Source organism: Prionailurus viverrinus, chromosome A2 (assembly GCF_022837055.1).
Source record: "Prionailurus viverrinus isolate Anna chromosome A2, UM_Priviv_1.0, whole genome shotgun sequence".
NCBI classification, from domain to species: Eukaryota; Metazoa; Chordata; class Mammalia; order Carnivora; family Felidae; genus Prionailurus; species Prionailurus viverrinus.
In genome coordinates, this window is record NC_062562.1 from 49839496 (window position 1) to 50063454 (window position 223959).

The window sequence follows — 223959 nt, forward strand, 5'->3', positions numbered from 1 at the left end:
CTCCTTTCCTATTCTAAAATCAGGTTGTTGTTGTTGTTGTTGTTGTTGTTGTTGTTGTTGTTGTTGTTTCTTTCAAATGACTTTACAGAGGCCAAGAATGAAGACAGGGAAAACCAGGTGAGGATTCAAAAATGAACAAGGCTCTTTAAAATTTAAATGCATACTTCGTCCTGACATTTCATTTCTCTCTCTTTTAATTATGTGGAGAGAATTGAGTTAGCCAAGGACTGGGTTTGCTGAATCCACAATTATAGCCCTGTGCCAAGACATCCTAGGGACAAACCATTCCTCTGTACTGGTCCCAAGGTTCTTAGAGTTGAGTGAGCATTCCAGGATGGGCCTGGGGATTCCAGCAGCATTGGAAAAGGATGATAGCTGTCTTTCTTGCCCTTTGGGAGCTAGCTGCATCATAATGTTGTTACAAAACAAAATTCAAGCGAATAGATTGCAAAGATCTTACTGGCTTTATTCAGCAATTCGTAAATCAAACGGCCTCCCATCTAATAGATGAAAAGGAGCCAGCCCCAAGGAGCTTTACAAAGTGAAAGACTTTTATAGGCAGAAGGAAGCCCCGGAACACAGAATATGGAAGTTTTACAGGCTACAGAGTGACTGGTTATCGCAAGGTTACTTTCCCGATAGGGGACAGCAGGGATCTGTTGGACAGATTGTTCTCTAGTGCCCATCAGGCAGTTCCTGACTGACTGGTTTGAAACTCCATCTCTGGAAGAGGTGAAACTGAAACTCAGTTTGGTGATGTGGGGCTTAGCATGTGCAACTCCATTTTGGGTCTGTTGTCTTTTTTTTTAATGTCATTTATTTTGAGAGAGAGAGAGAGAGTACATGGGGGAGGGGCAGAGAGAAAGAGGGAGAGAGAGAATCCCAAGCAGGCTCTGCACTGTCAGCAAAAAGCTGACATGGGGCTGGATCTCATGAACTGTTAGATCATGACCTGAACAGAAACCAGGAGTCACTGACTGAGCCACCCAGGTGCCCCATGGGTCTGTTGTCTTGTTTTTAAATTTTTTTTTTCAACATTTTTTTATTTATTTTTGGGACAGAGAGAGACAGAGCATGAACGGGGGAGGGGCAGAGAGAGAGGGAGACACAGAATCGGAAACAGGCTCCAGGCTCTGAGCCATCAGCCCAGAGCCTGATGCGGGGCTCGAACTCACAGACCGCGAGATCGTGACCTGGCTGAAGTCGGACGCTTAACCGACTGCGCCACCCAGGCGCCCCTGTTGTCTTGTTTTTAACAACATTAACAACTAGCCTTTGTCACACAAATTACAGATTAAAGTTACAAACTACTCAGGTGAGCATTAAGTGATCTTGACTTGCTCCCTGGGCCTCAGTTTCCCCATATGTAAAATGAGAGGGCTGGTCAAAAGAGCCAGTCTCTGAGATCTCACCCTTCTGGTTTTCTGGAGTTTGATGATGTACGCCATCTGAGAACCTTATTCTAGAAGGTAAACCACATCTGCCCCACCCCATGATGGGATGAGGAAGGGTTTGCCCCAAGCACCCCTGATGGGATATATTATACTTACCCATCACCTTTCTTATAGTACATACCTATCTATAAAATGTGTTGAGAAAATGATTAATGGATTCCCCAAGAACATCCCTCAGTAAATTAATCACTAGAGTCAGACCCTTGCTTCCCAGAATAGTATTTGTGTAAATCTGGCTGAAGGGGGGGGCTCTATGTGAGAAAGCATGTCATTGTCATTCATACACATGGCCCATTCTTCCTGAGAGAAAGCCATGACAAAGATAAAGCATGATACTTCTAATTCCACAAACATGACAATTGACAATGGATGTGACAACACACCCCCTATTAAGGAATTGGCATAAATAGATGCATCTTCCATTTGTAGATGCTTTTGGCCTAGGTGAGGACACAACAAGACATAACCAGAGAGAAAAAGCATTTGGGGGGAATAACTGAGCTTGGAATAAAAGCAGACTGTTCTTTTGCAGAAGAAAAGGTTTATTGAGAATCAGGAGCTTTGGAAGCTGTGACTGACTTTTTTTTTGGAGAAGTAGGGCCCTGAGGAGCACAGAGTCATTTCAAAGTGGTTGTTAGCCTCCAAACAAGCAGAACAATTGGAATTCTCATGTTGTCTCTCTTACAGATGAGGAAACTGAGGTTCAGAGAGGGTGAGGGGCTTGGTGCAGGCACACAGCTGGTTCAAGACCAGCATAGCTGCAAGAAAGCATGAGGCAAACCTAGAGAGGTCTGCCAGAGTCAGGCCACTGAGCCTGACAGCCTTGTTAAGGGACTTTGCGCTCTCTGAGTGCAGGGACACTGGGAGCCAGGGAGAGGCGGGCGGTTACCGGTTACCCGGTTACCTGATGGAGATGCGATAAGAGATAATGCATTTGCATCAGCTGGAGGAAGGACTGGAAGGGGGCAAGTGGCAGGAGGCAAATGGAATAAGAGCCCAGTGAGAATGGGGCTCGCCTGAACAGCAAGATGTCCAGGTTGACATGGCAATGACAGGTGACGTGCCCAAGGTCCCACTGCCATCAGAAATGAAGCCAGACCGTGGCACCTGGGTTGCTGAGTCAGCTGAGCATCCGACTTTGACTCAGGTCATGGTTTGTGAGTTCAAGCCCCACACTGAGCTCTCTACTGTCACACAGACCCTGCTGCAGATCCTCTGTCCCTCCTCTCTGCCCCTCCCTTTCTTGTGCTCTCTCGAAAATAAATAAAACTTTTAAAAAATAATAAGATAAAAGAAAATAAAAAGAAATGAAGCCACACCAAACCTCTAGTCTTTGCATAGACCAAGCCACCTCCTGTGTCACGAAAGGCCTGACTGAGCAGCACTGAAAAGGTTCTGGAGATAAAAACTGGAAGGATCTTTTGGGGAAGGAGAGGGCAAGGCGGTGTGGTCTGAGGAAAGGAGATAGACATGGGACTTGAACCAGTCCCTAGGGACACCCTAAGAAAACCAAGCTTTCTTTTCCCATCTGCCACCACTGCCTGGGTCTATCTGTCCATCTCTGGTAGGAAGAAGGAACCTACGGGAAATTCCAGTGACTCAACAGCCTCCAAACACAAACACTGTCCCAAGCCCCAGGCAGCCCCATCTCTCCTCCTCCTCCACCAATTCCAACAGCCTACTTGATTCCTTTTTATAATTTTTTTTTTTAAAGGCATTTCTTCCCAGAGGGGCACCCGACAAAACATCCTTTCTTCTTGGAATGTTGACACGTTTTGACAAAATGTACTATTTCCTGAGCTCTGTTATGCATATTCATTCAGTAAGTATTTTCTCAGCACCTGCTATGTGCCCAGTTGGTGACCCTGAATCACAGCACCCAGAGGCAGTGCTGAGTCTGGAGTTGAACTCTACCCACCAGGGCTCCTGAGGAGGGTGAGAAAATCAAGACAAGCATGACAGGGATTCCTGTCTGAATTCAGAGTTCCGATTCCACCAGGAACACGCTGCCTTATACGACCAGGGGCAAGCCCCCACCTCCCTAGTCTCCATTTCCTCTCCTTAAAATGAGAGTACTGGACAATCTCTAAGATCTCTTACTGTTCTATCTGAAACTTTACTTATTATTTTTTGAGAGAGAGAGCAAGCAGGGGAGGGGCAAAGAGACAGAGAGAAAGAATCCTAAGCAGGCTCCAAGCTGTCAGCGCAGAGCCCAACGTAGAGTTCGAACTCACAAGCCGTGAGATCATGACCTGAGCCCCAACCGAGAGTCGGATGTGTAACTAACTGAGCCATCCAGGCACTCCCTATCTGTCATTTTCTAAGTCTTGGCAGCAAAACACACACAGCCAAGCAGTGGGCACAGAACAGATTGTGTGGTGAGCATCCTCAGGGCACAGAGGTGACTGTGTGCACACAGTCTGGTACTCAAGGAAGAGTGATTATGGACTGTACCGGAAAGACTATGGTGCTCCGCCAGGACACGAAGTCTTCAACAACTGAAATACCATTTTTCACCTATCAGACTGGTGAGAATGAACAAGAAAAAGACCCCGGGGGGTGGGGACCTGACGCTCTCACACACTGCTGACGGGAATGCATTTCGGAATAGCCTCCTTAGAAGGAAATGGGACAGTCTGTACGAAAAGCCTTGAAAACTTGGGTACTCTTTGACACAGCGATTCATCCTCCTAGTGACATAACTTAAGGACACAATTGGGCAAGAAGGCAAAGAAATATGTATACAGATGTCAATCAAGCATTATGATAACAGTGAAACAGGACAAATGGAACAAGACTGTTATATACCTCCAGTGAAAAGTGACAGAAAGGTTAAAAATGACAGGGGGGATCTGTGTTAGTTGACACAGAATGGGTGTATGTGTGTCTGTCTGTCTGTCTGTCTGTCTGAGAGAGAGAGGAAGAAGATGGTGGAGGAGGAGGAGGATAGGGAGGGGGAGGGTAGGGAAGGAGGAGGGAGAGAGGGGAGGGTGAGGAAGAAGGAGGAGAATTCTCTCTAAAGGATGTTACAAACACACCGACAGCAGTTATCTCTGGTATTTGCAGCACGTATGGATTATTTTTGCAACATGAAAGGGAATTCTATTCCCAAAAAGCCTTATCCCAGACTGATGTGAATAACTCCAGCCTCCACTTTCTGCTTCACCTTTGCTGTGCAAAGTGTTCTCCCTAACATACTGGAGAAGTCAGGGCACTCCCTGCAAGCCTCCAGTGGGGGCTGGGCAGCTAGTTTGTGTCCTGGTCCTGCAGCGGGGACCCCCTTGGAAGGCCACAGAGGGAACAGAACAGCTGCTTCTTCCTGCCCCACCCCCAGCTCTTCCCGTAGCTGTCAAGCACACAGCACTTTCTCTCCACCTGTAAGGTGCTTGTGACACTTCATCAACAGCATCCTAAAGGGCCACGCTCCAGCAACATGTCCTCACAAGAAAGATACACCATCCAGGACGGGACAGCCAGGGTCCCTCAGCCTGTACTCTTGGAGGCAGCCCACGTGCAGGAGCTTTTCCCTAAGAGCAACATCCCAGAGCTGAGCCAGGAGACCGATGAGGGCAGGACCCCAGGACTCCAGGGCACTAGGACTAGGAAGAACAGACACACATCTACATACATTTCCACAGGACAGGTCTGAGGCGTGGAAAGGAGGAAGGGCTTACCTGATGTTACCCAGTGAAACACAGGCTGAGCTGTGACCCATACGCCAGGCTTGGGGTGCTGAGTAAGCTCCCTGCTGACCAGACCGTCTCTCCAACATGGCATAAATACCACACAGTTCCAGTCCCCAGCACACTCTTAATTCCACCCCACAGTCCCTTGCAAGCCCCTGGCCCACCCGCCTGCCTCCTCTGCTTCCCGCAGCAGGCCCAGTTCCGTGCACAGGACCCCCGACACTCCCTGCCCTCAAGCAGCCTGTCCCCTCCTGGTAGTACCCTTCCTGCTCATCCCCTTGTCAAATCCCACACCTTGCCCACTTTACAAATGGAGAAAATGAGGCACATGACAAAAAGCGACTGCCCAAGATTGCCCCGTTAACTGGTGTCACAACAGATCTCTGCTCCTTCCTAGTCTGTTGCTCCTTTTCTGAGAACTGAGTTCTGGAACTCTGGACGTGGGTGCAAGAGACTGGACAGCCACTCCCTCTGCTACCTCCCAAATGGATGCTGCTAACCCCCCAGCTCTCCTGAGGTCTCCTCATCTCTGCCTTTGGGTTCCCGTAAAGTTCAAGGCTGGCAAAGGAGGACTCAATGAACTGTCTCACGCAGGCTCACTTTAGGTAGACGCATGGCCCCTAGAACCAGCGTTGTGCGGAGGGACGAGGCAGGCCTGCATTCAAGTCTCGATGCTGCCACATACCCACGGTGTTACCCTGAGATACAGCCCCAGCCTCTCTGTGCCTCACTTAACTCAACTAACAAGCGATGATGGAGATAACAGCCATGTGCTCCAGTAACTACGGCTACATAACAAATTGCCCCAAAAGGTAGTGCTTTAAAACAACATTTATTTTGCTCATGAAATGATGGTTTGGGCAGCACTTGGCCAGGATAGCCCAACTCTGCTTCATTCAACATCGGCTGGAACAACTCAAAGGCTGGGGTTGGAATCATTTATGGCTCATAAAGGCCAGGTCTCACGCGGGTAGTGGTTGGTTCTGGAGGGTCGTAGCTGGGGCTGCAGTCAGAGCGCCTGTGAATGAGCTCCTAGGCTGCCTCGCACATGGTGGCTGAGTTCCATAGGCAAGTATCATGTGTGAGAGAGAGAGAGAGAGAGAGACAGAGAGAGGGAAAGATCCGGAAGGCAGCTGCAGCCGTGTCACCAGAAGTCACAGTGCATCCCTCCACCACATTCTTTTCAATGAGGCAGTAACGAAGTCCCACCCACATTCAGGAGGAGGGGAACTGGGCTCTGCCTCTTTCAGGGGGAGGCGCCGGGCGCAAATGAGACCAAAAGTATTGCTGTGCCATTTGTGGAAAATACGCAATCACACCAGGTTACTAAGTTCTTCAAGAAGATCCGATGAAACAAGAGCTTAGAACGGCACCTGGCCCGTGGTGGGTACCAGCAGCTGTCAGGGGGTCGCTGCCTACAAGGATACCCAGAAGTCTGGACACTGCAGCTTAGAAACCAATGGCCACGTCCAGAAGATCAAGCTGGAACCTGTCCTCTCTACCCCAAGCCAAAATGCTTGAGGCTCACTTCACAGTCCCCTTCATTTGAGTGAGCCAGGGCCTGCTTATGACAGGAGCACCAGAAAACCCTGTTAGTGAGAATTTCCTCCATGTGCCCCTACCCCACATACCCATCACACCCCAAAATTTTTGCTGAAGGTCCCAGATTAGTAGCCAAGGGTACTGGTCCTCAAGAAATTACACAGTCCAAAACAAGACACCAAGTACTGAGGCAAGCCAGTTAGAAGAAATGAGAACAGAAACTTCTGCAAGCTGAAGGGTCAGTGGAGACCACAAGGCCACTTCTGCAGAGAGAGGTGCACATGCGTTTTAGGCCAGCAGAAACAGTCCCCAGCACTGTCACTCCTGGCCCACCAAACTGTGATTATGGGGGCAGGGGGGCTCTGTCCTCTCTTAATGAGTCTCCCCCTTCCCCTGCCAGTAAAGATCACATCACTCAAATTCCAGCTGAAAAGAATATTACTGCTCCCAGAGTGCTTTTAATTTGACCTCACAGTGCATTTCTAATGGGGGAAAATCTGGCAAGTGACAGAGAAGACCAGCAAGGGCGCTGCCTTACCCCTCTGAGCTGGCATGGAGACATCCCAGCAGTCCCGGGCACCTAGCTCAGCATGGAAAGGTCAGCAGGAACCAGAACAAAGATAGCATGCTGGGGCCAGAAAGGACTCTAGAAATCCTATCTTATATCCCCTTTATTTCTCAGAGAATAAAAGTGAGGTCAGAATAGGATAAAAAATGGCCCTGGTTTCTGCTAACTCCTTGCAGGGTTGGGGCCTCTAGGGCTGAAGCTGTGATTCATGCTCAGCAGGACGGCTCTGGGCAGTGAGCCCTATGGGGCCTGGGGCTGGGCACCTACTCCACATGAGTTGGTTCTGAGATTGCCTGGAACTCAGGGGGCGGGGACCCTGAAATCCCTGGGTCCAGCCCTAGGAGGCAGGCCCAGTTACCTAAGTCGCAGGACCCAGCACCAAGGGAAAATACAGAGTCCCTTGGTCAAACACTGTTGAGAATTTCATGACAGTGACACAAGAGCATTAAAGCAGGGGCGGGGCCTTCTGAGGACGGGGCCTGTGCTGATGCATGGACTGCATGCCGGTGAAGCCAGCCTTCCCAGAGGCTCCTCTCACACCATCTAGTCCTCTATGCCTCTTCACTATCTCTTGCAGCTGTTCCCATCCCCGGTTTCCATGCCACCACTCCACTCCAAGCTGCCGTCACACACACTTCCCGGGCAGCTGCAAAACCTTCTGCCCCTCCCACCTGCTCTCCATACAGCAGCCAGAGTTGTTGTTTATTTTTTATTATTTTAATGTTTTAATTTACTTTTGAGAGAGAGCACATGAACAGGGGAGGGGCAGAGAGAGAGGGGGACAGAGGATCCCAAGCAGGCTCTGTGCTGACAGCAATGAGCTGATGCGCGGATCGAACTTGTGAACCATAAGATCATGACCAGAGCCCAAGGTGGGAACTCAACCAACTGAGCCACCCAGGAGCCCCCAGAGCTACTTTTTAAAATGTCACCTGTGAGGGGTGCCTGGGTGGCTCAGTCGGTTAAGCATCTGACTTCGGCTCAGGTCATGATCTCACAGTCTGTGGGTTCGAGCCCCATGTCAGGCTCTGTGCTGACAGCTTGGAGCCTGGAGACTGCTTCGGATTCTGTGTCTCCCTCTCTCTCTGCCCCTTCCCTGCTCACGCTCTCTCTCTCTCTCTCTCTCTCTCTCAAAAGTAAATAAACCTAAAAAAATTTTTTTCAATGTCACATGTGATTGATGGTGTTTTGGGGTGATAGCAGGACGTTCGGAGCTGACAGTCAAGAAAGAATTCTTGAAGATGTCTTTGGCGCAAAAAGGTGATTTTATTAAAGCATGGGGACAGGACCCATGGGCAGAAAGAGCTGCACTGGGGTTGTGATGAGTAACTGATTATATACCCTCAGGTTGGGAGGGGTTTAGGAACAGTGTAAACCTGTAAGGAATTTTGGAAGCAAGGCCTCCAGGACCTCAGTCATGAGACCCTTCAGATGTACATCAGGGGGCCATAAGCTTAGAGTATGATTGCCAGCATATATCTTGGAGGAATTGAGATAAAGGAAGTTTCCAAAAGAATTTTCTATATGTTAAAGTAGATTTACAGGATCCTGGGGGGTCAGCATAACGTTAAGCCAAGATTCCCTTTCGCCCCTAGAAAAGTGTCATCATCAAGGCAGCTGAGCTCCTAGAAGAAGGTCACTCTGCCTGTTTCTAGGACTTGTCAATGGGTGGTAAGGGAATTTAATTTTTCATTTGCCTTTGTTTCCCACATCACCATGAAAACACTTAAACCCCCTTACATCTTGATGAGGGTGATATTCGGACTCCAGGAAACAGAGTCTATAGGTTTCTGGAGATTAGACTATGGATAAGATTGCCTTTTTCTTGCAGTACTAATTTATCCATAAACTGAAGGAGACTCCTGTCCTGCATGACTGTGATCTCTATCAGACAACCGTCTGCTTTCTTTCCTTTCCCTGTCCTTGGGCAGCCAGGAGTGTCCGAAGAATGTCACATCTGTCCCACCTGGGGGGTGGGTGTGCTGGCTTGTGCTTTGCCCCCAGCTTGCCTTATGCTCCCTCATCATGATGACATCATCCTCTGTTGATAACAGCCCAGTGTCCTCCCCCAGCCCCAGGGATAAAGATCAGATGCTTTGCCACAGCCCATGGCACCTGAGTGGCCCAGCCCCTGCCACCAGGCCGCCTTGTCTTGAACCACCGTCTTTCCAGTTCTCTGAGCTTCAGCCACTGCCAGGTTTGCTCCTGCTCATGCATCATACCCCAGCAGACCCACCACACCCTCCTGACCCCATCAGGACCTCGTGTGGTATTGCAGACCTCTCCTTCCCGGCACTTTGCACAGGTGTGATTTCACATGGGTGCGTGTGTTGGGGTGGGGGGCTGACCGATGCCTGTCCCCAAAGGCAGAAGCCAGGTCTGGTTGCCTTTACCATCGTCTCCCGTGCCTAGCGTGTCATGTGTGCGCAAGTCACGTGATTAATGACCTGCCTAATACACCAATGGCCACAGACACGGAGGTCCTAGGACTGGCAGTAGGCCTGGCATTATGCAGTCTTCTCGGCTGCAGCAAGGAGACAAGGATACCTTCCCTTGTCGAATGTTGTAAGGATGCGAGAGTGTACAAAAAGCACCTGTCTGTCATGAGAGAGATTCTCAGTAAGCGCCTATTGAGTGTTTGTGGGGGGACACAGTAAGGCCTGGGGCAGGGGCAATTCTCTCTTGCATCCCTTCTCCCAGGTGTCTGGGATTCTAGGAAGAAGCTCTTGGAATCCCTTATCTCTACTGCCAGGTTAGAGAGTCAATGCCATTTTCCTTCTCGAGGAATATGCATTTAAAGAGGGACTTCTTTTTTTTTTAATTTTTTTTTTTCAACGTTTATTTATTTTTGGGACAGAGAGAGACAGAGCATGAACGGGGGAGGGGCAGAGGCAGAGGGAGACACAGAATCGGAAACAGGCTCCAGGCTCCGAGCCATCAGCCCAGAGCCTGACGCGGGGCTCGAACTCACGGACCGCGAGATCGTGACCTGGCTGAAGTCGGACGCTTAACCGACTGCGCCACCCAGGCGCCCCAAAGAGGGACTTCTGGTAAATGAACTTGAGTCGCAAAAGTCCCCTCAGTCAAGCATAGTATGTGGGTGAGGCAAGGGAAGTTCAAATCCAGCCTGGGCAGTGGGGGGAAGCTAGTTCCAAACCCAGGTCATATTCTACATCAGATTGCCTCTTGGGGTTAATGTTTAACCCAAATTAAGTAATTTGGGCCTCATTTAGGTTTAGCCTAAACCCTACCTCGAATCTAACTTATCTAACTTCCGGTATGGAGTGCAGCACGGTGGACACCCGACCCTACCCATGCGCACAGAAATACCCTAGGCTTCATCCAGCTTTCTTCCTCCTGAAGGGCTTTCTGCAGTTCAGACTCAATGAAAAGATATCAAGTGGCCTGGTCAATTCAAACGTAAGGGGAGGGGTTGCTCCCTGACAGGCCACCCACCAGGGAAAAGAGGGGCAAGAATGCTGCTGCTGATCCTGTCATCTGGCCTTACCTTTGCTCTGCCCTCCCAGGCAGGGTTTGCAGCTCCGGGGAGTCCATCTGGCCTGGAAACAGCTGGGCATTGTGTCGTCCCCTCCAACAGCTGCCCACGGTGTCCAGACAGGGAATGGCCACCACTTGCGTCCAAATGAGGCTCCGGGCAGGGGGAACTGAGCCCCAGCAGCAAAGCCTGGATCCTCCAGCTGGCACAATTCAGAGTCTGCAGGGAGCCAAATATCCTTTATAAAGAAGGCCAGATCAGAACAGCCTCCCACATTTGTCCTGCTTTTGTTCTTCCTCAGAGCACATTCCGGTCTATTAGCTTGTTAGAGCTTAAAAAACAACTCCGTGAGGTCCTTATGCAGGAATCCCCACTCCTCAGAAGAGGAAACTGAGACTAGGGAATCATTATCCTCAGTGGCAGCATGGCAGTCATTACTGAGTACTTACTGTATGCTTACTGAGAGCTCTGCATGAACTATCTCAATTAAATTCTGGAAAGTATATCCTATTATTTCCTTCATTCTACATTTAAGACCTGGGAGCTGGGAGAAAGCTAAGTAACTTGTTCCAGGTTACAGAGCTAGGGTTTGAACCCGGGTTTGCCTGACTGCAAAGCTTGGGCAATGAACAAGTATGCCAGATGTTTCCCAGAAATGACCCATTTTAGAGGTTCCCACGACGAGTCCAGAGCAGTGAGACTCCTTTCATTTCTGGGCCCCAGCCATCAACTAGGCTGCACCCCTGACCACACCTGGTCCTAATGCCTCTCTCAGAGCCAAAACTGACCCTCAAGTCTGAACCCATGGCTCTCAAAGAAGTAGAGCCCAAAGCATGATGTCCAACCCACCTTTCCTGGAAAATGCTCTGCCACAATCAAAAATAACCTCTAAATACACAGAGGTCCTTGAGATTCAGCTGTGAAGAAGGTAGGCAAAGTCCCTGCCCTTGTGAAGCTACATTCCAGGGGGAGAAACAGATCATAAACAAGAACACACATAGAACAGTAACATAATAGCTGGAGGGAATAAGTACTCTGAAGAAGAAAAAACATCCAGGGAAAGGAATGGAGAAAGACTTAGCTGCTATTTTAGATGAGGAGGTCAGGCAGGGACAATCTGAAGAGCTAACCTTGGGGAAAGACTTGATGAACAGGGAGTGTGCTATGGGAAGATTCAGGAGACAAGCATTTCAAGCAGAGGTAACTGTAAGTGCAAAGGCCCTGAGGCAGCAACAATGTGATGTAGTGTGAAGGACACTGTGGCCAGAGTAGTGACCTGAGGGTACAATAGGAAGAAATAAGGTCAAGGAGGTCAACATGGCCCAGATCATGTAGGACCTCATGGACTAGCAGAAGAGTTTGGACTTCTTTCTAAATGTCTAAATGTAATAGAAATTTGAAGGTTTGAGCAGGGTAATGATATAATGCTACAGATTTTTTTTTTTTTTTTTTTTGGCTTGAACAACACAAATGTATTCCCTCATACTTCTGGGCACTATACATCCAAGACCATTCAAGATTAAGGTGTTGTCAGGTTTTTTTCTTTTTTTTTCTTTCAGTTTAATGGAGATGTAATTGACATACAGTGTAAGTTTAAGGTATACAGCATAATGACTTGTATATATTCTGAGATGATTACCACGATAGGTTTACATAACATCCATCATATATAGATATCAAAAAGAAGGAAAATGCTTTTTCTCTGGTCATGAGTGATTTTGGTATTTACTCCCTTAGCAACTTTCAGATAGAACATATAACAGTGTTAACTACAGTTATTATATAGGATATCATATCCCTAGTAATAACTTATTTTGTAACTGGAGTTTTGTACCTTTGACCACCTCCATCCAATCCCCCCACTTACCCTTGGTAACCACAAATATGATCTCTATGAGCACGGCCTTTTTTTTTTTCTTTGATTCCACATATGAGATCATACAATATTTGCCTTTCTCAGTCTTATTTTGCCTAGCATAATGCATTCAAGGTCCATCCATGTTGTTGTAAAAGGAAGGATTTCCTTCTTTTTTTTACGGGTGAACAGTACTTTATATATATAAACATATATATCCCCACATTTTCTTTATCCGTTTATCTACTGACGGAATGATGCATATTTTCTTTTTTTTTTTTTTAACGTTTATTTATTTTTGAGACAGAGAGGGACAGAGCATGGACAGGGGAGGGTCAGAGAGAGGGAGACACAGAATCCGAAACAGGCTCCAGGCTGTGAGCTGTCAGCACAGAGCCCGACGCGGGGCTCGAACTCACGGGCTGTGAGATCATGACCTGAGCCGAAGTCGGCTGCTTAACCGACTGAGCCACCCAGGTGCCCCTGGAATGATGGATATTTTCAAAGATTACTATGCTAAGTGGACAAATGACCACCAGAGAGTATACTAATAAGCTACTGCTGCTCAATGACATATAATAATACAGCTCTTCTAAAAATTTTTAGTTTCAGGACACCCTTCTACTCTTCAAAATTACCAAGGAGCTTTTATTTATATAAGTTATTTTATTGAAAATAACAGTATTAAAAATCTTAACTGTGAGAAACTTTTAAAATATGTATTAAATCTTTTTAAAAAAATAATAAACCAATTACATGTTAATATACAAACCTCTTTTAAGATTTTATTTTTTTAAGTAATCTCTACACCCGTCATGAAGCTCAAACTCACAACACTGAGATGAAGAGTCACACACTCTATTGACTTGGCCAGCTAAGTGCCCACCCTTTTTTTTTTAAGATTTTATTTCTTTAAGTAATCAAAACTTGTTCATTAAAACCACTACATTTTGTTAAAAGCACTGCATCAAAACAAAAAAATTAAAGCATTGCTTATATGCTTGCAAATCTCTTAAAAACCTGGCTTAATAGAAGGCAACTGATTTAGAGTATCTGTTTCTACATTCAGTCAGTTGCAATATAAAATTTTAGTTGAAGAATAGGTTGGAAAACAAGCCTTACTTGGATATGTAGTTAGAAAAAGGAAGAGTATTTTTACACCTTTTCAGTAATTGTGGATTTTCTTTGGTACTACACTAAAACTCAACAAAGCCATAGTTTCAAAAAGGTTAGCAGCATTGTGGAAACTGAAACCATATCAATGAACTTCTAACACACTGATACATCAAAACTCATTAGGTGATCTTTCCTGTTAAATGGATATTTTACCCATGCATGATGTCATAACATCCTGCACTCGTTGGCCATTTGAAAAATACTAGTTCACTGAGTTATGCAGATGTTCCAAATGTTGGTAAATTTCATCAAACAACATTTTAAAACTCACATTATTCATATCACCAATGATCTCATTGGGAGTATCTTTAGGTATTAGGAAACCATCAAGCTCAGTGAGGTATATACAAGTTTTTGGAAGTTATAATTTTCCCTTAAAAGCTCTAATTTGGGGGCGCCTGGGTGGCTCAGTCGGTTGAGCGTCCGACTTCAGCTCAGGTCATGATCTCACGGTCCGTGAGTTCGAGCCCCACGTCGGGCTCTGTGCTGACAGCTCACAGCCTGGAGCCTGCTTCAGATTCTGTGTCTCCCTCTCTCTCTGACCCTCCCCCGTTCATGCTCTGTCTCTCTCTGTCTCAAAACTAAATAAACATTAAAAAAAAAAAAAGCTCTAATTTGATCACTGTCAACAGATACTGTCAACTCTTTTCTTTGGAGTCACAAGTCTAGTTCATTCATTTTTGAGAAGGGGTTTGACAGATACCCAAATACGGATACCCATAGTTTGTTTTCACTAGTTCTTTCCAGGTAAAAACTATGTTCCATGAAAAAAGCAGCTAGTCCGGGGTGCATGAGTGGCTCAGCTGGTTAAGCGTCCAACTTTGGCTCAGGTCCTGATCTCATGGTTCATGAGTTCAAGCCCCATGTTGGGCTCTGTGCTGACAGCTCAGAGCCTGGAGCCTGCTTTGGATTCTGTGTCTCCCTCTCTCTATGCCCCTCTCCTGCTGACGCTCTGTCTCTGTCTCTCTCTCTCTCAAAAAAATACATAGACATTAACAATTTTTTTTTTAAAAAGCAGTTAGTACAACTCACACTCAAGCACCTAACTGCACAAGTGCTTTTCCTTGTCACAACCACCATACTTCATATGCAGAAGTGCTTTGTGCCTACTTCCTATCTCATCACCCAGACTTTGAAAGTCTCAAAAATTGATACTTAATAAAATCAGCATTTTTTATGCTTCATCCAGAACATTTTTAAGTGCCACTGGCATTGTTTACTCTAAATGTGTAGCAATGAAGAATACAATGACCGCTCCTACAAAGTGTTAGAGCCTCAATTCATATTCAAGTCCCAGCAGTACTTGCCATCTGAGGTAGGCAAGACATCCATGACCTAATCCTTCGGACCTATGAATCTCTTCTGCTGCACAGCAAGGGGAAATTAGAATCACTAGTCAGCGAACCTCGAGATGGGGGACATTTTCCTGGATCGTGCAGGTGGACCCAAAGTAATCACAAAGTTCCTTACAAATGAAAGAGGGTAGGGAGCAGAGTCAGTGTCAGGGTCAGAGACAGGCTGTAAGATGCTACACTGCTGTTTTGAAGATGGAGCAAGAGAACACAAATCAAAAAGTGCAGGTGGCCTACACGCTGGAAAAGACAAGGAAATACACTAGAAAGAAAGAAAAAGAATAGACTAGAAAGAATGCAGCCATGATGAAACCTAGATTTTAGCCCAGGGAGATCCATTTCCCATTTCTGACCCCCATAACTGTAAGATAACAAATTTGCGATATTTTAGGTCACCAAGTTTGTGAAAGTAACACACCAACCATCAACACTATTAATTATAGAACATTCTCATCAGTTTATGATGAAAGTTCATATCCATTAGCACACTTCCTGTTTCTCTCCAATCCTCCCAGCTCTAGGCACCCAGTAACATACTCTCTGTATCCATGGGGTGCCTGGACATTTCATGTAAGTGGAGTAATGCAATATGTGGCCATTTCTGTCTGACTTTTTTACCTTGTGTAATGGTTTCACAGTTCACCCATGCCATAGCATGTGTCACAGTATTACGTTTCTTTTTATTGCTAAATACTATTCCATTGTGTAGCTATTTTGCCATTCAGTTGATGGATATTTGGGCTATTTCCACTTTGGGGCTATACAGTAACCCCCCCTTATCTGTAGGGGATAAGTTCCAAGACCCACAGGGGATGCCTAAAACCATGGTTAGTACTGAACCCTAAATACATATACTATGTTTCCTCCTATGCAAACATACCTATGATAGAGTTTAATTTACAAATTAGGCACAGTAAGAGATTAACAACAATAACTAATAGAACAATCATATAATGTACTGTAATAAGTTATGTGAATGTGGTCGCTCTCTCAAAATATCTTACTTTACTGTACTCATCCTTCTTATGATGGTATCAGATGATAAAATGCCTGTGTGATGATGGGGCGCCTGGGTGGCTCAGTCGGTTGAGCATCCGACTTCGGCTCAGGTCATGATTTCACGGTCCGTGACTTCGAGCCCCGCGTCGGGCTCTGTGCTGACAGCTCAGAGCCTGGAGCCTGCTTCAGATTCTGTGTCTCCTTCTCTCTCTGACCCTCCCCCGTTCATGCTCTGTCTCTCTCTGTCTCAAAAATAAATAAACATTAAAAAAAATTTTTTTTAAAATGCCTGTGTGATGAGATGCAGTGAAGTGAATGACATAGGCATAGTGATGTAGCATTGAGCTACTACTGACCTTTTGACCATATGTCATAAGGAGGAATATTTGCTTCTGGACCGTGCTTGACCATGACTAACATGACATCATGGAAAGCAAAACCACAGATAAGGAAGGACTGCTATAATGAATACTATTGCTATAAACATTTGGGTACAAGTTTTTCTATGAACATATATTTTCAGTTTTCTTGGGTATATATCTGGGAGTGAAAATGCTGGAGCATATGACAACTCTGTGCTTAACATTTTAAGGAATTTCCCCCCTGTTTTCCAAAGTGGCTGCACCATTTTACATTCCCACTAACAGAGCATGAGGGTTCCATTTTCTCCATATCCTTGTTGACACTTGTTATTATCTTTCTCTTTTGGTTATAGCCATCTTACTGGAGGTGAAGTGGTATCTTATTGTGATTTTGATTTGCATTTTCCTGGCTAATGATGTTGAGTATCTTCTTGTGTGTTTACTGACCATTTCTTGTCTGACCATATCTCGTCTGAATAAATGCCTATTCGTCCTCTGCCAATTTTTAAAAATTTTTTAATGTTTATTTACCTTTGAGAGATAGAGAGAGAGAAAGAGTACAAGTGGGGGAGAGGTAGAGAGAGAGAGAGGGACACAAAATCCAAAGCAGGCTCCAGACTCTGAGATGTCAGCACAGAGCCCGATGTGGGGCTCGAACTCACGAACCATGAGATCATGACCTGAACTGAATTCAGACGCTTAACCAACTGAGCCACCCAGGCACCCCATCTGCCAATTTTTTAAATTGTGCCATCTTTTTATTATTGGATTATAAACGTCCTTTATAGTTTTTTTAGAAACAACTCTCTTTTCAGATATATGATTTGTAAATATTCTCTCTTATTCTGTGGGTTGTCTTTTCATTTTCTTGATAGTGTTCCTTGAAGCACCAAAGTTTTCAATTTTGATGAAGTCCAATTTATCTATTTTTTTTTCTTTTGTCACTTATGATTTTGGTGTCGTATCTAAGAAACTACTGCCAAATCCAAAGTCATGAAGATTTACGTGTATGTTTTAAGAGTTTTAAGGTATTAGCTCTTACATTTAAGTCTTAGATGCATTCTGAGTTGATTTTTGCACTGGTGTGAGATAGAGGTTCGAATTCATGAGCATTCGTGAGCATGTGGATATCCAGTTTTCTCAGAACCATTTGTCAAAAAGACTATTCTTCACTGAATGGTCTTGGAAGCCTTGTAGAAAACCAACTGACCATAATTACGATGGCTTATTTCTGGACCTTCAATTATAATCCATTTACTTATACGTCTATCCTTATACCAGTACCACACTGTCTTGATAACTACAGATTTGTGGTAAGTTTTGAAATCAAGAAGTGTGAGTTCTTCAACTTTGTTCTTTTTGGGTTTTGGTTGTCCTGGGCCCTTTACATTTCTCTATGAATTTTATCAACTTATCAATTTGTGCAAAGAAGCCAGCTGGGATTTTGATAGAGACTGCACTAAATCTGTAGATCAACTTGGAAAGTACTGCCTTCCTAGCATTAGTAAGTTTTCTGATCCATGAAAATGGGATGCCTTTCGATTATTTAGGTCTTCTTTAATTTCCAGTGAGGTTATATTATTTTCAGAGTGTAAATTTTGTACTTTTTATTAAAAATAATTCCTAAGTATTTTATTTTTTCTGATAATGTAAGTGGAATCATTTTTCTTAATTTCATTTTCATATTTCTCACTGCAACTATATAGAAATAAAAATAGCTTTATATACAGAGCTCGTATTCTGCAACCTTGATAAACTCTCTTATTTTTTCTAATGCTTTTTTAGTGAGGTGTCTAGTGAGGTGACTAGAACTTGCTATATGATGTTGAATAGAAATGGTGAGAGTAAACATCCTTATCCTGTTCTTGCTCTTAGGGGAAAGCATTCAATCTTTTACTGTTAAGTATGAGGTTACCTGTGGGCTTTTTATGTTTGGGGGAAGTTCCTTCTATTCCTAGTTTGCGAGCATTTTTATCATGAAGAGGTATTAAATCTACCAAATGTTTTTTCTGCCTCCATTGAGATGGACACTTTTTCCTTTATTTCCCTTTATTCTATTGATACGGTATATTACATTATCTGTGGTTTTCTTCTCCTGTGACATCTTTACCTGTTCTTGGTTTCAGAATAATGCTGGCACCATAGAATGAGGTGAGAAATGTTCTCTCCTCTTCTATTCTTGGAAAAGTTTGTAAAAAAAAAAATTGGCATTAACTATTCTTTAAATATTTGGTAGAATTCATAAATTAAGCCTTCTGGGTCTGGTCTTTATGGGTAGTTTTATTTCTAATCATTAGTTCAATATCTTGTTATATGGTTCTATTCAGATATTCTGGTTTTTCATCAGTTTCAGTAAATCTTGTCTTTCTAAGAATTTGTTCATTTCATCTGTGTTATCTCATTTGTTGTCATACAATTGTTTATTGTATTATCTTATAATCCTTTTAATTCCTGTAAGGTCAAAGGGTTTGTAAGATCTTACATTCCTGATTCTAGTAATTTCAGTCTTCTGAAATTAACTCTTTTTTAATTGGTCAATTTAGCTAAAAACTTATCAATTTTATTCATCTTTTCATGTAACTAACTTTTGGTTCTGTTGATTTTCTCTATTATTTTTCTATACTCTATGTTATTAATTCCTACTCTAATTTTCTTTATTACTTCATTCTGCTTGCTTTGAGTTTAGTTTGCTTTTCTTTTTCCAGAATTGTGAGGTAGAAGATACTGATTTGACAGCATTATTCTTTTTAACATAGGCATTTACAACTATAAATTCTTCTCTAAGCCGTGTTTTAGCTGTATCCCATAAATGTTGGTATGTTGTACCTTCATTTTCATTCATTTCAAGGTATTTTCCATTTGTCCTTGTGATTTCTTCTTCCACCCATTGGTTATTTGAGAGTGTGTTGTATAATTACACATATTTGTGACTTTTCCAAGTTTTCTTCTGTTACTGATTTCTAACCTCAGTCTATTATGGCCAGAGAACACACTCTGTGTTATTTCCATCCTTTCAAATTTATTAAAAATGTGTTTTATGGCCTAACATTTGGTCTATCCTGGAAAATGTTCCATGTGCACTTGAGAAGAATGTGGATTCTGCCGTTGCTGGGTTGAATGTTCTATAGATATCTGCTATGTCTAGTTCATTTATAATGTTGTTCAAGTCTTTTATTTCCTTGTTGATCTTCTGCCTACTTTTATATTTATTGAAACTAAGATATTGAAATCACCAATGATTATTGTTGAATTGCCTATTTCTCCCTTCATTCAGTTCCATCAGTTTTTGCTTAATGTATTTTGGGGCTCTGTTATTAGGCTTATATACGTTTATAACTGTCACATTTTCCTGATGGATTTACTCTTTAATCATTCTAGAATGTCCCCTTAATTTTTAGTAATTTTTTTTGTTTTAAAATCTATTTGATATTAGTATAACCATTCCAGCTTTCTTATGGTTGCGGTTTGCATGATATATTTTCTACATCATTTTACTTTCAATCTAGTTTACCCGTAAATCTAAAGTGTGTCTCCTGTAAACAGCATATAATTGGGTCTTGTTTTTGTATCCAGTCCACTAGATGGAACATCAGTGCAGATGTCAACACTATACAAAAGACATATAATGTCCTCATATTATTATAAAAATACTTTTGACCTCATATATCCCCTGAAGGGCATCTTTAGTCCACCCTTTGAGAAAACTTCAATAATAGACATTTATTTAGCTTATGCATGTGTGAATTAGCTGGGAGTATGCTGATCTAGGCTGATCTGGCTGGCTACCTCTCCTGGGACCAGCAGGCTATTGCAGACATACCGTTCTGTTGATGACAACAGAAGCCCAAGATGTCAGGTGAAACAGACCTTTTAGGGATCTGCCTTACTGCATTAGTCAAAGCAAGTCACATGACCAAACCCAAAGTCAAGAGGCAAGAAAACATTCCGCCCCTTTAATAAGAAGAATTACAAAATCAATGCAAAGGGAAGGAATACAAGAATAATGAGGCCAATGATGCAATCTACACATGGGCCAAGAGTGGGAGCAGAGGGGCCAGCGAAGAGCTACGACAGCAGCCTGTGAGGGAGGATGGTGCCTTGCACTCGGGTAATAGTGGAGAGAGAGGTCAAAAGCAGGTAGATCTGGGTACAGTCTTGGGCAAGTCAGTTCTTCCAAGCCTTCATTTCTTCCACCATGAAATGGTTTTATTATGACACCATTAAATTAAATTAATAACAATTAAATGAGATAATGCACACAAAATTTTGCCCATAAGAGGCATTTGCCCCATGAAGGCTCTTACTATTATCTCTAGTGGGGAATGGGGATGACTGAAGACCCTCACAGCCTTCTAGTCAGGATCAAAGCATCAGGAGCAAAGGCTGGCACATAAAATATCCTCCAGTTGTTCATTACTTCTAGTCTGTCAGCTTTCTAAAGAGATTTGAGGAGATTTACAGTAAAAGACCCCATTCTAGCCATGCTATTCAAAGTAGGGTGAAGGAAATAAGAAAAAGGACTTGTCTCTTTGACTTAGTCCTTAAACTAACAAAACCACTTAAAGGATTTTAGCCATTGTAACTCAATATGGAAAGCATTCTGGTATTTCTGATGGAGTTAGCCACACTTCCCAGGATCTATTTGACTGAGTTTGAAGGTTGGAGGTCGGATGGAGTTGGTGAGGGTGCTTCTAGACTAACTCAATTTCGATACTATTTCACAGGATTTCCTTTGTTTGATGTTCCCATCAGCATTCATCTTCAGGAAGAGATGATAATTTAGCTAGATGATCTCAGGCAAGTTCTTAACCTCCCTCTACTTGAGTTTCGTCATCTGTAAAATGGGAGTGTTCATAATAATACTTCCTCTGAGGACAAACTGAGTTAATATACATACTATGCACTCAGAGCAGGAACTGACATAGACAATGCTACTAATTCTTTCATATTATTACTATCCTTACTTAATAAAAACTTGGATGTTAATGTCCAGAAAAGTTGGGCATGATTTCACAAAGTCAGTCTGAAACTTCATCTTATTGCTAAGGAAAATCAAGGTCTAAAATGTCTTCAGGAGACGAATGCTCTGCTCCTACTTTTAGAGCAAGAATCTACATTTCCTCTCTGACTGCTCCTCTCAGATCTGAAGACCACAGGTAATCAAAGAGAAAGTCAAGTCCTACAATTTTCTAAGACCCACACTGGGCTTCCCCCTGCCCCCACCTCCCACCCCAGAGCATCCAGCCTGGCTGTGTTCATGGTGCCTCCAGACCTGTCACTAGGAGGTAATAAAGAATAGACATAAAGTTAGGTCTACAGTGCTCAGACAAGGGCTGGCCTTCACAGTCACATCTGAAAGTGCCTTCTTTTAAGCTGAGGAAACTGGCTCAGAGAAGATGAGCAAATTGTTCAAGGTCACAACGTTAGTGACAGTACTTTCTTCCTGGCCCCAGTATCTACGGACTTTACTACAATACCTTTATAGATTCTGCAACGAAGCTCCCTCATTCAGGCTACATATCTTCAGGGTCCTGGATCCACCCTCAGGACACGGTCTGTAGACCCTTTTATTACCATGTCATCCTGATCTGCTGTTGATAAAGCATAGACTAGAGATGAGTCTACTTCTCTAGATGATGTCCACTGAGCCCAGAGGCTGGTGAGATAGTCCCCTCCTACATCCTAAATGTCATACTTCCAATAATGTGGTTGGATAACAAACTGGCTTCCTTGGAAGTTCCCATCATGTTGACTCACATGCTGCTTACCATCTACTGAAAACTGCTGGCCCCTGCAGATGCTGTTGTTAAGCAATGCCTCTCTGTACCCCAGCATCCTATTCAGAGTGCCTGGCATCTAGGTTGGTGGCTCACTCTGAGAGACTCAGTAGCCAGCCAGCCTGGCTGCCTGGCTACACTTCCTTCTGCAAGGAAGGGGACTAGGATTGCAACCCAAGAATAGGACTTCCAGGTGACCCACTCCAGCCAGGTGACTTACTAGGCAGGACCACTGCTGAATTCAGGGCTGGCCCTGCACTGTCCTGGGCAGAAAGAAACCAGTCTTGGTGCTCCCAGTCTTGCTTCCCTGATACTTTCTCGACATTTTCTTGGGACTCTCAAACAATCCAGTTCTGCTCATCCCCTCTGAGTCTACGTAACCTCTAGAGATCCATCATGAAAACTGTCTATCCTCTGCGGTGGGAAAAAAGCAGACTCAAGAATTGAAGTGTGCTTCTAACATATGGAAAGTGTGGTATGGCATTTCTTTGCAAAAACAAAAACTCTTCTGTGAATCATATTTAGTCATATTATCGTAGAAAAGATACCAGATGGTTAACGGTTTTCAGTTATTTCTGAGAACTAGGCTGGTGTTAGGTGGGGTGGGGTGGGGAGCTACAGCTTTTTGCCATATACATTTCAGCATCTTCTGAATTGGTGAACATGTATTAATGTTAAATATGTTAGGTAAATGCATGGATGCATGGAAGGAAGGAAGGAAGGAAGGAAGGAAGGAAGGAAGGAAAGAAGGAAGGAAGGAAGGAAGGGGAGTGGGAGGGAGGAGGGATAAGAGAGGGAGAGAGGAAGGAAGGAAGGAAGGAAGGAAGGAAGGAAGGAAGGAAATGTAGTTTAAGTACCCAGAACAGCACTGGGCACACGGGATGAGCTCTATCAAGTATTAGCTCCTCATTCAGTTTGAAGCAAGGGTTGGTCCCCTGCCTGGCTGCCAACCTTTAGCTCTTATCTCTGAATGTTGCCTCCCTTCACCCCTGCCATCATGCTCCACTCCCACAGATAATGCAGGAAGAGCATTCCTCCCTCTCCACCTTCCACTCACCAGTGACCATGGCCTCCTGTTTCAGAAATGGTCTGACATATACATTCCCAGAAATGGTCTGATATTACATTGGTAATATCTCTACAAATTTAAGTTGGACAGACCCACAGAAAATGGCTTACCCTACAGAAAGGAGTAGTGAGGAAGGATCTGGGGGCACAGGCTATGGATGAGTGGGGTTCCCTAGTGTGGGCATGAGAACCTCTGCATAAGGCTGCCCCACGGGAGACTCCCCAGTGTGGCTGGCCACCATCCCCCAGGAAATGCTGCTCTGGGTCGGGAGCCCTGAGGAGCCTCAGCCCCACAGCACTGGCCTTGGAAGAAACAGCTCCTACCCTCAGCAAACCTGTCTGCATCCTGTGCCTCCTACAAAGAGCAGCCTCCTTCCTGGCCCTGCTGGCCTCTCAGCTTCCCATTCAAGCCCTACAACACAGCCCTGGCTGGGCAGAAGAATCTCTTCCCCAGGAGACCTTGTCTGATCACACGTACCATAAAGTAGGAGCAGCAGCTTTGACCGGCCGTGCAGCAGGGTCGGGGAGAGAGGGGAAGGAGGGTACCCCCCAGTCCTGGCTCTACCACCCACCAGCTGTGGATCCTGGGTAAGCCACCCGCCTCACTTGCCAGCCTCTTCCTGAGTCACTGTCGGGAGGAGCGGGAGACGTAACAGATGGATGACTGCCCAGCACAGTCTTGGGCAGTGAATGCTCAGAAAGGTATGTGGGGACACTAAACCCTAGCACATGCCCTAACAAAGACTGTCTTCTCCGTGCCTCCCTTCCCAAGCCCTGTTGCTAAGGCCTTACTGTAGGGTCTGGCCATCCTGCAATTCTAATGAACACGAATGAACACTAAGGCTAGAGGCAGAAACATAGGCACAAGTGATTGCAGTCAAAGCCACAGGGCCCAACCCAGGAAGCAAAGGAAGGCACAGTGCCCCAGACCCACTTGACATCACTCTTTTTGCCTCAGGAAAGAGACAGGCAAATCCTGGCACAAGAGGCAGAGGCCAGACAGCAAAGCTGCTTGAGGAAACTCAATGGATGCAGATGGACCCTGAATCACCAGGAACTGGTGATTCAAAGTCTCAGAGACATTAGCTAATTGCTAAAGTGATTACAGGCAATCGGGGATTAGAGTCTCCCACGCCAGGCTGACATGGTGCTCAGGACATCTTCAGATGTTCCTTCCTTGTGCCACAGCAAGCCAGCAGCTATGGAAAGCAGTGGGTAATTGAATTCTGAGAAACAGCCTTAGCTATTAAAGGCAGGGACGCAACCCACTTGAAAAACAAAAGAGAAGCGAAACACAGCCCTGAGCATGATAGGTATCGACTACAAATACCTAGAAAGATGGTTGAACAAAGTGTGAGGATTAGGAGTGCTCGTTTTCACCACTGGGCAAACAAATACTGTTTGTATGATTATGGCACACAACAGCAGGCAGAAAGGTCTAAATGCCTTGCTGTGCAAAGTGTGTCCTGTGGACCCGCTGCATCACCGTCGTCTGGGAGCTTGTTAGCAATGCAGGCTCCAGAATCCTGCAATCGTGGAATCAGAATCTGTATTTAACCAGACCATCAGGTGAGGGGCACCTGGGTGGCTCAGTCGGTTAAGGATCCAACTCTGGATTTCGGCTCAGGTCATGATCTCATGGTCTGGGAGTTCGAGCCCCACATCGGGCTCTGATCTGGCAGAGAGGAGCCTGCTTGGGATTCTCTCTCTCTCTCTTCTCTCTCTGCCCCTCCCCTGCTTGTGCTCCCTCTCTCTCTTTCAAAATAAATAAATAAACTTAAAAAAAAAGAGAGACCATCAGATGATCTGTACGCACACTGAAGTTTAAGCAGCATTGGTCTAACACATATAATCATTTGCCTATGGTCAAATATTGAAGTTGTTTCCAATGAACACCCATCTTGCAGACATTTACTAAAGGCCTATGATGTGTCAGCTGGTCAAGCCCCAAGGATGCTGGTGTGAATGGAAAGGACAAAATCCTTCTCTCACAGAACTCGTGTTCTCCTGAGGGGAGACAGATAATAAACAGATGCCATGAATAAGATAGTTCTGGACTGTGATAAGTGCAAGGAAGAAAATAGGATAACGATTCAGAGTGATGAGGGTGGTCAGAGAAAGCCTCTCAGAAGAGATGGCATCTGAGACAGGTGTTGAGGAACAGAAAGAATTCAGCTGTGCCAATAGCCACAGAGAAGTCCTGGTGGGGAGCAGGGGAACAGGAAGTGCAAAGCCCCTGAGGCAGGCACCCCTGTGGGATGTCTGAGAAACAAAGAGGAGGCGTGTGGCTACCTCTTGGTGCTTAAGTGGAAAGTGGCAGGCAGGGAATGGATGTCAAACACCTACAAACCAAGGAATTTGGATTTTATTCTAAGTACAACAGGAGGTCCCTCGTGAGGAGTAATTAGGGGAGTGTCAGGAGCTTAAGACAGCAAACATTGTGTTGCTCATGATTCTGTGGGTCGGGCATCCAAGCAGGTCTCAGTGGGACAGCTCATCTCTGCTCCCTGGGACATCTGCTGGGGAGACTGGACAGGGGTGAGGACCAAGAGGGACTCACTCGCACATCTGGAGTTTCAGTATCAGCTGTAAGGAGGCCTCAGTGCCCCTCCACAGTCAGGCACGTGGTGTGGCAACAGAGGGATGGTCTGGAACTGAGCAGAGTAGTGATGCCTAAAGCCCGGGGAGGGGGGCACAGAGGCAGCCAGCAAGGAGAGTGTGCCAGCAAGATGGTATGGGAGGTGAGAACTCTCTGTGAGGATGGAGGAAGCAGTCTTGTTTGGGCTCCCTCCCAAGATGAAAGGTGCTAGAGCATCCTTGGAAATTCCTGGGATGCTTCAGCCTATAGGGGTGAGGGCAGGTGTGCATGCCATAAGGACGAGGACAGGACCCAGAACCCAGGTGAGGGCTGGCTTCTGACAGGAGCAGGGACTGTCTTCCAGAGGGTCAGGCGGGCGGGCAGAGAGCACAGGCATGGGAGCAAGTGGGTCTGGAGGGGAGACGGGGCACTTTCTGTCTGGTTGCCTCTGTTTCTCAGCGCAGCACAGCATGAAGTCACCTGCTGGCCAGGAGCCAGGTGGAGGGGATGTGTTCTGGAGGTCTGAGGTGAGAGCCACAGAGAGAAAGTGACATGAAGAAGCTCTGTGTGAGTGGAAAAGAAAATTTACCAGCTCATCTCAGTATGACGAATTCCAACAAGTAGGTTTCAGAGTTGTGTCATATCAACCCCTTATTTATTCCCATTAACAACTTTGGGGAAGGCAAAGCAGGGATAATGTACCAGCCCGAAGAGGCAGATGATTTGCTGGAGGCCACGCAGGATGCATGAGACAAACAGGCAGGACTGGACCCGGGTCGGCTGAGGAGTGCTGGAACCGCTCGCCTCCTCTGAGCCAGGAGGTCACTGCCAAGTCTAAAGCCTTCCTCGCCACCAGGATCAGCACCAGGTCTGTGTCCCCAGGGCCTTATCCCTGCCTAGTCCCACCGAGCTGCCCATCTTCACCCCTACCCTTCCCTTCCCGGCAAGGCTGGCTTAAGGTAGCCACGGGTGTGTTTCTCCCCGGATTCCCATCCTTCCCTCAGCTCACTGGCGACCAAGTGAGCTGGAGGTTTGGGACCATGGTTAAAGGCACCTGGTTTTAAAGCCAGCCACTACAATTCACATTCTGCATTTGCTGTGATCCTGAGAAAGTCATTTACCCTCTTTAATTTCCATTCTCTTCATCTTTACAACAGGAACAGGGATAGCTGCAGCAGTCAGAAGAGTTTCTCAGAGGATTTGTATGACAATGAAATAAAACGATGCATACATAAAGTCCTTCACACAGCACCTGACCCACAGAAAATACTCACTAAACAATAGCTGGGATTAACATTAGATTGTAGACAAAAACCAATCTGCATTGAGATTTGCACTTGTGACTTAATTTTCGAGCTCTAAGACCCCATGGGAAAAAAATATCAAATGCATCCATATTTTCATACCAACACATAAGGAAAGCCAGGTTTGCTGTTGGCACTCCATTAATGCATTAAGACATGTGTGGCTAGTCAGTGGTTCAGAATCACCCAGTGGGCTGGTTAAATATAAAAGGCACTGTGGCCCCACTGCACACCTGAGGGTTCAGACCCTCTGAGGGGAGGGCGTGGGCACCTAGAGAAAACACACCCATGTGTGCACAGGTGCGTGCACATACGTGCACACACATACACGAGGGTTCACAGGCATGCTGATGCTCGGCTGGAAGGTGAAGGTCATTGCAGCCACAAAGTAAAGATGATAATGCATTCAGAAAGCCTCAATTAAGAAACTGTATCATATACTGTACAAGAAAGCAAAATGACTAAATACAAGAAATGCAGATTCCCTGATATTTGATTCACAAAAAAATGCAATTAAAAAGCAAACCCAGGGGCATCTGGGCGGCTCAGTTGGTTGAGCATCCGACTCTTGATTTTGGTTCAGGTCATGATCTTACGGTTTGTGGGATCAAGCCCTGAGTTAGACTCTAAGCTAACAGCCTTCTTTGAATTCTCTTTCCCTCTCTTTCTTCTCCTCCCCTGCTAGTGCCCACGCTCTCTCTCTCTCTCTCTCTCTCTCTCTCTCTCTTAAAATAAATAAACTTAAAAAAAAAAAAAAGTAAACCCAGGCAGGGAAAATCATTCAACCTCTAATAATAAAAGAAATGCAAAATTAAAACGAGTGGAATCTAGGCAAAAGAGGCAATATCGAGTCAGAGAGTCTGTAATGGGGCTGGTGTGATGGGAGGTGGTCCCTGAAAAGCAAAAGCAATTTTACACTAAGGAAAGCGCCTTTTGCGTCAGCAATCCCGTCCTTGTGTGTTTATGGTAAGGCAATCAATTAAAAGAGAAAAGCGATGAAGGGAAATATTTATTGCAATAATATTTAAAATTAGAAACAACCTGAACATCTAGAAATAGGGAAGTATTTCTATAAACCATGGTACACTATGTTGATATGCTATTATGCAGCCATAAAAAATTATCGTGAAGCCTATATAACAACATCATAGAGAAAGAAAGGTTTATGATATGTCAAGTTAAAACAAACTTCAAAATGAGATCTGCACTAAACACAACTACACATAACGTAAGTGCATGGGGACAATAATGCCAGAGGACACATTAAACTGGACAAAGGTGATTTGTAGGGGAGTGGGATTCTGGATACATTTTTTTTTCCCTTTTCAATTTATTTAAGTGTTGCCCCTATGTCTGCACAGCCAAGAGTTCTAAAGGTAAGAAGCACGGGGCTCTTCTTACTCGACTTTCAGTGAGTTTGGTTTGGCTCTTAACACTGTTTCAAGCAAATCTATAATCCCATATTCAAATTATCCTGTTGGGATGCCCTTGTCTTTGTGGCCTCAGCTTCCTCCTGGGATTCCAGGCCAGCTAGTCTCTTCCTTTCTCTCTGGCACAGGCTAGGAAGTCTCTTCTTTGGACAAAAAATATGTGTCTGTGGCTCTTCGTCCCCTGGGGGCTTCTCCATAGCAGACGGCCCCTCTAGGTAGCTGCTGGTAAGATCATCAGTCTGCTACCTGCCCGTTGCCCTAGGTCAGTCTCCCACTCTGGCCCCTGTCCCTGCTACCATGCCAGGGGCCCAGACTGGGGGGTGGGTGTCCTACCTGGCAACTGTCCTCATGAAGCTGACAGTTTAATGGAGGCCCTAAGACGAGTCCCCAAGTAATGATAATAACAAGGCAGAATATGAAAAAGGTCATCAGAGAAGTATTAACAAAACAGTATTAACAGATCAGTTAGTAATTATTAACTAACTGATGGGATTAATGGAGGGAGAAATTATGTAAGCAGAGGGATCTGGAAAGGCTTCAGGGAGAAAGGGATAATTGAGGAGGACAAAAAAGGTGAAGAAAGGGACCAGGAGGAGGAAGAAGGCGGGTGTGCATCTCTGAAGGAAGTACTACAGTAGGCAGGGAACAGGCACCCGCCTGTATGAAAGGGGATGCGGGAAGTATATAACCACAACAGCCAAACCTTTTTTTTTTTTTTTTTTCAAATGGTAGTCTTCTCCATAGTGGTCTCTTCCTTCTCCTTCCTTTAAACCACTTTGAGAGGCCACACACTTATTCCAAGGCAGCTGCCAAAGATTTTGGAATGTGGCCCCTGTGACTCCCCTGGATGGGGCAGAACATGGACAAAGAGGCAACAACCCCATTACCGGAACCCTGGGTTCTAGTGCCCACTGCAATACTTAAGGGCTGGGGACTGCAGCTATCACCGATCCTCAGTAAGACCATCACGAGGCCTGCTGCGCACCTATGATCAGACATGGTCTGGTCTCTGAGACTACAGAGATGCCATTCGGAACGGTGAGACTGGGAGAGGGGCTGCTGCGACACGCAGGCTGGCGGCCGAGTGGAAACCAAGGTATGACGATGGTGTCTCTGGTGGTGTTTGTGGCCTGCCATCAGGAAGCACATAATGACCAGTCGTCCTTTTGGGCCACATCGGCAGCTATTACTGCTCAGGGTGCACATCCGTCAAATCACTGCGTGCTGCCCAACGGTACCGTTCTCATCCTAGCACGCTTCCTCACTTACTGGCTGCAATGCCTGTCCGGAGAAACCTTTCCTCCCCTGCTCTGTGCTTACCTCGAGTTCTTAGGAAAAGACAGCATCAAAGGCTTGTTTCTGCTCTTCTATTTACTAGTTTCAGAAATAACAAATTGGTTCCCTAGCATCCTCTCTGGGTGACCAGTTATTATTACTACTTCGGCTTCATTAGGAATTTCCCTGTTTCAAAGTATTTGATGACTTTTCATCTGCTGCAGTTTATCGCTCTTGCTGATGGTCAGCTATGGCCCACGGGAGCCCCTTCAAACTGGCCTGAGTCCTTTGGATGTAAACCTACCAGTCATCTTGGCTGGCTTCCTTCCTCTCTAGAATGAGCAGCACTCACATGCTCACAGAAACTTGGTCATATTTCGTTCAAGGTGAGTTTGGGGTTTTGTTTTTAAGTCTTTATGATGTTATATTCACACTATACCCTGGAGGCTGGGGTGATGTCATCCCTATTTGACTGGCTGCTTCCCAAGGGTAACTAATCAAAGTCGGCTTTGTAGGGTACACACCTCGTTTTAAATTCCATAGGTCAACTAAGGGTAAGCAAATTCAAAGCAAACCTATTTTTCTTCACAGGCTCCCGCATTCCTGTCACCAGGTCACTCCTTCCCAGCAGGAACCCCCACAGAGTTCTGGAGGGGACTGTCCCCCCATCAGGTGTGAGCACGAAGCACCCTGAGCTGAACCCACTTGCCTTCAACTGTTCCGGTCACACAGCAACTCTATGCAGCCCTCTCTTCCCTGCTCCCTGTTAGCTGTCCACCCCAAGGGGTGACATCTGGGGACTGATGGCACCCACAGGGTGCTGGAATTCGAAGGCACACATGGTTGGGTTCCTCTCACTGATAAAGAGGACCAGGAGTGGAAAGGAAGAAAGGCCCACCTTAGGCCGAGAATGTCAGCACCTGCAATACTTCACATCTGGTCTCTCTTTTATTTTTTTAAAAATTTTTTTTTTCAATGTTTATTTATTTTGGGACAGAGAGAGACAGAGCATGAACAGGGGAGGGGCAGAGAGAGAGGGAGACACAGAATCGGAAGCAGGCTCCAGGCTCTGAGCCATCAGCCCAGAGCCCGACGCGGGGCTCGAACTCACGGACCGCGAGATCGTGACCTGGCTGAAGTCGGACGCTTAACCGACTGCGCCACCCAGGCGCCCCTGGTCTCTCTTTTAATCAACGCAGCAACTTTGTATGGAAAGGGTCTTTATCAATATTCTGGTTTTATAGACGAGGACAATGAAAGCCTGAGAACATATGTGACTTGCTCAAAGCCACATGGCCAATAAGTGGCGGAATCTGCCCTTAAATCCGATGCTCTGATTGTGTCCCTGGCCCCAGCCAACACCACCCCCTTCCCGGTGAGACTAAAGCCAGCCGGCAAGTTCATCTCTACCCACTTGACTATCACAGCTGTGGTGAGCAGGTGCAGAGCAGCACAGTGTGTGTGAGAGCACAGAACGAGGTCTGACCTGGTCTATGGGGATGGGAGGGGCATGCACGGAAGGCTTCCTGGAGGAAGGACGTTCAGGTTGAGACGCAAAGAATGAAGTGGAGAGGGCTAGGTGAGAGGGGAGGAAAGTCCTCTTGGAGGACAGCATGCAGAAAGGTCTTGAGGTTTGTGGGCAATTAAAGATGGCCAGAGACCCTCGCCACCCTCCAAAGAGGTGGAACCTGTTTCTCCTCCCCTGGAAGGTAGGCTGACTCTCACTTGCTTTGACCAACAAACACAGCAGAGGTGATGCAGTGGGACTTCCACGGAGAGGTTTGCAGGCAGACCTGGAATACTCCCTCTTGGGGCCCAGCCACCATGCTTGGAGAAGCCCCAATCATGGGGGATATCCTGCAGGGAATGAGGCCCTCTGTGATGGTTAATTGTGTGTCCATTTGACTGGGTTGTAAGGTTCCCAGATTGTTGCTCAAACATTATTCTGGATGTTGTTGCAAAGGTGTTTTTGGATGAAGTTAAGACTCGCATCAAGAGACTGAGTATGTGGCCCCCAGTGTGGGTGGGCCTCATCCAATCAGTTGAAGGCCTGAATAGAACTAAAAGACTGAGCTTCTTGGAGTCAGAATGATTCTTTCCTGTCTGCCTTTGAAATGGGATATTGGCTTTGCTCCTGCCTTCAGACTCAAACTAAAATATTGGTTTTTCCTGGGTCTCAAGCCTGCTGGCCTTTGTCCTGAAACTGTAGCATCAGCTTTCTTGGGTCTCCAGCTTACTGATCTCGGGACTTGCCTGCTTCCATATTCATGGGAGCCAATCCTTCATAATAAATCTCTTTCTGTACACATACACACACACATTTAGTTCCTCTGGCTAACTCTAATATACCTTCCAAATGACAGCCTTAGCTGAGCTCCCAGCTGCCAGCCACATGAGCCTTTGCAGCTGTTCCAGCTCAGGGGGCTTCCAAGAGATTGGAGTCAACACTACATGGAGTGGATGAGCCACCCGGCTGAGCCTGGCCAAGCCACAGACTTGTGAGAGACAGTAAATGGGTGTCTCTGTTGTCAGTCCCTAAGTGTTGGGTGGTCTGTGATGAAGCAATAGGTAACAAAATGAGGGGAAGGGCCTTGGGGTGGTGGAGCCCAGAAGGCCAGTGTAAGTGGAGCAGAGAGCACACAGGGTGGGGTGAGGCGGCAAGAGAAGTAAGGAGTGCAGGGGGGCGGCACCAGGTCATGCTGGATCTTACAGGCATGCAAGGTTCTAGGTAAGAGTGTCACTGCTTCGTTTGACCCCATGTCCTTCTTTCTACTCCTACTTGTCTTTCGTCTTTAGCTTCAGGTTTGTTGTCAAAGTGCTGTTTGCAATTAAGCAGCAGGAGCTCACTGCCAATATAGAAGTGTGAACTACCTCATCATCACTTCTGCAGGTATCACTTTCTGTCCCAAGAGTCCAAGAAACTCAGGTGTGCAAAAATGTAAACTCACTTCTCAATAACGAACAAGTCTCAGTCTACCATTTCCAGGGATGCAGACAAACAGAAGCTTTCCAACTTAGAGTATCCAAATCATGTGTGATCTTAAACTCTGTCCCTGCCAGATAAATGTTCAGCTGATGTGGGATCTTTCCCTTCCCCTTCTCCTTGGGGGCTATGCCCAAGCTTGAGCCCTAAAGGGAGGGGATTGAGTCCCAGGCTTTCCTCTGTTCTTGATTATTCCTTCTCCTCTAATTCTCCAGGATGTGAAGGTATCTATGAAATGGCTTCTGGTCCATCAGCTGAGTCACTTCCCTCAATCACTCTATCATTCAGGTACATGTTGGACAATGAAGCTTATCTACAAACCATGTAAGTTTCTGCTCATACCTAGGGAAGCTAGGGAGTGTGCCTTTCTGCTCTCATGTACCCCCACATCTACCTGAGTGGGGGGTGAGTTCTCAGGCTTTCTGTCATCCCAGCTCCTGGAGCTTAGCTTATGAGAGGGATACTGGTAACTTAAAAGTATCTAAATCCTCATCATCTCCCTTCTGGTACTTTCCTTCCATTCAGTAGGTCAAACTTTTATTTCCCTTAGGGGACTTTGGAGATGTGTAGTATAATACTATCTTTTGAGAGTCCTTCTGGTTCTTGATACTTAAAAATCAAGCTTTTAGAATGCAATAATAATAATAGTAAGAATAATAATAATAATTCCCTTCCCCTTTCTTTCTCAAAACTATGATTCTTACTACTGAAAATCATAGCTTTCAATACTATCTTCTCCCCTAGAGATTTATAAGAATTTGACTCCACTCTCTCTCTTTCATAGAAAGTGTAGATGAAAGCCCTTGCTACTGCTTCAACGGTGGTAGAAAACAACAGGCATTAAAGGATGGAGTAAAATCATACTGTCATAGTTTTCTCTACTGTTTGATACAAGCATCTGAAGGGATCCAGAGATTATGGAGTATAGTCTATCTTGCTGGTTCCATTCCTACCCACTGACTTAGAAGATGAATATACTGACACCCAGGCAGGCCAGGTTTGGGTTTGTACCCTGCATCTCTCAGTGGGGACTTCATGATACTGACACAGACTCCTCTTGGATCACTTCACTCCAGTGTCTTCCAATTCATTCTCATTTTGTTTTGAACTCTGTGTCCACTGATCCTCTGTGAAATGTTGTCTGATTGTCAAAACAACCTGTACCTAACTGATGGATGCCCCATGTGACAGACTTCTTCTTGGACAGTTCCCAAGCGCTCCATTGGGGGGGGGGGGGGAAACATCTGTAAGGTTAAAGCTAGGAGGGCAAATACATTTAATCTCATGCACCAAATATAACTGATTGTCTGGTACACTGTGTTGAGAAGGTTTGGAAGAAATGATCACAGTCTCTAAAGGAAAGAAAGCTAGGGGACTGTGGGTGTTTTGGGAGATGGGATCAGAGAGCAAAGTGCCAGGATACATGCCTGATATTTGCTATTGCTGAGATAAAATGAGTGGTGTTTGTGGGAGATTCAGAGATTAAAAAAAAAGATAAGTTAAAATATCATAGTTTAAAAACTCAACAGAGACCATGAGCACAAAGAAATGTAAACGAACTAAACTCCAGAGAGTGACGTGCTCTTCAGAGGTGAGAAGAAACCTGCACCTGCTCCATACTTGGTGGGAGAAAGAGGGATCCTCTACAGAGATGGGTAAAGAGAAACCAGCTCAACTTACAGATTTTTATCAATGGTATTTGGGCTGCCATGACAAATTAGAATCCTAAAGAGTCCTGTTCACAGAGTGACTCTTACCATCTCTTAACCCTATGAAACTTCAAGTATGAGATTTACCCCAAGCAGTGGATAGGGGCAGAGAAGGAGAACAGAGAGAAATCCATGTGGAGGTACATCAGGCTGGGACCTGTCTCCTAGTGCAAGATCCCCTCAGAAGGTCAGGGCTGGGCAGGAGAGCTGAGAAAAGCCCTGGGGTATAGTGGAGAATATATCTGGTCTTTGGCCCTGGTTCTTGGCACAGAGCTTCAATACCAATCAGACTTTACTGAGTGAAAGGATTCCTTGTTATGCTAATGAGGTCACTCATAGTGGACCCCCTAGAGAGTTTCAGGATGGGAGCTGGTCACCAAAAAGACCAACCACATGATGGGTGGTTTGAGCCAGCCTTTCTTCTGGAGAGGAGATTGAGTTCAATCAGACAGCCAATGATTTAATCCCACTGAAGTTAAAGTACTGACCCTCCCTTCAAATAGTCTGAAGCCAATGGTGAAGTAAATTAAAGGAAGACTACAATAAAGTCAAACACTGCTCAATTTCAGATCCAGTTAAGCCAACTCCCATTCAAGCTACCCGACAGAAGTTGTATTTATTTTTATTTCTACATTCTTTTTTTTTTTTTTTATTTTAAAAAAATTTTTTTTTTCAACGTTTATTTATTTTTGGGACAGAGAGAGACAGAGCATGAACGGGGGAGGGGCAGAGAGAGAGGGAGACACAGAATGGGAAACAGGCTCCAGGCTCCGAGCCATCAGCCCAGAGCCCGACGTGGGGCTCGAACTCCCGGACCGCGAGATCGTGACCTGGCTGAAGTCGGACGCTCAACCGACTGCGCCACCCAGGCGCCCCTCTACATTCTTTAATATAAATTGTTTCACATACAACCAAAGATAACAAGTCATATGAAAAAGCAAGAAATGTGATCCATGGTCTAAAGAGAAAATGGCCAATAGAAGCATACCTAAAGATTGCCCAGATGTTGGAAAGGTCAAACAAGAACATTGAAATTGCTATGATAAAGATGCTAAAAGATGTAATCAAAAGGATGGACATTATATGGGAATAAATGGGGAATTAAAGTAAGACAAAAAAACAAAAAAGAATCAAATGTACTTTCCTTTGCCTATTTTGCCCATCCCCCTACACTGCTTCCTTCTGGCAACCACCAGTTTGTTCTCTGTATTTATGAGTCTGTGTCCGCTTTTTGTTTGTTTGTTTGTTTGTTTTGGTTTTTTTAGAGTCCACATATAAGTGAAATTATATGCTTTTTTCTTTCATATGAAATTTGTATTTCACTTAGGATAATACCCTCTTGGCCCATCCATGTTGTCACAAATGGCAAGATCTTATTCTTTTTTAAGGCTGAGCGATATTCCATATGTGTTCATATATATGGATCTTCTTTATCCATTCATCTTTCCATAAACATTTAGGTTGCTTCCACAGCTCGGCTATTGTAAATAATGTTACAATAAACATAGGAGGACATACATCCTTTTGAATTAGTGTTTTTGTGCTCTTTGGGTAAGTACCTAGTTCCCTTATTTTATTTTTTTTATTTGATTTTAATTCTAGTTTAATTAACACATAGTGTTATATTAGTTTCAGGTATACAATACAGCAATTCCATATATTACTCAGTGCTGATTAACATACTCTTAATCCCCTTCACCTATTTCAACCATCCCCTCACCCATCTCCCCTCTGGTAAACCATTAGTTTGATCTCTAAGGTTAAGAGTCTGGTATTTTGGTTTGTCTCTTTTTTCCTCCTTTTGTTTGTTTTGTTTTTTAAATTCCACATATAAGTGAAATTATATGGTATTTGTTTTTCTCCACCTGGCTTATTTCATTCAGCTAGCATTATACTTTCTAGATCCATCCATGTTGTTGCAGATAGCAAGATTTCATTCTTTTTATGGCTGAATAATATTCCTTCATACATATATACCATATCTTCTTTATCCACTCACCTACCAATGGATACTTGGGCTATCTCCATAATTTGGCTATTGTAAATAATACTGCAATAAACATAGGGGTTCATATATCTCTGCAAATTAGTGTTTTCATATTCTTTGGGCAAATACCCAGTAGTGCAATTAATGGACCATACAGTAGTTCTATTTTTAACTTTTTGAGGAACTTCCATACTGTCTTCCACTGGCTATACCAGTTTGCATTCTCACCAACAGTGCACAAGGATTTCTTTTTTTCCACATCCTCATTAACACTGGTTATTTCTTGTGTTTTTTATTTTAGCCATTCTGACAGGTGTGAGGTGATATCTCATTGTGGTTTTGATTTACATTTCCCTGATGATGAATGATATTGAGCATCTTTTCATGTGTCTGTTGGCAATGTGGATGTCGTTTTTGGAGAAATGTGTGCTCATGTCTTCTGCTCATTTTTTAATTGAATTATTTGTGTTTTTTGCTGTTGGGTTGTAGAAGTTCTTTATCTATTTTGGATATTAACCCTTTATTGGATATGTTATTTGCAAATATCTTATCCCATTCAGTAGGCTGTCTTTTAGTTTTGTTGGTTGTTTCCTTTGCCATGCAGAAGCTTCTCATTTTGACATAGTCCCAATTGTTTATTTTTGCTTTTGTTTTCCTTGCTTCAGGACACATATCTAGAAAATGTTGCTATGATCGATGTCAGAGAAATTACTTCTTGTGCTCTCTTCTAGGATTTTTATGGTTTCAGGTCTCACATTTAGGTCCCTAATCTATTTTGAGTTTATTTTTGTGTGTGGTGTAAGACAGTGCTCCAGGTTCATTCTTTTGCATGTATATGTCCAGAGTTCCCAAAGCCATTTGTTGAAGAGTCTCTCATTTTCCCTTTGCATAGTCTTGCCTCCTTTGTCAAAGATTAATTGACCATATAATTATGGGTTTATTTCTGGGCTTTCCATTGACCTTTGTGTCTTTTTGTACCCGTACCATACTGTTTTGATTACTATAGCTTTTAATAAAACTTGAAATCTGGAATTGTGATACCTCCAGATTTGTTTTTCTTTTTAAACACTGCTTTGGCTATTCAGGGTCTATTCAGGGTGCCACAGAAATTTTAGGATTACTTGGTCTAGTTCTGTGAAAACACGAGACAGCTCTCTTACTTTAAAGAGTATTCTAGGCCCGGGGCACCTGGGTGGCTCGGTTGAGTGTCCGACTTCAGCTCAGGTCATGATTTCACCGTTCGTGAGTTTGAGCCCCGCATCATGCTCTGTGCTGACAGCTTGGACCCTGGAGCCTGCTTCAGATTCTGTGTCTCCCTCCCTTTCTCCCCCTCCCCAACTCACACTCTCTCAAAAATAAATAAACGTTAAAAAAAAATTAAAAAGTACTCCAGGCCAAAATATTAGTAAGCATGTGTATAGATGGAAAAACAACATTTGACACAATTCAACATCCATTCTTGATATTTTAAAAAAGTTCTCAGCAACCCAGAGTAGAAGGAAACTTCCTCATTGTGATAGAGAATTTACAGCTAACATCACACATAATGAAACCATATTAAACCCTTTTCCCTTAAGATTTATACAAAAGCAAATAATAATGCTCTCACCAATTTTATTCAGAATTGTAGGAAAGGTCCCAGCCAGTGCAAAAGATTAAGAAAAAGAAATAATAGGCGTAAATACTGGGAAAAGAAGTATAAAACAAGATTCTATTTTATAAATATAGAACCAAAAAAAAGATAAATCAGACTTACTCAAAATTAAAAGGTTTTGTGCTTCAAAGAGTACCACCAAGAAAGTGAAAAAAGACAACCCAGAGAGTATGCTTTCAAAATCATATATCTGATAAGGGACATGTATCCAGAATATTAAAAAATATCCCTACAACTTAATAATAAGAAGGCAAATATCACAATTTTAAAATGGGCAAAATACATGAATGAACATTTCTACAAAGAAGATATCCAAATGACCAAAAGCATGTGAAAAGATGCTCAACATGATTAGCCAACAAATCAAAAAGAAAATTAGATACACTTTACACCCACTAGCATGGCTATAATCAAAAAGACAGATAATAACAAGAATGTGGACAAATATGAACTCTCATACACTGCTAATTAAAATTTTAGATGGTACAGCCACTTTGGTAAATAGCCTAGTAGTTGCTCAAAAAATAATACATAGACTTACTATATGACTCAGCAATTATGTTCTCAAGTATATATCCAGGGATGTGAAAACATGTCCACACAAAAAACTTAAACATGAATGTTCATAGCAGCACTATTCATAATAGGGAAAAAGTGGAAACAACCCAAATCCATCAACTGATGAATGGATAGTGTGTTGTATCCATACAACGGAATATTATTCAGCCATAAAAATGACTGATACATGCCACAACATATATAAACCTTAAGAATACATATACTAAGTGAAAGAAGCCAGCCAGCCATAAAAAGACCACATATTGTACCATTCCATTTACATGACATGTTCAGAATAGGCAAATTCATAGAGACAGAGAAGACTAGTGGTTGTACAGGGCTGGGTGGTAGGAGTAGGAGAATGATAAAAAGTGCTAATAAACACAGAGTTCCTTTCAGGGGTAATGAAAATGTTCTAAAAATTAACTCAGGTGATGGCTGCACAGCCCTGTGAACATATGTGAATATAAGCCTTTACATTTTAAATGGGTAAATTGAATGGTACGTGAATTATATCTCAATAAAGCTTTTTTTTAAAAACTGTATAGAGTCCATTTTTTAATTACTAGAATATGTGATTTTAGCAAAATTTTAGGACAAGATGTCAAACGACTGGAAAATGAATTCCCAAAACAAAGTTTACAACAGCATCAAAATGCCAGCCAAAATCAGATATGCAAGAATAAAACTAATGAAAAGTGTTTGAGAGCTATAAACAGAAAATCACAAAATATTGCTTTGCAAAATTAAAGTAGTCCTAAGCAAATGTGGTGATGTACTATGTTCATGAATTGGAAGGCTCCATATTGTTTATGATGTCACCCTCCCTAAATCAATCAATAGATGTAATGTAATCTATATCAAATATAAGTAGCCTCTGTTTAAGAAATAGGCTGATTCTAAAACTTAATATGGACACATAGATGATCTAAAAGAGCAAAAGCAATTTTGAAAATGAAGAACAAAGTTGGAAGACTTTTGACTACATGGTTTCAAGAGTCACTATAAAACTTCAGTAAAGATAGTGGGATATTGGTGTAAGAAGAGATAAATCAATTGAATGGAATAGTAAGACCAGAAATAGATCCTACATATATACAATTAATTGATTTTTTAACAATATGCCAAGTGAATCCAATGGGGAAAATAATAGTCTTTTATACAAAGAGCGAGATATTCATATGTGAAAAAAAATAAACCTTAACCTCTTTCTTAGTATTACACAAAAATTAAATTAAATGTAGCAAAATGTCAATTGTAAAACCTAACGGGGAGATATAGGGATTTTCACTGAAAATTCTTTCAAGTTTGTTACATGTTTGTTTAAAAAAAAAGTTTCTGAAAAATAGGATCAAATTTAATATTAAGATTAGTTTGAAAACCTAGAACCATCATACTTCTAGAAGAAATAAACAGTGTCTTCACAACCTTGAGGTAGCCAAGATTTACTTGACACAGAAAACACTAGCCATTAAAAGTAAAAAAAAAAAAAAATGTTACACTGAGCTCCATCAAACTTAAAATCTCCTACTTTTAAAAAGATACCTTTAAGAAAATCAATCAACAAGCCACAGACTTGGGAAAAAGTATTTACATCACATATATATAACAAAAGACTTGTATCTACAACATATAGAGAAAGAAATCAACAAGTAAGAGATGAGCAATCCAATTTTTGAAATGTGCAAACACTCTGATTCATCTCTTCATCAATGAAAAAGGACAATAACAATATAAAATGATCCTCAACATCATGAATTACCAAGAAAATAAAAATAAAGCCACCAGGAGATACTATCCTACATTCAATGGAATGCTAAAGTCAGAAAGATAATATTAAATGTTAGCAAAGATATGAAACAGTGGAAATTCTTATACATTGCTGATGGGGGACTAAATGGCACAACTTTGAAGAATTGTGATTAAGTTAAACATACATCTACTCTATTATCCTGCAATTCTACCGTGTATGTACCCGAGACAAATAACAACAAATATTGGCAAAAGACTCATAGAAGAATGTTCAAGGCAACCTTACTAACAATAGTAAAAAACTGGAAGCATCCTCTAAGTCCACCAAGAGGAGAATGGACAAAATGGTAGTATATTCAGATAATGAAATATTAACCAATTAAGCAAAATGTACTTATTCACTGTAACCACAAGGAAGAAACAACCCAAGTGTCCATCAACAGATGAATGGATAAGCTAAGTGTGGTCTACACATATGGTGGAATATTAGTCAGCCTTTGTAAAGGAATTTGGGCACCTGCTTCATGATAGTACCTTGAAAACACTGTGCTAAGTGAAGTAAACCAGACAAAAGGAAAAATACTATACGATCCCACTTATATGAAATAGTTAGAATAGGCAAATTCACTGAGACAGAAAGAATAGAGGTTAACAAGCACTGGGGAAAGGGGAGGTAGGCAATGGGGCGATCTTGTTTAATGGGGACAGAGTTTCAGTTTCGGATGGTAAAAAAGGTCTGGAAATGTGTTGATGGTAGCATAACACTGAATGTACTTAATGCCACTGAGTTGTGCACTTAAAAACTGTTTAAATGGTAATTTTTTTGTTATGAGCATTTTACAATTTAAAAGTGAAAAAAAAAGAATTAATAGAAAACCTGTGATGTGTGTGTCAGGGCTTCAAATGATTGGGATCAAATTACACATAGTTGAAATCTTTACTGTTTTAGCATTAGCTTCTGTATTTAACAAAATAGAGCCAAGAAAATATTTAATAGAGAAAAATAATTGACTACTAATATACACAGCAATCTAGATGAATTTCAAAACCATCATGCCAAGTAAAAGAAGCCAGACACGGGGGCCCCTGGGTGGTAGTCAGTTAAGTGTCTGGCTATGGCTCAGGTCATGATCTCACAGCTCATGGGTTCGAACCCCACAGTGGGCTCTGTGCTGACAACTCAGAACCTGGAGCCTGCTTCGGATTCTGTGTCTCCCTCTCTCTCTTCCACTCCACCTCTCTCTCTCTCTCTCTCTCTCTCTCTCTCTCTCTCTCTCAAAACTAAATAAAAATTAAAAACAAACAAACAAACAAAAAAAGAAGCCAGACACTGGAGAGTAATAACTGTAGGCTTCCATCCAAAGGAACTCCAAGAACAAGTAAAACTGTGCAGTGTTAGAAATCAGAAAGTGTTTGCTGGGACTGGGGAGAGGGTTTATCAGAAGGGGTACAAGAAGCTTCCTGTGCTGACAGAAATTTCTCTGTTTTGTTTTGTGTGAGAATTACACAGGTGTATGTTGTCACAACACATTGAAATTAACACCTGAAATCTGTACAATTTATCGTTTGTTAATTATACTGCGACATAAGACTTTCTAAATTAGTGGGTGGAAAATGAAACTATGTTAAAAAGAGGTCAGAATAGTGGTGATCTCTGGAGGGAGGGCATTGACTGACCAGGGATCCCCAAGGGAGCTTGCTAAAGTGCTGGATCATTCTACATCTCAATACAGATTATGTTACACAGGTGTATTAATACAGAAAATCTCAGGGCAACTGGGTGGCTCAGTCAGTTAAGCGTCTGACTCCGGCTCAGGTCATGATCTCACGGTTCATGGGTTCGAGGCTTATGTCAGGCTCTGTGCTGACAGCTCAGAGCCTGGAGCCTGCTTCAGATTCTGTGTCACCCTCTCTCTCTGCCCCTCTCCCACTCATGCTCTGTCTCTTTCCTCTCTCTCAAAAATAAAATGAATGATAAAATTTTTTTTTAAACACGGAAAATCTCATAGTGCTCTACACATCATTTATATGCACATTCTTGAATGTAAGTTATGTCTCAACTGTAGAACAGTATGTGGGGCTGATTCCAATCCCTAGCCCCAGCTCATTCTCAGTATATCCTGGGAGGTGATACACAAGAGCTGGCCCAGACGTCTCCTCCCTGTTGGTGTCCGTAGAGACAAAGGGGAAAAAGTGGCTGTCACTGCACTTGAGCAAAAGCTAAAACATTCCAGATTTGATTCCTTAACTTCCACAAGAAGAAACAGATAATTTTATTTTTCAAAGTACAACTGTAAATAAGCTAAATTCTAAAGAATCATTTGTAAATTGGCTGGTTGAAAGCAGAACCCATTTTCTCCAAGGCATAATGTCCTAATCGGCCATTAGATGCCCAGGTTGGGCCACAAAAGCTAGAGTGTAGTCAAAATACCATATAATTGCATTAGAACATGGCTGTAAAGTAATACTCTTAACCACAGCAGAAACTAAATTCATAAGAAACATATTGAAAATGACTTAGTTTTTTATTTCTTGTGAATACTGCTACCTGACAAAGAACAGTTTTATGTATAATTAAAGAAGGAGGAAGAGAACGACTTTTTGCAAAGTTTCTGACTGTAGTGTCTGGGAACGTTCAGGAATTATCTGCTTGCACTTGGAAATCACCACATTCCTTTCATGCATGAGTGTGCGTGCCTCGGAGATGCCTGACCAGGACAACCCTCTGCTTTCAGAGTGAAGCAAAAAGAAAAGATTTTCCTGAGGAAATCAGGTGGCAGCTGGAAGGGTGAAAGGGAGGAGGAGAAAAGGGGTCAGCAGCAAGAATAGTACCAGACCTTTCCATTACGTGCGATGTGGTGCGGACATTACTGGTATGCTCGCTTCCTGGGCCCAAGGCCCTCTATGGGGCTCTGGGTACAAGAGATGTGAGAAATATGTGATGTCTGCACACACAGAGCTGCAAAAGGAACAATACCATCTTACTCCAAAGGACCAGCTAGAATTGGTTGCCAACTACAAGTGTGATATATTCCATTAACTCTATTTTTTCAATAAATCAACTCTTATTTTGGTTGCCCAGATGTTTTTTTGTTTGTGTGTGTGTGTGTGTGTGTGTGTGTTTTTGATGCCAAGAAGCCGTCTTAAAGCCCTTCAGCTGGAGGAATGAAGGGAATTGCTTCCATCTCACTTCTCTGCCAGGGGAGGAATGTCGCTTCATGATGAGGCAGGACGACCACCCGTCAGGAGCGAGAGGTGGTAAATGTTCAGGAACTGACAGTGACATCATCTCAGCAGTGAGGACATAGGTCTTCTACAGATCGGGCCAAAGGCTCCACTCATCTCCTGGCCCAAGACAGATGGGCTGCAGGGAGACTGAGTATCCCTGTGTCATGGAACAGGCATCTCAGAGGTTCCAAAAGATCACCTGAATGACTCCATTTCATGCTCATTTGTCTTACCATGTGTCAGGACTGACTCACAGACAAGGTCACAAGGACAATGAAAAAGATCTAGTGTGACAAATAGCAAATGGTCTGCAGGGAAGCAGACAACCTGTGGCCCCCACTTAAGCACCTTCAAATATTATTTCCGGAGCCCAGGGTCTTGCATTCTCACTACAAGCCAGCTTCTCCCAGGGTGTGAGCTGCTCCCATCATCTGTACGAGGACGCCATAGCTGTTGCATTGATTGTTCTAGGGTAAAGTCCCAGCTTTGCCTCATACTAGTTCCATGACATTGTGCCAGGGGCCAAAATCACCATGCCTCAGCTTACTCATTTTTAAGATGGTCACACCTAACTCTATTTGTGGGTGTATGGATTAAATCATATAGTTGTACAAAAAACAGTGCTTAGAGGAGATACAGAGAGACTTTCACGGGTGTGAAATTCAGGGAACCTTTCTGAAGTTTGAGATGGGTTATCTTTGACCCTGAGAAAGCCCAGATGTGCATCCAGGAGATGTGGGTACCACCTTCTTGTGATTCTAGACTATTAATATCACAGGGGCATGGTATATAAGCTCTGGAAGGAACCTTCCTCCAAATCCTGGCCTACCTCATGCATCTGTGGATGCACTCCCATCCACGTCAGAAAGGGGGCTGCAGCTGAGGCCAGAGACCCTGCCCCCCCACCACCTTTTTTTCAGTCTTTGCATCCCTGCCTGCCCCACTTCCAGCTAAAGTCTGTACTCAGTAAGCACTCACTGGAGTTTATTAACTTGTCCAAGGACACGGAACTCAAAAGAGAAAAAAGCTCAGACTAAAATCCAATCCTTTTCTGACCTGCAAAGGAGAGGCATACTATAGTAGGTAAGAGTAAGGCTGATCTTGGTTCAAACCTCAGCTCTGCCCCCAGGCTGTGGGAATCTCAGGCACGTAATTTAACTTCTCCTTAGTAGAGCAAGGATAATAGCATCTCCATCTCAGTGCTAGCCAGCATAATAGGAGACATGGAAATCAAGCCCTGGGCTCTCTCAGTTACAAGAGAGCAAGTATTAACAATGGCCCAGAGGAAAAACAAGTCAGTTAAAAATCCACACATTCAGTTAACATCACATGAACCCTTTAGATAATTAGAAAGAGCTGAGGGAACTGAGTTTCCAAGTATGCAATCATGTCTGTGCTTCATAGACAGGATCGTGGGTTATACTCATATCTCCCCTCCTAAGGCCATCACACCTGACATGTCACCCAGGCCTTCCCAGGCCTCATCCGCCCTCCCAGGGCAGTCAGCACCATGGGGATGGTAGTCGCTGGCCAGGGCTTAGCAGATGGGTGTACAATCGCATAACCCCCCAGAACCTCCGTTTCCTCATTGGTGAGATGCCAATAAGAACATCTTCCATGCAGGGATACTGTGATGGATGGATAGGATGATGGTTCTGGAAAATGTACAGCACTTTAAAAGCAGAAGGGGGTTTTCATGTGCCAGCCAAAATCACACTCTGGTCTAACTACAACGCTGGCTGAAGATTCTTGGGAGTTTCTACAAATTAAAAATCTAACTTGGGACTGAAGCAAAAAAAGGTTTTAAAAAATCTCATTTTAAAAAAAGAAAAAGACCACAACTGTTCATTTTTCCCTTCCCCCAATCCATCAACCCATTGTGGGAGCCATCTCTAATCCAGCTGACATTTTCCCAGAGAGAGATGGCTCTGGTTATTGCAGAGAGATTGAGAATCAGGAGTGGGTTGGCGCCCCCAGTGGCACTGCCAATGGTACTTCCAGCACACCCGGCATTTCTAGACCTCCTTCGTCCTCCAGGGAGCTCACGTGTTTGGAAAATCAATCACTCAGCAAGGTAGGGAGAAGACAAACCAGTGAACAATGGGAATGACACGAAAAAAACTAAGTTCTAATGAACGCTACCAGTCTGACAAATGAACCCTTCGTGCTGGCTTGAGAAGATGGATGGTTTGTGCCTGCACGTCCCGTGTCAGAGGTGGCTCCCCTGCCACGTCATTACATAAAGTAATTACTGTACTTCTCTTGGGCTCTAGTTGCGGTGTTCATGTGGCTGCAAACCTTAACTCCCTCCTTGTGATCTGGGCACAACGGCACCACTGGAGGTCATCTTCTACATAACGTCCTCCCACGGCTGGCCTCAGTTGTGAGCAGTGTCATTTTCAAGCAGCCAGTCTGACTCTAAAAGCCACTCTTGTTTTGTTAGCCTAAGAAGAAGCCACTAACCATGGAGCATTTATGAAATCTCCCAGGGATGTATGCAAGAGGCACCTTGGCTCCCCACCTCAAGGCTCAGGAATGAAGTAAAGGACGCGGGGGGCGGGGGGCATCAAAGTTCAGTGCCGTTCGGTATTTGGGTTTGGGCAAGGGATGGATTGTTGGTGTCATGGCTGGTGGTAGATTCGGGAACGAGGTGAGGCATGGGATGGGGTCAGAGATGGGGTGAGGCTCAACACTTGGGTGAGGGATGGAGTTCAGGTTCAGGCTGGGATAAGGCTCGGGAACTGGGTGACAGATCAGGGCTGGGGTGAAGGATGGGAGATGACACAGGAAGACAAGTGAGTTTCCATCTTCAGGAGGGGGTGAGGGAAGAGTCTGTGTAAGCACCAGGCTGAGCGAGGAATGTGGGTGAGGGAAGGTCAAGCCCCAGGGGAGGCTCGGAGATGGATGGTCTGGGGCTCAGGGACAGATAAGGCAGACCTCAGTGATGGAATGATGTCTGTTGCATGCATTACTTAGTTTTCTTTCTTTAAAGCTGAAAGCTGGAGAGCTTATTTGTTAAGGTCAACAAACAGGTCCTCTGCTACATCAAAACCCTCTGCTCCACTGAGATGGGGCACAGTTAGCCCAGAACAAAACCGGGAGGTCATCTGTGTTAGTGGTGGCCCCCTCCTGACCTTCTGGGAAGCTTGTTCCCCTTTCTGAAAGGGCCACCTGGCAAATGCCTGGCAGCTCTCAATGGCCTGTGGCATGGGTCCTGGAGCCTCCAGCAGGCCATCAGGGGTACTGATGCTAGGTTCTGCCACCCCATGATGGCCATAGGCTCAGCAGGACAAAGAACACAAGACTTAGAATCGAGGAGAGGGGTGCCTGGGTGGCTCAGTCAGTTTAATGTCTGACTCTTGGTTTCAGTTCAGGTCATGATAACATGGTTCATGAGTTCGAGCCCTGAGTCGGGCTCTGTGCTGACAACATGGACCCTGCTTTGGATTCTCTCTTTCTCCCTCTCTGTCCCTCCCTGGTCACTCTCTCTATCTCTCTCTCTCAAAATAAATAAATAAACTTTAAAAATAAAAAAAAAGGAGATCTGGATTCTGCTTCTACATCTTCAGGAAATCCCTAATTCACTGACCCTGATTTCTCAGTCATTACCAGGGTTATTCATACTTAGCTGATGGGTTTGGGGACTGAGTGAATAATGAATGTGGAAAGGACTTTCTGAGACTGTAAAATGGCATATTAGCATTGATAATTGTGATGACCACCTTAACACCAGAGAGCGGACTCTGGAGAAGACAGGGGTGGGCTCTGCTAGGGGCACTCAACACTACAGAGGCCTGGCATCTGTTCCACCTCCTCCTCCATCCTCAGGGTCTTGGGCCCTTCACTTAGGGATCTGCTCTAACAATTGAAATCTCAGAATTTCTCAAAACTTCCATGTGGAGGGGAAAGAAGGGCAGAAGCAGGAACTGACTCTGGGGGACATTTATTTTGCCAGGCCAACAATAACAGAACACTGAGGAGCAGAGATGGCTCCCTCTTTGTCCATCCTGCATCCGTGGTTTCTACTTCAGCCATGCTGTTGGTACATAATACATTTTAAGAATCAACAACAAATGCAGCTGGTCCCCTGGTGCTACCTGGGGCTTCCCTGGGCCCCAAAGAGGAAACTAGTTATCACAGAAGCTGCCAAAAGGTGGACAACCATGGCTGGGCCAGCAAAGAGGCAGAGAGGATAACTGTTTATGTGCAGGACTTGACAGCCTCCTTACCCCAAATCTTCCTCCCACAGGGTCTCCAAACTTTACCTTAGAAAGCTATTCCTTTAGTGCTGGCACTATCCTTTTCCCAGGTTCTCTCTTTAAAATACAAATACCTTAGTTGCCTGGGTAGTTCAGCCAGTAAAGTGTCCAAGTCTAGATTTTGTCTCAGGTCATGATCTCATGGTGTGTTGAATTTGAGTTCTGCATTGGGCTCTGTGCTGACAGTGTGGAGCCTGCTTGGGATTCTCTTCTCTCCCTGCCTCTCCCTACCTCTCAAAAATAAATGAAATAACAAAATACAAAGACCTCAACCAAACAAGGAACATGAAGCCTTAAGTCCTGAGATTTTCTCTCTCTCTGTCCATATACTCCCTTTGCACTCCCTGTCTCCTGGGTTGATGACATTCAAGCTCATTGCTTTACCAGCTACCTACCTGCTTAGGAATCCCAAACCTGCATCTCCAGAGATTCTTCTCCTGGTTTCCAGGCCCTTATAATCCTGCTTCCTAGACAAGTGAGTGACCCATAACTACCTCAAATCAAGCCTTTACCCATCCCGTCCTTACCTGGATGCTCCCCTCCAAGGTTTCTCTGTCACTGAATGCCAGAAACCTGAAGGTCTTGCTTAGACCGTCCCCTTGCTTTCATTCTCCCCATCCAATCATGTGGCACTGTCAATTCTACATTCTGGACAGCCACCAGATTCATCTGCTTCTCTTGATTCACTCACTTTGTTCAGGACTCATCATTTTCCCCCAAGCACCATGGCAAACTCCTCCTAAATGGTCCATCTCTGTGGAGTCGGTTCTGCAGAGCACTTTCAGAATGCACCCCTGAATCTTTGCTCATGTGCTCACAGGCCTTTGGTGGCTCCCCATTAGCCATGGAATATAGGCCCACAGTCTGGCCCTAGCCACATCGTTCCAGCCTCTCCTCTCATCTTGGCTCCCTCCCCCATACTGGGAGCCCCAGTGCAGTTCTCAGGATTTGGTTGTCTGTGCATGTACTGTTTCTTTTTCTTCTGTTCTTCCCTACCTGCTTCATTTGGCTAACCCCTGCCTCCATGGACTCAGGCCAAAGGCCTCCTTTCCTCTTGACTGCTGTGGGAGGCTACATAACAGGCCCCAGAGGCATCTGGGTCCTGACCCCTGCAACCTATGAGATTGACACACTGCCCTCTGTGCTAAGAAGGCACCTTGCAACCTAGAAATGTTACCCTTAACGGGCAAAAGGAACCGTGCAGATGTGACAAAACATCTTAATATGGGGAGATTGTCCTGGGTTATGCAGGTGGGCCACTGCCTACATCCCTATGAAGGGGAGGCAGGGGAGAGTGGACAGAAGAGGGGAAGGCAATGGGACCATGGAGTCAGAGACTGGAGTCATCTGGCCACAAGCCACGGAAGGCCGGCAGCCTCCAGAAGCCAGGAGAGGCAAAGAAAAGACTCTCCCCTGGAGCCTCTGGAATGAGCATGTCCTGCTGACACCCAATTTTGGCTCAAATGGGTTTCAGATTCTGGCCTCCAGAATGGTAAGAGAATGAACTTATGTTGTACTGTGCCACCCAGTTTATTTGAACTTGTTACAGCAGCCCTAGAGAACTAAGCCACCACCAGCACCAGGCGAGGCCTCTGCCCAGGAGCCCAAGAGCCCGGTGTTTCAGTGGGACACTTACCACATCATGTGGTCACTGCCTGACCATGTCTGTGTTTCCCCAACACACTATACTGTGACTTGTTGAGGCTGGGCACTTTTCTTAGGGCTAATCATGTAAGGGGCTTTGGTAAACGTTCGTCGAGAAAAAGCAATGAATGAATGCTATCACCCACTTCTCAGTCAGACCCACGAGAACTCAGCAGAGCTTAGATTCTGTGTCACCATACTGGGACCAATTCCCTTGCTGTGGACCCCAAATGCCAGCTGTTTGCTGGATGGAGACCCCTGCACCCCTGGAACAGGCCTGCTGGTGGTGCCATAGCTCAGCCACTGCTCTGTCCCTGAGAAGCTCTGCAGGGCTCGTTAAATGTGCAGTTCCCTGGACCCTCACCCCAAAGGTTCTGAGTCAAAGGGCCTACAAACCCTCACTTGTCAAGGCTCCCCAGCCCACCCTGCCCACAGCCAGCCGGCTTTAACTGAGATGAACTAAGGAGGGGCTACGCTTTGAGCACACTGTGCTCCCATGCCTGCCCTACTCTCATCAGGTCCCAGGGCCCAGCAGACCACCTGCTAGCCATCTGTGTGGGCTGTGGAGAGCTGGCCCCCACACCTTGCCCATGAATCTCAAAACAAGCCAATCCCCCCAAACCAGAGTCAAGGTTAATTAGTAAGTATATCTGTAGGTTCAGAGAGATCCAAAGCTAGATGAGCATGACACTGAGCAGGGGACACTTCTGGCTTCCTCCTGGGCAACCATTCTCCATCCCCACAGAAGCCCAAATTTGTTCCCCTCTCTACCCATCCCCAACACCACTCAGGAGTGATTGAAGGAAAAAGTGTGAGCCCTGGTTAATCTAAGCCCACAATGGGAACCCTATTCCCCTTCTGGCAGTAGGGTTCAAGGAAAGGTTTCTGGGGGGATTTCTGGGAAAAAGCCTTGGAGAGAGGAGAGGCTTGGAAAGAAATGCTTCTCCCCATGGGGTCCAGCACCTGTCCTTCAGCCCAGAGCAGAACTGGCCCTGGATGGAGCTGGCATTGGGATAACAGAGTGGAGACATGCAGAGTCAGGGCTTTGAGGACACTGATACCCTGCTGGAAGGGCCAATCCCAAAGCCTGCACTGCCCCTCACCTCCTGGAGTGCGATTATGTGTAACTGCCAACACCAATGACCAATCACATCAGCTGGAAAGAGTCATATCTTGGAGGCCTGGCCTATGACACTTCCGTGTGACTAAGGGACTAGACACAGGGATGAATTAAACAGTGTTGCGTGAGTTAGGCATCCTCAGAGATGAGGCCCACAGCCCTGGCCCAGCATCCTTGCTCCCGGGACTTTGTTTCCAAAATGACCTGGTACAACAGCACCGGTAATGGTGGCTCCTGCTCCCAGCCCCCTTCAAGACAGCAACAATCCCTGCTGGAGCAAAGGCAAAAGGTTTGGTCAAGCAGGGTCTTCAGTAGAAGCAGACCCCCCCCCCACAACTTTCCCTGGCCCTCCTACTGCTCTTCCACACAGCCAGAGAAAAGAACTGCAAAACAACATGGCAGCAGAGAGACTGGTCATGCGCTCCTGGATGAGGCTCATGCCTCCACTGCCGGCTGGCTTGGCCTCTCAGAGCTTTTAGTTTCCTCCTCTATGAAATCGTGGCAATAGTGCCCACTTCTGGGCCTGATGCAGGGACTGAGTGCAGTGATCCCCATCACTGAGGACAACACAGGTACTAAATAAATGGCAGCTCTTGTGTTTATCACCATTATCTGTTCTTTTTCTTTGGAGAGGGGAAGGTTTAAAAGCACAGGATGTGGTGCACACTCCCCAAACACATGGCCTCAACCAAGAATTAGCAGTGACTCTCTGGAACAGCATCCGGGCTAGATGATCACTGCACCAGGGGTGCTGTGATCTGCCAACTGTGTGGAGAATGACTACACACATAAAAGAAGAGATGGCCTAGAGCTGGAGTCCAGTGAAGCGAGGCAAGGAAACTGCACAGTGGGAATTCTAACAGCTAGAAACTGGGCGGCAACCAGCCATCTGCTTTCTGGGGCTGGCTTAACCTTCCAGGGATGGTGCCGGTCATTTCAGAGAGGACTAGGTGGTCCAGCACTGAGCCCTGCCCTTCCAGGGAGGGAAGGGACTGGCCAAAGACACATAGGGGTTGGGGGCTATCCTGGCATTAGAACCGAGGGCCCTGGCGCCCAAGTCCACTGCTCTGATCCTTGAGGGAATCATGACTAATGGTGTTGAGTTGGCTATGACAGATCATATTTCTCTAGATTTATTTGTTTATTTGAACTCAAGTGTCCCTTCTGCAGTCATCGGACAAAATTGTGAAGGAGGCACAGGACTGTCCTCAGCCTCCCTTTCTAGCCTCCCCTTCCCTCCTCTGCATTCTCTGCCCTCACCAGAGGGCCAGGCTCCCTAGCTGCCCCAAATCAGCCCCCTCAACTTGTTTCCATTATGAGGTTAGCACAATCTGTCATTATTTGGGGGGTTCTTTACCTACTTTCCATCTGTCTGCCTCCACTGGATTGTACACTCCAAAAAGGGAAGGACGATGAATGACTTAGTCAGGGCTATAATCCTAGTGCCTAGAACGGTGCCTGGCACATACTAGATGTTCCGTAAATATCTGTTCAAGGAACCAACCAACAAACTCACTTACACTGAGCTGATAGCACTTCACCATGTTCCCTCGTGGTGTAATATAAACCGTAAGAGAGGATCCTTAGGGAGTGGACTGGAAGGAGGAGACTGAGACGTGCTAAACACTTACTAAGGGCAAGGGTCAGATATAGGTAATTAACCCATTATTCATGACAATGGCCATACAGGGTAGATCCCTGGGACAGGTTGATGCTTCACCCAAAGCAATGAGTCTCTATGGAAGGAATTCAGGCATGGGAGAAATAAAAAAAGATTTCTGATTCTGAGAATGGAATCTTCCTGGCATTTCTCTTAGCATACTTTGTAGGCAATATTCACACTGCTTGTCCATAGAAGGAGCCTGCCTTGGACACCATGACCAAAGGGGCTGTCACTGTCCACACAGGAAGTTTTCTTTTTTTTTTTTTTTTTTTTTAAAATTTTTTTTTCAACGTTTTTTATTTATTTTTGGGACAGAGAGAGACAGAGCATGAACGGGGGAGGGGCAGAGAGAGAGGGAGACACAGAATCGGAAACAGGCTCCAGGCTCCGAGCCATCAGCCCAGAGCCCGACGCGGGGCTCGAACTCCCGGACCGCGAGATCGTGACCTGGCTGAAGTCGGCCGCTTAACCGACTGTGCCACCCAGGCGCCCCCACACAGGAAGTTTTCAAACCAGTGGAAGCTTTGTGCAACTTTCCCTACAGGCCTGCACATATGACTGAAAGACCCTCTGTTAAGACCTCTGAGAGAATTAAGTTGTTGCCTCCCAGCAGACCCTTTCGTCTGGACAAAAGGGCTCTGAGGAACTTTAAGGGCATGGCTGTCCAGCAAGCCCAAAGTAGCAGTGAATAAATCTAAAGGGGAGTCGTATATCAAAAGAAACTGTGGGTGTCACTTTTTTCAAATGGACTGGATTCCAGTCGTATTCATGGGAAGCCCACACAGTTTTTAAGAGAATGTGTGGGAGTGCTGCCAGCCTGGATTAAAAGGAAAGGCATCTGAGATTTTTCAATTTATACAAGTGTTCCTAGCTCCCCAACTTTCTATAGACAGGAAGGCAGATTGAGAAAGTGACCTAGCTGCAAATGCATGCTGTTTCTTGGGAGTCCCAGAGGACAGACCGAAGAGCCACAGAGAAAATTAGACTCTGGAGCCACTCCCAGGGAGCAGAACTGAGACCTGATACAGGAATATTTCCTGCTCTCATGGTAGAAGACCTTAGCCTAGCTGGATTTCAGCACTGCCACAGACAAATGGCTGCTATCTGTTCCCCATTCTCCTACCTTTTGAGTAAGTATGTCCATTCAATGTACCATTTGCATGTATCACCAATGCATTTTAGCTGTGCATCAGGTAACTTATCTCCTTGGTTCATGGGTCTCCAAATGAAAGGAGCCACATTTGAGGAGTCTCACTGGAATCTGATACAGATCATGAGATCCTGGACTCCAAGCTTGATGGCACAGTTTAACAAGAATTTTTAGGGTGCTGGGATGGGAGTGGACATATTTTGCACATAGGAGGATTGTGAATAACATTGTGAGGATGTACTTTGGTAGACTCAACAAATGGCCACCACCCTTCATTTCTTCCTTTGTCAATGCCCTTTGGAGTATTACTCTGCAGCTCCTCCCATCATCAGATAATCTATTTCCCCACCCTTGACTGCCCGGCATTGTGACATATTCTCACCATTCACACACTCTTTCTCTTTCTCTCTCCTAGAATTCTGACACTACCATGCGAACAAGCCCTGGGAGCTTCCTCGATAGTAACAGATCTGTGACCTAGTCAGCCCCTTTGTCTCCACTGACAGCCAGACAGTTGTCAGACAAGTGAGACCATCTTAAACCAGCTAGCCCCCAGCTGCACGCTCCCCCAGCTGACCACACACGTCTCAGCAAGCTCAGCTGAGATCAACAGAACTGTACAATTTACCTGTAAACTATAAACAGTACTTAATGGCTCTTATTTTAAGCCATTAAGTTTGGTAGTGGTTTGTTGTACAGCAATAGCTAACTGATACATTGCTCTTCAGCTTTATCCTTTCTGTTAGTCAGCCTATCTATTGACTCTTTTATTCCAGTTATCAGGTTTTACTTGTCTGGAATCTTCTTCATCATTTTTGTCCCTGCTTCATGCTGTAACAGCCTTCTTATTTCTTTGAGGATACATACTACACTTATTTTTGTCTTGTCTTGTCTCATCCATCAATTCTGCTTCTTGGATGAGACTGAACATGGCAGGAGGCAGTAGAGTAGTGAGCATGGTTGAGATGGTCTGAGGCAAATGCAAACACTAGTATACAAAAGGACAGAGGCTGGTGCTTGGCATCCTAAACTATTGGTGCTGGAAGAGATCTAGATCAGCCTCCTCATTTTATAAGTGAGAAAACTGAGACCCAGAGAACAAGAACAACTTGTTCCAATTCATGCAGCCAATTGGTGGCAGAACAGAGTCTAAAATCTAGGTTTCTTCACCTCCAACAGATCTCTTCCAAGTACCCTGTGCTACATCTCCAACACTTAAGATTCTGAAGTCTTTGATGGACTCTTTCTCACTTGGTTCTACAGACTTCTGAGCCCTAGATATCTCACCTAACGTGTACCAATTGCTTCCCATTTGGGTTCTAGTCAGGCTGATCACTTCACTGGCCCCATGACACTCTAAATGCTCCCTGATTTCTATACCATGGTTTGGCCATTCCCTGTGCCTAGAATGCCCCCTTTTCATCCTTATCCAGTTAATTCTGCCTGTGCTTCCACTTCAGCTCAACACACTTCTTCATGGGTCTTCCTCCTTCTAGTGTGTTCCCCTCCTTCCTTCCATCCATTCCCTCCTCTCTATTTGGAACTCTCTAAAACGTGAATCAGAATACATTTCCCACCTACATAGATGTTTAAATGGCTCTTGATACTCTGAGGATACGGATCCCACACTTTCTCACACCTTCTCACTGTGAACTAAGGCCCTTAAGAGCCTGGTCCCTGCCTACTTGTCCAGCCTCACATCTTGTTTTCCCCCTTCCTCCTCTCTCATCCTCATCCTGTCCCTAAACTCCAGTCACCTCTGTCATCATTCCCAAACTTGCCATGTTTTCCACGTCTTCATGACTTTACATGCATCCTTCTCTCTTATCCTAATAAAGAACTTCCGCACCAAATTTATGTCCCTCTTAGTCCACCCCCGAACACCCATGCCCATGAGGGTCACTGTCCTGTGTGCTCCCCAGCACTTGAACACATAGTTTGGCCACCACAGTTCCCACACTGTGCTAAAGCTGCTTATACAACCAGCTCCCTCATTCAACCATGCGCTGCCTGAGACAGGGACAGCCTCTTTTCCTCCCTGAATCCACTGGTGCTTAGCACAATGCCTGCCACATGATAGGGGCTTTACAATACTTAGTGAGTGAATGCAAGGATGGACACATGCATAAATGAGCAAGGAAATAGCCTGGTGGTGCCATTTAACTTGTCAAATGTGAATTTTCTGTTTCCATGGTGAATAAATTCTGTAGGCTCAAAACCGAGGCCGACATGTCCGACTCACCTCAGTGCCTAGCTGGGCACAAAGTAAAGATGCATTAATGGCCAGCTCTCTGACACCACTGCCCAGTCCTTGGTTCAGTTTCTACGAGAGGGAAGGAATGCTCTTTATGGCTTTCTTTCTCCATCCTGCAACCCTGGACAATCAAGCTCAGACTGTTGCAAAATTACTTTTTAAAAATTAATCTAGAAAAAGTTCCTTTCCCTTAGCCATCAAGCCTTGCCTGGTTCCCTGAGGGTGGGAGTGAAGCAAACCTCTCCGCAAAGTGGGTACTTTGAAGAAGGAATGGCTATGCCCAGAAGTCTGATTGAACAGTTTTAATGATAGAGCTTACCAAGGAGAGCAAGAACTCATTTAGTCAGCAAACAGGGTTCTGAACCAGGCCCAGGGTTGGGTGCCAGAGGGACAAAGAGGATAATCAGATGTGGACCCCACACTTGAAAGCTTCCCATCTAGAAAGGGAGCAAATACAAGTAGATAAGAGACTATAAAATCAAAACTACTAAGTGCCATAGCAAAGACTCACTCCACAATTCTAGTCAACATTTTGTTAGCATTTACGATGTGCCAGCGTGCTGGGCATTAGGGATATATAAGGGAGTAAACATTTGGTTCCCATCCTCAAAGAGGCTAATTATCAAGTGAAAGCAGAGGAGACAGGATTCCTTATGATGAAGAAGGGAGCTGTTCAAGAGGTTTGGGAGGCCTAGGTAAGGATTTAGCAATTAGAAATGAAAGCATTCCAAATGTAATAGGAAGAGAACTCCTGTGATGACCTCAATCAATGAAGTAAGAGCACTTGATAAAATTCAACATCCTTTTATGTTAAAAACAAAAACATTTTACTAACCTAGCAATAGAAGGGAACTTCCGTAACCCGATGCAGGACTTCTACAAGAACCTGTAGAGGACACCGTAAGTAATGCTGATATATTGAGAGCATTTCCTCTAAAATCATGAGCAAGTGACGGGTGTCTGCTAATACCACTTCTATTCTATACTTCACTAGAAGTCCTAGGCAGTGCAAAAATAAAAAAGATTTTAAAAAGAAAAACAGATGGACTGTAAAGGAAGAAACAACAGTATTGTTTATTAGAGACAATGTGACTATACAGAAAATCCCAAAGAACCCTCAGAGACACTGTCCGGATTACTAAAATAATTCAGTGAGGTTGCTGGCTCTAAACTAGACAAGAGTAATTGCATTTTTACACATGAGCAACAACCAGGCAGAAAGTGACACTTAAAAAAAAAAAAAAAGATTTACCATAGCAATAAAAAGAGAAAGTATCCAGAAAAAAATTTAGCAAAAGAAACAGAAGCCCTTTATAAAAGTTTATAAAACTTTGTGAAGGAATACATTAAACAAAACCAAAGTATATGGAGACATAAACTATAACCTTGGATGGGGAGATTCAATATTGTAAATATGTCAACTCTCTTCCAACTGATGTGTTGGTTCAATGCAATTCCAATCAAAATTCCAATAGAATTTTTTATGGGCATTGGCAAACTGATTCTAAAATACATAAGAAAGAATAAAAGGAAAAGTATAGCTAAGACATCCCTGAAGGAGGAAAACAAGGAGGAGAGACTTGTCCTCCCAAGTATGAAATCATATTTAAAGCTACAGTACCTGGGGCACCTGGCTGGCTCACTTGGTAGAACATGTGGCTCTTCACTTCAGGACTGTTAGTTCAAGCTCCAAGTGGAGCCTACAGCAACTGAAGCTGTGTGTTATTGGTGCAAATAGACCAGTGGCACAATACAGAGAGAGAGCCCATACAAACCCATGCATGTATGGAAAAGAGATTTATAAGAAAACAGGGGTGTTTGATGATTTCTGTTTATCTATCTAGATGCACTGCCCATCCTTCTCTACTCCACTCTGTTCTGTGCCCCAGAGCTGACCTTTATGGATTCCATCAGCGGGCATCCCTTCCTCAAGTTTCCAGCTAAGTTATGGTGGGTTCCATACCAGCAGGAGATCTAAAGGAGAGACAAAGGTGAGGCTGAATGGTCAAGTACTTATTCCTCTGGCCTATTCTCTCTCTCGGGCCATGGTGGCTGGTATGTTTTTCACAGAAAGTGTCACCTCCTCTACGACAGCCTTTTTCTTCTGCTTTTTTCATTGGGTCCGGTAAGTCTGCCTTCCCCTTAACCCTTCAGGCTTAGATGTGGTATGTGTTCCCAGGTAGTACTAACCCAAGACTAGCTTCACCGTCTTTTGCAGTTTCCCTTAACTCTGGCCCTCATCTTTAAAAACAGTACCTTTATTAAACCCTTTCCAATCATTTTGTTTGAGTGTACCATCTATTTACTGCCAATATCTTGATTAATACTGCCAGCCCTGAAGATGGGTGAGGAAAGGAAGGACCATTCAGCAAAAGATGCTAGGGAAACTGGTTACCCATGAGGGGGACAAAAAAAATCACAATTCCCCATGAGACACACAAAAATCAATTTCTAAGACCTCAGTATGAGAAAGGATTTTGTACACAATATATTAGAAACACAATCTAAAAAGGAAAAGACTGATAAAATTCACTGCATTAAAATTAAGAACTTCTATTCATCAAATGGCACCATAAGGGGAGTGAAAAGATAATCCACAAACTTTGAGAAGAGATTTGTAAAACATAAAGCCAACAAATCACTTTTACCTAAAACTGTGTTGTTCAATAAGGTGGCTATTAGATATGTGACTTTTCAAACTGAAATTAAATAATATTAAAAATTTAGTTCTTCTGTTGCACTTGTCATATATTAAGTGCTCGAGCATTATGTAGCTGGTAGCTACCATATTGGACAGTGCAGATATACAGCATTTGTACCATTACAGAAAGTTCTATCAGGCAGCCATGATCTAGAATACAGAAAGACTCCTAACAATCAGTAAAACAAACAAACAAACAAACAGGCCAAACAAATAAATAAAAATTAAAAATAGAAGAGCAAGATGCAGGAACAGGTATTTCAGAGAAAAGTAAATGCTTATGGTCCCATATAAAAAAATGTGGCATCTCAGCAGACATCAGTGAAATACACAACATAAGATATTATCTGGCACTCCTCATATTGACAAAAGTGCAAAAAGTCAATCAATACCAAGTGTTGGAGAGATTGTAGACCAACAGAAACTTATACACTGCTGTGGGATTATAAATTAATACAATAATGTTAGAAGAGCTTGGTATTATCAAGTACGGTTGAAGATAGGTATATCCTGTAACTCTACCTGTGCACCAAGAAGTGTGTAGAAGAACATTCATTATAGCACTGTTTATAATAGCTCAGAATCTAAAACAATACCATTGCCCATCTACACAAGAATGAAAATACACTGTGTATCAATGGAAAACTGTGGAGCAGAGAAAACATTCTGGATACATTTCAAAAACATAGCCTTGAGAAAACAAGTGCAACACCAAAGGAGACCTTTAGTAAGATTCCATGGGGGCGTCTGGGTGGCTCAGTCAGTTATGGGTCCGGCTTCAGCTCAGGGCATGACCTCACTGTTCTTTGCTGACAGCTGGCAGCTCGGACCCTGGGGCCTGCTTCAGATTCTGTCTCTTTCTCTCTCAAATATAAATAAACATTAAAAAGTTTTTTCAAAAATATTCCATTTGTATAAAGTTCAAAAACAGGCGAAACTAAGTATTATAATTAGGAATGCATACATAGCTGCTAACACTGTAAAGAAAAGCAATGCAAGGTTAACACAAAAATTAAGGTAGGGGTTAGTTACGCTGAGAGAGAGAAGAGTGAGATGGGGGCAGGGCACACAGGGGTTTCTAAGATACTCATAATGTTTTATTTCATAACAGAGGTGGTGATCCATTGGTTATCTTATTTCAATGAACATACATGTTTTATCTTTCTGTACTTGATATTTATTTCTGTAACTGAAAACATAGAAACTTCTGCTTCTAGTAATGACTGATTAGGTAATTCAGACCCAAATATCCACGTGAGAAAAGTTACAAAAGCTCAACAAAACAATGATAACGATAATATTAATTAGTATTATTTTTATACAGAAACTGTTTGAAGCCCTCAGAGAACTATTAAGGCAGGAAAGAATGACCAGGTCATGACCTGGAAGAAGGTGTAATGCAGACACAGGGCTGTTTGGGGCTACTTTTGCCAGGGGCAACTTGCTAATTCTGGAAAAGGGCTGAGAGGCTGAGAACCCCAATCTTCTTCCTGATGTCTTTATGAGGCAGATGAACCAATGTTAAAGGAAAAGGAGCCCTGATAACCCGCCCTGCCATGCAGTCCTGGAAAGTGAACAGCTGCCTCTAGGAGTGTGAATGAATGTGAAGTAGAATGTGAAGTGAAGTAGCCCTGGAAAACACTGCAATTCAACTCTGAATCATCTCGATGCCTAAAACTGGCTGAAGTTCATCCTGAATTGCTAATGCCCCTTCAGGCCTTCCAAAAGCAAAAGTAAAAATTCCCTGGGAGAAGAAGATAACATAATCCAAGGCCTAAGCTATTGGGTTTATCCTAAAGACTGGAAGCTGGTTTAACATTGCAAAATCAATTAATGTAATATAACTATGTTAGGCAATGATAACATAATTAAGGGGAATTACATGGTCATCTGCATAGATACAAAAAAGCATTTCATAAAAACTTAAACCATTAATGATTTTTTCATTAAGTTTTCATTCTAATTACAGCATACTTAATGTACAGTGTTACATTAGTTTCAGATGACATTAATGATTTTTTAAAACTCATAAGAGTTTTAGGTATATTCCTAGGAATATAAGGAAAATTTCTGAATCAGATAGTAGATATTCTCAGTAAACCTACTGGGAAAAATTATACTTATGGTGGAATACACAGCTTCCCCTGCTATCATCATTTCTGTTCAGCATTGAACTAGAGGCTGACACCCAGTACAACAAAGAAAGAAAAATAAACAGAAGGTATACAAATTGTAAAGGAAGAAATACAATTAATTGAACAGCCTATGAGAAAATAAATAAAACTTAACCCCTACCTCACACCATATGTTAAATCAATGAGTGTAATTTTGCCTAGGGAACATTTGGGAATTCTGGAGACTTTTTTGACTGCTGCGGCTGGAGAGAGGCCATGCTACTGGCATCGAGGGAGTAGAGGCCAGGGAGGCTGCTAAACATCCAACATTGCACAGGACAGTCCTTCAGAATTAGCTGGTCTAAAATGCCCATGGTGCCAACACTAAAATACCCTGTTCTACATCAACTCTAGGTATGTCTTAGATCTAAGTCGGGAAAGTAAAGCAAAAAAACTTCTAGAAGATAAACAATTAGATATTCTTGACTTTGAGATAGGTAAACATTGACCAAATAGGACATCAAAAGCATCAACCATGAAGAAAAAGATTGATAAATTGAACCACACTAACATTAAGAACTTCTGTCCAAAAGACAAAAAAGGTATAAAAGGCAAGAGTAGAACACATTTGCAGGAACGCCTGGGTGGCTCAGTAGGTTAAGCGTCTGACTCTTGATTTTGTCTCAGGCTGAGACCTCACCATCATGGGATCAAGCCCTGCACTGGGCTCCACACTGAGCGTGGAGCCTGCTTGGGATTCTCCCTCTCCTCTCTCTCTCTCTACCTCTCTCTTTCTCGCTCAAAATAAATAAATAAACATTTTAAAAAAGGTATTTGCAACACACATTAAGAACTAGACTCTTAGCCAAAGTATATAAAGAACCTATACAAGTCATAAAAACTAAAAAGGATAACAATCCAATGCTCCATAGACTTGAGCTTCATTAAAGAAAATATACAAATGGCCAGTAAACATATGAAGAGATGCTCAATCTCATTACTCATTAAGAAAAAACATATGTAGGGGCACTGGGGTGGCTCACTCAGTCAGGTGAATGTCCGACTTTGGCTCAGGTCATGATCTCGTGGTTTGTGAGTTCAAGCCCTGTGTCAGGCTCTGTGCTGACAGCTCAGAGTCTGGAACCTGCTTCAGATTCTGTGTCTCCTTCTCTCTGTATCCCTTGCCCACTTGCTCTCTCTCTCTCTCTCAAAAATAAATAAACATTAAAAAATTTTAATAAAAAAAGAAAAATATATATATTAAAAATATAACATAATGTGATATCACCATTCTCCCACTAGCATGACTAAAATTAAAAACACTAACAATACCAATTCTTGGCAAGGACGTGCAGAAACTCCAAGTCTCATATACTACAAGCAGAAAAATGTTCTCACAGCCACTTTGGGAAACCATTTGGCAATATCTCCTAACATGAACATACAAATACCCTAAGACCCAGCAATTTTACTCCTTAGCTATGTAGTACATACTTTTCAGTATCCATAAAGCATGTACCACAATGTTCAATGTACTCAACTTTGTTGTGTTGTATCCTTCCTTCTTAATATTATCATTGTGTTTGTTTCATTAATATTTTTATTGTGATTTAGGCACTTTTATTATTCATATGCATTCATACTATCTCCAAACTATGATCACCTCAAATGTCCATCAACATAGAAGAGATAAACCAAGTACAATGTGTTTATACAATGAAATGCTATGCACCATTAAAATATGCAAATATTAGCTATGCGCAACAAAAGGGATGAACTTCATAAACATAATGTTCACGGAAAGAAGAAAGACACAAACAAAAACATACTATATGATTACATTTATATAAACTTCAAAAACATTTAAAATCTAATCTATGGTGTTAGACATCCAGAGAGTGGTTATCTTTGGGACTGAGAGGGGGATTGGTGACTAGAAAGGACAATTGGGGGGAAGGGGGGCTTCAGGGCTGCTATTCAATTCTATTTCTCTTTTTTTTCATTTTTTAATGTTTATTTGTTTTTGAGAGACAGAGTGTGAGTGGGTGAGGGGCAGAGAGAGAGGGAGACACAGAATCTGAAGCAGGCTCCAGGCTCTGAGCTGTCAGCACAGAGCTCGATGCAGGGCTCAAACTCACAAGCTGTGAGATCATTACCTGAGCCAAAGTCAGAAGCTTAACTGACTGACACACCCAGCCACCCCTGTTCAATTCTATTTCTTAAACAGGTATGTTAATTTTGTTAAAATGCATTAACTAGACAGTTATGTTTTGTGGCAATTTTCTGTATGTATATGATGCTATACTTCAATATATAATAAAAACTTCAATGCAAATAAAATAGAAGGAAGAAAATAATAAAATAGCAGTACTTAATGAAACAGAAAACAAATGCAATAACAAAAAATTAAGAGATCTGAAGTTGGTTCCTTGAAAAAACCCTAGAGAGAATAATGAAGAAAACAGAAAAGACATAAATAGTTGATTTGGAGAATATGGAAGAAATAATCACTATAGACCTGTCAGACACTTGGAAAGTCATAAGATTAATAACTCTATGGCAATAAATTTGAAAATTTAGATAAAATGGACTAATTCACAGAAAAATATAACTTGCAAAATCTGACACAAGATGATGCATAAACTGAAGAATCCTAAATGTATGGGTAAAGTCTACCAAATATTTAAGAAAGAAATAATGCCAAATATTGCAAAACCTCTGCCAGAAAATAGGAAAGAATAAATTCTTCCCAACTAGTTTTATGAGGGCAGCATGACTTTGATTCCAAAACTGACCAGATATTAAAAAGATACAAGATATAAGAAAATTATAGACCAATCTTGCTTATTCATGTAGATGTCAAAATCACAACCAAAACATTAACAAAACTAATCCAGTGATAACATTAACAATGAGGAAGAATAGGGGCACCTGAATGGCTCAGTCAGTTAAGCACTTGACTCCTGATTTTGGCTCAGGTCATGATCTCACAGTCATGAGACTGAGCCCAGTGTTGGGCTGCATACTGGGCATGGAGCCTGCTTAAGATTCTCTCTCTTTCTCTCCTACTGCCCCTTCCCCATTTGCACTTGCTCTCTCGAATGAATGAAAGAAAGGGAGAAAGAAAGAAAGAAAGAAAGAAAGAAAGAAAGAAAGAAAGAAACAAAGAAAGAAAGAAACAAAGAAAGAAAGAAAGAAAAAGGAAGAATACAATACAATCAAATTGGGTACTCCAGGAATGCAAGGATGGTTTGATGTTAGAAAACCAACCAGGTAAGCTATGCTGATAGAGTGTAACCTGGACCAAACATGATGAACGCTTTGCCTCTGAGACTGAACTAGAGCTAGGAGTGCCTGCTCTGTTGTCACCATCTCTACTCAACATTTACTGGAGATTCTTGACAATGCAACATGGAAGAAAAATAAATACACAGAAGAAAGAAACAGCAATGTCCTTATGCATAAATTATATGTTTTTATGCACAGATAATACAAAAGAATCTATAGATAAATTATTATGATTAATAAGTGAATTAAGCAAGGTTGTGGATATAAGGTCAGGGTATAAAAATCAAATGTATATTTATATACCTGCCAGAAACAATTAAAAAATAATTTTTAAGTATCACTTATAAAGCATCAAAAAATATTTAATATCTAGGAATAAATCTACTGAAGGATATAAGAGTCCTCTGCACTGAAAACTATAAAACATTATTGGCAGAAGTTACAGAATATCTAAATAAATGGAGAATTATACCAGGCACTTGGACTGGAAGACTGAATATTAGAAATATGTCAATTTTCTCCAATTTGATCTACAAATTCAAAGCAGTCTCAATAAAGAATTCAAGAAGAGGGTTTTCTGTATGGAAATCAACAACATAAAATTTACATGGAAATGCAAAAGGTTAAGAAGCACTAAGATATTCTTGAAGAAGAAAAAAGGTAAGAGTATTAAGTCTATCAGATATCCAGTCTTATTCACTATTGAGCTTCAGTATTTAAAACACTATGACAGGGGCGCCTGGGTGGCACAGTCGGTTAAGCGTCCGACTTCAGCCAGGTCACGATCTCGCGGTCCGTGGGTTCGAGCCCCGCGTCAGGCTCTGGGCTGATGGCTCGGAGCCTGGAGCCTGTTTCCGATTCTGTGTCTCCCTCTCTCTCTGCCCCTCCCCCGTTCATGCTCTGTCTCTCTCTGTCCCAAAAATAAATAAACGTTGAAAAAAAAACAAAACACTATGACACTGATACATTGACAGATCAATACACATAAATAATTAGACATAATAGAGTCCAAAAACCAATTCATGTACACAAAGATACCTGATATATGACAAACATGGCACTGCTCAGCTGTGGGGAGAAGACAGTGTTTTAAATAAATGGTTTTTGTGTAGGTTGGATAGCCCCCTCTCCCCTACCTCCCACTGTGCATTCAAATCATTTCTAAGTGCATTGTAGAGCTAAGAAAATGAGAAAACAATAAGCCCCTACAGTGACCAGTAGTCACATGTGGCTATTTAAGTTTAAATTAATAAAAACTGGGGTGCCTAGGTGGCTCAGTGGGTTGAGCATCCAACTCCTGATTTCGGCTCAGGTCATGTTCTCATGGATGTGAGATCAAGCCTCACATCAGGCTCTGCACTGACAGTGCGGAGCCTGCTTTGGGATTCCCTCTCTTCCTCTGTGTCTCTGCCCCTCCCCTCCTCCAGCATGCTCACTCACTCTCTCTCACTAAATATTTTAAGAATTAATTAAAATTAAACAACATATAAAATTCAATTTGTCAATTGCACTAGCCATATTCCAATTGCACAGCCATGTGTGGCTTGTGGCTACTATAATGCACAATGCACACATATGACACTGCCATCATCACAGTAAGTACTAGTGGCCAGTGCTGCTCTAGAACGCAGTTCAGGAAGCTATGGCCCGTGAAACGAAACTGGCCACTGCATGTCTTTGTAAATTAAGTTGTACTGGAATACACACATGCCCATTCATTTACATATTGCCTATGGCTGCTTTCACACTACAGTTGCACAGTTGAGTAGGAATGATGTAGACCACATGACCCACAGGTCTACAATATCAGAAAAAAATTGGCAGATATCTGCTCTTGAAAATAATGTAGAATTTACTCATAAGTTTGGGATCTTAAGCCATGAAATATAAAGACATGAAGAAAAATTGTTAAATTGAACAAAATTAAGATTAAGAACTTAGTCATCAAAAGACACCATTAACAAAAAAAAAAAAAAAAAAAAAAAAAGTCGCCTGGGTGGCACAGTCGGTTAAGCGTCCGACTTCAGCCAGGTCACGATCTCGCAGTCCATGAGTTCGAGCCCCGCGTCAGGCTCTGGGCTGATGGCTCAGAGCCTGGAGCCTGTTTCCGATTCTGTGTCTCCCTCTCTCTGCCCCTCCCCCGTTCATGCTCTGTCTCTCTCTGTCCCAAAAATAAATAAAAACGTTGAAAAAAATTAAAAAAAAAAAAAAGACACCATTAACAGACTGAGAAGACAAGTCACAGAATGAGAATTTCTAACACATATAAAAACAAAGAACCATTTTCCAAAATATATAAAGAACTTATATAAATCAGTCAGAAAAAGAAAAATGGACAAGAGATTGGAAGAAGTATGTCACCAAAAAAAAAAAAATCCAAATGGCAAATAAATATATCAAAACATGCTTAACAATGTCAACTTAACACAATCCAAATCGAAATCCCACCAAATTATTCCAGAGATATCAATAAATTGATTCTAAAATTGATAAGGAGAGACAAAAGACCCAGAATAGCCAACGTTGTATTAAAGGAGAACAAAATTGGAGGGCTGACATTACCCAACTTCAAGACCCACGATAAAGTTACAGTAATAAAGAGAGTGTGGTACTGGAACAGACAAATAGACCAATGGAACAGAACAGAGTATCCAGAAATAGACCCACACAAATAGAGTCAACTAATTTTTGACAAAGGAGTAAAGGCAATTCAATGGAAAAAGGATAACTTTTCAACAAACAGCACTAGAAGGATTGGACACCCATATGCCAAAAAAAAATAAAATAAAGTAATTGTAGATGCAGACCTTATACCTTTTACAAAGTCTAACTCATAATGCACAGACCTACGTGTAAAGTGCAAAACTATAAAACTTCTAGAAGATAACATAAGAAAAGAACCCAAGTTTGGTGATAAGGTTTTCATGATGTATGTAAGCATGATAGATGAAAGAAAAATTGATAAGCTGTCCTTCACTAAAATTAAAAATTTCTTCTCCACAAAAGACATGATCACGATTAAGAAAATGGAAAGACAATCCACCATCTGGGAGAAAATATTTGCAAAACACACAGCTGGAAAAAGCACTTGTATCCAAAATACACAAAGAACTCTTAAGTAAGAAAACAACCCAATTTAAAAATAGGCAAAGACCAGAAGAGACTACTCATCAATGAAGATGGCAGATAAGCATATGAAAAGACGCTCACCTTTCTATGTAATTAGAGAATTGTAAATTAAAACAAGAAAGAGATCACTACCCACATCCTAGCATCACTAAAATACCCAAACTGGCAATAGCAAATACTGACAAGGATGTGTAGCAACAGGAAGTCTCATCCATCGCTGGTGTGAATGAAAATGGCCACTTTGGAAGACAGCTTTGGCAGGGGTTTTTTTGTTTGTTTGGTTGGTTGGTTGGTTTTTTTGTCGTTTTATTGTTGTTGTTGTTGTTGTTTTTTACCAAACTACACATACTCTTATCATATGATCCAGCAGTCATGCTCCTAGATATTTACCCAAATGAACTGAAAATTTACATCCATACAAATACTGCACATGGATATTTATAGCAGCTTTATACACAACTGTCAAAACATGGAAGCATCCAAGATATTCTGCAACATGCAAATGGATACACAGACTGGATATTTTGGATGTTAATCCAAATGATGGAATATTATTAAGTGATTTTAAAAAATGAGCTAACAAGCCATGAAAAGACATGGAGAAACCTTGAACAGATATTGCTAAATGAAGGAAGCCAGTCTGAAAAGTCTATATACTGTATGATTCCAATTATATGACATTCTGGAAAATGGCAAAACTTTAGAGATAGAAAAAAAAAAATCAGCAGTTGCCACAGGTTTGGGGAAAGTGAGATGAGATGAGTACATGATGCACAGGTTTTTAGGGCAGTGAAACTATTCTGTACGATACTCTTATGGGGGATACATGATGCTATGCATTTGCCAGAACCCATTGAATTAAGACAACACAAAGAGTGAACATTAATGTAAACTGTGGACTTATTTAATAATAATGTATGAATATTAGTGCATTAGTTGCAACAAATATACCACATTGATGCAAGATGCTAATAATAAGGGCACCTGTGTGTGTGTGTGTGTGTGTGTGTGTGTGCGTGCGTGCGTGTGTGTGTGTGTGTGTGTGTGTGTGTGGTGGGGTGGTATGTGGGGACTCTGTACCATCTAATACTTTTTAAAAATAAAATTTCTTTGGGGCGCCTGGGTGGCGCAGTCGGTTAAGCGTCCGACTTCAGCCAGGTCACAATCTCGCGGTCCGTGAGTTCGAGCCCCGCGTCGGGCTCTGGGCTGATGGCTCAGAGCCTGGAGCCTGTTTCCAATTCTGTGTCTCCCTCTCTCTCTGCCCCTCCCTCATTCATGCTCTGTCTCTCTCTGTCCCAAAAATAAATAAACGTTAAAAAAAATTAAAAAATAAAAATAAAAAAAATAAATAAATAAAATTTCTTTTTAAAAGGTACTCAGCCTCATGCAGAAACTGGCAATTTCAGATGAAAAACACTGAATGGGAAAGTGTAAGAGCAAGATAATACATGTAAGAGAGCCAAGAGTCAGGAATCGTACAGGAAGCAGAGTAGCTGACGCAAGTCAGAAATGCAAATTAAGCTGTAATGAGATACCACTAAACACCTGCCAGAAGGACTAATATGAAAAAGACACAGTATCAAATGTTGGCCAAGATCCACTCACATATTGAAACCGGAATCTTATACAAGTGTTATTGGGAGTTGAATCTATAAGAGCGCTTTGGAAAACGTTGAACATTAGCTAGTGAAGATGAATATATCTGTACTTTATGACCCAGCAATTCCCTTCCTAGATGCATAACCAACAGAAATGTGTGTGCACAAATGCCAGAAAGACATGAGAATGGTCACAGCAGCACTATTCATAAGAGCCGGAGTCTAGTTTGCAAAGTGAGAAAAGTAGGCACAGGGGCTGTCCCTAGTCGTCTGGTACCTGCCCTGGGATCATTAGGGCAGGGGACAGTGGCCCAGAGTACAAGTGCTCCACAAAGGAAGTAGTGGGGAGGAGTATAGGCTCTAGGTTGGTTGGTTTCCACATGAAAGGGGAGCCCTTAGAGGGGAGTCTCTGGAAATATAGGTAACTCTAGGAGGGAAGTATCCCTCCAGAGCCTGCAAGGCCCCAAGATGTCAAACCATCAAAAAGGAAAATCTAAGAAGGCACAATTAATACACTATCCCACCTGATGACCCAGGGGTATGAGCGAGGCCACTCCAGACCATCCTGTCACAGCCAAACTAGCCAGGACTGGGATCATCAGCCACCCAACCCACAGAATTGTGAGAAAGAATAAACCACTGTTTTAAGCCACTAGGTTTGGGAGTAGTCTGTTACACAGCAAACACTAACTGAATCAGAGGATGACCCAGAACTGGCCTCTGACAAGTCCCGGCATGTTCGGCTCCTCCCTCCTGGTGAGGTGGAGGATGGCAGCAGGGCAATTTTGGATACAGAGAAGGGATTATCAAATCACAGCCTACGCTGCCGGGGGCAGACATGTGGGGGAGTCTCTGTATTTGGAAACACAGTCCTCTGAATGCTCAGGGGAGACAGTGCTCCCACCATCTCAAAACAGCTGCCTTGCAAAGTAGTGAGAAGGTAGTAACAACAGGATCACATGGGGACAGACTTCCTGTGCCTCACTCCTCGGGATAATGGCTCCAGAGCCTCTGAGACAAAACCACCAACATTTCCAGGAGGGTCGGGGGTCAAAAACAGGTAGCAAGTTACGTGTCCACTCAGGAGACACCCCCAGGCCCAGAGGGTTCCTCATTACCTGTTGGAACTGCCCTACCCTCCAGTGGTTGTCTGATGTTTAGGATTCAGGGGGGTGAGAGCAGCAGGACATGCATGTAAACTTGACAGGGGCAACAGTGAGAGTGGGGCAGGAGATGGGGGCCAGATAGGGAGGGAGCCATGGCTGCGGTAGAGGGAGGGCAGGGTGAAGGAAGCACACCTGGGCTTGCAGTCCCTGTGGTACCTGTGTGCGTAACCTGAGGCAAGTCAGATTTAACCTCTCTGAGCCTCAGTTTCCATATCTGCAGAATGGAGATGGTTAACCTCTCTTCATCCAACCTCTGTGAAGTTGGTTTGTTGCCTCCAACGAAGATGATGGTGACAATGAAGATGGCAATGGTGTTGCCACAGATGATAAACTGCTACTATATCTTAAAGACTCATGTTTCAGATACTATGTTAAGCACTTAACATAAGATGCTCCAATGAACTGTCATACTAATCTTATAAGGTGTCTTATTATTGTTTCTATTTTACAGATGAGGAGACCGAAACTTAGGTTGGGTAACTTTCCCAAAGTCAAAGCTCCCAGTCAGTAGAGCCACAATTTGAACGCGGAGTGGCTAGCTTTACAGCTTGAGGTCAAAGGAAGCTGCTGGCTGTAGTCCTACCCAGCATGAGCACTGAGCAGAGTAACAGCTGTTAAACCTGCCTCCCACCAGCTGTGCTCAGGGAACCAGGATCAGACAACTCTCACAGGCTGGTACAAAGGAATCCCCCAACCGCTTATCACCGCAGGGAAAGCGTCCCCCTCGGTTCCAGCTCTGCCTGTCACAGCTCTCCTTAACACCAGACAGCCCTCACCGTCTCCAACCCCTTTCATCTCAATGTGGGAAGCCACAGGGAGGGGGACAACGGCAAAGCTGGCATGGGGAACCGGGAGCAGGAAGGAGCTGAGCTTCGTCTTTCAGGAGCTCAGCAAAGATGTGACACAGATTCCAGGTTGCCCACGTTGTTCCTTGTGGGAAAGGTGTGTGAAAGGCACTGACTAACCGGTCACTGAGGAAAAGGACCGAAAAGAGAGATCAATGCTCCGAGCTCTCCGCTGGAGACTGACTGTGGAGTTGTCAGCATGTCCCCCAGACACCTGGGGGTGACAGTCATTCTATTCACTCCCTACTGGCTCTGGGGCAACTAATTATCCCACTGTGTTAGGCCAACCTGTGTCCATTCAGGGACCAATCCCAAGTGTGACTCAGGAGAGTCCGGAAGACCCCCACCTGAAGTTGTCTTTTCGGTGTCTTGTCAGAACAGTGAAGTCCCTCTGGCAGACACCCAGTCTTGGGGCTTAAAAGTTTTTCAAACTTCAGAGTCCTCTTAGAAAAAGAGAAGTGACACCTTAAGGCATTTTAGTTACACCAGAGGTTTCCAAAAGTTCTTGGTTCATGGTACCCTTGGCATCAATGGAGTTTTTTCACAATGCCCCTAGGCCAAAAGAAAGACCTAACAGTCTCATCTATTACGCAGTTAGGTTCAAACAACTTAATAAGTATTTGTGTTATGGCAACAAAAAAAATAATACACAGAAATTAAAAGAAAGATAGTCTTTTTATTTCATTCTTAAAGAGCCATTATTACTTCCTAATGGGACTTGCATGCCTGTTGGGCACAGCACAAATTCTCAAACCTTGCAATCAGATAGGACACTGCCACCTTCAATTCCCGTTCTTTTTTTTTATTACTGGTTCTTCATCACTGCAAACACCAAAAGCCCAACTCTGCAAAAATATCATATCATTTAAAGGAATGCAGATTGGTCTGTTTAACCCTTTCAGGTGGGGTGGAGAGGTGTCACACACTGGTCTGTTTCCCTCCAATTTTCAAAACAACTGGCTGAGCCCCCAGGAGTTCGCAGCAGCACCCTGGGCACCCCATGCAATGTGGGAACTGCACCTTGGCAGGTACTAGTCAGCAACAGGAAAACACCAGAGCCTTTGATAATGCAATACAGGGCAGGGGTCTGGGGGACCCGCGGGGGTGGGCGGTGGCAAAGAGGTGCTTGGGGGAGGGAGTGAGGGGTGATTGTGTAAAGGAGGCCAGAAGAGCCTAAACATCATCTAATCTCTCCAATTCTCTTTCCCCGTGGCTAAAAGGGATCTATCTAACCTCAGCCTTCTCCTGCCTCCTTTAAGCATTATCACAAGTTCAACTAAGGAGATGGGTTTGGAAGTGTTTTGCAAACTGTAAAGCTCGGACCAAGTTCGGGATGTTGCAGTCAATGCCCTTCCTCCCCCTCAGAGACAGCTGGAGGGACCCTTCCTCACTGATGTACCACGTGCTGCTAGCACTTTGAGGAATTATGGCAGATTCTAAGTGATGCTCAAACCACATTTGGTTGCTGTTAGATAACACCCTGCTGGTTACTTATCAGGTCTGCTGAAGGCTTCTGAAAGAGCAGTTACTTTGTCAAGGGCCAGGTTAGAGCAGATTTCCATGTCCAGCAAGGTCACCGAGGGAAGGAAGAATACAATCCTGAATGTAGGCAAAGCACCGCCAGCATACGCTGAAAACTCATGCACAATTTCATAAGCACTGAACTGGGGTTCCCTCTTGACTACACAGGCTTCCCATCAAATATGAATGAAGAGGAGGTTGACTGTATTACAAAATTAATAATGCAGGGGGGCAGCTGCCAAAGTCATTCATAATCGTAATTGCTTTCGCATGCATTCTCTTGAAAGCAATTTCATGTTTGTCAAGAGCTATGAATGAAGACTCTCCTTAGATATTTACATGGTCAGGCACAAAACGGGGCTTTGCGGCACACAGTTAAGTATGGCTCTGAAAATACGGGTGTTTCAATGCTAATAAAGAGGCTTTTATTTTGTCAACAAACTCAGAAGAGAATGTGGTCTTTAAAGAGAACAGTCTCCCACTCTATGGCCCCGGTTTTTAGTTTAGATTTTCACAGACAGTTGCCCAAAGTTACCTGGATCCTGAAGAATATAGAACTAAAGGCAAATATTATAGTCCCTATAGTCAGCATGTGACTTTCGCAGTTTCAAAGGTACTATAAAGGGTAAGTGGGTACCGTCTGAAGATGATGTATATAATTTTACCCAACGGCATTACGGCACTGAAAATTCTGTTCATTAGATGCACATTCAGGGCTAATTCTAGGGCTCTGGGAAAAAGGAAAGGGCTGCAAGCCTCATCTCAGGAGAACAAGAGGATGAACAGTACAGCATGAACCAGAGGCATCCTCTTGGGAGCATAGGACTGAGTCTCCAAGCACAGACTTTTGGAGCCACTTCTAAGGGAAAACTAGAGCACGTTACCCGAGTTAAGACACAGACCTCTCTGGGGCTCCTTTAACAGATGTTGGGTCACAGAAGAAAAACTACAACTCTGCCCACTGCCAGGATCTGGAGCCAGGCACATCTAGGGGTTCAAATCCCATGTGGCCTTGGGCAAGTTGCTTCCTATCTTTGTGCCTCAGTTTCCTCATCTGTCAACTGGAGGCAATAATACCTATAGCGTGTCAAGTTCCAATACAGTGCTATAGGAGTTAGACCTTCAAAGTCTTGAAATGCTCACTTTCCTTCCTGGCTCTGGGCCCAAGGAGTCATGGATTCATGAGCTGCCCTTGGTCATCTCATTCCCTCCCACCCGGGCATTCTCTTACCCTAGTGGCTCTCCAACTCTGGTGTGTCTATCTAGGATCCCCTGGGGAGCTGATAAAAACACTGAGATCCCCAGCTCATGGGTGTAGGAGGGTGTGTGTTTCACCAAGGTCTCCAGGTAAACTGGATACTGTCCAAAGGTAGAAGACCCTATCTGGATGTATGTGAAGCCCAGGAAAACATCCAGAAAAAAAAATCTTATAGACACCTATTATTTAAATAGGTTCAGAGGTTCTCAAACTTGGCCACACATTACTCACCTGAGGTTCTTACGCTATTGAGGCTGGGGACCCACCACCACAGAACCTGATTTAATAGCTCTGGAGCACAGCCAGGTCATCTGGGATTTTATGGCCTCAATGTGTTCTACTGTGCGGCAAAGTCTGGGAAGTACTGAGTTAGATCCGAGTGAAGTGCTTGCTCACCTCTCCTCGCCACCTCCCTTTTCCCCTCTTCTCTGCCCCAAAGTAGCTCCTGAGGCACTGCTACCGGACCTCAAAGACCTTAACACAGTGTGCAGACAAACTGACTCTACATTTGCAGGAATGCCCTGCCAACTGGGTTTGTCTCGGCACATTATTCAGCTCTGGCTGAGTAGGGCCAATAGTACAGAGGTGAGTAAGGGCAGACTACAGTATGTTCTGGGCAGGCTGAGCCCAGCATTGTACCCCGAAACCCCTAGTGCCCGGCTGGCACCTGCCCTCCTGCCACTGGACTATAGGCTCCAAGAGGGGAAGGGTTTCGTGTTTGTTCAGAATTGTATCCCCAGTATGGAGGAGAATATCTGGCACCTAAGAGGCGCTCAATTAATATTAGCTGAATACATGAATGAATGAATGAATGAATGAATGAATGAATGAGTAAATGTGACTGAGGATGGGTTATGGGCTTATTGTATCCCTCCCAGTAAAACTGCATTCTGGAAAGGCCAAAAACCTCAAAAGCCCCCAAGAGATAGAATTCCAGGTATCTAACGGTGCTGGCCAGGAAATTCCTTGGGTTTGGGAACCTCAAAAGAGTTCAATTCACAACAGGTGCGGGATACATCCAGGGATGTCACCTATACCATCCAGCTGCAGTCAGCCTAATCTGCAGGCTTCAAGCTGTGTGCTGTGGGACTCTGTGGCTTCCCAAGATCTTTCAGGGCCTCCATGGAGGAGGTGGTGGGGTTGAAAGGGCAGGACACCCCTGCCCTCAAAACTGCCATCAACCAAGAGCACTCTATGGCTACCTGTTTTACATCATCAGCTCCAAGTAAGTTTCCACTGAAAGAAAGTATTTTGCTTTGTTTTGTTGTTAAAGTTTGAAACACCCCTAACTAGACTGCTTTGATAAACAAGTAAATTCTTACATTTCCTTCTCAAGGCTGAGAACTTGTCTCCCAGCTGGAGGGAAAGAACTCATGCCAAGGTACCATTCAGGGGGTTCTTCTGTTTGGTGCTAGATGACCCTACAGAGTCTCTCAGTTCAGGAAGAAAGGCCCAATACCTCATCCAAATACTCCACATTCCTACATCCTCAGCAATCCCGATGTTGTCAATCCATAATGGAAGCTTTGGGAACAAAAAGCATAATGTTATCACGCCTCAGCTCAAACTGCCCAAAGACTGGATATGAAAAATAGCAAGAGAGATATGCCCATGCAGCCTTGCAGATGGGGTCCTAGCCCGCAGAGGTCCTGGCAAGCCTGCCGTGTGCTTGTCACCCTGCTGTGGCAGCCACAGTGGGATCATGTGACATATGTTAAGAAACCCTTACTTGAATGTCAAATATATAGATCCTGGGAAGTGGTGACAGTAACCAATATGTTACAAACCATTTTCTCCATGAGACTGTGAGCTTGTTAAGGAGAAGAAGGAACTTTTCTTTATGTTTTCAATCCCAGAGCCTAACGCATCATAGATGGCCCACAGATTGCTATTGCTTTACTCAATTTCATACATGTCACTTAATACCCAACAATTCTACGGCAGAGATACTGCCATCAACTGCACTCTGTAGTCATGGAAACTGAGAACTGGAGAGGTTGGATGATGCCACCAATTACAATTAACCTAAAATGGAGCCAGGAGGGGCGCCTGGGTGGCGCAGTCAGTTAAGCGTCCGACTTCAGCCAGGTCACGATCTTGCGGTCTGTGAGTTCGAGCCCCGCGTCGGGCTCTGGGCTGATGGCTCAGAGCCTGGAGCCTGTTTCCAATTCTGTGTCTCCCTCTCTCTCTGCCCCTCCCCCATTCATGCTCTGTCTCTCTCTGTCCCAAAAATAAATAAACGTTGAAAAAAAAAAATGGAGCCAGGAATAAAATTAGAATCTTAACCCAAGACTCCTTGGTCCAAATCCTATACTCTTGCAAAAGTCTAAGGGTTGAGGGCAGAGTCTAAAGGAAGTACATTCAAATGTTCAGTCCACTAAAGGCAGGAGGCGTTCAAGTCTGCAGCCCTAACAGCTCCAGTGAGAATCCCTCATCTCAGGGAAACCCAGGAGAACTATTTCCTATGGGCTCTTGGCCCAGAGGGATAAAGCTCTTTCGAGGGTGTCTTTAAGAGCCCAGCATCCTGCCTCCTCCTGCCCTGTTTCCAGCTGAGTCACACTGTCAGCTCGTTCCCAGTGATCAGAATGGTGCCACGGCAGTTGGTGCCCTGACTCACCTGGGACAACAGAGAAAAAGAGAACTTGGCTGCCCTGATTTAGTTCCTCATTGTTTTCACCTCAGTGAGGAGCAGGACATTCACCATAAGACCTGAAGAAGTGCCCCAGAGTTTGGGCAGAGCCTTTGCTAAGGTGAGAAATCTGTCCAGGAAGTGGTCCTAGGTCTGAGCACCCCAAATGCCTAATTCAGCTCTTAACAACAGGTACCTACAGGCTCTAATAATAGAACGTATCTCCAACTAAGAGGCTTCAGGGATATACCCTAAAATAGGCTTGGATGGTTCCCAATGTGAGACAAAGGGTGATTCAGCTGGGAGACGGTTCCTGCAGCATTCTCAGGCTACCTCTGCAGATAAAACAGCATCCAGTGGGGGTGCCTGGGTGTCTCAGTCAGTTAAGTGTCCGACTTCAGCTCCGGTCATGATCTTGCAGTTTGTGAGTTTGAGCCCCACGTCGGGCTCTGTGCTAACAGCTCAGAGCCTGCTTCGGATTCTGTGTCTCCCCCTCTCTCTGCCCCTTCCCTGCTCATGCTCTATGTCTCTCTGTCTCTCAATAATAAATAAATGTTTAAAAAAAAATAGCATCCAGTGGAAAGAGGTGATATCTCATCCTGCATGCTTCTTTTTAACAGCACAAAAGCTTTTCACCAGCAGACATCCCCTCGTGTCCCCTGACAGAATAGCAACACGGGCAGGTGCCTACACCAATCTCTGGCAGGAGAAATATGGCCACCATGATTGACTCAGACTAATCAGGATTTCCCTCTGGAGTTAGGGATAGGCTCACTCATTTCCTGAATTCTTGTTGTGGGGGGTTGGAGGGGGTGCGGAGAGATGGCTAATAACGCAAAAGACAAGGAGGAGGAGTGAGCAGCAGTTCCCTAAACAGCCGCCCGCGTCACCTACGAAGTTAAATCATGGTACTACTTGCTGGTCCCACTATTCAACTGCTAAAGTAATTGTAAAAGTGCTGTGGTGGCATGGGCAAAATCTTATAATTTAAAAAGATGGGGGCGCCTGGGTGGCTCAGTCGGTTGAGCGTCCGACTTCAGCTCAGGTCATGATCTCACAGTCTGTGAGTTCGAGCCCCGCGTCGGGCTCTGTGCTGACAGCTCAGAGCCTGGAGCCTGCTTCGGATTCTGTGTCTCCCTCTCTCTCTGCCCCTCCCCTGTTCATGCTCTCTCTCTGTCTCAAAAATAAATAAACGTTAAAAAAAAATTTTTAAAAAAACAGAAAAAAAAATAAAAATAAAAAGATGGAAAAAATCAGCACACATACAAAAATGTACATGTACTAGGATTGCAGCACCCAAATATATTTGTATATGTACGATGCTGGGAGATGGTGTGCCAGGATGAAATTAATTCACTCATGTGTCAGACAGATGGGTTAAGATCGGTGCATTTTTCAATCTCCCAAACATCTTATCATGTTAGAAAATGTTAATAATTATTAAAATGTGAACAATCGATAAAACAAAAACAGCCTCACTACTGGCTGTATTTAAGTATGGTTGAGATATTGAAATGCAAGCAGAATGTGTAGATATTCTAGCCTCGCTCAAGGCTCACAGAGATGCTTCTGAGAGCCAGGTGCTGTGATGGAGGGAATGACTTATTCCTCAAGGTGAAATGCTGAGTGAGCGTCCAGGCCTCACCTTAAATAAAATTAAGTCTGTTTTTTGTTTTAGCCACAGCGTATGTTTTAAAACAAAAGCTTGATGGCTACATGAAAGAAATGATACGTTTTGAGTGGGCAACCTGACATTAAATACAGGCTACTTGGTCTCCCAGAATTCACTCTTGAAGGTCCCAAAGGGAATTGGACAAAGGTAGGTGTTTATCTTTTCGAACAACTGGGACTGAGGCCTGTGAGCTACTCAGTGCGGGAGACAAATGGGGGTTTCACAGACCAAGATGGAATCTGAAGTCTCAAGGGCAGACACTTTGCTTGGAGCTTTTGGTTCTTGCTTAGGCAACTTTATGTAGCCAGCCCTCAGGGTGAGTAGCAGATTTTTTACATATATTAAGTCATAGTTAATAATTCTCCTGGACAACTCCAACTGGTCTCAGAATAAAAAAGGATTCATCTAAAATGGAGACAACCCCAATCTACTGCCCCTATCTGGACCCAGCTTAGAAAAGGCTTGAGAGTCAGAAAAAGATGGTTGGCTCACAGTGGCAACAATAATCCATTCTCACGAGGGTCATTCACACTCAGGAAAGCCCTGGTTGTGTGCTAGATGTGTGACATCCTTCAGAGTGTCCTCGTTCCTTTGTTTCAGGTAGGATGTTAGCGGCTGCACGTAAAAGAAAACCCCACCTCAAGGTGGCAACACTAAAGACATGAATTATTTAACACAAGGAGTCCACAGCTAAGTGAGCAAACACGGGTCCCCAGTAATGTCATCAAGAATGTGGATTCTCTCCATCTTCCTATTCCACTGTTTTTAGCCTGGACTTTGCCATCGTGCTCACTCCCCTCACGTAGCAAGATAGTGGCCCTCAGTGTGGCATCACATCCCGGCACAGTAACATTCAGAAGAAGAAAATACTTTCCATTCCTGTGTCTGTCTCCTTCTGACATTGAGGCAGCCTTTCCTAGAACCTCCCACAACACACCCTCTTACATCTCCTGGAACGTACTACACCAAGTGCTCATGCCTACACTCGTTAGCAGCAAGGGAGTGAGGTAGCCTGACGTAGTGAAAGGCATGGCTGTGTGAAGGGTGGCTGCACCAAACGGAAGTGGCATTCTATTATTAGAAAGGGTTGGAGGGATATGTGGGGTATGAACCAAAGTGGTGCTATACCCATGAACCCCATGCTCTTGACATTACCTCCTTCCCCTACAACCGAAAAACACCTTCCTGACCATTTTTCACGGGCCAAACTAAGCATCAGAAATTCTCTTCCTAGATAGTTCTTAGAGAAGACCAGGGCTTCTGTGGAGCTTGCTGGGAACTCCCTCCTCTCCCACATCCTACACCACTGTGCTTATACTCACCACTGTCAGTCTTCTATGTTAGCCAGTCATGTGCCATCTGTTTTCCCCAAACTGGACCATGAGCTTCCAGGGGACAGACACCATGCCCAGTTCTTGTTTCAGTCCCCAGTGTGCAGCTCTCCATCTGGTGCTCTGCGTTTGTTCACATGAAACCACCAGACAGAGCCTTGCATCAAGTAGCTGAAACCCAAGGACCTATCTAGCACATCTATGTCCTGCTACTCAAGGCCAACACCTATGCTCCTGGTTAAAAATGTGTGCCCGGCCAGGCAGGAGGCTGCCCTCCATCTGCATGCCAGCTTCAAGCACACATGGACAGATTCTGCATCCCCGAGATGTTACTGAGCAGCAGGTGGCAGTCACATGGGCCACAGCGAGCATCCCCTGCTGTTTCTCCCTCCAGGCCCCAGCGCAAAGAGGGTCAGCGTTACCCCACAGCAGACATCTCCAAAACACAGAACATGGAGGAAATGGGCCAATTCCGCACCACTGATTTCATCTTTAACACTAAGTTCAGGGGCACCTGGGTGGCTCAGTCGGTTGGGCATCCGACTTGGGCTCAAGTCATGATCTCACAGTCCGTGAGTTTGAGCCCCACATTGGGCTCTGTGCTGACAGCTCAGAGCCTGGAGCCTGCTTCAGATTCTGTGTCTCCCTCTCTCTCTGCCCCTCCCCCACTCATGCTCTGCCTCTCTCTCTCTCAAAAATAAATAAACATTAAAAAAAAAAAAAACCTAAGTTCAAACCAGGTCATTGTTCACTGCTATTATGTGAGTGCTAGCCTCCAGGACTGCCAGACCCTTTGCTTCACAACTCTTCCTTCTTGCACACAACAGTCCATGATGCAACTGAGGACAGGTCTCCCACCCACCTCCCGTCTCTGCTGCTGAAGCTACGGCCTGTTATCCTTCATAGTCATACACGTGATGATAAGGGTCCTCTCAGCTGCCTGGCTCACCTCACTTATCCAACAGCACTCTAGCTTGTCAACATCCCCCAAATATAGGAAAGCAGAACCCGATACTCTAGCAATGGTATGTAGCCAAAGCAAAAAACAGGTGGACTTCCCCTTCGGTAGATGCTCAAGTAACCCCACATTGCAAACACAGTAACACAGTAAGTTTGTTGTGTGACATCGGGCAAGTCAAATCATGACTCTCTGAGCTTTAGTTCCCTCATCTCTAAAGCACCAATCAAGGTACTGATTGATAGGGGTGTTGTGAAGATTTAATTAAAACAGTGCAAAGAACGGAGCAGTGGGGCACCTGGGTGGCTCAGTTGATTAAGCATCCGACTCTTGAATTCAGCTCAGATCATGATCTCATGGTTTGTGAGATTGAGCCCCACTTTAGGCTGGGTGTGGAGCCTGCTGAAGAATCTCCCTCTCCCTCTGCCAACTCCCCCCTCCCCCCACTCAAGCTCTCTCTCTCAAAAAAAAAAAAAAAAAAAAAAAAAAAAAGAACCAAGCAGAGAATATGAGCCCAACAATGGGAGCCACAACTGCTATCACCACTAAAAACATGAACCTTGCCTCGTTTTTCCACATACTGCACCTCTGTCCTTCACCAACATCACCAACGGAGAGGACAGGGCTCAGGAAAGTCACAAGTGGAAATGTTCTCAGAGGCCAATTTAGCTCAGGAATTGGGTCCCAACCCCAGCTAAATCATATGGACAGCTTTCATAAAAGATCATCTCACAGGCCCAACTACAGACCAATTTAAATCAGGATCTCCAGGGCCAGACTGTAGGCATCTGTTCCCTCCTCCCACTTACACGGGAGCACAGGAGGCCCAGAGAAGTGACGTGATTCTACATCAGCAAGGTGTTTCAGATATCAGAATAGCTTAGGGATTTTGATTCTATCAGCCAACGTCAAGGTCCCTCCCAGCCAACACGTTTGATTGGCTTGTTTTCCACACCCTAAGTCAGACCTCTTCTGAATGAACAAGGCGTTGGGGGGCGGGGCTGTGTGATGGACAGAGATGGGCTAGAAGGATGAGGAGCATTCCAGGAGGCAGGCTGGAAGACAGGGGCTACTCACCTCTTGCCCGAATGCTCGTAGCCTTCTTGTGTCCGGATCCAGCTCCTGCAAGTCCAGTCCACGCTGCTCTCCCAGGAAGAGCGCACTTCCTTCCATGGGCTGTTTCCTACCTTTCTTCGTGGCACTTTGGCAACTTATCCCCCCGGCCTCAGCCTCAGCACGAGTCAGAGGGCCCGAAGTGCGTTTAGTAATTCAGATGCTACTCACTGAGCTCGTGCTCTGTGCCAGGGGCGGTGCTAGAACAGTGATCTGAGCTAACAGTGGGGGCGGGGGGGGGGGGGGGGAGGCCCGACTACTGCCTCATCTAGGGAACGACCTCCTTCCAGGAAGAGGCAGCCAGCGGGTATCTCACACCAGAGGCCCAGCCCTTTGCTAAGAGAGGGAGAGCCATGCTCGTGGAGCACGCACCGAGCAAACAAGAGCTGCTGGAAGAAGGTGTGGGGAAGCACGAAGTTCAGGGCAGACTCCCTGAAGAAGGAGCATTTAGAGACTAATTCATTTTTAGCTGTGGAAACACGGTTACACAAGGGTGGCTGTTGCGGATTCTGTCGCCTCCAGTTCACCTGCGTGGTCGCTGGAGTGAAGCTGTTGCTGATTGGCCGACTTTCAGCAGCGCGGTAGAGACTGTAGCCGATTGGCTGTCAGCAACATGGGTGTGAAGCTGTTGTTGATTGGCTGTTAGCACGGTCTCTGGTGAGAAGCTGTTGCTGATTGGCTGGCCGTAACAACGTTGTTGTTGAAGCCTGGGCTGGGTAAGTAACTGGCGCTGAAGGTAACTAGTGTGTTGCAAGGAACTCGCAAAGTAGCAGTGTTTTCCTTTCTTGGTGTTGGCATATAGGATGGCTTATTTTACCTAGCCCTCCTCTGAGTTCTTTCTTCAACTCTGGGTTCTGACAGGGGGACTGTCCAATCCCTACCCTCAAGAAGCTCATACTCTGGGGGGGTGCCTGGCTGGCTCAGTCAGTAAGCGTCGACTTCGGTTCAGGTCATGATCTCATTGTTCGTGGGTTCGAGCCCCACGTCAGGCTCTGTGCTCACAGCTCAGAGCGTGGAGCCTGTTTCAGATTCTGTGTGTGTGTCTCTCTCTGCCCCTCACCCGCTCACTCTCTGTCTCTCAAAATAAATAAATGTCTTAAAAAAAGAAAGAAGTTCATACTCTTTCAGAGGAATTCAGGGCACACCCTTACAAATGGAACCAGCAGTGCCGGGTTTGGTGGTCACTCGGCAAATGTTTATGGTATGAGCTCCAGCAGTGTTTTAGCCCATGTGGAAGCACTGGGTTGCTAAACTCAAAACCAAAAGAAGGGTCAAGAACAAAAGACCAAAATAAAATAAAATAAAACAAAATAAAATAAGGCCTTTGGAATTGAAACATCTCCAAATAGAAAACTGACAGAGACCCCAGAGTATGTGTGCTCCAGCCCCCTCTTTTAAATGGTAAGAAAACCTGATTCCCAGAGGAGGTAACTGACATACTAAGTTCACATAGCATGTTACTTGACAAAGTGGTACCCACATACCCAGACTCCTGGTCCAGTGCTTCTTTGCTGAAACCTACTGCCCATGCACGAGGAGACAGGAGCTGCCTGCTCTCATTTAAGGTGGTGGGGAAAGCCTCCCAGAGGAGGTCAGCCTGCAACTGGGCTTCAGGGGAAGGTCAGCATGAACATGTGAATCATTTTCTGTGCAGGCTTTTTGTGAGGCATTCCCAAAGAGTGTATACTCCCAGGATCCTGGTCCCAAACCTGCCCCATTCACACCTCTGTCACCTGTTGTCCCTTCACAGGGCATCTTTGGCAGCACCAAGGATCCTTGACTCTGGTCCTAATGTTTCAACCATCACAGCTATTCTCCCAGATCTTGGACATCTCCCTTGACTGACACCTTCTTCTTTTCACTCAGTACCCACACATTTTCTAAGTGACCCCAAAAAGTTCACTCTGTGATCCTGGGGTTACACATTATCTAATCAATACATGGGTCTCCTCTGTATCCCTGCCAAATGCTTGGTTTATTTATAACCACTGATGGTCAACTCACTGTCAAGGCTGCCTGGCTATTCCATTTTCAATAGTGGAAAACTGAAATATTATTTCTGTTGAGTTCAAATATGTCTCGCTGTACTTTCCACCTACTAGTCCGAATTTTACCACTCGGTCCCATAGAAAAAAATCAAAATCCCCAGATGTGCTGGTGAAGACTGCAGGAACTATAGTCAGACAAACCCAGGTTCAGATCTTAACCCTGCCACTCTGGGCTCTGTACCCTAGCTTTTCACCCACCCATTTCAGTATCCTGTGAGAATTAGCACTGGGGTAGACTGATGGTAATTTTCTCTTTCCCCGTGCTTCAGTTTCCTCATCTGTAAATGGCACCTGTGAGAATCTTTAAATGAAAATGTAGCACAGTGCCTGGCATACACTGAGTGCCCAGTAAACACCAGCTTTTATTACTCAAAGATACCAATATCCTAAAGAACATTCATTTCTAGTTAAATACACCTGGTTCATGTCATGGTTCTCAGGCCCCTCACCTTCTTGGACTGTGGGTACAGCATGTGCTCTGGGTGGCCTCTGCATGGGTCTTCCCTTGCCTGCCTCCAGTCCTATCCTTGCCAATTCCTGCTGTCCTCTGCCTGCAGGACTAATGAACACCCTTGACTATTTAGATGCAGAAGCTGGAAAGACTGTGCAGCAGGAACAAGCTGAGCTTTCACATCTGGCGGAACAGGGAGGTGCCTGGGGACGCTGCGAATAGCTGTCCTGGAAGTGAGCAGGAGATGGCACCAGCTGGCGAGGGGCAGCAGTGGGGGTAGGGATCTGTGTGGTAGCATCATGAACGATGCCTTGGCCCCTGACCAAGGCTGTGCTCACTGCTCACTCCAGCCTGGCAGGAAGCAGCTGAGGGAGATGTTCCTTCAACATTATAAATTCCCTACAATTTCCTACTCCTCCTTGACCTAGAAAAACAGACCAGCAGAGAAATATCATCCCATCTGGAGTTACAGAGAGCTCTGGGAGATATTTCACTTTATTTAGCTCTGAAGGAAGCCATGGGAGGAGAAATGAAAAGGGCAGAATGAGTGAGGCAATACGCACTTTAAAGCAGTCCCTGGCTCTTAGTAAGTCCTAGCAGGATGGATCATTTTGTGGCTAAGAAGACTAAGGCCCAGAGAAGGAAAATGATTTGCCCTAAAGCTCATAGGAGAGTTGTAGCAGAGCCTGGCTTATGGTGCAAGTGTCCTCTGTCCTCTGTCTCCTGTAACCAAACCTTCTGTGTTCCTCCTTACCCCACCCCCCCATGTGTGTATACATGTACACCTATGATATATGTACACATAGACACATACACACATGCACAGAATTCTCAATGGAGGCATTAGAGACAATTTAGGAATGTAGAAAAGAAAGAAGAAAATTAAAATCATCTAAAATACCAAAATTCAGAAATTACATTTTGGGGTATTTTCTTGTTTTCTATGTGTATACACATAATACATGAATAATATATAACAATTGATTTTTAAGCACTGGAATTTAATATAAATATAGATTTGTGATCTCTTTTGTTCATTTACTATATTATGAAGTTATATCTACAAATATTCTTCCAAAACAGCTTTAACAGCTTTAAAATACAACATCAGGGGCGCCTGGGTGGCTCAGTCAGTTGAGCATATGATTCTTGGTTTTGGCTCAGGTCATGAGATCAAGCCCCATATTGGGCTCTGGGCTAAGTGTGGAGCCTGCTTAGGATTGTCTCCCTCTCTCTCTCTCTCTGTCCCTCCTCTGCTCATACATGTACATTCTCCCTCTCTCTCTCTCTCTCAAATAAAAAAAAAAAAAAGGCTTAAAAAAAGGCTTAAAAATGCTAACAGTACACGCCCTGCACACTTCTATGGATCCGCCCCCTCCGACACAGCCCACTTTGGCAGGAGTTTTGGGTGGTTGCAGGTCCCCTCCCACAGCAGACCTTGGTGGACCTTGATGGCACCAGATGCCCTGCCCCTGTGTTCTCCTGCTCCCTCTCTCTAATACACCCTCAGCCAGAGCCCACCCGAAGTGGTGCCAGAAGCCTGTCAGCATGCAAGCAGTTTTGACAGGGGCCAGCACCACTCCAAAGTGACTCCAGCCCTGAGGAGAGGGGAGGATCACCACATACACCAGTCCAACTGCAACCCCAGCAGTGTGCTGGGGGGCAGACATCTGGTCTGACTGCAGGCCCCACTCACCAAAGAAAGCTTCTCAGAAGACAATATGGGTAAGATGTTATACACAAACCTAATGGTAACCACAAATCAAAAACCATTAATAGATGTGCAAAAAATAAAGAGAAAGGAATTTAATGACATCACTAAAGAAAGCCAAAAAACCATGAGAGAAAAGAGCAAGAGTAGAAAGGAACAGAGAGGAACTACAGAAACAACCACAAAACACGTAACAAAATGGCAATAAGTACATACCTATCAATAATTACTTTGAATGTAAATGGACTAAATGCTCCAACAAAGCAGGAAAGAATATCCAGTAGAAAAAAGACAATCACTTCAACAAATGGTGCTGGGAGAACTGCACAGCAACATGAAAAAGAAGGAAACTGGACCACTTTCTTATACCATAAACAAAAGTAAATTCAAAATGGATGAAAGACCTAAATGTGAGACAGGAAACCATTAAAACCCTAGAGGAGACCACAGGGAGCAACTTCTTTGACAATGGCTGTAATGACTTAATAGATATGTCACCTGAGGCAAGGGCAACAAAAGCAAAAATAAACTATTGGGACTACATAAAAACAGAAAGCTTTTGCACAGTGAAGGAAACAATCAAAAAAATTAAAAGGCAACCTACAGAATAGAAGATATTTGCAAATAACATATCCAATAAAGGATTAGTATCCAATGTATATAAATAATTCATAAAATTCAACACCCAAAAACAAACAGTCCAGTTAAAAATGAGCAGAAGACATGAACAGACATTTTTCTAATGACATATAGATGGCCAACAGACACACAAAAAGATGCTCAACATAATTCATCATCAGGGAAATACAAATCAAAACTACAAGGAGATATCACCACACACCAGTCAGACTGGCTAAAATGAACAACACAAAATACAACAGGTAGTAGTGAGGATGCAGAGAAAGGGGAACCCTCTTACCCTGTTGGTGGGAATGCAAACTGGTACAGCCACTCTGGAAAACAATATGGAGTTTCCTCAAGGAGTTAAAAATAGAACTACCCTATGATCCAGCAATTGTTCTACTAGGTATTTACCCCAAAAATACAAAAATACTAATTTGAAGGAATGCATACACCCTAATGTTTATAGCAGCATTATCAGCAATAGCCAAATTATGGAAAAAGCCCAAATGTCCACCCACTGATGAATGGATAAAGATGTGGTATATATACATACAATGGAATATTATTCAGCCATAAAAAGAATGCAATCTTGCCATTTGCAATGACATGGATGGAGTTAGAGACTATTATGCTAAGCAAAATAAGTCAATCAGAGGAAGACGAATACCAAATGATTGCACTCAATTTAAGAAATAAAACAATCATAGGGGGAAAAAAGAGAGAGGAAAACCAAGAAACAGACTCTTAGAAAACCAAGAAATTATACAGAATGAAACTGATGATTACCAGAGGGGAGATAGGTGGGGGATGGGTTAAATACGTGATAGGGATTAGGGAGGGCACTTGCTGTGATGAGCACCAGGTGTTGTATGAAAGTTTGAGTCACTAAATTGTACACCTGAAACTAATATTATGCTGTATTTAACTAGAATTTAAATAAAAACTTAAAAAAAATAAGATCCATCTATATGCTACCGATAAGAGATTCATTTCAGACCTAAAGACATCTGCAGGTTGAAAGTGAAAGAATGGAAAAGCATTTATCATGCAAATAGAAATGAAAAGAAAGCCAGGATGGTCATATTTATACCAGACAAAATAGACTTTAAAACAAAGACTGTTAACAAAGAGCACCTGGGTGGCTCAGTTGGTTAAACAGTTAAACATCAGACTCTTGATGTTTTCTTGATGTTTCTTAATGTTTTCTGAGAATTTCGGCTCAGGACCGAATTTCTCATGGTTATGGAATTAAGCACCCAGGAGCATGCTTGGGATTCTTTCTCTCTCTCTCTCTCTCTCTCTCTCTCTCTCTCTCTCTCTCTCCCCCTCCCCTGCTCACATGCACACACACTCTGTCTCAAAATAAATCAATAAAAATTAAAAAAAAAACGAAGACTGTAACAAGAAACAAAAAAGTACACTATAAAACCATAAAGGGGGCATTCATCAAGAAGATACAACTGCACATATTTATGCACCCAACATGGGAGTATCCAAATACATAAAGCAGCTAATAACAGACATAAAGGAAGTGATAGTAATAAATACCATATGGTTTCACTCATATGTGGAATTTAAGAAACAAAACAAATGAACAAAGAAAAAGGGAGACAAACCAAAAAAACAGACTCTTAACTATAGAGAACAAACTGATGGTTACCAGAGGGGTGGTGGGTAGAGGATGGGTGAAATAGGTGATGAGGATTAAGAGTACACTTACCATGATTAGCACTAAGTAATATATAAACTGGTGGCATCACTATACTGTACACCTAAAATTAATGTAACTGTTAACTATACTGGAATTTAAAAAATTAACATTTTTATTTACTTTTGAGAGACAGAGAGAGACAGAGTGTGAGCACGGGAGGAGCAGAGAGAGAGAGGGAGACACAAAATCCGAAGCAGGCTCCAGGCTCTAAGCTGTCAGCACAGAGCCCAACGTGGGGCTTGAACCCACAAAGTGTAAGATCATGACATGAGCCAAAGTGGGACGCTTAACTGACTGAGCCACCCAGGCGCCCCTGGAATTAAAATTTTTAAAAACTAAATTAAAAAAAGAAACAACCAGGGGAAAAAAAGGCAATTAAACCCAAAATAGGCAGAAGAAAGGAAATAATAAAGAACAGAGTGGAAATCAATCAAATAGAAAAGAGCAAAACATTGGAGAAAGTCAATGAAACCAAGATCTGGTCCTTGGAGAATACCAATAAAATTAATAAACTTCTAAATAGTCTGATGAGGAGGAAGAAAGCACAAATTCCCAATTTGTGGAAACATAAATTCCTCATTAGTAATGAGAAAAATGACATTACTACAGATTCAACAGAAAACAAAACGACAACAAGGGAAACATGAGCAACTTTCTGTCTATAAATCTGACAATTCAGATGAAATGGATGGATTCTCTGAGGCTACTAAAGTTCACTCCAGAAGGAACAGGTAACCTGAACAGTCCTATATGCATTAGTAAAGAAATGGAATATGTGGTTAACAACTACACACAAAGAAATTTCCAGGCTCATATGACTTCACTGGTGAATTCTACTAAATGCTTTAGGAAAAAATAATACCAATTCTACACAAAATTTTCCAGAAAATTGAAGAGGAGGAAACAGTTCCCAAATCACTGCACAAGGCCAGTATTACCCTAATACCAAAACCAGATAATATATCACAAGAAAAAGAAAATTACAGACCAATATCCCTCCTGAAAATAGATGCAAAACATTCTAAACAAAATTTTTGTCTATTAAAACCAACAGTATATAATAACACATCATAATCAAGTGGGGTTTCTCCTACTTTTGTTTTAGCCTTCAAAATTCAATTTATGTAATTCAAAAATTTAATAAGCCAAAAAAGAAAAAGCATATGATCATCAATAGATGTAGAAAAAGCATTTGACAAAATTCAATATCCATTCCTAATAAAATAAAAAAAAAACTCAGCAAACTAGGAACAGAAACAAATGTATCCAACCTGATACATACATCTGATAGAGAACTTATATTCAGAATAAAAGGAATCCAGATTGGAAAAGAAGAAATAAAACTGTCTTGATTAGAAGATCACATGATTCTATATGTAGAAAATCTAATGGAATTTATAAAAAGAAAAGCTATCAAACTAGTAAGTTCAGCAAGGTTGCAAGATACAGGGTCAATATCAAAAATCAATTCTATCGTTATAAGCTATCAATGCACAATCAGAAATTGAAATTTTAAAAAACTATACAATTAACTCTTACAGTTCAAGATTAGAAAAACAATTTAAAAATGGGCAAAGGATCAGAATAGACAAATTTCCAAAGAAGACACAGAATTGGCCAATAAGCACATGAAATGATGCTCAACATCATTAGCTATTGGGAAAATGTACGTCAAAACCACAATGAGATATCACTTCACATCCACTAGCATTGCTATAATAGAAAAGACAGATGATGACAAACACTGCAAAGAATGTGGAGAAACTGGAACCCCAATTCACTGCTGGTCACTTTGGAAAATAGTTTGACAGTTCCTCAAAATATTAAACATCTGATCCTGAAACTCCATTCCTAGATAAATATCCAAGACAAAAACCTATGTTCACATAAAAACTTGTATGCAAATGGACATTATTTCAGAGTGGTCAAAATGAGTAGAAACAACCCAAATATCCATCAGCTGATGGATGGATAAATAATACATGCAATGGAATATTACTTAGCAGTAAAGAGAAATGAAGTTCTGGTACTCGTCACAACATGCATATAGCCTGAAAAACTTATGCTAAGTGAAAGAAGTCAGACACAAAGGACTACATACGGTATGACTCCATTGCTATGAAATGTACAGAATAAGGACATATACAAACAGAAGGTAGATTAGTTGTTGCTGGGAAGGATGGGAGAGTTGCAGGTGACAGGTAAGGGGTGAAGGGAAAATGAAAATGCTCTCAAATTAATTACGTCAATGGTTGCACTACTCTCCATATACTAAAAGCCATTGAATAGTATGTTTTAAACGAATGAATTATACATTAGGTGAATTGTTTTTCAAAAAATCTGTTAAACAAAGTTGGTCTCCAAGTGGTAGGATTCCTAGAAGTTGGTTCTGATCCTTGTAAGAATCTCCATGGAAGCCATGGACATCAACTGGGCTTGTCTGAGCCCCCAGGTAGGGCGGTGGCAGATTCAGAACAGCCTTACTGATGCCTCAAAGAAACTTCCCAGCAGTCCCTCACAGAGCAGGAGCCATTACTCCCCACCCAGCAACAAAGCAAGACTCTCAGACTGGAAATTGTATGTCACCAGGATGCAGGCAGTCTCAGAGCTGATGGCACCGGCTTGACTAAGCCCCACAGCCAGCCACTGTGTGCACTCAATCTTGAGGTTCAGAGACTCTTCCCACCTTAGAGCTGTCCAGTCTCAGAGTCTATATTTTCTATCCTGCCTCTGAAGCACCTGAAACCAGTACCTTTCATTCCTGGCTGAAAGCTGTGTGGGAAACAGCTTCTCTTTCCCTTTGCTGACCAGTGGGGTATCCATGGACACCAGGGGTCCCCCCTCCATTTGAAGCTGGACTGGATGTGAGCTCTCATTTCAGAAGGGAGGGACACATGAGGAGTGTCCAGCTTAGGAATGCCTTCAGTGGCCCTGACCTCCACCCTTCTGAGGGGGAAGAGCCTCTGGGCTCCAACTAGAACAGCCCCACAGCTGGGATATGCCAGATCAGGGAGGACATCAGATGACCGAGCTTAACCCGGGAAGCCTCGTTTCACTGTTCTTTCACCATGGGGGAAGCTGAGACCTTGAGTGGTCTTGTTCAAGGTCTCCTACAGCAACTCCTGCCTCTGAAGTGGGAACGTCCCCCCATCCTGAGGAAGTAGAGAAAAAGCCCATTTGGGGGGTTTGGGATAGCTGTGCCACGGAAGTGAGCAGAATGCACTCAGAGGGACTACTTTCCACCTCTCTCGGACGCCCAATGTGGGCGGGTGGTCAGGGGCCCTTTATAAGAAGAGTGGCCTCTCCTTGTAGCTCCCCCTTTCCGCCCCAGATCAGAACAAAGGCACAGTCCTCCAACCCCCGGAGGGCAGGGCCAGCAGGCCAGGGACAGGTCAGTCTCCTCTCCTCTTAGGCCTCTGGTTGTCCACAGAGGACAGTGGAGGCTCCCATGAGGCCTTCTCACAGGGTCCATGTTAGTTCTCTTCGGGTGAGAAAGAGACTGGGCTCCCGAGGCAAGGCAATGGGGGGAGCAGCCCACAATGGTGTGTGCGTGCTGATCTTCAGCAGCTGCCTTCCTCTGTTTTGGTGCCAGGCGCTGAAAACATCCTTAATTTTAGGAGGTCTCCTTAATGGGAGACCAGAGGTACGGTGTTCATACCATCCTAGGTGCACACAGAAAGAACACCAAATATCTTGTGACGGCCTCGCCCCTTGTCCCCAGGATTATTCTAATCATATTGCTCTCTGTGAATTTGCTGCATGCTATTCTAATTAATTATCCACCAACCGGCTGGTTTCCCTACTACCAGGCGGAGTTCCTCATGGGCAAGGATTGTGCCTTATACGCCTTTGTATTCCTCGTGCTAGGGGAAAGCAGCACCTGGAGGAAGCCTGAGATAAATGTGCTGAACTAAATGTAGAGCTGGGGTCCAGACCTGGCCTCCCTCTGTCCACAGGAGGGACTGGGAGTGATTTCTGCACTGTGGTCTGAGGCTCCGCCTACCCAAACCTGCTCCTGTCCTCCCTCCTACAGTTGCTGGAAGGCTCTCCCTGCCTTGTCTTGTTCCCTCACCCTATTATCCCTCACGGGTGTTCCTCAATAAACCTCTGGCCTACCTAAATCTGTGTTGGCATCCACTTCTGGGAAAGCCCGAACTGATCGACTGTGACATAGGGGCTCTCACGGCAGAGATCTTGTTGGGGGGTAGGGCAAGGTCGGAGCAGCAGGCATTTTCCAGGGGGCCCTAAGCATCCCATTCCTGACTCTCTAAAGAGGCCTAAATCATGACACTTGACTTCCTCACCAGCTTGATATGGTTAGAAAGCTGGAGGTCTAGACTTTTTTCCTTTGTGTTTTATCTCATTTTGTTGCTTAAGTTTAATTTGAGAGAGAGAATGAGAGGGGGAGGGGCAGACAGAGAGGGAGAGAGGGAGACAGAGAGTCTCAAGCAGTTTCCGCATGGCCAGCACGGAGCCTGATGAGGGGCTCGAACCTACAAAATGTGAGACCATGACCTGAACCGAAATCAAGAGTCAGACACTTAACCGACTGAGCCACCCAGGCACTCCTAGCCTCATTTTTTAAAATGAATCACATTATCCAACAGGTTAAAGGCATGGTTTTTGGCCGTCAGAGAAAACACTCATGACAAGTGCTGCGTAGTAATTCATCCACTTAGAAGTGCACACAAGCTTCCAGGGAAGCCAAGTAGACAGCACATGGACTGAGATGACATTGACCCTGATGGTGCCTAATCACTCCTAAAACCCCCAACCATTACCAGACGGAAATCAGGCATCCTGGTGTAGACGGGTGCATGAGTGGCTGAAGGGAGGGTCAGAAGAGTCAGGCCAGCCTCAGGGCTTACAAGGAGTGTCCTGAGAATCAGGTGAGAATACAGACACAGTTGTCTCCAGGGAATGGGGACACTTTCTAATCTTAGCTCTTCTGTGACAGGTGACATGCCTGAGGGATGGAGACCAATGGCAGACCCCCCACCTATGACTATCAAATCCCATTGCTTTGATGGAAACAAGACAATGCATAAGTATCTATCTACAGGAAACTACATATCTACAGGAAACTGAGAACTTGGAAACCAAATAACAACAGGGTTTAGCCGGTGAGAATGATGCCTTCTTACACAGTTCCCATTTTTGCCTTAATCACCAAGATACTTAAACCTAAATTCAGTCAAATGCCTTTACCTCTGTTCCTCTTTCACCCATTGTAATCCTACTTCCTAATTATTGCATTATGGTGTCCAACTTTGTAAGCACCCAGGTGAAGGTGGAAATGTTTAGGGATACAGCCTGGGGTTGTGACATCGCTCCCCCTCCCCTCAGGGGCAGGAGTTGTTTGAAGGGGAAGCCCAGCAAAGCATTCACTGGTGGTTTGCTTGGTAGTTGTGGTTTTGTATGTGTTTATCATACAGGAAAATTACTTTTTTTTTGGTGTACAGTTCCATTTGATTTGGTCAGTGTTGATCAACATGGCCCCATACAGCATAACCCACTTGTGCTGCCTTCTTACTGATAGCACAAGCCCCCGGCACTGGTCTGGGCAGGGTCTGAGGAAGCTCCATGCTGACCCAGACATTCACGGGAGCCTAAGAATATATTCACTCATCCAACAAATCTTTGTTGCAATTTTTATACTAATTTTTATCATACTTCATCCACTCTGGCACTTATAAAGACAAACCAGATGAAGGGCTCACAAGGTCAGGTTCTATGGGATCCTTTGTGATCTGTCAGTCCTGTTTAGGGGAAGCAGACATTCTGGGAACCATGGCATCCTAAAGTAACAGTGTGAGCTATCCAAGATTTCCAAGCACCTTCACGTCTATTCTCTTCTCAAAGCCTGCCAGGTCGTGGTCTTAGAATTCCCTGTCCTGTGTTTTTATTATGCAGACACATATTCATGCCTTTTTTTCCTTAACTCAGATCTTAAGCTTCTGAGTCAAAGGGCCAGAGTTTATACTCATTTGGAAAGAAGAGGTTGAAAGCAGTATTTAAACTGAAGGAATTAAAGGGGGATAAACTATCAAAACCCTGGACTCTTAGGAATTTATCATACAGATAAGCACACACACACACATGCAATATTTATAAAAGGAAAATATTAGAAATCTAAACATCTCTTAATGGGGAGCTGATCCAGACATTATGGAATGGCAATATATGCAATCCTATGCGGCCTTAAAAATGAAAAAGGATACTTGATTAAATGATATATAAAAAGATATAATGTTCAGAGGAAAAAAGCAAGGTACAGAACAGTGTATATTATATGTTACTGTTTGTGAGGAAAAAAAGGGGAACTACATATTTTCTTGCATGTGCACAAAATATTTTTTAAAAATCCACCAGGAGAGATTGGCTCCAGGGAGAGGAACTCAACAGCTAGAAAATGGTGGTAGCAAAGAGATTTTTGTCCCTTATGAATAATGAAGCATGAGAATGTATTGTTTACAAATAATTAAAATCTTAAATAAATTAATTACAGGCAGTATGAGGATACTGCTACTCTTCCTATAAAAGGGCCAGCACTATTCCATGTATAACTGGACACAGAAACTTACTGTAATACCGATCTGGACTTTCCTCCAGAAAATGGGAAAGACAGGAATTGGTAGGCCCATTTTACAGGTAAAGAACATAAATGAAAAAGCTAAAGGACTCACTCAAGATCCCACAGTGAGCTACAAACAGCTTTAACAGGGCACTGGGACCCAACCCTTCATCTGCCCAGGTAGAATTCCAGCTTTTACTTTCACTGTGTCCCTCCACTGCGTGATGTGGAGAGTACTCTTTCTCTGTCAACTGAGTACTTCCATCTGTAGCACAATGCCATTGAACTGGGTAGGCTCGGAGGTTGATTTCAAACTCCAGTTTTATGACCTCTTGTTGAACAAGAAACCTAAAACAATCTCAGGCCTCTTTTTCTTTCATGATCACAAACATTAATCCTTCAGACGCCCCTTCATCTGTCTCCTGATGAGAGTGAGTCAATATACGCTCCCAGAACAGAGCTTTGTCTCCAGAACAAAACATCTGCTCTTGTCACAAAAACTCCAGAGAAAAGAGATTGTAGTTCTGAACATTTCAATATGACACAGAGACTCTGGGATCATTTGTCAAACCAGAAGGAAAGCTATTAACAAAATCCTTGAAGGCACCCAGGAAGCCAGAGTAATAGCTTTTAGCATTAGGAGTTTTTTATCCGTCTTAAGTGAAGATTTGTGTGTCCAACATGCAGGTCAGCATGGTTCAAAGCAAAATCAAGTTTGGGCCCAAAAAATAAGACTCTAGGTAAGCATTAAAGATAGAAAATACTTTCCATGGCTGAGGTCCTCACTGATGTTCCTTATAACATTTTTTTAGTTCAAGAGTATGTCCACACTAGAGTAACAAACTTTATAAAGTCAGAAAAGCATTTAGTGTTATAATCAAAGAAGCCAACATTAAAGATTACTGTACAACTAAGTGAAGATACACGGAGATGCTACTGAGAGTCATGATGGTTTGGAATAAGTGATGAACAGTTCGCGTAAATGATGTTAACTGGTGTGATTTTCATCCTATTGAACTGAACACTTCCAGGACAGTTGAAGACCAGGCAGAAAGGAAGACAGGAGCTGAGGAAAGGAGGAATGGCTGGGATGGCCCCCTGACCCAGTTAACTTATCTCTCTGCTCGTCAGCAAGGACTCAGTCAATACCTCTTTAGTGCTGGGCTCCCATGTTGTTCAGATCACTGGTGGTCTGGAGGTGAGCCCCACACAGACAGGGTCCGGGATCTCACATTCCAGCCAGGGAAGACAGACCACAAACAGCTTTTCATTTTTTGTTGACAGTTTCAAACACCTACTGTGTACCAGGCACTCTTATAGGCACAGGAGACACAGTAGGAAATGTGACAGTCCCTTCTCCCACAGAGCTATCGTTCTGGTAGGGGAAAACAAATAACTTTGGATGAAGAAAAGAAAGACGAGTCTGGGACAGACAAGGACTTGTGCGAGGAAGGGAGTATTTTAAAGAGGTCCAGGAACGCTTTGATGAGGTAGCATTTGTGCAGCTGACTGATGAGAAGCAGGCAGTCATGTTAAGATCGGGAGATAATTCCACGCTGAGGAGACACAGTAAAGGCCCTGAAGCAGGAACAAGCCTAGTGTGCTGGTGTAGTGACTGCAAGTCTGGGCGGCTAGAGCCCAGCAAATGGCGGGACAGTAGACAGGGATCAGGTCAGCAAGGGCAGTATAAGTCACGTCAAGTCCAATTTCTCTAAGAAATTTGGGCTTTTTGAAATACATTTGAGGAGTTGAAGGTGTAGAATAATCTGTCGTAAATACTGCATGTGTATTCTTGGAATAAGTCTTGACCTGAGTCTCGGTTTCTGTATCTATAAGGCTTTGCTGTTGTAATGACCGAGTTAACACTGACAAGGCCCTTAGAAAAGTGCCTGGCAAACAAGACACACTATGTAATAAACATTAGCTATTACTATGTTCAGTCATTTATATGTAGGGATTCTTGGTATATTTGGCCTTTTGGACCATCTTATGTTTTCACCACACTTTTTTGTAGTTTTTTTTTAACTTTCTTTTCTGCCTGGTAGTAGTTTGATACCAAGTTCTCCTTAATCCTATTGTCTGACTTGAAAAATACTACATTGTTTCTATTTATGAATAGTTACCCCTAAAAATCGGAGATGGACCCTTGGCTTAAAATGTAATATAGGTCAGTGTCTCCCAAACGACTACTAAGGGCCTCAGAATATCTTTAATAATTATTCTGGCCTCACTTTCCCACAGGCCAAGTTACTGTGTAACACTTTAATTCCAACTTGTTTTGACCATGGCCCATTAGGTTTTTCTTTTGGTCTGTCTTTACTTAGATTTGCCAATGTGTTTACCAATTTCTCGGCTCAAGGCTGCCTTTGGCGTCTCACTCCTCCCTGGGTTCTAGGACATTCTTCCTAAAGAACATCCTTTAATAAGTGCTGTTGGCCTATCGAAATTTAATGGAGTGCAGCCTGGGTCTCTCAATCTAATATCTTGCATGAGAAACATGCAAATTTAAACATAACTATCCCATAATCCATCACCAATCCATTTTTCACTTCGCAAGAAAAAAATCCCAGCCTGACCAAGGTAAGACTTCAAGAAACTTTTCCTCATCTCTTCTCCACTTCTGAATAGAAATCAGCAATAGTCCAAACCATATGATTCTGAAACAGATTGAGGCAAAATGGGTCTCTATAAAGCCTGTATTTCTGTAAAACTGTGACAAGGTGCGTAAGATGCCAGCTTCACATAGTCTACCTCGTCCTTCAAGCTTTTAGCTTGTTTAGATAACTCCATGCCATGAATTGAAAACATGATATAAACTGCTCTATACAGAAGTCACGGTTTCAGAAACTAATGCTGCCAAATAAGAAAGTTTTCAGCAGGTATTCTTTAGAACTCAAACTGTTATATTTAACAGCTTCATTCGACTATGAATGTGAGGTTACCCAGAAGTGCACTCTGCAGTTCAGACATGCTGTTCAGCATGGAAAAGTCAGGGCTACTCTAAATGGTGCACAAAAAAAAAAACAAAAAAAAAAACAAAAAAAACCTGTAAAATCCATTCAAGGTTGTGATGCCGTTCTCACGCAACTGAAATGGAGGTAATAAACAATGCCCTGTGGAAGTCAGGGTTTCACTTACGAAGCTTGTAGTTTCAAAGCTGCAATACTGGGACCAAAAAAAGTCCCCTGCCTGCTGGTACTCCTGAGCCCACCCGGTGCCCCATTCAAGTGAAGACATTTGTAAGACTTTGCCAACTGTGTCACCTGCTCATCTGTCTCCAAAGCAGCTGGACGCTTCTCTGGCCAGCACTAGAAAAATGACAGCTCTAGAATCTTGCCAGAAAATGTACCCAGCTTGGGTGTGAAATGTAATAAAAGCGTTCTCTAGCCATCCCCTTCAGGGAGCCTATTAAAAACAGTATTAGAGTGCCCAAAGTACTTTGGCCTTCTGCTTGCTTATAACCCTACAGAATTATCTTTTCTCAGGCCCCATCAATTGTGGACCCATCAGCTTTGACAGCTAATAGAAGTAGAAGCCATACGAAAGTTTTTGCACTTGCTGTGAAATTCCCACAAAGAGCTCCAATATATCTCTTAATGACCATTATTTTAAAACACAGACTAGATCCCCTTTAGAATTTAATATCTTAATGTCCTCTGTTGTGAAAACAACCTGCCCATAGATTTTGTTAATAGTATTGCAATAATTCCATTTCTGGGAATCTAACTGAAGGGGAAAAATTCTATTATTATTTATAATTGGGAAAAACTGGCAGTAACGTAAATGTCTAGGAAGAGAAGACTGTGCAAAGGTGGCACATGATCCAGATGGGTTCATGACACAATCACTCAAGAGTACTGATAATGTACTGTGAAAGTGTTCTGTGCGAAGTGACAAAAGCACTGTGTGTGGAGTCAATCCTGGCTAAGTCATATGCAATTCTGACTTGTCCGGCTTGTCTGACATAGTCGTGAAGTTAGTAGACACATAGGCACATATTTGCTTAAGTTGACTTCCATGAATATTTTAATATTTGGACCAAAAAGAAGGTACCTGCACAGTTTCCTGGGGATTAGGACATAGAGGACAAAGCAGGACTACGGTGATTAACATTATCCCCTTGAACTGATTTTTCAGTTCCTACAGAGCTTATAGGCAAAATCAAAATCCCCCTATTACATATTTTCATAGGGCCATGTACCTCCGCTTTATTTTACTTATCACAGTTGTAATTTGTATAATTAATTAATGTCCGTCTACCCTTGTGGTCTACGAGTCCCATTATGGCAGGGTCTGTTTTGCACTACTATCTGACATGCACTCATAGTCAAGGAAAGGCAGAGGAGAGAAAGAGGAAAGAGAAGATAAAGGGGAAAGGGAGAAAGAAAAGGGGGTAAGGAAAGAGGGAGAAGCAGAAAAATTTTTATGAAGGACACAATGGGCCCAGGTGACAGCACACTATCGGACTGGGGGAACACACTTTCATTGCTTCCGCAGAGAACACAGCAAGGCCGAGAATCAGTGAAATCAACAGTAGAGGGATGCCTTGGTACATGGCATCCCAGCAAGTCGGGATTCTCTGGCAGGACCAGCAGTGCAGAGACCACTGACAAGGGTGACAGATGCCCAGCAGGAATGTGGCAGGAGAGCAGCAACATACTGAGGCATGGACTTGCTCTTATATTCTCAGTAGCCTGAGGCCAGGGATACCTGGACATACGGGGAATGGGATGGGGAAATGCCCCCATAAGGCCCAAGTGTAGGTAGCCAGTAACAGGAGGTGTTAGTGCCAGCATGACCTGTTTATAACCTCAAGTGGTTATTGCGAAGGACATCTGATATGTTCAAAGACTAAAACCAAAGAAACGTTATCAAAATGGTCATGAATTCAATGGCTACGCTGGTTCCCCCCTCTAATGTTCCTAATTACTCTTATAATAAAAAGAAACACGTAACAGGAAAACACTGTGTCTCATTTCAAGAATTGCTATTTTCTTTTAGCAGAGGCTCAGAATTTTGTAATCCACCATTTCTGCCTTTTCCCCAGTTCTAAGAAAACTCAATTCTTGAGTTTAACCACAGCAATCATCAGTGTAGATCATTGTTTTCTTCTCATTCTACAGACCGAGAGCCATAAGAAAAAAATTTTTTTTTCTCCAAAACCTCTCTTGTTTATTCCTGTTGACCAGAATCTTTGCCATGCTGGGGAGGAAAATTCTTCCTCTACCCTTCAAAGTTTCTTCCAGCTGGTGCTAACAATTAAGTTGACATGAGATACATTAGCAGAAGAAAATCAAGTTTAATTTTGTATGTATGGGAACCCCACATACACGAGAGGTTCAAAGACAGAAAGGTAAAATGAAGTATATATGTCATCATGAGCTAAGGAATGGGATAGGAGCCTGGGGGTTCAAAGACAAGGAAGGCAATTCACAGGTTAATAAGAAAAAGCATATGTTTTAGATGTAATTAGATGTTTATATGAGATATGTTACTCAGATAAAATTTATCTTTGGTATTAACTCTAACTCTGGGAAAGACCTCGTTTAAATTCTTTTAGACAGTTAAGGGAATGGCAAAAAGTTTCTCTTGGACCTGCAGAGTCTCAATTGTTCAGCTCAATTACCACATGCCAAAGTGGCACATTTTAGGGAGACTTGCTCTGAACCTCTTCAACCACATGAGTTACTTCTTAAATATATACTACCCTCCCTATACTACTCACATTGTCTTATGTGTATGAATTACTTTTTCAACTAGACCACTGACTCTCAATGAGGGATATAAAGAAGAGAAAAGGGATAAGAGGATAAAAGCATGGTCTGTCAGATGAGATCAACCTGGAGGTCCCTTTCTAAAGTACACAGCAGCTCACTTACACCATCCCAAACCAAAAGCATCACTGCCATTGTGGGATGACATACTCATGGGAGCTGTTAATACCCTGGATGGGAGTTAGGAGGTAAAGAGAATTAATAAATAACCAGTGGTGAGGATCACATTTTCACTAACAGATGAATTTTGGAACCAAAAGCTTATTGGTTTCAATCCTAGATCTAACACTTAACCTAAGTTCTGCATTCTCAAATGGAAATAAAATTACCTTTCCTTCAATAATGAGTATCAAATGTATCCTAAGTGCTGATAGAGCTCAGTAAATGCCCTTTAGGAATCATTTTTCAAGTAGACTTGGGAGATCCTTTACACCAGGGTTTCTCAATCTTGGTACCATTGACAATTTTAATGGACCAGTTAATTCTTAACTGGGAGGTGTCATGGGCTAAGCTGTGTTCCCGGACCCTGCCATTAATATATTGAAGGTGTAACCCCTGGTACCTCAGAATGTGAATGCATTTGGAAATAGGGTTTTTTTTTTTTAAGTTTATTTATTTATTTTTGAGAGAGAGAGAGAGAGAGAGAGCGAGCGAGAGAGAGCGAGAGCATGAGCAGGGGTTGGGATGAGAGAGTGGGGGAGAGAGAGAATCCCAAGCAGGCTCCACACTCTCACTGTGGGAGCCCGACACAGGGCTTGAACGCACGAACTTTGAGATCATGACCTGAGTCAAAATTTAGAGTCAGACACTTAACTGAGCCCCCCAGGCACCCCTGGAAATAGGGTTTTTAAAGTGATAATTAAGGTACAGTGAAGTGTCATGGATGGGCCCTGATCCAACATGATTGCTGTCCTTAGAAGATTATGACACAAATGTGTGCAAAGAGGAAAGATCATCTAAGGACACAACAAGAAGGTGGCCATCTACAAGCCCCAGAAAGAGATCTGAGAAGAAACTGACCCTACTGACAACTTCATCTTAGACTGCTACCCTCCATGAACTGGCAGAAAAAAACTTTTTTTCCTTTTAAGTCACCCAGTCCATGGTACTTTGTTATGGCAGCTTGAGCAAAAACGCCACAGGGGTTACCCTGTGTGTTGCAGGATGTTCAGAAGCATCCTTGGTCTCTATCCATTCATACCAAGGGCAATCCTCTAACCCCACAGTTGTGACACCTAAAAATGTCTCCACAAACTGGCAAAAGCCCCTTAGGGGCAAAATCTTCTTTCCTGCCCTACTGAAAACCATCATTTCAGATGGCCTCTGGTCACCTCTGTTTTCCCAGTGCTCAGCACAGTAACTGCTACCTAAGAAGATAATCAAATATTTACTGAATAGTCACTTGCCTATTTCCCTAACTTGGGTCTCACTACTCCCTTGCAGACTCCTTTTGCTGTGTCAAAAATAAAGAAAAAGAAACAACAGACCCAAGGTGGAGTCACTTGCCCCCACAACAGCAACTAAGACTTAGTTGCATTGTAGGAACGTGACCTTTAACCAATCCGGAATTTCCTGATCAGCACTAGTGAGGTGATCTGCATGAGAGACCACCTCCCCTTGCCCCAAAAGGAATTTGACTAAACCATCCTATATTTTCTTTTGCTAATGACTTCCTTGTCCCACCTCCTTTCTGCCTTTAAAAACATTCCATTTTGTACAGCTCCTTGGAGCTCCTTTCTACTTGTAGATGGGATGCTGCCTGATTCATGAATCTCTGATGTTGATCCCAATTAGATGTTCAAATTTACTTGTTTGGATTTTGGGGTTTTTTTGTTTTGTTTTCTTTTTATAGCTGCAATTAAAATAGTGATTATTTCCAGTTTAATTTATAGTGGGCGTGCAATTTCTAATGAAACAGTTATCATTTTAGCATAATTTCTGGCAATTCGGTAACATAAATATCACATCAGTGTTAAACCTTATTTTGCTTGATATTGCTCACTGACCTCACATCAGATCCTCTGGTCAATTTAGTGAGTGGTGCTACTTTTAGTTTCCTTAATGCACCACTCATAATTAAAAAAAATTTTTTTTAATGTTTTTTTATTTATTTTTGAGACAGAGGGAGACAGAGCATGAGCAGGGGAGGGGCAGAGAGGGAGACACAGAATCTGAAACAGGCTCCGTGTTCCGAGCTGCCAGCACAGAGCCCGATGCGGGGCTCAAACCCACAGACCTTGAGATCATGACCCGAGCTGAAGGCGGACACTTAACCAACTGAGCCACCCAGGTACCCCTGCACCACTCATAATGTAGCAGATGACATGACCATGACAAATTCTTATATAACCATTTGAAGCTCAGAGAACTCAAAAGGAAAACAAATGGCCATTTAAATGTGAAAACGCTGAACTCTAAGTCATAATGAGACTCCACACATTATCCAGAAACCCAAAAGCATACCAAAAAGCCAAAATCAATGGAGACATTCTTTGCAAAGGGGAAGTCACAAATGTCTCTGGCACATTCATAAATTTGTTGTCTTAACACTGGCACATGTACTGTCATGTTATTTGAAAGCGGATGTGTTTGGGCTGGGCAGTGATGTGGGGGCAGGGAAGGGACAGGAGGGCTGGCTCTGAGATGCCAAAGAGAGGCATTAGGAACTCTGGAAGGAACTGGGAACTGGTCTGGTGGACATTTTGCAGAGACAACAATTTCTGACCAAGCCCTTCCAATGATTTGTAGCTTGTGCTCAACTATTCACAAGACAGTTTTCAGAGCATTATTTTAAATTGATACAGAATCTATTCATTTACAAAATCCATTTATTGCATTCTTTTTGATTAATAGCTGGGATTCAGAGTGTTAAAAATTTGATTTATCCAAGTGAAGAAAAAAAAAAGACTAACATCATTTTGAAGTGCCATTTCTGAAGTATATGCTTGATGTTTCAAAGTTATTGTTCGTGATTTTAGGTTCCAGTACGCAACACCCTACTCCAAATAACAAACGACTACATTAAACTCGGGCAACGACCATCACGTAACTGCTGTGACAGGCATGCTGGCATCTGGGCATTAGGAGCTGACATGCACCAAAGAGGTGATTTATGACATCCTGCTTTTCCAGAAATACAGAGGGTCTTAACTCTTCAGCTGTTCCTTGTGGCAGAGGTTGAAAAGAATCATTTTCTCAAGTTAGTTTCTCCATGGAAGAGGAGAATGCCTTAAGGACATCCTGATTTAGAAACAAAACCACGCAAAACTCCTTTGCCAACACGTCTGTGAACCCTGCAAAGCTGGCGGATGTGTGGATGTATTTTTACAGAGAGAGGTTTTAGAGACAGGAGGTTAACTAACCAAGTGAGGATGTTCTGTTAACTTATTTTTTCCCAGGAAAGACAAAAAAATAAAATAAAATAAAAAGAATGACAATCAGCTACTTATCATATTGAGAAGTTAACCCCTTCACTTGGGCATTTATGAACACGAAGTCTGCCTGGCAACCCACAGTGGCACACTCCACCCACCACACTGGAAACGTCAGCAAAGCCCACGCTAGTTCCTATTCCGTTTATTTCTCGGCTCGATCTCAGCACTCTCATCTGATCTTGTTCGACGATTGAACCTTGGACTCATTTCTGCGTCTTGAAGATCATTTCTGAAAATGTAAAAAAGGAAAGAGCACCTTAGAAAATAACGATCATGATTCTTCCACGGCAGTTTCTAGTTAACATGTGCTTTCACGTGCACTGTTTCATTTAAACCTCCACATAGTCCTCTGCTCCACTGGCTAGTCTATTACAATAATAATTATTAGCATTTTTAAATACATTTTATAACTGACTTAGCAAAGATCACAGGCTGTAAGTGACAGAGGCAGGAATTGAACCCCTTCTGAATCAAAATCTAGAATAATTTTACACTTTGCTTAACATGAACAAAACTGGAAAAAAAAAGTGCTCCTATCCTAACAAGGCAAAGTCAGAGCACAATGAAATCATTCTCCTAATCCTGAGAGCTGAGGTTGTAAGGCAACCAAGAAAACAAAATTCCAAAGAAAGATAAGCCCCACCAAAGAGAGATGGGCCACACAAGTTCTCGCTTTTGACACAGCACCGGAGGAAGGTGGCTGTTGTACAACCAGGTAAGAGGTTATCAGCTGACATTTTAGTGAATTCTGAACTATGGGCTAGTACTGAAAGGCCCTAACACAAGGAGAGGCCACATGCACTTGCAAGCACTTTTCCAGGAGCCTCCCTCAAATGCTCATGAGAAAAACTGGGAGCAGGGCAGGAGACTGAGGACAGCCCACTTTGGTGGCACTGGATAAAGCTGGTGAATGTGGGGACAGGGGTCAGGCAGAAAGCCCTACCTCTTCCTGGGATTGTTCTCTTCTATGAAGTGAAAGCTTTCAGTTGCTGAGGGAAACTGAATGGCCCATGGCAATCGGGCAAAGATCTAAGGTCTCTGGAGGAGGAGCGGAGGTAAAATCAATCTGCATTGAAGGACAGGAAACCAACCTGCACTGAAGGATAGGAAATCAATTGCAAGAACACTGGCAAAGATACTTTCCTGCCGAGGAAATGGTAGAAATAAAAGCCTCTACCTCTGGAGGAAGGGCAGAAAATCATCTTAGGCTGATGTCCTCAACACCAAGCAGAGCCTGGGTCAAGGCAGTCTGACAACCATGGGAGGGAGAGGGGGTGGGCAGAGAAAGCTCTGCCCACAAGATCGAGGCACATGGGGCCTGCCAGAGACCACAGCTGGAACAAGAAAGAGAGAGCTCCAGCGGGCCCCCACCAGGAGCCAAGCACCAAGTATTAGGGAGTAACAGTAAACTGCTGAGGGAGAGGTATGGGCATGGAGAGAGGCCCTTCTGGGAGGCAGGCATGCAGACAAGGCTGAAAGGTCAATGGAAAAAAAAGAAGTGAACAAAACCTTTCTACAACCCAGCCCCCACACTAAGCACAAAGTAAAAGTAGCCCACTTGTTGAAGATCTTGATGCCTCTGATATCCACTGAAGGTCATGTTAGGAACAAGGAAATTCCAACCTGAGTCAACTCCCCACACTGATGGCCTGACAGAAGAAGCAAGCCTGTTTCCATGTGGAGACACTATTTTAACTCAGTATCTACGGCCCTTCACAGTATGTCTAGCATCCATGCAAAATGTACAAATGCACAAAGAAAAATAAACAAATAATAAGTCCATCGTCAAGAGATAAAGTAACCAACAGAAAGACTCACATGTTGGAAACTTTAACCAACTGATTAATATGATAAAGGCTCTAGGGAAAAGCTGGAGAACATACATGGAGAGACGTTTAATGGGTGGCTCTGAAAGACAAAGGTCATTACTGTCCTTCCCTCATGGTACCTCCCAGAGTCTAAGAGGTTCCTCCCCAGGTGTCAACATTGCTGCTTTCTCCACCTCCACAAAATTAGCATGTTCCTTTTTCTTAGCTGTAACTTTACCTTTTCTCCACTAATCCCCTACCACACACAGTCCTTTGACCAGGAAGAGTCAAGCTTAAGAGGAATAAGAACATTTTCATTAAACTTTTCAGAGACTCATTATGTTCCCCACTTTGACCCATGTGGGCCAGAGTAAGAAGACTCGGTGGGTCGTATACCAAGACAAGTGCTTACTATTTTTGATTTAGGACAGGGGTTGGCAAACTTTCTGTGTAAATGACCAGATATTTGGGGCTCTGAGGGCCATATAGTCTGTCGCAACTCAATTCTTATAACACAGAAAGAACCACAACCAGGAGATGTATGTGGCAGACAGTAGGCCAGATGCCCTGACCTAGAACCACGGCATTCCAGCAAGTGAATCCAACAAGCTTAACCAGAATTAAGTCTGAATTCTCTAGGACCCCTCTTGGCCAAGCTGCCACCCAGAGGGTATACCAATCTGGCCAGTATATGGTTGCCATTAGGAGAAAGAAAAAAGCATCATGCATAGGAATAGCTGAGGAACCCTGGGTTTCTAAAATAGGTCAATATAACCCCAACATGCTTTTTGCCCGAATCATTACCCAGAAAGCGACCCAAAGATAATTCCTTTCTGGGGACAGCAGCATTCAGTGACCAAATTTCCTTACTAAGTTGTGTGGACCAGGAGAAGGTGAGGGAGTTGGTATTTTTAAAGGAGGCCATTTCAACATTAGACGCCTGTGGATTATAGGGAGGATAAAAGGTCGAGTGAATCCCTTGACCATCAGCCCATTATTGATTCCAGGCATTCTCTTTGGAGAATGGGCTCTTATTATAGATATGTTCATGAGTAACCTAGATGGTTCAGTTAGCACCTGTCAGGCTTGTTAGTCTCAACACGGGGGATCTGCCAATCTGTGGCCTTCATGATCACATTTATGATGTGTTCAACCTTAGTTACCTCTTTAAAGGCTCCATCTCCAAATACAGTCACACTGGAGGTTAGGGCTTCAACATATGAATTTTAGGGGAACACAATTCAGTCCATAAGAGCCTCCGTGGACCAGGCCATTCAGTTGTTGTTGTTGTTGTTTTTTTTTAAGTTCATTTATTTGTTTTGAGAGAAAGAGAGATCACAAGAGAGAGGGAGAGAAATAATCCCAAGCAGGCTCCACACTGTCAGTGCAGAGCCTGATGTGGGGTGAGATCATGACCTCAGCCGAAATTAAGAGTCAAGCACTTAACCAACTGAGCCACTCAGGCGCCCAGGCCATTCAGTTTTGATGACAAGAACCTAGTAGCAAGCAAAGAGCTGTTTTTCAGAAGGTATATAGCTGGTAGCTATGTGAGGCTGGACACAAGTCCAATATCCCAAAGGGTGCCTCTAGCTGAAGGCCGCCTCCCTTTGTCAGAGGCTCCAATCAGGAAAATCATTAGTCATAAAGACTTGTAGCTCTGAGGGGCATTAGGGTTGTGGGAATGCAAGGGTATTAGCACTTGTCTGTGTGTGCCTCTTCCTTATCAGAGAATTTGCTCTGGCACTTACCGGATGGGGAACTATAAGTACACAACACATCAATTCCCACATACATTCAAATTTAAAAACAACAATAGTACAATGAATTAGCCCAAAGGACCCCACCTACAAGGTCACATTAGCTTCCCCATGGTGAACCTTATCCAAACCCCACAAAATGAATTCAGGCACTTCCTTTCTGCACAGGACAGGGCAGGGTGGTGAATCTGGTACTTATATCCAGCAGAGCCATCAAATCCCTTCCCAAAGTTCAGCAATACATCCAGACTGGTACAGACAGCCTTTCGTCTCCCTTAGGGACAGGGGAGCCTCAGCTCCACTTCCCATCAATAAAGCTAGAATAGCCAAAACAATTCTAAGGAAGAAAAATTTATACTGACCATGATAAATGCTGATAAGGATACGGAACAAGAAAAATTCTCATTCACTGCTGGTAGGAATGCAAAACGGCACAGCCATTCTAGAAGAAAGCTTGGCATTTTCTCGCAAAACTAAATATAGTCTTACATACAAATCCAGCGATTACACTCCTTGGTATTTCCCCAACTGCACTGAAAACTTACGTCCACACAAAACCCTGAACTTTCTTTTTATTAAAATATAATAATAAACAGCACTTTATTCATAATTGCCAAAACCTGGAAGCAACCAAAATGTCCTTCATTATAAAACTGCAGCAATGAAGACAAGGTGTTGTTGGTGAAAATACAAACATATAGATCAACAGAACAGAACAGTGATTCCTGAAATAGACCCACACATATATATTCAATTGACTTTTGATAAAGGCACCAAAGTTATTAAATCGAGAAAGGATAGTTTCTTCAATAAATAAAGCTAGAGAAAATGGAAACCCACACGTAAAGAAGAAAAATTGAACCTCAATGCTTATTGTGCATCATTTATAAAAATTAACTTGAAATAGGGGCTCCTGGGTGGCTCAGTCAGTTAAGCGTCGACTTCGGCTCAGGTCATGATCTCCCGGTTTGCAAGTTCGAGCCCTATGTCAGGCCTGGAGCCTGCTTCAGATTCTGTGTCTCCCTCTCTCTCTCAACTTCCCCCGCTGGCACTCTGTCTATCTCTCTTAAAAATAAATAAAACATTAAAAAACTGTTTTTTAATTAACTTGAAATAGATTATAGACCTAAATATAAACTCTAAAATTTCCAGAACATAATCGAAAACCATTGGGTTAGGTAAAGATTTCCTAGGTAGGACATAACAAGCACAAAATATAAAAGAAAAAAAAAATGATAAATTAGATTTCATCAAAATTTAAAACTGCTCTTTGAAAAACACTATCAGGAAAATGAAAAGGCAAGTCACAAGGTGGAAGAAAATATTTGCAAAATACATTTCTGACAAAAAAGTCAGAAATTTCAAAAGTAAAAAACCACCCAATTTACAAAATGGGCAGAAAATGTGAGGAAGCATCTCATCAAAAGACAGGGATGGCAAACATGCATGTGGAAGGAAGTTCAGTGTCATTAACCTTTACAGAAATGCAAATTCAAATGACAATGAAATACTGCTATAGATCTATTAAAATGGCTTTTTAAAAAGACATCATCATCAAGTACTGGCCAAGATACAGAGCAACCAGAACTCTCACTCCTGGTGGAAAACAGCTGGGCAGTTTCTTATCAGTTGAACATACACTTGGTATATGATGCACTAATGCCAGTCACGCTAAGGTATTTACCCAAGAGAAATGAAAACTTACATCCACACAAAAAACCGCACTCAAAAGCTTACAGCAGTTTTATTCATGATCCCCCAAAACTGGAAACCACCCAAGTGCCCATCAGCTTTTGAATGTGGTACAATCTTACAAAGGAATACCAGTCAGCAATGAAAAGGAACTACTGATAGATGAAAAATATGGATAATTCTCAAAAGGGTTATGCTAACTGAAAGAAGCTAGACACAAACAACTACGTTATTATTCAGTTCCATTTACAGAACATACTGGGAAAAGAAAAAACTGTTGGGACAGAAGGCAAATCAGTGGTTGCAGGAACCAGGAAGGAGACTGAATACAAAAGGGTACCAGACAATGTTTTGGTGTGATGGAAATACACTATATATCAACTGTAAATATTGGCTACATTGCTATAAATGTTTATCAAAACTCATAGAACTGAACACCTAAAACTGGCGATTTTTATTATCAAACCTCAATAAACCTGATAGAAAAAAGAAACAGCCACAGGCTCACTTTGCCTTTAGCCTGTTTGGCTCCCCAACCAAAAAGGACAGAGTGAAGCCAGGGCCACCCACGATAATTATTTGATGAGCTTTGGCTCCTATTGCTCTTAGGTGGTTTACCTTTCCCACCATTTTTCTCATCTAACTCTAAGGGTTTTTTTGTTTTTATCTTTTTTGCTTCATATATTTGGGGCTCTGTCATTAGGTGTGTATATGCTTATAATAATGTCTTCTTGGTGGATTGACTTTTTTATCATAATAAAATGTCTCTCTCTGTCTCCAGTAACAATCTTTGTCTGAAAGTCTATTTTGTCTGATATTATTATGGCTACACCAGACTGTTGGCATGGTATATCTTTTTCTATGCTTTTTAACTTATTTGTGTCTTTGAATGTAAAGTGTATCTTTGGTAGACAGTGTATACTTGGATCATGGTTTGTTTTTAAATCCATTCTGCCATTCTCTTTTAACTGAAACAGTTAATCCATTTATACTCAATGTATAGGATTTATGTGTGCCATTTTGTTGGTTTTTATGTCTTACGTCTTGTGTTCCTCTATTCCTTCATCACTGCTTTCTTCTGTGTTATTTTCTAGTTTATCATTTAATTCCTTTGTCATTTCTTTTACTGTATTTTAAAATTTACTTCCTTAGTGGTTGCCCTGGGGATTATAATCAACCTATTAATTGATAACAACCTAGCTCAGATTAATAACACCCTAACTTCAAAGGTATTCCACAACTTTGTTTCTATATATAGCTCTGTTGCTTGCTCCCACCTTTTTGCTACTGTCATACAAATTACACTGTGTTTATCAACACAGACTTAGAATTATTGCTTTGCACAGTTCTCTTTGAATAACACAGTAACAACAAACTACATCTTTTATGTTAACTATACTTTTATATTTACCTTTACTGGCACTCTAAATTTTTTCATATGGATTCAAGTTATTGTCTAGTGTCCTTTCCTTTCAGCCTGAAAGACTCTCTGTAATATTTATTATAGGCCATATTTCCTAGTAACCAATTCCCTCAGTTTTTGGTTCTCTAAGGTCTTGATTTTTCCTTCGTTTTTGAAGTACAGTTTTGCTAGATATAGAATTCTTGGTTGGCGGTCTTCTTCTCTTAGCACTTTGAATATGTCTTTCCACTGCCTCTGGCCTACATGGTTTCTGATGAAAAATTACCAAATTCCTTGGGATGAGCTGCTTCTCTCTTGATTCTTTCACAATTTTCTGTCTTTGGGAAGTCTCGTGAGCTTCTTGGATGTGTAATTTTTTTTCTTTACATTGGATTTAATAAGTTTTCAGTCATTATTTCTATACATATTCTTTCTGCCTCTTTCTCCTCTCATTATAAAGACTCCCATTATGCATGTGATATACTTGACAGTGTCTCACTGGTCCCTGAAACCATACATTATTCTCGTCTGTTTTCCTTTCTGTTCCTTGGACTGAGTACTCTCAACTGATCTATCTTCAAGTTTGCTGATTCTTTCTTCTACCTGCTCAAATCTGCTGTTATCTCATTAGTGTATTTTAGCTGCTATGCTTTTCAATTCCAGAATTACTATTTTTTTCTAAACAATTTCTATTTCTTTATTAGTATTCTCTATTTGGTGAGACACTTTGTCATACTTCCCTTTAGGTCTCTGAACATATTCAAACCAGCTGATCTAAAGATCGAACAGTCCAATGTCTGAGTTTCCTCAGGGACATTTTTATTGGTTGCTTCTTCCTCCTGTGTATAGGCCACCGTTTGTTTCTTTGTATGTTTCAATTTTTTTGTTGTTGACAACTGGACATTTTAAACGATACACTGTGGCAACTCTGGAAATCAGATTCTCCTTCCCCAAGGTTTGTTGACATTGCTATTTGCTACTGTTGTTTAGTGACTTTCTGAACTAACCCGCTGTAATATGCATTCTTGGTTGTGTGTGGGTGGCCATTTACATGTCTGCTAGGTGAGTTTAGTGGTCAGCTAATGGGAGTTTCCCTAAACATCTGGAATCGACATAACACAGAACCCCTTGGTAAAACCCAAGGGACTCTATGCATGCTGGGGCAGGCATCCAACACTTGGTTGACAACTCTGCCTTATGCATTTAAGAAAAAGAAGAAGAAGAAAGTAAAGAGGGGCAAAAAGAAAGGGAGTGCGAGAATCCCAGGCAGGCTTGGCATCATGAGCACAGAGCCCAAAGTGGGGATGGATCCCGGGAACCATGAGATCGTGACCTGAGCTGAAATCAAGAGTTGGATGCGTAACTGAGGGAACTACCCAGGTGCCCTAATAAAAGGAGGAATAAAATGTGTGCAAATATAAGCAGATTTATATGTTTGGTGTTGGAAAGATGAGGACTACTATACAGTGGGTTCTATTCTCTCTACAAAGGAGGAGAAAAGATCTCCCGCTGGGGATGGAGCCATTGCAAAGAGCCAAGGTTTCAAATAATCCCTGTGAGGAACAGGACAAAGAAATGATCACAGAAACAGTAAAACTGCCAGGCAGTTTTGAGGGCCCACTGAAGGGTAATCATGAAGTTATAGTGGAACAAAGTCACCCCGCTGTACTGCAGATCACTCCTGCAGGTGAAGATGAATGAAAATCTAATGCTTGTCCCTGTTCCTTTCCTCCTTACTTATCAGCAGGACCTGGAAAAGTCCCCTCCACCACTCCCATTTCCCAGACAGATTCCTAAGTGCTAACAAGGAGAAGGAATCAAACTGCATTTATTCTACCCTAAACACGTCTTATGACCAGGAACATCTAGGAAAGGACTGAAAGTTTTCTTAGCACTCTGAGCCAGTGCTTAAGGCTAAACTGTGAATTTCTCATTGGAACAATTTGTCTTTAGAAAAACAACTTCTGACAAGTGACCAGAATTATTACACTGGGATTCCATTTCCAAGCAGAAATGTATAGAAACAAGTAGCACGCTAGAAATCTTTACCTTAATGTGTGTGAATTACTACTTCCTTAGGTCAGAAAGCACAAATAGTCTTTTATTTGAAAATGAACTGTGTGGAATTACAATTTCTCAAAGTACATGCTTACTTCTTGATGATGAACACTCACTTATGTAATGCTTCCCAGGCTTCCTCTTCTTCTAGAAGATCTCTTATGATGTCTGAACTAGAACTAAAAGGAAAGGCACATCAATACTGCCAGACGATAAGAAGACCATACAGTTTTATTTATATGAAATTCTAGAAAATGCAAACTTCTCTATAGTGACAGAAAACAAACCAGCAGACCAATGATTACCTCCTGGGGGCAAGGGGGTGGGCAAGGAGGGATTACAGTGTCACAAGGAAACTCTGGGATCTTCATTGTGAAGATGATTTCATAGCTGTGTACATGTATCAAAACTCATCAAAATGTGTGCTTTAAATACTTGCAGTTTATTATACATCAATTTCAATACAGGTATAGAAAACTCAATAAATTAGCAAAAATAAAGAAAAAAATCATCAAACCTCAAAAAATCCCTCAACATAGGGGCGCCTGGGTGGCGCAGTCGGTTAAGCATCCGACTTCAGCCAGGTCACGATCTCGCGGTCCGTGAGTTTGAGCCCCGCGTCAGGTTCTGGGCTGATGGCTCAGAGCCTGGAGCCTGTTTCCGATTCTATGTCTCCCTCTCTCTCTGCCCCTCCCCCATTCATGCTCTGTCTCTCTCTGTCCCAAAAATAAATAAATGTTGAAAAAAAAAATTAAAAAAAAAATCCCTCAACATAAAACCTGCATTCAAATGGAATACATTAAGAGCCTTTTTTTTTTTTTTATTTTTTTAATGTTTATTTATTTTTGAGACAGAGAGAGACACAGCATGAGCAGGGAAGGGGCAGAGAGAGAGGGAGACACAGAATGTGAAGCAGGCTCCAGGCTCTGAGCTGTCAGCACAGAGCCCGACATGGGGCTCAAACTCACGAACTGTGAGATCATGACCTGAGCCGAAGTCGGATGCTTAACCGACTGAGCCACCCAGGCGCCCCAATAAGAGCCTTTTTAATCTCCTATGGCAACCAAAGATCAAACTGTGTTTTAAAAACCTCACTCTAGTAATGAGATTCACAAAGAGACATTAAGTTCCTAAGTGGCTTTTAGTCCTTTGTAACCAAAGTAAAGTAAAATGTAATTAATTTGAACTGTGCTAATAGTGGAATTCGTTACAATGCAACCTAGTTTGAAGTGTTGTGTGATCTTTGGTTTATTTGTGTAGGGTACAGGGTAAATAAGGTTAGAGAGGGCATGTATTATTTCTTTAAAGGAAAAAACTGTTTTAAGGCTTTCAGCATCTTGTTCTTACTCAAATTCCTACCAAAAAAAAAAAAAAAAAAAAAAAGATGTACATCAATAGCGAAAAAGCATTTCTTTAGACATCTAAGACAAAGAATGTGAAGGGCATGACATGGGACAACTGAGAAACAGCAGTCACTACCCCAGGGTGGAGAAGGCTAAAACCAAAGAAGAACTTGCTCTGGGGGAGAAACAACAGGTTTGTCAGGGTCAATCATTATCTAACGAGACTCTGATAGCAAAAGTTTAAAAATTAAGGAGACTTCAAGTGGCAGTGAATCATTCTCAACAACTGACGAATCACTTGGAAGCAATGTTTGCCTGTGGTACATGAACAAAAAAGGCAACAAGCATCAATCAATACTGTTCTGTGCTAAATATTTTACTCCAGGCGTTCCCCCCCTCCCAAATCCCAAGACTCTCAAGGAGCCATATGTAGGAGCCTTTCTGACTATGGTTCACTGTGTATAATGACCTGGTTGGGGGTGGTGGTGGGGATTCCATTTGCATGACAGGTGTAGTGACCTTCCAATAGAGCTAGTTCAGAGGTTCTCAGGTTCAGGATAAGGATCCGCATATGGGAACAGCAATACTTTTCAGTATTTGTGGCTTGAGAAAACACATAATAACAAAGTATTATAAATTTAGTAATACTTTTAGTCTATATTTTATTCATTATAGTGACATATGCAGTGAAAAAACAGTAGTACCTGAATTTGTGAGACACTCTTGATTATATCTAAAGATAATTCTTGATAAGTATGTGCTCTTACACACCCAGTGAATCATTCCTTCAAGGTCCAGGCTTGGGAAGCACTAATCTAAAGTGTTAGTATATAAGCATCTACTACTTTTTTACATTTGAGGGTGGCCCCTGTGTAAATCCAAGTGCCCTGGAAAATAATAACATTCATTTATCACTGGTAATTTTTATCCTAGTGTAAACTGCCTTAAAACAAGCTTTCCCCTTAAACAGCGAGCTAAATGTAGTTTTTATTAGCAGGCAAGAGAGAAAAGCAGAAGGCCCTTAAGGAGACACAAGGCAGACTGCACCAACTTTATTAATTTCCTAAGAGACAGACCCACATCAACACTTGCTAGAGCAGGCTAATATCCAATGCCACCTCTACTCCCACAGAAGTGGTCTAACCTTTCCACCCCCAACATCCCAACTTCTGTTATTACTTACTTCCCTTTCAAGTACTCCAACTTTATAAACAAAAGGGAAGTTGTTTTAACGTAACTTTTTCTTTCTCTTCTCTCTGTTACAATGATACCATCATCTACTCTTCTTTACCTGGACAGAGCTAAGGCAGTGTTTCTCAATTCTTTTCATTATTGCCTCCCACCCCCATCAGAGCTTTTTTAGACATTTTTTTTCCTAATTACCCTTCCGTGAAATTTTAATACTGAAAATGTGTATCCATTTATATATTGTACATTAGTATCTGTCTGTGTGTGTATGTATGCTTTACACACAGAGGTGTTTTTTTTTCCATCCAGCCCTCCTGCTGTCACAACCAAGTCCTGTCCTGCACCCCGCCCCCCCCCCCCCCCCCCCCCCCCCCCCAGGGAGCTCCTACCGAGAACCCATGAGCTAAGAGAATGCTCATGCAGCTCTGGGTCCTGGTAGGTTTCACAGGGCCGGAAAAAATAAAGTGTGATTTTTACCAACACCCCCAATACACACATACAATTTTATTTTTGAACAGGAAGGTTACAAACCATCCCCACTGTTCCAGTAAGTAAGCAGGACAGCTGAGCCTGTCAAGCAACCAAGCAGTCTAGTGATCAATTTACCTACGGATTTCAAATCACCAGTAGAAATCACTGATTTGTTAAAAGAAAATATTTGCGGTACATTAGTGACATAAACCTAAGCAGCTTTTGTCACTAATGTACCGCAAATATTTCACTGCCTCAGTGAAAACAGATGGTAGAGGAGGTTCGCAAAAAACACATCTCAAAAGTGGTCTGCAATCTCCTTGTGTTCTGTGACTTCAAAACCTCTGACCGGCCACACCACCCAGCCTCCCTACCCCCGACACCCTCATTCCTTGCCACCTTCCCTTCCACTCCAGCTTAGTCACTAATCTGAGGGACACAAAATTCGAAAGGTCTGGAGCTTACCTACAATGTTGTTTCAGGATTATTTGCTATGTCTGCTATTCTAATTCTAGTCACCTCTGAGAAACTGAGAGCAGACACTAATACAATTAAAACAATGGTCATTCCTTCTTAAAATAACGTACTCACCATATTCTACTTAAAAGCCACATTCCTGAAATTACACATTAGGGTTTCACAAATAGGATTTTACAAACAGACTACTGGGCACAACAGTCAGTGTGTCTAAAATTAACACTCTCAGATCTCTTTCTTATGGATAGTAATTAATATTTTTGAAATCTTAACCATTTAATATGCCTTGGAGATCAATTAATTCCTTTCATATACTTTAAAGACATCTAAAAAATTCTCCACAGGAGAAAATAAATTATTCACTGGTATACCTGGGGTCAGAGCATATAGGAGCCTATACAGCTATAGCTTTTAATTCTCAGGCAAGGAACTTTTTCGGAATAAATTTTAGCTCCTCTACTATGTGGGTTTGGAACATTCTGTAGATCATACTTTAAGAAGCTGGATGGGGTGCCTGGGTGGCTCAGTCGGTTAAGCGTCCAACTTCAGCTCAGGTCATGATCTCACAGCTTGGGGTTCGAGCCCCAGGTCAGTCTCTGTGGTGACAGCTCAGAGCCTGGAGGCTGCTTCGGATTCTGTGTCTCCCTCTCTCTGCCCCTCCTCCACTCACGCTCTCTCTCTCTCTCTCTCTCTCTCTCTCTCTCCCTCTCTCCAAAATAAACATTTAAAAAGCTAAAAAAAAAAGAAAAAAGAAAAAAAGAAGCTGGATGAATATGAAGTCAGGTACATGGAAGTCAGAGCTCCCCAGGTAAGGGTGTTTAAACTATGCTTTCCGATGTTGCCAACAGTCCAGGCTAAAGCAAAAATTATTCTATAAATTAAATACACGTGAGAAGGACTCACAGGCAAAAATGCTAACCTTGCATCCTATGGAATTCCCAGCCTCTGTTCAGGAAGATTCTAGTAGATCTATTTAGAACACCCACACTTAATTTTTCATGCCATTTAACCTTTATTTTCAGCTCAAACTTCCAGAAACTTAAGCTAAACTGCTGTTTGCTGGTCTTCGACCTAGCTGGTCTTCCTATATAAAACCTTACTCTCGTTATTCTCTTACCAAAAGGAGTAGCGCAACATTTTAACAGGGAAAGGAAAACACTTTTTGGGTGTTTCTTTTGCAGCGTCTTATTTCACCTTACTAGTCAAGATTTTACCACCAAAGCTGAAATGTAAGATGCCTAATACCTCTGGCAAAGGTATGACTGATTAAGACTACCCAGAGGAGAAGAAATCACAGATTGTAGTGTCAAAGAGAGTCCAGTTTCAGTGCTGTTTCTGTCACTGCATGTGTAATACTGGGCAAGATACTTAATCTTTCCAAGTCTCAATATTCTCACCTGTAAAGTCAAGACAGTAACACATGCAGTTCACAGGGATATTCTAAGATTCATCAATCAAACATATAGAATGTTTAGCATAGAGCTTAGCACATAGTAAATGTTCAATAAATAAAGCTTCCATTTTCATAAAACAAAGCTGGGTCTGAATTACACGAGTAACTGCCTCAGCACTACGCTTCCATTTGCCCTAGGAAACCTGATCACCATGTGCTCTATTTTAATCTTTGATTTGCACTGTTTCTATGACACCAAGGTACAAATTCATCAGAACTTGTTATTTATCCAGCATGGCAGGTACACAGGGTACTGTGGGGCAGAAAAAAATGCAAACATTTGCTATAAAAATCCTGTGAATTAAAGATTACTTACGAGTGGGATTTTTCTATTATCTGGTAGTTACTCCACACCATACGACCCCCCCCCCCACCAGCCCAACTCTTCTAATTGTCGCATTAACTTGAGCGTGGTTGAGCATATCAAACTAAAAAACAAAAACAAAACACTCCTTAAGGATAGATCACTGGAGGGTTGATAGAGAACAAACAATGCCACCAGACAATAGTACTTAACTAAATGCTGCCAGCTACCATGAATCCTTCTTCAAATGCTTATTTTTAGTAATCTGTTCTTATTCTACAGGGTGAGCAGCAGCTTATATGCCTAATATATTAGTAGCTGGCTGACAATAACATGTTAGAACAGTAAACATCCTATGTTCAAGAAAGAAATCACTTGGGGCGACTGGGTGGCTCATTCAGTTAAGCCTTGATTTGGAGGCAGGTCATGATCTCATAGTTTGTGGACTCGAGGCCCACATCAGGCTCTGTGCTGGCAGTGCAGAGACTGGTTGGGATTCTCTCTCTCCCTCTCTTTCTCTCTGTCTCTCTCAAAATAAATAAATAAACTTAAAAAAAAAAAAGAAAGAAATCACTCAATGAAGACAATGACAAAAATGACCATTTTGTGAGCAACTACTCCTACAGACCATTGTGATAATTAGCTTATATGCATTGGCCTTAATTCATATAAGCACCCTAGGTTTTATCTGCATTTGACACATGGACAAAGGCTTAGCGACATTAAGTAAAAAGAACTAGGGATGTGAATGCAAAGTTTGTCTTCTTTTTTATCACACTGTGCTGCTTCAACCAGTAGTAGAAGAAGAATAAAATGCTACTAATCCACAAGAATTAAAAATACCACCTCCTCTTATGTATTCATCAATAAGGTTTTATCAGATAACCATCAAAAAGGTTCACAGATAAAGTAGAGGTGAGAGTTTCACTGTTCTCCATTAAATCTAGAAAATATAAAATGAAGAAAGTTTCAGATAGAAGAAAAGAACTTTTTTATCAAGTACTATATGGTAAATCCTTATTAAGAGATGAAAGCAAACCATAACTAAGTTTATGTTCAATTTATGAAGCATCCACAATATATAATCATCTCATTTGCTTTTTACCATTACCCAGGGAGATTACCAGGGCAAAAAAGTATCCTCCCATTTTATCAACAGGACAAATGAAGCCCAGGGAAATTAATTCAACAATTGACCACATGCCAGGAACCATTCTAGAGTCAGAAAACCATGACTGAGATGAATTTCCATAAACAAAGAGTGCCTGCTACATATGGTGATCTCACGGACATACAGAAATTTCAAGGACTTGATGTCGTCATATCTTAGGTGAAGATACATTCCCCCAAAACAATGTCACATTCATTGGACACACATAAATTTCAAGGACTTGATGTCATAGTATCTTAGGTGAAGATACCTTCCCCTCAAAACAATGTCAGGTTCATCCAAAGGACAGTAGACTCATGTACCACCTAGTTTAAGCTCTTTTGAAAATGAAAAAGATGTGGAAGAACTATTCTATGTTCCCACCTTTTCTCTAGAAACTTTCAACAAATTCACCACCTGAAATAAGGTCAACCATTTAGCTTTCAAGGGTATGCTGAGGTTCATAAGTGCTCCCAGAAAAAAAGGCCATAATAAAGTACAAAACAGTAATGCATGTAAGAGAAGGTTTCACGGCAACATTAATTAAATGTCATATTCTTAAAAGTTAAAAAACCAAATGTAATGTCAACCTTCCAAAAGCAATTATGAAGATTTTTAAAAATACAAGGTATCGCTGAATTACAGTAACATACTTACAACGTAATGTTACTGTTTAGTTATTTTGATGTGTTCTTTAGATACTGTTTTCTCTTAATTTGACCAGAAACAAACTTATTTAGCAATTTTTCTAATAATCCCAATGCCTTTTAAACAACAAAATCCCATTAATTTATTTGTCTTACCTTACTGCATCAAATTTCATTAGCCAATTTATAATAACAACATTAAAGATAACAATGATTTCCAAAATGTTATCTCAAAGAGTACAGACACTTTTTTGTTTAAAGCAGATTAGTGTATTTACAGGGTTCAAAATCAAAATGACATAAACAGATGTACACTGAGAAGTCTCACACTCCCTTCCCCTGTCAACCTGTTGGCCCTTGCCTGCAAAATGTAATCACTTATTAGTTTATTGTTTATCATTCTGGTGTTTCTTTATGGAAAACCAAATAAATATAAATATATACCACCACCGCCACCCCTTTTAGAAAGGAGACAGCATGCTATCTATCCTGTTTTGAACAATGGTCTTTTCACTTACAGATCTATCCTGGAAATCCCTCTGTATCAGCACACAGAGATTGTCCTTTTGAACAATCATACAGTATTTCACTGTGTGGCTGTACCATAAGTTTAATCAACCAGCCCCAATGATAAATTCTTGAGTAGTGTCTAGGCTTTTGTTATTATGTAAACAATGGAGAACCTTGTGTGTAAGTCACTGTGTTTGTGTGCAGGTGTAATCTGGAGGACAAATTCATTGAAGACTGGTTAAAAGGCAAAACAACAGTACTTTTGGTTGATCTCATCAGATTCCTCTCCTTAGAGATCGTTTTATGTAGCACTCTGGCCAGTAATAAATAAGTGTCTGTTTCCCCACAATCTTACTACAGCAGAGTGTGTGAATAAATGTTAAGACTTTTTGCCAATCTACCAAGTGAGAAGTAGATTTAATTTGCACTTCTCTTTTAGCAAACTGTCTCTGTTCGTGACTTTTGCCCATTTTTCTACTAGGTCTGTGGGTCATTTCCTTTTCAGTCTCTAGATGCTCAAAAAGAATATCTACTCTTGAATGTTTAAAAAAAGGTATTAAACCTCTATAAATGGTAAGAAAAAGTATTAGTATGTCTTCTTTCATTGTCAAAAACATTTCTATGAAGTTATATATTAAAATTAAACATTAGTTCTTTAAAGGCACATATTTGACATTTTCTCGGCTGATGAGAAAGAATTCCAAAGCAAGCATACTTATCTTAATTTTAATTCTGGTCGCAATTCAAAATTAAATTTGTCTCATTCTTTCTTGTACCCCACACTATCCTCTCAAATCAATGCAGGAACTCTGGTTAACCCTAATTAACTACCTACTCTGTGCAACTAACACCCATCTATTTATCTATCTGCTAACTAATCTCATTTAAAATCCTTGATCGCAGGGGCGCCTGGGTGGCTCAGTTGGTGAAGCATCCTACATCAGCTCGTGATCTCGGTCATGGTTTGTGGTTTGTGGTTTGTGAGTTCGAGCCCCCGTGTCAGGCTCTGTGCTGACAGCTCGGAGCCTGGAGCCTGCTTCGGATTCTGTGTCTCCCTCTCTTTGCCCCTCCCATGCTCATGCTCTGTCTCTCTCCATATCTCAATAATAAATAAACGTTAAAAAAAATTTTTATTTTAAATTCTTGACCACAAATCTGAAATGGGCAATCCTCACTACCAGGCAATCCACACTACCAGGCGATCCTGCAATACTTACCTGGCATGTTCTGCTTCCCACTCTCAAAAAGATTCATACCTTCTCAAATCACCTGCCACCCTACCCCCACTCTCAGGTGATGAACCTGCCATAGCTACATGAAGAAAATAAGCGCCATCAGGCGGCCTTGCTGGCCATGCCTTGATCAGATCTCCTACCTGTGTATGTACCTACATCCTTGGTCTTCCTTGCTGTTAGCATGGATGCATCAATCCTGCCCCTAGTAAAGACCAACCCCTGAACCCACCACCTCTTGCCTCCTCAGGACTTCATTCACTTAGCTCCCTACCCCTCATTGGCTTCCCCCTTGATCCCCTGCATCCCTCCACATGCAGTTTTAATCTCCACCACCCTTCAGAGGCCCGAGTTGCACAGAGTTGTCAGTAGATGAAATCTCCTCTTTCTCCCCTAAAGCTTCCCCCTTAACCCACACTAGTCAATCTTCTACCTGAAACCCACTCACTTGAGATCACACTTGATAAGAACTTGATGCTACCCACATCCACAGTCCCCTCTATCTCATATTTGGCCTCTCAATCCGTCTCCTTCCGTTAGCTTCCATGATTTCTCAAGGCCTCAGTTTTCAATCCCGCACTGGTTTATTCTTCCTCTATCTCTTTTGCTCAGTCTCTTCTTTCTAAATGTTTCTTCTCTCTAAATGTTAAAGTAAGAGAGGGTTCGGTCCTAAGTGTAGCTCACCCTGATTTCTCCCCTCACCTCCATTTCTTGGTTTGATATCTATACTTGGTTTATCTCAAAGGCCCCCAAACAAAACCTTTCATCATCAATACGACCCATGCCCAGCCCCTGGCCAAAGTTTCTACTGCCTTTCCTAAACTTTCCCATCTTACTGAGTAAGCATTAACTTGCTAAAATTACTCACCCAATTGCTAAAGCCAAAAATTTAGGATTCATCCGTGATGCTGAGCTTTACCTTGCTCACCATATTCAAACCATCTCCAAGTTCTGCCACTCCTACCTCCGAAACATATCCCCAATCCCAGCCATTTCTGTCTTCACTATTGTTATGCAGATGCACACCACAAGGAACCCTGGACAGATGGTACAAAAGCCTGTCTCCCTGTTTCCACTCTTTGCTTCACCTCTAGCCCCCATCCATTCTTCACAGCATCTGGAGTTATCCTTTTAAAACACACACACACACACACACACACACACACACACACACACACACAAGACCATATCAGATCAGATCAATATTGGTAAGTCATTTGGTCCCCAAACTGATCTAGGGATTCAATTTAATCTCAACCAAAATTCCAGCAGACTTTTTTTTTTTTTTAAGCATTGACAAGTTGATTTTAAAGTTCATTTGGAGGGTTCCAGTTTCTCCACATTGTCACATCTGTTGTTTCCTGAGTTGTTAATTTTAGCCACTTTGGTGTGAGGTGGCACCTCAATGTGCTCCAGCAATAGCACTACTAATAATTTACACAAGGGATACAGGAGTGCCGATTCATAGTGGCACACGTACCCCAATGTTTATAGCAGTGCTTTCAACAATAGCTAAATTCTGGAAAGAGCCTAAATGTCCAACAGCTGATGAATGGATAAAGAAGATGTGGTTTATATAGACAATGGAATACTAGTTGGCAATGAGAAAGAATGAAATCCTGCCATTTGCAGCAACACGGAGAGAACCGGAGGGTGTTATGCTAAGTGAAATAAGTTACTCAGAGAAAGACAGGTATCATATGTTTTCCCTCATATGTGGAACTTGAGAAACTTAACAGAAGACCATGGGGGAAGGGAAGGGGAAAAAAATTGTTACAAACAGAGAGGGAGGGAAGCAAACCATAAGAGACTCTTAAATACAGAGAACAAACTGAGGGCAGATCGGGGGGTAGCGGAGAGAGGAAAATGGGTGATGGGAATTGAGGAGGGCACTTGTTCGGATGAGCACTGGGTGTGGTATGTAAGTGATGAATTATGGGAATGTATCCCTAACACCAAGAGCACACTGTATACACTGTATGTTAGCCAACTTGACAATAAATTATATTAAAAAAAATTAAAGTTCATATGGAGATGCAAAGCACCTAAAATAGCCAAAATAATTTTGAAGCTCAAGGCAGGCAACTCTGGCCTCCAGCATGATCTCTTTATGACACACAAATATTACCATTTTCTGTGTGCCAAGAAAAAGGGGTAGGAAACACTATATTAAAGAGAGAATCATACGTTTTTGGTCAATCTCTTCAAATTCTTATAAAAAGTAAAGAAAAGCACTGTGTGTTGGTTTTTTTAATTAAGAGAAATAAAAGGATATCAGGTTAGTTCCAAACATTGGAGTCCTCTTGGCTGCCTGGAAAAAAATTCATTTCAGAATATAATTACACATGTATGCTCGTTTTACTTACAAACTTAAGAAACAAAAGAAGATATCAACTCTGAGACTCTAATGTAAGGGAAAAATTTTTTTTAATTAGTGAAATTTTCATTGCTACAACTAGATACTGAATCAAGTTACGTGGGCAGGAGGACAAAATCATGATGCTTCATTTTGTTTTTATTCTTTAGAATGTCAGCAGGATAATGACTGACACAAATAAAAACCAAACACTAAAAGGTAACAAGATGGTAGTAACAGGTTACAATATCCAGCCACACAAAAAGAAATGAGTTAAAAGACAAGCAACATGACAAAGAGGAAATTTCCTCTACCGTTTAGGAAGCTTCCATTTGATCACGTATTTCTTTGATAACAGGGACCAAGGGGCTGGACATGAAGCTCATAACGAGACTAGCATGTCTTCTGCACAACTTCTATACAATCTACTCAACTGTCTACCCTGAGAATTCACATTCAACTGTGCAAATGTGGGAAGTCTGGCCAACACCAACCACGCAAGCCACAGAAACCCAAAACAAGTCAGGGTTCGGGCCATAAAACCCTAAATCCTACGTTCAAGGAGAAGAATCTGAAAACTACCTTATACTGCTGGATTGTAGGCAGTGGACACTGAACTTTCCTGTGACTCAGTTCCCAATACAGTGAAATGTTAGACTAAATGATGTAGTGCATGAGAAAGGATTATCCTTCCAAAATTGTATGTACACCAAATTTTAATGTTCGGATACATATTTTTAATTTTTTATTTGTACTTTACCCAAATTCCAGTAACACATTATAAATGGCTCAAATAAAATGTGCTTATGAGGGCAAGAGAAGCATACTACAGTGCACATTAATGTAATCTTAAAAGGCTTCTAAAATTTAATTGACTTTTGCAGAATTACCTAAAAAAAAATAAATAATACGCTTCTGTATTTGAAGCCTGTTATTCTTTAACACTCAAATCTCTCTGAGATACAGGAACAATGTGCACTCAGTAGTGCACAGTGTGGTAAAATCAAAGGAGGAAGCAAAATCAGCGATTTAATATGTAGCCATATTCCAGAATGTGACTGTTTGTGTGGTAATAAAGAGAACAGAGAACGTGTGCAAATTAACATTGCACGTCCTTCTAACAAGGCAACCATACAATCTATCATCTAAACCCAGAGACTCTGGAGAGTACTATAGGGTGTGATTAATAATGATGCCAGGCTATCTCAGGGAAACCAGAACATATAGTCATTCTTTATCCATTTTTTGAACAGTTTCATTAAAATGCTACTAACAACAGAAGCAATAGCAGCTAAGACAAAAATTCTGGATGCAACTCATGTTGTCACTGGGGGAAAATCTGGGCTGAGAATTATTGGCTTCACCTCTATTCATTGACTTTAGATAAGTCCCCTGGCCTGTCCAGGCAGCCTCCATTTCCTTACCTGTGATACAAACTTCCTACATTCAGTGACTTCTTGAGTTACCTTCTATCTTGAAAATGTTTATATTCTGTCCTAATATGCCTTTTCCTCAGGTTCTAAAGATCTCCATGGAGACCTCATTATATCTCTGATTTAAAAACAAAGGTAGAGGGGGCACCTGGGTGGCGCAGTCGGTTAAGCGGCCGACTTCAGCCAGGTCACGATCTCGCGGTCCGTGAGTTCGAGCCCCGCGTCAGGCTCTGGGCTAATGGCTCGGAGCCTGGAGCCTGTTTCCGATTCTGTGTCTCCCTCTCTCTCTGCCCCTCCCCTGTTCATGCTCTGTCTCTCTCTGTCCCAAAAATAAATAAAAACGTTGAAAAAAAAATTTTAAAAACAAAGGTAGTAAGAAATGAGAATGTGGGGCGGGGCGGGGGGGGGGAACCTCTGGTTTTAACTTCCAAGTTGACTGTAACAAATTATAAATTTGATCAACGGACTAAAAATACAAAACTCCAATAGCATGATACATAAACTACACACTTCTTCTATTCCATCCAATTTCATTCACCAGAACAAGTGCAAAAGGACTTTGAATTTTTTTGTTTTTTTTGTTTGTTTCTTTCTTTCTACAGAAATCTCTTACCTGATTGCCCATGGTTGGCAGTCTGGGAGAGTAGATCCAAAATAGTTACTGCATACCTAACATTTAGAAGCTGGTAGTTCCTTCAAGGTCTTATACTTGCTATTCTCAAGGCATTCTGAAAAACACACTATCAGCCACTCTTTTTTTAATGAAAAACTGAGTTCTGAACCAATCAAGATTATATCTTGGTTTTATATATCAAGCTGAATATATCCAGAAGCATATGGAACAAGAATTCCTGTACAGTTTATGAAATATCTGAAAACTAAAACAGAAAAGTACACTTTAAAAATGTTAACCTTAGGGGCGCCTGGGTGACTCGGCTGGTTAAACGTCTGACTTCAACTCAGGTCACCATCTCACGGTTCATGAGATGAACAGCTGAGAGCCTGGAGCCTGCTTCTGATTCTGCCTCCCTCTCTCTCTGCCCCTCCCCCACTCAACCTCTGTCTCTCTCTCTCTCTCTCTCTAAAATAAACATTAAAAAAAATTGAATATTAAAAAAATGCTTTAAAAAATAAAACAAAATAAAAATGTCAACCGTATACAAGTATTACCTTGTCAAGCCAACTAAAACTCTCAAAATGACAGTCATCATAACAAAACCTTGGGTGATGCTCAGACATTGCACCAAGCTATGACAATGAAGGTATCATTTGGTAAGTGTGGACCCGGAAGGAAGTGCCAGTTTCTACAGGCAGTTTAGATACACAAGTAACAATCATTCTAGAATTTAAAAACTGTCTCCTGACACAGGAAACTGAAGGGCTCAAAGTAATTTTACAGAAGATCTCTGTATCATGGCAGTTCATGAATTTGGTAAAAACAAACGAAAATATCTGCCACCTGGGACTGACCCAGAAGGCTGAAAAATCAAGAACTTATTATAGAACAACAAGAGCAAAGCTACTATAAAGAAGCCCATCAGATTACCCAACAAAAATGTATAATAAAAAAAACTCCCAAAAGGTGCCAACATGAACTGCGTGAGTAAAGGAAAACCTTATTATTCAACAGCGAATGTCCTGTGGTAATGAGTACTGAAGAAAAGATAAAACTAGGTGTACTTTCAAATTATTCTTGGAAATCACTGCTGAAATCACTTTTACAAGCGTATATTCTCTAACACAAATATAGTAACTGAAGGGGATGAGGCATATTGTAAATTATGCACATTTTCTCTTATGATGAAATGCAGAGGCTGGGCTACATAGATTTCGGAGAGCAAATCATTCTACAGAGTAAAAACACCAGTACAAGAAAGCAAAACTGGAGGGGCGCCTGGGTGGCTCAGTCAGTTAAGCATTAGACTCTTGATTTCAGCTCAGGTCATGATCTCACTGTTTGTGAGATCAAACCCTGCCATCAGGCTCTGTGCTGACAGCTCACTCTCTCAAAAATAAACATTAAAAAACAAAAAAACTGATTTAAAAAAAAAAAACAGATAATGGAGAGGAAAGTGGAATTCTTCCCTCAGGCCGCATTTATGGATTGAATTTTAACATAGCACACAAAATAATAATATGTTTTTTGGAATGCATTAAAGCATGGTTTTATTAATTAATTTATAGGACTAAACATAACAGGTAATTTTAAATGCAAGGAAAAAAGGAATAGTTCAATAACTAAACTTACAACCCACAAACAGGGTTCAAATTACCACTAAAGAAAATAACGTTTCAATAACCTTGGTTTTCCAATATTCAATACATTCTTTGAATATTTTCATACCAATATCTGTCTTTATTTTGATGTCGTAATGTACTTTTTTAAAAATAAGCTTTTTATTTTAGAGTAGTTTTATATACACAGAAAAGTTGCAAAGACAGTACAGAAAGTTCCCAAGTGGCCCACATTTCACTGTCTTCAGTTAACAACCTATCATTCCAACACATTAGCTACAACCAAGGAAGCAATATTAATACGTTATTATTAATTAAAGTCCCACACTTGAATTATATTTCTTTACTCTTTGACATTATTGTTTGTTCTTCTAGGATCCCATCTAGGACACCACATTACTTTTAGTCATCAGGTATCCTTAGACTCCTCCAGACTGACAGTTTCTCAGACTTTCCTTGTTTTTGATGACCCTGACTGCTTTGGGGAGCATTTATCAGGTATTTTGTAGAATGACCCTCAAGTGCAGTTTGCCTGATGTTTTTCTCACAACTTGATGGAGGCTGTTGGGTTTTCCGGAGGAAGACCACAGAGGTAAAGTGTCATTCCCACCACATCACATCAAGAGCAGATGCCATCAACCTAACACCAATCTTCCCAGCGACCCTAATCTCTTGGCTCAGGTAGCGTCTGCCAGGTTTTTGTTTTCTCTTTTTTTCCCCTTCTTTTCTCTTCCCTCCCCTCCACTCCCACTTTCCTCTCTCCTCTATTTTTCTCTTTCTGAATCTCTCTTTTTCTGGCATTGTCTTGCTTCCCACTCCTCCCCCCCCCCCCCCCCCCCCCCCCCACCGCAACCCGCCGCTGGAATCAGCCATGTCTCCAAGAAGCAGTAGTTCTTTCTTTTGGGGAATGTTGTTACAAACCAAGATCAGTGCACTGGGTGTGCTTCTTCCAACTGCAGTGCCCTTGCTTTGGGGCCCTGGCAGCTGACAGAGCAAGGAAATACCTGTGTGTGCCTTAGCTCACTTACATACACAGATCTATAAATAGCTCTGTATGTATCCCTCTGAATCTACAGTAAGCTAGCCACGAGTTCACCCTGTACCACACAGAAAGCTTTAGCCTTGCTTGTCTGTAATCTCCTACTCCCAACAACCTGCCTTCCATGTTCCACCCAGTTTAAGATAAAGACACGGAGCTAACATGACAGAAACAAAAATTATGCTAAACTACAGATGGGTAAGATTAGATAAAAGTCTTCTGAAATAATTCAGGGAGAAACTTCAGCACATATATTAGAGAAATATTTAAGGTCCACACATCAATGCAAATGAAATAGTATAGATAAGTACACTTCAAAATACTACCCTCTGATTCTTACACATGAATAAGCAAGCAATTCTGTGTAAAAGAAAAAATATTTATAAATAATTACTATTAGATGTGCCCTTGGACATCTAAATAGAAGATCAGCTTTTTTTTTCCCCCCAATGGCCAAGGAAGGCTCAAAGTCACACAACATTGCCATTCATCTAAAGACATTCCGAAAAAAAGACCAGTGGGCCTGTTGTGCTATACCCAGTGAAGTAACTTCAGAAGTGGGAGAGGATATCCAAATACCCAAGGCCCATTAACAGTAGGGTCACCTCTACTGAGGAGAAACAAAACAGGATAATAAGGAAATATGCCCGACAATCAAAGAACTCCCAATTCTACGCTTGTGATTTTCTGCCTGAGGCCAAGAGATTTTTATTCAGTATGTTGGTAAACTTTAGTATGACGACAGATTATTTTGTGCTTCAGTTTATTATCACACAAGATGAAAAAGTAAATTATTTCTAATCAACAAGCACATTTTCTCCCATCAGTCTGTGCACTCATTTGTCTCAGAGCTTTCTAGAAAATGTCTCTCTCTCTCCCTCACATTTCCTTGTCTATCACTTCTTCAACAGCCCCCAGACATCCTTATCTCTTCCACTCCGGGCAGCAATGGCAAGTATGCTTGGCAAACAGACGTGCAGAGGTGCAGGGAGCTCTGGAATACCTATGGACATTCCGACTTTCTCTGGGACACTCACAGGCAGAAGCCTAGAGCACCCCATCTGTATTGATGAAACATACGTAAAACCAAACCATTTCTTATCTTCAGCTGGAATCACTGCCTTGGCAGATCCAGCTGGCGCCCTGGCCGGATCTCCTTGCCCTTATCCCCTCAGGCTTGAGACTGAACTATCCAGTCTCAACTATCAAGACTTTCGTCCTCTCACTGGTGAAGTGTGCTCTGCCACCAGCATGGAAGGCTGCAAGCAGCAGGGAGCAGTCCCCAACCAAATAACCACCTCCCTCAGCCCTTGCCTGAGTTAACTCAGGTGAGTGTTTTAAACCAGCTCCTAATTCCAAGGAGGCTCAGGCTCCAGCTTCGCGGTGACATCTGGTTTGATAACGTACCCCCTTCAACACAGTCTTCTTGTGCCTATCTCCTGTGCCTGCCTCCTGACAGCAGTTCCTTTACCTTCCAAATTCACGACTTCCACTCAAATCCTTGTCTCAAGGTCTTCTCAGGAAATCCAACCATTTCAAGAACTGCCTATTCCCACTCTTTCAACAATGGGAAGAGCAAGCTGGCTTGTCCATGGCAGCATTATCAGTCAGGAGAACTTGGGCTCTGAGGCAAACTAGCCCTGGGTTCAAATCCCGATGTCACCACATACCATAAGCAACTTAATTAACCCCTTTAACCTTTCATGTCTACATCTTTAAAATGGGTTTGCCTGTGGATGAAATGATGTAACACATCCAACACTCTCAGTACTCAAATAACATTGTCAACATCACATACCTTTACTGCCTACATTAATAAGGATACTTTACTGTTCCAGAAGACTCTTGTCTAGGAAGATAAAAGTTGTAGCTTTGTTGTTGACTCCAACTCAAAAGACCCCATCAGCTTTTCAATAGAAAACATCAAAGGACACACCCCCAGACTCTTTGCACCCCTCACCTCTTAAGAACCTCTTACTGCTGTGTTCACCAGTTCTCAACTGTTAGGTTTACCTGATCCCAACCAAGACTGCACTCAAAGACCTGCCCAAAACCATACTTAAAAATCTCAACATGCATCTCAACTTTGCCCTTCTGGCTCTAAGAGGCCACTCTGATGACAGAGGTAGTGTTCCCTCTTCCCTTCAATAAGCAATGAAACTCAACTTGGTCTCAACAGGCTGATGATGCCAGTATTTGACATTCCTTAGATGAATGTCACAATGGCGCTTTTTCTTTTAAGATTGTGCCATCGGTCTCTAATTTACTCTGAACTCAGGAAAGGCTGAAATTCCCTTAAATTTTCCAACAACAGTAATCAAGACTTCTTCACATTTTTGTGTTTGTTGTTGTTGTTGTCTTGCTCTAAAGGATTCTGGACAGAGAGCTCTTCCAAAAATCAATGGAAAGTGAAGAAAAGCTGCACCAAAACATATCAAATGCATGGCCAACAGTTAATTTAAGCCTTTCTGTCAAAGAGCCTGTTCTGTGCCTATGTCTGTGTTGGACTTCCTATAAAGTTGCTCCTACTAACTTAGCAGTTTTTGCCAGAAATTGTAAAAAGTTAAAATGTGTATTAATTCACACCTTGTCTGATGTACATTCTTCTATGACCAACACTTGGCATCTACAAGAAGGTTCACCCAGGTTACAAAGTGGTGAAATGAGCCAGTCTTCACAAGTACTGAAATCACAGTCCCCACTTCATTAGCCCACGCTCTCTAACACACCAAAGCAGAGATAACCTACCTGGGTTGGTCCTGAACTGAATGGTTGAGATAAATGAAAACCAAACGCACCACCCCAGGTAGACCCCTGGCTACCACCTTTTTCTGGATGATAAATCATAAATATAACTATTTCTTTTAGAAAATGTCCTAGAATAACCAAACTTTTTTCATTATGGACAATGACTTCTCAATAATTTTTTTTAATTTTAATAATTTCAAAGCTACAAAAAAGTGACTCCTGGAGCCCCTGGTGGCTTAGTAGATTAACCATCCAACTCTTGACTTCAGCTCAGGTCACGATCTCACAGTTTGTAGGCTCAAGACCCACATTGGGCTCTGTGCTGACAGTGTGGAGCCTGACTGGGATTCTCTCTCTCTCCCTCTCTCTTTCTACCCATTCCTTGCTCTATCTCTCTCTCTGTGTCTCTCTCTCACACAAAATAAATAAATAAACATTAAAAAAAGACTTAAAAAAAAGTGACTCCCGTACCCTTCACCCAAATTTTACAGTTGTTCACTACATTTTGCCACATGTGCTCTATCCCGCCTCTGTGTGAGTGCTCACACACGTACTATTACTTTTTAACCACCGCAAGTGCGTTGCAGCCATTATGCCCCTTTAACCCTTCAGTGTACATTTCTTCAGAACAACTACATTCACTTCCCTGACAACAATGAAATTACTGAAACCAGAAAACTGAATACTGACATAGCAACATTATCTAATCTATAGAGCTTATTGAAATTTCTTCAGTTAGGCCACAACACAATGTCTCTTTATAAATTTTTTTTGCCTAGAACTAAAGTGCACCAATACATATTTTTAAAATAATGATCTAAAGCTTCTTCCAAAGAAAAGCATGACTACTATTCTTCCCTGCATGAAGATAAAGCCTCCTCTATAGAGTCATAATCAAGAGCATCTTTTCTTATAACGTAGCACCCAATAAAAATGCACTTTTCTCTGCTTGCCAAAACTCAGGGAACAAAAGCTCTCTCTTTTTCATTAAGAAGAACAATAAGCTAATTTACGGAAATCTGGACAAGTCTCTTAAACTCCCAGAAATCACCTAGCAAGAAGTTGTATGAAAATATAAAATTCTAATCAATTTATTATCTGTCTTCATGTTGGGCAACAGAGAATCATTACAGCATTCATATTTCAAATTCTAAAGAGTACTTAATTAAGAGTTAAGAATCAATTTAGCAACAAAACAGCTTCATCTCAATAATTATTTGGATTGACATACCTATTGGTTCTCAAAATAAGATTATGCTTAGTTGTCACTCTGCCATATTATGTAAGTTTGATTACTGTTCTAACACAAGGAAAAACATCTTTATTCAACAGTATAATAGTTAGATCTATACTCTGTATTAGAGCATGACTGCATGAGTTCAGAACAATTGGCAATAGATTTGCACTCACATGAGACCTGAAACAGCATGACTTTTCTCTTAAAAGAATAAAAATGCACAAAAAATTATAAAGTATTATGATCTTTTTGCTTTAAATGTTCATTTATCTATCCATCTGTCCATACCTCTATCTTTAGAAGGATCTACACATGAAAATGTTAACATGGAGTTATTTCTGGCTGATAAAATTATGGAATTTTATTCTTTCTGCTTACCTAAATTTTCTATCCTTCACAACAAACATGCACAACATCTAATTTAAAAGTGCTTCTGGAAATGTATGGCTTTACAATGAAAGTGACAAAATTATCATTAAAAGAAAAAAAATGAGAAAATTTTTGTAAAAACTGAAGAGAATACAGATAGAAGCATTTTAATATATAAGCAATAACTATAACGCTAGAAGGATGATTCATGATCTGCAATGAACAGTGGTAAAAGAACACAGGTAACTTACCAACTACTATACTCATTAAAAATAATAGGATTATGGAATTTCAGGGTTGGAAAAGATCTCAACAAGGGTACTAACCTTCCATCTGATGCCTGAATATTATGAAAAATAAAAGTTGGACCAGGTAAGTAAAGACAACTTACCTCTAATATGCTAAGAATGTACTAGAAGTATTTGGTTGTGATGGGTCCCCTTCTCACTTTGAATTCTTTTACTGATTTCTATGGAGCTAATTACCCGAATCAAATGGGTATCTCTTTTGACTTTTCAGCTTTTGTAGTCACTAAATAACAACAGCCATAACCAATGGATCGCTATACTTCGTGACAGCTTTCACCAGGGTAACACCAGCCAGTATTAGGATATACTTTATGAGTTTCCAACTAGGTGACGAAATTGTATTTGAAGTGAGTCAGAGACCTTGCTCATAATCAAATACTGCATTTCAAACACCTAAGACAACAATGATGGCAGGATGAACCATTATTTAATGACCCTTAGAAAAAACTGAGGTCAATTCAACTGTGATATAAGACTTCCTTTTCACTTGGAATTTTTACTTACATATCCAGAGACTTCTTTTAAACATATGGAGACAAAGGTTTTTATCTTATACCATTGTTGTGCATATATTAAAAAAAAAAAAAAAACAACTGAAAAAAACTGGTTAAAGTATTCCCAAAGTGTCTTCAGAGCTGGAGCCTGACTCTTTTTCATCATGTTCTGACTCAGTATCTATGATGCCTGAACCTTCCCTCACAAAGTTACCGTGTGTACTACCAACAGCAGTGGAGATACAGCATTTCTCAACAATACTTGAATACTGTCTCCATGAATTTTTCTTTTAATTTGAGAGAGAGAGAGACAGAGAGAGAGGGAGAGGGAGAGGGAGAGGGAGAGGGAGAGGGAGAGGGAGAGGGAGAGAGAGAGAGAGAGAGAGAGAGAGAGAGAGAATCTTAAGCAGTCTCCACGATCAGGGTGGAGCCTAATGCAGGGCTCGATCCCACAACCCTGGGATCATGACCTGAGCTGAAATCAAGAATCATATGCTCAACCGACTGAGCCACCCAGGCACCCCTCCAGGAATTTCATCAAAGGCACTGACATCCATTTTGCAAACTGAATTCCTAATTTTGTCTCTTTCCTCAGTCATGTTTCATGTGACTAGAAGCAGCTTCTGTTTGAAGACATCAAGAAGGGTCTGACAAATTGATGTGTGACACCCTAACAATAGTCATTTGCAATGTGAATCAGTCATGCTGTTATTACTTTGAAATTTCTTCCAAGAGATTTAACTAACCATTTCTCCTGCCTTCAGTTGGTCATGTAACAAACAATCCTTTGCACATAGCTCATTAACAAAACTGTAACAAGTCTTCAGACTTGTGGGTATTTTTCTTTCCTACATCCCATAAATCACTTGATTGTTCTGCAAGAAGATGGAATTGCAGCCATTCATTCGATGATGAATACTGCCTTCCTAATATGAAACTTATACTCTGCTGCACTTCCTTCATACACAGTAACTTTTTTCTCTCATTTATTTGTGAAATATAGTTTAAATGACAAACCAATGATATGACAACAATGCACATAACTCAACTGAAATGATAACAGTCTGGAAAGCCATGATGCTTGTGAACTGGTAAATACATCAGGACTACAACCTGGCTGGTAGCAACCATAAGATGCCATTGATTAAAATACACATCACAATTTCAGACATTCAGACACAATTTCAGACATTAAAAGAAAATGTATGTCTTAGAAGTAATGTTCACTTAATAAAGGTCTAGTAGTAATAGCAGACTAGTGATAAACTCTTGGCAGGAGACTTTTTCAAAAATAAGTGACAGACTCAATTCTTAAGGACTCTGATGAGTAACAATAGGAATGACAAAAATAGTCAAATAACCATAATACAAGATAGGATTTAATTTAGATAAACTGCTGTGGAATTCAGATACCCTGCTATAGGAGCTCATAGAAGCAGCAGAAATTACTTCTGCTTAGTGTGAAGAATGAGAGAGAAAGTGATCATAGGAAGGGCTGAACGAGGCCATCCAAGAACAAACCTGAGGAACGACTGACAGAGTAATGTCGTAGAGGAGGTAGATGAATTTATCTTAAGAAATATTATGTCTCCTTTATGGCAGCATTATTTACAACAGCCAAGTTATGGAAGCAGCCCAAGTGTGCATCAACTGATGAATGGATAAAGATGTGGTATACACATATACAATGGAGTACTATTCAGCCATAAAAAAGAATGAAATCTTGCTATTTGCAATACCATGGATGGAGTTAGAGTATTATGCAAAGCAAAACAAGTCAGAGAAAGACAAATACTACATGATTTCACTTATATGTGTAATTTAAGAAATAAAACAAAGGAACAAAGGAATAACAACAACAAAAAGAGACACAAACCAAGAAACAGATTCTTCACTACAAACTGATGGTTACCAGAGGGGAAGTAGGTGGGGAGATGTGTGAAATACATGAAGAGGATTAAAGAGTACACTTATCGGGGCACCTGGTGGCTCAGCTGGTTGAGTGTCCAACTCTTGATTTCAGCTCAGGTCATGAGCTCAGGGTCATGAGATCAAGCCCCACATTAGGCTCTGCACTGAGCATGGAGCCTGCTTAAAATTCTCTCTCTACCCCTTCCCCACACTCTCTCCCCTTCAAAAAAAAAAAAAAAAAGTACACTTATCATGAGGAGTACTGTGTAATGCAGAACTGGTGAATCATATTATACACCTGAAACTAATATAACACCATATGTTAACTACACTGGAATCAAAATCAAAAATATAATTATTTTTAAAAAAAGAAATGTCTTTTTCTCATTAAGGAAATTAATTAGAAATGTCTTAAGAAATCTGTCTTGCTGTTATGAGAAACAGGAAAGAAGAGGTCAGAAATTACAAGAGGCCTTAAAATGGAAAGGCAGAGCTGGAGGCAAGTCAGATTAGCTGGCGTTGGTGAGCCGCGAGACACGGTATCTACTGAAGGTGAGGACACAGACACAAGCAACCGGTGTGGACTAGGCACCATGGGAAATGCAGAAGAGAGTAACTTAGAACTATGCCTCAGTAGCAAGCACCTAGATGAGGCCAAATAAAATGAATTCTGAATGGAACTAATTAGCCCAGGCTCATAACTTTCTCTAGCAAAGTTCAGAACAGAAATGGGGATGGGGAGAGGGAAAAGAAGATAACCTACGCGATTTAGCTGAAGATTTAGAAGGAAGAAGATGCAATGTCCAGCCACAGAGTCCCAACTTTTGCAGCATTACTGAAGGCAATGTAACTGACCCCATCTTTATAAAGTAAAGTAATCACATATTTATCCAAGATTCTCAGATCTATTACCTCATTTCATCTTCCCAACAGATCTGAGATAATAAGAGGTTTTTATATGTTTTTCATAGATACGGAAAGACTTCAAAAGATTGATTCCCAAATCACCCAGCAGATCCTGCTGCACCGCCAGTCACGTGTATGCCTACTACTCCTCCCGATACAGCAGCGCTTCCTGCTGCATACTTAATCCTCGGCAGTCTTGTCTTGAATCAGTTGCCCAGTGCTCTGTCCTGGTATCAAAGCAAATACCACTAGTAAAGGCTCACTTCATTCTCACACTCCCTTTGGCCTTGGCTTCTAGGTATTATATAAGGAACACACTCTATCTTTTAAACTTAAAACTCTTAGATAGACAAAATGACAGGACAAATAAAAAAAGGTGTATAAAAAAGAATTTAAATAAAATAAAAAATTTAAAGATTAAAACATACTTAATATTTACAATGTATAGACCAGTTACTCACATCTGAGATATGAGTAATAGACACTGCCTGCTTTCTCAAGGACAGGCCAAGTAAATCCTCATATACAGTTCCTAAAGCTATGTTCCAAAGTATACAAGCAAACTCAATGATTCTTTTTCCTAATTAGATTGCAATAAAAAAAAAAACACCCAAATATCAATGAGTTAATAAATGAATAATAAAATGTATATCCATACAACAGAATAATATCCTACACTGTAAAGGGAAACATGTCATAACATGAATGAACCTCAAACACATTATGCTAAGTAACAGAAGCCAGTCACAAAAGACCACACACTGTTTGATCCCATTGGTATGAACTGTCCAGAATAGGCACATCAATAGAGACGAAAAGGAGATGAGTGGCTGCCACAGGCAGGCAGAGCTGGGAGGAATATGGCTAATGAGTATGAAGGTTCTTTTTGAGGTGATGAAAATGCTCTAACATTGTAGTGATGGTTCTACGATTTTGGGAATATGCCAGGAACTATTAAAGTGTATACTTGCACAAGTGAATTGCACACTATGTAACTTATATCTCAAAAAAGCCATTAATATGTGCAATGAGTAGGGAGTTCCATGAGATGTGGGTGCACGTGTGTGTGCAGACATACACATGTGCAGAACTAAATAAAAGGTGAAACAGAATATAAGAGCTTACATTAAAGACATTTTTTAGGGGTGCCTGGGTGGCTCAGTCGGTTAAGCATCTGACTTCAACTCAGGTCATGATTTCATGGTTTGAGAGTTCGAGCCCTGCGTCTGATTGTGTCTCCCTCTCTCTCTGCCCCTCCCCAACATCCTCCCTCCCTCTCTCTCAACAATAAATAAACATTAAAATAAAAATTTTTAAAAACATTTTTAGTGGTTTAATAATCCTCTCAGATTTTGGTCATGCCAATATATCTGTCTGAGGCCAAGACCTCCAACAAACTCACCCTACTTCCCATCATCCCACACCAGATAAATAAATACACATCTGGCTGCCATGCATTTCCTCCTACACTTTCTTCCCTTCCCCCACTTCAAATGTGTCCCGTCTCACCCAGGCATTCCCAGACATTAAGGCATTCTGTGACTATGGTTAAAAACTAATTCCCAAAGTCTATAAAGAGCTCACCAAACTCCACACCCAAAAAACAAATAACCCAGGGAAGAAATAGGCAGAAAACATGAATAGACACTTCTCTAAAGAAGACATCCAGATGGCCAACAGGCACATGAAAAGATGCTCAACGTCGCTCTTCATCGGGGAAATACAATTCAAAACCACACTCAGATATCACCTCACACCAGTCAGAGTGGCCAAAATGAACAAATCAGGAGACTATAGATGCTGGAGAGGATGTGGAGAAACAGGAACCCTCTTGCACTGTTGGTGGGAATGCAAATTGGTGCAGCCACTCTGGAAAACAGTGTGGAGGTTCCTCAAAAAATTAAAAATAGACCTACCCTATGACCCAGCAATAGCACTGCTAGGAATTTACCCAAAGGATACAGGAGTACTGATGCATAGGGGCACTTGTACCCCATGTTTATAGCAGCACTCTCAACAATAGTCAAATTATGGAAAGAGCCTAAATGTCCATCAACTGATGAATGGATAAAGAAATTGGGGTTTATATACACAATGGAGTACTACGTGGCAAGGAGAAAGAATGAAATATGGCCCTTTGTAGCAACGTGGATGGAATTGGAGACTGTGATGCCGAGTGAAATAAGTCATACAGAGAAAGACAGATACCATATGTGTTCACTCTTATGTGGATCCTGAGAAACTTAACAGAAACCCATGGGGGAGGGGAAGGAAAAAAAAAAAAAAAGGTTAGAGTGGGAGAGAGCCAAAGCATAAGAGACTCTTAAAAACTGAGAACAAACTGAGGGTTGACGGGGGGTGGGAGGGAGGGGAGGGTGGGTGATGGGTATTGAGGAGGGCACCTTTTGGGATGAGCACTGGGTGTTGTATGGAAACCAATTTGACAATAAACTTCATATATTGAAAAAATAAAAATAAATAAATAAAAATAAATAAATAAATAAAAACTAATTCATACTCGGTGCAGAGGCTTCTAGGAAGATGGCGGCGTAGGAGGATGCTGGGCTCACCGCGTCCTGCGGATCACTTAGATTCCACCCACACCTGCCTAAATAACCCAGAAAATCACCAGAAGACTAGCAGAATGGATTCTCCAGAGCCAAGTGTAGACAAGAGGTCCATGGAAGAGGGGACCATCCCGAAGCAGATCTCCGAAGGAAAAGTGAGCTGAGCCTGCCCCTCCCACCCCTGTGCACCTTGCTGATCCACCCCAGCTAATACACCAGACCCCCAGCACCACAAGCCTGGCAGTGTGCAAGTAGCCCAGATGGGCCACGCCACCCCACAGTGAATCCCACCCCTAGGAGAGGGGAAGAGAAGGCACACACCAGGCTGACTGTGGCCCCAGCGGTGGGCTGGGGGCAGACATCAGGTCTGACTGCGGCCCCGCCCACCAACGCAAGTTATTCAAGACAGCACAGGGGAAGTGCCCCGCAGTTCCTCACCACTCCAGGGTCTATCCAAAATGACGAAACGAAAGAATTACCCTCAAAAAAACCTCCAGGAAATAACAACAGCTAACGAACTGATCAAAAATGATTTAAACAATATAACAGAAAGTGAATTTAGAATAATAGTCATAAAATTAATCGCTGGGCCTGAAAACAGTATAAAAGACAGCAGAGAATCTATTGCTACAGAGATCAAGGGACTAAGGAACAGCCAGGAGGAGCTAAAAAATGCTATCAATGAGCTGCAAATAAAATGGAGACGACCACAGCTCGGATTGAAGAGGCAGAGGAGAGAATAGGTGAACTAGAAAATAAAATTATGGAAAAAGAAGCAGCTGAGAAAAAGAGAGATAAAAAAATCCAGGAGTATGAGGGGAAAATTAGAGAACTAAGTGATACACTAAAGAGAAATAATCTACGCATAATTGGTATTCCAGAGGAGGAAGAGAGAGGGAAAGGTGCTGAAGGGGTACTTGAAGAAATAATAGCTGAGAACTTCCTTGATCTGGGGAAGGAAAAAGGCATTGAAATCCAAGAGGCACAGAGAACTCCCTTCAGATGTAACTTGAATCGATCTTCTGCACGACATATCATAGTGAAACTGGCAAAATACAAGGATAAAGAGAAAATTCTGAAAGCAGCTAGGGATAAACACGCTCTAACATATAAAGGGAGACCTATAAGACTTGTGACCGATCTCTCTACTGAAACTTGGCAGGCCAGAAAGGAATGGCAGAAAATCTTCAATGTGATGAACAGAAAAAAATACGCAGCCGAGAATCCTCTATCCAGCAAATCTGTCATTTAGAATAGGAGAGATAAAGGTCTTCCCAAACAAACAAAAACTGAAAGAATTCATCACCACTAAACCAGCCCTACAAGAGATCCTAAGGGGGATCCTGTGAGACCAAATACCAGAGACATTGCTACAAGCATGAAACCTACAGACATCACAATGACTCTAAACCCGTATCTTTCTATAATAACACTGAATGTAAATGGACTAAATGCGCCAACCAAAAGACACAGGGTATCAGAATGGATAAAAAAACAAGACCCATCTATTTGCTGTCTACAAGAGACTCATTTTAGACCTGAGGACACTTTCAGATTGAAAGTGAGGGGATGGAGAACTATTTATCATGCTACTGGAAGTCAAAAGAAAGCTGGAGTAGCCATACTTATATCAGACAAACTAGACTTTAAATTAAAGGCTGTAACAAGAGATAAAGAAGGGCATTATATAATAATTACAGGGTCTATCCATCAAGAAGAACTAACAATTATAAATGTCTATGCGCCGAATACAGGAGCCCCCAAATATATAAAACAATTAATCACAAACATAAGCAACCTTATCGACAAGAATGTGGTAATTGCAGGGTACTTTAATACCCCACTTACAACAATGGATAGATCATCTAGACACATCGTCAATAAAGAAACAAGGGCCTTGAATGATACATTGGATCAGATGGACTTGACAGATATATTTAGAACTCTGCATCCCAAAGCAACAGAATATACTTTCTTCTCGAGTGCACATGGAACATTCTCCAAGATAGATCACATACTGGGTCACAAAACAGCCCTTCATAAGTATACAAGAATTGAGATCATACCATGCATACTTTCAGACCAAAATGCTACAAAGCTTGAAATCAACCACAGGAAAAAGTCTGGAAAACCGCCAAAAGCATGGAGGTTAAAGAACACCCTACTAAAGAATGAATGGGTCAGTCAGACAATTAGAGAAGAAATTAACAAATATATGGAAACAAACGAAAATGAAAATACAACAATCCAAACGCTCTGGGATGCAGCGAAGGCAGTCCTGAGAGGAAAATACATTGCAATCCAGGCCTATCTCAAGAAACAAGAAAAATCCCAAATACAAAATCTAACAGCACACCTAAAGGAAATAGAAGCAGAGCAGCAAAGACACCCCAAACCCAGCAGCAGAAGAAAAATAATAAAGATCAGAGCAGAAATAAGAAATATAGAATCTAAAAAAACTGTAGAGCAGATCAATGAAACCAAGAGTTGGTTTTTTGAAAAAATAAACAAAATTGACAAACCTCTAGCCAGGCTTCTCAAAAAGAAAAGGGAGATGACCCAAATAGATAAAATCATGAATGAAAATGGAATTATTACAACCAATCCCTCAGAGATACAAACAATTATCAGGGAATACTATGAAAAATTATATGCCAACAAACTGGACAACCTGGAAGAAATGGACAAATTCCTAAACACCCACACGCTTCCAAAACTCAACCAGGAGGAAATAGAAAGCTTGAACAGACCCATAACCAGCGAAGAAATTGAATCAGTCATCAAAAATCTCCCAACAAATAAGAGTCCAGGACCAGATGGCTTCCCAGGGGAGTTCTACCAGACGTTTAAAGCAGAGATAATACCTATCCTTCTCAAGCTATTCCAAGAAATAGAAAGGGAAGGAAAATTTCCAGACTCATTCTATGAAGCCAGTATTACTTTGATTCCTAAACCAGACAGAGACCCAGTAAAAAAAGAGAACTACAGGCCAATATCCCTGATGAATATGGATGCAAAAATTCTCAATAAGATACTAGCAAATCGAATTCAACGGCATATAAAAAGAATTATTCACCATGATCAAGTGGGATTCATTCCTGGGATGCAGGGCCGGTTCAACATTCGCAAATCAATCAATGTGATACATCACATTAATAAAAGAAAGGATAAGAACCATATGATCCTGTCAATCGATGCACAAAAGGCCTTTGACAAAATTCAGCAACCTTTCTTAATGAAAACCCTCGAGAAAGTCGGGACAGAAGGAACATACTTAAAGATCATAAAAGCCATTTATGAAAAGCCCACAGCTAACATCATCCTCAATGGGGAAAAACTGAGAGCTTTTTCCCTGAGATCAGGAACACGACAGGGATGTCCACTCTCACTGCTGTTGTTTAACATAAATGTTGGAAGTTCTAGCATCAGCAATCAGACAACAAAAGGAAATCAAAGACATCAAAATTGGCAAAGATGAAGTCAAGCTTTCAATTTTTGCAGATGACATGATATTATACATGGAAAATCCGACAGACTCCACCAAAAGTCTGCTAGAACTGATACATGAATTCAGCAAAGTTGCAGGATACAAACCCAATGTACAGAAATCAGTTGCATTCTTATACACTAATAATGAAGCAACAGAAAGACAAATAAAGAAACTGATCCCATTCACAATTGCACCAAGAAGCATAAAATACCTAGGAATAAATCTAACCAAAGATGTAAAGGATCTGTATGCTGAAAACTATAGAAAGCTTATGAAGGAAATTGAAGAAGATATAAAGAAATGGAAAAACATTCCATGCTCATGGAATTCCATGCTCATTGGAAAAATAAATATTGTCAAAATGTCAATACTACCCAAAGCTATGTACACATTCAATGCAATCCCAATCAAAATTGCACCAGCATTCTTCTCGAAGCTAGAACAAGCAATCCTAAAATTCATATGGAACCACAAAAGGCCACAAATAGCCAAAGTAATTTTGAAGAAGAAGACCAAAGCAGGAGGCATCACAATCCCAGACTTTAGCCTCTACTACAAAGCTGTCATCATCAACACAGCATGGTATTGGCACAAAAACAGACACATAGACCAATGGAATAGAATAGAAACCCCAGAACTAGACCCACAAACGTATGGCCAACTAATCTTTGACAAAGCAGGAAAGAATATCCAATGGAAAAAAGACAGTCTCTTTAACAAATGGTGCTGGGAGAACTGGACAGCAACATGCAGAAGAATGAAGCTTTCTTACACCATTCACAAAAATAAACTCAAAATGGATAAAGGACCTGAATGTGAGACAGGAAACCATCAAAACCCTAGAGGAGAAAGCAGGAAAAAACCTCTCTGACCTTAGCCGCAGCAATTCCTTACTTGACACATCCCCAAAGGCAAGGGAATTAAAAGCAAAAATTAACTATTGGGACCTCATGAAGATAAAATGCTTCTGCACAGCAAAGGAAAAAATCAACAAAACTAAAAGGCAACCAACGGAATGGGAAAAGATATTTGCAAATGACATATCGGACAAAGGGCTAGTATCCAAAATCTATAAAGAATTCACCAAACTCCACACCCGAAAAACAAATAATCCAGTGAAGAAATGGGCAGAAAACATGAATAGACACTTCTCTAAAGAAGACATCCAGATGGCCAACAGGCACATGAAAAGATGCTCAACGTCGCTCTTCATCAGGGAAATACAATTCAAAACCACACTCAGATATCACCTCACGCCAGTCAGAGTGGCCAAAATGAACAAATCAGGAGACTATAGATGCTGGCGAGGATGTGGAGAAACAGGAACCCTCTTGCACTGTTGGTGGGAATGCAAATTGGTGCAGCCGCTCTGGAAAACAGTGTGGAGGTTCCTCAAAAAATTAAAAATAGACCTACCCTATGACCCAGCAATAGCACTGCTAGGAATTTACCCAAAGGATACAGGAGTACTGATGCATAGGGGCACTTGTACCCCAATGTTTATAGCAGCACTCTCAACAATAGCCAAATTGTGGAAAGAGCCTAAATGTCCATCAACTGATGAATGGATAAAGAAATTGTGGTTTATATACATAACGGAGTACTACGTGGCAAGGAGAAAGAATGAAATATGGCCCTTTGTTGCAACGTGGATGGAACTGGAGAGTGTGATGCTAAGTGAAATAAGCCATACAGAGAAAGACAGATACCATATGTGTTCACTTTTATGTGGATCCTGAGAAACTTAACAGAAACCCATGGGGGAGGGGAAGGAAAAAAAAAAAAAAAAAGAGGTTAGAGTGGGAGAGAACCCAAACATAAGAGACTCTTAAAAACTGAGAACAAACTGAGGGTTGATGGGGGGTGGGAGGGAGGGGAGGTGATGGGCAATGAAGAGGGCATCTTTTGGGATGAGCACTGGGTGTTTTATGGAAACCAATTTGACAATAAATTTCATATATTAGGAAAAAAAATAGGGTGCAAACAAAAAAAACCAATTCATACTCACGTGGACCCTGATTTTCCTCCATTTTTACCCTGCATTCCTACATGACTTGTATTTAAAAAAAAAAAAAAAAATACTGCCTACTGGACTTGAAGGAATGGCTTGCAGTACCATACTCTTGGACAAAAGGGACAATGCTCAGGCCACCATGTGTTCTTCCCTTACCCAACTTGAGTGGTGTTTTGACCTTGAAAACATTAGGGGTGAAGTGAGAAGATTTTCCCTTCCTAATACCTCAGCCTGAATAATTTGAAACCGTTTCCTAAGAATCCTTGGAAAGCAGAGGGGTTTTGGGTATAGTCTTCTTATAAAAAATTTTCCTCTTAATTTGATGTTTCAGATTAGACAATCTATCATTCTACAGCATTGTTAATTTTTACATGAAGAAATATCAAAGATTAAATAATGTCTAGACACATTCACACACAGGTTGTAGCATTTTAAAATTGGTATAATTCATTTAGAAGGCAGCAACACATACTATGGTCAAAATGGTGTTAAAAATAAAGAAATAATTTATTAGAAACAAAAGGCTCTATACATAGAGAGCTTTACCACAGCTTTAGATGTGTTAAGTAGAACACTGGGGAACAGAAACTGAAGGGTTTGGTCAATTATGATACAGAACCATAAGAAAACTCTGCACCCACTTAAAAACAGCTATAAAAATGAGGTAGAAACATGGGTACAAATGGTTTATGATATAAAGTGAATGCCAGAACACAAAAATTATAAAAATACACACACACACACACACGTATAATCATTTTATACTAGGTCATCTTTTAAAGTACATCATCTTTTAAAAATATCTTTTAAAAAATTACTCACCTCCAAACCTCTCTTTTTTAAAGCTTTCCCATCCATTACTTGCTCAATTACATTTTTCTTGTTTTTCTCTCCTATACACTGTCTTTCTGGTCATTTCTATTTTCTAGTATAGTCATCTTTACCTTCTTCACTCCCTGTCTTGACAAAAACATCACTGTCTATCATGCCCTTTTTTCTGATTCCAGAAAAAATATCTATCTAAAGGGTACAGAGTAAGAAACAAGGCCACCCTACGGTCACTGCAATGATCTCCCACATACTGCCTTGCTTGCTATCACTGTGGAAGTTACAAAGCAGTAAAAAGAGCCTGAAGTGGAAGACTGAACTGCCTCATGCCTCAAAGTTACTTTCTAGTTGTTTGTGTCTTTCTGTCTGAGCATGCACAGGTATGGAAAATAGAAATTTACAATAATTCGGTACTACAGGTTTCTTACCTATTGAATGAGTCCGATTCTGATGAAGAAAGAGTTTCTTCTTGAATATCAGTACAACTGGAAGAATCATCTGGTCTGTCAGGCTCCATTCTCCCTGGGGATTCCAGCTTTGTTTGAGGGAAGTGGTCTGTTATGGGAAGAGTGTCTGAGAATTTCATCTTTTTATCTTCCTGTTCTAAAAAGGTAAAAGAAAGAAAAAGACACATTTAAGAGTACCATAAAATCTACAACCTCTGTATGTTGATTATTTCTACATTTAGCAGTACAATTTATACTCAGTAAAATGGAAGCTTAGATAACATTGAATCCAAAACCCCAGGGACAGAGAATAAGAATCATCACTCCTATGAGCTATCTAATTACAATGCCCACTCCATGCACTTCCAGATTAATTAATTTGAAAACAAAATTTCCTTTTAAAATCAGGAGTAGTGAACTGTGTAATTCTAATGAGGCTTCTACTTACAGTATTACTAGAGAATTCCTGCATATTTCATAGATCAGAGAACACCAACAAACATATGAAGCACAATAAAAAAGCATTAAAGATTCGATATTTATCACTGACTACTATGTGGTAGTGAATCCATCTGGACATTTCTCTTAGTCTGTTAAATGGAATCTAGTAATTTATTATGGAAAAGGAAAACTAATCAGACATAACCAATATTTCCATTCGATCCAATACATGTCACATTTCTATATATCCCTTGTTAGAGCCTCAATTTCTGAGGTCTCCTCTCGCAAATAAAAATAAGGGAAGCTGGAGGCATGCAGACAGTGCTGGCAAGAATATGACAGAACAGGTGTGACCAAATATCTCCAAAGACGAGTGCAGAAATAGTATCCATGAAGGATTCCTCAGTGCCCAGGACTCTCCCTCACAATCTGTTTCAGGACTCTGCTAGTATTTCAGTGGCACTGTCTTTAAGCTTCAGGAACTCAGTAAGTACTTAACAGCCAAGCCACATGTGCTAATAGAATAGAGCCCCTTTCGTGAGTTTCCTCCCAGAGAAGCAGAGCTCTCACACATCACCCACCCAGTGTGTTTGCAGAGGCAAGTGACTCTTGACAAAAGACACCAAGAAGAATTGTCAAGGTTTTGTTACAAATAGAAAATTTATACTAAAGAATAAGACAGATTCTTTAAAAACAAAAAAAACCTTTGTAAGTCTGTACAGTCAAGATATTTCCAAGATTTTCCCAGAAATAAGTTTTTCTTATACTAAAGAACAGCATACATCACAAAAGTATAAGTTCTTAAAAAAAAAAAAAAAAAAAAAAAAAAAAAAGCTCTTGATGTTGTCTGGCTTTCAATAAGCCAAATCATTACCAAAACAAAACTGTACCCTCTAATGTTTATCTGGGTAAAGGAAAGAAGCTAACCACAACAACCATCCAGGTGCTCTAAGATCTCCTCTTGTAAACAGGCACCCAAGACCACATTAAGAAGAATCAATCACCCAATAAACTCAGGAAACCCAGGCATCCAGTACTCAACTGGCCAGGAAAATGCAATTAAGCTGACAAACTAGGGAGCAGGAGTTCAACTTAAAACTATCTTTTATTTTTGCACCTGATTTATAATCATCTTATATACTTCTTCCCATCTTATAGAAGCTTCTCCAAGATAAATTCCCTCTTGGGGACAAACATCATTCAACAATTTGTGGGCACTGAAAGTCAGTTATCTTTCATGTATCTGTCCATAGATGTCAGAACAGGATGTCAAACACAGCCCCCAAAGATGACGCTCCAACATCAAACCTCCCGAAAGACATGCAATAAAAATGAAGAAAAAAAGCAACGGATGAAGGATTTAGTCGAGAGAACATGTATCTTGTTCACTTACATTGGCACTTCAATGAGTAAATTTACTTGAAAGAGCAAAAATTACACTGATTGTATGATGCTACACAAAGCTCAGCTCTTCAGTGAGTCTGTGTTTGTCTGCCTTCCTCTCTCACACACTCTTTACCTCCCTCAGACATGGGCATTCATGCACAACAATCTACCAGCGGCAATCATCTCTGAATGCCACAGAGAGCAGTATTTACAGGCATATACACATAAAGTGCATAATCCTGAGTATAAGCAATTAATCATTTTCAAGATACATCCAACCAATAAGCAAAAATCTTCTCCAGATCAGAAGATATTAAGCCAGATTTTTTCAGGAGCTAAACTGTTTTCTAAGAAAATCCTCTGACAACTGCACAAATTCAAGTTGTTCACAAAGAGCATGAGGTTTATACTCAGGCAGCAACCTACTAAATGATACCAGGAGAACTTAGGAAAAAAATAAAGAATGCAATAGCACATAAAAGAATAAAAGGCTTAGGGATAAATCTATCCAAGGAAGTGAAAAATTTTAATGCTGAAAACCACAAAACAGTGTTGAAAGAAATTAAAGACATAAATAAATGAAAGACATCCTATGTTCACAAACTATAAGACAATATTATTAACATAACAGAAGTTACCAAAGCAATCTATAATTTCAATTCAATCCCAATGTTACTTTTTGCAGAAGTAGAAAAATTCATCCTAAAATTTACATGGAATCTCCAGGGACCCAAATAGTCAAAACAATCTTGGAAAGGAAGAATAAAGTTGGAGGACTCATACCTCCTGACTTTGAAATTTATAACGAAGCTACAGTAATTAAAATAGTATATAATACAGACATAAAAACAGACTTTTGGGCCAAAAGAATATAAGAGTGAGTATAAAAATAAATCTTCACATATATAGTCAATTGACTTTCAACAAGGATATCAAGAGCATTCAATGTGGAAAGGTTATTCTTTTTTTTTAAATTTTTTTTTTTAATGTTTTTATTTTTGAGAGAGAGGCAGACAGACAGAGTGTGAGCCAGGGAGGGGCATAGAGAGAGGGAGACAGAATCCCAAAGCAGGCTCCAGGCTCCAAGCTGTCAGCACAGAGCCCAATGCAGGGCTCAAACCCACAACACTAGATCATGACCTGAGCCGAAGTTGGACGCTCAACCAACTGAGCCACCCAGGCGCCCCAAAGGCTATTCTTAACAATTGGTGCTTTATCTACATGTAAAAGAATGAAATTGTACCCTTACCTTATACCATACACAAAAATTAACCTAATAGGTATCACAGACCTAAACATGAAGAGCTAAAACAACAAAACTCTTAGGTAAAAACAAACAGGAAAATCTTTCATGATTTTCCAAATGTTGAAATCTTCTATCTTTCCAAAATGTTTCCATGAATGATTTGGCAACAATTTCATGGATATAACACCAAAGGCACAGGCAACAAAAGAAAGAATGAATAAACCAGACTTTATTAAAATTTAGCACCGTTGTGCATCAAAGAAACTATGAAGAAAGCAAAGAGACAACTGAGAAAATGTTCATAAATATTTGCAAATCATATACATGAAAAAGGATTAATATCCAGAATATATAAAGAATTCCTAAAACAACAACAAAGAAACAAACCAATGGAAAAGTGAGCAAAGAACATGAACACACATTTCTCCAAAGAAGAAAAACACATAGCCAATAAGCATGTGAAAAGATGCTCAACATCATTAGTCATTAGGAAAATGAAGATCAAAACCCATATCACTTCTTACCTACTATAATAGCTACAGTTAAAAAAAAAAAAAGGGAAAATAACAGGTGCTGTTGGCAAGGATATACAGAAACTAGAATCCTTAAGCATTGCTTGTAAGAATGTAAAATGGTGCAGCCACTTGAAAATAGATTGGTGGTTTTTCAAAAGGTAAACATAGAATTACCATATAAACCAGCAAGTCCATTCTTAGGTTCATATCCAAAAGAATGGAAAGCAGAGACTTGAACAGATATTTCAACACTAATGTTCATAGCAGCATTATTCACAGTAGCCAAAAGGTGAAAATAACCCATTAGAGATGAACAGATAAACAAAATGTGGCATACACATAAAAAGCAATGAAATTTTGATAGAAGCTACAACATGAAGACCTTCAAAATATGCTTATTAGTGAAATAAGTTGACACAGAAGGACTAATTATTAATGATTCCCACTTACATGAGGTACATAGACTAAGCAAATTTCACAAAAAAGTAGAACAGAGACTACCAGGGTCTGCCTGGAAAAGTGGAAGAGAGTTATTATTATTTTTAATGGGCATGGAGTTTATGTTGGATGATGAAAAAGTTTTAGGTACAGACAGTGGTTACCGTTATAAAACATTCTGAACATATTTAATAGTACTGAATTGTACATTTATGAACAGTTGAAATGATAAATATTGTGTTATGTATAATTTATCATAATAAAGAAAACAATAAGGAATTTTCTTGTGCACTACCCTCCATTATGACTCTGTTTTGTTCACTGGTCCAAATAAAGCCCTGGCAATAGAAATATAGTATTAATCTCAAATTTTAAAAGGGATCAAAATTAAGGAATGTGCTATGTATAGGCACACCAAGTCTATAAGCTTCAGACTTTATAGCAGAACATTCCATCCAAAATAAATAGCAGTGACCTTTAACAAAAATTATTCTAGAATGAAATTATTTGTAGGATATCTGAAGATATACAGCAATAAATCCTATAGTTAGAAAACATCCTCAGGCTGAAACAACTAAGAAACTTCTGATTTATCATTAAATGAAAGATTTCATAAACTTGTCTTCAGGACATTGTCTCAATCATTTTCCCTACAGTAATAAACTTAGTTAACATTCAACAACTGTTATAGGTCTAAAAATATTTTTTCCCATTTCAGATACCTAATAAAAAGGTAAATTCCTATGATTTTATTTTCTTTTTATATTAAAAATGAATAGTGAAATTCAACATATTTCTGTTTTTAAGTAAAGTCTCTTACCCATGCATACAGGTAATAGCTTTTCTGTAGATTCATCTTCTTTTCTTATTACTTTTTTTGTTGACATTTCAACGGTCTTCTTGTATCCTTTTTTGGCCTGATCCACCAGAAGCCGAAATTCATTCTGATGTTTTTTACCTAAAATTCAAAAGATCTTCTTGGTAAAGCAAGGAGTAAGAAAATTTTATGTTTGTTATGCTGACACACGGAGTATCAAGAAGTGTTCAACCAGGGCGCCTGGGTGGCTAAGTTGGTTGAGCAACCAACTTCAGCTCAGGTCATGATCTCATGGTTTGTGAGTTTGAGCCCCCACGTCGGGCTCTGTGCTGATGGCTCAGAGCCTGAAGCCTGCTTCAGATTCTGTGTCTCCCTCTCTCTCTGCCCCTCCCCGACTCATGCTCTGTCTCTCTCTCAGAAATAAACATTAAAAAAAAAATTAAAAAAAAAAAAAAGTGTTCAACCTTGCTCAAGAACAAGATCCTTGAAAAGTACCTGCAATAAACTTAAAAGCTGGCAACCACAAAAATACAAAGGACTGGGGGTCGTGGAAGCCTCTGCTCTTCTCCCTTCCTCAGATACAAACATGGAAACAGGATATTTCTAGTTTGCTACTACAGGTTTTTCCCAAACCCCATACTCTGTAAGGCTTTTGATGCAGAAGATACCACTTTCTTAAATATATCCAAAAGACACCATTCTAACTCCCAAGAAACAAGAGTACTAACATGAAGAACATTAACTGAATATAAGAGCAGAAGCCTCGAGGAAAGCTGGGTTATAAAAACAAAGGAAATCCATCCTAATTCCCTCTTTCTCCTTTACATTTCTTACCTGTTTCCCATCAGGATCCCTTAAGTCCACCACCCACCACCAATCACTTTACCTCAGGATATTTTAATTGCACCAATCTTAACAACACCTGCTACTTTGGAAGGCAGCTATGCTCACCAGGATACCACCAAGGCTGCACGTAACACCTGCTACTTTCATACCTCTGAAGACAATGTAAGCCTGATATCTAGGTAGCCATTATTAACGTACATTAATTTACTCAATAAGGAATAGCCAGGCATTGCTAGAGCAGAGGCTGTAGAACATCTATTTGTGATTCTGAACTATAGTTCAAACCGCTGAGGATGCATTTACTTATCTAACACCCTCAAACACATAAGTCATGGCTCAAAATGATGCCATAAATCCTACAAAAATGTATTTTAGAAAGAATCATACTGCAAATAGTTAAAGTCCTGAGACCATTTTCACACAGTAACCAACATTTTCCCTGTGGCACACACTAAGAATAATTGACTGTAGGAAAAAATTTGTGCTTTTCTTGAAAACTATGCATTTTCTAGAGCTATCCTTCCAGGATTCCAAGCATTTGCTGCCTTTGAGCTCTGTAAACTGTAGATAACTCATGGCAATGGAAAATAATTCTTGTCTACAGACATGCAAAATCCTGTCTGGTAAATGTTCAATTGACTCCTCTCCCCACTGTGGAAGAGGCCAGTTTTGCCTCCATTTGCACACTGAATTCAATATTCCTGATCTATAAATGCGACTGTTCTTTGGACATCAGGGAGAGACCGCTCCTAATCCCAATATATTTATGTGTATGTACATGTAAAACTCCCAGTGAAACTAACATGTTGGGTTGTAAGGTATGTGGTAAATTTTACATTAAGAGACTGGGTAAAACTCCAGCAAAAGAAATAATGGCTGGCCATAAAGATTGCTGGGAAAAGTTAGCTCTTTAGAAACAGGTGAGATCCTATCTAGGAAATAAGCTAGATGATTTCTTTCAGGTCCTATTTAACTCTATGCATTTGAGGATAATTATTCTGTACTTCCTTCAGCTCCCCAGAAGCAGTGGGCTAACACCACCACCATCACTATATAGTTTCTGTTAGGCAAGGGTAACACAGCACTGTGGGGTCTATGTAATCTAGTCAGACCTGGTCTAGGCTGTCTTCCCAGTAAGGCCATTGAGTATCTATGAATTCTGGGTGTAAGAATTACTTAAGAAACTTGCTCAAGTAATCTCATTAACAGTTAAGGAGGCTTAATGACTTTCTCTTCTGAAGTAATAAAATCCCAGGTTTAAAAAGAGATTTTCTTTGTTTAATCTTATTACCCTACAGCTAGGCTGGAAACCAAACAGTAAATGGCAGCCACTGCTTTGGCTTTGACCCAAGAGGAACAAAAACCCCTGCACAAAAGATGAACAGTGCCAAGAGATTATGACTAATAAAATTGCTCCCATTCATCTCTTCACCTCATTTTAGGAGCTGTGCCATCTGGCAAGAAGTTCTTTAAAGAGTTTAAAATCTCGGCTCTGCTAATTAGATGCCCTGAATTTACCTCTTAAAAATATTAACTGGCTGACATAATTGTGGGAGCTCATGAATGTACTTTACATTCAACCATTTCATATCCTTCAAGATTTTTAATACTTGAATAATATCACCCTTTCCGACTCTCCAAGTTGAAATATCATAATCTTTTCTAGTGCCATGTCAAGCCATTCATTCATTCCTTCCTTCACCACCCCTTAACTACTTTTCTAGACCAGCTTTTACAGCCAGAGAGTCCCCAGACCTGCCCATGAACTGAGAGGTACACAAGACCAAACCCAGGCTCTCTCAAGAACTGGACAGACTCACCCCCTACAGCAAACACACTGAAATACTCACTCATCTACTTGAAGTCACAGAACAAGTTTGGAGTCAGTGTCTCTCAAAGTAAAATCGAATACATTTTTTTTCACCAACCTCCTAGGATACCCAAGCAGCTAAACCTGGATGGAAAAGAGAGTAACAGTAATGGCTAATGCTCACTAAGGGCTTGTTCATTTAGCCCTGAACTGACCAGTCTCACTTTAAATTCATGATGTAAACCTAAAATGGGCACTCAACACCGCTGTACAACTTTTCTACCTTTCTCTAGCAAACTCTGCTTTACTATTCTCCAAAATGACCACTTCAAGCTTTTGCATACGTGCAACACCCCCCTACTCAGCTGGCCTCACACTACTTTGAGAACACAGAAACATTCTAACAGAAACCTTATCATCTTCCAACTACCATTAATTCATCTGTGCACATACGCTCTATCTTCCTTGAATTTAACGAAAAATGACTGTCCTTGCAACAATTAAAGGCCAACCTCTAACGTATGCTCTGGATTCCATCACTAAGGCCTTCTCAAAGATATAGCACCTCTAACTATCCTCTCCCTTTCTTACATCATCAATTTCCCCCTCTATGCATCTTTCCCACTGGCATACAAATATGCCTAGGACTGTTCTGCAGAAAGTGAGAATGTGGGTTATGAAAACAACTAGGTAACCAGCATTTTTCCTTAATGAAATAAAGAGTGTAAAGTGCCAGAATACATTAAAAATGGAAAGAGTAAGCAACCGAGATGTCCTCCAATGGCAGAATGGATGAACTATAGTACATCTAGACAATGGAATATAATTCAGCACTAAAACAAAAAGCACTATCAAGCCATGAAAAGACATGGAGGAACTTTAAATGCACATTGCCAAATGACGGAAGACAATCTGAAAAGACTACATGCTATAGGATGCCAACTATATGACGTTCTGGAAAAGGCAAAACTATGGAGACAAAAATAAGATCAGTGGTTGCCGGGGGTTTTGTAGCAGGTGGGGTATGAACTGACAAGACACAAAGGACTCCTAGGGCAGCAAAAATACTCTGTAGGCTATCACAGTGATGCATGTCATTATATCGCTGTCCAGATCCATGGAATGCATGGTTCACACCAAGAGTGAACCCTAAAGTAAAGCATGGACTTTGGATGACTATGATGTCAGTGTAGGTTCGTTAATGATAACACCAGAGATGGGGTGTTGATAATGGGAGAGGTCATGCATGCATGGGGGCAGGAGATATATGGGAAGTCTGTCACATTTCCCTGCTGTAAAAACATAAAGTCTTACTTAAAGAGAGAAAGAGAGAGAGAGAGAGAGAGGAGAGAGAGAGAGAGAGAGAGAGAGAGAGAGAGAGAGAAAGAGAGAGAGGGAGGGAGGGAGGGAGGGAGGGAGGGAGGGAGATGCAGTACAGGTGGCTTGGATAAGCATAACCAACTGGCTTTGGAACTCAATTATCTCACTACTTATATTCTTTCAAAGTCAATACAATTTTGAGAGCAAAATGATGGAAAACAATTTTTTCTAATGTTGGAGACATGTAAGGTTGGTGTGGGGGAATGTGAACATCACTTGAGAACATCTGAATATAACCTTAAATAAGGGTAAATATTGGTTTGTAAAACTTTTACTTCAGTAATGTATGTGTATATCGTTAGTAATGATATAAAATATGATTCTCACTGTGGGTTATAGTCAGAAAAGATCTGAAAGCCACTAGGTTATTTCCCAACTTGAAAAACAAACAAAACCATCTTTTGACCAACACCCACCTCCAGCTACGTCCTCATTTTTCTCTCCCTGACAGAGTAAAATCTCCCCCAAGAGCTGTCCACCTTAGTCTCACTTCCTCACCTCCAGTTTCATCTCGTGGACACCCAGAGTGTCTGACACCTCTCCTCTTAAGAAACTGTTCTTGTAGAAATTAGTTTGCTGCCTCTAAGCTGTGAAATGCACTGATGCTTTCCATCTTTTACTCTACCGTTCACAGTAGCATCTGACACAATTCATCTTATTTCCTTTCTTGAAACACTTTGCTTTCCTAGATTTTCTGATACCACATTTCCAAGTTTTCCTCCTATCTCATGGCCCCTCCTTCATCAACCCATCATGGACACTCTTAAAACAGCAGAATTCCAAGTGCACTGGCTGACTGCTAAAGATCTCTGAGCCTCTTTCAGAGGGCAAATAAGGTAAAACCTATTTTATGTGCCTTCTTTGTTATGTTGACATAGGCACTGAGTGCAATAGAAATGGTGGATAAAACTGCTGGTGTCCTAGCATGAACCAAAGAAGTGACCCCGAACTTAGTAATCACTATATGCTACACGGTCATGCAGACACCAATTTAAAAAAAAAGAAAAAAGAAAAAGTCGCTTTAAGAATGTCCTTGACGTTGGGGCGCCTGGGTGGCGCAGTCGGTTAAGCATCCGACTTCAGCTCCGGTCACGATCTCGCGGTCCGTGAGTTCGAGCCCTGCATCAGGCTCTGGGCTGATGGCTCAGAGCCTGGAGCCTGTTTCCGATTCTGTGTCTCCCCCTCTCTCTGCCCCTCCCCCGTTCATGCTCTGTCTCTCTCTGTCCCAAAAATAAATAAACGTTAAAAAAAAAATTAAAAAAAAAAAAAAGAATGTCCTTAACGAACCAGTAAGAAAAGTATGTATTTTATTTTGACCCTGGAGTACATATCTTTTTTAATAACCTCAGTGGTAAAATGAGAACTACAAATACAGCACCTGTGCTCTACACCCAATGTGTAATGGAAATACCACAGCCTGCAGAAGCACCTATGTACTTATTTCAGGTGGGAGCTAAATTAGCTACTTTTTAAACAAACAGCATTTTTACTTGAAAGAACAGTAGAAAAACTGTGATTATTTACACTTGGATAATATATTTTCTCAAAAGTGAATGAGGGAGGTTTTCACTTCAAGAAAAACAAGTGACAGCATCTGCTGACAAAGATAAAAGGATAGCTTTCAAGTGAAAATCAGAACTCTGGATAACTTGTATCCGACATTATGAGCTGACGGTTTCCCAATACTTAACTTTCCTGAGAAGACTGGGGCTGAAATTAAAGAATGCTGTTCTTTTATATTATATAATACAAATGAAAAAATGCAAACATTTGCAACTCGATGAACCAATATTTTCCAAATAACCAACAAATGATGTTACAAAACCATTCACAGGTAGAAAGGCCTTTCAAAGCACGTGACAGACCAGTGGATTTTTATGGGGTAGAGTACAAAAACTTCATTAATATGATTTCAAATTCCATTGTAACTAACCGTTCTGAAATAACACTTGCCAACAATACCCATGATTATCCAAAAAAAAAAAAAAAAAAATCTACTGAAACACTTCTCTCTTTTCAATTGCCTACCTGTGTCAGGGTGGATATTTTTCATATGCTTCAACCAAAGCAACACATAGCAACAGTTTAAATGCAGAAGCTGATATGAAAGTCAAGATGTTCTCTATTAAGCAAGACATCAAAGAGATTTGCAAAAATAAAAAAGAATGCCACTTTTCTCTCTAAATTTTTAAAATCAGACTTCGTGGGGTGCCTGGGTGGCTCAGTCAGTTGAGCATCCGACTTCGGCTCAGGTCATGATCTTACAGTTTGTGGGTTCAAGCCCCGCATCAGGCTCTGTGCTGACAGCTTGCTCAGAGCCTGCAGCCTGCTTCAGATTCTGTGTCTCCTTCTCTCTCTTGGCCCCTCCCCGGCTCATGCCCTGTCTCTGTCTCTCAAAAACAAATAAATGTTAAAAAAAATTTTTTTAAATATATATATATATATATATATAAATTAATTAAATAAAAAATAAAATCAGACTTCCCGAGAAATAATTTACACACAATAAAATTCGTGAATTTGAAATGAACAATTTAATTTGATGCAAAAAAACCTGTAGTCGCGTAACTACCAATGCACTCATGAAATAGAAGACTTAAATCACCCAAAAGAGTTCCTTCCTGGGGCGCCTGGGTGGCGCAGTCGGTTGAGCGTCCGACTTCAGCCAGGTCACGATCTCGCGGTCCGTGAGTTCGAGCCCCGCGTCAGGCTCTGGGCTGATGGCTCAGAGCCTGGAGCCTGTTTCCGATTCTGTGTCTCCCTCTCTCTCTGCCCCTCCCCCGTTCATGCTCTGTTTCTCTCTGTCCCAAAAATAAATAAACGTTGAAAAAAAAAAATTTAAAAAAAAAAAAAAAAAAAAAAAAGAGTTCCTTCCTGATCCCCTTTTCCCCCACCCACAGGAGCTGGCAGTACCAATATGCTTTCTGTTACTAATTTTTGCCTTTCTAGAACTTTATATAAATGTTCATTCAAGATGCTACCCTTTTAGTTTCGCTTTTGTTGTAGCACAATGTTGTTGACATTCCCCCCATGTGGCTTCGTGTGTCAAGGGTTAATTCTTTTTTATTGTTAAGTACTGTTCCATTGTATATGGATATATCATATTGTGTTTATGGATATTTACGTTGTTTTCAGTTTAGGATAATATGAATACGCTGCTATAGCATTTGTCCATAATACTCTTGAAATTGTTTAATACAATTCATGGATTTTGTGTTTTGGAAATTATATCTCAATAAATCTGACTTCCTATCTCTGTGTGGATATATGCTTTCATTTCTCTTGGATAAATAGTTAGGAGTAGAATGACTGGGCTGTATGGAGGTATATAACCTTAAAACAAACTGCTAAATTGTTTACCTAAGTGGTTGTATCATTTTGCTTTCTCACCAGCAATGCGTAAGATTTCCATTTGCTCCACATCCTGGCCAGGAATTTGGTATAATCCTTTTTTTTTTTTTTTCCCCCTGCCATTAAAATAAGTATATAGTCTTATTTCATTTAAAATTATATCTTCCTGGGGTGCTTAGGTGGCTCAGTCAGTTAAGCATCTGACTTTGGCTCAGGTCATGATCTCACAGTTTGTGGGTTTGAGCCCAGCATCGGACTCTGTGCTGACAGCTGGGAGCCTGTGGCCTGCTTTGGATTCTGTGTCTCCCTCACTCTCTGCCCCTTCCCACTCACATTCTGTATCTCTCTCTCTCAAAAATAAATGTTAAAAAAATTTTTTTTAATTATACTTTCCTAAATATTAATGACTAATAAGATTAACCTATATTTTCATGTGGTTACTTGACACTTAAATATTTATTTCGCTGAAGAATGTTTCAGTCTTTTACCCTTTAAAATATATATATATATATATATATATATGGCATATGCCTTATTATTGAATTTCAAGAGTTCTTTACATATTGTAGATACTAGTATTTTGTCAAATATAAATTTTACAGTATTTTCTCACAATCTGTGGCTTGAGTTTTCATTTTCATATTTGCCTTTTAAAGAGTAAGCACTAAATTCTACTGAAATATAACTTATCATATTTCCTTTTAGCTTTCTCTTTCACAATTCATACTATTTGTGAAAGATGATAATGTCAACTGTGACTATAAAGTTTTATTTATTTCATTCAAATCTGTATACTATTTACTCTTATTCCTTCACACTGTTGATGACCTACAGTACAATAAAAAATGTGAGAAAGAACGTATCTACCTTGCTCCCAATCAGAAGAAAAGTATTTAATATTTCATCATTAAATATGATGTTAGTTGTCGGTTTCTTATAGATATTCTTTACCAGATTGAAGAAATTCTATTTTGGTAAGAGTTTTTATATTAATGGGTGTTCAATTTCGTCAAACACTTATTCTGCATCTATTTTGAGAACCATATAGTGTTTTTTTAGTCACTTAATACAGTGAATTACAATGATTAATTTTCTAAAATTAAACCAATCTTGCACTGTTAGGATAAATCCCACTTGGTTATGATGTATTATCTTGTATATGTATTGCCAGATGTAATTTACTAAAATTTTGTTAAGGATTTTTGCATCCATGTTCAATGAGGAATATTGGTCAGAACTTTTTTTTTAATGTTTATTTATTTTTGAGAGAGAAAGAGACAGAGACAGAGCATGAACGGGGAAGGAGCAGAGAGAGAGAAGGAGGCACAGAATCTGAAGCAGGCTCCAGGCTCTGAGCCGTCAGCACAGAGTCCGACAGGGGGCTCGGATTCACGGACCATGAGATCATGACCTGAGCCGAAGTTGGACACTTAACCGACTGAGCCACCAAGGTGCCCCATGAACTTTTATTATACCATCTTTGGTTTTTAGTTTCATGGAAACTTCAGCCTCATAAAATGAGGTAAGAAGTATTCCTTCCATTTCAATTTTCTAGCAGAATATGTCTAAAACTGATTATTACTTCCTTCCTTATATATTTCATAGAATTCACCAGTGAACCCACTTGGACCTGGGATTTCTTCAGGAATTGCAAATTCAATTTGTCTATTATTTCTTCTTAAATAAAGTTTAGTAATTTGTGTCTTTCAAGGGAGTTGTCCATTTCATGTATTTTTTAAAAAATAGATACAGAGATTTATTTTAGGGCTAAATGCATTAACTTAACATGACATGCCTAGTAAAGATACAAATTTCTATTGTATGTAAACTTTTTTTTAGATATTAAATAGGGAGCAATAGTTATATCTTTTCTGGCATAATTGTTAGATATTATCTTTTTAATGGTTTAAATTACTTTCTCTCCAAGCAAATTTGCTGGTTTCCTTATTTTTACAGGCCTTATTTTTAGCAATTCAGTGGTCACTTGATATTCTCTATCCTCTGCCTCAAGAAAAATCATGTTGGCTTCCCAAATATTAAGGAAGCTCCTATCACACTTATCTAACAACAGAAAAACACTGACTTTTGTTGTTCAGTCTAAGGTCCATGAATATTCTAGGCTCCTTTTCCTACTCTGGTAAGGCACAGGCCATCACACCTGTATATAATGCCTGTGTACTGCGTCTCTCCTCCCAAACAGATCACTCCTGTACCTATACATTCAAAGCTTAAGAAGGAAGGGGAAAAAAAAAAAAAAAAGAAAAAGAAAAAGAAAAAATCCTCTTAGCACAACTAAAACACATCATGTGTGGAATATCATTCCATATTTATTAACTACCTTTTGCCAGGTACTTAAATTTAAATTTAAACTAAAAAACAACCAACCAAAAATAACAGCTACCAAACTGACAAAACGTGAATGTGCTAGCCCTGGAAAAGATACATACAAAAGCCTAATAAGGAAAAGGAAGTAAGCTGGAAGTTGGTAACAACTGATAAAGTGAAAACTATTTTTGGCACAAATTTGCAAGTTACAGAAGTGCTGAAATTCTTCACAAAAGTGTTGCAGTGAGTGGCCTGAGGACAGGATGGAAAGTCAGGAATGTTTCCATTTTAACTCCATTTTATTTTCACAGAGATGTTTTGAGAGCAGCTAATTCACAAAGTACTTAGTGATAAGCTCAAAGAAGAATGTTAGAAATCAAAAAGCAGGCACATAGAGTTACAAGAAAGGTCACGGAGTAAACAACTAAAATTCAGTTAAGTAATATAGAAGAAAAGTTTACATCAAACATTACTGTAAAAACTTATTTTAAAAAGTTACTTAAGAAAAATGACTTAATATTAACCTGAAACCCAACTTCTCTATAAATAAAGAAAATGCCACACAACTTACGATATTTACTGTGAATTTCATCTATTTCCTTTTCTGTTTGGTCCTTTGTAAAAACCATTATCTAAAATAATCCAAAAGATCTTAATTAAAAATTCAAAAAGTGACAAAAACTGCAGTACTACAAACTTTAAAATAGGGGAAAATAATCTCTTATCTCTGTTTCATATAAACCTAGGAAGAATAACTCCTGTGTACCTCCTTTGAATATCATAATTAGTATACCTTTACTCATTACTGTTTTCTCATCTGTAGAAAATGCAACACTAATATTCATATTAACACTAACATGAAGAATTAATAAAATGATCAATTAAATTTCCCACTTTTGGTATTTAATTTTTCACCTTCATTAATACAACAGTAACACGTGAAACTACAAGACTGAAGAAGTATTTAGCAGATCATTAATAAGGCAGATTTTCTTGTTTGACTTCTCCCTTTTCCAACCTAACCTCTCCAAGTCTACTGGAAAGGTAATAAATAAAGAAAATATAACACTCAATATGTTAAATTTCTACTTCCACTTTTGAAAATCTTAGACTTAAGAGATCAGAAATCTACTTACATGACTCATTACAGTTTCCATCTTACAGTTAGCACATAGGTAATAATAAAATCAATGAAAATCTCATTTTTTTTCTACTATCTGATTATAAACTTACTTCCCTAAGGTCGGTGCTTTCCTTACAAACACATTACCGATGGTCTAGGAAAAAAGTCTACTTGGGAGAGCCCATAACACTTCCTCCACTGTCATAGGACACAATGACTATTTTCTTCTTTGGTATCCTTTCCTCAAGTTTTGGACCATCAAGCTAGAGGAAGGCAATAGTGAAGAATTTTAGGTGTCTGATTCCCTCAACAAGCTTAATAGATACTCAGTCCTCATTAAGTCTTATAATTACTTAATTTCTCCATCAGCATAATCACAGAATTACAGAATGCCAAGCTGAAGGGGGATATCTTAGAGATCAAATAGTTTAACCCCCGAGTTTTACAGACAAAGATCCTAAGGGCCACAGATGTTAAAGAGCTTATCAAATGCAACCAGCAGAGAAAGGACTGATATCAAGGCCACCAGATGTACAGGCATATGCTTTTTCCACAGGACTATAATTCATTAATAAACTCCACTTTGGATTGTACTTAGCCCTAGAAGACTGCTAACTGTGATAGAATTTTGTGCTCAAAATCAGCTACAAGAAAATCATAATACACTAAATAGAAATGTGTTCCAGGACATTTCCTACTGAACAGATTTAATTTTACTGGGCATTCAATTTTTCTGCCCATCATTTCTACCCAGACAATGAAATAGACCATCAACATACGCTTTCGTTGAGTTTACTAGCTTCAAGACGCATCCTAGTCTTCTCCATGTTTTCAATTTCTTGAACTATTTCAGCAGCTGTTAAAATAAGGACATACAGGCAGTGTTAATTACATGGTTTTGATCATTGTACAACCCTAAAGCTAGATGATGGGAATGTGTGAACTACCTGTTCACACTACCTGTTGTTAATTTTCCTCTAAGTCCAAAGTTATTGCAAAATAAAAGATTAAAAGGAGTAAAACACTGAACTCTTGCACATGCAGAACAATTTAAGACATAACTGTAAGAGTACAGTAAAGTCATTTTGCTCTTTCCTTTAAAAATATAGGCATAAATAGCAGTCCCAATGGAATATGAAAATTAATTTGTTAGTGGAATCCAATTCTTAGCAGATATCTATTCAAACTCCAATGTACTAAATATAAATTTACATTTTTAGACTCAGAGCATTAAGAGCCATGGAGCAATATGAAAAGGTCTAACATACATGGAACAGAAATCCCAAAAGAAGAAGAAAGGGAAGAGAAAAATATCTGAAGATCTAATGGTCAGAATTTGCCAAATATAATAAAAGACTTCAAACCACAAAGGCAAGAAACTCAAAGAATATTAAGCAGAATGCAAAAACAAAACAAAACAAAAATACAACAACATATATAACACAGACACACAGAGAAAATCTGCGTGAGCCAGAGAAAAAGAGTATATTACATAAAGAAAAATCAAGCATTATATCATGGCTTCTCATTAGAAACTATTCAAGCCAGGGGCGATTGAGTGGCTCAGTGAGTTAAGCATCCGACTTTGGCTCAGGTCATGATCTCGCGGTTCATGAGTTCGAGCCCTGAGTCAGGCTCTGTGCTGACAGCTCAGAGCCTGGAGCCTGCTTCGGATTCTGTATCTCCTTCTCTCTCTGCCCCTTCCATGCTCATGCTGTGTCTCTCTCTCTCAATAATAAATAAATGTCAAAAAAATTTTTAAAAAAAAGAAAGAAAGAAACTATTCAAGCCAGAAGACAATGGAGTGATGAATTAAAAGTATGGGGGAAAAAACCATGCCAATCCGGAATTCTATACCAATGGAAGTATTTTTCAAAAGTGAAGGAGGAATAAAGATTTTCTGAGACTAACAAAAACTGAGAAAATATGTTATTAGCAGACTTGTACTATAAAAAGTGTTAAAGGAAGTTCTTCAAGCAGAAGAAATATGAAACCAGAAACTTATCTCTTCCTAGAAGAGAAAATGAAGAGTGATAGAAATGGTAAAAATGAAGGTAAATACAAATATTTTTCTTATTTTTAACTATTCTAAAAGATAACTGACCATTCAAAACAACAACATATTGTGTTAATACCATAGATAAAAGTACAAAACTCATGACAACAACAACACAAAGAATTAGGGATTTAAGGTATACTGTTGTAAGGTTCTTACACTGTAAGTGAAGCAGTACATCATTTGAAAGTAGACTGTAACTAACAGGTGCTTATTACAAATCCTACGTCAACCACTAAAACTTTTGTAAAAAAAAGGTAAAATAAGCCCAAAGTAGAAATAAAATGTATTAATAAAAAATAACCCAAAAGAGAGCAAATAAATGGAATAAAAAGCAGAAGGAACAAGCAGAAAATAACGCCAACTGTATCAATAAGTACATTAAGTGTAAGTGATTTAAAAGCATCAATAAGAGATACAGAATGTAGACTCGATTAAAACAAGCAAGACCAAACTATATGCTTGCAGCAAAGAACCCATTTTATTTATTGTGAGAGAGAGAGAACACAGGCATGCATGCAAGCGGATAAGGGGCAGAAAAAGAGGGACAGAGAGAACCCTGCACTGCCAGCGAGGAGCCTGGTGCTGGAGCTCGAACCCACAGACCATGAAATTATGACCTGAGATGAAATCAACAGTCAGACATTTAACCAGCTGAGCCACCCAGATGCCCCAGAATGCATTTTAAATAAAAGACATAGATAGGTCCAAGATAAAGGAATGGAAAGAAATGTATCATGTAAATACTAAAGGGAAGAAACTTGCAATAGCTATATTAAAAAGGCACAACAGACTTCACAATAATGAATGTTATCAGGGATAAAGAGGGAAACTGTATAATGATAAAAGACTCAATTCAGTAAGAAAACCTAACAATCTTAAATGTGTCTGCACCTAGAACAGAAATTAAAAATACATGAATGAGAACTTGCAGTTCCAAAGAAGATGGACTAGACTCATTTCTCTTCTGATTTCTCATACTCTCCCTCAGTAATTATCACTAAAACCCTTGAATGTAAGGTAACAAGCATAAGAGAACTCTGAAGGGTAGAAGGAGAAAGATGGACTGGCTAAGGGCTTCAGAAGTTAAGGGACAACACGATGGTGAGTTCTTTGGGCTTCCTTTTTATCTTCTGTAAATCCCAGATTGGACTCTGGTGAAGCCTGCAACCCAGAACACACACACACACACACACACACACACACACACACACACACACACACACCCAAGAAACCATTTTTCTTTTTTTTGTTTTTTTTAATTTTTTTTTTCAACGTTTTTATTTATTTTTGGGACAGAGAGAGACAGAGCATGAACGGGGGAGGGGCAGAGAGAGAGGGAGACACAGAATCAGAAACAGGCTCCAGGCTCTGAGTCATCAGCCCAGAGCCTGATGCGGGGCTCGAACTCACGGACCGCGAGATCGTGACCTGGCTGAAGTCGGACGCTTAACCGACTGCGCCACCCAGGCGCCCCAAGAAACCATTTTTCTAGCAAAGGACTATGAAAGGAGGAGACCAAAAAACTTTATGACAATATCTGACCTACTCCAGCTAAACACTGCTGATGCTTCCTGCCCACTACAGTACAATCAGAGAGTAAGTGTGGAGTATGGATTCCACCCCCCTTCTCCCCCAGCAGTAACAGGAGCACTGGGAAAGGCTTTCCTCTCCCAGCAACACAGGGCCAGTGCGGACCGAATGAGAAACCTAGACCTCAGCCAGCAGTAGCAGATAGGACCCTCACCCTCTAACTAGTGATTGGAGCAAGGATCTCAAAGAGACAAAACCTGGAGAACAGTATCCTTTAAACCTGCACAGGAAATCCTAAACACATTCTTGGCCAACTCACATGTGAAATATTCTAAAAATTAATTTTAGAGGCCAAAAGGTTTGGGAAGTGGAGCACAGTATGAAACACCAGATTCTCAGAGGGCCCTTTAGGTAGTAATTAAAGGAAGCAGACCAGGACAACGCTGCAAGGGCTCTGAAAACTACACTGTCATTAGAACCACGGTCCACAGAAGTAGGTCCGGATCTGCATGTTAAACGTAAACAGGGTGAGTGCCTGTTAAAGGATAATATTTTTAAAAGAACTAGAATCTCCTATTATAGTCAAAATGTCTAGGACACAATAAAAACACTTGTCAACTAAGAAGCAGGAAAATCATAACTTCAATGAGAAAAGACACTCAACAGATACTAACACTGAGATGACTCCAATCGTGAAACTATCTGGTAAGAATTTTAAAGGTACCATCATACAAATGCTTCAACAAGTAATCAGGAGCTCTCTTGAAACAAAAGAAAACAAACCTGCTACTGTATGTAATATTTTTATGACAGCCAGTGGTCCATTATAAAAATTTATCTTCTTAGTTTAAATGTTACATTTAAGTTATTAATTTCTTATACTTGCAAGGGACAACTAAAAAACAACAATTAGAAACAAAGGAAAACAAATGAACCCTACCGTATTTCAGTAAAACACCAAGCCACACACTGAAGAAAGATAAAAAGGAAATTATGAACACAATATCGGACTACATACCCTCAGTCTGGGAAATGGAGGCAGGGAAAGCAACTGTGGGGAGAGAGAACTAAAAAATATTCTGAATTCTTTCTTATAGGTAGGTCTGTTTTGCAGTGGTGTAGTAGTACAGATGAAGCAATTCTGAAACTATTTTAGATGTACTACAGAATTGGGACAAATTACTAAATGTGCTGATGCTATTGAAGGGAGGATTCTTCTTGTGGAAAAAAATGGGAAGTATAAATATGGACAGAGAAAGGTATAGAACTCTGTGGGGTTGGACTGCAATCAGTATGCTCTCATGATTTCTAATGTATGTAAGTATAAATGGATTTACATTTATATGTACACATACAGTATACAGGCACATAAGCATGTCATGTATATGTACATACCCATGTATGCACATCTATATGCATGCATATATTCCTGAGCTCAATCTGCTACAAGAACCTAGAAGCAAAGGCACCAGTAGCAATGTGGAAGGAGTGACGTTAGAAAATCATCATTTTGCAACTATCACAGAAAAGATTAGTTCATATAAAAATTACCTAAGAATAGTAACGTAGGGGTGAAATTTTAATGAGGTATAGGATATTTACATGGTGTTAAAGTGTCTCTACAGATATCCAATTAGTAGCAAGGGGAAAACTATATAATCTCCCAGTATCGAGGGAGAAACTGAGAAGATGATTAAACCAGCCATCACAAGTGAGAGGCACAAAGATGTCAAACACCCTGGATGTGATATCCTGACAAGGGACAAAAAACATCACATATATAGTACTCTGGCCAGGAATGCACAGCCTTGATGTAATTATAAGGATACATCACACAAAGCCAAAGTGAGAAATACTCTGTTTTGGGGGGGAAAAACAACAACAACAAAGCCTGTATTCTTTGCCAATGTCATAAAAGACAAAGACAGACTGAGGAATTGTTCTAGATAGAAAGAGACGGAAAAGATGGCACAACTAAATGCAGTATGTGATCCAAAACCGCACCATGTACTAGAAGAAAAAAAAAAAAGAAATCTATTAGCAATCATTACTGGGTCCACTGCTGAAAATAGAACAGAGATGATAGAATGGATAAAAGTATTGTTAACAAAGTTAAATTTACTGAAATTAATAGCTGTAATTTCATAATAAAAGAGAATATCCTTTTTCTTAGGAAATACATAGTTAAGTACTTAGTGGTAAAGAATCAAGATTATACAACTTATTCTTAGATGGTTTAAGGAAAAAATAGAAGTATATAAGTATGTTACACACATGTATTTTTATACAGAGAGAGAGAGTAATAGCAATTCATAAAGAAAATAAGGCAAAATGATGATAGATGATTCCATATAAAGGGTACAGTTTTTTTTTATGATAATTATTTCCAAATAAAGTAGTTTTAACTACTTTACAAACACAAAATTAAAGCTTTTACGAGGAACCTAAGTGGCTCAGTCAGTTAAGCGTCCACCCCTTGCTTTTGGCTCAGGTCAGGATCTCATGGTTCATGAGATCGAGTCCCAAGTTTGACTCCACACTGACAGCACAGAGCCTGCTTGGAATTTTCTCTCTCCCTCTCTGCCCCTCCCCCACCTATACTTTTTGTCTCTCTCAAAATAAAAAAATAAACTTAAAAAAAAAGGCTTTTTCAGACAAAAGCTGAAAAGAATTTGTAACTAGCACATCTGCACTCTTTACAAGACATATTAAATAGTTTTTCAGGCCAAAAGAAAATGACATCAGATGGAAACCTTGATCTAAGCAAGGAGATGAAAAATACTGGAAATAGTAATGTGTAGGCACATATAGACTTTCTTTTTCATTTTTATTTTCTTTAAAAGAAAATTGACAATTTAAAAAAAGAGTAAAAAGGAATTATCGAGGTTGTAACACATATAGAAGAAAAATCTATGACAATAATGAAACGAAAGATGGAAGTCATAAGATACTTCTATGTTCTACATGAAGTAGTTAGTACATTATTGGAAGGGAGACAGTGATAAGCTTAAGATACATATGGTAAGCACCAGAATAATCACTAAAAGAAAGTAAACAGATATACCTAATAACCAAATGAGGAAACAGAAAACTAAAAAATACTCAATCCAAAAAAAGGAAGACAAAACAAAGAATGAATAGGACAAGTAGAAAAGAAAAGCAAGATGACAGCCTTGAACTCAACCTAATAGGTTAAATGAAATGAAAATGGTTTAAGCCCTATAACTTAATGGTCTATCTTGTCAAATTACATTTTAAAAGCAAATCCAGGGGCACCTGGGTGGCTCAGTCAGTCAAGCATCCGACTCTTGATTTCGGCTCAGGTCATGAGATCTCACCATTCATGAGATCAAGCCCCATGTGAGGCTCTGCGCTGACAGTGTGGAACCTTCCTGGGATTCTCTCTCTCCCTTTCTCTCTGTCCCTTTCCTTCTCATGCTCTTGCTCATTCTTTCTCTGTCTCTCAAAATAAATAAATAAACTTGAAGAAAAAAGGAAATCAAAACCATATACCGCTTTCAAAGAAGTTTAAATATAATAACACAATAGGTTTAAAGAGAAGAAGAGTGAAGTAAGATAGAGTGGCTATATTCATTCATACCAGATAAAGTAGATTTTGAGACGAAGAATATTACCAGAGACAAAGACAAACATTTCATAATAATAAGTAGTAGTAGGTCAACTTATCTAGAAGACATAACAATACTAAATGCAGATACACTTAATTATTGAGATTCAAAATATAAGGAAAACTGAAATTATTGAAAGGAAAAATGGAAAATCTATAAATATAGTTGGAGATTTCAATAATCCTTTCAGGAATTGATAGCACCAGCGAATATAGGATCAGCAAGGATGCAGAAGAACTGAATGTTACTATCAAGCAAGTTTACAGAACCTTTAAGGAAAAGAAAAAAAAAAAGCAAAATATTCAAGTGTTTATGGAACATTTACCAGGAAATCCTAATGCTGAGTTATAAAACAAGTCTCAGTAAATGTAAAAGGTCTGAAATGATACAGAACTGGTTAAATAGAATAAAAGTAAAATGAATAATAAAAGATTTCTGGGAAATGCCCATATATTTGGAAATTGGAAATACTTCTATATAACCCACTATTCAAAGAAGAAATGGCAACAAAGATTAGAAAATATTTTAGGAGGACCTGGGTGGCTCAGTGAGTTAAGCGTCCAACTTGGGCTCAGATCATGATCTCGCAGTTTGTGAGTTTGAGCCCCACACCAGGCTCTGTGCTGACAACTCAGAGCCTGGAGCCTGCTTCAGATTCTGTGTCTCCCCCTCTCTCTGCCCCTCCCCTGCTCATGCTCTCTCTCTGTCTCTCAATAATAAATAAACGCTAAAAAACTTTTTAAAAAAAGAAAGAAAATATTTTAACTGAATGCAAATGAAAATAGAATGTATCAACATTTGTGGGTGTAAGTAAAATAGTACTTATATGAAAATTTTGAAAGAAGAACAATCTGAAATAATTATCTAAGCTTCCACCATAATAAGCTACAGAGATAAGACCAAATTAAACCTAAAGTAATTAGAAAGAAGAAAATAATGATAGGAGGAAAATTCAATAGAATGGAAAATACGCAATAAGTTGAGGAAAAAAAATGAAACTGAAAGCCAGTTCTTTGGAAAAATCAATAAAATTGATATCTTATAGGTAAACCCAATCAAGGGAAAAAAGAGACAAGACACATTTCTAGTATCAAAAACAAAAGACAGTACATTACCACAGATCCCACAGACATTAAAAGACAATGAAAAAAATATTCTTAAAAAAAATGCTGACAGCAAATTGTAAATTCAAGAACTTAGATGAAATGGACACAGTCCTTGCTAAAGATAAAAGGTTGCTTTAATATTCAAAAATCAACATAATACAAATCAAAACCACAATGACACACCGCTTCACATGGCTAGGGTGGCCAAAACAGGAAAGACAGAATAACAAATGGTGGCAAGAATGTGGAGAAACTGGAACCCTTACGCTAGTGAAATGTAAAATGTTGTAGGCACACTGAAAAACAATCCAGCAGTTCCTCAAAATGTTAAAATGTAGTTACCATTTAACCCAGCAATTCCACTCCTAAGTACATATCTATGGAAAATGAAAACGTAAGTCTACACAGAGACTTGTGTATGGATATTCATAGTTCATAGCAGCGTTATTCATAATGGCTAAAAAGTGGAAAAATCCCAGATGTCAGTCAATGAATAGGCAAAAATAAGTAATAGATCCACACGATGAAATATTATTGGGCAATAAAAAGGAATGCAGTACTAGCCATGAATAATGGACAACCTTGAAAAGAAGTCAGTCACTGAAGGCCATGTATTTGCATTAATTCATTTAAATGAAATGGACTTCCAGTTCTGCACAGAAGGAGGTTGGAAGTTGCCATTCCGTCTTAATAACAAGTTAAAAGCTCAACAGACTGAAAAATCAGCGACTCTTCTTAGATCCACACTGAAGAGGACACAGGGCAAACTAATGCCCCCAAGACTGTTGAGACCCCCAAAAATACGGAGTAATGGCTTACCTTAGGAGAAACTTACAAGCAGAAACTGCAGTGAGAAACATAACAAAAGATAAGAAAACCTGAATCGTAATTAATTAATTGCTGGAGGTCCTGTGCAGATGATTCTGAGAGTTAAAAACTCCAGGGAGACCCAGTCATGGCTGGAGGGTGGTAGGGGAGACAATATTGTGAGATTCATCTTCAGGAGTTCAACAAAATCCTTATAGTACATTATCAAAGAAAAATCTCTGGTTTTGAGCAGGGGGAAGGGAAAAGAAACCATCTTCAAATATACCAGTGTATTCTTCTCTTAACAAGACCTGTCCTCTCAGGGAACTAGTTAAACGAGCCTAACCAACTGGGGTATTACTAGAGCCTAATTGACCTGGGAAAGGGAAATACAGCAGTCCCCCCCTTAATTGCAGTTCTGCTCTCCACTGTTTTGGTAACTCGCAATCAACCATGGTTCAGACACAGATGACCTTCTTCTGATATATGGTCAGAAAGAAAGTCAAGAGTAGACAACACTATATCACAAGGACCACGTGATTCAACTCTCTTAATATGCAGACAATTTATCACCTCACATTACCATAAGAAGTATGAATACACTACAATAAGATATTTTGAGAGAGAGACCATATTCACATAAGTTTTATTATAATATATTGTTAAAATTGTTCTATTTTATTAGTTATTGTTAATGTCTCACTGTGCCTAATTTATAAATTAAATTTTATCATAGGTATGCACGCACAGGAGAAACAATATATATAGGATTTGGTACTATCCATGGTTCCAGGCATCCATTAGGGGTCTTGGAAGTATCCCCCCACAGATAAGGAGGGACTACTACACCCAACTCCAGCCTGCTCTAGCCATCTTCCCACCTAAGGGAGGAGAAAAAAACTAAGAAATACTTGGTAAGTTTACAATCCAGGGACACAGGCCCACTAAAGAATTGAGGCCTAATGCTAAGAAGCTTCCCCTCTCTGGCACACCTCACCACCACATTATTAAGGGCCTACTTAAAACAAGTTCCTTTTAACTAGTATATTATGTCCAACTAACAAGAAAAACATTACGAAAACATACCAAAAGGCAAAAAACACAAACACTGAAAAAAAAAATGAACAGAATATCCAAACACTGGGAGATAAGTAAGTAAAATATCTAGAATAGACAGATCTACGGAGAAAGTAGATTAGTAGTTGTCTAGGGCTATGAGGATTGGGAAAAAATGCTGAGTGACTGCTAATGGATATGCAGTTTCTTTTGGGGGTGATAAAAATGTTCTAAAATCTATTGCAGTGGTGGCTGCATAACTGCGAATATACTAAGAAACACTGAATTACAACTTTGAATGGGTAGTACGGTATGTGAATTATATTTCAACAAAGCTATTAAAAAATCAATGTAATAAGCCATATTACAGAATATTACTGAATAAGGGGGAAAAATGGCAAACTCAATAAATGTAGAACAAGGATTGGACACAATCCAACACTCCTTCACGATTCCCAACAAACTAGGAATCGAAGAAACACCCTCAACCTCACAAAAGGCATCTCTGAAAATCTGCAACTGTCAGACTTAATGGTTAAAGACTAAATATGTTATCTATAAGACTGGTAGTAAGGAAAGGATATTTGTTCATACTTTCATACAACGCTGCACTGGAGTGTCTAACCAGTGCAATAAAGCAAGAAGAGGAAATCAAAAACACACAGACTGAAAAAAGAAATAAAACTTATTTTTATTGACATGATTGTGTAAATAAAAATCCTAGAAACAACTAGAAATAATTTAGTTTTAAAAGTTAACACTATAGATATGTATAAATACATATACAAAATATACAAAGCTAAATATACAAAAATCAGTATATCAAAATGATTCTTTAAAATAGTAATGAGAAACCGACATAAAAAACACCACTTACAATAGCACCAAAAACAACGACAATAACTTAGTGGTAAGCTTAACAAAATACTAGAAAACATGTATATAAAAAGCTGGAAAACAATGCTGACAGAAATTAATGGAGACCTAAACAAACAGAGACAGAACTTAACTGGTATTAAAAGACTCAGTCGGGGCACCTGGGTGGCGCAGTCGGTTAAGCGTCCGACTTCAGCCAGGTCACGATCTCACGGTCCGTGAGTTCGAGCCCCGCGTCGGGCTCTGGGCTGATGGCTCAGAGCCTGGAGCCTGTTTCCGATCTTGTCTCCCTCTCTCTCTGCCCCTCCCCTGTTCATGCTCTGTCTCTCTCTGTCCCAAAAATAAATAAACGTTGAAAAAAAAAAAATTTAAAAAAAAGACTCAGTAAAGTTATCAATTCTCCTAAATTGATCAATGAATTTAACGTAATCCCAATTAAAATCCCAGAAGGCTCTTTTTGTAGACATTAACAAACTGAGTCTAACATTTACATGGGAATGCAAAGGACCTAGAATAGTCAAAGTAATTTTGAAAAAGAACAAATTTGAAGGACTTTCTCCACCTGACTTCAATACTTGCTACCAAGTTACAGTAATCAAGGGGGTATGGTGCTGGCAAAAAAAAAAAAAAAAAAAAAAAAATCCGGCATAAAGACCAATAGAACAGAAAAGATTCTAGGTATATTCACACACATATATGGTCCATGGATTTTTGACAAAGGGGGAAATGTAGATGGGGAAAGGATAGCCTTTTTAACAAATGGGACTGTTAAAACTAGATACATAGCCATATTTTTTTAAGTGAGCTGTAACCTTTACCTCACATCAACAGAAAAAGTAACTGGAAATGCATCATAGACTAAAGCTAAAATTATAAAACTTCTAGAAGAAAACATAGGAGAAATTCTTTGTGATCCTAGGATAGGCAAATATTTCTTCATAGAATACCACAAGCATGAACCATAAAAGAAAAAAAAAGTGGTAACTGGACTTTATCAAAATGAAAAACTTCTGCTCTTCAAAAGACATTAAGAAAATGATAAGGCAAGTCAAAGCCTAGGATACAATATTCAAATACATGTATTTCACAAATGACTGGTATTCAGAATATAACAACTCTATTTTTTTTAAGTTTGTTTATTTTGATAGAGAGTGCACACACATGCAGGGAAGGGCAGAGAAAGAATCCCAAGCAGGCTCCATGCTGTCAGTGCAGAGCCTGATGCGAGGCTCGGTCTCACAAACTGTGAGATGATGACCTGAGCTGAAATCAAGAGTTGGAGGCTTAACCGACTGAGCCACCCAAGCACCCCGAGAATATATAAAACAACTCTTATAAGCAATAAAAAAATGTTAGTGGACAAAATATTTCAACAGACCCTTTACCAACACACACACACACACACACACACACACACACACACACAAGTAGCAAATAAATATATGAAAAGATGCTGAACATCATTAGCCTCAGGAAAATACAAATTAAAACCATCAAGAGATAGGGGAAGGGATGGTGGTGCTGCATTGATTGGCTATCTGTATGGAAAAACAAGAGAATCTTGCCCCTACCTCACAACATACGCTAAAATCGATTCCAGATAAATTGCAGATCAAAATGTAAAAGCAAAACCAATAAAGCTTTTAGAACAAAACAAGATCCTCATGACCTTGCAATAGGCAAGGACATAAAGCACTAACTAAAGGAAAAATGCAAAAGATTAGTACAATTAAGAACTTCTACTTCTTGAATGAAGTCATTAAGAGAACGAAAAGGCAAACTGAAGAGTTTAAATATACATATATATCCAGCAATATCCATATACAGAAAACTTCACGTACTCCCACAAATAAATAAGGGGAAGAAGAAGATACACAGCATAAAAAAATTGGTCATAATGCTTAGATGGATGTTTCACCAAAGAAGATATCCAGATGATCAACAAACATATAAAAATGTGCCCAACACTGTAAATCATTGGGGAAATGCAGATTAAAACCATAATGAGATACTACCAATGACCCACTAAAATGGCCAAAAAAGAAAACTGACAATACTGATGTTGTCAAGGATGTGAAAAAACTGGAACTCTCAGACCCTCCTAATGAAAGTGTGCACTGGTAGGAACAAAAACAAGAAGAAGAAGAAAAAAAAAGAAATTAAATAAGGAAAAAAAAAAAATGTACCCTGGCACTGAGTTTTTGGCTACATTATCCATGAAAGCTAAGCAGCTGCACAAATATATCATTAATTTCACTCCTAGATATATACATATCCAACAAGTTAGTGTGCCTATGTGCACTAAGACACGTAAAAGAGACAGCAACATTATTCTTAAGAGCCAAAGAGTAGACAAATCCAAATGTCCATCAACCACTGAATGGATAAACAGTGTGATATACAATGGAATACTCTATAGCAACAAAAATGAAAAGATCACAACTGTACACAAAAACATAGATGAATCTTCTAAATATAATTCTGCACAAATAAAGCCACACTGCAAAGAATACATAAGCTATTTATTATTCCATTTACATAAAGACAAAATATAGGAAAAACAAGCAAAACGAATAATCTCTGGTGTTAGAAGTCAAGGTGCTGGTCATTTGTGCAAATGAAGGCAGGAGTGATTGGAGGTGGGAGCACAGGGGCTTTGGGGATGCTGGTTCTTATCTGAAAAGTAGTTACAAAGGTATTTTCCCTTTGTGAAATTTACTCTGTGATAATTCACTAAACAATACCATTTGTATACTTTTCTGTTTGCATACTGTACTTCAGGTTTTAAAAAATTAGGCAATTCTATATATGCTAATAATTCAAAGAACTCCAAAACATGTGTGTGATTAAATGAAAAGGACAAACCATTAAATAGTGTGTATATAGTACTAACATTTTTACAAAACAATAGTCAACGACATGTTTGTGTATAATTTATAATCATAATGGTAACATTTGTTGAATGCTAACTACTTGCTATGATACAATGCCATGCACTTTTCATTTATTTCCTTTAAAAACACTATATAGCACACAGTATCATAATCCTTATCTTACGGATGAGAAAACTGAGATAGTAAGTAGCTTGCCCATAGTCCCCCAGTCGTAAAGCTACAAAACTGGGATTATAACCCAGCTCTCTAGACCAAGTCTTCATCCTGCACTATCTCTGGAAAGATATACATAAGAAACGGGCAGCAGGGGTTGCCTCTGAGATGGGAATAGGGACTAAGAGGCTGAGAGAAAGGCTGGCTTATCAGAGCGTATTCTAGATACCTTTTGAAGGAATACATTTGCATGTCTCATCTACTATCAAAATTATACTTATTAATGTTTCTTTTCTACGGTTTATAATCCCTGAGCTACACAAACCGCTTTATCCAGAGAAAAGAAGAACTCATTGCTTTACCAGCTTACCTGATTTAGGGTGCAAAGCATCACACTGGGCATTGTACATGTGTACAAATTCTTGGTGCCTTTTAATGAGCTGTTGTTTACTTCCTTGAATAGATAATCCATGCTGTTTTAGCTTTTTCTTTAAGTCGCGATCTGAGAGCAAGTTATACACAGTTTTGGGCAGAGGCTTCCTTTTGTGAACAGAACTGAAAAGAGGGAAAAAATGAAATCACTAAGGGTTACTCTGAATTATCAAAATCTCTTCACATAAAACAGTAATTTGCCTTGACAGAGTACCAGTGTGACTGAGAGAGCAGTGGAACCATTAAGATAAAAGTGAGAAAGAGAAGAAGGATCCAATTTGCAAATAAAGGTGATAGTGTTGGATATGATGTATCTGAGGTGCTGACAGCACATTCAGATACCAGGGTCCACATGGCAGCCAAACTTAGAGGAACGTAGGTCTCATAAGGAGGTCAGGCCTAAGGATGCAGACCTGGGACGCCCATGGAAGGCCTATGCACTAATTGCTGTAAGAACTTCACTTAGAATCACACTTACATAGACTTACTCAATTCTCCAATGCTTTAAAACATGCTTGCCCTAAAATGCATCCATGGTTTCCAGGCAAAAACTATAAAAAACAGTTGCCTCAGATGATCAGAGTATAAACACTATTGAGATTTAAACGACAGATTTCAGAATATAACTTCTTGAGAAAAAATTCTAATCCACAATCAAAACTACCCCACCCCCTTAGCTTTACCCAATTCATTACTGCCAATGAAAAAAGAAGTCAGAAAGCCGACAGGTAGATAGTATTCTTATGACAGCATCTTCAAAGAACACGATTGAAAACAACAGCAAAAAATACTGAGGGTTCTGTTATCTTTAACTTCAATTAATTACAGTAACAAATATATAAGGCATTACAAGTGTATTAGCAAAACCACCACCTGGCTCTTCATTCTACTTATATAATTAATACAGTGACAAGCACTAAGCTGCAATGTAATATAACAAAGCCCTATCAAATGACTTTCTTCTGCTCCATCCAAAAAAGGAGTTAATAAACATTATTTCTTAAGATGGAATAGAAATCAAGCTAAGGGTATCAATGACTTGAGACAATTTTATAAAAGGGACCCTTAGTGAGTTTTAATCTATTTAATACAATTATAATCTGACTCTGAGTACACTGCTTGGCTCAACACCATGGCAATTAGGTACTTAATAAATATGCATTCAAAGTAGTCATTACAATTCCCATAATTTCCAAATGAAAATGCCAAAGTCTCCGGTAGAAACTAATAAGCCCTTGAAAGTAAAAGGTTTATCCAAAAAACAAGATTTCACAAAGGACTTACATATAACTAGTTTGCCTTCAAGGCCATGCTACCCAAACTGTAGCGAATCTTGGAACTACCAGGAGAGCTTATTAAATTGCAGATTCTTGGTCACATCTCCATACCACCCACTTCTGAAGTGGAGACCTAAAGTCTATTTTAATAAGCTTCCACAGGGTAAATCTGATGCAAATGGCCTAAAGACTATACTGAGAGAAATGGCACAGTTGAATAAATGGAGACTGAAAACAATCAAACATTTTTCTATAAACCTACAGCACCACTCCCTAGCTAAATTGTTTCTTTTATGCTCTATCAATAAAGTCTAAAAGCCAGAGATCACTATTTAACTGCAGAAAGACTTGCAGACTCTCAACAGATTACAGTTTTCTGAAAATTACCCAGGGGGCTCTACAGGATAAGATCATGGCTAAATAAAAATCACAGTAGTTAGCGAGACCTAAAACATTTTGTAGGAGTTTGTACATGCACATTATGAGGGACAGTTCATTAAGTCTGCATCTAAAACATTTTGGCTTAGCAAGACTAGGTTATTAAACTTATGCCTGTGAAATTCGAATGGAAAACTGTGCTGTTCATAGGCATTTACAATGAAATGCAACAGCAGGAATCAACAACTTCTATCAAGAAATTTTTAAATATGCAGACTGACAGATGATGCCCAAAACATGAAGATAACACTGACCCTTCTTTCATCATTTAGTGAAAGTAATGCATTTAAGGGTCCTCAGAATCTGAAGGCATCAAAAGGAAGAGTATTCTTTGAATCAATTCTGATACAATTCTACATGGAACGGGTGGAGGGTTGTCACCCCTATCGAGAAAACGGCCCCTCAGGGTGTTGTGGATAAAATATTTCAAATGTCACAGTCTCTCTTATGTGACCAGACCCCAGGATCAGGATGTAACTAAAGAGAAACAGAGCTCAATGCTTCCCTAAGTGTACCTTCACAAACACTAGTTTTGCAAGATATGAGTTATGAGGACAAAAAGGTTTTGCAGTCAAATAAATGTAGTAATTGCTGGATTACACAAATTCCAACAACTACCTTCGATACAGAACTTCTCAGAGCCTTCAATACACTCACCAATGCAGTGAATCCTTCCTTAAGAGAGATACAATATGCAGTGCTTCCAAACTGCAAGACAGAGCAAATGGCAGGACAACATACAATATGCAACAAGGTGTGGGACCACTGTTGGAACTTGAACTTAATTACATATGGATGAGCAGGTCTTAGATAAATTGACGTAACTAAATGTATTAGAAGAAATATGGCAGATGCATCTAGAAAAAGAGCAGTCCAGGGGCGCCTGGGTGGCGCAGTCGGTTAAGCGTCCGACTTCAGCCAGGTCATGATCTCGCGGTCCGTGAGTTCGAGCCCCGCGTCAGGCTCTGGGCTGATGGCTCAGAGCCTGGAGCCTGTTTCCGATTCTGTGTCTCCCTCTCTCTCTGCCCCTCCCCCATTCATGCTCTGTCTCTCTCTGTCCCAAAAATAAATAAACGTTGAAAAAAAAAATTTAAAAAAAAAAAAAAAGAAAAAGAGCAGTCCAAACAAAAGGACCGATGCTGATTCCTCACTATTCAAGGAGAAAATGCTCAGCTTCTATACTCAAAACTTATTCCTCAGGAAGAAACATTTCTTTTCTTTCTTTCTTTCTTTTTTCCAAACAGGCTCCATGCCCAACATGGGGCCTGAGCTCACAACCCTGAGATTGAGAGTCACATGGTCTACCAATTGAACCAGCCAAGTGCCCCAAGAAGAAACATTTCTAAGGAGAATGAAGGTCACCAGATTCTTTTTTTTTTAATTATTAACTTGTTTTATTTTTTTATCTTTTTAAATTTACATCCAAATTAGTTAGCATATAGTCCAACAATGATTTCAGGAGTAGACTCCTTAGTGCCCCTTACCCATTTAGCTGATCCCCCCTCCCACAACCCCTCCTGTAACCCTCAGTTTGCTCTCCATATTTATGAGTCTCTTCTGTTTTGTTCCCCTTCCCAAATTATTTTTGTTGCCCTTCCCTTGCCCTTCATCTGTTTTGTCTCTTAAAGTCCTCATATGAGTGAAGTCATATGATTTCTGTCTTTCTCTGACTAATTTCACTTAGCATAATACCCTCCAGTTCCATCAAGGTCACCAGATTCTTATGGCTTATGGGAAATAACCCTCAGAGCAAAGGAGACAGAATGGAAGAGCTGGTGGAATAGTTCACAAAGCACAAGAAGTACCTTGCTAAAGTAGGTCAATGGTTATACTTAACTTCCTTACCTTCTGAGGCTTTCCTTCTTCTCCTCACGTGTTAAACAGCTGTCTAAGTGCTTATTAATGTGATTTTCTGGAATATTAACCCCACAAACAGGACAATCCACTGTATTTTTTAAAAAGAGAAAGAAAGATTTTATTATTTATGGAAAGGGCAAAAATAACATATAACCTGACATCTTTCAGCAATTAATATAAAAAAATAGAATTCCAGGGGCGCCTGGGTGGCGCAGTCGGTTAAGCGTCCGACTTCAGCCAGGTCACGATCTCGCGGTCTGTGAGTTCGAGCCCCGCGTCGGGCTCTGGGCTGATGGCTCAGAGCCTGGAGCCTGTTTCCAATTCTGTGTCTCCCTCTCTCTCTGCCCCTCCCCTGTTCATGCTCTGTCTCTCTCTGTCCCAAAAATAAATAAACGTTGAAAAAAATTAAAAAAAAAAAAATAGAATTCCAACCTTAACATGCACTTAGAAAAGCAAAAGAGAAAAAGAAGGGCCCCTCAGGGCAATAGAGGTAGGACAGACTTTTAACTATTAGCTAAAAACACTACAACAAGAACAGTCAATTGATACAATGATCAAAGATTTGTCAGGAAATGCACTTAAAATTCACCTATCCTTACAAAATTTAAACTCTTGAGTACTAATATGCTAATTTCAACCTAAGTTTAATAACCACTCATTGCCCTGCACTGTATGTGATGTGGGCATACTAAAGATGTGTTAAGACCTAATTTCTGCCTAAAAGGTGCTCTGAACTTCACAGGCAAGAAAAGACATGGAAATAATAGGTTAAACAAACCGAGCCATTCATCATCAAAAAAGCAAACTGTACACAAAATAGTCCAGAAGGCAAGTGCTCTGCCACTTTGGTGATGGGAGAGGCCAGTATTATCTGACACAACAGAAGAACGGTTAGGATCTGCATAAAGTCTAGAAAGGTAAAACAAGGGTCAGCAAACATTTTTAGTGAAGGACCAGGTAGTAGAGATTGTAGGCTCTGTAGGCCAGATGGTCTCTGTTACAACTACTAAACTCTTTCATGAGCATGAAAGCTTCATAAACAGAAGGGGGGTGGATATTTTCCAGTGAACCTTTATTTACAAAAATTGGTGTCAAGCCAAATTTGGCCTGCAGCTTGTAGTTTTTCCAATCTCTGGGTATATTCAAGAAATAATGGGGAGATCAGCTGGGCTAGTATAGAAGGATTTTTGAGAGGGAAAAATAAGAAATAAGATCAGACAGCTAGATGAGGGGTCAAATTGTCTGTGGCTATAAACGCCAGTCGTAACAGCTTGGAAGTGTTCAAGCAGTGGTATAATAAGACAAAAGGAGCTCTTTAAGATTAAAATGGAATTGATATGAAAGATGAGGGGGGAAATTAAAAGCTGAAAAATAGACACCAACTGCCATAGTTAAAATATGAGCTAATTAAAACTGCTTCATTTTTCCAGCAATCAGCCTCAATTCCCATTCTATGAGAGAGAAAGAGTACAAAAATATCTTGCAGCACTGCCTACATCAATTTCTGAGAATGTTAAAATGTGAAATCTGGTTTGCCCTTTCCCATTCCTTCCCCCCTCAAGATGCTGATTTATTCTTATGTCATGTGGGATGAAAAGATTTCCATTAAGTAAGAAAACACATATATGAAAATAATTTCCTACCTTTGGCAGCCTGTTTCAAAGTTGACGTAGAGGGTGTCTCAGGAACATTAGCCACTAAGGAACGTGGAGCTGTCTTTTCTACAGAAGGTGCCTCTTTGGTCTTTGAAGAAGTGCTCACCTCTTTTTGAGGGATGACTTTGCTTTCATTCTCTTTTATCGACAACTCTGATGTAGAACCACCAGTTTCTCTAATCAAGAAATTCTCCATTAATTTGCTTCCTTGCTTTAAAGAATGTCTGAAGGCCACCGGAGTGTGTACTTTGGCAGCAAGGTTCTTTGAAGAGGAGGAAGCAGGAGATATGGGTGGTGACTCTAAGGCAAACTGCAGCAACTGATTCCTTGAAGCACCAAAAACACAATAGGTAACTAAGACGTCAAGTTATACTTAGTAAGTTAACTGACATAACCCGTTTTCCCAATTAACACTTGCTTCCGTGAAATACAGAACTTATTCCATAATGACAACCAAACCAGCATTTCTTCAAAGCAATAAACCTGATTTAAAAAGCAGTTAATCTTTGGGGCACTTGGGGGGTTCAGGGTGTTAGACATCTGACTCTTGGTTTTGACTCAGGTCCTAATCTCACAGTCTGTGGGATTGAGCTCCGCATCAGGCTCGGGGATGGCAGCACGGAGCCTGCTTGGGATTTTCTCTCTCCCTCCCTCTCCGCCCCTCCCCCACTCATGCACACGCACACATACATACATACATAAATAAATATTTTAATGCAGTTAATCTTTTATAAAGGAAAAGAGATACTTCAGAATCTAGCCTTGGAGAATACCTGGTATAAGACTTACTCTCTAACCATACATAACTTTAGAATCTGGACAAAACATATAAAACAACTGTTTATAGCATGAACTATAGTCAACACAAGCCTGCAGTCAATGAAAGAGAAGAAAAACATGAGGTGATCCACCACTGCCCCCAAGAACTTCCCTGGAAGCATCTTCTGGGAGTGGAAACAGAGATCAGAGTTCTGGGCAAAGATGGCTAGAATTGGAGGGACAGGGTGGTGGACAGTGGGTAGCCACAGAAAGAGAACACCAAAAATCTGCATAGAAATTCTCATCCATTCCTGATCATCTCCATGGCTGCAAAAGCATAAGACAAAGAGCACAAGGCGACCTAGTAGGAAGCAGATGCTGGGAAACTGAGATTCCCAAAGCTGCTGACAAGTTGTTGGAATTTGAGCCCCAATTGCAGAGATCTTATAAAGATCCTAGACATTCAGTTGAAACCCCACAAAGGCCACACCTTAGGAAAAATAAATAAAACTGAAGTAGGCCAAATCCAACAAAGAACTAAACAAGGCCCCGGCAGAATAAAAGTGAAGAACTGGAACCAGAACAGAACCCAACATCTTTCAAAGGAGGATAATTCGCAGCCTCTATAACATTTCATCAACAATGTTCAAAACACACATAATCAAAAGATAAAATAGTCAATGGAAGCAGATCCAGAAGTGGTCCAAAGAGTAGCATTATAAAGACTTCAAGATAACTACAATGAATATATTGAAGAAAAACGATGAAAAAACACACAAATGAGTAAAAAGATAGTGTAGTGTTAGAGGGAATTAAAATTCATCCCCAAAAGGATAAAACAAAGAAAATAAAACCTGGGCATATATTAATCAAACTGTTAAAAAATAAGAAAGAGAAAATCTTGTAAACAATCAGAAAAAAAATAAGACATGTTCCCTCTAAAGCACAGTTTCCTAACCTTGGCACTTAGGACACTGTCAATCAAATCATTTTTTGTTGTGAAGAACTGTTCTGTGCATTGTAGCAATGTCAGCAGCATATACCCCACCCCAGATTGAGACAACCAAAACATATCCAGACATTACCAAATGTCCCCCTGGAAGAGAGGGTGAAGTGAAGGTAAAATCACTCCCCATTGAGAACCACTGCTCCAATAAATAATAAAAACAGCACTGACTTCACAATGAAAGCCAAAAGATAATATTATGACATCATGACATCTTTAAAGTACAGAAAGAAAGCAAAACTACCAAGAATTCCATTTCCATTAAAAATAGTGTTCCGGGGGAGAGGGCGGGGTGGCGCCTGGGTGGCTCAGTGGGTTGGGCGTCCAATTTCGGCTCAGGTCATGATCTCACAGTCGGTGGGTTCAAGTCCCGTGTCGGGCTCTGTGCTAACAGCTCAGAGCCTGAAGCCTGCTTCAGATTCTGTGTCTCCTCCTCTCTCTGCCCCTCCCATGCTCATGCTCTGTCCCACAATAATAAAATAAAGGTAAAAAAAAAATTTTTTTTTAAGTGTTCTAGGGGTCCCCGAGTGGCTTAGTTGGTTAAACATCCAACTCCTGATTTCGGCTCAGGTCACGATCTCATGGTTCATGAGCTCGAGCCCCACATCGGGCTTTGCACCATCAGCACAGCTTGGGATTCTCTCTTTCCCTCTTTCTCTGCCCCTTCCTTGCTCACTCTCTCTTTCTCTCTCAAAATAAAGAAATAAACATTTTTTAAAGGAAAATTGTGTTCTGAAGTAAAAGCAAAATACATTCTCAAGCTAAGAAAAGCTAAGAGAATTCCTCACTGGCAGACAAGGAGGTAGTACAGAAATGTTCTTCAGCTTAAGGAAAATGATTCTAGAGGGAGGTACAAAAATGTCAGTAAGAATCAGCAGCTCCAGGGGCATCTGGGTGGCTCAGTCGGTTAGGTGTCTGACTTCGGATCAGGTCATGATCTCGCGGTCCGTGAGTGCGAGCCCCGCGTCGGGCTCTGTGCTGACAGCTCAGAGCCTGGAGCCTGCTTCAGATCTGTGTCTCCCTCTCTCTCTCTCTGCCCCTCCCCTGCTCACACTCTGCCTCTTCTCTCAAAAATAAATAAATGTTAAAAAAAAAATTAAAAAAAAAAACAATCAGCAGCTCCACAAAAGGTAAATATGTGGGTCAAAACAAAACTGTTTTCAACAACACTAACAATGTCTTGTGGGATTTACAGCAAACATGGAAGTAAAATACATACAAAAACATAGTTTTAAAAAAGAGAAATAATATAAAAATACTGTAAAGTTCTTGCACTGTTCAGGACATGATAAAAATACTAATTTATGGTACACTATTATTAGGACATATTTTGTCATTTCTTCAGTAAGGACTTAAAAGAGTGACACTAAGAGATATAATGTAAAAACTAACAAAGGAAACAATAAAAATACTTTTAATATCATAAAGAATGGGCAGAAATAAATAATTTTTTTTACAAAGAAACAAATGGAGAAAGAAAACAAAGGTAACATGCTAAATTGTAATCACATTAAACGTAATGGGTAAATACTCTGAAAGACAAAGATGGTCAGACTAGATTAAAAATAAGATACAGCTATACACTGTTTGAAAAAATACTTTAAATATAAAGACCCAGGAAGGTTGCAAATAAAAGGATAGGAAGAGAAGTACCAGGAAAATATTAATGAAAAGAAAGCTGATATGGTAACATTAACAACAGACAACATTAAGGCAAAAAGTATCATGAGAGATAAAGAGGGACATCTCATTTTGACAAAATGGTCAATTTAATTCAAAGCATAAATATCATAAATTATAGGGGCTCCCGAATGGCTTAACCAGTTAAGCAGCCGACTCTTGGTTTCAACTCAGGTCAGGATCTCGAGGGTCATGAGTTCGAGCCATGTGTCAGGTTCTGTGCTGACAACATGGAACCTGTTTTGGGCTCTCTGTCCCCTTCTCTCTCTGCCACTTCCCCACTAGTGTGCATGCTCTCTCACTCTCTCTCTCAAAAATAAAAAATCATAAATTATATTCACTTAGTAGTATAGCTTCAAAATGTATAAAGCAAAAACTGGACAAACTAAAAGGAGAAACAGTCCATTCACAATAATGGTTGGTTTAAATAACAGTGTGTATAAATCTAAACATACCTTTCTAACTAACAAAATGGACAAAAATCAGTAAGAATACAGAAGATGTGAACCAATCCAATTAATCAAAGTGATGTAATTAACAAATAAAAAATATTACAAATTTTTTTGTAATGACAAATAATGAGCCCTCTTACAAAGAAAACCCCAAGCCCAGACAGTTTTGCTGGTGAATTCTACCAAATATTTATAGAAGAAATAGTATCAATGGTACACAAAGTTATCCAGAAAATAAAAAAAGAATGTTTCCCAATTCATATTAAAGCCAGCATAACCTTGATAACAAAATCTGACGTTTTCGACAATAGCAAGATGGCGGCTTAGGAGGACGCTGGGCTCACCGCATGTCCTGCTGATCACTTAGATTCCATCTACACCTGCCTAAATAACCCAGAAAACCGCCAGAGGATTAGCAGAACGGAGTCGCTGGAGCCAAACGCAGACGAGAGGCCCACGGAAGAGGGTAGGAAGGGCGGCGAGGCGGTGAGCGCTCCACGGACTGGCGGGAGGGAGCCGGGGCGGAGGGGCGGCTCGCTGGCCAAGCAGAGCCCCCGAGTCTGGCTTGCAAAAGCGGAGGGGCCTGACGGACTGTGTTCCCACAACAAGCGCGACTTAGCGTCTGGGAGGTCATAAGTTAACAGCTCTGCTCAGAAAGCGGGAAGGCTGGAGGACAAAGGGAGGGAGAGCTGCTGAGCCCCCTGACAACAGAGCTCAGTTTGGTTGGGAACAAAGGCGCTCGCCAGCGCCATCACCCCCGCCCATGCCCCAGCCGAAATCCCAAAGGGAACCAGTTCCTGCCAGGGAACTTGCTCGCTCCACGCAAACACCCAACTCTGCGCTTCTGCGGAGCCAAACCTCCGGCAGCGGATCTGACTCCCTCCCGCTGCCACAGGGCCCCTCCTGAAGTGGATCACCTAAGGAGAAGCGATCTAAGCCTGCCCCTCCTGCCCCCGTGCACCTTGCCTACCCACACCAGCTAATACGCCAGATCCCCAGCATCACAAGCCTGGCAGGGTGCAAGTAGCCCAGACGAGCCACACCACCCCACAGTGAATCCCGCCCCTAGGAGAGGGGAAGAGAAGGCACACACCAGTCTGACTGTGGCCCCAGCGGTGGGCTGGGGGCAGACATCAGGTCCGATTGCGGCCCCGCCCACCAACTCCAGTTATACACCACAGCACAGGGGAAGTGCCCTGCAGGTCCTCACCACGCCAGGGACTATCCAAAATGACCAAGTGGAAGAATTCCCCTCAGAAGAATCTCCAGGAAATAACAACAGCTAATGAGCTGATCAAAAAGGACTTAAATAATATAACAGAAAGTGAATTTAGAATAATAGTCATAAAATTAATCGCTGGGCTTGAAAACAGTATACAGGACAGCAGAGAATCTCTTGCTACAGAGATCAAGGGACTCAGGAACAGTCACGAGGAGCTGAAAAATGCTTTAAACGAAATGCATAACAAAATGGAAACCACCACAGCTCGGCTTGAAGAGGCAGAGGAGAGAATAGGTGAACTAGAAGATAAAGTTATGGAAAAAGAGGAAGCTGAGAAAAAGAGAGATAAAAAAATCCAGGAGTATGAGGGGAAAATTAGAGAACTAAGTGATACACTAAAAAGAAATAATATACGCATAATTGGTATCCCAGAGGAGGAAGAGAGAGGGAAAGGTGCTGAAGGGGTACTTGAAGAAATCATAGCTGAGAACTTCCCTGAACTGGGGAAGAAAAAAGGCATTGAAATCCAAGAGGCACAGAGAACTCCCTTCAGACGTAACTTGAATCGATCTTCTGCACGACATATCATAGTGAAACTGGCAAAATACAAGGATAAAGAGAAAATTCTGAAAGCAGCAAGGGGTAAACGTGCCCTCACATATAAAGGGAGACCTATAAGACTCGTGACTGATCTCTCTTTTGAAACTTGGCAGGCCAGAAAGAATTGGCACGAGATTTTCAGGGTGCTAGACAGAAAAAATATGCAGCAGAGAATCCTTTATCCAGCAAGTCTGTCATTTAGAATAGAAGGAGAGATAAAGGTCTTCCCAAACAAACAAAAACTGAAGGAATTTGTCACCACTAAACCAGCCCTACAAGAGATCCTAAGGGGGACCCTGTGAGACAAAGTCCCAGAGACATCACTACAAGCATAAAACATACAGACATCACAATGACTCTAAACCCATATCTTTCTATAATAACACTGAATGTAAATGGATTAAATGCACCAACCAAAAGACATAGGTTATCAGAATGGATAAAAAAACAAGACCCATCTATTTGCTGTCTACAAGAGACTCATTTTAGACCTGAGGACACCTTTAGATTGAGAGTGAGGGGATGGAGAACTATTTATCATGCGACTGGAAGCCAAAAGAAAGCTGGAGTAGCCATACTTATATCAGACAAACTAGACTTTAAATTAAAGGCTGTAACAAGAGATGAAGAAGGACATTATATAATAGTTACAGGGTCTATCCAACAGGAAGAGCTAACAATTATAAATGTCTATGCGCTGAATACCAGAGCCCCCAAATATATAAAACAATTACTCATAAACATAAGCAACCTTATTGATAAGAATGTGGTAATTGCAGGGGACTTTAACACCCCACTTACAGAAATGGATAGATCATCTAGACACACGGTCAATAAAGAAACAAGGGACCTGAATAAGACATTGGATCAGATAGACTTGACAGATATATTTAGAACTCTGCATCCCAAAGCAACAGAATATACTTTCTTCTCGAGTGCACATGGAACATTCTCCAAGATAGATCATATACTGGGTCACAAAACAGCCCTTCATAAGTTTACAAGAACTGAAATTATACCATGCTTACTTTCAGACCACAATGCTATGAAGCTTGAAATCAACCACAGAAAAAAGTCTGGAAAACCTCCAAAAGCATGGAGGTTAAAGAACACCCTACTAACGAATGAGTGGGTCAACCAGGCAATTAGAGAAGAAATTAAAAAATATATGGAAACAAACGAAAATGAAAATACAACAATCCAAACGCTTTGGGACGCAGCAAAGGCAGTCCTGAGAGGAAAATACATTGCAATCCAGGCCTATCTCAAGAAACAAGAAAAATCCCAAATACAAAATCTAACAGCACACCTAAAGGAACTAGAAGCAGAACAGCAAAGGCAGCCTAAACCCAGCAGAAGAGGAGAAATAATAAAGATCAGAGCAGAAATAAACAATATAGAATCTAAAAAAACTGTAGAGCAGATCAACGAAACCAAGAGTTGGTTTTTTGAAAAAATAAACAAAATTGACAAACCTCTAGCCAGGCTTCTCAAAAAGAAAAGGGAGATGACCCAAATAGATAAAATCATGAATGAAAATGGAATTATTACAACCAATCCCTCAGAGATACAAACAATTATCAGGGAATACTATGAAAAATTATATGCCAACAAACTGGACAACCTGGAAGAAATGGACAAATTCCTGAACACCCACACTCTTCCAAAACTCAATCAGGAGGAAATAGAAAGCTTGAACAGACCCATAACCAGCGAAGAAATTGAATCGGTTATCAAAAATCTCCCAACAAATAAGAGTCCAGGACCAGATGGCTTCCCAGGGGAGTTCTACCAGACGTTTAAAGCAGAGATAATACCTATCCTTCTCAAGCTATTCCAAGAAATGGAAAGGGAAGGAAAACTTCCAGACTCATTCTATGAAGCCAGTATTACTTTGATTCCTAAACCAGACAGAGACCCAGTAAAAAAAGAGAACTACAGGCCAATATCCCTGATGAATATGGATGCAAAAATTCTCAATAAGATACTAGCAAATCGAATTCAACGGCATATAAAAAGAATTATTCACCATGATCAAGTGGGATTCATTCCTGGGATGCAGGCCTGGTTCAACATTCGCAAATCAATCAACGTGATACATCACATTAACAAAAAAAAAGAGAAGAACCATATGATCCTGTCAATCGATGCAGAAAAGGCCTTCGACAAAATCCAGCACCCTTTCTTAATAAAAACCCTTGAGAAAGTCGGGATAGAGGGAACATACTTAAAGATCATAAAAGCCATTTATGAAAAGCCCACAGCTAACATCATCCTCAACGGGGAAAAACTGAGAGCTTTTTCCCTGAGATCAGGAACACGACAAGGATGCCCACTCTCACCGCTGCTGTTTAACATAGTGCTGGAAGTTCTAGCATCAGCAATCAGACAACAAAAGGAAATCAAAGGCATCAAAATTGGCAAAGATGAAGTCAAGCTTTCGCTTTTTGCAGATGACATGATATTATACATGGAAAATCCGATAGACTCCACCAAAAGTCTGCTAGAACTGATACAGGAATTCAGCAAAGGTGCAGGATACAAAATCAATGTACAGAAATCAGTTGCATTCTTATCCACTAACAATGAAGCAACAGAAAGACAAATAAAGAAACTGATCCCATTCACAATTGCACCAAGAAGCATAAAATACCTAGGGAATAAATCTAACCAAAGATGTAAAGGATCTGTATGCTGAAAACTATAGAAAGCTTATGAAGGAAATTGAAGAAGATTTAAAGAAATGGAAAGACATTCCCTGCTCATGGATTGGAAAAATAAATATTGTCAAAATGTCAATACTACCCAAAGCTATCTACACATTCAATGCAATCCCAATCAAAATTGCACCAGCATTCTTCTCGAAGCTAGAACAAACAATCCTAAAATTCATATGGAACCACAAAAGGCCCCGAATAGCCAAAGGAATTTTGAAGAAGAAGACCAAAGCAGGAGGCATCACAATCCCAGACTTTAGCCTCTACTACAAAGCTGTCATCATCAAGACAGCATGGTATTGGCACAAAAACAGACACATAGACCAATGGAATAGAATAGAAGCCCCAGAACTAGACCCACAAACGTATGGCCAACTCATCTTTGACAAAGCAGGAAAGAACATCCAATGGAAAAAAGACAGCCTCTTTAACAAATGGTGCTGGGAGAACTGGACAGCAACATGCAGAAGGTTGAAACTAGACCACTTTCTCACACCATTCACAAAAATAAACTCAAAATGGATAAAGGACCTAAATGTGAGACAGGAAACCATCAAAACCTTAGAGGAGAAAGCAGGAAAAGACCTCTCTGACCTCAGCCGTAGCAATCTCTTACTTGACACATCCCCAAAGGCAAGGGAATTAAAAGCAAAAGTGAATTACTGGGACCTTATGAAGATAAAAAGCTTCTGCACAGCAAAGGAAACAACCAACAAAACTAAAAGGCAACCAACGGAATGGGAAAAGATATTTGCAAATGACATATCGGACAAAGGGCTAGTATCCAAAATCTATAAAGAGCTCACCAAACTCCACACCCGAAAAACAAATAATCCAGTGAAGAAATGGGCAGAAAACATGAATAGACACTTCTCTAAAGAAGACATCCGGATGGCCAACAGGCACATGAAAAGATGTTCAGCGTCGCTCCTTATCAGGGAAATACAAATCAAAACCACACTCAGGTACCACCTCACGCCAGTCAGAGTGGCCAAAATGAACAAATCAGGAGACTATAGATGCTGGAGAGGATGTGGAGAAACGGGAACCCTCTTGCACTGTTGGTGGGAATGCAAATTGGTGCAGCCGCTCTGGAAAGCAGTGTGAAGGTTCCTCAGAAAATTAAAAATAGACCTACCCTATAACCCAGCAATAGCACTGCTAGGAATTTACCCAAGGGATACAGGAGTACTGATGCATAGGGGCACTTGTACCCCAATGTTCATAGCAGCACTCTCAACAATAGCCAAATTATGGAAAGAGCCTAAATGTCCATCAACTGATGAATGGATCAAGAAATTGTGGTTTATATACACAATGGAATATTACGTGGCAATGAGAAAAAATGAAATATGGCCTTTTGTAGCAACGTGGATGGAACTTGAGAGTGTGATGCTAAGTGAAATAAGCCATACAGAGAAAGACAGATACCATATGGTTTCACTATTATGTGGATCCTGAGAAACTTAACAGGAACCCATGGGGGAGGGGAAGAAAAAAAAAAAAAAAGAGGTTAGAATGGGAGAGAGCCAAAGCATAAGAGACTGTTAAAAACTGAGAACAAACTGAGGGTTGATGGGGGGTGGGAGGGAGGAGAGGGTGGGTGATGGGTATTGAGGAGGGCACCTTTTGGGATGAGCACTGGGTGTTGTATGGAAACCAATTTGTCAATAAATTTCATAAAAAAAAATGTTTCAAAAAAAAATCTGACAAGCACATTGTAGGAAAATAAAATTATAATCCAATAATATCTCATAAATATAAACACAAAAATCATAAATGAAACATTAACAAATAAAATCTAGAGATAAATAAAAACATATAATGCATCATGACCAAATGAGACTTATTTCAGGAATACAAGGTTGGTTTGTTATTTGAAAAATTAATGTAATTCACCACATTAGCAAATTTAAGGAGAAAAATTATACAATCATTACAATAAATGTAGAAAAAGCATTTGATAAAATCCAATACCCATTCATAACAAAAACACTTAGAAAACTAGGAGCAGAAGGAAACTTTCTTAATCTGAAAAAAGATACTTTCAAAAAAACTATAGCTACTATTACAGCTTGAACATCTTCCCCTGAGAGTGAAAACCAGACAAGGATGTCTACTGCCACCATCTCTATTCAAATTATACTGGAGGCCATAGCTTTTGTGATAAGGCACACACACACACACACACACACACACACACACACAAAATGGGAAAGAAAACTTAATTTGCAAGTGACATGATTATGTTTATAAAAAATCCAAAGACTCTACAAGCAACTAGAGTAAGTGAATTTTTACAAGATCCCTGGACATAATATCTGTTAAACAAAAATTAATGTCCTGCCTATGTATTAGCAAATGGAAAATAAAATTTTTAAATAAATACCACTTGAAATATCATCAAAAATATTAAATACCTAGGAATAAATTTAACAAAAATGTGTAAAACTTATGTCTTGAAAACTACCAAATTTGCTGTGGAAAATTTTTTAAAAGCCTAAATAAAGAAATACCCTGGGTACATGCACTAGAAAACTCAACAAGGTTAACATGCCCATTTTCCCCATATTTATTTATAGATTCAATGCAATGCCAATCAAAATAAAAGCAACTTTTTTGGGGGTGGAAACAGTATATTCATTCTAATATTTACATGGAAATCAAACGCCCCAGAATGGCAGTAGTCTTTTTTTTTAATTTCAACAATCTTCACAGCATCTCCACCAGGAGTAGATTCCATCTCAAGAAACCACTTGCTTTGATCATCCATTTATGTTTTATCACGACATTACATCAATTCAGTCATCAGGCTCCACTTCTGATTCTAGTTCTCTTGCTGTTTCCACCACATCTGCAGTTACTTCCTCCACAGAAATCGTGAACCCCTCAAAGTCATCCATGAGGGTCGGGATCAGCTTCTCCCAAACTCCTGTTCCTGCTGGTATTTTTGACCTCTTCCAGTGAATCACAAATGTTGTTAATGGCATCTAAAATGGTGAATCCTTTCCAGGAGGTTTTCAACAGACTTTGCCCAGATCCATCAAAGCAATCACTATCTACAGCAGCTACAGCCTTACAAAAAGTATTTCTTAAATAAGAAGACTTGAAAGTTGAAATCACTCCTTGATCCACGGGCTGCAGAATAGATGCTGCATGAGCAGGCATGAAAACAACATTAATCTCGTACATCTCCATCACAGCCCTATAGGTAACCAGGTGCACTGCCAATGAGCAGTAACATTTTCAAAGAATCTTTTTTTCTTGAGCAACAGTTCCCAACGGTGGGCTTAAACTATTCAGTAAACCATGCTATAAACAGATGTGCTATCGTCCAGGCTTTGTGGTTCCATTTACAGAGCACAGGCAGAGTATATGTAGCATAATTCTTAAGGGCCCTGGGACAATCCACAGACAAAATGAACACTGGCTTCACCCTCAAGTCACTAGCGGCATTAGCTCCCAACAAGAGAGGCAGCCTGTCCTTTGAGGTTTTGAACCCAGGCACTGACTTCTCTCTAGTTATGAAAGTTCTAGATGGCGTCTTCTTCCAATAGAAAGCTGTTTCATCCACATTGAAAATCTATTGTTTAGCATAGTCGCCTTCATTAACGAGCTCCGCTAGAACTTCCGGATAACTCACTGCAGGTTCTACATCAGCACTTGCTGCTTTACCTTATACTCTTATGTAATGGAGACAGCTTCTTTCCTTAAACCTTGTGAACCAATCTCCACTAGCTTCAGACGTTTCTTCTGCGGCTTCCTCACCTCCCTCAGCCTTCACAGAAGTGAAGAGTTAGGGCCTTGCTCTCGATCAGGCTTTGGTTTAAGGGAATGTTGTGGCCAGTTTGATCATCTTCCCAGACCACTAAAACCTTCTCCATATCAGCAATAAGGTTGTTTGTTTCTTACTATTTGTGTGTTCACTGAAGCAGCACTTCAAGAACTTGGCCATTTGGCACAAGAGGGCTAGCTTCCAGCCTATCTCAGCTTTCAACATGCCTTCCTCACTAAGCTGAATCGTTTCTTATTTTTGATTTAAAATGAGACATGTGACTCTTCTTCTCCCTTGAACACTTAGACGTCCTGCAGGGTTATTAATTGGCCTAATTTAAATACTGTTGTGTCTCGGGGAATAGGGAGACCCGAGGAGAGGGAGAGAGGCAGAGAAATGGCCTGTGAGTGGAACAGTCAGTGCACGCGTATCATTTATCAATTAAATTCATGGTCGTATAAGGCTGCAGTTTGTGACACCCCAAAACAATTATCATAGTATCACCACAACAAATAAAATAATGATGAAAAAGTTCAAAATATTTTAAGAATCACCAAAATGTGACACAGAGACATGAAGTGAGCAAATGCTGTTGGAAAAATGGCACTGATAAGACCTGCTCAATGCAGGGTGGCCAAAAACCTTCAGTTTGTAAAAAATTAAACACCTGGGAAGTTCAGCAAAGCAAAGTGCAGTAAAACGAGGCATGACTGTACCTGCAGCAAGCAGTACAGCTCCACTACCGCCATGATAAAATTACGCCCCGTGCCAAAACTGAAACTCATTAACTTCTTCATGTGCCCGCTACTTAGGGGGTAGTTTCGGCAGTGGAAATATAACAGAGAACAAAATCGTCTCAGTCCTCATGAAGCTTACACTACAGTAAGGGAAGAGATACTAGAATGCACACAACATATATGAAAGTGCCATGGGAAAAAAACAAAGCCAGTGAAGCCGTGCATGAGGAGGCGAAGAGCTTGGCACTTACAGGATGGTCACAGAAAGCCTCACTGAGAAGGTGCCCTATGAAAACACAGAGCCCGAAGAAACTGAAGGACTAACCCATGTGGCTCTCTGGGGAAACAGTGTTTCCCCTAGAAATAACAGTAAGTACAAAGGCTCTAGGGTCAGAGTATGATTGACACATTGGAGAAATAGAAGGAAGGCCAGTGCGCCTGGAGCAGAATAAACAAGGGAAAGAGAAGTGGGACATGAAGTCGGCAAGAGACCCTGTTCTGTAGGGACCAGAGGATTGCCACTGACAGGACTCAGGCTGCTCTTCCAAATGAGATGGGACACCCCCTCCAGACGATATTAAGTACGACCTGACTTTTTTTATTTATTTATTTATTTTTGACAGAGACAGAGTGTGAGCACGAGCAGGGGAGGGGCAGAGCGAGAGGGAGACACAGAATCTGAAGCAGGCTCCAGGCTCTGAGGCATCAGCACAGAGTCTGACGCGGGGCTCGAACTCATGAACTGTGAGATCGTGACCTGGAATGAAGTCGGATGCTTAACCGACTGAGCCACCCAGACACCCCTGTGACTTTTTGTTTTAAAGTGACACTGGTTGCTGGCCTCAGAAGGACTATCAGAGGGCAAAAGCAGGAATAGGAGACCACTAGAAGTGATCAAAGTAATACAGGCTGACGCTGGCTTGCCAGGATAATGCTGGCACAGTGATGAAAAGCTGTCAGATTCAGGAAACATGTTAATAACAGGGCCAGGAGGATTAACTGATGGAATGACAGAGTTAAGTGTGAAAGAGAAGGGTCAAGGAGGACTCCAGGGTTTGGGGCCTGGGCAAATGAAAAGACAGAGCTGCCATTTAATGAGGGAAGAAAGACTGTGGGGGCAGGAGATTTGGAGTGGGGGATGGCGGGCAGCCCAGAGAGTTGAGAGTTGCTTTTAAGAGGTTCAAACAGAGATATGACGTAAGCAGAGGGATATGGTAGCCTGAAGTTTTGGGGTGATATCTACTTGAAGATGTAAATTTGGAAGCCATGAATGGACACATGGGATTTAAAACCACTAGACTGCTACAATTCACACAGCTTAATAGGGGCCATGTGAAAATATTAATTCTAAAAAGGATACTTAAACTGAATTGGTAATTTTCTCTTTCATTTCCACCATTCCTATAAATTTAATTTAAAGTCAGTTGGTATTATAATACCTAACAGCACTTACCATAGATACTCAGATTTTTTGGGGTGAAGTATGGACTTTCAGAATAATTGTGACTCCATCAAGTACAGGACAATCTTGCCCATTTGTTAACTATACAAGAACTCTACCTCTTCAGAATGTGGCCAAGAATCAAGAAGCAAAACAGGTCTCTGGGTAGACACCAAAGAGAAACTCAGGGCAGTCCTGAAACCCATGTGATCAAGTCCATGGACTTCATCATCTAGCAAAAGTCCCCACAAATGCTGTTCTGATCTAAAACATGTAACAGCAGTCTAGGACCGTTTGGTGAAACAGGCAGAGGCCCACCAAAGAACAAATTCTTATTAGCATCTTAGGGCATCAATATATAATATAAGGGAAGATGATACAAACATGTGTAAAATATATATGATAATAATGACAGAAATCTTTTTTTAGGTTCCTTTGCTCCAGGTATTATGCTGGGTATCTTCTAGTAGAACTCTTCATTTCCAACCCTTACAACAATCCCTAAAAGTGTCAATAATATTATTACCACTTTTCAGATGTGGAACAGAGGCCAAAGAAGTTTAATATTTTGATCACAGATCACAGCTAGAGAACCCAGTTCTGCCTAAATCCAAAGTCAGTATGCTTTAAACTATACTGTAAGAAAAAAATCAAAATTATATTCTACACACTCTCCTAAGATGCTAAGGAATGATCTATTACAATTATCATCTAAAATGTCTGAATTCTTAAACATGGAGTAAGTACCTGGAGAAAAAGTACCTTGATGGGGATAGGATAAACCAAAGTAGTAAATGATGCTTTACACTCTCAGTTTGTAAAAATGATACAGATGTAGACTGGCTGCTACACAAAAATACTGAAACGGTATTTTCTTACTTAGGTCAAGAATGATGCTCCACTTAGACAAAAATATTCTGATTAAATTTTGTTCAACACATTTTTAAGCACATTATTTTAAATAAAACTGAGTCAAGAAAAATACTCATGTTCTTTGAAATAAATGGCTAGAGTTAGAAGAAAATGTAAGCTGTGAATGTCAGTATTTTGTCTGAAAACCTCTGGAACTATTTCCAACACTCTTTTATTTCAATTTAGAACATTAAAAAATTTTAAACCATTATGTCTTAAAATGGCACTGACCAATGAGAAAGAAAAAAAATATACAAACAATACAAATACCTTAGAAGATTAACTTCTTCCCTCATCAATCTTTTTTTTTAATTTTATTTTTTATTTTTTAAAATTTACATCCAAATTAGTTACCATATAGTGCAACAATGATTTCAGGAGTAGATTCCTTAATGCCCCTTACCCATTTAGCCCATCCCCCCCCTCACAACGCCTCCAGCAACCCTCAGTTTGTTCTCCATATTTGAATCTCTTCTGTTTTGTCCCCCTCCCTGTTTTTATCTTATTTTTATTTCCCTTCCCTCATGTTCATCTGTTTTGTCTCTTAAAGTCCTCATATGAGAAAAGTCATATGATTTTTGTCTTCCTCTGACTAATTTCACTTAGCATAATACCCTCCAGTTCCATCCACATAGTTGCAAATGGCAAGATTTCATTCTTTTGATTGACGAGTAACACTCCATTGTATATATATACCACATCTTCTTTATCCATTCATCCATCGATGGATATTTGCACTCTTTCCATACTTTGGCTATTGTTGATAGTGCTGTTATAAACATGGGGGTGCATGTGTCCCCTCGAAACAGCACACCTGTATCCTGTGGATAAATGCCTAGCAGTGCAATTGCTGGGTCATAGGGTAGTTCTATTTTTAGTTTTTTGAGGAACCTCCATAATGTTTTCCAGAGTGCATTGCCACCAACAATGCAAAAGAGATCCTCTTTCTCCACATCCTCGCCAACATCTGTTGTTGCCTGACTTCCCTCATCAATCTTAAACCAGATATCAAACAAGTACTGGAAGTGATTAGCTTGAATTTCATCTCTACTACTTTTGCAAATGAAGTACCACAGCACATTAGATATGACAAATGTCCAAGAAATGTTCATCATAAGGTAATTTCAAGGCAAACAGGGAGAAACAAATGATAAAATCCATCCCAAATCCACAAAGAATGCTTCTCACCACACCCACTATAATGAATAATTAAAAAGCCTATTCCTTTTGGGAGGAAGCGGGAAAGGGGAGAGTTCAATTATCCCAAGGCCTCCCTTTCAGTTACCAAAGGTCCACGAACCCAAAGACACCGATCACTTCCCTTCAACAAACAGACACTTACTTTGTGACACTCCCTTTCTCCTAGCAGTGAAATTATTATGCTTTCAGAACCAGCTAAAAAAAAAAATAAGCCTCGAGGTATAATTTTACTGTCTCAGGGAAAATCAAACAGCTAATAAATTCCTTTCTAAAGACATGGCTCCACCCTTTTTCATGGACTTCAAAATCTAACTGGTGAAAGACTTTAAAATAAGAAAAACACCACACTGTAATTATGAGAATCAGAGAATCTCAGAGTTTCTTAATCTAGGAAATATCACCATTTTATGACTTTTTTACGGAAATGACTAACCAAGCCAATTTCTAGAAAGTAATATTAGGCGAGTTCAGAGTACTAAATCTTGTAATTCTCAGGACACAACTCAATGAAATAAATGTGCAATTCTATTGGAAGAAATCTCTCTACATTTTTAGAATGAATGTAATGTACCATCAAAACTGTCCCAACAGCTAAGAAGTTGTGTGTCCGTAATGAAAATTTCTGATTGACTTGCATGATCAAAACTAAAAATTGAATTTCAAGATACTGTTTGGTAAAATATGCCTTTTAATAACCCTTTGGGGTGACAAAACTCACTTTCACCATCATACATCTGACAGCTAAGAAGTAAAGCTACATTTCTGAGCTGTATAAAGTACCAACAATTACCTATTTCACACAGCACACCATCTCATACATGCTGAATAAATCAGATTAAGAATTAATGGGTTAATATATAACAGACACAGAAACGATTATAGATACACATGTATACATGGGTTAGTACACACATATGTATACGTGCATATGCTACCCAGCTCTGTCCAATGAGAAGGCTTAGAAGCAATGACATCTCAGGAACAGTGACCATACCTAGCTCCAGATCCTGATTCTAAATACCATTCTCCAATAAAAGGAACCAGGGCTCCTTGGGAAAATGGATGATTCTAGGGGTAGGACAGGAAAAATAAAATACTTTTGGGTATCTTTGTAATACCCAAAAGTAAGTACTCAAATCTGCATTTTTAACTTCTGTTTTTCATGACAGGAGACTTTCTGTTAAGTAAAGGAAGAAAATATTATTACCATTAGACTGTCCATGAGTGATTAATGACTGTTGTCGCTTCCCTTCTTTTACTCCAAAATATGCAACCCTGCATTCCCTAATCCCCAAAAGTGCACAAAGTAAAGAGGGAACTCATATCAAAGGCCAGAGCAGTTAGGGGTTAGTCACAAAATTAAATCATACCGTGCAAAATTCAAGCTTTTTACCAGTTCATCTAATACGCGGTTATTTTTTAGATCCGGCTCTGTGACTGTCTAGAAAGGAAAAACAGCAGATGGAAAAAGGTCACAAACAATAAAATAACTTGTCATAATCTTGTTTTGAAAATGCATGACCTATCCTCCCGAGACTCCCCATCCCACTAAGTCTTCCAGGAAAGCCTCAAAATAAAGTTCATTTATCTCATACTAATATGGAATTTTAAAACAGTGAATCAGCATCTGCTGACTGGAAGTCTGATAAAAGATCTCCACAGCCTCTAGTAAAATCGTATATGCTCTGTACTAAGATAAAACCTAATATGAGCAAGAATCCTTATTCAAAATGCCATCCCAAGAATTTCCCCTAAAAAGCAGAACAGAGATGCTCTTTTTAAGTGACTACACGGGGAGCGGCATTAGGTGTTCAAAGAGGATTTAAAAACAAGATTGGTGTTCAGGAATGCAACAGGAAAACTACAGATCTTGTAGTTATTTAGCATGAACGGTATGCAGCTTATCTCCCTGATGATACCATCTTGACAATGGCAAGTTGCAAAGAGATTAAACTTGGGAGCCAAACTGCACCATTTTTTACGTAGGGAAACAGCTGAGAGTTCAGTGACGTAACACCATGTACCTAACAGAGGTGCCAAGGTAGAAGCCAAACCCTTCAATCAGGCCCAGAGTCCTTCTTATTAGACCTCACTGTCTCTTCTTCTTTCTTTCTTCCTATTTATGTTTACTTGACCTTTTTACCTACCTTTGCACCTACCTGAAAGGTTTGACAAACTCTAACAACAAATTTCCTACTGTTTCCCCTGAAGGTCTGGTTTGGGAAAGAGGTAAGGGACCAGTCAGGCCAGGTTCAGCCCAATGGTCATGAATCTCTTCCCTCCACACAAATACTAAACCCTAATCCTATACAAATGAATAATCCTTCCATCAGACCTTCAGCTCAAGGTGAAAAATTACAAAACATGAGAAGCCACAAAAACATAGGTCACGAGATTTAAAGAGTGCTACCTCCTCATCTTAAAATCAGTTTCGACTTCCAAAAATACATTTATCAGAAATCTTTAAGAAAAATTGAACAAAGCCCATTTCTCCATATATGTATTTTTTTTAATATGAAATTTAATGTCAAATTGGTTTCCATACAACACCCAGTGCTCATCCCAAAAGATGCTCTCCTCAATACCCATCACCCACCCTCCCCTCCCTCCCACCCCCCATCAACCCTCAGTTTGTTCTCAGTTTTTAAGAGTTTGGCTTTCTCCCTCTCTAGCCTTTTTTTTTTCCTTCCCCTCCCCCATAGACTTCTGTTAAGTTTCTCAGGATCCACATAAGAGTGAAAACATATGGTATCTGTCTTTCTCTGTATGACTTATTTCACCTAACGTAACACTCTCCAGTTCCATCCACATTGCTACAAAAGGCCATATTTCATTCTTTCTCATTGCCACGTAATATTCCATTGTGTATATAAACCACAATTTCTTTATCCTTTCGTCAGTTGATGGACATTTAGGCTCTTTCCATACTTTGGCTATTGTTGAGAGTGCTGCTGTAAACATTGGGGTACAAGTGCCCCTATGCATCAGTACTCCTGTATCCCTTGGGTAAATTCCTAGCAGTGCTACTGCTGGGTTATAGGGTAGGTCTATTTTTAATTTTTTGAGGAACCTCCACACTGTTTTCCAGAGTGCCTGCACAAGTTTGCATTCCCACCAACAGTGCAAGAGGGTTCCCGTTTCTCCACATCCTCTCCAGCATCTATAGTCTCCTGAGTTGTTTGTTTTAGCCACTCTGACTGGCATGAGGTGATATCTGAGTGTGGTTTTGATTTGTATTTCCCTGATGAGGAGCAACATTGAGCATCTTTTCATGTGCCTGTTGGCCATCTGGATGTCTTCTTTAGAGAAGTGTCTATTCCTGTTTTCTGCCCATTTCTTCACTGGATTATTTGTTTTTTGGGTGTGGAGTTTGGTGAGCTCTTTATAGACTTTGGATACTAGCCCTCTGTCTGATATGTCATTTGCAAATATCTTTTCCCATTCCATTGTTGCCTTTTAGTTTTGTTGGTTATTTCCTTTGCTGTGCAGAAGCATTTTATCTTCATGAGGTCCCAATAGTTCATTTTTGCTTTTAATTCCCTTGCCCTTGAGGATGTGTTAAGTAAGAAACTGCTGTAGCTAAGGTCAGGGAGGTTTTTTCCTGCTTTCTCCTCTAGGGTTTTGATGGTTTCCTGTCTCACATTCAGGTCCTTTATCCATTTTGAGTTTTTTTTGTGAATGGTGTAAGAAAGTGGTCTAGTTTCATCCTTCTGCATGTTGCTGTCCAGTTCTCCCAGCATCCATAGATGTATTTTAGAGGTCTTTCTGAAAATGTCTTTTATGTAGCCTAACTGAATAATTATACCTTTTCCCGTGGGCTTTTGTGTGTATGTCACACAGAAATATTTGTACCGATTAAGTTTCCAAGAAAAAACAGGAAAGGAAAACTTACCACACAACAAGTTGGACATTGTGTTTTATACGATAGAAATTTTCTTATACAGAGAGAACAGTCTGAAAAAAAACAAATGCAACATAATAAATTAGTTAGGCTATATTAATAATATAGTAATTTGACTTCTAACAAAATCTGACTTAAGTCCTAGAATATTTCCATCATCTAAAATATTATCACTATAATTTCAAAATTCTAACACTTCTACTCTACCTGAGCATACTTGAAAATGTGATGAAACAGCATTTTTAGGAGAGGGAAAAATATCAAATAATAGTAATCATGAGTCCCTAGGATATCACAATTCCATGTAAGACCTGGAATGGATACTGTCTAAATATGTCAGATATCCCTATGTCTAATGTTCTGAAATATAAATTTTGAAATAAGATATGTAAACATTTTAAGCCTGTTTGGCTCAGTCATACGAACATTGGACTCTTGATTTTGCCTCAGGTCATGATACTAGGGTCGTGGGATCTAGTCCTGCGCCAGGCTCCATGCAGACTGCTGAAGGTTCTCTCTCTCCTCTCTCTCCCTCCAGCACTCTCTCCTGCTTGAGCTCTCTCCCTCTTAAAAAAAATGTTTTTTAATGTTTTTTATAAAAAAAATATACACCTAGGTTATCAAATAGGGATTTCTACATCCTAACTCTATACATGATGTCGATCATCTCACAAATAACAAGCATTTCATGGCAAGCACTAAGAAAAGAATATACAAGGAAACGTTCTTGACCTTAAGGAGCTAACAAAGTAATGAGGCAATTTCAGTGCAATTCATTGTAATAAATCCTAAGGATTTAAGCAGGAAATTGGCATTAACTAAATTCTTCACATCTAAGGCAATGTAAAATGATCTTTCAAAAGAAAAAAATGTGACTAAATAGAATGGTACCTTAATAGTAGCTAATTTGCTATCAGCGCAAATTCAGCTTAGTGAAGGGGCCTTACTAAAAAGGATTCGGTTTAAAGAGGAAGAGACAGTATGAGTTCAGGTATAGATACCCAGGAAACGAAGAACTCGCGGCAACCTCAGCAAGAGCACCCAGGAAGAAAAACGAAAGAGCATGTTAGAAGATAAAACAGGCAATGGGTTAAGTTCTTTGGGGAAGCAAAGACGGATAAAGGGAGAATTCCAGTTTCCAGGTTTACAGGTGAGGAGCTTGGAAGTCATCACTCCACCTCCATCTAACAACAAATAAAAAGCTGACCAGACTGAAAAATCAACGCTTCCTAGAAGCTCCATCAGAGAAGTGAGCTTAAAGGACTAACTGCTGCTCCCAAACTGTTGACAGATAGGCTGGACACCGAGAACCACAACTCACCAGAGCAGAAATCTCCACAAGAACCACAGAAAGACACTCTGCTAGAACCAGTGCAGGGATAGGAAAACCCAAACTATATAACTGGCAAGTCACTAGAAACTCAGGAGGGAAGAGTCTGAGTGTCAAAACTCCGGTGGGGGGGGGGGGGGGGGGGGACACCTGGGTGGCTCAGTTCGTTGGGCGTCTGACTTCGGCTCAGGTCACAATCTCACGGTTCATGGTTTGAGCCCCATGTAGGGCTCTATGCTGACAGCTCAGAGCCTGGAACCTGTTTCGGATTCTGTGCCTCCCCCTCTCTCTCTCTGCCCCTCCCCTGCTTGTGTTCTCCCAAAAATAAATAAACATTAAAAAAAATTTTTTTTTAATTTAAAAACTCCAGGGGGACCAAGACATAGGATGGGCCTCACACCTAAATGAATTTCAGCTCCAAGGGTTCTACCCGGTATTCAAAGGGACAATCAGAAAAATCCCCTTGCCCTTCTGCAGGCAGAGGGGAGAAAGTAAACATTTGCAATACGTCAGAGCACTCTGTTCTTCTTAACAAGGCCTGACCTCAAAAGAAAGTGCTTTACCAGATCCAAGTCTTCTGGGATATTATCAGAGCCCAGCTGACCTCAAGGAAAGGAAACAAGCGACTCCAGCTACCTCTAGTTATATTGTCCCACCCAAGGGGAAGAGCAAACTGAGAAGCACTTGTGATATTCACAGTCCAGGGCACAGGCTCACTTTTAAAAGAAGACATGACCGTAGAACTGCAGAACACTGCACTGCCCCAACATCTCACTGCCACATTACTAAAGGTCTATTTAATACAGTTCCATTTACCTAGTACATCATGATAGGCTATTAGGAAAAAACTACAAGGCATACTAAAAAGTAAAAGACATAGTTTGAAGAAACTGCAAGCATGAGAATGATAGCCAAATATGGCACGAAAGCTGGAATTAACAGACCAGGAATTCCAAACAACTGAACAAAGCTGACAACATGGAAGAACAGATGGGTTACATAAGCAGAGAAATAGAAATTCTAAGAAAGAATCAAAAAGAAATGCTACAGGGGCGCCTGGGTGGCTCAGTCGGTTAAGCGGCCGACTTCGGCCCAGGTCATGATCTCACAGTCCGTGAGTTCGAGCCCCACGTCCGGCTCTGTGCTGACAGCTCAGAGCCTGGAGCCTGTTTCAGATTCTGTGTCCCCCTCTCTCTCTGCCCCTCCCCTGTTCCTGCTCTGTCTCTCTCTGTCTCAAAAATAAATAAATGTTAAATAAAATTTGTTTAAAAAAAACAAAAAGAAATGCTAGAGATTAAAAAAAAAAAAAAAAACTGTAACAGGGGCACCTGGGTGGCTCAGTCAGTTAAGAATCTGACTTCAGCTTAGGTCATGATCTCATGGTTCGTGAGTTCAAGCCCTGCATCGACCTCTGTGCTGTCAGTGCAGGACCCGTTTGGGATCTTTTGTCTCCCTCTCTCTGTGCCCCTTCCCAGTTCAAGTGCAGGAGAGTATACTGTGCTCTGTCTCTCCCTCTCAAAAATAAATAAACATTTTTTAAAATATAAAGAAAAACATTGTAACAAAATGAAGAATGTCTTTGATGGACTCCTGAGTAGATCAGATACAGATGAAGAAAAAAATCACTTGCACTTGAGACAATCTCAAGAGAGCTCAAGAGAGTTTGCTTGCTCAAGAGAGCAAGTTAAATGTCTCTGCTTACAAGGGCACTAACACCATCACCGGGGGCCCACCTTCATGGCCGCAGCAAAACCTGATGATCTCCCAAATACAATCCCACTGGGGGTTAGGGCTTAGGAATTCTGGGAGGGACACATTCTGCTCCCTGCCCCATGAAAGTCTATGCCCTTCTCTTACACAAAATACATTCATCCTAAAGTACACCAGTCCCAAAAGTCTTAATTCATTCCAGCATCAACTCTACGGTCTAACATCCAATCTAAATATCACCTAAATCAGACAGAAGTGAGACATGAGTTCTGATTTATTCCGAGGCAAAATTCCTCTGCAGATTCATTCTCTTCACTATCAGTGTTATTCTCTTCACAGTATAAAAAAAAAAAAATCTCCTGAGCAATACTGTAAATCAAGAATTCCTAAACTTGCCAGCTCATCTTAGTCACTCGGAGAGATTATTGTTGGTTTCCATTTAGTTTCCCAGGCCCTACCCTCATCAATATTGATTCAATGGATTTTAGACAGTAAACTGCATCCATAATATGTGATTCTGATTGTTCAACAAGTATTTTTTAAAAATTAGTACATATTGCTATTGCATTTAAGTATATAAAATTGCCATTTTGGGGTAAGTCAAAAAACAACAAATATTGGCAATTTCACATGGTTTAACCTAACACTGTGCACTTACTATGTGACCTGTTTTAAGCATGTTATATGTATTAACTCTTCTGATCCTTACAGCACCCATGAGGCTGGTATTAAGAGCAGTTCTATTTTATAGTAAGTAAAATGCAGCACAGGACTCAGCCAATTTGCCCAACATCACAAAGCTAATAAGTGGCAAAGGCAAGGACCAGAACCCATGCTCTTAACATATTATTAGTTATTTAAAACATGTATAATTTGTTTATAAAATATATCTATTATATATACCTATATAATACAAATAAGCATTAATTAATAGGATCACATGTACCACAGTATGTATAAAGAGGCTACTGTTTTCTTCATAATCTTGTTATGTGTTTAGTTTTCATATATGGAGAACCAGACACAGGTCCAAAGCAGATGAAGCCACTGGCTTAATTTCAGTCTACTAGTTTACTACTAAATATGTAGTGCTGAAATGTAGGCCAGCATAATGTATTCTCTAGTAGGCAACCATCATATTCCAATCAAAGTAGAGCAGGTGAAGAGCTCTGAGCCATGTATACCTCGGTGGCTTTATTTAAATCACCTATGAAGTTTGTTTTTCTCCCAAAACCCAACTCTGAGCTCTGTGGACAGGGTGGAGGAGGGTAGAATAAAAGAGTGACGTGAAGGGTAGCTTCACAGAAACACTCCAGCCTTGGGGGAGGAGGCTTTCTAATCTCAAACAAGACACAGCAAACTGCTAGCTCTCAAATATCAAAAGATCCTAGCATTCCAATAGTAAAAAGCAAATTTCTAATAGTTAAACCAATTATTTGTGTGTGTGATCTTAAGGACTGTATGAGAAAATGAACCATTTCAAAAATAGTTCTTGAGTGTCCAGTAAAAGCAGAAAATCCAGTCCCCAGTTTGAAAGTAATAGGAGGTCCTGGACAGCTGAGAAAGCTTGCCTCTGCCTCCGGTTCTAGGGCTAAGTGACCAGCTAGCTGGTAAGAGAATACTATCCCTCCTGACAAGTAGCACTCCAGCCTGTCATACATGTGGCTCTGCCTAACTGTTTGTCCCATCCATACATACGCTACCACTTTTCTCCCGTCTTGTTCCACAGTGGTGCCTCATAAGAATGTAAGAGAAGGGGGCGCCTGGGTGGCTCAGTCGGTTGAGCGTCCGACTTCAGCTCAGGTCATGATCTTGCAGCTTGTGAGTTTGAGCCCTGCGTTGGGCTCTGTGCTGACAGCTCAGAGCCTGGAGCCTGTTTCAGATTCTGTGTCTCCCTCTCTCTCTGTCCCAACCCACTCGCATTCTGTCTCTGTCTCTCTCAAAAATAAATAAACATTAAAAAATAAATAAATAAAAAAAAAAGAATGTAAGAGAAGAAAAACAAATACATATTTGCCTAAAGCAATCTTATACTGCCTTTTAATTTAGCAAAGATCAGCAAATGGAACATGTCATATTTCACTGAAAAAGTATATAGAAATTAAATTGCTTTTTATTCTAATACAAGTTTCAATAAATTTTATTAGTCAAAATCTACAAAAGAAAAATAAAAATGATTCCTGATCCGTCTTTAAAATAGTGGTAACCTAACAGTGTCTACAAGCCAATGACTTCATCTAAGAGGAAATATCTTGAGCATCTTCCATTATCAAGTCAGAAAAACTGGGTAAGAGCAAAGAAAATTAGCACCTGAACATATCAACTTATTAATGAGAACATTTCTCACTTAATGGTGTTTAATGGTGTTTTATGGATTGGAGTAAGTCCATTCCCTCTCCCCAAAAAAGTGCTCTTTAATAGCAAGATTTTGGATCAATTTAACTGACTTGCTTTCTGCCAATGCATCCCACTCCAACCTTAATAACAGAACTGTAAATGTATTGTTCATTAACCATATTCAAAAACATTAAACAGAGCAAAACAGCATAAAGTGATTTAAAATGATAAATCCTGAAATGTTTAAGGAGCAGCAATAAACAATGGGTAGGTAGGCTTCTGGGTCACCAATTCTAGTTGACCCACGACAACAGCAGAACATGACGGCCAAATCTAGTTCGTATTAAGCTCTGGGGGCTTTTGTGTCATTAAAACAACACTACAGACCCAGAGAAACTTTAAGTGTTGCGGGAACTGGTGGCAAGTGGTGTTTAGTAGGAAAGGGCTACCAAATTGTGAGAGGTACAATATGGGAAATAAGTGCTCAAAAAATAATCTGAAAGTACCCTCTACTGACTTCCTCTTAAATAAAGAATGACATCAGTGACAACTTACAAGTGACAAAGAAACAAACAATGAAAATAAAAAGAATGGAAGTAAAGGCTAGTTTTTTCAGCTAAGTAGGGTTCACTGAATTCATAAAAAGTAGTCTTTCACCTACACATGGGACTCCTATCTCTGTCCATGAGAAAGTAACAGGGTCCAGAATTATGACCCTTCCATAAACAGTTAAAACACTGGAGGGAAATATGAAACAACTATTTTCAGACTGTGGACAACAGCAGAAATGAGAAAGTTCTATCATAGCCCAACCTTATCTGGAGGCAATTTTGTGACCACAGTGCAGGGAGGAGCGTCAAATAGCCCACCAGTCTTGCTAGTTGAAATAACAAAGCTCAGAATTCAGGGAAATCCAGGTAGCTAGAATTTGTAGGTCAGAGCACCAGAAAGAAAAGAGGGTAGCCCATACACAAACAGTCAGATGGCCTTTGATAAGGGTGCCAAGAGTACACAACAGAGGAAGGACAGTCTCTTCCGCAAACACCAGTAGAAAAACGAGATTTCTACATGCAAAAGAATGAAGACTTGAAACTATAAAAGTACTAAAAGAAAACAAAGAAGAAAAGCCTCATATCATCAGTCTTGGGAATGATTTCCTGGATATGATACCAAAGGCCCAGGCAAAAAAAGCAAAAATAGGTAAGTGGGATTTCATCAAACTAGAAAGCTTCTGCAAAGGAAACAATCAACACAGTAAAAAAAACTAAATGAAACCAAAAAAAACACCTATGAAATAGGAGAAAATACTTGCAAGAAGCCATATACCTGGTAAGAATATCCAAAATATATAAGGAAAACCTACAACTCAACAATAACAACCCAAAAACAAGATTTAAAAAGGGCAAAGGATCTGAATAGCTATTTCTCCAAAGACATACAGATGGCCAACAGGTATAGGAAAAGATGCTCAACATCGTTTATTATCCAGAAAATGTGAATCAAAACCATGAGATATCACCTCACATCTGTTAGAATAGCCATTATTAAAAAAGCTAATAATGGGGCGCCTGGGTGGCTCAGTCGGTTGGGCGGCCAACTTCGGCTCAGGTTGTGATCTCGCAGTCCGTGAGTTCTAGCCCCGCGTCGGGCTCTGTGCTGACAGCTCAGAGCCTGGAGCCTGCTTCATATTCGTGTCTCCCTCTCTCTGACCCTCCCCTGTTCATGCTCTGTCTCTCCCTGTCTCAAAAATAAATAAACGTTAAAAAAAAAAAAAATTAAAAAAAAAAAAAGCTAATAATAAGTACTGGTAACAGTGTAGAGAAATTAGAACACTTGTGCATTGTTGATGGAAATGTAAAATGACACAGCTACTATGGAAAACAGTATGCAGGTTCCTCAAAAAATTAAAAATGGAACTACCATCTGAGCCAAAAATCCTACTTCTGTGTATTTATGCAAAAGAAATGAAAAAAGGATCTCAAAGAGATAGCTGGATTACCATGTTCATAGCAGCATCATTCACAATGGCCAAAAGGAAGGAGCAACCAAAGTGTCCATCAAATGAATGGATAAAGAGAATGTGATGTATACATACAATGGAATACTATTTGGCCTTAAAAAAGGAAATCCTACCACATGCCACAATGTGGATGAATCTTGAGGATATTAAGCTAAGTGAAATCGGCCAATCATTGACAGACAAATACTGCACGATTCCACTTATATGAGGTATCCGGTCAAATTAATAGAAGAAGAAAAGAGAATGGTCGTTGCCAGGGCTGAAGGAAGGAGAAATGGGGAGTTACTGTGCAATGGGTATAAAATTTCAGTTACACAAAATGAAAAAGTTCTAAAGATCTCCTGTACAACAATGTTCACATAGTTGACAATACTATACTGTACAAGTAATAATTTGTTAACAGGGCAAATTTTGTATTATGTTTTTCACCAACCCCCCCACCCAAAAAACAAAACCCAGCCCTATAGAAAGGGCTACTCTAGACCCACACTAAGCTTAAAAACAAAACTTGACAGGATCAATCTAATCCACATGTACCTTACTTGCCTGCCACAACACAGCCTCACACTCCAATAAGCTATACAACAAAATCTACCCCCTCAAAAATGTAAACACTACAATGGCAAGCATCTAATCAAAAATTACCAGTCATGCAAAGAAACAAGAAAACGTGGTTTATAACCAGGAGGGGGAAAAATCAGCCAACAGAAACAGATTTAGAAATGCCACAGATAATGGATTAGCAGACAGGGAGGTTAAACTGGCTATTAGAAATACATTCCGTATAATTCAAAGATTAAAACACACACAAGAACCTAACAAGGAAATAGAAAATATTTTAGAAATGAAATTTCTAGAGATGGTCAATACACTCTCTGAAATAAAATTTCATTGGATAAGACTAACAGCTGATGAGATACTACAGAATAAAAGATCAATAAACCTGAAGTCATAGCAAAAGAAATTATCCAAAACTAAGCACACAAAGGGAGGGTGGGTGTGAGGTGGAGACCAAAACAGAAAAAAAGAAAAAAACAAAACAAAAAAACAGAGTCTCATGGCTATAGATAAGTATCAAGCAGTAAAATAAAAAACAATTAAAAATAAAATTTAATTGGAATCAGCAATGGGGAATGAGAGTGGGACTGTAAACAAAAAAATATTCAAAGAAACAAGGGTTAAAATGTTTCAAAATATAAATCTCAAGCCATGAACCCCAAACAAGACAAATACAAAGTAAATCAAACTAAAGCATATTACAAATTTCTAAAAACCACTGGTAAAGAGAAAATCTGAAAAGTAGCTAAGGAAAAAAGGCACTTTATATACGGAAAGCTATAAATAAGAATACCACATCTGGTTTCATATGCTAAACAGAATTCTTTGGCAAACTAACTATACTGAAAGAAATGTAGCAGAGAGAAAAAAAAAATGATACTTTTTCCAGAAGGAAACTTTTGATACATACAAAGGAAAGAAGAGTATCAGAAATGATAAATATGTGGGTAAATACAAAAGACAAAAAAGAAATTTTTTAATTTGCTTAAAACATAATGGACTGTCAGGGGTGCCTGGGTAGTTCAGCAGGTTACACGTCTGACTCTTGATCTCAGCTCAGGTCTTGACTCAGGGTGGTGAGTTCAAGCCCTGAACTGGGCTCCACACTGGGCATGTAGCCTTCTTAGAAAAAAAAAGATAATGGGCTCTCTAAAGCACATATAATAACAATGTATTGTGCTGTCTATAATATATGTACACATAACTAAAGACAACACGGGGCGCCTGGGTGGCGCAGTTGGTTAAGCGTCCGACTTCAGCCAGGTCACGATCTCGCGGTCCGTGAGTTCGAGCCCCGCGTCAGGCTCTGGGCTGATGGCTCGGAGCCTGGAGCCTGTTTCCGATGCTGTGTCTCCCTCTCTCTCTGCCCCTCCCCCGTTCATGCTCTGTCTCTCTCTGTCCCAAAAATAAATAAAAAACGTTGAAAAAAAAAAATTAAAAAAAAAAAAAAAACTAAAGACAACAATAGGATGACAGGGGGAAACGCAAGTACATGTTTGTAACATTTCTACCCTATTCAGATGGCATAACACTGTTTGAAAGGAGATTGTTATAAATTAAAGAGACATATTTTAAACAACCACTAAAATAATAAAACAAAGAAGCAGAGCTAGTAAGTCAATTGTGGAAAACAGTTAATACTTAAAATGTTCAATTATTTCTTTTTTTTTTTTTTAATTTTTTTTAACGTTTATTTATTTTTGAGACAGAGAGAGACAGAGCATGAACAGGGGAGGGTCAGAGAGAGAGGGAGACACAGAATCTGAAACAGGCTCCAGGCTCCGAGCTGTCAGCACAGAGCCTGACACGGGGCTCGAACTCACGGACCGCGAGATCACGACCTGAGCCGAAGTCGGCCGCTTAACCAACTGAGCCACCCAGGCGCCCCAAAATGTTCAATTATTTCTTAAAAAGCAGAAGGATAAGAAAGAGATGGACAAATAAACAAAAAGGTAGGGGGTGCCTGAGGCTCAGTCAAGTTAAGCATCAGACTCTTGGTTTTAGCTCAGGTCATGATCTCACCATTCATGGGATCCAGCCCCGTGGGCACTCTGTGCTATAGGCTCTGTGCAGTGCAAAGCCTGCTTGAGATTCTCTCCCTCTCTCTGCCCCTCCCCGATTCATGCTCATCACTTGCATGCACACTCTGTCTCTCAAAATTAAAAAAACGCTAAAACAAAGAAAGAAAGAAAGAAAGAAAGAAAGAAAGAAGAAAGAAAGAAAATGCATATAAAATGCAAAGATCCTAAAAGGTCCAAATAAAAACAAAATGAGAGGACTTAAAATGTCTGACATCAAGACTTACTACAAAGCTACAGTAATTAAGAGAGTGTGGTATTGACACGAGGAGAAACATAGAGAACAATGGAACAGAAAAGAGTCCAGAAAGAGACACACACGTTACTGCCTGAAACTATATTGACTATTATGGGGAGTACTCTGTCAGGGGATAGAATGTACAATATCTTAACTATACTGGTTACATGGTATACACCTTCGTCAAACCTCAACTATGCTTGTACCCTTTACGTCTTATAATGGATATAATGTATTAATGTAAATTATACCTAAAGATTATTTTAACTCATACTTAGAAATAATTCCTAAAACTTTTGGTAACTAATGTGAATCTACCCTAGAAAAGAACTAACAATTATTGAGGACCTATATATACCATGCCAGACACTGGGCTCTGCACATTTAGTTTTCACAATTATCTTTTTTTTTTTTTAAGTTTATTTATTTTGAGAAAGAAAGAGAGTGTGCCCATAAAAATGAGAGAGGGGCAGAAAGAGGGAGAGAGAGAATCTCAAGTAAGCACCGGGCTGTCAGCATAGTGACAAACGCGAGCTCCATCTCACGAACCTGAGCTGAAATCAAGAGTCCGAGGCTTAACCAACTGAGCCAACCCAGGGCCCCTTCACAATCACCTTTTAAAGTAGAAATGACTCATCAAATTTTTACATTTGAAGAAAAGTTAGCATTTGCAAGTTAACCCGCCTGGTTAAGGGAGGGGAGTCAAGAGTCAAGCCTAGTAACATCTCTAACACCCACGTTGCTACCAGCACCACCCTCTTACGTCTTTGCTATAGAAACTTCTTCACCAATGCTACTACTACCCACCAAAATCATCTTTTAAGCCTACCTTGTCTCTAACCTTCTAAGACAAATCAATTGAAAATAGAGGACAAAAGAAAGAAAATAGAGGACAAGAAAGATCATGAACCTAGATGACCCGTTCATTGGATGGCCAGCTCCTAAACAAAGACAGGCTCACCACTATGCATTAAATACCTTAAGCTACACTATAAAAAAAACACAGTAGACACATAAAGAGAAGTACGAACAAATCTCAATATATTACAATCACAATCACACAGCAAGTTAAGGGTAATACTCTTCAGTGGGAATTCTCCCACTGGGATTTTTAAACTTTGAATATATTTGAATATATTTTTAAACTCTGAATTATATGCATTTATGTCAAGGACTACATGATTGAACTACCTGTACGTTATCCTGTTACAAAACAAAAATTCTGAAGTCTAACATCTAAAAGTACTTGGCAAATAAAGACCAAAATTTTCATTGCTACAGCGTTAAAAAAAGGCATAAAAATATCCAAGAGGGGATCCAAGAAAATATGGGAGAAGGTGGGATTTGAGATGAACACGATGAAAGGAAGAGATTTACAGATAACCTGAGGCCAGGTGACATCAGGAATATTCCTTGTCCGATGGACTTTCCTACTTCGTAAGTCTTAACTGGAGACTACAGGAGATGAGAGCTTCAGGAAAACACACTGTTGCCACCTCTGCTTGTAGTCGCAAGAACTGGTACCACCAGACCTCTGGTGGCAATATTACTCCTTCACTCGGTCTTCACTCCCATCTCCGGTCCCAGGAATAAGCCTTGGCGCAATGAGTGATAACTACATGTAAAACTGATGCTGTTGCTTCTGCCAGCATCTTCAAATCCAAAAGACAGTCTTCATGATGCATGGACACTCCTCTTTCGTGTACTGGAGTGGACAGTCCTTGCAGATCAGAAAAACTGGACTGAGAGGGGCCTGCGTGGCTCCATCAGTTAAGCATCTGCCTCTTGATTTTGGCTCAGGTCATGATCTCCCAGTTTGTGAGATTGAGGCCCACATGGGACTCTGCACTGACAGCGTGGCACTTGCTTGGGATTCTCTCTCTCCCTCTCTCTCTCCCCCTGTCCCCCCTCTGAAAATAAATAATAAATAAACCTTTAAAAAAAAAAAAAAGAAAAGAAAAACTGGACTGAGAACACTCATGTTTGAAAACTACCTAAAGAGTGTCGTGTCATTGGAAAGAACTGTGATCAGAGACGTTGAGTCTTCTCATTATTGATATTGGACTAACTATTGGGAACTTGAGGGACGCCTAGCTAGCTCAGTCATTTAAGCGTCTGACTTCAGCTCAGGTCACGATCTCACAGTTCATGAGTTTGAGCCCCACGTCAGGCTCTGTGCTGACAGCTCAGAGCCTGGAGCCTGCTTCAGATTCTGTCTCCTTCTCTGTCTGCCTCTCCCCCATTCACAATCTGTCTCTCTGTCTCAAAAATAAATAAACATTAAAAAAAAATTTTTTTAATAAATATTGGGAGCTTGAATGATGGAGATGTCATGACACAGACGAGCTCATGATGGTATGATTACAAGGCTTCATCTCAGTGTCCCCGTAAGTATGAAGTGCACATATTTATAATTTTCACTTATCACAGGGTAAATTTAAAATTGATTCATAAAAAGGTATCTTTTCCCAGATTTCAAAGGACACAGAAATTTGTGAAGGATAGCATTTTTACTTCCTAAATGCTTTCTCCCCTTCTAATACCACTTCCCAACATTATCTGTTAATGGAGTTTTGTGCATATCCTTTTGGGGTACACTGATAAACAAACTATTATGCAAATGGTCTTATGGGCCCCCACATTAGCTATAAATTTTTATGTGGTGAACATGCTCATATATAAATTACTGTGAATTTCTCCAACTAATCTGTTGAAATAGTCCCAGTAGTTCCAGTTCACTGGAAATAAGGATATCCAAAATTAGTATTTTGAGTCAAAAGTAGACATTTCCCAAAACTGCTTAGATTGTCATCCATCCTGTCCCCCTGAGTTTATGAGACTTCTGTTTTCTAAAACAGTACAAACGTTAGATGTCAGTGTTTTCATCTTTGACAATGTGATGTTACAAAGACATTGCTTCTCTTCTGTTATTGTTCAGTTCAATCATCTTTTTTTTTTTTTTTTTTTTAACATTTTATTTCTTTTTCTTGAGACAGGGAGAGACAGAGCATGAACACGGGAGGGTCAGAGAGAGGGAGACACAGAATCTGAAACAGGCTCCAGGCTCTGAGCTGTCAGCACAGAGCCCAATGCGGGGCTGGAACTCACGAACCATGAGATCACGACCTGAGCTGAAGTCAGCCACTTAACCGACTGAGCCACCCAGGCGCCCCAGTTCAGCCATCTTTATATGTCCTTAACCCTTACTAGTTATTTGTTATTTCACCTTCCTCTGTGTTTTTTTTTTTGTTTTTGTTCATTTCCCTTGGAAATGTCTTTGTTAACCATATTAATGTTTGTTAAGCATATTAATGTCTTTGTTACTAGTTTCTAAGACATCATTTGTGATTAAGGATGTTAACTATTTGCCACGCACTGCAAATGAAATACTACGTTTTGTCACCAACACTTTACAGTGATGCTGTACTTTTTGGTTGTACAAAAGTTGTGTATTGAAATATAATAATCTTCTGCTTTAAAAAAAAAATATCCAAGAGGAAGATGGCAGAAAATACCTTCTGAAAACCTCAAGATAGAGGAGCTAACGGTAAGAAATAAATGAGCGTTAAATTAACACTACCTTATATAAAAATCACACTTGTACTAGCTCACAGAGACAGTGCATACTTACAGTTATGTGAGCACTGAGGAATCATCATGGCAATGTTGAAATATTCAAAGCAAATTCCACACCGCAGCAAATCATCTAGTGTCTGAAATGCAAAAATTCATATATACCTGTCAGAGAGCCACCAAGACTGGACCATCTGCCACAGAACTTTCTCCATCTTCTAAAAAAACCAACTTAAGAATACTCCTTTGTGAATATACAAACCCAAAATTAACTCCACATAAACTGCAAGAGATCTTGACAAATAGAGAAAAACCTCTCCCACATGACTTACACATTCAAATGTCAGGTTACCAAAAAGGCTTTAAGACAGATAAAGTGACACTACAGATTCCTGCTCCATATCGGCAACCCTTCACAGAAGGGCTACTCCATTCCTGTTCCATTTGCCATGTGTTTTCCAGCTCTTACTCCAAGCTTCCTCCTCTTCAGACCCCATTCCCTGGCCTACAGTCACTGTCGGGTAAAAGGTACCAACAAGCATTCACCACACAGGTTAAGGGCAAAATTAGAGAATATTTAAAGTCAAACACTCAAAATCATCTAGTTAAAGCCCTTACTTCACAAATGAGGATGCAAACACACATACTGGGCATAAGTCAAGCCAGGACAAAACTTCCTGTCTCCCTAATGGCAGTCAGTCCGATGCTTTCTGCATAATACCACATGTTAGTTACTACACGGTGGAGCCAAATGAGGAAGCCCTGGAAAGAGGTAGAGCCAGTGACAGCAGAAGAAGTAAGGCAGTAGTTAACCTGGGAAGGCAGACAGATGTGCATCAGCCTGGAATGCAATCCAAACAGGAAAGGATCTATTCTCACAACCCAAAATCTTCTAAATCATTTAAAATAAAATGTTATTCTGCATTCAACAGAATGCTGAGCAGATATGTAAGAGAAAAAGAAAAAAGAAAAAAAAGAAGGAGCTTTCTCATGTACCAATATGGAAAGACTGCCAAGGTAAGTGCAAAAAGGAAGTAAGGCAGGCTACTTTTTGTTAAAAAGAGAGGGTAAAATAAATATGTATTCTATTTTTACCTTGGATACATATGAAGAAATTCTGAAAAGACACACATTAAGTAATAAATAATGGCAACGGGGGTCAGAATACTGGACAGATAAGGGACAAGTTGGAAGGGAGACTTTTACTTTTCATTTCATATTTTTTAACTATGAGTGTATTACTTAAATTTTAAAAATACAAACAAAAACGACTAATGTCACTAACAGCCTATACGATGAAATACTGTGTAGCCATTTAAAAAAACACACACTTTTAAAGAATAATTAATGCCATGGGAAAACGTTCATGTTTAATGGAAACTAAAAAAACAAAACAAAAATCAGAGAACAAATCTACAATACATCACAATAAGACTATACAGTTTAATCTCCGTAATAATCTTATGAAGTCTATACTATCTATATCCCAGTTTTAAAAATGAAGCCTACAGTGCTTATAAGTGGTTGAATCAAACCCAAGAAGTGGACTCCAAAGGGTTCCCAAATTTTAAATCCATATATGCATCATACACAAGAAAAACTGAAGGAAAACAGGAGAAAACATTAAACAGTGGTTATCTCTGGATGGTTGGATGATGAGTAACTTTCATTTGTTCTTTTCTTTAATCTGAATTTTAATTTTTTCTACTCTATATACATACTCCATTCATAATCTGTCAAAACTAGAAATTCCTATTGTTAAAAATCCAGGGAAATAAACATTAAAATGTCAAAATCTTCTATTATTTTCGATGGTAAGCTACCAATGACACCAACCACTAGAAGACTGTGTTGAAAATCAATTAAGAGCAGAGACAGGACCGGAAGCCAGAGTCCGAGCATCCACTCTCTTGTGCTTTCTTCTACCTAACCATCCTCTCTCTTCTGGAGGAGTAGTTCTGACACATGCCCAGCAAGATTTGTGGAAGGTGATACTGTATCAGATGAACTATAACATTCTTGTAAAAACTTCTGGTCACACCACTTCAAGACCGGAACATGCAGTGCAGGAAACAGAGAGCGGTCAAGTGGAATGCTCCAGGGCTTCTTCAACTTAGAGAGAAGAGGGCAAAGTGGAAGGAGGAAGGAAAAAGTGAGTGAAAAGACTTAATAACTAGAGAAAAAGTTAAGTTTTTTTGGTCACAGATCCCTTTTAAAATAGGGATAAAAACTATGAACTCTCTTCTCAGGAAAACACATACAAACAGAAATTTTATAAATAATTCCAAATACAAAAGTCTGTCCATGGATCCTAGATTATTGGGATTTAGAGGCAGATTTCACCTCAAAGGAAGAAAGCTTCAAACACAGTTTCCAGGAGCAGCTAATTCTTTGTCCCTGGAAAAGTTCAAGCAGAAACTATGTAACAAATTGGCAATACATTATAAAGGAATTAAAACACATAGATCAATGGAACAGGAGGGAGAGCCCACAAATAAACCCACACCTATACCATCAATTAATCTACAACAAAGGAGGCAAGAATATACAATGGGGAAAAGACAGTCCTTTCAATAAATGGTATTGGGAAAACTGGAGAGCTACATGCAAAAGAATGAAACTGGAGCACTTTCTTACACCATGTAAAAAATAAATTCAAAATGGATTAAAGGCTTAAATGTGAGTCCTGAAACCAAAAAACTCCTAAAAGAAAACCTAGGCAGCAATTTCTTGGACATCACCTTAGCAACATATTTATAGATATGTCTCTTCGGGCAAGGGAAACAAAAGTAAACATCCAAGCACTGGGACTACACCAAAATAAAAGGCTTTCACACAGCAAAAGAAACCATCAACAACACAAAAAAGGCAACCCATTGCATGGGAGAAGATGTCTGCAAATGATACACTCAATGGGAGGTTAATATCTAAAATACATATAAAGAACTTATACAACTCAACACCAAAAAAACCCCCAAATAATCCAATTAAAAAATGGTCCGAGGACTTGAATAGACATTTTTCCAAAGAAGACATACAGATGGCCAACAGACACGAAGAGATGCCCAACATCACTCATCATCAGAGAAATGCAAATCAAAACCACCATATCACCTCACACCTGTCAGAATGGCTAGTACCAAAAAGACAAGAAGTAACAAGTGTTAGTGAGGATGTGGAGAAAAGGGAACCCTCCTGCACTGTTGGTAGAAATGTAAATTGGTGCAACCAATGTGAAGAACACTATGGAGGTTCCTCACAAAATTAAAAACAGAAATACTATATGATCCAGTAATTCCACTACTAGACATATGCACCCCTATGTTTATTGTAGCATTTTTTACAAAAGCCAAGGTATGGAAGCAGCCCAAGTGTCCATGGATAGATGAATGCATAGAAAAGATATGGCACATATATACAATGTAACATTACGAAGCCATAAAAAAGAATGAGATCTTGCCATTTGTGACAACATGGATGGATCCAGAGGGTAATATGTAAGTGAAATATGCCAGACAGAGGAAAACAAACACCACATGATTTCACTTATATGTAGAATCTAAAAAAACAAAAAAATGAACAAAAAACAGCCCCTTAAATACAGACAACTGGTGGTTGCCACCTGGGAGGTGGATGGGGGAAGGGCAAAATGAAGAGCATTAAGACGTACGAACAATAAAAACAAAATAAAAGACCTATTAGAAAAGTAGAAAAGAAATACTGGAAGGGGGCTGGCTCTCCACTATGATTCTAATATGGGCTCAGTCAACCCCATCGTTGAACACTCTCGGGGGCTGAACCCTGTATTCAGTGCTCTGGTGAGACATCAAATCCAGAGAAGACATGGAACCTGCTTCTAAAGAACATTGTGGAAGTTGTAGTAATATATAAAATATGCTCAAATCTACACATCAAAAAGCTTTATAAGCTTTTATTTCCTTTATCCAATTCAATCTTCACAACAACAAATAAAAAGGGATGAAAGGAACACTTCACACATGTTAAGTGCTAATGATAATAATAAAGACGTATTAATTGAATGCTTAGTACCTTCCAGATACTACCTTCAACCAATCTGCAAATAATCTTTGAACATGCACTATGTGCCAAGCACAGTGAATAAGCCAGACAAGATCCCTACCCACACACATCAACTCATTTAACCAGCCGTATGAACTATTTATTTTCGTCTCCACTTTGAAGAAATTCAGGCTGAGGGAGGCTAAGTAGCCAACTCAAGATGACACGGTTAAATAAGAGCCAGACACCAGATCTAACCCAGGACCACTGAACTCAAATCTATGTTCCTTTCCCCTGTAACTTTGTGTCAAGGCCACCACGTCTCCAAAACCACAGCTTTCCTAGATCCCTCCACAATGTCAGCTTTTCACCATGGGGCTATCTCGAGTCCCCAAGCTCTGTAGATGACATGACAGTAAGAAGAATAAGACCCTATCCCCCAAGTCCCCTCACTTAATCCTCAAAGTCAAGTCTTATGAGTCAGTGCGACAGACACCATAATCCCCAAATTTACAAAACTGAGGGATAACAACTAGAAAGTGGTCTTGCACACAAACAGAAATGCATAATTACAGAGCAAGAAGAAAAACCAAGCAACTGATTCTTGGCTAGCACAGCAAAGTGTATTTGCTCTTGATCAAGCACAGCAGGAACCCAGGGCTCACCACTATAGCAAATGGAACTGGAATGACTTGCAAAAAAAAAAGTTACTTAAGTGAAATAATACAATGAAACAAAAGGCTAAGGCTGAGCCTGAACCCTGATCTTGTTTAAAAGCGATGCACAACTGTTAGAAGTTAGGACAGGTCAGGGAGGGGTTAGAGCAAACCAGCACCAGGTGATTAGAAGAAATGAAAGAATGGGAAGGAGACGACCTGTTTCGCTAGGTGATTAAATAAGTGTTATCTGATGGAGGGTTCAAACCAAATCAAGTCCGGTGTCACTAGGGGAAATTCTCAACTAATGTACTGCGAGAGTTTACGTAATGCTCGACAAGTAGTAGGCCCTCAGAAAGGATTAGTTGTCACTGTCGTTTTCACTGTTTGGACTATTTTTCTCGAGGTCATTGTTCTTGCTGAAAATACCCGGTTCCAAAAGGCGACCAACATAAGTTCCCCATAAGGGACCGAGGCCTGACACCATCACTTCTCAGCAGGAGGCTCAAATCTACCAGGTCGCTCAGGGGCACAGCCGAACCGGGTACCCTGGCCCAGCTCGAGGCTCCCATCACATCCTTTCTCCTCCTCAAGGCGGGGCTGGCCTCCCGGACACTCGGGTGCCCCCAACCTCCTCAGACCACTCACCTTCATGACTGCCAAGCCTGGAGGCCACCGAGGCTCGACTTGGGAGTCCATGGCTTCTCTTAAGTAGGCTGGGGGGTCCGTCACCCACTGTCCTCCCAGCGCTCCACAGCTACTCGAAATTCCCCGCGCTATGGCGATACGTCAGCAGCCAGCGACGCGCCTGAGGCGTGTGTGGAGCCTGCTGGGAGTTGTAGTACATGGGCGGAGCGCCGCCAAAGACCCCCCCCCCCCCCCACTGCGCACGCTCCAAGACCCCCCCCCCCCCCCCCGCCCCTTTGCCTCTCAGGGCAGGTAAATGGTTGAAAAGCCCACGTTAGGTTTTGTAGCAGACCCTTGATAAATAGATGCCTGTGGAATGTTAGGGAAAGACAGTCAGGAATCAAGCCAAATCCAGACCTTGCCAAACCTCTCAAGGTCCAGACTCATTCCCCCTCCTCACCTCGCCCTCCGTGATTGCTCCCCTCTCTGAGCGGGTGTTTTCATACCTAGTATTTCGTGTCACCCCATCATAACCGTGAGAGGTGAATATTACCATTGCTAGTTAACACAAGAGGAAACTTGGGCTCAAAAAAGTGAATCATACAGTGTCATTGCCCAGACTGCAAATAGGGCCTTTGGACTTTAAACGGGAGTTCTTTCTTTTTCTCAAATTAAAATTTTAAAAAAAAAATTTTTTTTTTTTTCTGCAGAGACAACCACCCTAACTCTTTCAGATATTTACTTTCTTATATTTCCTATGCAGATATATAGATACGGCTTTTTTTCCCCACAAATGTTATTAAATTAATTGCATAGCTTTGTCAACGAGTTTTTCTGTTCCTTTATTTAACCACACATCTTAAGGCCTCTCCATACTAATACGAACATATTTACCTCATTCCTAGCTACAAAGTCAATAACATAGGTGTACCACAATTTATTATTCCCATTCTGTGGAGCATTTAGGTTATTTCCAGTTTTTCACTATTGCAAAGAGTTACAACGAACATACTATCTATATACATCTTGGCACACTTGAGGCAAGATATGTGGGGGATGATGTCCTACCAATGGAACTACTAGGTCAATTTGTGTGCTCTTTTAAAACTGTGATAGCATTATATGATTTGCCAAAAAGGCTGATTTATACTAATGCATTTATACTCTCATCAAGCAAGTATAAGAATGCCCATTATCCAAATGTGAAGCTGACCATCATACCACCCAGTCTGTCAGTTTAACTCAGCACTCCCCCTCTGCTTTATGTGGACCTTCATTGCATCAGGTCTCATGGCCCCAAGTCAGCAGTTAACATTGCTCGGGTCAGACCCCTGCTGCTTGTCACTGCTACCCAACAAGGTCCATGCATTCATTCACTCATTCAACAAATCCTTTTTAAGTTTATTAATTTTTGAAAGAGAATGAGAGAAAGAGAGAGAGAGAGAGAGAGAGAACAAGTGGAGGAGGGGCAGAGACAGAGGATCTGAAGCAGGCTCTGCACTGAGAGTGGAGAGCTTGATGAGGGGCTCAAACTCATGAACCATGACATCATGACCTGAGCCAAAGTCAAATGCTTAACCGACTAAGCCACCCAGGTGCCCCAACAAATACTTTTTTTAAGTGCTTACTGTTGCTCAGGCACTTGAGCCACACTGTGAAGTAGGCAGTGGTAAAGTTGTTATTGCCATCATACAGACAAAGGCACTGAGGCTTGGAGAAGTTAAGTCTTCACTTCTTTAGGCTTGCTTCATAAGAAATTCTGGCTCCCAAGCCAGAGCTGTATTCAATTGATTTTTCCCAGCCTATGCCCAATTATTCATTGGACAATAATAATATTAACAGCATTTGGACAAAAGACTTTAATATCCATTACAATAAAGGCTGACATTCATTAGACACTTGTGTGCAAAGCACTGTTCCAGGTGTTTTTATACAATTTGACTTATTTCAGACTCACTCCAACCAAATGAGGAAAAGGAAGTAAAAAGGTAACTCACTTAGGGCATTCTACTGGTAAGTGGAAGAGGAAGGATTTGAACTCGGGCAGTCTGGCTTGAGTCCACGTTCACCACTACAGAGTATTCTCATAAAAACACCTCAACATGAGAATTATTCTCATTTTATAGATTCGGCAAATGAGTCTCAGAGAAGCAAAGAGACTCATTCAAGATCACATAGCTTGTCAGTGGCAAAGTCCAGCCTGGAATCTAGATCTCTTAACCCCAAACCTTAAAGGATCATCCACTGACACTATGGAAGAGTAATTGAGCAGACAAAGCCTCTGTTTAGAAGTCTGTACCTTATGGGGCTCCAACAGGAGGGTGGGGAGTGGCAGAGAGGAGTGGAGGGTTAGGGAATACAATGGGTTTGTATCAACCAATTAGAGAAGGGCATGCAAATGAACTCCAAGGGCAATTGTAGGTATTGCCTAGTTCCTGAGGCGGTAGTGGGGACGGGGAGCAGGGGCTTGGAGAGACCAGGCCCCAGGTCTGAGTGCACTAGTAATCTTTCCTTTATGGTACTTGTAGGTTGAAAGTGACAAAAGGCTAGAAACGCGAGGGAAAAAGAAGAGAGAGAAAAGAGAAAAAGAATGAAGAAGGAGAGAGAGAGAGGGAAAGAAATGCAGTCTTCCCGTTCAGTCATGAAGACAGATTGGAGATAGGCATCGCTCGTTGGTCCTGGGCTCCAGATCCAGCTCTCCATCTCTGGAGAGTCTCCAGGGTAGCACCCAGTGCCATTCATCTCTGAGTTCCTGCCACCAGCTGCTCACGGAGACTGAATGTATAAGTAATCACCGGGATCAGCCCACATTCCTGTGAATCTTTTCCTCACAGGCTGAACGATTCTCCATCCTGGTTACTCGATACTCGATACTTGATACTCTTCTTGCCCTCTTTGACAGCACCCACTCAAGCCCACCTTTGGGCCTGGAAAGGAAAGGCCAGGCAAGAGCACAAACGGGTTCTGAAAGCAGCTTTGAGTTCAGGACAAAGGCATTTGCTTTGTCCTCCCCATGATATTTATCTGGCACCTTGGAGCCAATCCACTCTAAGCTACTGTTTCCACAGACATTCTCCTTTTCTTAGATCGATAAAGAGATTGTACTTCTTCATTCAGGAGTGAAAACAAAATGTTCCATATTTGAAAAGCAGACTAATGTTCAGCAGAATCACGCTTTGCACTTAGCACAAAGTGAAGGTCTGGGATAGGGCCACCAGAGAAAATACAGGATGCCCTGTAAATTTCAATTGCAGATAAACAGCAAACATTTTTTTTTAATTAAAAAAAATTTTTAACACTTATTTATTTTTGAGAGAGAGAGAGAGAGAGAGAGAGCACGAGTGGGGCAGGGGAGAGAGAGAGGGAGACACAGAATCTGAACAGGTTCCAGGCTCTGAGCTGTCAGCACAGAGCCTGATGTGGGGCTCAAACTCATGGACTGCGAGATCATGACCTGAGCTGAAGTCCAACACTCAATGGACTGAGCCACCCAGGCACCCCAACAGCAAACAATTTTTAATATAAATATATCCCAAATATTATACACGACATATTTA

General features: G+C 41.0%; 1 protein-coding gene across 5 annotated transcripts; it reads right to left on the reverse strand.

Moving 5' to 3' along the window:
- Positions 1-102930: 102930 nt before the first annotated feature.
- On the reverse strand, positions 102931-220538 carry RAD18 (RAD18 E3 ubiquitin protein ligase). 5 transcript variants are annotated; one of them, XR_007150509.1, is made up of 15 exons: positions 220424-220538; positions 215158-215239; positions 201247-201308; positions 198725-198795; positions 180842-181179; positions 179187-179286; positions 177999-178049; positions 175565-175749; positions 161864-161940; positions 160533-160593; positions 150253-150390; positions 145389-145563; positions 114063-114196; positions 112367-112429; positions 103710-103762 (listed from the first exon to the last, which is right to left on the reverse strand). XR_007150509.1 is itself a non-coding variant. In XM_047850908.1 (14 exons), exons 1-14 carry the CDS (start codon positions 220472-220474, stop codon positions 103660-103662), a joined length of 1557 nt encoding a protein of 518 aa, XP_047706864.1. In that variant the 5' UTR covers positions 220475-220538; the 3' UTR covers positions 102931-103659. The 5 variants fall into 5 exon arrangements, 4 of the variants coding, with proteins under 4 accessions (XP_047706864.1, XP_047706867.1, XP_047706868.1 ...); XM_047850908.1 differs by lacking the exon at positions 114063-114196 and having other exon boundaries at positions 102931-103762; XM_047850911.1 differs by lacking the exons at positions 114063-114196; positions 177999-178049 and having other exon boundaries at positions 102931-103762.
- Between the last annotated feature and the right edge of the window lie 3421 nt (positions 220539-223959).

Bases quoted from the DNA above. Each gene is read 5' to 3' on its own strand.
- RAD18 (XM_047850908.1), bottom strand. From the start codon at position 220,474: ATGGACTCCCAAGTCGAGCCTCGGTGGCCTCCAGGCTTGGCAGTCATG. The intron at 198,796-201,246 runs GTAAGTTTTCCT...TTTCCTTTCTAG, and splicing joins AATGTCCAACTTGTTGTGTG to ACAGTCACAGAGCCGGATCT. The intron at 103,763-112,366 runs GTGAGTGTTCAT...TTACATTTTCAG, and splicing joins GCCTGGGAAGCATTACATAA to AAATGATCTTCAAGACGCAG.